The following is a 263932-nucleotide window of genomic DNA, read 5'->3' on the forward strand; positions in this document are numbered from 1 at the left end:
ACCCTTAATTCTCAATGCTCGGGTGGTCAGAAGCTATATCAGTGTGTTTGTGTGTGACACACACGCACACACTTGAACCTGGCATAAACCCGAAGGATAATTCAACTTGGGGATAAATGCGAGGGATCACCGAAGTGATGCAGCTTTTTGAGTTTGTAACAAATACAGAAATTACAAACGAAAACAGTGGCGGATCCAGAAGGGTGAACCGGCTGCGCGTCCCATCTTTATCATTAAAAATTGATAATAATAATAAAATAAAATAAAATAAAAAAATGGGGAGGGGGCATGCGCCCCGCCCTTTCAATTTTGTAAAGGCGCCTCCCCTTAACATGAATTCCTGGATCCGCCCCTAATATATATTGCCTTTTCAAAATGATATTGGTTTGTTTGCTTCTTTACTTCAGGAGGGAACTTTAATTCTTCACTTTCCATAAATTTGATATCAAGCAATATTTTACAACATTTTACAACATAAAGTTCATGAACAGCATGGGACAAAATGTAAGAATGTATGAATTCATACAGAAACTAGAGCACTCGAAATCGAGGACATGTATCCCCCGAACCCGTCTCCCATACCCCATCTGGATTACTTTTAAGGCCAGAATGCTGTATAATATGGCAACTGTCGCAGGATACAATAAAATTCGACGAGAAATGAGGCTAGTATAATATAGCACATACAAGGAATATGACACGTCATCCTATGAAAGTTTGAACAATGAGAGCACTGGCAATGAAAACTTTTGTTACCTAGAATAACTCCCCATAAACCTCCATAGCAAGTTTGAATAAAATCCGACAAGAAATGTGGCTTATACAGCATATACAAGAAATGTGACATGGCCTCCAAGTCGGAACACTGAGGGCGCCGTCACCACAAACTGTTGTGTCCTTCATGTGGAATGACCACCCATAAACCTCTTTACCAAGTCTGAGTAAAATCCAGTAACAATCAAGTTATTGCCTTAATAAGCATGCATTTTTGCAAATTTTGACATGGTAAGGGTGACCTTTGACCCTAAAAAAAGTGGAACAGTGAGGGCAGCATTATCAATAGGTATAGGTGTATAGATTTGACTATGATACATTTACATACCAAATTTGGAAAAGAAAAATGGTCGAGAAACAAGGCCAGCGTCGCACACACAAGCAGACCCTTTTAAATTTACCTTTTTCATGTATAAAAACGGAACAAGCGAGGGCGCTACCACCAAAAACAATGTAGGCATCTTCATGTTACTATAATGCACCTTTTTGCCAAATTTGAAGAAAATCTGATAAAAAAAAATGTGGCTGATAGAGCACAGACGAGAAATGTGCATGGGCATCCAAGTCGAAACACTGAGTGCGCCGTCACCACAAACTGTACAGTTGTGTCCTTCATGTAGAATGACCACCCATACATCTCCTTACCATGTCTGAATAAAATCCATTGAGTAACAATCAAGTTATTGCATAAATAAGCACTTCTGCAAATTTTGACATGATTAGGGTGACCTTTGACCCTGTAAAAGCTCGAACAGTGAAGGCAGCATTATCAATAGGTATAGGTGTATAGTGTATAGTTTTGACTATGATACATTTACATACCAAATTTGAAACAAATCGGTCGAGAAACAAGGCCAGCGTCGCACACACAAGCAGACTCTATTAGATTTACCTTTTTTTTTGTATAAAGATGGAAAACAGGCGAGGGCGCCATCACCAAAAACAATAGGCTTCCTCGTCTTACCATAATACACCTTCATGCCAAATTTGAAGATGATCGAAAAAGAATTGCAGCCAGTAGAACCGCAGCGCTCACAAGAAAATCTCTGCGGCGGACGCGGCGGACGCGGCGGACGCGGACGCGTCGCAACGAGGCCAAATCCATAGTATCCACTGAACTCTGTTCGGGGGATACAATTACAAACGATAACTAAAAGCAAAATTACTTAGGTAGACTTGAGTTGATCTAATATCATGAGGGAAGGTAGGCATCGGTATTGACACTTAAAAAAGAAGTGAAGATGGCCGCCATATCAAACACGGCTTGAAGAAATGGCCAACCTTATTACTGTTCATAACAGTGGTGTACAGGAGAGCTGCATGAATCATGTAAATGAGGATTGAGGTTCTGAATTGTAGAAACATTAAATAGTATCGCGCAGTCGATGCATTACATATCATTTTGTGCGGGGGAAAATTAACTTAGTGTAGATCTGTCAACCATCCACTTTGCTTCGCTGTTGCTCTTAAAATTCACAAGGAGAATTTCTTAAAATTCACAAGGAGAATTTATATAAAACAAATATACCAGGCCATTGTTCGAAGTTCTGGTTAAACTACATTTCTTCGGTGACTTCAATAACACTGTTTAAGTCACCTCATGCACATAGATCCTCTCAGGCCTGGTATATTTATATATTGATGTCGGTGTATACCCATGAGACCACCAATGTTCTGACAAATCTCACATGGCATCAGATAGGTATTGCTGCGAATCCGGGATGTGAGCTTCGGAAATAAAATTCACTATCAGCATGATCAGCGAGAGAGGAAAAAAAAAACCGCTTCAAATTGACCTATACAGAATTGAATTGATCATTGGGACAGCTATATGTACATGTCTGTAATTTTATGCAAATACTTAAAAATGTAGGAGGGAGTTGATTACTTGGGCAGTGACGGAGGAAGCATAACTTGGTGTCCAGTATGTCCTCGAGGCCGCAACGACGACCTATGGGATGTTGGGGACAACTGCGTTCTCTCAGCTGAAAGCCATCGCCACAGGTCCGGCTGCACTCCGTGAAATTACTCCACTCTCCGAAACCTGCATAGGAAAGAACATTGTACTGACCAAGCCAACACAGTGAATTATTTTGCACTTCATGCATTTTCATACGTAATTATAATCAACCCTTTAATCTCCTTCAGGTGATTTTGCAGCAGAATTTTATCATTGTGTATTCGTAAGATTAGCCAGGTAGTGGATATTTCCGCTTTTAATTTTATCACTGTCTGTGTTTGATAAAACAAATATGACGGGAGTGACACGACATTTGCTCCTGCAACATTTGCTCCGGTCTTCAAGTTTCTGATCACCGGACAGGCGTCATCTCCGCTAGACCACCGAGCTTTCGCCCGACAGCAAGTGTTGGTTCTAATCCTTACAGCTGTCTCAGCGGGTACTGAGGTCGTAGGTTCGAATCCTGCTCGAGTAATTGTACGCCCATTATTTTTTTTTTTATCATGGCTACTACTAAAACATTGATCAATTAAGTGCTTATTTACGTCGATGTAGGGCAATTTGTCAATTAGTTGCAAGTAGTGCATCACTTTGTAAATTAACTGACGTTTGATAGGCTTTTTTTTTTCAAGTCTGCCAGGAGCTCGACAAAACACGAGACTTGTTGCCATCCTCTCTCGCTTTCCACACCCTCCCAGTAGACACTGTATTCAAAAGTAAGATTAAGATTATTTTGATATGTCTATACACACATTCATATTTATGAATGAATTAAGGATAAACAATATCTAACTGAGCTAGTACCACCGAGAAATGTGTTGTAATAGCACATTCAATTTCGCGAGGGCGCCAAATGTGCAAGTATTTTAAGACCGAAATGAGGATAACACTATCGTGATAACATTCATCGAAAGGAGAGCTCACCTCTCGCAGAAGTGGACTTGCATGTGACGAAAATCACCAATGCAGCCAGGCACGCTTTGCCCGGTAACGTCATTGTTCCGTCCGTCAGAATGTTCCGATGCAGCCGTTTTCGACTTAGTAATGTTTCGCTTCAAACTTTACGAAGTGACGTGGACTTGGCTGACGATCGTGAGCAAGAGTGTTTCCCTCAGTGACTACGCACCACCAACTATAGTACCACATCAACTTCGACCTGTCCCAGCAGATTTACTTTCCCGTGCACTGTCGTCGAGTTCCGGCGTTTATCTGTTTATTGTATGGCGCTCATGTTATATCCGGTTCAACTACACACACACACACACACACACGAATTCGCACTCACACAAAGGAGTCTAATACAAAATGTGGAAAAAAATACACAACAATACATTATCTAGCATAAGATCTATGTTCAGTTTTACTCAAATTTCCCCCAAATGATGTAATGAAGAAAGGTTCTGAGGAATAAAGCTACCGGTTTAGATCAATTAATACCTGCCAGTATCCTGAAAGATACTATCAATTTCGTTGTTGAACCTTTGACCCATATCTTAAATCTTTAATTGAACACTGGTAAAATTCCTGGTATAAATGGAAGAGGGCACTTGTAACAGCACCTATCCACAAAGGAAGTGATTAAAAAAAGACAATCCGTCAAACTATTCACCGACAACAATTTTACCAGTATTGTCCATAATTTATATGAGAAAATTGTAATTGATCAAATCTATAGTTATCTGTGTCAAAATGACAAACTCGGCCCTGGTTTCCGTCCTGGGCACTCCACGTTAACCGCATCGAGTGACAATGAAAATGTTGTTGGTGTTGTTACACTGGACTTAGAAAAGCCTTCGAAATTAAGATATCTTGGATTCGACTCACAAGCATTGCACTGGTTCAGTGTCTATTGTATTTCACTAACAGAGAGCAGTCAACTTTGAAAAACAATAACTTATAAGTTATAAGTGGAGTGACACAGGGAAGACAAATTCTTGGGTCTCTTTTGTTCATCTTAGCTCTAAACGATCTGCATAAATCTGTCAATAGATGTACTTTCCCTACAAGCGGATGACATGTACATAATACTTATGTTTTGTTTCAAAGGACCAGTTTGCTTACAAAAACAAAACAAAACAAAAAGCAAACAATTAATGGTGACCTAGAGCGAGTTTTTGAATGGTTCACATGCAGGCATTGAATTATTGTTAAAGATAAATGTCAGTTAATGTTGATTGGATCTAAACTGAATTTGCGAAATTTTAAGAATGTTCAAGAAAGCGTTCAAAATACAACTGCAAAGAGTTTCAGAATGCAAACATCTCTGGGTCATTCTCGATGAAAACCTAACATGGAGTCCACAAATTGAGAAAACGGTAGAAGCATAACGATAAAAGTCTTTCATACAGTCAAGTGCATAAGAAAGTACATTGAGGAAGACACCTCCCTGCTGTTATACAAAACCTTAATCCAACCTCCATTTTGTTTTATTGTAGTGTAATCTGGAGGACTGGTCTATAGGGTCAGCTAAATGGATTGCAAGTCAATAAGAACAGATGAGTAAGAATGGTGCAAGGTTTGACCAGTCCTCCAGATTACAATACAATAAAACAAATGAGGTTGGATTAAAGGGATGGTACAGTATTGGTAGGGATGAGAATTGGGTTTTTAACTTTTTTGCGAGATACCAAGAAAACACATATGAAATAGTACAGAGCATACCATTTTAAGAGGAATTCAAAGTTGATTATAAAGATTAAGGCTTGTTTTCCTCTTCTTTCTTTGAGTTGATCAACCTGTAGAGCAGAATAAGGAGTTTCCCTATCCGGATAGGGAAACTCCTTATTCAAACTGTTGTATAGCCTTGGTCCAACAACTCTGTCCTATCGTGTTCACCTCAGATCATTTAAAAATTACACTCTAAGAAACTTAAATACTGAGATTGTGATGCGAAAACCTCGTTCTAATTTTGTCCAGAATAGCCAATCTTATGCTGCATGTAAAAGTTTCAAAAGTCTTCCCGCTTATTGGATTAAGAACAATCCAGTGACATCAAAAGTTTCACGAATAAGATCATAAAGTTAGCGGAAATCCGTTAATGTGTCCGTAGAAGTATATCAATATCTTTTGGTCACGTTTGTATGTAAATACTTATTTCATTCATGTTTTTGTTACTTGTTGAGTGCTTGTCATCTGTTGTGTCATTGTATAATTATGTTTGCATGTTTAGATTACTCACAGTGTCTGCATCTTTATGTACTTGTGTCTCAATGATATCGCGCCAAATTACTTGACAACTCGTATATTCAAAATTTCAGATATTATCATTCGAGACTACTTTGTATTACTGGTCCATTTTAATGGAATGCCATACCAAATGACTTAAAGTGTACCAACAGTCTGTATTCATTCAGGAAGAGCTGCATTGAAATTCATCTCTGCGGATCTCTGCGAATCTGCGGAAGGAAAGACAGAAAGACAAACCATGAACAACAACGCGAAAGCCAAAAATCACTTTGAAAACCACTTTTTTTCCTGTCGCCAAAGAGGAACTGCAACAAACTTATCAAAGCGAAGTCACAATACACGGCAAATGGATGCATATGAAAATGTACAAAGTCAATAATCTATGACAATTATTTAAGCAATTGTAAATCAGTTATTTCAGTATAAGTCAATAATTTTTCTGCTTCACATATCTTTAAAAAATCATTATCATAATTATTATGATTATCACATTGTAGACATTACCTTGCTTTATGAACTTACCTTTTGCACGTTCTGTTCTTTTTAGTGTCCTCTCTTTAAATCCTCCCGTGTGATGTGTATGTACAGTATGTATTTTGTCATGTGTATGATTATTAATTCGATTAAAACATTATTTGGGATTAACCTTGAAAGGCTTGTCTTGATTTTCTGATTGCTTCGCATGCTAAATATTAGAGTACTTATAGCTTCTGCTTAGTGTACATTTTCATATTCCTCTACGATTTGATGAATGTTATTTTGTTTTGTCACATTAATCATAATTGTGGAAATTGCGTTGAAATACGATAACATAATGGCGGTAAGATTGTGAATGTTAAGACTTTCAGGTTTCGTTTGAAACAGCGGCTGTTTTTAGTTTAATATGTATCACACACTAGGGATAATTCCTATTTATAAAGATTACTATTGTCATGTGATGAGTGATACTGATTTTTTTTTTTTTTTTGCGTCAGTCTAATGTGTATGTTTCCATTCTCTCCACTTTTTTTCTCTCTATGATTTTTTTTTTTTTGTACTCTGAATCTGTGCCGCGTTTCTACTCTTATCATTGTATGTACGAACTTCCAAAATAACACCTACTGGCTGAACAAGTTCTTTTTGTCGCCGTGTTGATGTAAATTGAAAATGAAATTGATAATGAAATGCTATACGTCCATCCTTCTAGTGTAACATTTGACTTATTTCCCGAAAGACAGAAGTAAAGCAGTACAGAACTCCAACAGTTAGCCTATTAAGTGACATGCTGTGCAGAATTCACTATCAGCTATCCTCCGAACAAATCCTTGATTTCTATTGGACGGGTGGTCTTAGAGACTGGTGACGTCACTCCTACTAACAAATGGTGGAGTAAGTGAAAAGTTCGCAGGACATGCGTTAGACGTTTGTGAGTCCGGGTTGTAAATTACGCTTCTGAAATTTGCGGTGTACAAGGTATTGTGACTCCGCCTTAATCAGAGTTGGGACAGTCCCTCTTTGGCAACAGGAAAAAATACGGAAGTGGTTTTCAAACCGACTATAAAGTGTATTGGTTCCCCGTTGCTGTTAACGATCTTTCTTTCTTTCCTTCCAAATATTAGCGGATCCCAGGTTTTCAACTTTCACTTTCCAATTCACATTATACCTTTTACAATAGTTCTCGTGCGAAATGACATCCTACTTTTAATATCTGACTGTGTCTTTATGTCAATGTTCTTTCTTTATTCTTCCCTGGATCATTTTGAGTTTCACTTCATAATAGACTTGCTTACTCCAACACTAACTTTTAAATATTTTTGGACCTTTTGACAGTTGACAATTCTTCAGGTAAGATCTCAAAGAGTATAAACAAAAGGACACAATCTTTCAAAGAAAAATTGTAAGTCTTCTTTTCTTTGTCTAGCACGACCAAAAACAAAAATCCAACAGAGACTTGTAATGGGTAGCAGCATACATCAATAGTTACGATGAGGATGCTTGGATCCCGTAGATATTGAGTGAACGTTGAGAACCTTACACTGGTATCCAAGAAAGCTTGCCTCTTCGTCTGTAATCATGTACGTATACACCCCACTACCTATACGAGAGTGACGTGTGCTTGTGTGTGTGTGTGTGTGTGTGTGTGCCTGTGTGTAAGTGATATCGGAGTATGCTATTGTTTTATATAGGCCTATAAACAAATGGACCTTAATACACAATACTATATAGATAAAAGCATGGGTGTGTTTAGGGGTTTATGGGGTTGGAGAGACATGGTGCCATGAACTGAGATCCAATCACCGTACAGGAATGCTACCAGCCAAGTTTGGCGAAAATCCGCAATGAGGTTTTTAAGAAGCAGGCTCGGTCACATGCACGTCATGCATACTCGGCGCACACCCCGCTCATTGAAATCAGTGAAATATGTCGACGTGCATCATTGTGCGCCCAATTTTTCTGAAGGTAGATGCTCGCGAGTTAACATCGAATGCATAGCATGTTGCCAGCGCAAAGCGCATACTACAGTATGCTCAAGCGTATATATGACTGACGAACAGCATACGAATCCACTGCGTGTTGCTACGCATGAAAAGAATCGTTAACGCACATCCAGCGCCCAGCCAGCGAAAAGCAGTGGTCACGTGACAGCACGCAACTCTGCATGGTGCATGCCATGTTGCCACATCAACTGCTTGCAGAGCACGTTTTCATCCTCTTGTCCTTTTCTTCATCATCTTTAGGCCCCTACCTTTCTATTTTCTCCTATACAATGTATGTTATTCTTAATGGAGTAGTATCATACTCACAGACCCGTTCGTTGTTACGTTATTTTTCTTCTTACTTCTTCTTGCACTGCCAGATTGCCACTCTGTCAAAAATAATTTCCATATACACTATATCTGTTTTTTTGCAATATTTACGATCCACGTATTGCCGTGACTTCTGCACAATAAATATTAATCAGGGTTTATGATTCAATGGTATGTTACCTACCATGCTTTTGGCAAGGGAACATGAACCTGCTCTAAATGTGTACACGTATTCCTTCATGAGATGTTTCAATTTTATGGTATTTTTCAATGTACATATGACAGTGCTAGTTCCATAAGGTTCTGCTGATGTTGAAAAACCATGAGCTTATGTTGTTGGCTCGATCTGATCAGGGAAGTGGGCCCTGTCTCTTTCTACCTCCCTGTCAATGTCCTGTGGTACTCCCTGTGGTACTTGTCGGTACCATACAATGTAGTAGTAGTAGTTGTAGTAGTTTATTCTTTAAAAATCACACCCGTCACACGGACGGCCGGCCTAAAAAGGCCTATGAGTGATACATGTGTACATCAAACATTATATATAATACAAAATATACAAATGAATCATGTAGGACATACAGACAATAAAAAATAATTTAACATAACAAAAGAGAGAATATGGTGGGCTAAATAATACATAAAAGAGATATTCAGCTGTGGGAATATAATAAATTGTTACGGCACGTTAAAATAAGGTTGGCAAAACTGGCTACTTGACAGCACAGTGACTCTGATGACATTAAAAAAAGGAATTGTTGGTAAATAGGTAACTGAGGGAAGGTGGGATCTCTTTCTGTTATAATACTGAATAATTGTGATCTGAAATCATCATATGCCGAACAAATCATAAAACAATGAAACTCGTCTTCTACATCCCCAGAATTACAGATTATACAAAATCTTTCATCGTGTGGGACATTTTTATAACGTCCGGTTTCAAGGGCAATAGGGGCACAACCACTTCTAAACAGAGCTAATGCTCGCCTGTTAGATCTATTCTGACACTGCATAACATAATTAGAAGTATTCATAGAATGTTTAAAATTACGATATGTTCTGAGTTTGTTTCTGGATTGGGGAACTCTCCTTTTATCATCAAACAGTGAACATTTCCACTTATTTTCAACAAATAATTTACATGCTTTGGATACGGTGCTCACAAAATTATGTGTACTAACAAGCTCAGCCAATGGTTCAACATGCATACACTGCAATTTTGCAAATAATTGTTTAACCTTATAACACCAATTCTTAATACCATTATTTGCCAGGGACTTTGACCACAAGAAAATTTTTCCAGGGTAACGGTCACTAGTATACTTACTCAGGTTACACCAAAGCCTAGCAATTGATTGACACTGATAATAAAAAGGGGGATCCCAACCCATATCACCCATAACTGCATCATTAGGGGTATATTTCCCCACTCCAAGGTAGAAACGACATGCTCTATAAAAAACACTATTAATGGCTGAATATTCTTCTAAGCCCCAAATACCGCTTGCATATTGCAATATGGGCAAAATCATAGCATCATACAATTTTTTTATACGTCATAAACAGAGAACCACCGATCAATTTAAATTTACTAATAACCACTCCAAGGGCTCTAGTTGCAGATTGAGCCAATATCTTGGTTCCTTTTTGTAAACTTAAAAATTCATCAAACCACAATCCAAGATATTTATATGAGTCAACAATATCAAGCTTTTGACCATTACAATGAAATAAAGATGTGGTTTTCGCTTGGGCTTTTCTCCTGAAATGTACAATTTGAGTTTTTAAAGTATTAAATTCGATCCTCCACTTCTGAGCCCACAAACATATACTATCAAGCTTCAACTGAAGATCACTTTCATTGTCAGCAATTACCACAATGTCATCTGCATACATAAGCATATCAATGTTTGTATCTAACACCTGGATACCTCTGTTACACAGCCTCACACAATCAACTATATCATTAATGAAAATATTAAACAGGACTGGGGACAAAAGACAACCTTGTTTTACCCCTAGATCTACATTAAAAAAATCAGTAAAGTTACCATTCACATTTACAGTACATTTGGTATCTTGATAAAGAGCCTTTATGGAGTTATACAGCTTGCCATGAACACCAATAGACCTCAGCTTGTACCATAACAAAATCCTGTTAACACGGTCAAATGCTTTTTTTGCATCAATAAAGCAAACAAAAGTATCTTTTTTACACAGCTTTCTGTTTTCAATGATAGAATAAAGGCTATATAAATGCTCAAGACAACTCCTTTTCTTTCGGAACCCGTTCTGTTCCTCATTAATAACACATTCTTTTTCAAGGAAATTAATCAATCTTTCTTTTAAGATATCACAATAAATCTTACAAATCACAGATATCAATGTGATACCTCTGTAACTTAAAGGTTCACGTTCATCCATACCAGGTTTAAGAATTGGATGAATAATACCTTTTTGCCATATCTGAGGGGAAATACCATGTTCAAAACATACCACACATACCACACATACCACACATATAAATGTTACCACAGGAACTGTGTGGTACTGTACCACATGCTTGTGGTATAGGGTACTCCCTGTAGTACTTGTCCGTACCACACAATGTACCACACAAATATATGTTACCACAGGAACTATGTGGTACTGTATCACAGGTTCGTGTGGTAATCCCTGTGGTACTTGTTGGTATCACACATGTACCACACAAACATAATTCCGCCAGCACAGGTACTGTGTAGTACTGTACCACTGGCTTGTAGGGTACTCCTGTGGTACTTGTCAGTTCCACACAATATACAACACAAACATATTCAGCACAGGCACTGTGTGGTACAGGACAGTACCACAAGACAGTACCACAGGAATTGTCCTGTGGTATTTTGTATATTATTACACCGTTACACGTGCCTTCACAGAACATATGGTCTGCTATCAGCAATTCCATACAATTGTATAAATCACCTTCTCGTCGCTTTCAACGCTCTACCCTTCTAATATGGCTAATGGTCTCTGTTGGTTTGATCTTGAATGTATCGATTGATCTAGGCTTTTTGTTTTTAGTTGACTCGTCTCTTTACTTGTATTTCTGTTTCCTCCCTTTCCCCTTTTCCACGTCTTTTTTTTTTCATCCCGCACACTTGTAGTTAAGTTTTCACCTATTTTTTTTTTTCTTCTGTGAGGTGCCCACATTGTACAAGCATAGTCTTTTGAGTGGGTACCTCCACTTTTTTTTTTCGCAGAATGTATAAATATGTTTGTATGAAAAATGCCTAATTTTATACTATTGACAAATGTTATTCTTTGCTATCTATGTATCATTCCTTCAAACGCATGTCGAATTTATACTTTTGTACATTCTGTTGAAAGAAGTGAAAATAAAACCTTTGAACCGTTGACGTACCACAGGACAGTACCACATGTCCAGTAACACGGGACAGTACCATATGAACTGTCCTGTGGTATTTTGGGACAGTACCACGTCAGGACAGTACCACAAGACAGTACCACAGGACAGTACCTCAGGACCAGTACCACGGGACAGAACCACAGGATCAGTAGCATAGGACATTAACACAGGAAAGTACCACACACCATTACCACAGGCCAGTACCACACATCATTACCACAGGCCAGTACCACAGGAACTGTCTTGTGGTATTGAGACACTACCACAGGTCATTACCACACACCACTACCACAGGACAGTACCACAGGAACTGTCCTGTGGTATTTTGATACTTTAACACAGGACAGTACCTAAGGACCAGTACCTACGGACCAGTACCACAGGACATTACCACAGGAACTGTCCTGTGGTATTTTGGGACATATACCGCAAGACAATACCATAGTGTTATTTTTTTTAAGTTTCTGCTCACTCAAAGCTGGATGAGAAGACTACTATAGCTTGTGATGTCACATGTGGACAGCAATATAAGGAAAGAATAAAGAAAATTCAACATATTTTCACTTTTCTCGCATAACAAAAGAACACTTGACTTCTCTCTTTCAGAAGGCAGGGGGAATATTACCCTTAACATAATATGTCAGTAACAAGTCGAAGAAATGTGCACTTTATTCAAAAAGTGAATTGAGACAGTACCACAGGTCATTACCACACACCACTACCACAGGACAGTACAGCAGGACCAGTATTACAGGACAATACCACAGGAACTGTCCTGTGGTATTTTGGGACATTTACCGCAAGACAATACCACACACCAGTACCACACAGAAGTACAACACATCAAAACCTGAGAAAATACAACAGTAGGTACCACTGGAAAATACCATAGGATATTCCTGTGGTAGTTTGGGGCATATACCACCGGACTACCACAGGACAATACCACACAGCAGTTCCACACAGAAGTACCACACAACAAATTAAGTGCACAGTATCGCACAGTAGTTACACATAGCTATACCACACAGCAATACCACGAGCAAAACCACACAATAGAAAGTACCACAGAAAAATACCACAGGATATTCTTGGGGTATTTTTTCTTGACATTTTGTATAACAGGACTATCACATCAGGAGAATATCACACAGCAGTAACACACAGGAGTACCACGCAAATCACCTTCATAGACATGTGGGTTATGTGAATGCAGCAATATCAGTAGAACACATCTGTGAGAGTTTGAGGAAAATCGGAGAATTCCGTTCAAAAACAATCTAGATTTTAGAAAATACATACTCAGACTTAAAAAGTCAAATAATTTATGATGGCACTTACTTTGAACTTATTAAAAGATCGTCTAATAATGTTATTTTATTCCCAACGTCATAAATATTGTTATGAAAGTGTAATTTCATATCTTGATAATCAAGTATTATCTAGTTAGTAACCATGCCTTAATGCATTACAGACAGATGGCCATATATATATAAATGTATTGATATATGACCGATGACTAACTAGGAATAGGATGACTATATAGATCTATATAGAACTAGAATGGCCCTATAGGCCATATGAAACTATTGTTTGAGGTTATATGTTAGGAGTAGGTCAGGTTATTAAGTATGGCCATGTTTGTCCTGAAATCCATCACTCTCCTATCACGAATATTGATTTCCTGGATATATGGCTATCGATTCTCCCAGATCTTTTTTTTTTCTCGATCCATCCTGTGTGGTACTCTCCTGTGGTATCATGGTAATGCTATGTGGTACCTTTCCTGTGGTAATGTGTGGTACTACCCTGTGGTAGTGGTGTGTGGTAATGACCTGTGATAATGTCCCAAAATACCACAGGACAGTTCCTGTGGTACTGTCCTGTTGTACGTCCCAAAATACCACAGGACATTTCCTGTGGTACTGTCCTGTGGTACTGTCCTGTGGTAATTACCACAGGAGTACCACAGGACTTTTTTTGGTAAGGGATTGTATCACGATCAGAAAGATCCTCCGTCGTCATGAAGGGTCGGAGAAGAAGCAACAACGATACTCCAAGGCTTAGAACACGCATTTGATACGCTAGGAGCAAGTCAGATAAACGCTGGGTGCGCTACAAATTCGTTCAGCACCTGTCCAGCACGCTCATGATTAGATGCGGTAAATGTGCGTTGAGTATACCAAGCGTATGCTCCGCGTGTATTTTGCGTGGATCCAGTGCGCCCTGCGCATGTCTGACGTCCTTCTGGCGAGTACATTCATGCCTCTTATAGGTCCGTGCATTTCTGGGCATGCACAAAATCCCGACGAAGAGCGAATGACAACACTTGCACAGCTTAGGAGCAGCGCGCTTGACGAAAGAGTGACGAATGCCGACGTACACATAGCGAAGGATAACATAAAATTGCCCAAAGTCGCACTTTTCGCAGTGCGCTGGCCATCCCAAGGTATTGAGAATATGTTACCGCCACTTTACAAGTTTACGCACGACGGACTACCCAGCTCCCACGACGGACGTCTGAACAATAATATGTTAATTACATTGATTGTGTCGCCAAATTTCATCATCAGTTATAAATTTAGTAATTAGACATTTCTATGAATTCCACAATCAAACCAAACAATTATAATGTGAACAATATTAATATGTACCCTTCCCTATGAAGCACTAACAATGAATAGTTCAAATTATAATTGAAAAGTAAATCACAACCCAACATAGACCTAGTTTTTATGATTTGATGGGGGAAGTCAATGATACTATTATTGCCCTTGTTCCTCTCTCCCTTCGCCCCACTTTCTCTCCCACTCTCCCTCCCTCTCTTTTTTTTTTTCTCTCTATCTCTTTCTTGCTTTTACATCATTCTGTCACTGTCGTGTTTCAGAGACAGATCTGCCCATGCATTACATAAGATTCTACAATGCAATGTATATAGCATATAAATTCAACATTTCATACTTCACACAATCTCAGTCTACATTCCCAAGAAAGTTAACAGAAAAACTTCAATCAGCTGGACCCTAGGGCCCGAATTCACGAAGGTGGTACAATAAAGAAACCATGGTTTAAACCATGGACAAAGACCGTAGTTTTGTATGAGGCGCCAAGTGTCGCATGGCCTATTCCGTTACGAAATCAGTCATTTCGTTTTGTTCGTTTGTTCATTTTTCCATCTGAGAAGATGGCTGGATAGCCCATATTCAGCTACGTTAAGCTGGTCTTCCATGGGGTCCAGTTGGATGTGAGATGGGACCACTTCACCGGGTTAAACACCCTGCTCTTTGCGATGAATGAATGAAGCGGGATCTTTTACGTGCATAAGTTGTTACTCTCTCATACACGGGACCTCCATTTTATGTCCTATCCTAGGGACAGAGTGTTTTGCCTCTTGCTAGAAGGGACGGTATGCTTACACACAGCATTTCTCAGTCCAGACTCGGGTTCGAACCCGGGCCGCGTGGTCGTGAGGCAGACGCGGTACCGACTGAGCCAACTCACCGCCCATTTCACCGCCGATTTCGTCGACGTAATGTTAACATTTCGTCGACGAAATCGACGAAATGACTGATTTTGTAACGAAATAGCCCATGCGACACTTGGTGCCCCATATAAAACTACAAACTTGTCCCTGGTTTAAACCATGGTTTCAGTTGTACTACCTTCGTGAATTCGGGCCAAAGCATTTATACAATGTTGTTGTTTCTCTTTGGGTAAATACACAGTATCTGTTATTGTCTCACATCACAGAGACAGAATTGAATTAAAAAACAAACAAACAAACAAACGTTGTTTTTCCGCTTGACAGAAAAATGAATCTAACTAATAAGGATGAACATAGCTCGTGATGTCTGTCATATTCACCGCTCTTCTTGATAACAGAATGTGACACAAAATTACAATACCGATAAGGCATGGCTACAGAACTTTCTTAATTGCACTAGCAAACTAAACTCTGTGGAAATGGCATATACATTGTAAATTGCTTTTCAAGGACAGAGTGCCTCTATGTATTTTTTTTAACCCTATGACACACATCTGCAAACTCTATATTGTTCATTGAATGCAACCGACAAGTACACGTGCACGACAACAACACTTGAGATCAAGTTTCAGGATCACAACCGGATCCTTTGTAATGTTTATTTCCTTCACAAATTTGGCTGCTCTACTTCAGATCGGTGTATTAGATAAAACAAAATCATGGGGGGATCTGGCAGATTTGTCTTCTTTTCTTCTAGGATAGTTCCTGGTCATGCGACTGCAACATTGCAGCGTGAACAAAAAGTTCTACACAGGCACATTTTCAAGACTCTATACAGCACGTTGTCAAGGATATTATTGTAAGATTGTTGAATATCAAACATCCCTGGTACACAGAAATTTTTCGGACATATTCATAAAAATCGTAATCTTATCTTGCAGGGTACAGAACATGTACATTTTACAGACACTGCAGATGCTGATATCAGTGTCTTGTGAGATGTCGATATGCTATCATATCACTTGAGTTTCTGACAATTAATTATAGATACCAAAACTGCATTTAAAAATTTGCAGCGACCTGACAAAATTCATATTCTAATAGAGCATGAAGTGCGCTGACACAGGTGAAATTACAGACCCAGAAAAACAAAAGAATACAAATGATATATAACCAGCATAGTACAGAGTTTTAGAGTTGAATGACTTTGGTCACTTTTGACACGATGTGCAATGAGCAAGTTGACTCCGCTATTATTCCATAAAATGTCATTATCAAAAATCAATAGAGTCTCTTGCTTTTATATGTCTTATGAGATACCATGAGCATGATTAATGTACATAAAAGGGGGGCAATTTCTTCAGTTTGCGTAAGAAATTGCTACTCGACCAATTGGTACTCAACTGATTAGACCACGTTTACAGGGCGAGGCTCGGCCGCGGCCGAGCCCTCCTTCATTTCAGTGTAAACGCGCAAAAGGCCAAATGCGGAGCCAAAATTGGCCTCGCATTTGGCCTCGCTCTGGAGGTGGTCTCGGCCGCGGCCGAGCCGCGGCCAAGCCCGGCCTTTTCTCAGTGTAAACGCAAACTGGGCCAAATGCGCGGCCAATTTCAGTCTGGCTTCCAAGCCCTCTGCCCGTACTATTTCGCAATTCAGGATATTAACCCCCTAAACGTCGAAAGCTAATATAGTTTAAGGTGGTTTTGTCCTGCAAAGGATTTTTCCTTCGGCAAAGGCCTTTGCCCGAACGGCGACTTCGTCGCCACGGAATCCAGTTGGCAAAGGGTCTGAAAACCAGACTATACCAAATTGCGTTTGTTTACAAGCAGAGCGCCACTACGACAAAATATTGAAAGGTTTGAATTAAAAGCGCTGCCGAGCCCAGCAGTGTAAACGGACAAAATTGCGAGGCTCGGCCGCGCAATTGAGGTCGGGCTCGGCCGCGGCGAAAATAGTACGGGCAGAGGGTTTGGAAACCAGACTAAAACTGGCCGCGCATTTGGCCCAGTTTGCGTTTACACTGAGAAAAGGCCGCGGCTCGGCCGCGGCTCGGCCGCGGCCGAGACCGGCCGAGACCACCTCGGCCGAGACCACCTCCAGAGCGAGGACAAATGCGAGGCCAATTTTGGCCCCGCAATTGGCCTTTTGCGCGTTTACACTGAAGCGGGGCTGGGCCGGGCCGCGGCCGAGCCTCGCACTGTAAACAGGGTCTTAGTGTCTTAAAGGGTATGTACAGTTCTGGTCGAGGTGAGGATTTAGCTTTTAACGTTTTGCGAGATATTCAGAAACCACTCTATGAGATGTCAAAGAGCATGCAGTTCTAAGGGGTATCAAAAGTTTATTCAATGAAAATCGGTTTTGAAATGGCTGAGATATCCAAAAACAAGGTGAAACAAAGAGATGATAATAAAGTTGTGGCATGTCTCAGCCATTTGAAAACCAATTTTCATCAAATAAACGTTGAATCCTTCTTAGAATTACATGTTCTTTTATATTTCATAAGAGGCTTTTCATTATCTCACTTAGGAATGTTGAAAACATGAATCCCCACCTCAACCAGTACTGTACAGTCCCTTTAAGGTTCCTTGGAAGGAAGAAGATGGGAGCATCTACGATATAGCTTCAATAGCAAAATCGGAATCCCCTGGAAGTGTATGCGTATAATCACGTGCGTTAAACCTTTCCCCGTCTCGATCCCCACAAAAACATAATATCTAAATTCAAAATACATTAAAAATCTGTCATGTCTGTAGGCCCGTTCAAAAATGGCGCAATATACACGATTTCTGAGAGAACCAAAGATCATGTGACTGCTTATTTCCCCAGAAATGTTAAATTGCTATCTCTCTAGTGTAGAATTACATTTTACAAATTTCATATCCTAAGTCTTACTTTCTCATTTTTTCCAGTGTTATCATCATAGATTCCAAAGTACTTCATCGGATCAATTGAACATGTTAAATCGGTCAAATTTCTCTCTTGGTAATGATGTATTGATATAATCATACTAAGAGTGGTAGTGTACCATTTTGATACTTATTGCTTCTACATAATTATCATGAGCTAATGAATTTCATTTTATCTCACTACCAGCCTTGTAGGAAATGGCTGAGATATTCAAAACAAACCAATCCTAATAAAAGGTGGAACCCACCTTTTATTAGGGTTGCTTTGTTTTATTTGATTTTGGATAGCTCAGCCATTTCAAAATGGATTTCCATCACATAAATATTACATTCCTCTAAGAATTACATCCATTTTAACATTTCAGAAAGGGATTTCTACGTATATCTCAACAAGTTAAACACTGAATTCTCACCTCAACCAATACCATATTATACCTTAGATAATTTTCATGTTATGTTTTCATATTTTCCATGTTACTAGTTGCCAAATGTCCAAACGACGCGACATTCTCCACAACTTTACATTTACTGTCACTGGAGAGAAAAGACGAATCCCCCTTGTATCTTGTATAGAATTGAGCTCAGCGTAGTCCTTTGATAGAGGTGTATGTCCCACCTTTCCTGTCCTCAGTACTGGTTGCCCTACTCTAGTCGTCATCCAAGCCGGTAGATAATTAAAGATCTGGTCGCTGTTTGAGAATCGTCCTCGCTCGCCGTTATTTATTCAGACCATGATACTATAGATGAATCCGATTCGCTCCTCATTTGAGCCTCGGTTGTGGTCTCGCTCCATCCACCACCACCAACAATGCTAAAAGATACTGAAGAAATCTCTGCAGTGGTATAAAAGGACAATAATAATGTCAGGCATTGACGTTTTGCCTAGAATTGGGGAATTGCAAAGAGTACTCCATCATTTTCCTCATTAAAAACTTTTCACATTCAATCTTTACAAACACATTAGAGTGAATGACCGGTGACTATGAGTTATATTTGTGCTGCTGAAAATTGTCGGCATGCTAACTTACAGAATTACATAAAAATCATCTTGCCTGAATTATGGATGAACATAGTGAAGTGTCCATGTGTATTGATGTGTGCACATGCAATATACACACATATACACACCCATATAAATTCGTATAATCTTTGAAAGAAAAAGCACCTTCCGCGTTCTCAGTTGTTGCTTCATTTTCGGCGTCATACCATGACAGAGAACTTGAATCCCATTCGATCTTCAGCTGAGCCTCTGTCGTAGCCTCGCTCCACCCACCATCAACAATGCTAACAGATACTGAAGAAATATCTGCAGTGGTACAAAAGGACGATAATCATGTCAGGTATTGACGTTTTGCCTAGAATCGGGGAATTGCAAGGAGTATACTCCATCGTTTTTCTCAATTAAAAAAAAAAAAGTTTTCACATTCAATTAAAAGTGAAGAAGAACATCAGAGAGTTCGCCCACCCATCCTTTATTCGAAAGGACTCCCAAAATCTCCACAGAGGAAGTTATTCGGTTAGCCATTGACGTTTTGCCTTGTATCGAGGAATCGCAGAGTATATTCAATCACTTTCTTTACACACACACAAAAAAACTTTTCACATTCAATCATATTAACAGAACATTAGAGTAAATCACCGGTGACTATGAATTATATCTGTGCTGCTGAAAACTGTCGGAATGCTAAATTATAAAATTACATAAAATCGTCTTTCCTGAATTTTGGATGAACACAATTAAGTGTCTGTGTGTATTGACATGTGCACAAGCAGCATATACAGGCATACACATTATATTATACTCATATAAATTCATATAATGTATAAGAATGAAAAAAAAAAACTGTCGATAAATTAATGACAGTCACATAATTATTTCCAATTTAGAAAAAAAAATCAGTTTTAGCATATTGTTTCATGTCTTCAGACGTATATAATTATCCTTCCTAAGGTTTGCTCTCTTACTCTCTCTCTCTCTCTCTCTCTCTCTATATATATATATATATATATATATATATATATATACATTCATATAATTATTATAGTACGATAGATTGTTCCCTGTAGCGTATAGTGAAAGAAATTAGACCCGAGGCAGATGTTGCTCTCGATCTCGTTCTCCCTTTTAATCTATCGAGCTCTCGGCCTGTCATCAGGCCTTCATCAAGATCTACCAACAGAACAATAATTGGCATAATGTGCCATGATATAATTATAATGCAATGTCAATGCCAATGTATACACAACATAATGTTATAATGTTGATTAAGATAGTGTCATATATTTATATATTATGTATACATTATATATATATATATATATATATATATATATATATATATATGTGTGTGTGTGTGTGTGTGTGTGTGTGTGTGTGAAGGTATACATAATTATATGTGCAGTGCATATAGACATCTATGAATACATTATATATGTATATATATATATATATATATATATATATATATATATGTGTGTGTATACATATATGATGCTATTTTGTTTGGAATTATTATGCTTAGAATGATGGTAAAGTGACTTATTTATTATTAATACATATTTTTTATTTTGTATACATATATTTCTGTTGATGAGATGATGTTAGATTGTATTTTTGTGTTGAATTGAATGATTGATTTGTGTATAGAAAGGTAATACTTAGGAAGATTGGCATTATATGACATTGCATTATATATCATGGCACATTATGCCAATTAGATAATATTGTTGTTCTGTTGGTAGATCCTGATAAAGGCCTGATGACAGGCCGAAAGCTCCATTGATTAAAAGGAGAACAAGATCGAGAGCAACGTCTGCCTCAAGTCTAATTTCTTTCAACACACACACACACATATATATATGTATATACATATATATATATATATATATATATATATATATATATATATATATATATATATATATATATTATATTATATTCTGTATAACAGCACTCATTGAAGTTCTTGGCAGAGGCGCCGACACACCTTCAACATTCTCAGCTATTACTTCATTCCAGCTGCTGTCGGGCGATGATCCAGGAAATAATTTGCATATTATCGATCCGCTCGACCCATCACCAACGCTAGAAGACGCTGGGATCACTGCCAAGGTTAAGGAGGGTAATTGGTCAGGCATTGACGTTTCGTATGCAATCGAGGAAACGGGAAAAAATATTCAATTATTTTCCTCATTTAACTGTCTTATCACGCTCAATCAAATATAAGAGAATATCCTAGTGAGTCAATGATCGATGACAATAAGTTCTATCTACTGCACATGCGTGAAACTGTCCGCATGCTATTACCGAGTTACATAGATTCGTCTTGCCTGAATTATGGATGAACATAACGAAGTGTCTCTTTGCAACGATGTATAATATGCACACTCATGGGTATAATTAACACAGACCCACATAAATATGGATATAGCTATCTAAAGAAGCTGTCGAACCTTGAAGGGATGGTATAGTTTTGGTTGAGATGGGGCTTCAGGTTTATAACTTTTTTGTGAGATGATGTGAAACCTTTTATGAAGTATCAAAGAGCATGTAATTCTATAAAGAGGAATTCAAAGTTCGTTTGTTTTTTTTTAATGAAAATTGGCTTTGAAATGGCCGAGATATCCAAAACAAAGCGATCCTAATAAAGGATGAGACCCACCATTAATCAGGATCACTTTGTTTGGTTTTGGATATTTCAGACATTTGAAAAGCGATTTTCATCAAATAAACTTTGAATTCCTCTTGAAATGACATGCTCTTTAACACATCATAGATTGGCTTCTAAGTATACAGCTCGCAAAAGGTTAAAAGCTGAACTAAGTCCTCACCTCAACCAATACTATACCATCCCTTTCAGAAAAATCAGATATTTGCAGTTTAGGGAAAAAAAAACTATACCTTATCGTTTTCAGACCTAAGCCTATATTCCTTTCTCAACTTTCCTTTCTAAACTCGGAAAATGTACTGTCACCTATAGCACAAAGAAGATTAGAAGATGGTAATAAAATTCATTGAAAGAAGAGCTAACCTCTAGCAAAAGTGGACTTGCATGTGACGAAAATCACCAACGCAGCCAGACAAGCTTTGCCCGATAACGCCATTGTTTCGCCCTTCAGAACGTTCAGATACAGCTACGACTGGGTAATGTCTCACTTCAAACTTCACGAAGTGACGTGGACTTGAATTAGAGTGTTTCCCTCAGTGATCAACGCCGACTGGTGCAAAACCACATTAGCTTCTGCTCCACTTCGACCAGTCCAAGTACCGGTATTGTATAGGTTTGCTTCCCCCGTATCATGCTGTTCCGCCGTTTCTGGTTTACAACATGTACAGGCATGTATGTGTCCGGTTCAACTGCACCCTCCCCCCCCCCCCCCCCCCTCTCCACACACACACACACACACACACGTACACACACACTCACACACACATACACAAAACCACAAAACAAGAGGAAGATGAAATGATATTGAAAAGAAAAATAGAAACTACTCTGCAAGCACAATCTACCAAGCTTCGATTATAAAGTGAAATACCCCCTCATCAAATGGCAATATTTGAATTTTTCGTGAAACTTTCCCACTGGACTTCGAGATATCAAGTTAGTATTCACATGATATATTTGCCATTTTCTAAATATTTAGTGAACGAATGGACACGATACCAATGATTTTTAGAGCGAAGAATATCCACTATAAACGAATAAACATTTTAGATAAAGTACTCATATAGACAAAGAAAATTATGATCACGTCCGGATTCAACAAGGAGGTTAAAGGAAAGAGTTCGCTGATCAATTATTACTCTTTGCGATTTTACCTTACACACTCTACCTCCAGTAGGCAGTAATACGATTATCATTATTATTATTTTTTTATTATTATTATTATTATTATTATTATCATCATCATTACCGTTCTTATATAGCGCGTAATACCTTTGGTAAGGCCTCTATGCGCTTTAGAGGGGGAAACAAAGAGATAAACAGAAAAAGGTAATTACTGACACAATAAAATGCTGCATAAATCATCATCTACAATCACTATGCTACTTTTTGAACAGATACGTTTTTAAAAAACGTTTTGAACTTATTGATGGAACTTGCATGTCTTATATCACTTGGGATGCTGTTCCACAGTTCTGGGGCGACATGCCTGAAACTATATACGTTTGCCATCTGTTTGTTGAAATGGAGGGTATCACATATAGATCCTCCCGTGATGACCTAAGAACTCTCATAGGCTCATAGTTTACAAGGAGCTCTGAAAGGTAAGAAGGAGCAATTTTGTGGAAACATTGATAAACAAGCAATACGATCTTAAATTCAATACGTGATCTGACAGGAAGCCAATGCAAGGCACGTAAGATAGGTGATATTGACTCATGTTTCTTAATCTTTGTCACTAGCCTTGCAGCAGCGTTTTGAATAACTAAGTGTTTCTGGAGTTGGTTGTCTGGTAAAAAAAAAAAAAAAAAAAAAAAAAAAAAAAAAAAAAACTGCTACAATAGTCAATGTAGCACATTACAAATGCATGAACTAATCTTTCAGTGGTTCCTTTGTCAATATAGGGTCGAATTTTGTTGATCTTATACAAAGCAAATGAGGCTGACCTGCATCTAGAGCTAACATATTCATGCAACGTGAAATGATTATCAAACACGACCCCAAGATTTTTTGCCATTTTTACAGGGATAACCTGTGAGCCATCAATTTCATTAGGTGGAAAAGAACTACACGTATGAGAACGATATCTGGACGTATAATATGAAGAACTTCTGTTTTCTTGCTATTCAACATGAGACCATTCAACCGTGACCACTCTTTAACTCCTCTAAGACAGTTTGTTACTCTGGGAAGTAGTTCTGACATGACTGATGCAGTGAAAGATACATATATTTGTGTATCATCTGCATAGAACATTTTAGAGAAACCGTGTGCTACAATTATCTTCTCCAAAGGAGCAGTGTACATTGTAAAGATTAAAGGTCCAATAAATGATCCTTGTGGGACCCCACAGGGCCACAGGTTGGTGTGTGGGATGATGACTGGATCCTATCGATGACGACAGACTGTGTACGAGATGTAAGACATGACCGAAGCCATTCAAGTACACAACCTCGGATTCCAAACCACTGAGGCAGTCTGTGCAGGATGGCATCATGACTAATAAATGCGGATGAATAGTCGAGAAGAATCACTATTACCTCCTGGCCCTTATCTAGAGACATAAGAATATCGTTTGACACACGCAGGAGTGCTGTCTCACAGCTGTGGAAAGGACGATACGCAGACTGTGTTTTTGCTTGCAGATGATGCTCAGACACATACTTCTGGATTTATGGTACAGCCGCTCTCTCAACCGTCTTGCATGGCAACGAACTTGAGATTGGCAATCGGACGATAATTCTTGAGATCATCTTTATCTAGTGTGGGGGTCTTAATGATAGGAGAGATGTCAGAATGCTTCAATCCTCCTGGAAAATATCCCGATTGAAAGGATTGGTTGATGAGAAAAGTCAAGGTCGGAACAAGCTCTACAAGACATTGCTTCAGAACACCGGTGGGAACGGCATCAAGGTTGCAAGTTTTTGAAGGTGATTTCCTTATCATCCTTGTGACTTCTAGTTCGGTGACAGGTCTGAAGTTGGAGAAAGAGCAGTTAAGCTGCCTTTGATCAGGGAAATCGGGAAAATTTGTGTCACCAGACTGCGAGTGTAGTGTATCAGTGATGGTCTTCACTTTATTAACAAAGAATTGTTGAAAACGCTCAAGAAGAGAATTTAATGGTCTACTGCCATCTGGAAGTTGCTATGGTTGAGATAGCTTGTCCACTTTCCGGAACAGCTCACGAGCATTGCAGTTTGATAGCTGTTCCCGATAATACTTAATTTTAGAGGATTTCTTGTACTGCTGACGTTTGCTTTCAAATGCTGTGATCGCTTCTTTCAAACTGTTATGAATGTCAAATTAAATTAACAAATGAACAGTGCTTATATAGCGCATAACACATAGTGCATATACATGTCCCTAATATGCGTTTAATGATATCCAACTAATAACTGGATTTTTCACAGTATATAGTAGACGATGTTATGATAAACCTCCTAGAGTACCGTTAGCTTATTCCCCGATCATGAACAACCGAGTCTGTGCTTATAACACTTTACTCTTTCTTCGCATACCAGTTATTAAACTGGTCTAGAATTACCTTTAATCCTGCTGGGACATTCCCTCTTTGGCATAGCCGTACATAGCCACAAAATTTCCAAATTCACATTTTTTTTTAAAGATTAAGGAGGAAAGATTTGCAACCAATTTGATCAGTAAAATCAACGACAATATCACACAACAATGATGAATTTAGTGTTAACTTCTCGCGTTTGCTAATTACTTTTCTCATCGTCTATATTATAGTGCGAGAATAAAGTTATTAAGTACAATTCTTGCTCAAAATACACTTGTTTTCACTGGCCCCAGATTTTGGAACAGTCTTGACTGCACTCTAAAAGATGCTCTGACTGTTCCTTCCTTCAAATGAAAAGTGGAAAAAAAAAACACTTATGTCATCCTAAAACAAAAAAGAGCAAACATTTCTTTTTTAATCTAAAAATGCCAATAGTCCGAATATGTTGGCGAATCCTTATTGAATCTCAGGTTTTTATCCATGCCTTGGTATGTTTCGAAGAAAAAAACAAATAAAAAACCTTAATTGTGGACCACTCGTTTGTCTTTCCTGCCACTTGTGTCCTTATTTTCATTCTTGTCCTTGTTATAATCTTTCTTTCTGTCCGTTTTGTCTGACGTCATGATGTCAAGATTTTCGTATGGAGTACTTGCCTTGACAGACCTTGAGATGCCCTTATCTTCTTGAGTAATAAAAAAAAAGAATTAACGAGCTATGATTTTCTTGTAGATTTCTCTTTTCCATATACATGTATACAGTTGAAAATTTAATTTTAGTCGCTTACTTGTTCATTTATCGATATGTAAAGACGAAATTACTATGACTGTATTATGTATTATTGAAATTTGTGTGAGTTTAAATTCTTTACTCACGTAAACGTTATGTATATTACCTTGTATCACTTTATATGGAAATAAAATTATTTGAATTGAATTGAAATACACTCGGAATTATATCGTAATATCTGTCATCACTCCATGCATTCACTGTCGTTTATTTTGTCATTGCCAGTGACGGCTATTCCAAATCCAAAGAGTTTTGCACACGCTGAAGACATTATCGCTGAACAGGAGACGACAAATACCACGATTTAACCATTCATATTTTCCCTAAATAATAATTTTCTTACTTTTTGGGTGGAAAATCTGCCAGAACTTTCCACCAAATAGTGTGCACCAGATCTTCCACCTAAACACCATATCGTTAAATTTCAATTCCAAAAATGCAAAAACTCCCTCGTGTGTGAGGGGGATACCTCCCTCCCACATTCTCCCATCCCTCGGTCCACCACCATGACTTTAAATCATGCACACGTTCAAGACGCACATGCACGCGGGAACAAGAGGTAATGATGATATATATCACGATTTAGCAATTCATGTTTTATCTGGGTTATTTTTCTTACTCTTTGGATTGAAAACTTTCAAAATGTTTTACAAGAAGCATGCAAGAGGTCGTGGAATTTCTTTTATTTTTCAAGGCAAAAACTGCCTCGCGTTTGAGGGGGATTACCCTCCCCGTTGACACCCCGGTTCGGTAGAGCTACGCAGACTTAGTGTACAGTGTAGACACGCGCGTGAGATATGATAAACCATTCACATTTTCTCTCTCTCTCTTTCTTTCTTTCTTTTTCTCTCTCTCTCTCTCTCTTAAAACAAACAAAAAAATGTTAGGTTCCATCTTGTGAGAGGAGGGATACCCCCTTCTAAGTTCCAACACTCTGCCGCCGCTCGGTTGCCGCGCTCCCTCGTTCGCGTGTCCCCCCGAATACAGTATTGAACAGTCATTTTCTCTCCCCGGGGGGGGGGGGGGGGGGGGAGGAGGACAAATTCCTGCGTATATACCACCAAGGCTTGCTCTAATTGGCTAAACAGGAAAAATACGGAACTGCTGTGTAAACCCGAGTTTCGTCTTTCATATTATGGTCCATGATTTCTCTTCCCTTCCGAGGATAAACGGGCATCATTCTATTAGCTTTCACTTTCTAATTCGCCTTACCTTTCACAATTTTGCTGCTCGTGTGAAAGTACATCCAGCTGAACTTAGATTGTCTTTATTGCTAAATTTTCCCAGGATCATTTTTGAATACCTTATCACCTTAAAGGGTGTGTACAGTTCTGGTTGAGATGAGGATTTAGCTTTTAAGGTTTTGCGAGATATTTAGAAACCATTCTATGAGATGTCAAAGAGCATGCAATTCTAAGGGGTATCAAAAGTTTATTTGATGAAAATCGGTTTTGAAATGGCTGAGATATCCAAAAAAAAAAAAAAAAAAAAAAAACGTGAAACAAAAAGATCCAAATTAAAGGCGTGGTTTGTCGCCTTTTATTATCATCACTTTTTTGGATATCTCAGCCATCTGAAAATCAATTTTCATCAAATAAATGTTGAATCCTTCTAATAATTACATGCTCTTTCATATTTCGTAAGAGGTTTCTCATTATCTCACTTAGGAATGTTATAAACCTGAATCCCCACCTCAACCAGTACTGTACAGTCCCTTTAAAGAGGGGTTGACAATAAGTTCTAAATATTTTCTCTTTGACTGTTTAACCGTTGTAACTTAACAATACAAGGATACAAACCAAAAGGCACGTAATTTCTAAAGAGAAATTGTAAGTCTTCATCTCTGTACATAGCATGAAAAATAAAACGCCATTTTATACACATGGGTGACCGTATCAGGGCAATTACCCCCCCCCCCCCCCCCCCCCCCCCCGGCTAAATACTGGTTAGTGCTAAGGTTAGAGTAAAGATTAGGGTTAGGGTTAGGTTTAGGGTTAGGAGTTTGGGTTAGGGTTAGGATTAGGTTCAGGATTAGGATTAGGATTAGGATAAGGGCCAGGGGAAGGGTCTGGGGTAATTTCCCGGGGGGGGGGGGGGGTAATTGCCCTATACCAGTAGAATTTATTGTGGTCCTTGAGAAGAAAAACCAATACTCTGAAAACCTTAAACAAATTACACTGAACAGTGTCGATGACACAGAGTCTCATATAATTCTACGCTTGCCTAACCAGTTCACCGGACTATGATCTATGCATGCCTTCTTCTTTTGTCCTGCTTCCTTGAGCCTCAATTCATGCATTCTTATGGTGAGGCTGCAATGCTATCATCCTTGTTCATTACATTACATGTATAGGATTTGGATGAAATGATACAAAATTTTCCAGAACGAAAAAATTAACACACACTTATCGAAGAGGGGGAGGGACTACTTAATTTTCAAGACAGATTTCACTCTCGATATTTGGAACTGAATCGACTCTAGGGAGGGATATGAGTCTACTTTATCCTTTTATGCTGACACCAGGTAATTATTTCTGTTATTTGCAATAATAAAAAATAGGAATGAGTTTTGTTTATGCAATATATTATTATAAAACGATATCATATCTATAGAAGTTTTATACATGTCTGTATCTCAAAGAGCTAGTAAAAATTTTACAAAGACAACATGGAAAATCTCATCAAAATCGGATAAATATTATGAAAATTAAGAAATTTTGGTTTTGCCTTTTCTTTTCACAGAACAGTTCTTAAACAGTATATATTTACAAATGAGTGAGTTGATGATGTCATCGCCTCACAACTTGGCATATAGTTTGCACATAAAATCTTGAAACTTCTGAAGTTTTTTTTTTTTCTTCAAACACAATTATGTCCCAGTCTCAATCCTGATACAAATTCATATCTAACTGATCATTATTTTGAAGAAAATCTCAATTGCTGTGTTTGCAAATGAATTGTCAGATTTATTTCAAACTACTGTACTACACGTAGTATGCCATTTCTGGTCGAGAATTGTCCTTTAACTCTGACAGGGGAGAAAATACATGTAACATCCCATTCCATCTGTTTTTCTCACTCACTTTCAATATAGCACGACATCCTGAAGCATGACTTGGTGATTACGTTTTGTTTGGTTTTCATTTTCGTTTTCGTTTTTGTTTTTGTACGTTTTCATTTATTGTTTAATAGTATTCTGAGGCTGTAAAGGCATATTTGTGGTGGAAATCAGCATTTGCAACTTTCCTGCATTAGACATGTGTAGTAATACAATTTGGGAGAAACAATATTTCCAATGTAACTGGCAGTGTTTTGACAAAATGAGTATAAAACACAGCCAAAACAAAGAAAAAAACAATAGTTGGCATCTCTGCTTTGTCCAGATGTGAAATTAGTTTTACGGCTCATCTAAAGTTCTGGTGAAGTTAACCGCAGAAATCATCACCTTCATGTAAATTGCACCTCTGAATTTCACTGCATATCTTGCACTGGAGAAAGATTAGATTAAACAGGTCAAATTCTTTACATCTTGCAAATTAAAAAAAAAATCAATTTGAGAGGTAACCTGGAATATTGATTTTCTTTCATGTGCTGCCAGTTTCAGCATCAGTTAGAAATTTAACAATTAAGAGACTCTGAGAAATTCTGCAACCAAATAATACAATTGTATGTAAACAGCAAAGGGGTTCAGGGTTCATATAAAATATAATCTTGCACTATCCTCATAAAGCACTAACAATGAATAGTTCAATTATCATCAAAGTATACAGCACCAAACAATAAAAACATGGTTGCTGGGATTTGATGGGTAAAGCCATGCATACTACCAATGTCCACGATCCTTTCTCTCTCCCCCCCCCCCCCCCTCCCTCTCTCTCTCACGATTACACCATCTGTCATATGTTTCACAAAGATATCTGTGTATGAATTACACGAGACTCTATAATATATACAAAAGAATTCAGAATTTATATTTCGTCCATCCTTAGCCTCCCAGACCGTCAAAAGAAAAACCAAATCAACTGGACCCCCAGTCTTTGTTAGTGATTTCTCTCTTGAGTGAGAATGTACACATTATTTACCATTGCCTCATATCACAGAGATTACCCATTAAAAAAAAAAGAAAAAGAAAAACAAACATTATTCTTCCACTTTTAAGAAAAGGCAATAGAAGTACATCTCACTAGTATGATAGAGCATAGCTTGTGATATGTTTGACATAATGTAAAAACCGTAATGTTCGCATGCATTTCAATTTGACAAATTTCGAGAGAGCCAAGATTTGCAAAATTCAAGTGCACATGAAAGTTCCTGTCGACACTATATGCATTGAATGCCAGTAGCAATCCACGAAAATGTCGTGCCGCGACAAGGGCCATTCAGTGGCGTATCTAGGGGGGGGCAAGGGGGCACGTGCCCCGGGCGCCACTCCTTGGGGGCGCAAAAAACAAAAAAAAAAAAAGAAAAGAAAAGAAGAAGAAGAAGAAAAAAAAACTCGCCCGGAAAGGGGGGGGGGGCAGAAAACCAAATCAAACAAGATTAAAACAAAACATGATGATGACGTGGACAAAATGACAATGTTTATTGTGTTCACACAAGAATTTCATGTTCTGTCAGCTGAAATACAAAAATTTTCGGCTCGCTCGCCAAAATTTACATAAAAAAAGAAGGTAAGAACAAAACGTGATGATGACGCGGACAAAATGACAATGTCTATTGTGTTCACACATGTCATTTTATATTTAGCAGGAAAAATGTTACACGGAGCAGCGGCTGCAATTTCATTCGTTCTGAAGCGATCGCCGATTAGATCAAAAGGACGCCAACGGTTTCGAACATACGGGGGGGGGGGGGCCAAAAAAACAAACAAATCAAAAAAGATAAGAACAAAACGTAATGATGACACGGAAATACACAAATTTTGGCTCACTCGCTCGTACTAATTAATTTTAGAGTATTATATTTAGTCCTAAGTTTGTTGGTATAAATCGTTATCTATAAGGTCGTCACTAAATCTTGAGTAGAATATTGCAAGATTTAATAAGCAAAAAATGACAAGAATTCCATGTTTTGTAAGCTGAAATACAAAAAAAAAGGAAAAAATCGGCTCGCTCGCTACGCTCGCTCGCCAAATTAAAAAAAAAAAAAAGAGAGATAAGAACAAAACGTGATGATGTGTGGAAATATAAAAATTTCGGCTCACTCGCGCGTACTAATTTAGAGTACTTTTTTAAAGTCCTCAGTTTGTTGGCATAAATCGTTACCTATAAGGCCATCACTACATCTTGATTAGAATTGTAAGATTGGATAAGCAAAAAATGACAAGAATTCCATGTTTTGTAAGCTGACATACAAAAATTTTCGGCTCGCTCACCAAAATTTATCAAAATTCATTACATTTAAATCACCCTTGATCATGGACCTTGTCTAAAGTCCCTACCGGGATGGGGTTGGGGTTGAACACTTTTTCAGAAATTAGGGCACAATTTTCGCGATTGCCCGGGCGCCGTTTCCCTAGATACGCCACTGGGGCCATTGGCTCCAAGGTGCTACAATATCAAGGCACAAAAATATTTTCTTTTTCAGTATTCACTGCACTTGTTGATGTATGATCGAATTAGAAAAAATATATATCTGTGGACATGACATGGTAAACTGATGCCATGTTTTCAAGGACAGAGTACTTCTGCGATTTTTGACCTCGACACACAATTATCGGGAAAGACTCTGTTATTCATAGAATGCAACCAGTAGGTAAACTCAGGCAAGACAACAACACTTGAGATCAGGTTTCAGGATCAACCGGATCCTTTGTAATGTTTATTTCCTTCACAAATTTGGCTGCTCTCCTTCAGATCGGTGTAATAGATAAACAAATCATGCGTGTGTGTGTGTGTGGGGGGGGGGGGGGTGGAAATTTGGCAGATCTGTCTTCTTTTTCTTCTGGGATAGTTCCTGGTCATGCAACTGCAACATTGCAGTCTGAATAAGATAAGAAGTTCACATCTTCTACACAGGTACATTTTCAAGGCTCTCTAAAAAATTTGTCAAAGACATTGTTGTTTTGTTGAATATCACACATCCCTGGTAAAAACCCTTTGTTTTTCAGACAGATTGATGAAAAACCATATTTTTGTATTACGGGGAACAAAACATTTTTCTCGCACACTGATATCATGGTCGTGTGTAACAAGGACATCTAACATCTGTATACACCATCATATTACAAGAGTATCAGACAATTATTAGCCTAACTTCATCACATTTCTTCAAATTTGCTAAAAATTTGCAGCAACCATATAAAATTCATATTCTAAGGCAGTATGAAGTACCCTGACTGATACAGGTAAATTTACAGACCCAGAAAGACAAATATATAGCCAGTACAGTACAAATTTTAATGTTGAAGAGCTTTGGGCTATTTTAGACTGGATGTGCAATGAGTTTGTCTGTTGAATTAAATAACAATGGAGCATCCCAGTAGCATTCCTGTGTTCCACTTCTGCATGGACTGACAACTATGAGAGCAAAAGACAAAGACAGAGGATATTTCCAACAAATTGTGATGATGTCTTTAACATGACTAGTACACGTAACAGGCTCTTTGAATGTGGTAACTCAAACTTTGCGCACATGTTGGATGTTAAGCAGATGCTCTACTTTCAAAGAGAGAATTATATCTCTGTAGTATGCTCTACAAAAGTTATTTTCCACATTAGTTACATTTTACAGTGTATTCCCATTATAACATACAAGCTTGTAGCAAACTTTGTTACAATAAACTAAAAATTCAGGTCCTAGAATTGTTAATTATAATTCAAATCATTATATACTTCATTATTCTGCTGTAACAATGTTTTGATATAACGAATTAGAAAAAAAAATCCCCAAAACAAGAAACCTGCAGGTACCAAGAACTGCATTGTAACAGGAACTGCCTATACAGTTTGTTCCTAATTTGCAAACCTTCCAGTCATCTCCACGCACGCAATATTTCACAGTACTTCCTCAAGTCTCACATCATACCCCACCCCCAAACACTCCTCAATAGCAAAGCAACCTACAACATTCCTGATCACGGGGCTATCTCATGGGATACCACTGAATCTGCCTTTCCTGACCAAGGAAGAGTCCCGGTCGTCCCTGGCAACTGTACTTCTGGGAGTAGATTGCAGCAGGGGGGTGGTCATCCTGGCAGGCAGAGGGACAAGGTATGGTGTGTAGAAGTTCACCCGTCTTCAGACTCCAGAACCTGGTGTACTTGTCTTGTCCAACTATACGACACACATCACAACAAAATGGAAACAGATTTCAAACAAATAAACAAATGCGTAATCCACACTTTGAAAATTAGAGTGATAATAGAAATAATATTAATAGCTAGTTTCCATACAGTGCATTTCAGACTTTATATGGTACATTCAGAAATTTCTTTAGAATGACATTGGCATGTTTCATTGGAGTCTCAGATTAAAGATTAAACACAGAAATTATAGGACGAAAATATGGGCATCATTAGAGTCATTCTGAATATTCCTCTCTCTTTTCCTCTCTCTTTGATTTTTTTCTTTCTACCCACTTGTATCATTTTTATCACTGTAGTGATATATCAGTTGAGGCCTATAGAATATGGATTATGATTTCAGAACTTCCAGGTCTGAAAAGGGAAGACGTGCTATGATTGTGTACCTATTCCCTGGTTCAATCCTCATTGTAATTAATGTTACTATACATTTTCTGAATATGTATACATTATCTGAATATCACACCATTAAACCTGGGTTTGGGGATAGAATTCCATGCACATTAGTTACTTTCTTAACATTTTTTTCACACCCAGGCAAGCAAGACTGACATGTGTGGACTTTAATATGGACATTGTATTTCTATCTGCATACCTCCTACTTCATTTATTGTACCTGCTTTCCAATGTCAAAAAAAATAATGATAACGACACCACTACATAATCGAAGACACATTAATTATGGAGAGAACAAAAACAAACAAACAATAAACAAAAAACACACTCACTCTTGTCTAATGTTCTCAGACGGATATTACCAAGAGACAGGTTTTCTGTTACTTACCAGCATAAAGGATCGACTCTGTGAAGTCTACCATGACAGGGAGGTGGTAGTTTTCATTATGGTGACCTTTGAACTCTTGCACCACAGAACCCTTCCTGACATCCCATAGCTTGATCTAGATTACATGCAGAGATTAAAAAAAAACATAACAAAAACATAACAAAACAAAATCGAAAACAAGACATGGCACCAAATGCAGGATTGGGGGTTATACATGTGAAATGCTATCTAATCTAACATGGCCTCACAGAGACATAGGCTAAGAGCTCTAAGTCTAGATGAGTTAGTAGAATGGAGGTTTGATGATGACATGCACAGCACAAATTTTAGATTTAACTAGGCAGAGAGCAATAAGAACTTCATGTGTCTTCAGTGGATACAGAAGGGTTGGCTAGACCTGTTTAATACTGCATAATTGAACCCTGAAATTGATCTGAATACTCCTCGTATAATTACAATGTACTTCTCTGCTAATCAAATTGCACATACATAGGGTAGCCTGACACAATAGCCATGCCCAAATATTGGAGCTCCACCAACACAAAAACATGGGTCAAAATCAGTGCAAATGGTTCCTTAGTCCTTAATATGTAAAAACAAATTCATGAACAAGGAGATCCGTATACATTGTGATGGATTAGAATCGGCTAGATTTTCTCATCTCCATTTCCATACTTAAAACTTAAAGACTTACCTGAATACAAACTCTGGAAACAGGAGCCATATTGACAGTGATAAATAAATCTTTAAAACTGGCTAGTATGCCATGAGGTATCAAGGCCAGAGAGTAGCTAGGTGTGAGAATTTGTGGTGCATCAGTGCCACCTGAACAAACTGAAGCTTCTTCAGCATTTTTGTGCTATAAATCATGCAATCTGGTGCCCACTTAATGTGATATTTTGGCTTATTCTGAACAGAAAAAAAAATGCCAACAACAACAACAACAACAAATACTTATTGTCTCAAATGAGACTTTTTTGGAGGTTGGAAATCTTTGTGTGTGTGTGTGTGTGTGTGTGTGTGTGTGTTTGAGTTTATTTTGTAAGCCATGAGAAAACAGTTTCACAGACATGCTAGCATGAGAAAGACCCCCAAGGCAAGAAACTTGATGTGTATGTATGCAAGGCACATCACCGAGTGTTATTTGACCCCTAGTAATGCCATCTTTCTCCAAAGGAAGTTCTCACCTCGCCACCGAGGTCACCAGCCACAAGGTAGTTTTCGTCCCGGAGAAGCTGGATGCTGCAGACCGACACGTTGTGTCTCAGGACTGCCGTCATGTCCACGTGGCTGTGGGATGGGATTCTAAGGTCCACACCGAGCACCTCGCCACGCCGCGTACCGTTGTACAGCACTGGACTCTGTAAGGCATGGTAAGAGACCATAGTGGTATCGTCGACATGTGTTTGAACCACACGATTACACCGCCGTCAACCACGGTACAAGCATGTATTGATCATTGACATAGGCGTTTGAAGCAAATGCAAAAATTTAGGTCCCAAAAATTATCTACATGATTCTCTTCATATACTTTATTTGATTGGCTAACATTTCTTTTTTTAAATAAAATGAGAAAAACTGCCAGTCCTGAGGACTTCATTGTAACAAAAGTCATCTATACCCTAACATACACAATGTCTACAGAACTACGGGCTTGCGTAACAATGTGCAGCCCCATAACATGTGGAATGTGTGAAGAGCACACATGGGATGATTTCAAGTTCGGTGCTAGTGCTAGTGCTAGTGCTAGTGCTATCTCAGCACTAGCACCGGCGATAAAACCGAACTTGAAATCATGTCAGTGTTGGGAGTTGACCTCAAAATTATGACATATTTCCGGTAGTTGGTGCTGGGCTCGGTGTTGAATGTCGTTTGCGGAACCGAGCTCCGCCGATTGTGTTAGCGATTTACGTGCTTTTTCGCCATTGACTCACACTAGCCCCTAGGGCATAACATTTTCGTCATTTCAAGTTCGGTGCTGGTGTTAGCATTGCCGTGCGAGACTCATATTCATGTCTATAATAGATGCACGTTTTACATACAAAGTCTATGCTAATGCAGTGGTCGCCCACGTAATGTACACGAACACTCTCGACATGGCTTTATAAATCTGAGCCTGGGAGCAGAATGAAGATAGTTGTATTTTGGGGAATGGATGAAATTTGTGGCATTTCAATCCGTCTTCCTCACTATGTGTCTTAAACTAAGCAGTTTTGGCTACATCTTTTAATATTTGACTGTAATCACGCACAATCACTTTTTTCGTCGCGCAACTCCCGCGGAGCTCGCGGTGCTGTGATTCCAACACCTAGTGCTGGTGATCGATAATTTTGATCGGTATCGCCTCATTAATCTGACCATCGGTGTTGGAGCTTGATTTAACGCTGTTATTTGGCGGCTAGCACTATCACTAGCACTAGCACCGAACTTGAAATCATCCAATGTGTTGTGGAAGAAGTATACCAGTGCATTTCCCAACAATACAGAGGCATTAATGATGTGTATTCGATTAAAAAAAAATAAAAAAAATACCAAGACAATCTATGATAGTACTGAATCAATAAATGAACGCATTTCAAGCAGCAAAAAGGAGCCACCAACCACTAGACCAGATACTGAGCATTCTATTGCAGTCAATGATATTTACAATTTATGAAATCAATATGTCCTAAAACAGTAAGGGGACATCAATGTATTAAAGCATTTAATACAAAACAGCTCCTCATTACTCATGACTTTACTGTATACAGTAGACTCCCGTTATAACAAAGTCCTCGGGACCGGCAGTTCTCTTTCGCTATATCAACATTTCTTTACATGTATAACCGAACGAATAAACAATAAAAAAGACATAGAGCGGATAATGTTGCAGCCTGAATTTTACTTTGCTGTAACTGGAATTTCGTTATAACCGTGTTCGTTATTGTGGGAGTGTACTGTATATAAAAGTGCACTTCGGTTGATTCACACCGTACTGGATGTGTGCAAGAATCCACAGAAATGGCAGCACGGTATATCAGTGTGTGCAGTCACTCACTTTTCTGGAAAACACTTGAGAGAACACATCGCTGTGGCAAGTGTGAAGTTTCTGTCTACTGGCAGAAAGGGTGTCTACAACAAGGGCTTTTCTGGTGGAACCTACAGAGGAGAAGGAATGTAACAAATTTGTTAAAATAGCAGACATAAATATACAACTGTCATCAAATTACTTTTTTTTTTTACGTTAAAAGAAAGATTTCAGAAGAGTCTGCCAAAAGAGTCACTATCATTGTGACTAAATTTGCATTTCAAAATCCTGGTGGTACAATTACAAAAACATCTTTTTGTTTTTGTGAGTCTATTTTTTGCGAATCGGGACTTCCTGCCAATTTCGTGAGTTGTTAATTTTGCAATTGTGGAGTACAGTACTGAACAGAGAATATATTTGTGCACGTCACATTCATATCGGCATGAAATTAATATTTTTTGCGCATTTCTAAATTCGCGAATAGCACCCGACTTGCGAAATTCGTGAAAATGAAAACCTCGTGAAATGTTTGGCATATAGGCCTGCAGTAGTCCACAACCGGTGGAACTCAACCATTCTGTTCATCTAATGGCTATTCTATTTCCTCCAGCCAACTTGAACAAGGTGTGAAATAGCACTTAAATTCCCAAACGGCAAACTGTGAGGGTCATGTGACCCCCAACAAAGTCACAGTCAATGTCTCGGCTGGAAGTTCTCTGAGAAGATTCTGACCTATAGCGAGATGTGCTGGCAGGGTGGGGCTATTACTCCAAGCACAGGTCCAAGCCATCTCATGGTTGCTCTCATACCGGTAGCTGATGTGGCTGATTCCATCTTCAATCAGTTAAAGGAGAAATTGGTGTTACCTGTGCATCACTGGCGTCAAACATCAACTATGCAGTATCGAATTACAACACTAGGATATATGATGTATCGCAGATCAACTATTTGCATGGTCAGGTCTTTAAGGGAGCAATTTCATGGTCCTTGGGTAATGATTAATTGATTAATGATATAAATTTTGTATATGACTTCCTGAATTCAAAATTTAGATAAAATCAAATAGATACAACCACTGCTGCTTTAGTCTGCACTCTCATAATTGAATGGCAACCTTTCGCTGCATGCTATTTGTACTGTTCAAACATTACATGACAATGATTAAATGAGACAATGAGACACATTTTTCATCAAATAATCCAAGTTTATCACATTAATATCTAGCAAGCTTCATGTTCACCTTACTCCCAAAGACAACCTTGAGGAAAAAAAAACACAATTTGACTTGCGCAACGACCTTCAAAGTTTTGACTTCACATTATCCCTTCCTGCAAACTGTAGTTTCAGCTTGAATACATACATTGTTTAGAACAATTTGGGAATAAGGTAAAGTGCACATTAAAGTGTCTAAAAAAATGGCATATCATACAATCATCCAAAAGGGAAGTGAAGAGGCCTTATTTCTCCATACAGTCTACATTTGAAAGCCAAATATCCATTAGATATATTTTGTGAACTATGTCAAGGTTGGATTGATGAGATAAATAATTGAATAGAAATATAACAATACATTAAACTGCTTTATATAATTAACTCCTTTCACACATGGTCACATCATTATTGGTTCCTTTCAAACAGGTGCACAGGAGGTCAGAATGGCAATGCAATTTATGCAAGGTATTCAAGATTTTACCTTCTCCTGATGGACACTTGAACAACTGGACAGAGCTTGTGGTCCCACCTGATATTGCATATCTGAATCAATAACAGTGGTTAAGGAATCAACTAGGCTGTAAACTTTATTGTGAAATATTCTTTGCCATTTTCTCTGTTCTACCTCTCCCCCACTCTCTCTCTCTCTCCCCTCCTTACACATATGCCTTCTCCCCCCCCCCCCCACCCTCATCTCTCTTGACTATTCTTGTAACATGCAGGGACTCTCTCTGTTCACAAAATGTATGATTCATAACTATTAGATTTGCACGTATTCGAAGGAAATGTAAAGTGTGAACTTGCATTTTCTCGCCATTACCGTTATACACACATATTGGCAATGGCAATCATTGAACTCACATAGATTTGATGAAATGCTTTATGCTGAGAACGACACTGAAAGTTGAGTTGGAAAGCCTCAGAATGGAGGATCTGGGGACTTTTGTTGTCTATTTTATAGATTTACACCACATTGGCCTTTTTAGACCACAGAACACCTTTTGTGTGGTATTTCTGAAATATTGGAGTAGAACCAGTCCTTGCATGTGCACACTGAAAAGACATTTGAATCAAGTCGTATGACTTTCTGTCATTCAAATTTGACTGTCATTTTCTGTCATTCAAATACAGACACAACTCCACGTCCAAACACAAAACCTTCATCTGCTTGTGATGAATGGATCCCTGGACACATCTTGAACATAACCCTCCATCAATGCAATATTCATATCAAACATTTGCCATGATTAAAGCCGAAGTCAGAAACTCAGGTCATAGTTCCTTCCTTTTGGAGCTGTTTTTGCTCTGCTCCTTTTTTCCCCAAGTATATCAACCTCACTTCTCACAATAGGACTACCAGGCCATCAAGACTGGATTTTTCATTTACAAGGATACAAAGCATAGAGATCCTTTCCATCACCCATCTGAGCCCAACTTGCATGTGTGACCTGAAAGAAAAGCATGAGGAGAAACACACATCACACTACACACAAAAATGGAAAGCAGAATGTTTCTCAAGCAGATTATGAAGTGATGGAGGATGAAGAGGGAGAAGGAGGAGAAAGAGGAGGAGGAGGAGGAGGAGGAGGAGGAGGAGGAGGAGGAGGAGGAGGAGGAGGAGGAGAAGGAGGAGGAGGAGGAGGAGGAGGAGGAGGAGGAGGAGGAGGAGGAGGAGGAGGAGAAGGAGGAGAAGGAGGAGGAGAAGGAGGGGAAGAGGAGGATTAATAAGAGGAAGAGAAGAAGAAAAGAGAAAGACAAGATAGAGGAGAATTTACTCTGAAATTACATATTAGAACTTTGAAAAAAAAAAGTACCTTATATAAACAAAATGCGTATAATAGGACAGTTGGCATTATACTGCTAAAATCAAATGAAGCTGGTAAGACACATACTGAATCAGGATGAGAAACTGAACAATCAATGTATACAAATATACATCCTAAAAATTATGTCAGACATTTATGCCATGTTTAACTTTCCCTTCACATTCTCTACACATTAATGAAACATACCTCAATATTTTGATGTCCTTTGCACCCAAATCTACATAAGTTCGTGTTCACATCAGGGTGGTAAAATCTAAACCGAATCTGGTCTTCTAAAAAGTACCCACATAGCCATATTGCCATGGACACCAAATAAAAACCAATATAATATATCCAAACATGACAAGTGAGAATACCTGTAAGATAGAGTAACTTTGGAAGCAACATGTATATGACATAGGCCTTTAAAGTATTTCGAAGAGGACACCACATTGACCTTACCATGCAGTTGCGTGTAGTCAATATATTGACGGTTGTCCAGTTTGCAATGGTTAGTTCTTCCCTTTCTGTCTGAGGATTTGGCACACAAACGATCTCACCCTGCCACAGCCTAGTAAGTGAGACGTATGAAAAAAAAAAATAAATAAATGCATGTGACACAGGTTCTACCTACACATAATCACATACACATTCAAACACACAAAAAGCAAATATAAATTCTTCAGTTATGAATAACTTATCTCTGCACAACATAATATCAAGACAGTGATGATTTAGATGTACAGTCAAACCTGCCTTAGCGGCCACCTGTCTGTAGCGGCCACTGAAAAATCCCCCCGAGAGAAAAGCCCTGTTAAAGACCCTGTGTATAGCGGCCACCTGTCTAACGCGGCCAGCGGCCACAAATTTTGTTTCCCGCGGTAGATTTTAACCTGTCTATAGCAGCCAAAAACCCAATGGAGCCGTAGCCGAGCCGGTAATTTAGCGTGTTTTTCTGCTTTGTAGTCGTGCGGGCAACGTTCAGTGATCGCCACCGCTGCATTCATCCCTCATTCAGTCATGATAATGCACTAGTGTTAAGCTTTCTTCAAGACAATACACATACTGCTGTGCAACAATTTCATATACACCGCCATATTAATGCATGAAACACACGGTGATTTCATATGTACACACATACATGTACATGTAAGGATACAACGATGATACGTACATGTAAGCAATGCACACAAAGTTGGATTACCTGTCTATAGCGGCCACCTGTCTATAACAGCCACTTTTTCCGTCTCCCTTGGGTGGTTGCTATAGACAGGTTTGACTGTATTCTTGCATATTACACCAAATACTTCATGATATGCTCCAATATAGGCGCTAGTATTTGTAACAAAAATTCAGCTTGACAAAAAGTTTTCTTGACCTATTTGATATACAGCAGTCTCTTACCTGCTCAAGTAATCATCAGAAATCACCATAAGAACATGCTTTTGCTTTTTGTCCAGCTGTTGAGAAAAATCAGAGATGAGTAAACTTTAAATTTGGCACAGTCTTTATCCACATTAAAAAAAAAAAAAAATCAATGCTGTTACATGCTCTTCAGTATTCAATGCAACAAGAAAGCCTGAGCATCATATGACATATAAACATTAGTAAAGATCTAATTTAACCACAACCTGCTCATTAAATAAATACATGTAAATAAATAAATAATGTACATTCCTTTGGTGATCAGTAATATTACATCTGTCATTTTGTAGCAAAATTGTTCAATGACAACCAAGTTGATTAGCCATAATTTGATTAAAGTAAAAGGGGAATATCAATGGATTCCACATTCTGTATGATACTTGGGAACAGCACAAAGGCCAACAGAGTGTTCTTACTTCAAGACGAGAAATGTAACCAGACTCGCCATCAAAATATCTGTCTGGAAATGGAGTAACTTCTGATGTGGGCTTCACTTCCATGTGTTTCACAGCATTCTCCCTGGCCAGCCTTGGAAATAAAGAAACACATTAAAGTGTTACAAAAGACTTCTCTATTAACTTTTTTTTTAATTGTATATCTTCAATCTCGACCACTGACTTTGATAAAAATGTCATAGTAATGAAATTAAAGAACTTGTAATTTACAGTGTATTTGTCACAGAGTATGACACATGGCTCTTTTCCCCTTTCCGATACTTTCAAGATTAATCTTTCTTTAAGCTGCATCTTTCTCTTGTGATAAGCTAGGATACACACAGCTTATCTTGAAGGGCCCTCCCAAAGAAATTTGCAGTTTCAAATTCCACGTATTTTAGAAATTACTTGTCTAAAACTCACTGAGATACTCCTTCAGAAGAGTTCTCGCAAGTGAGTCAGTCTTGACTAAAACCTTACTACAGGTAAAACGTCTAGACTTGATGGCCTAAATTCATGAAGGTGGTTTAGACCATTGCACAAAATTTGTACCATGCTCTAAAATTATTGTGACATAGGCGTACCTTTGACATGCACATATCAATGTGCGTTTGCTACTGGACGCCGTCTGTTGGCGTACGCAATCTGTCAATCATATTTACACAGAAGGAATTTGCATAAACCATGGTCTAAACCATGGTTTCAATTGTACCACCTTTGTGAATTCGGGCCAATGTGGCACAATTTTTTTATTATTATTATTACTATGTTTATGAATTATTCCATGAAACAATGCAAACTTACCTCTGGTAATGAGCCAAGGAGATGGTCCCTTTCTGTTTACTTGTGAAATATTGCAGCATTGACTTTGGGGGGACTCTCTTACCATGGGGTGACTGAGAAAGTAAATGAAATTAAGATAATCATGAATTCAAGTGCATTCCGTACTTAGTACCAAGAAAAACAAAATTAAAAACAGTGCATTGTAATTATACAATATCTCCATCATTTGAAAGCAGAGATGAGTGCCAGCATCATATAAAATTGAATTTACCTAGATGCAATTGCTTCGCATTGCATGTACTGCATCAAAAATATACAAGTATATGCAACATATACAAATTATACATCCCGCCCTCAAAGAATAAGCTTAGGCTCAAACTCGTTCTGTTAGAAGAACGTGTCCTACCTATCTTTCAAGGAAAGGTATTCAGAGTTAAGTCAATGTAGTGTAACTCATCACTGGAGCTGGATGAGTCAAGGAACATCTTACCATCCAAATACAACAAAAAACAGTGGCGGATCCAGGGAGGACCGCAACCGGCGCACGCCCCCCTTTATTTTTTGTTGAAACAAAAGAAATAAAGAGAAAAAAATAGGGGGAGGGGTGCATGCGCCCCCCTTTAATTTTGTAAACGCGCCTCCTCTTTACGGAATTCCTGGATCCGCCCCTGAAAAAGCAGATCCTTGTGAATGTATGCTCACTGAAATTAAATGTCAGCACACTTATGCATCGACACACATAACGCTTCAGTAACATTTAGTCCATCCAGACCGAAGTATGCATCTATAAACATTGGCGCTGTTAAAATGCCATTTACCCTGTCAACAAGATGCGACGATGCTTTCTGTTCAAGAATCTTGGCCCTTTTCTTTTCCGCTTCCTTTTGACGGATTGTTTCTGGTGTTACAGCATTGACATTGTTGTGGCCTGGAAGGATGCGAAAGTATCTCTTCTTTTCTTCATCATAGTAGAACCCTGGGAGATGTTTTCATACTTGTCAAGGAAGGTTTGATAAAAACTGTCTTTTAGATCACACTGCTACATTGATCACTAAATTGGATACAAGAACCCTATCTCATCAGCAATATTTCTTTCTGCACTATTTCAAGTGTGAAGATTGGAGACAAGAACCCTATAAATCGGTAATATTTCTGCTTGCAGTATTTCTAGTGTGACTGATCTAGCCACGAGGAAATAGTCACACAAACTACAACTAGATTCCATCAGATTGTCATATAACAAAAAATATAATTTTACAGAACAAGAAAAACATTCTGCAACACAGACTTGCATAAGGTCTGCCTTCTTGGCTTGACCTTTAACATTTGATTTTGTGCAATTTTACCATTCTAATTCACCAGGGGCTATAAACTATCATAACAATCATTTAATCTTTGAGATGGCAAGCCCAAATTCTTTCAGGTAATCTTGTCAACTCAACTCCTCCTCTCAAATTGTTATGTTTGGTTGAATTTTGCCAACTATTTCTACAGCTGTTTCACAAATGTTCTAATTACACCACTAATAAAATCACTGGTCCTTGACCCATCACTTTAAACCAATCAAACATCATCTTAAATTTACTTTCATGGCATTGTGTACCGAGTTTCACAGAATCTTGCAGAACATGTTTGTGAGGCTGTGGTTCATTTGTGATATTGAACCTGACCCTAACATTTTATATGGAAATTGCCCTGTTACGATTTACAGTAGAATTAAGTTTGATTGTGTCAATCAAAATACTTGTGAAATTATGGGCTGAAATTAGAAATGTCAAATTTTGACAAAAATTGGCTGAAAATCCATACCATGAAGTACTTATAGCTACACATTAAACCACATTTCATGAAGATATCTCACGTCATCTTGAAATCCTCAGAAAATAACATGAGTAATCCTCATAAAACAAGATGAACTCAGTTTAAATCAATAAGTAAATTCTTTAACACAGTACAATGAGGTCATTTTGATTAATGCTCATACTGTTCTTTATGCCCATCCCCATATTAAATGTGAAATGAAACAGCTCCTCTCAGCTCTCTAGACTTTTACAAACTTCTCAGTGGTTACATTCAGGTCATTATGACACAGTAAAAAGGATATCAGGTGGAGACTTCTTGGGAGTGATATTTCTTCCATCAGAACAGGAAGCTTCATTCACACTAGAGACATTATGAGTTCTCAAACTGGTCTCATTATCTACAGAGTCACTGCTGCTGGGTATTGTTCTTTTCAGATGCTCATTAGTTGGCATCATGGATTGAGGGCGATTGGTGGAGCCAGGGAAATGACTTGCAGAATCTTTCATTCTCGATTTCTTTCTTTTCTTGGAATGAAATGAAGAGCTCTGTGGATGTGCCTTGGACGGTCCAGACGTTGACGATGACGGTAATGATGAAGATGAAGGAGATAATGATGATGATGGCGATGATGATACAGATGATAACTGTCGAGATGCTGACGATGATTGCATTGCTGTAGACCCTGCTGATTGTGAACCCGGACTACATTTTCCTGTGGCCAATGTTCCTCCTCTCAATTCACTAGAAGTGGATGAAGTCATCTTTTTCTTCTTCCATCGCTGCCACTTGGTACCTCCTGACATGATTCAGTTTGTGACATCTGCAGCCAAGAAAGTGACAATTAAAACATGAATACACCTAATCAAACAAAAAATATAAAAAATGTCACCACTTGTACTATATTGTATGACCCATGGTCTACTATTAAACAACTACAGATGAACCTCTCGTATCCGGACAAGTCGGGACCGGGGCTCATCCGGATAAGGGATTTGGCCGGATACGGGAGAATCAATGCTTTATACATGTAACTGTATATACATACACATGTACTGATGTAGCCCATTGTAGTACCACATGTAGTAATGTGTATACTGCAACCTTTTCATTGTTACATTTGGGGATGTTTGGGGATGTTGAAATGTCTGGAGGTAAGCAATTTGGAAGGAAATTTGATGTAATGTATGTTAATCATGTTGGAAGTAATATGTAATTCATGTGTGTTTGGGTAGGAGTTGTCAAGGAGTTGGGAATCCCCCTTTCCTCCTGTAATTATTAAAAAAAAATCATGGCGAGATTGCGTCCGTATAATAGAGAGATCCGGATAAAGGGAGGCCGGATAAGAGAGGTTCAACTGTAATAACATTACTACCAGGTAAAAATGATTATCGTTTACAAAACAACTGTATCATCATACTGATAAAATGATAATATAACAAGAACAGGCTGTCATCATCAAAACTATCATTAGAGGTCCAAGGTGATAAAAAATTATAATAATAAAACAATGGTTTGACTCTTGAAAACCTTCCAGATCTACTAAGCATATATCATTATCAACTTTATCACTACCAGACATCAAAGTAGGGCAACTTCAATTATGTATTACCTGAGTTCTGATCATCATCCTTATTGACCTGTGAATAATTTTGTTATTGACTGCTCTGGAAGGTCAATGGCAAAATGTGTGTAAAATAGCGGGCAATAAGGTAGAGCCGACATTCAGGGAAGTTGGATATGCTGTAAACATGCTATTGCCCACTTGTACCAAAAGAGTTTGCGCATTGTACTTGGCAATCGTTCATGCACTTGGCAAGCTTTCGCACATTTAGCAAGAGCTGGCTATACTAGTCGTACCAGTGCATCCAAAGATAACAAGTTGCCCTAATGTCTGTTTTTCCCTCTTTGAAATGCAAGTTAATAACATGTATGATAGTACTAGACCTACAACTGCATTTCACTGTCAATATTTTGATGTTCACTCAATACTAAATGTCTGATTTGGTTGCATAATTCATAGTAATGATAATATGGACTGGCTATTTTGGGAGGATACTCACTGGAATCATACTTATTGCCCTGGCTTTTGACTCAGGCAATGCAATTCTGTTTCCATCAAAACATGTCATATCCCCTCAACAAGGCCAACTCATCATAACCATATTAACAATGAGACCCCTCTATCAAACATAAAATTTAATATTAAAAACCAATTTAAGAACAAGGTTCCAGCAGAGGATTGCTAAATGAGTTATCATCATGTTTTGTTTTTGTTGTGGGTTTTTGTTTTGTTTTGTTTTTTTTTTTTGGTCTCTCTCTCTCTCTCCTAAGCAAGGTACACTTTATTTGATAATCTACAAACTAAGAGCTTTAATACTTAGAAAAAAAGACAACAACTAGACACTAGTATTTTTTGTCTAGGTACTACCTCTAGAATTGAGTCTGCACAATGTGTACTCTTGATGTCTAGAAGCTCTTCTAGACTAACCGTTAGGCATACTCGTGAAATAGGCCCCACCACTGCGTGTCCGTACTAATACTACAGCGGCTCGCCTGTTTATACTTGTGGGGGCGCTGTGGCATAGTGGATAAGACGCCCGACTCCCGATCGGAGAACCCGGGTTCGATTCCCGCCCAGTGCTTACGTCCTTGGGCAAGATGTTTTACCCACAATTGTCCCTCTCGACCCAGGTGTATAAATGGGGACCTGGCAACGCTGGTGTAACAATAATGGCAGGGCCCTCTGGTAGAGCAGTGGCAACACTGAAGAGGCTACCCTGGATAAATAAGACCTTATTATTATTATTATTATTATTAATTCAGCCCCACCGTGTGGCGTTCATCGCTAGATAAGCATGGCGGTGGGGCTTTCTTCCATAGTATAATACTCGTGAATGCAGCCCCACCAAACGGCGTTTATACGAGATTGATACAGCGGTGGGGCCAATTTCTACAGCATAGCATCTTTCGTCCTCCCTTTCTCCCGTTTTTTTTTTTCTTTGGTCTTCGACTTTTTATTCTCCGAAGGACTCCCCAAGTAATGTCCCTCGACTAATTTAACAGCCAATTTAACCATAAATACAAACCTACCTAACCCTAAACCCCAACCCTAACCTAACCTTGCTTGCTAAAGCACTGTGCACTGGTGCACGCGCACTGGTGCACGTGCACTGCGGTGGGGCCGATTTCACGATTTTGCCAACCGTTCGTTAGAGGTACATGTAAGCACTATTTGGACACCCGTCCCGCTTCATCATGAATATTCATCATCTTCATGTATCCATAATACCGTGGAAATACATAATTTTTACATTTCCCGGCAGCGTTTTTACATTTCCCAGCAAACAAAACTGAACATTTTTCCATCTCCCGGTGAGACGTTTTAAAGGGACTGTACAGTACTGGTTGAGGTGGGGATTCATGTTTTGAACATTCCTAAGTGAGATAATGAAAAGCCTCATATGAAATATGAAAGAGCATGTAATTTTAAGAAGGATTCAACGTTTATTTGATGAAAATTGGTTTTCAAATGGCTGAGATATCCAAAAAAGTGCTAATAATAAAAGGCGACATGCCACAACTTTATTAGGATCTCTTTGTTTCACCTTGTTTTTGGATATCTCAGCCATTTCAAAACCGATTTTCATCGAAGAAACTTTTGATACCCCTTAGAACTGCATGCCTTTTGACATCTCATAGAGTGGTTTCTGAATATCTCGCAAAACGTTAAAAGCTAAATCCTCACATCAACCAGAACTGTACACACCCTTTAACATTCCCTGTTGGCGTTGATGCAATTTTTCGAGATTTTTATATTTCCCGGCGATACGTTTTTACATTCTAAGGCACGTATCCAGCGTTCTGCCATTTACTAGTACAGTATCTTACTGCCTGATGAATATTCATGATGAAGCGGGACGGGTGCCCAAATAGTGCTTACCACCGTTAGCGTTAGACTAAATCACAAAAATGAGCAGAGATGGACAATGTCTGAGCTGAGTAACACAGAATACTACGTATGGGACCAAAGAATACTATTGCACTTTCTTGGGCATAAAATACATTGGACGGAGTTATGTTACAAACTAACTGATTACCAGTTGCAGATTACAAACTAGTCTCGACACCGATGTAGTGGCCGTAAAATGCCAAGAACATAAAGTTATGGCAATCAACCAGGTAAAAGTGCTTAAGAGAGTTGTCTGTGCTTACCGAAAAGTCTGATTGTTTCAATCTCTGCAGAGCTTAGTCTTACACGCTCAGACGTACAAATGTTCTCTCCATTCCGTGCGTGATGATTAAGATGTTCGTACTCGTACTCCCACGGTAGGGTTTCTCCTCCAACCACTCCCCCCCCCCCCCCCCCCCCACACACACACACACACACACACACAAACACTTTCTAAATTTAAAACTACGATTTATAAAGCTAGTAATACGAAAAACGGACGGACGAATAAGATAACGCACACACACAAAATATTCCACAGCTTGATGAAATAAAATATGGTAGGCCTAATATATAGGCCTTGCTTACCTACTTGGTATTTTTTTTGTATGTCTTTACTGATTTTCATATTTAACAGTTACATTATAGATATCTAAAAAAAAAAGATTAGAAATCACAATTGGCATAAGAATACTGTAAAAAAAAGGGGGGAAGAGAGAGAGAAAAAAGGGAGGGGTACAATATTTTAAAAGAAATAATAAAAAAGGTCTGGGCACAAGTGACACATGTTTTATTTTTAATTATTATTATTCCTGTTTTATTTTCATTTCCAAACAATATATATGGGTAAAACAAACGTCAAAATGACGGTACATTCTTGCAACATATAATGTCACATGATCAGTAGAAATCCATCTTGTTTCATGAAGGACTTATCAGTACGCTGATACACCTCATGGTGGACTGTACTATACTAGAAGAAGAAGAAGAAGGACTTGATGGAATTAATGAAAATTGAGGGGCTGCTAAAAAGCGAACTTGTATAGTGAGGTCCCCTCACTTACTTAGGTTACATTACTCCATTACATTTATACAAATGTCTTTCAAGACAATCATAGGCAATATAACCAACAAGGACATGTACTTGGTATTCTTTATTGGAATCATTCATCATTATAATATTGCACTATTGCAGTGTTTACATTCCCTTAATTTTATATTTACCCAAGTATACCCAAGTGAGTAAGTAATTTGGATTCTGTTGGTCTTTTTTAAGGTGAAATGTATGTTATGTTCTTTTTTTTTACATGAATATAAATTTGAATTGAATTGCATCATATTCATATAATGGATGAATATAAAAATGACAGCTAATATTCCATTTACTTATGACGCTTGATACCATAATGTCTTTTTTTTTTTTTTTTAATGCAAAGAAAGGATTTCATGTCGGCCCCTACAGATTTATACCTACACAAAAGTACAGACTCAAATGCGTATGTCATACACCAAAGAGATTTCATAGGTTATCTCTTTGGCATATATCCGTACACACGCACACACACACACACACACACACACACACACACACACACACACACACACTGGCACACACACACGCACGCACACTCACACACACACACACACAAACTTTTTTCCTGTAGGCCCCTACACTATTTTTCCCCAATTTTCATTCCGCACGTTGATGAACCTATACATTCTTTTTAATGTATATACAAAACGAGTACACAAAAAAAGATGATGTCAAAGAATACGTAAACAGATGTGAAAGAAATACACATTGAGAACAATTAAAACGTACACACACAATGTGTGATAAAATGCAGACATTTATTACACGAGTGCACCAATGACATCGATTTAAGTTATATACATGGCAATATGAACATGGCTGATTGGATGTATATCTTCTTCTTTTTTTTCTCTCTCAATTTTCTTCCAGTTTCTCTCACTGTCTCGCCCCTTCTTTCTCACTTTCCCCCTCACTCTCCCTCTCTCTCTCAAACTCACTGAACTTTTCCCATTTTCTCACTAAATGTCTTGTACAACATCTTTGTTTCTTTATTTGTCACATCACTAAATGAGAATGCAGAAACAATTACAATCACCGATAAGGTGTCGATCGAGTTACAGCAAGGAGGTACTAGGGGCGTACAGTCTGATAGACTGAATAACAGATAGCAACAACTTCTCGAGCGCTCCACCTTGACTCAAGATACATTTATCGAGAGCGCCATCTATAGACTTGTTGACGATTCACTTGGCCAGGTAAAATGTGCGGATCAATGAAATTGATTTTTTATTCGGATGCTATGTCTTTTTGTTTAGATTTGGATTGGCGTGACTCGGCCACTACCCTAATTGACTTACTCTTCGCATATTTTCTACAGTCAGTGACACTGGATTATGTGCATGTGTGTTATAGTGAGCGCGCTTATTTCTATGTCTTCTTTTCATTCTCTTCTATCACTATCATGACCCTGTTACACTCAGTTTAACATGTTACATGATCCAAGAGTAACATAATATGTATCATTATTTTTGGTGGATCTACCTTCAGTTTGCTGCTTCTTTATTTTCTTGTTATATCTGTATCTATATTTACACCTTGTTGAATATGATACTGCAGTATCATTTTCTATTGACTTCATAATATCGACTGACTATTCGTTGATCCTATAAACAAAACTGCCTTAACCATTGAAAAGTTTCTCTTCGTTTATTCCGCCTTCCGTTCCATTTTCGCTTGGTTATATTTTAAGCACATTCTTCATTCAATATCTTTTCTCGCACTTGTTAGCTTTACCATGCGACCACTTCCTTCAAGATCCTTTTCCCCCAACTCTAACAAAGGGAAAGTTAATATGCCCCTGGGCCTCTCCACCAAAGGGAAATTCGTCCTTTTCAAGTACATTATAAAATATGTACCGCCTGAGATAACACAGTTTTGATTGCCTCAACAAATGGGGTATAAAATGACTGAAAATAATAATTATGAGCAAACGAGCAAAACAAAATACAACAAATTAACATTTTCTATGATACATTTGCTATTTTTATACCATGATATTTTTTTTTCGCACTTGTTTGATTTTGCTCCAGAAGTGATTTTGATTTATTATGGAGTGGGCTCCTATTTGAATGAGCTATGCATGCTTTCCGGTTCTAGTTGTGAATGAAGACATTGCATTATGAAATCAACAAATCCCAGTTGAAAATCAGAATCAGAATCAAAAAGGATGATAAGCTAGAGAACGGTGAGGGCGTTAGGTTAATGCGCTGATGCGTTAAACACGGTGAAGCCTGAAAGTCAAGTTTCTTACATGCTTCACCGTAGGGAAAAGCAAGAAATTGCGAGAGTAGCATCATTTCGATGGGTAATATTGCTGGGTGTATTACCAGCACCCTTCCTCGCTTGCCCTCACCTCGAATTTAAAGTATGATTAGATGAGGTAAGTAATACAAAATCACAATGGACACTGTCCTTGTCTGTTACAAGTATAAAGTCATGGGGGCACACGGCCTGTTATCAAGGGCAAGTAGGAAAGATGTCATGTAATGCCCTGGTTGATGATCACTATACATGTATGGTATACTCTCCTTTGGGACAATGTTTTTATTTTTTTCATATACAATCTAGGCCTATATGCAGTATTTAAGGAAATCAAAAAGCATCATACATTGTATTATATTCAAGTTGGAGAATTGACTTGAGCACAGTAAAATCAAACAACTACAAGAGTAGAAGTTTCATCAAAATCCGACATAATTTCACAAGTTTGCAGTTATTGTAGACAGTCCTACATCACAACGCACCATAATAGATGAAGTAATAATGTCACTGTCTGAATCGTCCATAAATTTATTGATCTGAATAAATTTTCCTTTTTTTCCGAATTAAATTGAATATGTGTATCTTTCGCATGAAATTTTAATCACTGTTGTATTTTTGTTTTTAATCAAAATCAGATGAAAACTAGGGAGGTTATGGAATTGTGAAGTTTCACTGATGTCTGCAAAACAATTCTCGTACAGTTGATATGCAAATGAGTGAGCTGTTATGACGATGTCATCAACTCATAATTTTCCATTGATCGTATACCCCCCACCCCCCCCCCCAAAAAAAAAATACGAAAATTCAATTTTTTCATGTCCAAATGTACATCCGGATGTAAGAATAACTTTAAAATGATAATCAGTCAGATTATATCAGGAATTTAGACTGCGCCAGAATTACATTTGAATGAAAAACTGAGAATGCCCGAATTTTATGTACAAACTATACGGCAAGTTGTGAAGGGATGACATCATTACTTCATTCGTTATGCATACTGACTGTCCAAGAACTATTCCGGGAAAAATTAGCAAACTTTAGAATTTCACAACTTATTTGCTTTTCATTTGATTTTGAAAAAAAAAAAAATCATCGTTGTGCCAAGAAAATGTAATGCGTATACTCCTTACCAGACTAACTTCCAACTGCACTGGTACTCCCCTTTGATCTCATGTCGACGTTACGGCCATCCCGTAATGGTCTGCAGGCGTCGAGCTTACCTTCGGGATAATAATTATCAGTGCATGGCGGATCCAGGGCGCACCATGCGCGCCCCCTTTAATTTTTCTGAATACGCGCCCCCTTTAATTTTTCTGAATACAAAAAGAAATAAAAAGGAAAAATGAATGATTGTGGATTGTAGTGGCACCAGAAAATTGCGCTGAAGCTTTCTTCTTTTTTTCTTTTGTCAGCCGATGAAATTCGGAAGTACGGCACGAGAAACGAAAAAAATGCACGGGAGGAGCCTTTGTGTTTTTTGTATTTGTTTTGTTTGTTTGTTTATTTTTGGCTGGTCAGCTGATTACACCCGGAAGTGGCACTAGAGATACCCCCCTTACGGAATTCTTGGATCCGCCCCTGATTATGAACTTCTCCCGGGCTAGGTGACCACTGTGTTGAGGTTAGAAATGACTGGAGAAAGTCACCGTTACTCACAAAACACTCTTATATCAATCGTTGGCTTTATGCCATGTTACACAAAGGGAAAGCTATTAAAAATCAACGCACATCTTGTGGATTTAGCCGGTGTTGACCAGGGTTGTTGCCATCCAAGCCTTGTGGTCAGTAAAGCTTAGAATGCGATCCCCCCCCCCCCCAATATCACATTATCCCGGTACAATTACAAAAAGAATTCCAAAAAATACATAAACATGTATATACGAAACTATTTGTTCAAAATCATTGTATTAATCAGAAATGAGAGGCCCATCACGTGTATGAAAGACAAGCATGTAGAGATGTGGGCCTCTCAATGATTTAATAGATTGAACGTACAAACGAAAAAAAAAGTAAAACTATAGAGTAAAATTCCACACCGTATTCAATTTGCCTTGGATAATCAAGAAAAAAAAATGAAAAAACCAACCAACTTGAAGAATTAGTGTACTTAAATCTGGACGTAATACACAAGTTCGGAGGGTTGCAAAAATCTCTCATGCGTTTTCACCAGCAAAATATTAGATGAGGTGCTGGCATCACAGAATCACAAGTTTCTCATTGGCCAATCTTCACTAATCTTCCTCCTCCTCATCTTCTTCTACCTCTTTTTTTTTTTTTTTTTTTTTTTTGGGGGGGGGGGGGGTCTTCTATTTCTCCTTCTTCTTTCTTTCTTTCTTTCTTTCTTTCTTTTTTTTTTGGGGGGGGGGGGGGGGTTGAACTCCAAAAGAAAAACGTTTACAGGCACGGTATAGGCTACCTTTTGGGCACTGGTGTCAGTGTGCTGCAAAAACCTGCAACTATAGGCTCTGAGGATCGGCGATCACACCTATACCAAAAGTTTAATGATCGACATTCACAAAAAAAACATTTGTGCATAAAAAGGTGTTATTAATTTTGTGAGTTGTAAACGCCATTACCTCAAGTAATTTGCATATTGATATAGCTGTGATTAATCTTGCTATTCGGAGAAAACTTGTGAATCTTCAAAATTCCATAACTTTCTGCGCCATTATTTCACGTATGATTTTGATGATATTTCTATCATTCTTTTGTGACATAATTCTATATCCGTGCATACACGGGATTCAACTTAGGCATTGTTGTTTAAGGAGTATATGGTGCGTGGAATTTTCAACTTGACAACAGATTTACTGTGATCAAAATAGTTACATAAAGAAAATAAAATTAACGAGATTGAAACCTAATTTCCGGATGAATACTGCGTGCCATATCCGGGTCAGTTCTGACTCAGATGTTTTAAGAGTGTATGATGAATGAATGTTACGGCGAATGAAATGAATCCGCGCGAAGTGTAATGATAACACTATATACCAATCGCAGGAAAGTATACTAAGTAGCTATAACAATTTTCACACAATGCATGAAGCAATGATAATAAAAAGTGCATTCCATACATTCTTGATGTTTTTCTGAACTCTCGCCGACCACCTACATTACGCTCCTATACGGTGAAAACCATCCTAAAACTATAAGTAAAATCATGCAATTTATTTTATAGGTTAAATCTTTGAATGTCTCTTCTTTCAAATACACTTTTTATGGAACGATCTCACATAAACAATAGTGTGTATATAGAGGCCTACATGTCATTTATCAACAACACTGCCATAGCATGCATTGATCGGACCACAGTGCCAATAATGGGATCAGTGATGTGTCAGGTTTAAAGTACACCATTAACTGAGAGATGAATAGACAACATTCAATAAGTTAAGCAGTTGTTATGTGCGAATTGACATATTAGTCAATGGCGAATAAATTGGGATAGGGTATGATCAACAGAAAAAGCATATGAAGTTTCGATTCATTAGGACTTCTACAATCTGCGAAGAATAACTAAATCAATATCTGCAAAGGATAAAGTCTCAATCAAGACTAATATGCTCATCATTTGGCTTTATCTTAAGTCCTGCGTCGTGCGGTTGCAACAACATTTTACACTCCGAATTGATTATGTGTGCACGAAGGAGCCCTTACCATTTAGTTTATATGGGACAATTACAAAAATTGCATGTTTCTGGAAGTTTTGGAAGTTTCTGACAAATGCTATGGTACAAACATGCCCTTAATTATCAATTAGTTTTCATAGGAAAATTAAGAAATATTATTGTTTGTTCTCTTTATGGAAAATATCACTTTCAAACTTTCTCGAAGTGTAAGACAGTACGAGTGTGGGATTGACGCCCAGTCTTTCAATTTCAGTTTCAATTTTAATTTGTTTTCATATTTCTCAATATATGGATGCACAATAAAATATTTAGAACATGGCGGTGAACGAAGAATATTTGAATCTGTAATGAAAAATGCTGGAGATATTCGATGAAACCTATACTTGAACTTCTGGGTCCCAGTATAGAAACTGAGTGTGAAAACAAAATTAGCTGCATGGCTTCAACTTAGGACCAAACTAAAGAAGTGAAAGAAAACAGACGTGAAGTATGTAGGTTCCACTCGGAAACATATCAAATTCTTCTCAAATAAAATTTATGGGGGAACAGACTAAACCACGAATGCTGCAAAGGTTGTTATGATATAGCAATATTGAGAGTATATAGTACATAACAGCGCGATTGAGACATTCTTAAACATTTCTAAGCTTTTATCTCACGCGAAGACCCATGCAAATCGCAGATCAATGAAGTGGTATCCATACAAGTGTTTTCGTACTCACGAGTATACGAATAAATGCCCCATCTTATATTCCGCGTTTCGTGTCGGTAAACGCGTGCATGGGGGTGCGCCTTATGCCCCTCGAGCAGTTTACGTCTTACCCTGAGAGCGGACATGTACCACGGTTGACTGTATTGTGTATGTCAATCATGAATATATTTGGCATTGGTTTGGTTTGTCCATTCAAGTATTACTGCCATTGACGATGTTAATATTATTGATAAAAAGTGTGTATATCGAATCTGCTTGATCATTTCTTGAAGTATATAATTTGGTTGGAATATATCTCGCTTTCCACGAAAAAAATATAATTCACAGCGTTCAAGTAAGGGAAGCCTCAAAATGGCAGGTATTAACGGAAACCGGAGAAACGCAACATATATCAAATCTGACTTAAAGCTTACCGTAATCGGCATCAAGGCAAAGGGGGCATTAACGGACCCCCTTCCCCAATGAAAACAATCGAAACCCACAAGCCCAATTGTATTCTGTGCGAATTTTGGTAGGCTTAGAGTCACACTACTATCGATTTTCCGTTATAGTTGCTCCCCCGCTACAAAGAGGCGAGACGATGATTATGATCGTTGAGCACGCAGGTGAACGGAACGCACGCTATCGCCGAACCGTACTGAATGGGCAGGCTTCATTGTCAATACGGATTGCCATTTCGCAGGAGAGCGATAGAAGTGGCACGGTAACCGAGGACGTTAAACGCTGGTTGCGGCGTTTTAAATCGAGTGAATGAAGATGGAGGACGAGCTACGATGCTACGCGTGTAGAGGATTTTATGCAAATCCAGTAATTCTTCCTTGCTCCCATAGTATATGTTTTCCATGTGTCTTGGCTATCCAAGTTAGTGGACCTTCCGTTTTACAACCCGGCGATCAACAGCAGCAACAACAGCAGCAGCAACAACAACCGAACTCGGCTCAGTACGATTTCTCCTTTGACTTCCCCGAAGCGGACCGGCTCAGCGCGTTCAGTGATGGTGATAGTGGTGTCAGCTTTGCTGGTGGATACGCTCCTAGTCAAGCCAGTGGTACAAGCTCAAGTTCGGGAACATCAAGTGGACTTGGGGTAACCAAGAATGGATACACGTCTGCCAACCCAGAGACTCTGCGTATCAGCTGCCCCCAGTGCCATCGCACGATATTCCTGGACGAGAAAGGTGTGAACGGTTTCCCTAGAAACAGAGTGCTAGAGTCAATTGTTTCCAGATATGGCAAGGCCCAGAACCTCATCATAAAATGCCAGCTTTGTGAACAGCAACAGAATGCTGCTGATGCATCAGTGTACTGTGAGCAATGTGAAGTGTTTTATTGTAGTGCCTGTAGGCTCAGCTGCCATCCAGCCCGGGGACCTCTGGCCAAACACAGTCTGGTCAGCCCAGCCAAAGGAAGCTTGAAGGCAAAAGGTGGTAAGAGCCAGCCCAAAATTGCCACATGCCAGGAACATGCGGATGAAAACCTGAGTATGTACTGTATGCTGTGCAAGATTCCAGTGTGCTACGTCTGCCAGAATGAGGGTAAACATGTCAAGCATGAGGTGAAGGCACTAGGAGCCATGGCCAAAAGTCAGAAGGTATTTCATCATTTTAAAGTCATAAGATGCATATCAGAGATGAATTAACCCCTGGGCCTCAAACATATGAATATAAAAAGATCGAGTGAGTAAAAAAACAAATAACAACACACACCCAAACATAAGTAAAATATGAGGAAATTTTGACCAGCTCTTCAAAAGTTCTGTTTTTAAGTTTTAGTAAAATCCATGTGCCCTTCATCCCTTAATTTGAAGGCTATTCCAAGATATTATGATAGAATCCAAAGAAGATGTAAATCGAATGCCTCAATTTTTTTTTCTGATCAATACACATTCCATTGGACTTTTTTATTTACTGACATATTCCATTTGTCTTGTGAAGAAGGTAAGTAAAGTGCTTTTCTTTATACTAGAATTATGAAACAAGAAGTCCTCTTTATACTTTCTTTTTCTGCTATTTGCTGTAATATCACAAACTGTTGTAGCCGTCTTATCCAACAGTGAGATGATATTGATTTTAAGAAAGCTAAAAATTCATGAAGTTTTAAATATATTTATATAGGATATAATGGATATGTTTCTTCAAAGTTCACTGATGTTTTCTATGAATATTTTAAATTCACTGGATCTACTTAACTTTGGGCAATATACAGTACCTTTCATACATCCATCCATGATTTAACCTTACCACTGATTAATTTGAGCTTGTTTTATCAGGTCGAACTACTCTTAATGGACCTAGGAATTCTCCAAACACTCCATAGAACTGTGTGATTCCATTCTTGTTTGCAACAATAAACTATTTTCTGAGCTGTGTTGGTAGATAATGCTCAGGTTTAGAAGTCTCAGCAGTGGGCATAATCTCTCCAAGAGTGGATTGGATCATTAACCCTGTCAGAGCTATAACTTAAAAATGAAATTGACATTTGATGTTTGTTACTTGTTCATGGTAACAAAAGAGGTAACTTGAAGTTGGGGAATCTTTCTTACATAAGATTTGTTGTAGTTAGATTAACAAATCAAGTGGTAAATGATTATAAACATATGAATTATGAGATAAGAGATAAACCAAGTGTATAGTGATTGGTGCACCACCCTTGTTAGTTTGATAGGAACAAACATAGTTATTAGTGACAGTCACAATAGGAATATCAAATCAACCAACAGATTTGCATAATACAGTACTGTAGGAGCTTATTCTATCTCACTCTGTAACATAATGTATGCCAGTTATGTACAGTGTACACTCGAGAATAATCCACGATTCCAATTCGGCTTTTATTGCAATCTCTCACTTTGTGGTAATAAAGGCTTAACCTATCAAGGCATGGGTTAAGTTTGCAAAAGCAATTATCATCATCTTGCCTTTGATGATTTGCACCTCTGAATTCAACAGCACATTTTGTATTGGACAAATAGACTAAACTGTTATGTTTATTTCATTGGTGCAAAATTAGAAGAACCTATATTCACCAAAAATGTTCAATATGACAGAAAAAACAATGTTGGGTTTGTCGTATCCAGCAGTTATATTACATATATTTGAAGATGAAATACTCTTATAGGACAGCTGACAGAGAAATCATGACCTGATGGTACATTATGTAGCAGCTAACATTAGACAGGAGGATTTCATTTCAAGATAAAACATGCCATTCAGTATATGTGAAATTGTGCTTCACCATTTCCCCCTGCAGTTTACAAAGTCTGTATTCTATGCACAGAGAAAAAACAACCATCTAACACTGGGTACACTTCCTGCATACAGACATTACTGTCCCTTGCCATTTAGAATAATAATCCACCAGGCAGGCAAGCATCCAGTAACGATCATCACCCAGCCTCAAAGCAGCCTGTGTTATTGTATGCTTTTTTCCCCCAGTCACATAGAGTGGAGGTGAGCTCTCGTGCAAACATTCCAAAATGGTATTGATTTGCTTCCCCGAAGCTGGGCTCATGTAAAAAAATCCTGTATAATTAGCAGTTGCTGGCAAGAGTTGTTTACTATTTACCTGGAGTTTGCCTTTTCTTGAGATGAGATTCTGTAGAATGTGTCACTGCAATCTTCATCCGAGGCAGGGGATTTTGTCTGCCGTTCTGATATTTTTATCGCTCCAAATACATTTTCCTACAGGAGACCCTTGTTGAAACTTGTTAAAAAGTAGCATCGTGCAACATAAGACTGCCTGGTATATTTTATGTTTGTATGTTTCCTGTTAACATGGTAGGGATATCAAGATGGGAAACCAAGCGTCTCTAAACTTCTTGGCAGGGTAACGTTGCCCTGTCAACGCTGAAATTGGAACAACACTGTGTTTAACAAAGCAACTCCAGCTGAGAAACCTTACAAGTCCCGCTCTAAGCACCTATTCTTACTGACGGCTCATCTCTGTATTTGCTTACATTTTCACTCATGTGAGACTGAATGGTTCCAGTCCAGGAGATTTTCCTAGCCAGCAGACCTTTTTTTCTTCTCTCCTTTCAGTGATGTCTGTGGCTTTTGTCCACAACTGCATGCCATTCCCTGTGCCAGATTTGAAAACTCACTGCTCTTGTCGCGTGCCATCATTGTCTAATGACTTGTGGTCATACTGATATGTTGCACTTTGACATGATCTGTTAGTTTGGATCATATGTGACCCGCTACAACAAAAGGATCCTAAAGTCGCTGACGGGCGAGCCAAGCATGGCCCAGAAAAAAATGCTTTTTTCTGGCCTTTCCTTTGATCATTTAGCTTGGAAATTTTGGCAGATGATAGAAGATACATTAGACTACAAAATTATATAAAAACAGAAATCCGAACGTTTTGACAGATTTTGGTGTTCTGACTTCAAACTTGATTTTCTCGGCTCACCCGTCAGCGACTTTAGGATCCTTCTGTTGTAGCGGGTCACATATACTCACTAAAAGTTATTCATAAGGGTCAAATGCTTAATTGGAATGAATGGCTCTTCATACAAAATTAGAATTAGCACTCAACTCTCATCCAGGTTTTGATAGAGGCATCACAGGTATTTTTTTTTTTTTTTTTGAGGGGCAGGGGGGTGTTTAGGGCTCAATTGAAAATGTTCACAGTCCTTTAACTTTATTCATACTTCAATGTCTCTCAGCTCCTTTTCAAAACAAGATAGGACCAACCTTAAAATCAGCCCCTCAAAATTTAGATTTTTCAGAGTGGGGTTGCTCCAGTCCATTCAGGTCATTTCTGCTCATAGTTGGAAAACATAAGCCGAGAGACGCGAGACTTGAGTAGGGGAGGTGACTTTCCAGTTTGGAAGAAAAAACAGGGAAAAAAGGCTGGAGATCCTCGCATGCTCTCCTTTGCACGATTACAGCATCGAAATGAATTTTGTATGAGGCAATTTGATCTCTCAGCAATGAGAGTCACGTATGGATGTACCCCTGTTGGGTTGTTCACTTGCAGATGCGGTTTCCCCCCACATGGCACGCAAAATAAATAAAAGATCACAGCCTCTTTAGAATGGATGTAGACCTGTGGATGATATTTTGGAAAAGTGTGGGGTGCATGGCTCTGGGGTGCAAAGGATTGCAGCATTTGCCAATTCATTGTGATTGAAAGTGAAATTGATTCTGTTTCATGCAAAATCTGAAGGTGTTATCGTGTGCTTCATGTCCATCTTTGGCATGCATGGTTATCAATTTTGGCAGTCGTATCCTGCCTTGTGTAATATAAATAATGAATGAAGATATCAGTCAAGGATACCTGAGCTGAATCTCTATTGAATGGCATTCATGCAGTATTTTTTCTTGCAAGCACGTCACTCAAAATGCTTTACTACAGTTGTATCACTGAAAGTACTCATTGTAGAAACCATTAAAGTCAAATGTAGTACATATGTAGTGTATGTAGATAGAAAATAAAAATGAATAAAATGGGTGAAATCCCAATAGAATAGTCCTGACACAAATAAGATGATTGTAGAATTTCAATAAAGTTCAAATGTTTTCATGAAAAGATATTGACAATTGACATACTCATTACCTTATATTAAGTGTTAGCCAAACAATCTTATCACTTCATCTAATAGAAATAATCAATTTTTGTTAGTAATGTAGCAAATATAACCCATCCTCTTAAAGGGTGTGTACAGTTGTGGTCGAGGTGAGGATTTAGCTTTTAACGTTTTGCGAGATATTCAGAAACCACTCTATGAGATGTCAAAGAGCATGCAGTTCTAAGGGGTATCAAAAGTTTATTCGATGAAAATCGGTTTTGAAATGGCTGAGATATCCAAAAACAATGTGAAACAAAGAGATCCTAATAAATTTGTGGTATGTCGCCTTTTATTATTAGCACTTTTTTTTTGATATCTCAGCCATTTGAAAACCAATTTTCATCAAATAAACATTGAATCCTTCTTAAACCTACATGCTCTTTCATATTTCATAAGAGGCTTTTCATTATCTCACTTACAAATGTTCAAAACATGAATCCCGACCTCAACCAGTACTGTACAGTCCCTTTAATGTGTAATCATCAAACCAAGACAATTTCATTGGATGAAGGATATTACAACTCACCTCTTTGAAGTCAAAGAGAAAAAGGAAATTTGCTCCAATTTTTTATTCAAGTCCATTGAAGACTGATAGGTTGATGACTTACTAGTTTATCAATGGTATTTCAGTGTTTGTCATGATCATATTTTTGCCAAGTTTTGACATGGTCTCCACATTGTTAATTCATCAGGTAGTTTAACAACAGACAGCCAAAGACATACATTTGGTGTCAAACATTTTGAGAAGAAAGTTCCATGGTCTGCCTATCCTGGGATCATAGGCCCCATTGTGTATTCATGTGCTTTTTACAAATTAAAATATGAATAGATCAAATGGAATGTCTAATTCCCCATTTTTGGTCACAAAACATATTGGAATAGAATGCTTGGGCCAGAAAAACCCACAAGTGACAATGTACAAGCCGTACACACATTGCCAAATATTTTTCAATGCTTGACTTACGTTTCACTTGATGTATTTTGATGTCAGAAGGGTGACCCTATTGTGTTTTTCATTTTCTCTTCTAGCATCATTAAAATAGTTTGATGATGATTATTATGACTGGGCAGTCGCAGGGAGTGTTTAGGCAGATCATGGTCATCATAAAGATGGCATTGCATTCCAGCACCTCCCCCGTTGCTCTGTTACCAGTATCAACAAATCCAGCGGTTCACTTCTGAGGAGTAGCCTCCAGCAAGAATATTTTGGTATGGTTCAACCCAAAACACTCCCCGCAAACAAGGCTCCCATCTTGTTATCGTTAGCAGTTTGGATCGAAGATATGATTTCAGGAGTGAGTTAACAGACACTGAACCATCTCATCCACCAGAAATATGAATGCGAAGTGCGCCTCTCTGGAAAGTTCAAGTAGTGAATGCATTGACCTGTAAAGTAATTGCTAAATTATTACTTCCACTGAGTGTGAGCACAGAGGTGCATTGCCCAGAGTTTCTAAATTTACTCCATTCCATATTTCCAGTGCTGGCCTTTATATTCAAAATTTCATGAATCTTCTTCAAACTTTAATTGTGAGGGAATTACTTCTCTATGCACTATTTGGTGCATCAATTTTGGTATGCTATGAAAGTTCTGTTCAAGAACCAAGATTGATCAAAGACTGTTTCAAAAGCAGGATTAAAGAAGATGAAATGACCTCCAAATATATGCTACTATTTTGTATTTGCTTATATTAAGTTATAAAGATACTCAATACTTTTTGACAATATTTGCTAAATACTCCCCAAAGCACACAACTATGACTGCACAAAATACCGCTGATATTGCTTACCATAGTTTACTTCATCTGAAGATGATAATGATAACGATAACATGCTGCCATTCAGACTGTTTGCAAGTCCTGTGATACTTGTTGTTTGCTCAAATCTTAACTCATCCCTTGTTTTTATTTGTGCACATTCATGTGCAAAAACACTCTCTCTTCAAAGTAAATATAATGTTATCCAGACAGGGACTTTCATAGTGGTGTTTATTTGTGGTTTAAGACTTACCGTACTTGTGCTTTCCCTGTTCAAACTTTAAAAGCTGAGGAGTATCTTGACATTGCCTCTACTGTACATGGTGAAAGTCAGATAATATGTACAAGCTATTATATGTGCAAACATGCTCTACAAAAATTCCCTGCCATTACCTCCATTAGGGAGCCGTCAGAATTGGCATGTCTCATGAAAAGGTAGGATCGAGAGCACACCGAGATTTTCGCTGATATGTGCCAGGCAAGAGGGTAGAGTCTCCCGAGCGAGATTGCCTTGATATGCATGCGCCTCAACTGCAGGTGATGAATAGATCTCTGGTGATTTATTCTAAAGCTGTTTTTCTTCTGCTGCTGATGGTTTCTCCCGTCAGTGTTGGGGCTAATTCCACTTTGCCCTGTCTCTGTTCGTCAGTTATGGAACATGTTTTTTTTTTTTCTGTTGTTGGTTAGTTTTTGAAGGAGGCGAGGGCTGGCGTATGAATAATAGCATGTAGCAGACAAATTGCTTTGGTGAATAAAAGTTGTTTTACAAGGCAATTGATGATATCATAGAAGCTGGTTCATCAATGCATGCAAAGTAGAATACCAACTGATGTATAGAATGTAGCTTGAAGGTTAAAGAACTTTTTGTCTTTGCAACTGCCCTGAAGTCATCATAAAAAGTTTCTCTCTGAGAAACTAGAATTTAAAAACAAACACAATCAGTAGTGCAAGGTGCTGCATTTAAGCAGGGAGGTCACTTCCCTGATTTAACAATGTATCATTCCAACATGCATTGCAAATGCTCAATCTGCTGAAAAAGTAAAAAAACTTCATGAATGCAGAATGACCCATGATTGTAACCTACTGCTTGCTGGGCAAGCATGAGACAAGTATTTCATAGAACAAGCGCTCATAACTTCTCTGCTCTGCCGTCAAATCATTGCATTACCGGTATGTCACATACTGTGGTAGTATCAACATGGGGAGTCTTTGAAGTTTGAAATAGCATTATGAGCTAAATTTTGATGCCAGATGAGTTTCTGTACATAGAGAACCAAAGTCTAGTGGAAATTGTGTTCCTGGAAGAAACCTGCCATGGCCTTCCCAAGGGACACTGTACTTTCTCGGGCAATATCAATATAGTCAAATTTTGCTCCTCTCCTGTTTTCACCCTGTACACGTGTAAACAAAGCCTGGTCTACTCTACTGCAGAAAATCAATAGTAAAAACCAATAGTTTTCTTTAGGCTCTATCAGCAGTAGCCAAGGGCAGAGAGAATACACAGCTAGTACAGCAAATACAAATGACCTTCTGGTACAAGAGATCCAGTGTCACATTCCAGACCACTCTGACAACTAAGAGCGGTTACACACGGTCAAAAATTTGTCATTTGAATGATGATTCCAGTGAAAAATAATTCTAATGACAAATTTTTAGCACGTGTGGAAGCAAATTAGAATCACGAATGCTAATCACAATCACGAATTCAAATTCTCGTCCGGAGGTGAATTTCAGTGAAGTTTCACTCAAATTACGGTGCGAAATTTGCGTGTGTAATGCTTGACCTCCAAAACATCTTTTGAGGGGCGGAGCTTACGTGACCTTTCAAGCACTTCCGTAGATAATACGCGCTATAGAACCTTGCTGTTTTGATTGACAAGTCACCAAGGATTACGTAACGCCTTCGCTCGAGAATTCGAATTCTAATCACAGTTTTCGAGCGAGCGTGTGTAAGGTCTGATAATTCTAAAGACGAATTGCAATCATCATTACAATGATGATTCAAGTTACGAATTTTCTCTCGTGTGTAACCGATCTAATAGAGACAGTCAAGATCATTGGTCATTACTGACATTAGAGCCAGAAGGTCTTTATGTACAGGTAGTTTATAGGTACAGGTACATACATGTTACGACTGCATCAAGGAAGCATGAGGATGTGTCTCCTCCGCTGTTTAGGTACCGTACTCTTATTTCTACTAATCAGTCTTAAATTAGTAGTGTCTTCCTTGTACCTTGTCTTTTTTCTTTTCTTTGTAATTAAGCCGTTGGTCGATTGATACATAAATTCAGTGACAAGGAATTTTGCCATTGTTGACTGTGAAATGATCCTGCTTGAGTCATCGTGCCACAGGGTGTAGTGAACGCACTCTTTTCCTGTCTCGATTCATCTTGCTTGTCGGCACAAATGTTCGTTTTGATCGTTATGTGGCTGATTGATCATCTCTATAAATGGCCCAGAGCGCTCAGAGTGGGTAATTAATACGATCAGCAGTCACCCACCCATGCCCTGCATACACAGATTGCATAAGGACTGATAGAGTACATCAAACAGTGCCCCAGTGATTATTTTCTGCACTCAGCCGTACTCAGAGGGGAGGGAAATTGAGTGCATGCATCATCAATTTGCTGTAATATCAGTATCATCGCTTTCTTTACAGTTTGCTGGGTCTGGATCACCTTGTGGTTGATGAACACATCTAGGGATGAATCTATCGTCCGTCAAAGAGAAATGACAACTTTACATGTGTATGTGACTTCTGTTTGCCCTTCTTTCCACTGGAAATATATTTTCCCAAGAAAATTTCTAGACATTGCATCAGGAGTTTGTTTTCCCTCATCATTGTTACAAGTGAAACCCCAGATAAGTGAAAGAGATTGAGCAAATGACAAGGGGAGTACCATGCTTTGGCAGTATCAGTCAATGTGGTGTACCATGGCAGTGAGCAGATGGCCATTTTAGTTACATGATTGTGAAGTCAAATACTTTGAAAGCATTAATTATCTTTACCACAAAAAAAAAACAAACAAACAAAACGAGAGTCTGATGTTTCAGTGAAGATGGATGAAAAGATCAGTTTCCTCTTTCTTTGAGAATGTATCATACAATTTGACATATACAACAGAGACTCAAACTTTCTTGCTTCCAGTGGGAGATCTCCAGCTTAAGGCCATTTTTTGCAAAATCTCCCATTTGAGTTTGAATATGTGCCACTCGAGCTGTGTGTCTCCCGCTCAAGACGTATCCTTCCTGCTTGAAATGGAGCTTTCTCCTGCTGAAATATAGTTTAATTACAATATATTGTGTTAAAAAGTAAGGCTAGAGTAAGATATCACCAGAAAGCTACATAGTTTCAGGGCCCTGTATCAAGCAGACCATGGACCCTGCAGCCGCACGGGACGTCGCACTTCATGTTCCTGATGTGCTATTAATTTAAGAGCATGTAATATTGTGTACATGATCAGAGTCTCCAGTTTGCTAAGAAGTCCAGGCGGGAGAATCTCCTGTTTAGGAGATGCTTAGGGTTGGAGTCTGTAATACCATAAATAAAGTAATGCAGTATATCCAAAAATCTGCCAAATTACTGACATTTCGTGCACAAAACAAATAAAGAGCAATATCAAGTCCAAGGGATACCACAAAGAGAGGGGTCTAGCAGGGGAGGTGGGAAGACCTCCCTGGGTCTAGCCATATTTTTGTATAAATTTTTACAGTGTACCGGGATTCCTCAAAATTTGGCCCCCAGCCCTGCTGACTACTGTTGCTGATATTTTTTCTCTAAAGCCTATGCAAAGCACCACATCAAATGACGTTTGAAATACTCTAATGGCTCCCACTCTGTTGCTTAGTGACATCTCCTATAAGACAGACAGATGTGATATAAACAGAGCTTTGGCAAAATCTTCTTTTCATTGTCATACTATAAAAAAAAAAATGAATGAAAAAATATCATAAAACCATTTGTGCCCTGTGGAAAAATCCTTTGAGAATTCAATTATATCGGAGACGACTTTGTTTTCTTCTGATTGTGGCTGTGGAAAGGTTACTCTACAGGCTGGTTTCAAAGTCAAAGCCGAAGAGGTCATTGTGCCCATGAAGGCTGTGGTTGCTCATAATGAGCTGGGGACAAAGAAATGAATGGCTGGGACTAATGATTTTGACTGGCTGTCCTCTTCACAAAGACACAAAGAGTGCCTCCCACGGGTCATTGTTGAATCTGTAGTCTTTTCTCCATACATAGTTGATACAGTATATCATATCATTTCAGTCCATGCTCAGTCTAAAATAAAACCATGATAAAACAAAAACGAAAATATCATTAGGCACTTGCTAGTACAAGTTTTTATTAATTTGACTATTCAGCATTACACAAAGAAGGAAATAGGACGTGTGCAAAATTCACTCAAAATACATAGCCTATCATGTACAGCAGTAATATTTTTATAAACAACTAGGTCTTTTTTAAGACTAATTCTAGAGGGCAAACTTGAGTTTGTACAAAAGGAAAGTTGAGGAAGTCCATGGATGGGGGCTGTCATGACCACTTAACAACCAAAATAACTTCAAGCCCCCTACAAGTGTGACCCTCCTCAGTGCCATTGCACTTTATGAAGTGTCCAGGTCCCTGTAATTGAACTCATCAATCATATCTTTAAAGGACAAGCCTCATCTGTGAACTTTCTGCATATCTTGTTTTGGAGAGTAGCAATCTCAATAAATGAGAAGAACATTTTTTCCCTGATGAATTCTCTTCACACATATATTTCTATTTGATTTGATGCAATGCAGTGATGATGGCATTTCATTTTAGTCATTTAAATGGATTTAAGGAGAAATTCCATTAGAAGTGAAACATCTGCATTTTAGTGTCAAACAGTAAAGTGACAAAGTTAGCAGCTCAAGATTGAGGAAATTGAAGATGGGCAAGAATTCCATACACATCTTTTTCATGTGAAAATAAATGTGATTTCACAATACTAAATACTGCCTTTTTAGTTCTGTCACTTCATTTTGATAGCATGTGAAAATCAGTTAATGATCAGTTTATAAAGAGAGCAACCTTGCAAGGATATTATTTAACATTGAATATCAGTGGAACCCATACCCACATTACCAAGAAAACAAACAAACAAATGTGCAATAATTCTACTAGGTCTGATAATTATGTCGTATGAGCTGTTTGATATAATTTTCCTGATGCACTGTGAGATTTTCTGTCGCATATATCCTCTGATAGACCACTTCATTGGTAGAAGAAAGACGCTTGGCAAGCAAGGGGCAAAGTCATGTTTTCAGTGGAGGAAGCTAAGTTTTGCCAGGGGATCTTGAAAAGAACCATAAGCTGCCTTTACCAAGTTTCCCTCATTTGAAACACATTTCAATACCCACTATCAAAACACATTAGCAAATGCCTTTCGGATTGCGTTTCGTGAGTTGTTGCGTTCATCAAAATTGTGAGTCGATAGGGAGGCCTTTCCACTGCACAGCTCCATTGCACAGTTTGACTCAAGGAGCAGAGATGTGTAGTTGGCAGTGGATGGCATTGGCAGATCGGAGCTATAAACGTGTTTCAAAATGACTTTGCGTTTATCAACTCTTCAGAAACATGTTTCTGGCTCAAACACACATGCAACTGCATTTTTTTTTTTTGGTGTTTCAGAAAGGCATTCCTCACCCCATAATTAAAACAGCTTTGCATTTATGGACTGCCCAAAACTCCCTGGCAGTTGTTTGGAAACCCTAATTCTGCACCAGAAGCGAGTTGATGATGCCCCCAACGGGATGCGAGCCTGTGAGGTGAGAGGTATTAGACAGGAGATGTATGGATGAGATAATCTTGCACCATCCACTCAACCGCAAGCAGGCTGGGATTAGCAATCACACGAGTCATCTGTATTACGGTCCTGTCGTAATCCGTGATCAGACACACACGTGGATGATCTACAGGCAGTGTGTGAGGGCAGGGAGATATTTATTACTCACATCCTAGGAGAGGCAGGGGTCTTGTGAAATTTGTTTTTAATATACTACATGTCCATTCTTCATCACCTAGGTATGAAGCCCATTACATTTGCATCCAGCTGGACAGTACTTGCGAGTTAGAAATGATCTCTCAGTTAAGAGGAGAAAATCATCATAGTGGGAAAACAATCTCTAATTTCTAAAAAGTGATTAATTATTGGCACCAGTCATGAAACATGTGCTGTGATGATAGTTTTAAAGGCAGGGAATCCCATTTGCATGCCTTACATGAAGAGTTGTATAAATACATTGGTATGTTGAAGAGAGTATCATTTTAGAAACTCCCATAAAGTATTGAAAGTGGAAGGTAACATTTAGTACATTTTTATTGACTGTTAGATTTTGAATGAAATTTTTTTTCGGGGCTCACCATAAATTCCAGTACATTACTAGGCTACCTTTGCAGACCCATGCACTGCATGTGTGTCTATCATGTATATTTTGTGAAGAAAGTTCATCAAAACTTACAAACATTTCTATATACATTCTTGCCACACACTCTATATGTTATTACATCAGCTCTTATACTTTTAGATTTGTGTTTATAGATAAAAAAAAATACAGAAGACTGCAACAAAAAGGCTTAAGTATGGCTGACACACAGAACTACTGAGTAGTTGAGTTTTGTGCATTATTCAAATTGTAGATAACTGTTGATTTCCAAATTTCTCAGCAGTGGCCTAAACAAGTCCCCTGAGGTTCATATTTAATGTTTTGCTGCATTTTGGGAGGTCTGTAAAAGGTATCCCCTACCTTATATAAATACTGAGTTATTATTATTATTATATTTAAGTCTTGAAATTTGTTGACTTTGTCTCTTCAGCATAAAAAGGGAAAAAAAAAAACATAGAGGGTTCAAAACTGAATGTCAAAATCCAATTTTCATTAAAAGAGAAAAAATATAACAGATAGCTGTAATACCCAAACTGAGTTCAGGGTCATGAAAAAAACAACAACATATAAGATAAGAGTGTACTGTGAGATCTCTTTAATAGAAACATAATACCAAACCTCTCTCTTATAGTCCTTCCTGAATCATATCAGAGTGGAATTTTTAAGCAAGGTCTACTGGTAGCTAACATAGGTGAATGTCAGTCCCTGAACTTGGTGAGATTTGGCCCCCTTAATACTTTGAGTACAGTTCAACCAGATGGCAAGTCAACGTGACATAGCCAAATGTGAGAAACAGGGGGCAAGAGATCTATGTGGCATTGGTATGCTGTAATTCATGTCTCTATCTGTATGTGAGGGTAGTATAATGCGAGGAATTCAATAGATCTATATTTATGTCTCCTAGGCATGCAATAATGTCATTGCGATGGATGTGGGCGTGGTGCATTTTTAGGAACATCAAAAGTACCTGAAGTCATGTGGCTATTAAAGCACTTTAGGAGCTTTAACCATTCTGCAGGGAAGACTTCTTCAATAGATTTGTGAATAGGATGCCAGCCAGCAAACCTAAGAATCTAAAGGTCATTGCTTCTTGGTGATTGTAAAATGCAAGTTGATATTAAGATGCCAATCTGCACTGTAGAAAATGAACTTTGTGGCGGTGCCATTTTGTTTTTTGAGCTGCTGCTGAATCTATTGATAGTGTGTTCAACCTCAGAAGAACATGCAATAATGTCTCCAATCCCAAGGGCTATTTGTCAGTGTTGGAAATGTTGCCCAATCTTTCATTATCAGTCTATTGTCTGTAATGGACAATTCAATCATGTGCCCTAAGATGACAGCATTTTGGGGGCAATTCCAAGAAAAAAATTCTTTTGATTCCAAGAAAGATTATTTGATCATCCAGACTTGCGTCAGTTTGAACAATGCCCTTTCGGAGGAAAAGTAATGTTTCTTGTTACCGACAGTGGAGAAAGAAATAAGACAGTGGGTGGGGGAGATGATGGGAGGAATAATGATACATGTGGAAGGCATAAAAGGACTATGTAGTGTCACTGTCTGCAAGAGTAATGTCACTACTCAGTCACATGACTGAGAGTTCAAAGGTTACATTCCTCTGAAAATGTAACAAAACAGGATATCATAATATCTCAGGAAACTGTCAAGTTCAAATTAGTTTTTAGTTAATACTGTAAAAGTGGAAATTTTTGCAGTGTTGAAATTTTTGCGCATTTCGCGCAACCAGAAACTAGCGCGAAAATAAAAGCACGCAAATATTTTTGCCTGTCATATGTTCCTGTGTGTGATGTCTTGATTCCGTGGATTTAAAAACATGCGAAACTCTTCTTACCTGGCCAAGCGTGAACAATTAGTCGTGCAAAAATATCCACTTTTACAGTAAGATAGTTCTGATGTTATATCAAGGTTTGAATTTTAGTAAAACCCATGAGTAAGCCAAATCTATGTATCATGAGCTTTATAGGGAAAGTTTAAGACCAGGGTCATTATTAATTCATTTAAAAAAAAAAAAAAAAGAGTTCTGGAGGGCTATCTCTGGAGGTTACTGTAAAAGTGGAAATTTTAGCTTTACTGAAATTTTCACGCATTTCGCACAACCAGAAGCTAGCGCGAAAAAAAAAGCATGTGAATGTTTTTGCGTGCCATATGTTCCAGTACTTGATGTCTTGATTCCGTGGAATTAAAAACATGCGAAACTCTTTTTATTTGTACATGGCCAAGCGCAAAAAATCAGTCACGCGAAAATATCCACTTTTACAGTACTCATAAAGTCTGTTACACATTTCCAAATAGAAAAATTAATTTCACTTGATGGTTGGAAGGGTTTTGAATATTTGAATTGGTAGGAACTAATATCTTTGAATGATGTTGTTGTTGCTTTTTTTTTGGGGGGGGGGGAGCTATAGGAATGCTCCCTGTGCACAAGTAGTCAATCCTTGTGTGGATCTTTTCTACTAATATTTCCACATATTATGACTGTAACCATGTGTACTTTGCAAGCAAATTCTCTTTAACACTTCAGCAGGTCATGAAGCTGCAGTATATTCATGCTTGTGACCTTACCATCGATGATGGGGGTGGGGGATCCCTGACCCCCCCCCCCCCCCAAGCCAAAAGGAAGTGTGATTATCTACTGTCTTCCTCCCCTGATCTGGTCATGTGTGGATTGCAATGGTCGCTTAGACTGTTATTGTTTGTTTTTTTTTCTCTCTCTCTCGCTCCCTTCTTTTGGTCAAGTCAATGAAGATTGTCCCCTTAGAATGTAAAGTATGCTTAGTGACAAAATATACGGGAAACATCATCAAAAACATGTAACAGGCCATTTGTGATGAAATTGATATAAAAATCATAGTTAATGACATTTGTTTTGCGGCTAAAAAGTGCTCAGTGATAGAGCTTCCTGTTTAGAGTGTCCGAGTCATAGAGGACATCCATGGCCACTGAGTAATCTTAGCAGCTGAAGATGGGCACTGCATATCAGAATGTCTGGATATTTCTTGCCCAAAAGCTATGCAATTGTTCACTGTCTGAAATAGCAGAAGTTGAGTCATTTGTATGCAATGTGTCTGAAGTCAGATATACAATTATTCTACATAATTTATTTCTGTATCACGTGTGATATACACACACATGTACACATCGATACACAAACAGACAATTATGCAAGCAAACACACACCAATATACCGGTATGTCATATAGTTCGTCAGCATGAGTTTGTTTCCATGAAATATTCATGTTGAGTGCCTGGTTACAAGTTGAACATCAATATTCTCCTCCCTCTAACCCCAATTAACCCCCAAACCTCAAACCAAATGGTCCTAAACTTAAAGGCAATGTACATGTACCATTTCTGTCGTCCCTCTAGTTTTTATTCACTATCTTGCACAGATGTTACTTAGGCATTCTGCCATTTTTGCAAAATTTATGTTAAAAAATAAATGAAATGGAACTGCCTAATAAGACTTTATCTCTTTGCCCTTACTCTAGAATATTATGACATCAGTCTTGGAAGTTTTGATACTTCAAAGTATCCATGCCAAGAAAGCAGCAAAACAAAAATTTAAAGATAAAAGAAATTCTTGGCACAAGGTCAAAAGAAGATTAGGAATTATTCCCTTCATACAACTGCATGAATATTTATGATGTACCAAGCAAGACTCAAATCATATAGAAATTATTGAAACTGGAATGCTGTATACCTATACGTCAGAATTTCAATTTCATGGTCTAATTCAAAACTCTGGTTAAGTTCAACAACAACCTTATTTCAGCAATGAGTCAAGTCAGGTAATTGAAAATTTTGCAAATTCTAAACTGTGAATTGATAGTGTGGGCAAATACAATCGAAAGAAGATTGGAAGCTTGCATGAAGACCCAGCTATGCTAAAGATAACTAAGACGGATAAAGGTATGTGAGAGTGGTATTTTGTCAGCATGTTGGATAGAGGGAATTTTTATCTGTGTCAGTGATTAAATCTGCATTTTCACATTTTCTCTTTCAGGTGACATGAATAAAGTTTTACACTGTAAATAATAGTTTTGATTTATCTTTCTTATGCTCTGCTAAAATTGCACCAGAACTTTCAATTGGCACTCTAATTTTTTTTTTTTTTTTTTTTTTTTTTTTTATAAACATTCATCCCAAGTTGCCAGAAAATTCACATTTCTTGATTTTAAAGGTACAGGAGGTTGTTTATACTCTGGTATATTTCCAAAGGCAATACAGATACCAATTGTTGACAGAGGAAATTTCACGCCAAATTGGGAGGCGTGCCGGAGCTGTTTGCCGACCGCGCTAACATGACAATTTTGTTCCTCGTGGAGGTGAGATCCATCTGCGTTCCTGGTTGAGATCGATCAGAGATGACAGGCCCAGGACTTTCCATGCCCTCTCCCCAATCTCTCCCGGGTCCATCACCAGCTGTCACCCTGGTGACCTAACCCCTTCAGGGGTAGCCTATCATGGCCACAGCGCCAGGTGGATATGATAAATCAGCGATGTAAAAACACGGTGCATGTGATTTGTGCTGCTGACGAGAATGAGGTGACAATTACCCCATGGCCGTGATGGGCATTCCTGGTTTCTAAGGAAGGAGAATCTCTGGTCACCCTTGCATTTCTTTAAATTCTTTGAAGGATTTGAGTAAATCTATGTTTTCAGCGAATCCAGAAAAGTTTCAGAAGTACTATAGATTGAATGCAGTTGGTCCTGTGAGAATTGTTGTCTTTAGCTTTTAGTCTCTGCTTAAAGTGTAAACATTTCTTGTTAGTAATCACACGTTGGAACATGTTTCTGATCATACGTGAGGTAACAGAATAAGTTAAAATAGATTTTGAAATGAGACTCCCCTTCATCCACAAACTGCAAGGTCTGCAAGATGTGGTTTGGTGACATGAAATTAAACTAAATATACACTGACTATCTAATGAGTTATTTGAAGGAGGATTAAAGCAGTTTTGTTGGAGGAGAACAGCAGGGCATTCAGATGCAAAAAAAAAAAATTATACTAGAACGGTATAGCTATACGATGAATTTATACGTCTGAACGCTGACTAAGGAAAGGACGTATAACGAAACGACATATAGCGAATTGACGGTCAGAGCATCATTTCAAACTAGAACTTGATAACGAATCAGCATTCCGTGTGTGTCTAAACGTATGGCGACCATAGAATGGTATAACTGGGCAGGGCTAAATGGGAGCGCGCACGAATGGTGACCCCACAGCTGTCACTCATGACTATAACAGCATGCACGGTGGGAAACTGTACATCTATACGACGTTTCTCAGAATGGTCAAAATTAGTGTCTGAACGGTCTGTCGGCTATACGATGATTCTTTATACGTCGTTTCGTTATCGAGTTTTGGTATAAAATGGCATGCGTCTGAATAGGGGGTAACTGCCAGTATCAAATACACAGCTGAGGTCTTACATACAGGACATACAGAAGAAAAGAAACAATAGCCATTTGCAATTTCAGTGAAGCTGCTACATGTATCAATGTCAAAAGTGCTAGAGCATCATATGTTTGCCTGGATTATGACCATTACTTGGTAAATATGATTCAATACATTTCATGAAGAATATACATATCTGCCTGGCTTGAAGAGATAAACCATGAGTGAGGTGAAGAGATTAGACAAAAAAAGAAAAAGAAAATGATGAATGGATGTATGGGCTTTTTGTGGACCATGTCAAAAGTCATAGAATTCTATGCATGATCTATACCCTGTAATAGAACAGATTGAGAAAATTTTGCAGTCTCATTGGTCGAGAGCTGTGCAACAAATTTTACTGGCTGCACATTCGATATCAAATAATCATTGAGATCATTAGCAGTAGACAATGTAGACATGCTATCGCACATGTAATAACAGAGTTTATGCACTTGACAGAAGATGGCATGTTGTACATCCAGTAATAACAAATAGGCAGAGTCAGCGTGCTTAGCAAGCGTTCGCTGACTTAACATTCGATGGCTAGCCATGCATCCAGTAGATTTACAATGCATCCAGTAATTGCGAATGCACAGATGCATCTCTGGCAAGCCAAAAGGAAATGCATCCAGTAAATTTGCCATGCGTTGATAATGATTGGAATATACACGATGAAAACAGTACTTTTCTGGCAAAAATTGGCCACCATTGTATAATAGAGATGATTTGTCCACCGTTGTATAAAACAGATGATGCACATCATGCCTTCCTGCATTAGTAGGAATAGTATGCATGCGGTAACTATGGAATCTACACGTAGTCTAAATCCACTCGGCTGCGCTTCATGGGTTAAACAATTCCATAGTTACCTTACGCACACATTTCCTCCTGATGTGCTTAGACCGTTGCATCATTTGTATACTGACAGTTAAGTCGACGTACAAGAATCTTCATTTAGGCATAAAGGAAAGGAAGGTCAACAACCCGAGAGCCTCTCCGCAGTTTGATTTTTCTGCTTTCGTTCCCCACCCAATCTCATCTGCGAACTCACCTGTAAATGGCAGCAGATGACCCCTTGCGCTACGGTTTGTGCCAGGGCAAAATCATTCAAATGAGATACAGCAGAGGAGGTGAATATCTCTGTTGGGAGCCTCCTGCTGTGCTAGCTCAGTGGGTGGTGCTGTTCCAGGGTTCTTCGTTCTTGATGCAATTTCATCAAGGAATGGGGGGGGGGGGGGGGGGATGGGGGATGCGTGAGTTATTTTATGCCCACATTTCAAGAGTGCACTATCATATTGCATGTGAGATTGATGTTCTGTGTAATTGTGTTTTGTGTTTTTGGGAATGGGGAGATCAACTCTGAGACAAAACACCAAGGATATTTCTTTCTCTCTGTGTGTGTAATAGCATTGTTACAAATTTTAGATGTAGTTGCCTATTAACCCTTTCTATGCCAGTGAGTCAAATGTACACAAATTTCACACATAAACCTATGGACAGGAAATAAATGTGGCACGCAAAGGAATATAGGGACTGAACAGTACTGGTTGAGGTGGGGATTCTAATGTTTTGAACCTTCCTAAGTGAGATACTGAGAAACCTCTTATGAAATATAAAAGAGCATATAATTTTAAGAAGAATTCAACATCTATTTGTTAAAAATTGGTTTTCAAGTGGCTGAGATATCAAAAAAAGTGATGATAATAAAAGGCGACAGGCCACACCTTTTATTAGGATCTCTTTGTTTCACCTTGCGTTTGGATATCTCAGCCATTTCAGAACTGATTTTCATCAAATAAACTTTTGATACCCCTTAGAATTGCATGCTCTTTGACATCTCATAGAGAGGTTTCTGAATATCTCGCAAAGCGTTAAAAGCTAAATCCTCATCTCAACCAGAACTGTACACACCCTTTAAGGGTCTGGAAATTTGTCCATGCTAAATGTCTTGTTTTACCCTTATTCTAAAGGTTATTGGGAAAACATCTAGATAAGTACACTGTGGAACTTTTTTTTTATACTTGAGAAGTGCAAAGTTGAGGTTGTTTTCACTTCTTATCATTATTCATTGCTTAAAACCAGATATTTTAATGATGTGTACAATTTGAATCATTTTTATGTAGAGCCACATGATATACATGTATGTAGAAGACTCTAGCTGTGAATCACACTCTTTCTGTTTTGTTTTGGTTTAATCATCTTTCACCACAAATTGTTATATGACCAGCAGAAGGGCATTAGTTCCTAAATTTATTTGTTCTAAAGCTTGTGATTTAGAAGATGAGCTGAAAACATTAAACTGAGAATTATATCAACATCATCCTGGTGTCAGCAGCTGCAAAAGACTTTTCATAGCTTACAACTTCAGCTTCATTTTTTGTAATCATTTGATATTAATGAATGTCATTGCCTGCCATGCAACGAGATGTGCAAATATATATCTGTACATTGCTAAAATTATTTTGCATGGTATATAGGCCAGAATTCTTTGACAAAAAAAGAAAGAAACACCACACTTATTTGTCAGACATTGCAAGAGTATCATTCTACTGTAAGATTGTATGTGGACTGCAAGTAGAGGTAATTTCTGTGTGAATCATGTTCTTTTCTGTAGTTAATGGACGTGGTTCTTTAATTGACATCCACGTGAGTGACAAATATGTGCATTGTGGACATGTCAATGTGTTGCAGGCTACATTTACAATGTAGATGCAATGAAGATTATCTCTACACGTCAACATGTGTTTCTGTTCGTTGCAATGAGAAAAATGTGAAATAGTGAAATTAAAGGGTAAAGTCAGTAAAGACTGAAGCAGAGTCATACACAAGGGACAAGTAAAATGCTAGTGCTCTTTAAAGGGAAGGTAAACCCAAAGAGCAATGTGGATTGAGTGAAAGCAGCAACATTAGCAGAACACATCAGTGAAAGTTTGAGGAAAATCGGACAGTCGATGCAAAAGTTATGAATTTTTTAAGTTTTGGTGTTGGAACCGCTGGATGAGGAGACTACTAGAGGATATGACGTATGAGTGGACAACAATACACAGAAAATATAAAGGAAATTCGACAAAAATTCACTTTTCTAGAATTATGAAAGAGCAATGGACCAACCGCTTTCAGAAAGCAGGGGGAATAATTGCTACCCTTAGCATATGTCATTAGAGATATCAAGTTGATGGAATTTGTAATTTTCATGAAAAAAATGAATTTTTATAGTATTTTCTTTATATTTTCTTGGTATTCTTGTCCACTCATATGTCATAACCTCTAGTAGTCTCCTCACCCAGCGGTTCCAACACCAAAACTTTAAAAATTCATAACTTTTGCATCGATTGTCAGATTTTCTTCAAACTTTCACTGATGTGTTCTACTAATGTTGCTGCTTTCACTCAATCCACATTGCTCTTGGGGTTTATCTTCCCTTTAATGAAGCCATCTGGCGCGACATCCTAGACCTCCAAAATATCACCCTGAAATTGATAAATAAGCAGGTAGGGAGGGAGTTTCAGCAGGTATTATGCCAGTCATATTACTAGGACACTACTGTGAAGAGGGCAATTATCTTGAAAAGTGGAAATTTCAATATTTCCAATCTAAATGGAAAAATATCTTGTGGATATAATACCTGAGCTAGATAGTTGTATCTTTGTACCATATGACAATTTAATGACCTCCAATGTGTTTTTTAGACCTGTGTTTTATTTTTCTCTCTGGTTCTTAATTCAGGTCATTACAAAAGGTGTTTTCCGAGTTTTCTGATTAGATAATTATACAAGTGCACATTTCCAATGCATTTGAGCAAGCAGGTTGTTTGTTTGTGCATACAGTATTTTCTCCTGCAAAACATCTTCAGGAACAAACACAAGTCTACATAAACATCTCCCTAGATGTACTAGTACATGGTCAATAGCATGCTTGGTATGACTTTTTATACCATCATAAAATTTGATTTAGCACCTTAGTAGAACATCATAAATAATGAATAGCCCCCTGTTTTTGTTTCTTTTTTTTAAACAAAAATGAGAATTGTGATTATCTGAGATTTTTCTCACCTTTTTTCCCCCTTTCCATCTGTGTATACAATGTCGAGATATGTAAGCCACCTGCCATGAAACTTTCATGTTTTGCAATGAACTGATCGAGTGCCGGATGAATATTCCCTGATGAGTCATCACCTTAAAGATAGTTACCTCTTCTCCTACTTATGATAGTGAGCCTGGAAATAAATAAAAATTGGTCACTAGTACAGATGTCGTGGACAGAACGATTCAATTAATTTGTGTAAATGTGATACATGTAGATGCAATGGACCAAGGCAGCATTTACATGTACATGAATTATAAAAGGGGAAGAAGCCCTACATTTGTAATGTAAGTGTGAAAATAATACCAAGAGCTGTTGAAATTTTGATTTTTTTTTTCTTTGCTGAATCTTAATGCAATTTTAGGGAAGACATAATGCTGTCTTTTACTGTATGTCAGTTAATCACCATATGGTAAAATTATGTGTAAAACAGGAGGATTTGCTATTAAGCGCAACAATCTCCCTTTAAATTGAAAGTAAGCTTATTTTGAATTTGTGACTTCTTCCGTGCCCTTCAGCTGAAGGCCACTTATTGTAAAAGATGATGTGGTGGGTGTTGGGGTGGGGTGGGGGATATATTGATAGCAGTAAGTACAGTGTGGTGATAACGGGCAAGATTTCTGCAGCCCGTGTGGTTGGACAGTGAATATGATATATATAGCTCTTATCCGCCCATCGTTTGCGTGACCGTTGCCGTACACTCGCCAAGATTATTTCCTTGCGATTCTGCAGGTAAGAGCATATCGGTGCCGTTAGTCATCGGCTTGTTTACTGATGTGGCGCTCTTTATCAACTCCTCTTCCCCGCATCCGAGATGATGCTGTCTGTTTGCTCCTCAGCACCCCTCAAGGGGGGTTTTCTTTTCCCACCTGAATTGAGGGAGATGATTCTTGCCTGGTCTGATTTTTAAAAGGGATGTAGAGCGCGAAAGGAATCCTCCACTGAAATGCAGCTGGCAAGCAAAAGAAACAAGTGTTCTGTCGCTCTTCCTGATAACATTATGAAATTGGGGTTAAAAAGCCAGACAGCAGTGATCATATTGAGGAAACTTTCAAGACTGATTTAATCAAGAGCACTCCGGCCATTGTGTTAGTTTTCTTCACAGCCCTTAGGCACGCACTGTATAGCTATATTTTGTGATCAAGATTGAGTATTGTAGAATCTTAAAGATTACTTTTTCGTCTTATTTGGAACATGACATGGTGATGTGAGTGAATTTTATTCATTAGTTTATAATTTATAAAGACTGTGCTATCCTGGAAGGTGTCACTTACTGTATAGGCTGTTATTTTCGTGTACAGATATTTTCGCCAATGACGAGGTCATAGACATTTTTGCAAGATGTTGTTTTCGCGAATCGACACTGATCTTTATGTTAGTGCACATGTCGACATTTCGCGTGTTGTTAAATTCGCGAAATTCGTGAAAATTAAACCCTCGCGAAAATAACAGCTTATACAGTACATTATAATGTTATATTTCATGCCCTTTCATCCAGTCTTGCCATTATATATTTTCAACTTGTGCTCATGATAAGACTATGTAAACTCCATTTGTTTTGGTCCTAAGGATTTTTTTTAAAATTATTATTATTTAAGAGTATTCTTTTTTTCCAAGGGGTATGTTTTTGTTCTTGGACTCTCTGTTTTCATTTTTTCCTGCCTATTTTTGATATGAGGACAAAAATGTAAATTGTGCTGTTGCCAGAAATATTGCATAGTTTCTAGGTATTAGCTGCAGAGAGAATGGATTCTTGTTGAAGCATTTGCGTTAGACGCACTAGACTGATAGACTAGGACACAATATGACTAACTTGTCATGAATGCTGTTATCTTTACCACTGAATTACACTTTCTGTACCACTAATGTCAGAAGGAAATTTGAATAATTTCTCGACATTTTGGCTTAAAAAATAAAACACTCATTTGCAAGTTAAGATTGGCATTCTATGATGAGTCTCTGTTATTCTGCAGATAAATGTATAATATCATGGCATAAATCTGACAGGTAAGATTTTCTTTTTAATGTAATTTGCAGACCAAAATGATCTTTAGCGTTATGCACTGTAGACGTGCACTTGTTGCTACCATTTGATGGCTAGTGAGCCTGCACTAATTCAAATCAGACATCACCATGTCTGCATCCAGTGTTCTGGAAAGCATGGACAATAGAGTGGAATGGTGGTGGTGGTGGTGGGGGGGGGGGGGGGGGGGAGGTAGACAGGCCCTCAGCTTGGTGTACCGTGGAGTGGCCAGACTGTGGACCGCTCGCATCCACTCCAATCTCCAGAGAGAGGGATGCAGCCCAGAGCTCCTGGTTGCCATGGTGATGATTCCTCCACTTGGGAGAAGCGCATTGAGAGCGGGGACAAGTCAAGAGAATGCACGCACAGGATGACTCATCAAGGCACATAATTGAATTGTCCATTACGGCTCTAAAATTGCCCAGGGCATTCTAATCGCTGGGTGCGAGAAACTCAATCTATAGAAACCCCCCATGTGCATACATGCACCATGAAAACATACACAATCGCACACAAAACTCTTTATGTATACCTGCACTGCAGTTTGTCCCACATTTCTCTCTCTCCCTCTCCCTCTCTCTTCTCTCCCCTCCCATCCCCCTTTCTCTCTCTCACGCCCTCGCCCCCCTCTCTCTCTCTCCCTGATGCTCGCTTTCACACGCTATCCCTCATCTCACGGTCTCTTCCGCTCTATCGGCGTCTCTCTTACTCATCAAATTGCGGAGCATACTCTCAGTGCATCAGTGGATGCGGTGAATAGCGTTAATGTTTGTATTCAGCGATCTTGTGCGCTCTAGTCGGAGCGTGTATCACTGTTGCAGGGCAGCGATACGGTTGTGAATAGGAACGCATCCTTGCGCCGCTTGACTTCATGCCCGTTATCCTGTGCATACAACTCCCGTATTTGCCCGTGGTGGATGCACACGCGGATCCCCGTACTGCGTCGCTGCACGGACAACAATCGAGCCATGGGCTCCTCGCGGTAGGGCTGGCTAAGCAGATGACACTGACAACAAAACCTGTTTGACTGCATTGCTGCATCCTTCTTTTTTTTTTGGTTAAAAATGGGAAACCCTTCCCCGCAAGAGATTGCACAGATGAAGGTATGCCTCCTCCATTTCAAATCATTGCCACACACTGAAATAGATGTGTACAGTGAAAAAAAAGACTCCGTTGTGTGTTGATATTGGTTGTGTTGCATTGACAGGTGTTTGCCCTAATCTGTGTCTTTTACTTTATATAATGTATGGAGTGAAATGTCTTGAGGTCAGTAAATGGTCATGTTTGAAGTGGACATATGTGCCTTTTCCCCCTTAAAGGTACACATTGCATGTAAGATACTTTAGCAGACTACCATTAACCAGTGTAAGATTTCAGTATGCCCTAAATAAGCTTAACCCCTGCTTTGCTAGTCATATCCATGGATATTTTGTGGCTGGTTTTGCAATAAATCATGAAATCGTTTCATATTTTCATACATGAGAAAGCTTGTGAATTCTTTTTTTTCCCAGTCAAACTAAGTTTTATGCTTGTTAATTATGCATAAAGAATAAAAAAAAATGTGCCTTAACCCATTGATGACGAGTCCCGCGTATACTCGGGCAAGTGTCTACGGGAAATGCATGTTGTAGCAAAATCATCCCGTCCTCAATGGGTTAACATGCCCAGCATGGGGGATGGGGAAGAGACTGTGTGAGTGTGTGTTTCATAATGTGATTGTGTTATAAAGGGGCCAATGTCACATGCACTTGTACAGTAGGTGGCTATTACAAAACAAGACATTATATACAGTTTGCATCAAAGTCTCTCACTAAATGTTGAAGTTGGAGTTGCAGTATGCTTGATGAAAACTGACTTCATGCTCTTCATATTACCAACAGCAATGATATTGAAATTTTATATACTGTAAAAGCAGATATTTTGGCCTGAGTAGTTTTTTTTTTTCGCCTGGTCAAGTTAAATGAATTTCGTGTGTTTTTCATTCTGCGGAATCAAATAACAAAATAGTGTCACATGTAACCTGCAAAAACAAAAATTGTATGCTTTTATTTTCGTGTAGTTTCTTGTCATGCAAAGTGTACAAAATTTTGTACACTGTAGAAATATCTACTTGTACAGTATACACATTCTGCCTGAATCAAGGGGGTGTTTAAGATTAAACAATATTCTTATAAGGAAGGTAATATTTTAAGAAATAGACATGGACAACACAAATGCTTGCAGCAGCAAAGGGTACATAGCACTTAAGTACTGATTTTAACTTACCTCATAGACATCTTTGGAAGATGTGACATTGTATGACAGCAGGCTTAGACATTTCAGCTGGGAGGTTCTGTATCCACAGGATAGTCTGATACGTTATACAGTGATGAATATGTATTTTGTGAGGTTTGTCTTCTTGTGAATTTCGTGAGTCGGGTGATATTCTCAAATCTAAGAACACACTAAAATTTTTAACTTTGATCCAGACATGAATGTGACGTGCACACCCCAGGTACAATGTACATGTCTTTGTTCAGTGCTGTACTACACTATCACAGATAGTGTGATACAATGTGCGATATTGTCATGAAGTCCATATTCGTGAAAAATCAGACTCACCAAATATATGGTGTATACAGTAGTCTGATAGGTACTTGCATTTCAGTTGTATTCATATGCTACACTCCAACTATTTCTGTGTGTGTGTGTGTGTGTGTGTGTGTGTGTGTGTGTGTGTGTGTGTGTGTGTGTGTGTGCTCATGCAAGCTTCTTAAAACAAAGCAATGGCATACATGTACTGTGGCAATCCACAAGTGAGAACCATTCACAAAGTTTTTGAAGATACGAGATTATGATGTGTGAACATGATAGGAATTGTGTTTGTGCGAATGTAGTGTGAAATACCTTAAAGTAGGTTTACATCTAGGGTAGACATAAGTTGGATGATGTGTGATAAGATTCTTGATTCCATTCAAGTCAGTATGCCCTTGATCTCTATCATGGCCATTACTAAAAAACTGAATAACTGGTTTTTATTTATGTCATTGAAGGAAGTTTGTCAATCAGTTGCCATAAGACTCCTTGTGTTCACAACCATGCATATAATACTTTCTATAGTGTGTAGTAAGATTTGTCCCCACATACATGTGTGGTTGCCCTATTTGATAAATGAAGGAATGCATACTTGATAGTGACTCATGACCCTCAAATTCCTTGACAGATAAAACATTGCTACAGGTCATTAGACAAAAAAGGATATGAAAAGGTGTACAACCTAATATGTTACAGGTTGCTCCAAACCATGACTGTGGATACAATATTGTATGTTTTTAAAGTGCACAAAGGCATATGAACATACAGTGTATACACAGTGGATAGATCCACTTGTAATTATGAAGGCCTTTCTGAGAATATGTTAGTCTGTGTGTTTATGTCTTTGTGTCTGTATCTGTCTGTGTAGAAGAGCCCTCTGAGATTTGCACTAAAGTTCATGTTGGGATTAATAGAAGATGACTAAAAATTAAAGCCAAAGAAGTGGCTGTAGTATTAAGTCTCCAAGTAATTCATAAAGTATATGTGTTTGTATTGAAACCATCAAGACATAATCTGGAAAGCAAAGCAAGTGAAATTAAAAGCTGTTTGGTAGCTATAGATATTAAAGCTGATGATATTAATGAGCATAATTAGATTAAGAGAATTCAATGTTAGTGTCCAAGAGAAAACAAGGTGTGACTGATGGAAAAAATTAAAGAGTTGTCTTCTTGACAGTCATCTGTCTTTACTTGTGGGTGTGTGACTCACCATTGGCCCGTGTGACTAACGAGTGGAGACAAATTTGTAGCGCCCGTTGTCGAGATCAATGCACATTTACCTTTCACAGTGTTCCAGAGCCTTCCACTCCGCTATATTTGAATCTTGTTTGGATTCCAGAGGGTCCTGAAGATCCACATCCGGGCAAACGTAGCCCCGGCTTTTTTTTCCCCCTGTTTGCTCAGTGGATGTTGTGTGACCCAGAGGATGCACTCTAGTGAAAGGCTTCAGCAGTGAAATGATCACTAGCAATGCTAGGTCCCTTCAATATGCTGCAACAGTTTTCAATTCCTTGATGCATGATACTTGCATATATGTAATGTATGCCAAGTCAAGTTGCATGGTTATGATTATTTATTTATTTATTTATTTATTTATTTATTTATTTATTTATTTATTTATTTATTTATTTATTTATTTATTTATGTATGTATGTATGTATGTATGTATGTATGTATGTATGTATGTAAGTATGTATTTATTTATCTATCTATCTATCTATCTATCTATCTATCCACAACCAACATCTTTTAACAGGGATATTCTGTTCAGTTCTGCTGATATCCAGCAGACCTGCTTTTCAAGGAAGCCCTGTACACAGTATACCTAGACTTTCAGATTAAAACAAACAGTACAAAACATGTTAAATGTATATTTCACTTTTTATCTTACTTAGCAAAAAGGTCTCCTCTCTCACCCTTCCTTTCATCATAAAACCATCATCTTACCCTTAATACCACCCAGGGTTGAACTGTTTGTCTCTCCTGGCCAAAAGGTGTTTCTCCTCCTTACCCCCCCCCCCCCCCCCCCAATTGTCCTATACCTAGCACCACCAAGTGTTAAGACTGTTCATCTCCCCCTGCCCCCCCCCCCCTTGCATCATACATTACATATCACCATTCTCCCTGTCGTCAATGAATACCCTGCATCACGCAGCAGATCAGACCAAATCCCCCAATTTGCCACCAGTCCTGCCGAGTGACTGTGTGGTGATTCTCACTTTGTTTTTGTGCCTCACATCTGGAGCATCACTTTCACATCTTAAAGGTGCACTACACACGTTTTCCTGTGTGTAAAGAATATTACTATGAGGAAAAAGTGAAAATAGAATTGTCACATATTTGTTTGTTAGGCAATTCAGCTTTAAGATTTTCCAGTTATGATTGTGCTATGTGACATTTATCTCATTTTCCTGAAGTTGTCATTGTGTTCAATATTGCACACTGTTGAGTAATATGGCATGATGCACATTAGGAGGAAATGATTCAGATCTATATTGATTGTCAAATAGTTACACATTTTTGTACCAGACTTATAATTGTGGTATACATTCCACATGTCAGTTTACCCCGCAGTGTTATTGCAAAAAAAAAGGAAACAATGTTCACAAGTATAACCATCTGCGTTACTGAAGGGTATGCAAATTCAATGCCATTCCAACCCTGCTCTTCAATTGTAAATGTAAAGTAATACTTTTTATACAGTCTTAAACAAAGTTTGTTTGTTTTTTTTTTCTGAAAAGGCCTTAAAGGAGTGAGTTGTCATTTGTAGGAAAGTGTGTAAATGAGAGAGAGAATTTTCTGCATAATAAAAAAAAGAGAGAATTTGTGAACCATGATACATCTTGTACAATATGATAAATGCACATGAGCTGACAGTAGGAAGGTTATGTGTACAAAAAAAAAAAATGCCTTGTGTAGTGATCTAACTTGCCCAGGCTAGTGTATAACAACAGATACAAATGTATGTTTGCTTAAGGGACAAGTCCACCTTCATATGCATAAGGATTATGAGAATGCAGCAATATTAGTAGAACACATCAGTGAAAATTTGAGGAAAATTGGACGATCCGTTCAACAGTTACGAATATTTTAAGTATCTGAGCAGTCACTGCTGGAAGAGAAGACTCCTAGAGTGTATGATGTCACATGCGTACAACTATATAAGGAAAATAAAAAGAGAATTTCACAAAACTTTACTTTTTGAATAAAGTGCACATTTCTTCGACTTGCTACTGACGTATGTTAAGGGTAATATTATTCCCCCTGCCTTCTGAAAGAGAGAAGTCGAGTGTTCTTTTGTTATGCGAGAAAAATGGAAATATGTTGAATTTTCTTTATTCTTTCTTTATATCGTTGTACTCATGTGACATCACAAGCTATTGTAGTCTTTTCATCCAGCCGTGACTGAGCAGAAACTTCAAAAATTCATAACTTTTTAACGGATTGTCCGATTTTACTCAAACTCTCACTGATGTGTTCTACTAATATTGCTGCATTCACTCAAATCACATGTCTATGAAGGTGAACTTGTCCTTTAAGTAGATATGCACCATTCTTCCAAAAGGGATAGCATATTTTGGAATAGTATTCATCCCCTAATCATGAGTTGATTATATTTTACATGTAAGCTAATTTGAACATATAAAAACTCTTCAAGCTTGTATCGATAGACTCAAAATTTGAGTTTTGTCTTTAATTTTGGGGCAGATGTGAAGGATCTTCCTGGTGCCCCCATTTTGAGCCCCCCGCCCTCCCCTGCCACAGGAGCTGTGGTAAAAAAGCCCACTCGGATATTTATGCTTTCACACCTTCGCACTGCTTCTGAATGAATTGCCCTCAGGTGCATATTCCCGCGTGGCGTTTTGCCCCGTAAACAGCATGCATAGCCTGCTTTTGGCCTCGACAGACAAAGAAGTGTTTTTGACCCTCATTCGCTCTAGCACTGGGGATGAAGCATGCATGTAAACTTGATCTCATCCGAGTATAGAATTCTACTGTTATCTGAATTCTTGTTTTTACAACCATATTTTCTGTCAGTGTTACTGGAATTCTGTGAATGGTCATCATTACGTGTGTGTGAAATACTGCTTATTTGGCTGTGTACATGTAGCTGTACATATCTGAACTACTCGAAGCCTTGTAATGTTTTCATTAGTTCTTGCTGTCATAATCTGAAATGAAGTTGTAGTGATGTATACAAACCAAAGTCATTTGAAACAAATGTGTCAAATTATTATGAGCCAAATATGCAGTTAAGATAGATGACATGAAACAAACATATCTTCAGTGATGCTAGAAGATTTGATCATTTTCATAATTCTGTGATTTTTAGCATAATTTAACTACAGGAAAGAGTTTTTGATGGCATTTAACTCTAGAGGTTCTGCACATGTCTTGTTGCTTCACATGATATCTATCACAAATCAGCTTTCAATTAATTTTCATATTACCAGTTGCATGCTACTTGTGATAACTTTGCTTGAAAAGTGATAAAATCATTGCTATTTTGTCATCATAGATTTTCATGTTAAAAAAAAAAAAAACTTGTGCAGTATGACATTTCTGTCAAAGTTTCAATGATGATGTCAAAGGTTGAGGTCAAAGGTCGTGGTCACTCATTGGGGAGAGGTGTGCAAGGAATTGAAGATAATGTCACCCGTTATGTTGCTTCTAGTAGTTAAAGTCATGTTGAATGTCCTGGAAATCTGAAAGATAGGGAATGTATGTCCCTTTTTGCAGTCTGAAGACCAAATGCTTTCTTCACATCAGCAGTAGATAGCATCAGCACAGCGATGAGTGAAGGTCTTCTATAGGAGGGTGGCACCTCCGGCATTCGATTTTCAGCTGCCGGCGGTGTTTGCGAGTGGCTAGAAGGTGTCCTTGCCCCCAATTAATGGATGGCACAGTTTCAATTACAGGCTTGGACCCTCCTCCGGGCCTCGGAGGTAGTGGCTCAAAGATGGCAGCTTGGCCTTTGAAGCATTCCTGGATTGATTCCTGAATAATTGTAGAGGGTCACCACACCACTCCATACCCAAAAAGCAATGTTTGGTAAAAGGGTATTGATGCCATATACCCACCCCTCTTGTGTACAGGAAATGTTTACATATTCCGTCTGTCCTTCCAAGCTGTTGCTTATGCCATTGATAATCATCAATGTGCATGCTGAATTTAGTTGCGTTCAGCTCTGATTCGAATACAGTCCCTTCACGCAAAACAGTCTACTATTACCCATGTATTACGCATGTATTTGCCTTTGTGAGAAAAAACAATGACAAAGAAGAAAAATTGAAATCAACCAGACTTATTGACAGAGAGGATAGGACACTTGACCCATATCAGATGTCATCTCATGAATAATCATGAGTGCATAGTAAATGCTCGGAGAGGTGCTTGCCCACCACAAAAGCTCATGAGGTTTTTCTGCTCTCCAAGCTGTCCCATGGAATGACTTGGGTTACTGCGGGGGGAAACACACAGGAATAGCTTGTGTGGTTTTTTTTTTCATATTGTGGTACTGTTTTGCAGAACACAGGGATGTATATAAGATATAACCATTTGCAATGGAAGCTTATTGGTCTTTAAATTACTAAAACGAATCTGTAACATATCTCTGCATCCCACATCAGTAGTATTCACATTTCTTTCAAGAGTATGTGACAGAAAGGAAAACCATCTTTAAAAAAAACTGCAAAAATATCTGTGAATGTGTTCAAATGACTAATGATGAGTACAACCAGTTGTGATGTTGTTAATTTAGGCTGCCTTCATGATTATTCAATTCAACTGAGAAAACGCTCTTGTACTGTAAGTCACAGTAGATAAGAGCTAAATATTTGTTAAACAGTAGATGAAAATGCATTGTGTTGCTTCAAATGTCAGCTTGTGAGTGTGTGTGGCTGCTGTCTTGCAATGAATAGTATGCACTTATTTCACATTAATCCTTTAACAGATCATCTCCATAATATGCCATGGACACTGTACACAGCCAAGTTGCCAGCAGTAATCACAGTGTTAACCAGTGCCATTGTCTTTCAATCATGCTGTTGTGGTGCAAGCTTTAGCATGAACCATGAGGGTTTCACAATACCATACCACACAGTTAGTAGTTGTTGGGACTACACAGTTTCAGTGTTTCTTATTCTCGCAACACAGCCTAAATGAATATGTAGCAAAGATAAGTTTTATTCTGCAGTACTTAGTCTCTCTCTCTCTCTCTGTCTTTGTGGTACTGTCAAATTAGAATATGGAGGTATGTTTTATTCATCCTTTTGATATGCGTATCAGGGCAATTACCCCCATCTAAATACTGGTTAGTGATAAGGTTAGAGTAAGTATTAAGTTATGGGTTAGGTTTTGGTTTAGGGTTAGGTTTAGGTTTAGGATTTAGGATTATTATTAGGGGAAGGGTCTGGGGTAATTGTTCAGGGGGTAACTGCCCTAGACCCTTTGATATATGTCTGTTTTTGCAATTCCTGGCATTTCATGTTTTGATGTGAACATGGGTCACCCTTATTTTTTGCCCTTTCAACAGGCAATACAGAAATACCCTGTAGGACACTTTCTTTTTTTTTTCTTGGTATGCATTTATGATACCACAAAATTCATTGCTTAATCATAGAATTCAAAATTCATGAACATGTTAGTGAACTTGTTTTTTGGTTTTTTTTGTGAGACCCGAGTCACTCAAAGCAGCTAATCCATATAACCAATCGTTCAAACATAGGTGTGATATAGAAAGTCAAGAGAAACAGATAGATACTTGTGGCTATTACAGGAGATGATACTGGATATGCCATATATTATGCGAGTGTAAATTTTCGCGAATCAAGAATTCCCAACAATTTTGCGAGTGGTTAAATTCGCAATCATGGAGTCCTGCACTGAACAGAGAAATGTACCCGCGTACATCACATCCACATCGGGATCAGAGTCAGTATTTTCGCGTGTTTTTAATTTCGCGAATAGCACCCGACTCGCAAAATTCGCAAAAATAAAAACCTTGCGAAATATTCGGCGTATACAGTAATTGACTCGCTTGATTTTTAGCAACACAGAATTTGACTGGACAAGGCAGACAATATTGTACAACAGAATGTTTTGAGTCAACATCCCTCTTGAGAGACATTTAGGTTCAATCAGGTCAGTGGGGAGAGAAAAACAAGATGATAGTGAACAACTAGATGTTTTTGCATGATGCACAGGCTTTTTAAGAGATGTGTTGGTTCTGGCAGGGCAGTCCAAAGACGAGATGAGACAATATTGTACTACAGGAGGCTTTGACCTAATGTGCCTTTTGAGAGGCTCGCGAGTTTTAACAGGATGGTTTGAAAGAAACAAATTGGAGGCATAGTGATGGGACGCAGCGAGGCATGACAGGCGCCTGGAGAATTTGTTCGATTGAGTGAGGTTAGACCGGGTATCTTCTCCCTGGGGAGGAGTTGGGGAGACAGTGTTAGAATGCTGAATGTTTATGTGCGCCCCGTCAGCGAGCAGCGACCTTTGCCTTCTTCACAACCCTTGACTGTCTCTTTCTGGTTCATATGATCTATGTATGTATATATATATATATATATATGTATATATGTATATATATATATATATGTATATATATATATATATATATATATATATATATATGTTTGTATGGCACACATGTTTGTCTTTCTGTCTCTCTTTCTCTCTTCCTCTCTATGTAACCTTATACATCTTTATTATCATCTGAATCTCTGTACATATCTATTTCATTTTTATCTATCCATCTAGCTGTATCTCTATTTTGAGGTCACTGTAGGGCTCTTTTTCTATTTACCAGCATCATTCTCTATGTTTATCTCTTTCTAACTCTCAGTATTTACCCATCAAGCAGGCTCTCTATCTCTCTCTTCTCTCAAGTTCATTTTGTTTCTCTACCTCTAGTTCTCTGTTTACTGACCTGTCGATTTGTAAACTTTCTCATAAACACCCTTTTTTTCTCTCAGACACTTGTTGTGTCATGCAGTGATAGTACTCGACATTGAGATGAAACATTGTGCTCATGGATGACAGTGTATTTTCTGCTTGATATATGTTGTTTTCTGTGGGCAAAATTGTCTTTGTTTGTGCTGGCTTGCTGGTTTCTGTTTTTGTCCCCTATAGCTACTCCGCCATACTTCACCTATTGGATGGACTTATGACAAAACTTCTGATTAAACAGTCGAACAGACAGTAGGGGTGGATTCAGGAATTCTGTGATGAGGGGGCACCTTCACACAATTAAAGGGGGGCACACGCACCCCTTCCCCATTTTTTCTTTTTATTTCTTTTGTTTTAACAAAAAAATAAGGGGGGGGGGGCACACACCCGATGCGCTCCCCTGGATCTGCCACTGGACAGGCATATATCTAAGTGTAGCTTCACACAGGGAAGTGCAGTAATGTTGGACATGATGAACTGTGGTATATACATTTCTTTTAGAATTAATAAAAGAAAACATCTTCACTAACTCTTTAACCTTTTGCTGTTTCTTTATCTTGCAGACGGAGTTGTCTCAGGCTCTGACTTCCCTGTCGGAGAAAGCCAAATGTGCCAAGGATTTCCTGGTTAATCTGAAGAACACAATAGACCATGTTCAGGTAAGGAAACATTGCTGATAACCAACCAAGCAACCATGCTGGTGATGAACCATACTGTTAATTGACCATGCTGGTAACTAACCTCATTAGTAACTAACTATGCTGGTAACTAACCATAATGGTAACAAACCATGCAGGTAACTATCTATGCTTGTAACTAACCATGCTGATAATTAACTATGCTGGTAATGAACCATACTGGTAACTAACTATGCTGGTAACTAACCATACTGGTAACTATCCATGCTGATAACTAACCATGCTGGTAATGAACCATGCTGATAATGAACCATACTGTTAACTAACTATGCTGGTGGAACCGTGCTGGTAACTAATCTCATTAGTAACTAACCATGCAGGTAACTAACCATGCTGGTAACAAACCATGCAGGTAACTGTCCATGCCTGTAACTAACCGTGCTGATAATTAACTATGCTGGTAATGAACCATGCTGGTAACTATTAATATGCCGGTAACTGACCATGCTGGCAATGGACCATGCTGGTAACTGGTTACTTACCATGTTGGCAACCAACTGTGGTGGTAACTGTGTGGGTAACTAACCATGCTGGTGACTAACCATGCTGGGAATTAAACATGCTGGAAACTAAACATGCAGGCAACTATGTAATCATTCAAGAAATACCAGTAGAAGTTCTGAAATTTGCCCATTTCATTTCAGTGTTAAATAACTTTTTCAGCAAAATTTAAGTCACTGCCAGCCATAAATCATGTCATGTTCCATGTCGTTAAGAATACTTTCTGTCCTTTGTTCTCTCAGCTTTTGTAAGAAGGAATGTACTTCAAAGTTGACATATTCTGTTGAAATCAATACCATATATTTTCTTATAGGGACAACCATGTCAGAGACTGAAGTGCTTGATAATAGAATGATGTAGATCCATGTGATTTACGGTTGTCATCATATCATCTATAGTTTGTTTTAATTCAGAGATATTTCATAGACTTAATGGAATGATACATTGGTGTAAACATCACCTTGCTTTATGTATGGTTAAACTTTAAACAAAAGTGCGTGAAGATGTCTGTTCTTTGAAACATCAGCACTATTGTCTTAACTCTTGTCTTAGAATGATATTTGCTGTGCGATGTATTTTTTGTTCTCGCGGTGATGCAAGTGATTAAGGTCTTTTTGGCTCAATAACTCAGTTGCCATCGAGAGTGTGCATGTTATAATTTATTGATGGGATCAATTTGTCAAGACTGTGGTGAATATGAAAAAGACATGTCTCTAAGGACTAATATTTGATGAGATTTACTTCTGTCTTTGCGTGTTTTTGCATACATCAGGAAAGCAGTGTGGACTTTGAAGCCAGTTTGGTGGCAAAGTTTGATGAACTCATCAACGTGGTGCAGAAACGCAAAGAGCAGCTCATCCTGCAGGTAAGATGCTAAAAGCGCCAGATATCTCAGCTTTATTTCCTCTACCTTTGTCCTCAAAATTTGATTGGTATTCCCTTTTTTCTGTTTGCAACAAATATTTGTATAGAACTCTTCTTTTTTATTCAGTTGTTTAGCTTTCTACATTAAATTTTCAAACAGAGCTTTGTGTACAATGCTCTGACATAGTCTGCAGTTCTAGCAAATCCTTTGAAAAATTGATTGCACAAATTATGAGTCTTTTTTTTTTTTTCTAGTACTGCTCTTCATAATGAAGTAAAATTTACTGATGTCAATTGGTTCATCAGCAGTCAAGTGCACAGGATAGCTTCAAAAACCAACAAACTCCTCGTCAGATGTCAATCAAGTCGACAATATCTGTGGCTGTTTGTAATCATCCTACTTACCAGCCTTGTTAGCACTGGTTGACAATACTCAACTGGTGAGACTACTGCCGCAAGAATTCATAAATTGACATCATGATTTCTATTTCTATTAGCTTGCACTACAAGTCACATGTGTGAGTGTGTGCACTCGGAGCGTGAAATCACTTAAGTGTGACAAGATTGTGACCGGCAAATGATGGCAAAATTGCGGCGGGATTAGGGTGGTAGAAACCCAGTGAATCATGCCCATTGCTGCAGAAAATTGCGCCACTTGCTCCAACATTGCGAGATGAGTCAGAACGCAGCGTTTAATCACCCAATCAGTGCAGCCAAGCAAGCAACCAACCAAGCAAGGCAGCAAGTGATGGTAGTGTAGCGATGGGGCTTGAGGGCCATTTAGCCAAGAAAACGGCACTACCGTGTGTGCTTGTTTTGTAAAATACTGTTTCCTTTAATTCCTCATTGAAGTAATTTTCACTCTCAGCTCCACAATATCTTTAATGTTTTTGTGGTGATGTATCAAATTTCATTTTACTGATTTTATAATTTTGTAATGACTTGAGAATTGCCAAATGAATGTCATTCACATTCTATCCCATGTAAAAATTTTGATGATGATTATCAACATGATATGGATGGTTCATTTTCTAACCAGGTACTTTGTATTTGGTATCATTTACATGAAGTAATCATTGGCCCATTCATGAAACATGTACTCATAAAAGTCATTGAGGCATTAAGAATGGAAGATGTGTCCATGAAAAAATAATTTTTTAATGATTATCTCTGTCATTGCACATAACAAAGTCATGAATACTATTATGCAGTAGCAGACAGTGTTATAGTAATTTGGCTGTATTGAAGACTGAAGATGATTTAAAAGGAAAGCAAAAATGTCAATTGCGCTCCTCGTGTAATTATGATCCAGAATAATATCAATGTCAGTATTGTATCTACAGATATTGAAGAGAAACAAAAGAAATAAATGTTAATATTCAACACGGTAGGGTCATGCATTTCTTGGTCCTTGCACAGAAAATAACTTCTTTGTTGATTTCCTGAGGTTATTGATCATTAGAGATAGATTTTGCTTGTCACTGAGAAGTAAATTTGAAAGCCTCTTTAGAAATCAGATTATATGAAGGCAGTCTGTCCTTTACCACTAAATAGAGGAAATTCCATGAATTTATAAAACTCAAAATAAATCAGCACAGCTGTGAAGATGATAAAAGATAAAACGAATGCAGTCACAACCGAGTGGCCCCTACTCTAAGCAGAATGTAAGCCATAGCATAAAGTACAAAGCAATTGAGTGAAAATGACAGTTATTTTGTTCTGAAATGGATAACTGAAGTGCATCAAAAATTATAACAAGATATGCCCCATCCAATGAAGGTACAGTGCTTCTCAAGTATCTCAAATAACATCAATAAGATCACCATCAATACAGCGTAATCAATCCAATCAGTAAAGTTATTTTTGAAAGCATTAGAGCTCATACAATCTTCATTACTGTGCATCATTCCACTCTTTTCATTAATGTCGAGAGATATTACTCGATGCGGCTCTTCACCAAATTGGAATTAAGTGTGGGGGTGGAGTCTTTCCGCTACAATTTTCCAATCACTTTTGTCAGGTTTACTTGGGTTCTGCATGTGCGCTAATAGTTTGAGACACAACAAGGAACTGTCAGTAATATCTATGCTTTTGCCGCTTAAATTGGCTGTGAAGTCAAAACTGGGCTAAACATGGCTTTCTAGCAATTTAGTTTATTTATTGTGTGTGTGCATGTGTGTGTCTACCTGCCTTTCAGTGATAAGCCTCACAAATCTAGCAGATGAACAAAATTTCTACAAGAAAGTAAAAATGGCACATACTCATTTTGGTGGGTGTATTTGTACATTTGTACATTAATTGATTTCCTGAAATAAAAAACATTTTTATGGTTTATGATTTGCTTGTAGTTACAATAAAATTTTTGCTAGGATTCCTGGAATTGGAAAAAGAACTAAAAATCATAACCATGAATAATTTATGTTGTTCAAGACTTCACAGACTCAAGAGAGCCTGAGAGTACTGATTTGATGGAGTGTAAGAATTTTTATTCTTCTGACCCTAAGTTTGTGGGCAAGACTTTTCCTACATGCAAAACATCATGAAAAAGAGAATGAGATGGTAGCTTAAATTTATGTAGATTGATATAATTATGTGCAAGCACGTAAATTGAATTTGCCAAAGAAGGAGTGAGATAGCTTAATACAAATGTGTTTACAATACTTCAAGAAGTATTGTTGTACAGGTCTGATATCTGCATCCTCACCACACGAAAAGTGTGTGGATACCTCGGTAAACAAATAGCCATTTCTCCATCTTGGATATATGCAAGCTCTCGTACACTATATAGATATTGGTACTTCAGATTTTTTTTAAAGACTTAAATTTAGCACTAATATGCTCACTACTGTCTACAAGAAATCCCCCCCCCCCTCAAAAAAAAAAAAAAAACTAACTAAATAAATAAAGGTAGCCTAGCTGACATTTTCATAAACTAATTCTAAAAATTGTCAATGTCCCAAGTGCTAACTCTTTTGCAATTCAAATTTGTCCGTGCAGGGTAGCAAAAATAATAAACATACCATGCTGATGCAATTGGCGGTACTTATATCAATTTGTTGTGGAGAGAGAGAGAGCTGGAGAGAAAGGAAGAAGTACGAATGTTTGGTATTGTATATTGTGCAAGCACTTTTCCGCACCTCATCTTGACAAATGTCTGTGGCCGCAGCCTGGCTCCATGAATTATGAATTAATAATACGCCATCCAAGGCTGGTGTCTGGGCCCGGAGTCTCTCATTATGGGACATGTGACGGCCTCGTCTTTGTTTAAAGGGATCATATAATTTTGGTTTAGACCTAACTTCAGGTTTCTATCATTTTTCTGTGATATAATGAGAAACCTCTTATGAAATATTAAAGAGTATGTAATTTCAGGAGGAATTCAACATTTATTTGATGAATATCGGTTTTGAAATGGTTGAGATATCCAAAAAGAGCAATCTTAATAAAAGGCGGGACCCACCTTTAATTACGATTGCTTTGTTTTACTTTGTTTTTGCATGTTTCAGCCATTCCAAAACCAATTTCCTTCAGATAAACTTTGAAGTATTCTTAGAATGGTATGATCTGTATTATTTCATAAATGGTTTCTTGGTGTCTCGCAAAAAGTTAAAAGCTCAATCCTCGTCTCCACCATTCCTATACCATCCCTTCAAATCTTGTCACCATGTTCACACAGAGGAAAGTTTCAGCTGTGTTAGACTCTTCTGCCAATCCAGTCACTGATCACAATGTGCTGACGAGGACAGAGCATCATATCGGAAGAAAGGGATGTACTGTTTGACATCTTTTAGAGCAGATGGTGACTTGAGCATGCTTTTATCACATTCAAATGTATCCGAGAATTATGTGAAATTGATTTCACATGAAAAGCACACAAAATGGTTATTTCCAGGAGGGCCCCTAATGCCCCATCCTCCTCCCGATTAATGTGAGTCATCGTCACTGCTTTTGTTGTTTTGGTTTTTTTTTTTTTGCTTATTTTTAATAGATAGGATTGGCTTTGCCTTTCATTGCACTGACAGCCTGTGCATGGTGCCACAAACTGCTGTACAAATTATTACAAAGTTTCCTCACATATTTTTCAATGGTAGTGCAATTAAAAAAGTTACCCAAGGGTGTGTTTAGACTTTTGCAAGTGCTTAAATTTGCAATTGTGGTGTACAGAACTGAACGGAGAAATGTTTGTGGGCATGTGCATTCGTGTCAGGATCAGAGTTAATATTTTTGTGTATTTTTTATATTTGCAAATAGCACCTGACTCATGAAATTTGTGAAAGATAAAGGCCTTGCAAAATATTTGGTGTATACAGTATTTATATCATTTCTGTCTGTCTGTCTGTCTGTCTGTCTGTCTGTCTGTCTCTCTGTATCCGTCTCTCTCTTATTCACACTCTCTAGACACAGACTCTCATACTTGAAAGTTTGTTAGGGATTTTGAATATCTCCTTTCCTTTGCATTTGTCGCAATCTGCATTGCAATATAAAAAAATGGTCCATCTTCAATGTTCTTTCTAACCCTTGTGATAATATGCCTTGTGCTGTGTGTGTGTTTGTGTGCGTGTGAACTGCATGCCAAAAAAAAAGAAATCAATTCCTTTAGTCCCATGATGCAACTTACAACACTCCGACAGACGAATGAGAGTGTTTGGGGTCATGCCCTGGTCATTGTCTAGGGACCATGGTTTTTGGAGATTTAAAGTGCTGCATGTGTAGACAGAAGAGTTTTTGACCATGTTTGAATTGATTTTTCCATCGAGATCCAAAAACTGAAAAGTTGTATATGTGTGTTAATAAGGCTAGTTATTCAAGTGTATAGAAAGCAGAACATTGTTTGTACATGGAAAAAGTGCCTCTTGATGACTTTAGAGTGATCAGTCCCTTAGAATGTGACTCACATACAAATACAAGTACACTTATGACATTTTAAAATGCATGGATACTTTCCTCTTTTTGTGTCCCAAACTGAGTGTTTCCTTTCATTGTGAAGGTATACATTTAAATGTGTGGCTTTGAATTCCTTGTTGATCAATGCTTACAAGTACTGTGCGATTCTACTCAACCAAAATAGTTCATTGCTATCTAGGAGAGTGTAGTAGAGATTATTGATTACAATATTTCATGCTTGTTTTACAGAGCAAACAGTCCTACCACTAATTAATGTGATGGCCTAATTGGTAGGAGCCTTCAGGTAAAGCCAACCATAGTAGTGTGGTTGTCACAGTCCACCAGTCAGACTGGACTAATGATTTACTGGACACAAGAATGCTCTTAATTGGAGCTGACCCACAAGTTATGCGTACAGCCAGAATTTTCTCGGCATAGCTCTGCATATTGCAAGTGAACAATAATCTCTGTCTTACTCGTACAATGTCTCAGTACACTATTGAAAGTGATTTTGTTGTAGTTGACCTTTCTATCTATGGAGTTACATAAATCAATTAATATTTTTAACTTTCTGCCTTGCCTCGGAACAGCAAAAATAGCAAGAATAACAAAAACATTCTTGAAATTACTAGTGTTTCTGTGCTAAACATCAGGCTAAAGCTATTTTCTCATCACCATGGCAGTTTCATGAGTGAGCACAGACCATGCTCAGCATGTTGTGTCCTCAAGGGAATATGCAAAATGTCGAGAGCATTCTGAGAGTATACTTCTATTTCTCCTCTCAGATTGTAAAGCAAAACAAAGATTCTGTCTCTCTTTTTCCTCACTTCCTTTTGTCATGGCCTTACAATCTCATCACTTTCACTCGTTTGTGTAGTCAACTGTCTTTCAGTCTCATCACGTTTCAGTTTTCCTTCATATTTCTCACTATATTTCGGCTCCTTTGACTCAACTGTAGTCGCTTTCATTCCTCTCATTCCATTTCCCCTTGTCTCCCAGCTCCTTTTGCAGTCGCTTCTTTTTTCGTCTTTTCTGATTCAGTTTCAATGAAATCTGTATCTTCTCCTCGCTCCAGCGTTTTACATATTATTTCTCATTTTCCCTTTGCACTTGTCAGTATGATGCAGATGCGGTAATGGAGGATTAATTAGACAGGAAGAACTGAGTCATAATCCCCAAGCACAAAAAAGAAAAGGCTACCCCAAGGAATGCCGACAAGCCATAAATAATGACGGTGAAATCCCCCGTGCTCATCTCCAGCCCGTTCCCCAGTGGAAGCCATCCCAATCCAAATCACAGTAATTGCACAGACTGCACTTGTAAGGCGAGCTGGGTCGTTGCGCTCCGAGAAAGGCATACTATTTGTACAGGCAGATGAGCAATAAGCGGGCAACAGCGGAAACCATGATTTGATATTCTAGAGACATCAGTCTCCTCGTTGAAGGGGAACATTTATAGGCAGCTCTTACTTGGATCTAATAACCTAGTCTTTAGAGGTTGATTTGATTGTAGGAACCCTGTCTCGGAACCTGATGGATTTGGAATACTGTAAAGGGTCTTTCTGAAGGTTTCTTTGTCATCATTTTTGCATGAATTTTTTACTGCATTTTTTAAAAATCCAGTTTGACTGTAACAGTTGAAGTATATTCTGAATGATGTATCAGAAAAAGCGCTCCCATTTATTTGTACAGGTTGGTAAAGAATAATAGAGCGGTCTCATATATTTCAAGCACTCTGTAAGAATAATGTGATTTTGACACAAATCAATGCTAGTGTACAGTAGTTTGCCTCAAAATGTAAGCAATTGGTCACCACAGATGTCAACATTCAAATGCTTTTGTCAAATAAATTGCATTTCAAAGGTCTAATATACTGAGACAATTTTGCTGACATCCCTTTACCTTTGAGATCTATTCAGACTTGATTTGTGTGCCTTTTCTTGTTTTTATCACCATATAGTTCCATTACATATTTAATCTTTCTCTTTTTTAATAGGATAGCCTGTCAGTGTGCCTCTTTTACTCTTTATTGTCATTCATATCAATATTAGTTGCAGTTTTTATAGGCGACAATACAGTGCTATCTTTTTTTTCCAATCTTTTGTATTTCTTACAGTGACTACTTTTGGCATTATACAAATGTATCTGTTTCATCTCTTATATGAATAGATACTTTTCCTGGCATCACACTGAAATTGGCAGTAGCAAAACATTGCCCCATTATCTGTCAACAGATTTCATTTTGGTGTTTATAGCGAGTTCAAGTTCTCCACTTGGCATCATCCCATCCAGTGGGCTCATTACTGTCCAGATAAGACCAATCATATCTCAGTGACATCCGGGAGGATGTCTATCGATGGGATGGGGAAGAGTGGGACCGGTCTGTCATCAGCTCGTGATCCCGAGATGCAGCGCTAGGCTTGCCAGTCGAGAGATGACACGCAAGCAAATCAAATCAAGCGATATTAGGAGGAGGGAGGATGAGGTTGGGAGGTTGGATGGTTGGTTGGTAGGTTTTGGGATGGGGAGGAGGGAAAGCTATCTTTGTTTCGGTGGCAACATGTACATGGAATCGGGCATCTGCTTTTCAACAAAATACAGCACTGCATGGGTAGAGAATGCTGGTTTGGTATCATAAAAGTAAGCCAAGTTCAGTGGGCCAGAGTGCCAACTTTTCTGCTTTTTGTAGACAGGATGAGGAAAGGAGATAAAATATCTTATTTCAGTCAGATCAAAAGACATCTCTGTTTGGCTAGTCTCAACAGACCTTGTAAACAAATGCCTTAGCAGGTAAGACTATACCAACAAATTTGTGTCCAGAGTATGTGTCACTGGTATGATTCAGGAGTAATGGTTGCTGTTGCCATGACAACGTCATTCCACATCATCACACAATTGTTTGGGCATCCCTTTACATCATGTCTCACCTGGCTTCAAAAGAAAAACAGAAAGAAAGAGAAGGTAATTCAAAGACTTTGTACAATCGGGAGAAATGGGACGTGCTACTGAAGTTTTGTGTGTATCGTTTTTGGCACAGTAATCACCAAGACATCAATCAGTCTGGATGTGAGTAGTGCACACTCCATCGCCCAGGCAGGCCAGCATCAATAAATGATGCTCTCCCAAATACCGGCCTTGATGACTTGATGCTGACTCATGGAGGGGAGGTTGTGAAAACTCTGGGAGATGATGAAACACACTGTCTTACCTGAGGCGAACAGAACGCTACCAGCTGGTGTCCTTGTTCGTTGGACAATAATCCTATCTGAGCACTTTCTATTGCGACTTGTGGGCGAGAAGACAAAATAGAAATTTATGGCATGATGCAGCAGTCAAAAATATCACTTGTGCAACATTACAGCATTCATGTTGGTTGATCTTCAAGGAACCATGTAGACATGGCACATGGTGTGGCTGTTACGAAGAGATCGCATGGATACAAATTGCATGATGGGAAAATTGAAGCAGGTGTGTTGAATGCAATGTCATAAGCTGGATGACTAATCCCAAAAAAGAGCAACAATAAAAATGATTAAAAACACCGCACACAAATGAAATAGACTTTCTTTTCTTACAGCTACTTTATATCACCAAGGCAACAACCCCTAGCAAAATTGACATTTTTGGAGACTTTAGAGCAAACTTTTCCTTCTGATAGAAACTTTTGTTAGATATTCCTTGATTTACCTATCAAATGATTTGATTATAGCTCTACTTTTGTATCATCAGGTTAACTGTGAAACGTGTATTATAATTAGTTTTGTGTAGTACCGTGTTATTCAACTCCTTCCTGGCTTATTATTTTTCATATGTAATGGATCAAGCCCTAGAAACATATTCTTACAATGAAATCAAAAAGGGTTACGTGAATGCAAATTAGGCATTCGAGACAGCTGCTCAGCTACTCAAGTGTGACTGTGCATGATGCACATAATGATGAACATTCCTACTTTGGCACCATCACATATGAATGGTGTCATCACTGTAACCCATCTCAGGAATTACATCCAGATGAGCTAATAAAATGGTTCATTGATTGTCTTCATTTCAGTCAGACACAAGTGTGAAACATCAGTCACTCCAGAAAAAATGTGAGGCAATGTGATGATCCGTCATTTCCACTTTGATTCACCCCAGATCTTCGGGTGCGACGAACCCAATGATGATTGGTGCTGATGTCCCGCGAAAATGCTACAGAAAGCCGTCACATGTTTCTGTGATCTTGGGCATGTGTGGATGCGGGATTCGTGTAATCTGATTATTCTACCTGGTCTGGGGCATTGAGCCTCGTGTGGTGACGCGGGGCAAATACTCATGACAGACTGGATGCGTTGGATGATGTTGTAGCAGACCGTGGGGGATTGCGCTGATTGAAAGGCCATATTGATGCTTGGCATTCCTGGATGCAGGAGTAGAAACTTTTATGCACCCACTGAAATGTATTTGAGGGGGCTTCTTCATCAGTTGGTGTCCAGTGTGCTTTTAGAAAAGCAGCCTGCACTTAGTCATTCTTCGGGCCTTCAGCTCCTTTAATGGCTTTAGTGTGTCATTTGTTTCTGCAAAGAAGATTTTAAAAAAAATTTCAGGTCAAAATTTGCCTAAAGCTAAGCAAAAAATCAGTCTATTTCTAACTCTGTTTAGTGTTATTTCTAACATATAGGCCTATTGAATGCTATTCATTACATTATCATTTTTACTGCAGTGGCCATTTACCACACATCACTGAGTCTTTCTGTCCTTTGTTTCGTTTTCCTAATTGCACCATGATTTTATACTCATGGCAGTATAATAAAGTAATAAAGCCATTTAGGATACTCTCTAAATATCTGTAATACCCAACTTCAGAACATCCCTAATTGCACATGATATTATGCTCATGGCAGTATAATAAAGCAATAAGGCCATTTAGGATATTCTCTGAAAAATCTGGAATACCCAACTTCAGAACATCCCTAATTGCACACGATATTATGCTCATGGCAGTATAATAAAGCAATAAGGCCATTTAGGATACTCTCTAAAAAATCTGTAATACCCAACTTCAGAACATTTAAGTTCTACAATTGCCAACTCCAATTCATGTTTATGCAATGGTTTGATACTCAACTCAAACGAATGACATTGATATTGATACGTAACCAATATTTGAAATTATAGATGATCAACGTACCAAACCAAGACATAGCCCTATAACTGTCAATTATCTGTGGACAACTAAGCCATAAATATATTGTCTTTATACCTTTATAAAGTATGAACTCCTTGGCACAGCATTATCAAGTCATTAGCAGAGGTAGTCATTTTATGAAACATCCAAATGTAAGGTGCCTAACCCGCTAACTCTGAAAAAACGCAGACACATGCACTCAAATACACACATGCACAGACTTGCTAAATGCCACATATACAATGTAGTAAGGGAAACTCAGATATTGCAAATGGTATAGAAACGTGTTTAATTTGGGTCTAGACTTTTAAATAAAAGCTTTCTATTCTAGTGATCATGATAAAAAGCACTGCAGCGCTCAAATTGCTAAATGAATTGAGCATAAAAGAAAGAAAGAAAGAAAAAGAAAGAAACCAACAACAACAACAAAAACTCAAACTCATGGATCATAGTTGTCAATGTGTAATTCAAAGACACCACCAGGCATCTCATCAAGCAATTTGTGGAAAGGTGTTTGATGTAACACCCCTTATCATCACTTGTCACCTTTTAGCTGTGGCCGTCTCACACCCTGCTGATGACCATTAGCTTGACCACTCAGCATGACGTGTATCAACAGCCCATCCATTACAGTCAGTGGTGTCCGGAGAGTGCCCTTCCCTTCCTATCTTGTCTTTTGTCAAGGCGCTTGCGCTGTCCAGCTCTGCCGAGCTCGCTTCATTTGCCTCCATTCACCCACCACCATACAGTGAGAGGGCCTTGGCAAAAGGCTACTTCCTACCTAGCTTAAAGGGTGTGTACAGTTCTGGTCGAGGTGAGGATTTAGCTTTTAAAGTTACGCAAGATATTCAGAAACCACTCTATCATATGTCAAAGAGCATGCAATTCTAAAGGATATCAAAAGTTTATTTGATGAAAATCGGTTTTGAAATGGCTGAGATATCCAAAAACAAGGTGAAACAAAGAGATCCTAATAAAGTTGTGGCCTGTCGCTTTTTATTATTATCACTTTTTTGGATATCTTGGCCATTTCAAAACCAATTTTCATCAAATAAACGTTGAATCCTTCTTAAAATTACACGCTCTTTCATATTTCATAAGAGGTTTCTCATTATCTCACTTAGAAATGTTCAAAACATGAATCCCTTACCTCAACCAGTACTGTACAGTCCCTTTAATGCCAAAACTTCTGGCATTTTTTGTTTCAGCTGTATGCTTCAGAGGCAGAAATTCTTTCTCAAAACAAATTATCACATAGCTTTAAAGGTAGGGGATACCTTTTACAGACCTCCCAAAATGCAGCAAAACATTAAATATGAACCTCAGGGGACTTGCTTAGGCCACTGTTTAGAAATTTGGAAGTCAACAGTTATCTAAAATTTGAATAATGCACAAAACTCAACTACTCAGTAGTTCTGTGTGTCAGCCACACTTAAGCCTTTTTGTTGCATTCTTCTGTATTTGTGATCTATAAACACAAATCTAAAAGTACAAGAACTGATGTAATGACATATAGAATGTGTGGCAAGACGATATAGAAATATGTTTGTAAGTGTTGATGAACTTTCTTCACAAAATATACATGATGGACACACATGCAGTACATGGGTCTGCAAAGGTAGCCTAGTAATGTACTGGAATTTACGGTGAGCCCCAAAAACAATTCAATTCAAAATCTAACGGTCAAAAAAATGTACTAAATGTTACCTTACACTTTCAATACTTTATGGGAGTTTCCAAAATGATACTCTCTTCAGCATACCACTGTATTTATACAACTCTTCATTTAAGGCGTGCAAATGGGATTCCCTACCTTTAACAGCAATGAGTCTTTTATGCGACAGGAGAAAATAGCTTTCATGTAGATTGTTAATGTGATATTGATGCTCATATACATGCAGAAATTTTTCATAACCCCCAGAGACTTTTTAGCTTGTAATGCATTTTTTTTTTCACTTCTCACCAGGGCCTGCTCCTCACTGCCTCCTTACTGTATAATTTCTACATTTCCTCCCCACTTCTCCGCTTTCTGTTTCCTATCTTTCTCTTTGTAAGAATCATATATGGATCTTCCCACTCAAATGTGTGGGAGCTGTGTCTAGCCACATCATCTTTCTCCTTATTGCTCCATTACTCTGCCCCTTAATCCAGGCATGGATTCTTATTTGAGAGAGATGAATACAAGTTTGTGGCTTGTTTCATGTTCATGAGAGAAAAAAAAAGAAGAGTCCATGTCAATGCTCTTGCACAGCATTAATTGAACACCTTCTCATTTGAACTTTTGCTGACTTCTTATACAACACAAGCAAGTTACAGCCTTGGATATCATGAGTGTTTTGTGAACTGTTTACTGTTTTTACATCTGTATTCTTGTAATGCCCATTTTCTTTAGAGAGCAACTACTTTTTTTCCAAAGAGTATTTCTAATTTGTATCAGTGAACCATGCCAATATTCATGGAAGGTAAAGTCAGGCGTCATTTGCCTCTGATGATTGATACTGAATGATGGCTTCAATCAGCCTCTTGCCAGGATCATGTTTTGATGCAAGATGATCTGACTGCGAGGCAGACTTTACTGTGTCAGAGGTCAAGGTTAAAAGATGAAAATGTGAACTTAACTTTGAAATGTAATACAGTATACATTTCTTAAAGAGGGAATTCAGATATCATTTTTCTTTTCTTGAAAAGTATACAATACCTTGACCTGATACTGAGCTACAGGTTAAAATGAATGGTTAATATTCTAATGAATTTTTATTCTAGTTATTCTAATATTCCTTCCTTGTGGAAGATCAAGTGCTCTTTTGATGTCCTAGAAATTTTCTTGTGTAGTGTACTCTACCGTTATGACATCACAAATGGCTGTGGAGTTCCCGTCTATAGAAAGTGGCACATAAATTCCACCAAAACTTTGAGAATCCATATATTGTAATGGATGGTCCAGTTTTCCTCAAACTGCCACTTCAAAATGTTTCACTAATCTTTGTACATTCCACTTATGTATGTGTGGGAAACTTTTTCCATTCAGGCATGCATATAGTCATTGATGTCACAGTGCATGAATGTCAACAAAATCTTGGTATATGCTAGCATAAGCTGCAGTGTGCTTCTACCATAGAGAAAAATAAGATGCTTTTGACTTGCCAGAGTTTACATCAACAACCTTTCTGGATTTGTCACTGTCAGTTGCTTGTTTAGATGTCTGACAGTCATTGACTGGCAAATTCAATTTTAGCATTGCCTGGCAACTTGCGATGCCATCCATATCTCACTAGAATCTTGCAAATGTACCAGTCCAATGTGCTTGTGATTTTTATGTTTCTTTGTTTCCTTGCTTTCTCACTAGGTTCAGAGAGAAAAGGAGTTCAAGACAAAGATGCTGAAGAACCACATTGGCCAGTGCAGCAGCAAACTGAAACAAACAACAGGACTGCTGGAGTATAGCATAGAGGTCATGAAGGAAGGGGACCCAGCAGCATTTCTTATGGTATGGACTAATGATTTTAAAAAAAAAAAAATTAACCATTGCTTAGGCAAACTTTCCATCATGGAAAATTTGTCTTGTCATAATATTTTGTGTCACAGAAACCAGAATCACAGATTACAGTTCTAGTTACAAAATCAAATGTTATTATTGACAAGAGAAAGAAATAAGATTTTTTTTTTTTTTTTTTGTAAAAAAAGACACTTTGTGTCATGTTGCATTGTACAACTTTATACCATTTCAGGTACAAGTAGTCAGATACTGCTCCTGCAATTCCTTTATGAATTGTTACCCTGATATTATATCATACCAAGCAATGCTTGTACGAACATCAAAACAGTGGAAAAAGGTAGGCCTGTATGAGTCGGATTACTCATCAATGTTTAGATGAATCTACAGGATTCAAGGCTGCACACTGGCACTGGTCTGATGGTCCCTGACCAGTAAAAATCACTGTCGACTAGTAACTTTTTTCACAAATGGAGCACAGTAGAAAACATGGAAAAACTGGGTGCCTACTGGTTCTGATCGACAGACACCTCATGCTTTGACAGACGGGTCAGACCAGTGGAAAATAATGGGTTAGTGTGCAGCCCTGCCGTATTGCAATTTTATGAGAAGGGATCTTCAAGATGTTGGATTCTGAAGCAGCATGTTGTGGATGCGGGTTTCCATGGGAACATATGGAATCTTCAGACAGGCTGCATGGGTATTCAACAAAGATATTGAATGTAAATGCACTTTTGCTTTTATTGTCTATACTTGCTGGTTCTTTCCTATAAGTGTTGATGTAAGTGTGTCTGTTGTTCCTAAGAGAGGTGATGGGGGGGGGGGGGTTACTTCTTTCGTGATCTATCTGATGATGAAACCATTGGCGAGACTGCCTGTCCATGAACTTCCAACTATTGAGGATGTCTAGGATCTTAGATACTTTATTTTGGGAGTTTTACTTTGATTTAAGTGATTGGAGTGTTACTCTTATTGAAAGTGGGCCTCAATTTCTGAAAGAGTGCCTCACATTCTGGAAGAGTAGATGATACAGTGGGGTGTAAATGTATCCTGACAGATATTTGGGGGAATAAGATAATCTATAAGGATGGTTATTGATGTATGAGAAATGAAGAATGTAATATCATATCGGTGTCCAAGCTCGCAGACAAAAATCAATACTTGCTTCTCATTAGCTGGGAAAAAAAAAAGAGCAGTGGCAGCTGGCTTGATTTCATGTGGCACTGCTGTAGTGTTTCAGGCTTCTGTATGATTCATGTTGTCTAGACATGATACAAACTGTATGAGGTCAGTTGGTAATGCAGTCCAAATAGAGCTGTTTTTTGCCCAGATTACAAATGGCTGAGTTGTTCATTTCACCTGCTTCCTTCAACTTATTTGTGTGTGTGTGTGTGTGTGTGTGTGTGTGTGTGTTTGCGTGTGCGTGTGTGTGTGTGTGTGTGTGTGTTTGTGTGTTACTTTTGCTCATATTGCATAAAGTAGATCTTTCTTGGCAGTTGAACTTGAAAGAAAAAATCACATAGTGTAAGTTTCTATTGTCTATTTATCATTACTATTTAGAACAAGACGAGAAGGCATCATAAGGTAGCAATGTTACGGGTAAGGTACATGATTGTGTCTTCTTCTGAGGTACAAAGGGCTAGGGCGTGGGATGATAATATTAAACTTAATTCCAATAAATGTACTGTCAAAGAAAAAATATATTTTGTGCGAATCTATCTAGAAATGTACATGTGAAGGCACTCACCCATTATAACTCAAGGCAAAGTGATATTTTTGTTGCTCTCTCTCTCTTGCTCTCTCTCTCTCTCTCTGAACTCTGAAAGAATAGGTCAGTGAAAAATGAAGTCAATGTACAGATAATGAGTTTGCTATAAAGAAACATTTGAATAGAAGAAAAAAAATAGATGTATGAGTGACACTTCTGCCACCAGGCTGTCAGTGAATGATGTGACCCATGTTAAAGAGATCTTCTAGAGTAATGGAGTGATTTGGTTCTTTTGAGGCTATTACAGATCTGAAGGGTTTTTTTTTAGTGTGTAACCTTTTTATGGGGGGGGGGGGTGTATGAGGGAACTGTTGATACCACAAGGACAGTAGACAGCCCATTTTTCATAATCTGTATGTCAGTGTAAGAAAGTGATACTCTAACTGTGTGTGTATTAATATGTGTGTGTGGATGTGTGTATGTGTGTCTGAGCTATTAGCTTTCTTCAATTAGAGTACATGAAAAAATTCATTTGCATGAATCATTATTGCAAGAGAACAACCTCTGTGGTGAAGAAATTGATTGATATGATCACTGTAGATCATTGCTGAAGTCTGTTAGAAAAAAAAGAACGAAAAAAAAAAACCTGGGCCCCATTTCCTAAAAGATGTTAGGATGGCAACTCTTACTGGAATGTCAACTTCCAATAGCAACAGCCAATCAGGAAGCTGGATTCTTGTCATTGTCATGACAATTGCCATTCCAGCAAGAGCTGCTATCATATCAACTTTATGAAATGGGGTCTGGAGTTTGGAATGTAGGTGATTTCATCTGAAATGTCATCATTGCTGTGATCAGTAAGATGACTCACATAGATGAGAAGAATGCCTAGATGTCACATCCAGCCGGACTGTAGAGTGAGGGTTGTGACAAGCCTCTGATACTTTGACAGGATGGTAGATGAAATTTGTGATCATGTTGTGTATTAACAGCAAAGTGAAATGACCAGTAGTTGCTATAGTGGGCATGTCAACTTCATTGCAACCATTCATACTAAGATGCCAGTAAATACATTTTATTTCTTGGAATTTGCACGCCTTGCATTAAAATGCCTTGACCCTCAATTTTCTAGGTTTTCAGTGGCTTTAAAGAAAATGAAATAAGAATTTAACAATAATTGCCCCTTAAAGTGATGATGTCAGTAACTGGAGATCTTAGAGAATCTTAACAGAATTATCATTTCAGATGTTTTTTGATCACTACGACATGAACTGAATACTACATTTGTATGTTTTCATACGCAAGCTTCAGACTGCTACAAGCTAGTTGTACAGATAATGATGCTTTATCACAAAAACAGGGGCTACTATCTGAGAAAGAAATGCAGGGGAGATGAAATGAAGTCAAGCACAGTCTGACATTTTTCACTTTCCCAGTAGTAGTCATAAATGTAAGATATCTTCATCTCCTGAGTTCAGATGCAGTGGAAGGATAAGCCCTGTTTTCGTTTGATGGCAGGAGAGACACGGGGACCATGGTAACCGGGGCTGGCGTAAGGCATCTAAAGCCACAATTATGAGTGTTGTCACGGAGACTGGTATTAAGGTCGGGATGACTCATCGGCTGAAGACAAAAGGCATCACTCATATTTCCCCCCCCCCCCCCCCCGCCTTCCTCCATCTCTCTCCTCCTCATCACTACCAATTCTCTCTTCTCCGTCTCCCTCTCCTCCCTACCATTGACCTGCATCACCGTTTCCCCTGTAAGACTGGAGGCTGTGGGTGGCTAGTCTACATGCAAGGCTGATGTTTTGTTTGCTGGTATAGCCATGCTCTGATGCATATAACAGACACTCAAACTCATTAGATCCAGACCGTCGAACTATACTGAATTTAGAAGAAAGAATCTGAATTTTGACCATTCCAAGCTCTTGTTTCAACAGGAGTTTCCTAATTTTCTAGATAATTTTACTACACCCTCCTATGGGAACTGCTCTTTCTTTCCTAGTTTTGAGCCAAATCATCCCTATTTTTCAGTCAGAAAAGTTGGGAGGTCTGTTAGATCGGACTCTAGTGTAATGAATTCTATTACAATCAAACCAGACCTGGGTAGAGTGAGCATTGCTTACTAGAGATTGCGTCAATACGCTGTCAATTTGCCCTCCTTTCTTGTACATTGTAGACATGACAGGAGTAAAATTAGTGAAAGTATCTTTTTGATATGGTTGAAGAAACAAGGAAATGCACTGAGCCCACATCCTTGTTATTAGGTACAGTAGATCATGAATGAAAACAACTTACTTGAATATATATGCTGTGGTCAAGGGTCATATACGTACATGTATGTATGTCATTAGCATCGAAATACTGTATCTTGACTCTCTCGGGATACAACTTTAACATGAGTGCAGGTAAACCAAGTGGTTTAGTTACAATTTGTATACAAATTATAGAAAAATTCTCTAAATGGAGGTTCTTTATGCAGTAAGCAAAGTGAATGTGATTAAATTTTCAATATCTCAGTCACTTTGATATCATATTTGCCATCATCTCTGTTTGAAGAAGTTTTTTCTTTTGCTTTTTCCTCCTCAGATATTAAAGATCACTTCTGTTTTTCTCCTAGAGTGTATGGGAGGCATACATGTACCAGGTGTTAGAATGGAACAAATTCCATCTTCTTGCATTGTAGAAATCTTAAAAGAAGATTTTATGATGAAATGTTTCCACTACCTATGTTTCACGTCTTTTTTAGTTCATAAATGAGAAAAAATGAGAAAAAGTGTATATTTTTTCTCTTACTGTGTGGGAAAGTTCAGTGCTGCTGTGCATTTATAGACAAAAATGTATCAGAGAGAAAAAATATTGTTTTCATCCATTTTTATGCCTCCGCCCTTGAGAGCATCAGATGCAATAAGTTTTTGGGTTGTCTGTATCTTGTCATGATTAAAGGAAAACTGATCTGTGGATCGGTACAAGGCCCAGGTATGCTATGGGTATGAAACGTGTATGGGCTGATTAGATTTAAAGGGAAGGTAAACCCAAAAAGCAATGTGGATTGAGTGAAAGCAGCAACATTAGTAGAACACATCAGTGAAAGTTTGAGGAAAATCGGACAATCGATGCAAAAGTTATGAATTTTTAAAGTTTTGGTGTTGGAACCGCTGGACGAGGAGACTACTAGAGGATATGACGCATGAGTGGACAACAATACAAAGAAAATATAAAGGAAATTCAACAAAAATTCACTTTTCTAGAATTATGAAAGAGCAATGGACCAACCTCTTTCAGAAAGCAGGGGGAATAATTGCTACCCTTAACATATGTCAATATCAAGTTGATGGATTTTGTAATTTTCATGAAAAATGGATTTTTGTAGAATTTTCTTTATATTTTCTTGGTATTGTTGTCCACTCATACGTCATAACCTCTAGTAGTCTCCTCGTCCAGCGGTTCCAACACCAAAACTTTAAAAATTCATAACTTTTGCATCGATTGTCCGATTTTCTTCAAACTTTCACTGATGTGTTCTACTAATGTTGCTGCTTTCACTCAATCCACATTGCTCTTGGGGTTTGTCTTCCCTTTAATGCAAAATCTCTCCAGGTTAAAGGTCAAATGTCACTGAACTTTGGCTGAAAAAGGCATTTTTCAGCTGTTGCTTCATCTAAGAATGTCCGGTGGCAGTATGATATTGTAGAAAGGGTCGAAAAAGATGGACAAATATGGACATGAAATGAAAGTTGTGACAATGTAACGGTCAAGTTCAAGGTCACTGTACTTGTTATTTCCTTCCTAGGTGTCAGAAGCGTTGGTCCAGCGAGCCCAGATGTCAGAGGAATCATGGGACAAGGAGCTGCTTCTCCAAGCTCGTGTGGCCCCGGAGTTTGATCTGACGCTGGACAGCGCCCCCGCTGTCCAGGCCATAGAGAGGCTCAACTTTAAAGAGATGAAACGTGAGAATTTGCTTCTTATTTCCCTGTCCCATCTTACCAGAATGTGTAAGCTGATTTAACATTACATAGAATCACCAAAATTTATACCAATACCCCTTTATAGATTTTTATAGTCAACATGATTTTTCACTTTCAAAGTGAAGTTGTAACCCCTCCTTTAAGCACACTTATATTTGTCACCAAAATTTCATTTAGAGTCACATAGAGCATGCCATAATGTATCCTGTATTCCTCAATTTATAAACTCACCTCATCACACTACATTTACATAGTCATCAAATTAGGACCAAGCACAAATTAAGGCATCATTCGGTAAGGGAATGTTTTCATATGAAATTTCCTCACATGTATGAGTTTATGCACTCTACGTGTATGTCTGGGTTTGCAAAGAGTAATTTTTACCATGCACCTTATATGTTGTATGCCCAGAACTTTAGTGTCCTCATTTCATTGCCATGATGGGCATTTGTCAAATTTAATTTGTATTCCTCCTTTGCCTTTACATCAGTAATATTGTCTTTTTTTTTTTCATTTCAAAAGTTTTCATGAAATATACAAGTGGAGTTTTCCATGTCCTGTCTTGCCTTGCACAAATCCCAGATTCTAAGTTTGTTGAGATTGTTTTTTTTTTCCTATCCAAGACCCCTTGTTACTTAACAGAAATGAGTTTAATGCAGAACACCTTCTCTTTTTGAAATGGGAGTGATCCTACCCATAGTGTTGAATATACTCTCTGCATAAAAGGGTGCAGAGTGGTGAGGTGTTTGATCAGAATAATGATTTCCTCTGAAGGAACAAAATCATATTTCTCTGTACACTGAATTATTGTACGGCACCAGAAATTTGTGCCACAGGGATTGACAAAACCTTGGCTCGGGTGTTACTTATTAACCCTTAAACAACCATACTCTCAAACTACCATTGACATTTTATACAAACAGGTTGCTATTGATGAGATAATGACAGATTCTTTCTCATTTGAGCCAGAGGCAATGTGTTGGTGTGACTAAAATCAATATGATGCAGACACTTCAGTCACCCATGAGGTTATCTCAGCTGTGGATTAGACACTTGAAGTATCTGCAGTCTAGATCATATGTGACCGTGCATCACAAAACGAACACAAAGTCGCCAGACATGGATTTTTTGTTAAGTTCAGATTCTGAAAGAGCAGACTCTAAGCTAAAGTTAAGAGTGTGCAAAGGGTTTTCAAGAAATGAAAAAGGGACTCTTTAAGACACACCTTATCACAGTACTCTCCCAAAAAAGTTCTCCAGAAAAACTGCTAAAAACACAATTTCCTGTCTGTTTTATGATCCCAAACTTTAGCACAATAAAGAAGAAGATTTGCCCGTGCAGAAAATATAAAAAACTCAAAACTGGCTAAGTTGACCCATTTCGCCTATTTTCAGTCCTCACACAAAATCAACGTATGTGACTTTTTGTTTTGGGCGTTTTGTGATGCACGGTCACATATGTCAAATCATTTTCATTTCAAGAGTTTTAACACATGCATGTTCTAAATCTTGCGAAACCCTAGAATTAATGTCCCTCTTACACCAGTGTTTAAAACATGCTGTTATGACTACTCCTTTCCCTGCCCCCCCCTCCTTTTTTTCCAAAAATGATAGCATTCCTGCAAGAGTAACCATTGAAGAATGTTGTGTGTATAGGTAGAAACTTCAAATGCTGACCATGCCCCATGGTTGTTACTTCCAACTCTGTACAGTTTCCCTGGGCAGGGCCTCTATGTTGTAAATATTTAGTCTTCAAGAAGATGGGATGGTGATTAATTTATAGAGGTGAATCAGTGTCAGGCATTACCATGGCAACCAACCTCCACCTGAAGTTGTGGAATGCCAGTTTTAGGACCTCTCTTTAATGGACCGAAGATAAATGCGTTTAAGTGCTTGACGGTGAAGTTTTCATCGAATTGACAAGTTGTTGTGAAGTTTATCGCACAACTACAGGGAAGGGTTGTCCGGGTCATATCTATTTCAATATTCTTATCAGATGCTACAGTGTCCCAGTTGCCTGATGAAATACATGTAGTATAATTTTCAGGAAAGTAGATAATAAGTAGATAGTGAAATATATGGAGAGGTCATTCCCTAATTTTTTTGCGTGTTAACTTTTTTACATGATCAAAGGATTGGTGAGGCAGAAATATTCAAATATTTTCTGCAAATGAAGTCCTCTAATTTTTTTTCTCATACTTGTAATATATTCAATATTGATTAGAGTTAAATACATCTTGTAGCAATGCAAATACTTTGTAATAATTTATTTCATATTAGTCTCACCACAAGGGTGCATGTATTTTGAGGTCAATTTCTATCCAGCCAAAACAATATGTCTGTGTTCATTACATTCCACCTCATCACCCTAAAAAAGGAGTGGACATGAACAAGGGTAAGAGAAAATGGTCATCCAACTCCATATTGTGTGTCATATCATTCATATGACTGTTTTTCTTGTTGTGTAGCTGTGAATGGCTTAAGAAGTAAAAACAAAGTCAAACTGTATTAGTTATACTGTTTGCCCAGGATCCATACTTGGTGGTGACAAATGCACACCTCCGCATATTTAGTGCTTGAATGCTATAAATATGAAACAGATTTGGAGCAAATATGTTGCATGGCTTTATATTGCCAGTTCAAAGGTCAGACTTCAATTTTCACAGATACATACTCGCTCGATTTTCCTGCGCCCTAACCCATGCTTTTTGTGCTACATCATTCGTCATCATTCAGAGCCATTTTGCATTGGTCAAATTTGGACTAATTTGAAAGCCAACAGATATATAGAGAAATGTGTCCATCAGTATGTCATAATGGCATAATGGTTGCACGACAAATCAATCTCACCCCAGCATGCCTAGTCTTCCCCTCCCCCCCCCAAAAAAAAAAACAAGGACAAAACAAAACAAAACAAAAACAAAACAAAACACCAGTCAATAGATTTTTTTTTCAAGTTGGATAATGAATGAATAAGAGAGGGAGGGGGGAGGGAGAGAGAGAACACACCAAATGATACATATGATATGAACTTTGCTTTACAGTGGACGAAACATTAGAATTGAGGAATCAGTTTAATGAGAAATTTTATGTAAACACACCCCTTGACATAGCAGACACAATCAAGACAAAACTGAGACCATTAAATAGAGAGAGATCCGGACCTGTGTGAATTGAACACTAGCATTTGATTGACATGCCATTGTGACAAGGCCATCAGAGTGAAGAGCGAAGCAAACAAGAACAGGACACATGTTTGTCACATTGTTATCTGAGGGGTGCAGAAGGGGCCCCCCTACCAAGTGCCACGCCCCTTTCTATTGGGGAAGAGTGCAGCCACATTAATGTCACTCCTCCAGGCTGCCCTCCTTTTCGGATTGGGTTTCATGTCAGCCCCCCTCAGAGAGTGTGCCTTTGTTGCCTCACCTGCCCTTCACCTGTGTGTTCTATATATCTGATTTCTGTGTTTTCACATGTGTGTGTGCATGTGTGTGTCGGTCCGTCCCCGTGTACTGCTTTGTTTGAAACCAGCGACCTGCAGCCTGTATGGGGCTTGCAGAGATTTTGAGTTAAGACTGACTTTTACTTGTAGAAGCTCAGACAGGTCCCTTGTTAACGATGAGAAGGCTAGGAGGCACCCTGTCAGAACTCACATAGGTGCTTTGTTTTGGAAGAGAAAGCTAGAGACTGACCAAGTGATCAAAATCAGTAAGGCAGGGCTGCCAACTTTCACACAATCAGCATGAGACTCACACACTTCACCCAACTCTGTCTCAGTCTGATCAATGAATTTTCATGCTGAACCTCAAATTGAAAGCAAGTGTGATGTCCCCAAAATTCCTGATATATCAAACATTCAATATGCCCAAGCCCAATGTATCAAGATTTATGTGTTGACATCATGACTGAAGTATGCACCAGATTGCACCATTCAAAATGGAAAATTGTCAATCTACGGTGGAAGGATGACACCCCCTTGTACCCCCCCCCCCCCCCCCATTTCCATCCCTTCACTCGATCCCTCACAATGCCTCACTCCAAACTTTAACTCAAAGTTGTTTTGACAAGAAGGCATCTTGTCAAAAGTCATCATGGATGCTCTAATAAGGATGAGAAGGAAACTTGCTAATATACTGTTCATCAGGTGCCTTTTGTGGGGCAAAAATGAGTACAAGAAAACTTCTTAACCCATTAAGGATGAGCTGGTTTAGCATTAGCACACTTTTCCCGCATGCACCTTCTCCAGTATAATTGGGACTAGTTTTTAATGGGTGAAAAACACAGAAAATCAAAGACCAGTCAGACATTCAAATCATCCATGTGTAAGGAAGGAATGAAGTATAGCAAACTTGTGCATACTAGAAACAAAATCAGACTCATATGTTTTACTTGAGCTAGGGCTGCAGGTTGCTCAGAACATATTAATCTAGTGTGTAACAGTATCATGTGTTGTATGTGGATCATATGTTTATGTCTCACTGTGTTAGATATATATTGTGGCAGACTGGCAGTATACATTTGATGTTGGTTTTGTTTTGTTCCTTTTTGTATTCTTATATCTAGCTGTCTGTTTTAATTGCATGTCACTGTTAAATTGATTTATTGTAATTGTATTGTTAAATGGTGTGTGGTTGTGTGATGCTAAATTAACAAAATACATGCATTTTAATGTACTATTACACAAAGAAAGCGTAGTGTGATAAGGTCATTAGTTACATCTTGATATCTTTACATTACCGGCTTAATTTTTCCTGGACAATTTTGATTTTTCAAAATAAGCTGTGGCAGTTACAAACGACAAGATGGTTAGATGCCTCGCCCTGTTGCTCTGACGTTATTCACATGATGAGCACCCTTTACAAGGGTATCTCGTTTGGTATTCGGTACAAGCCTGTCACTGAGTAGTGCTTCCGAGGCGAAAGGAGGACATGCAATGCTGACTGCCAAGCCCTTAGGCTTCTAGCAACATGTTGCGTACGTGGCCCGTTTCATTACCATTCCACGGCACGCTCCCCAATTCAAAATATTGATCGAGCCAAAACCTCGAGCAGTTATTCAGACTCCGACAATCCTAGCTCTCCCTCTATGCAATCTCGCAGTCTTTCAAAGGGGATGGGTACCTGTAACAATCCCTCATCTTGCCTTTAACTTCTTACCCCGCCCCTCCCCCTTTTTCCCAACCCCCCCCCCCCTTTAGCCCATGCATTTTTTCTGCAAAGGACAAAAAAAGATACACTGCGAGTAATGTGATAAGGTCTCCTTTTCCTCGCTGTCAAATTTTTGTGTGAGCAACTTGTATCGGTGACTAGATGCCTCCAAGATTGGTGAAAGACAACGATGAGACACATCGATCCGTCGCGAGTCGATAGATTTTTCGGTGTCGTCTTTACTGTAGCGCTTTTGCCTTTGCAACAGTGTGTGTTGCTGCCGCCGCGGGGACGCGTGTTTTGCCATCGCGAGGATCGTTCGCATTGAGATGTCCTGCGGTAACCCTCCTCGTCTCACTTTTCATGTATGATAGCACACCACCAAACTTAAGAGATTATAAATCCCACGTCATCTGGAGCCGGTCCGTGATCGATCCGCTATCGCATGTCTTTGCCTGCGACCAGCACTGCCAAGCATTTCTACAGTTTCACTGCATTTCTCCAGTCATACATTGCCCTGTTTTTCCGACGAGTGCTGCACAACAATGTTTTACTCTTATCTCATGACGCGATATTCAACAGGCTTATTTTCACACATGAAAGAGAAAAAAAGTCGACAAGCCTAGCTCCTTTCCAATGTGTCATATACTGTTAGAAGTAGCTACAAGGTATGGCTTGTACAAAAAATACCATTATTTGCCTTTGTTGTGGGGAGAACTGCAATGAAAATGTTGATCCCCTAGGTATTTGATAAAGGCTTTAATTTCAAAAGATTTCTTGGTGGGGTTTTTTTTTTCCTGTTTTTCCCCTCCTTTTTGCTTTTGTTAACATTTCATCAATTTCCAGTTGGTAGGTAGCAATGTTAGTCCTCTTTGTTGTGTTTTGTTTTGTTTTGTTTTGTTTTGTTTTGTTTTTTGTTTTTTGAGGAGGGGGGAGGGGGCTTCCTCTTCAAGCCCAATTTTATTTATGCTTCAGGTCTCTGACGAAGGTGTTTTGGAGGTTACTGTGAGCACCTGGATGGCTGGTTAATGTTCATGAGGTTGGATCAATACTGAAGGACTTATTCATTTCCCTATCCTGAGGTCATGCATTTGTGACATCATCAGGTTTCTATAAGCTTTAGATCAATGGCATCCTCTTGAAACAGTGTTGCATGCATGCAGCCTAAGCTGCCAGCCCCTCATTATTGCTTCCTGGGGTCGTGTCGCAAACAATCATACCCCCGTCCACATCTGTGCTCCAGGAAGATACCAAACATGCTCTCAGAAATAAACGAGAAAAAACAAGAAAAAGAAGGAAAAGTAGAAGCAAAGAGGAAGCAGAGGGGAAGAGAAGGAGGAGCAGGAGGAAGAAAAAGAGAAGAATAGCAGGAGCAACAACAAACACAAACTGCAAAGTATGCTTGCTCATACATGACTTTATGAAATACTACCTTGGACAATCTTTTCTCATTGATGTGGAAGTGTTGTGTTCCAACGAGTTTACTACTGATGCAGTGTTTTCTGTCCACCCTTTGAGAATGTCTGGTTCTAACCCCTTAATGTACACAGTATAAGTATTAAAAACAAAATAAAACAATATGCTCAGAAAGTTGGTAGATGCTCACAATATCACGTTATGCTGTATCTGTATGTGTGTTTGTGGAAGTGTGAATAATGTTCACCCCACTTTCTCTTATCATTTTTGTACTTGTGACATGTGGATTAAGTGTCAGAGTATGTGACTTTGTGTCTTTCAAAATGTAAATCTTGCTCTGTTGTTGTTGTTGTTGTTGCTATGAGTGTCATTAACAACCCCCCCCCCCCCCATGTATCCATAAGTAACCTGATGTGGGAAATAGACATTTCTTGGGGAGACTTTCAGCTTTTTGAAAACTTGAAGAGCCACCCTAGCTGTTCACAAAATAATGATGATTACATTTGATAGCTTACTTAACAAACAAGATCATCCTACAAATTATAGGTTTTATATTTAACAATAACTTAGAAATTCATTTATTGTTTCAGGATTATTACACATTGACACCTCCATCTTGATGAAACACTTTAGAAAGGACTTTGTCTTTAAGCCCTTTTTGAAACGCTGCTTGTTCAATGTACCTCTGATACGACTGCTGTAGTTGATATTTTGCATCTGGCCTGGTTAACTTTTGCAGTCATTTCATGAATATTAAAAACATTGTTTTTTTCTTAGTTGGATTGGCATATTTCTGCATTCAATTTGTGAGAAATTTCAATGATCTCACATCTCACATTTGTTTTTCCCAAAAAGAATTTCACCAACATGTATTGACATTAGAGCCCAATAAATGCATCTCACTACTTCTCAACCAGAATCCTGAAACTCATTGCGATCTCAGTAAGATTTTGCAATGTTCCAGTCAGGATACGTGTAAAAGCAGATTGTGGCAACATAATTTAAACTTGGCTGCGGGAATATTCATCAAAGGTACTTAGAGATTTCACAGAAATTGTTCTGAAATGTCACTTACATTAAAAACAGGAAAAGAACAAAGATGAAGAAAATGGCTTTATTGAAATGTACCCATATTCCTGTTTTGTCTACAATAATACCAGTTTTCACATCAACATGTGGTAGAAATTGATCATAGTATCAATGTGTTAGATATCAACTGACATTTTATTAGAACTTCTATATGAATATCAGCAGTAAAGAGTCAGATCCCATGTAATATAAATTTGACAGAAATGGTCACATTTCATTCGGTTGCAGCTCCCGAAGCACCATCCATCATCCCGTCGGACTGCAGCGCAGAGAACAACAGCGTGACGATAGCCTGGCAAGCTCATCTCTCCAGCTGGGTGGAGGGCTACGTACTGGAGCTGGATGATGGCAATAATGGCGAGTTCAGGGTGAGTATGGTATGGGGGGGTCCCTAGTGGGGGTATCTTACTGTGCAACTAATGTTTGCGAGTGTAGCAAATTTTAGGTTTCATCAGGGTTTGTAAACAGTTGCAATCTATTTCTTAAACAGCTGCAATCAAATTCCAACTGTAAACAGTTGCAATCAAATTCAAAATAGTTTTCATTGTCACAAACAGTCTTTCTTGTCACAGAAAAATTTCAAACATGTGCAAAAAATGTTTTGCAAAGACAAAAATTGCAACAATAAAAACTATTTGTGAATTTGATTCTTTGTAAAGGGGTATAACATGCCTGAAAGCAACCACCATATGCATTAGGTGCCACCTAAGATTTGAACTCGATTCCATTCTGTGAATGACACTCATCTTACAGGAGGTGTACTGTGGGAGGGAAACCATGTGTACGGTAGACGGTCTTCACTTTGACAGCACCTACCACGCCCGCGTCAAGGCCTACAACCACGCCGGGGAGGGAGATTACAGCGAGACCATCTGTCTACAAACTGCAGAGGGTAAGAAGCACACTTGGAATGATCCAGTATAGTTACACACAGGGCCCCATGGAGGACCTGGGCCCCATTTCATAAAAGATGTTTGGATGGCAACTCTTGCTGTTATGACAACTTCCAATAGCAACAGCCAATCAGGAAGCTGGATTCTTGTAGTTACTATGACAATTGCCATTCCAGCAAGAGTTGCTATCATATCAACTTTTTATGAAATGGGGCCCAGAAGTGACAGTCATTGTCACTACTAGAGATGGCCTACCTCTATATATTTGTTACCCCCCTTAACTCTTTATGGAAAACATTTATCCTACTGTATTGTATATGTTGATCTGTAACAGTGAAAATAAAACAAACAAACAACACACATATGCACACATACACACACACACACACACACACACACACAATGTAGAGATAGTGAATTCCCTTGCCGACACATGGTTAAGTACAGGAAGTAGTACCTGTATGCACAGAACAACATCCAGGTGATCCAGTTGCTGTGATCCTAGCACACAACATACCCCATGCTGTGTGGGGCAGTGTGATTGGTAAAAATGTTACAAGTTACTCTGCAGTTTAACAAGGAGAACAAAGTCAATTATACAATCCAGAAGCAGAAAAATATAATAATACCATTCTGTGCTCTCTATTATAGTGTTGTGTGTTTCTTAGAATGTGTTTGTTTCACCCCTCAGGAGTCAGTTGGTACAATTCAGCAGACTGTATGGGTAAGGCCTTGTCACTCAGAAATGAAGTCTAAAACTATACAAACATCCGGATCTGGGGTTGATTAATCCATCATAAAACATGTGTAACATACAATCATCCATAGACTGATATCTTTTATAGTCCATCATACCTACATCGGAGTGCAGTCTGAGTGGAATATTCAGTGCAATGATATCTCTCTATCTTATGCAAACCATGTTTCCCTCTGTATATCTTTATCTTACTATCTATCAATCTATTTATCTATCCATCTATCTATCCATCTATCTATCCATCTATCTATCTATCTATCTATCCTATCTATCTATCTATCTATCTATCTATCTATCTATCTATCCTATCTATTCTATCTATCTATCTCCATCTATCTATATATCTATCTATCCATCTATCTATCTGTCTCTCTATCTATCTATCTGTGTGTCCATCTATCTATCCATCTTTCTATTCCTTTACCTATGTCTATTCATGAAAGTATATCTTTCTGTCAATGTATCTGGTCATCTGTATCTGTTCAGTCATATAGCTATCTATTTTTCTGTCTGTCTCCCTCTATATATGTATCTATCTATCTATCTGTTACGTTTTCATCCATCTATCTGTCTATCCATTCACCAACCAATCTATCCGTGCATTTGTTTATCTATCTACCTACCTATCTGTCTATCTATTCATCTGCCTTCCTTAGTATCTGTGTTTTTCTTTTCTTTTCCCTTATCTGATGTCTCTCCATATACGAGGCATTGTTTCATTATCTTTCTGTATTTCACCATGTGCTGGTGAGATACTCCAACCTATGATGTTGCTTGAAAAATTTGTACAGTTTGTTTTATATTTACCCTTGTTCTTATGTGAAGGTTTTCCTTTCATTCATGAGATCTAGATGTCATTCATAAAACTAGAGTATTTGACACAAGACATTTACCACCATACATCATTTCTTGGTAATAGTATAGATAATACTTTTCCTAAAGCATCAGAATAACATTGCATGTATAATCAGCAAACAACTCTTCCCATATTGGGGAAAAAATTAGCTGTCCATTTTACATTTCATTGACTGTTTTCCTGTTGAAGTACATTTTATTTTTATTAGACTCCCCTGGTTTCATACCATTTTTTTGAGAGGGTTAAGTTCAATACTCACTGTCATGACATATGAAAGTATTTTTTACCCATATCCAGTTATTGTACTCCAATTATTTCAACAATTTGTTCAAGCAGATACCCATCAAATGATTAATTTGATAATGTACAATGAATGTGGATTATTTGATGGGGTGGAAATGTTTGCATTTTTTTTTTTTGGGGGGGGGGGGGTGCTACAGTGGTAGTGACACAAAAGGAAGAACAAGTGAACATGTTTTTTTTTTTTTTTCAGTATATTAAAATATAGGCAGATTAGTACTGTCATCCATCAAAGTTTACAAACATGGTCCCAGCACAAATAACTAGCCAGTGAAGGGTTTAACATTGCAGTTGTGTGGTCTTACCTGACATCTTGATATCTAGATTAATGTGAAACAAAGATGCCATACCATCTCCTTGCACATTTGCTCCATTTTTTTCTTTGTCACTTCATGCATGATTTTTCCCTTTAAGTTCTTTTAAGGAATACACTACCTCTGCAAACTGAAGCCAGCCTTTGTGCGTGGCAACACTGAATTAATCAAAACATCGGTCGACTTTGACTTGAAAAGAGGTAGTCTATTCATACGAAGTCATACAATTCACTCGGAGCTTGTCAGTGATTTAATGATATTTGAGGTGTTTTGTGGGACAACGTAGAGAAACCGTCAAGCGAGGGGGCAGTGCTTTTCAAATCAGTAATTCCCTGTCTTTCACGCCACCGAGACATCCGTCTTTTATGCCCTCTTAGTGTAGACATCTCTGCTCCAAAAAGGGCTGTGAAATCTCATTACCGAGAGCCGGCCAGAAGAAGTATTTCTTATATGACTGTAGAATACTGCCTGCAGCGCCTTGTTTACCCTCCCAATTTAGCCCCCTCGCTTCTCAGCGGTTATTAAGAATGGCCCTTTCAATTTTTCTCTCCCCTCCTAATGCCTGTTATGACCCTTGAAGGATTACCTCCCCCTCCCCCACCCCCTCTTTGCTATCTGTATGTTAGTCTTCCAGCGCAGACTAACACATTCAGGTTGTCAATCAGCGTGAGTAGGAATATAGAGCCACAAATTCCCCCTGATTCTTTGGCAGGAGGTTTCCTGAAAATTTCAGCATCTCTGCTTGTCCCTGACAAGGGAATATATATTAAAAAAAGAGATATCTCCTCGATTTAGGAATTATTTTTGCCCGCTGAGATGCATGTTCAGAGATCTCCCTGAGTTTGATTGGTAGATGTTGGTGGCTGTGGATGAGTAGAAAGAGATATTAGAAGCAAAAGGGTTGACGAGGAAGAATTGCCAATTTTTATGCTGCATTGATTTCCTCACTGTTGCACAATATTCAGTGATGATCTAAGTTTACAAAACAAAGTTGAACATGTTGATTGTTGGCGATATTGTTACAATATGGTTTAGAAGAGAATTCATGGATTTAACATAGTCTGAACTATCTAATTGTTTTTGGTAGTATGAACTATAATATATCTTTAAGGGGTATGCACTTCGGGATGCAATTTATGTTTTCTTTTCTGTCCTAGTTATTATGATTCTGTTGAACTATTAATTGTTAGGTATGAGTGGAAGGTTCAGAGAAATCAACCACTCTTGTTAATGCCCAAATCTTCATTACAGAGAAATGTGCTCTAAATGTATCTTACATAAAAATCAGAATATGTAGGAATATATCTTCTTGAGGAAGACCAAGTTTTTCTCTCTTTTTTTTATCATACCATATCTTACCTCTTTGACAGAAATTCTAGCGTAGAAATTTTGATAAAACAAAACTACCGGTAATGCATTCTATAACACTGTCTTCAAAGGAACCACTGTCATATAAAAGGAAACTTTGCTCTACTTTTTCTTTGATATTCTGCCGCCTGGCTTTTGTGAGAAATCCTCAAGAGAGATTTGTTTAAATGTAGTAACTGGATTTCTATAAACTTTGCCTGAGGTATATATATATCCAGATCCATTCCTCTTTTCTGAGCTTGTCGCTGTAATCTGCATCTTCTGTTGCATTCGGGGGCAGGCAGCTGTGATGGATTATGGATGATATTAGTAACGGACAACAAGATTTGCTGGAGCTACATCTTAGAAAGACACAGTCCCCCATGTCTTAAGGCTACAGCTCCCTCAATCTTTAAAAAGAAAAATTGATCAGTAAATTGCTCATGGTATTGGATTCCTGTGTGCATGCTGTTTTAAGTGCTCCATTTTATTTTTGAGCCAAATTCGATTAAGTTTAGGAGAGCTTTTCAAAACAGATCTGCCATAGTTATGGCATCAGTATTGTGACATCATTTGTTAGCCACCAGTAGTGTTCATGGGGGGGGGGGGGGGGGAAAGGAATATTGAAATGACAGAAATTTCAGAAAAGGCATACAAAGAAATTGACAGAGTTTATTCAACGAATCCAGTTGCATACATGTCTGTTGTATGTGAATATTGTAAAACGAGGAATGTTCGCGTGCATCGCAAGCACCAAGATTCGCAAAATTAAAATGCATGCGAAAGTTCTTGTCTACACTGTATGCATTGAATGCCAGTGTCGGTTCGTGAAAATTTTATGCCGCAAAAAAGGCCGTCGACTCTAATTCGCAAAAAATTCATGCCGCGAATATATCATGTTTTACAGTATGTGGCAGCAAAACCTCACAATAACTGTCATCTGACCAATGCCAGCATTGTCAAAATGTTTGAAGTGGTAACTCAGCAAGCAGTTTGAAAGATTTGGGCAGACCATTAGTTAATATTTACCAAAAGAAGTTAATCCACCTCATGGATGTTCATTAATATGAAATTCATGCAGGTAATCATAATGGCTTTGCCATGAAGAGACTTGTTGGCAGCCACCTCATTCATCAGTTGCTAGGCTGCGCATAAATCCTTCGGATTGTATTCAATTAATACCCAAAGAGGGCTCACTTCATATTTCCCATATTTTGAGTAATGATAAAACTGATCATGCGTTGACAGTTGATGAGATGATTTCTGCTGTTCATCTTTATTTACAGTGATAGTGTCATAGCTAGTAGACTATCTCTGTGTTCTTAGGCGCAGTGCAAGAAACGAACACTGCATGCAAACATATTTTCACTCGGGCCTTTGTGGAATACCAGCAATTTCAAGCTATATGCCTGTAGATATGAAATCATAAAGATAGATATATATGCATGAAATTTACAGTAGAATCAAAAGATACACAAAAAGTCTGCAGTTTCTGAAATAAAATCTATGTTTTTATCTTAAAGTTGACATTTTTCTTTTTTTTATGGCAATACATAGAATTGACCTGGTATCTGTTTTCTACTTGCTGAAGATTAACACCTTGTTTGTTTGTTTGTTTGTTTGTTTGTTTGTTTGTTTGTTTATTTGGGAGTTGATCATATCCTCATTACATTCTATATTTCTTAGTTTATCTCAACTATCGCTATAATTTTTTTTAAAGGAAAATAACAAAGATTCAGCAAGTTTAAATGGTATGGTGTTGTTATGCAAAGAAGTGGAGGACTTAAGGTATTTAGAAGCCATATTACTAATAAGAGGTGTTTTGCCTCATATTTACTTTACTGAGTCTACCATTAAATTTTGAGCAGGTAATGGCTGTACACAAGATAAGTCAGCGCTTAGGCCTGAGAGTGGAGTAACTATGGTAAAACCCATTTTGTTCTCCTGCCAAGAAGATTAGATTAAGAAGGATGTGGCTCTTTCATCTGAGGCATTTGTGTTCTTTGTGTAATAGGGCAGGGGATACCATGGGTGTTATAAGAAAGGGGGGGGGGGTGGGTGGGGGAGCAAGCAAGCAGGGATCAGGTCGTATTCAGCGTGACTCTCCTTAGTGACTCTCCTTAATTCTGCGTGGTCAACCATTAACGTTCTACCTTCATTTATCAAGTATTTCGCCGTTTTTCCCCCTTCCAAACCCAGATGGTGCCCCTGAAGGCATCTTCCAGTTTTTACTGGGTCATTACCATGGTAACCAAGTCGCTCCAGTTTCATAGAGGAAAGGAGATTGAAATAGCCCCATGCCAATTATGACCAATTTGTTTGATTCACATGGATGAGAATTGCAAAGTAGCGTGGACAGAATTACAAATTTCTCATCGACATGTTAACGTTGTAGAAGTTATCATCAGGGTCCAAGGCTGGGCACGCATATTTAAACAGCTGTTTCCTCCACAAATAAAGCAGTGTAATGTAAGTGTTGGAAGTAAACAAACAAGCCAAGGCCATGTTGCTTGTAAGTACGTCACTTCACGTTACATTACGTACCTATGCCCAAAATGTTTGCTTTCTGCATTGGCAGAAGTTCACATTCATCAAATGATGCATTCATAACTTCAAGAAAATCAAGTGTTATGCTGAATCAAACAAGCCACTTTAACAGTGTTTTTAGTTTTTTGTGTTTTTTTTAAAGCTGTGTGTTCATACATGCTATTAATGTCTCTTACCGTGCTTTTACACATACTGAGAGTGCTTCAATTGAATGCTGAATTACAAACACGAATGCAATTTGAATGCAGATTTGAATCACTGTTCATTCACATGACCATAAAGGAAGACTTCAATGGATTCTGCAGTTTTGAATTTCAGGGCAAGGAGGGGAGGTTTTGCCTCTTTCCAAGTTCCCATCAATCACTCTTGAGCCTTTTTTCTGTGGGATTGGTTGGAAGGTCACCGTAATCTCCGCCATTGATGCTTCACTACAATGGTGCAAATTAAGCATCCTCAGTAGGTGAAAGCTAGGTTAAAGTGTATAAAAATGAAGCCACATGAAAAACTTGCTGTTTGGAAATACTAGTAATCATTTCAGGTATTAACCCATTTTTTTTTTTATACAACTGACCTACGCATGTGCATCAAGTGTGATAACTCGAACACGTTTGAAATCACTGCTCCCAATCGTAAACAGTCCCTTTAAATGGGAGGTTCTCCCACTTGAGCATTCAAGCAATTGGAAGATTTTGATTGTGCGAATGTGAGCACAGTATTGTTTGTATGTAGCACACATCACAGGCGTGGAGTGTAACATCCCTTGTGGGTGGGGGGCTGTGGAAGCTCTAGGGTTGTAGATGCCTTCTGATGCTATCTTAGCCTTATTTTTAAACATATCTGACAAAAGTAATGTTGGGTAGGAGACAGCTAAATCTTCAAATGAGAAAATGCATCTTAAGTGGGAGACATACCGGTGAAACGGGAGAAGTTCAAACCTGAGTGGGAGAGCTGGAGATTTTGAGAAAATGGCTAGAAAGGGGGAGCTCCCTCGCAAAAAGCAGGAGAGTTGGAATCTGTAATATGATATGATATTGAGACATATGATGTATTGTAACAGATATCTCTTTTTTTTTTTTTGTATCAATTCTCGTTGCACAGTGGCTTGGTTTCATCCGGATCCAAGAACAGCTCACCCTGACATAATCTTCAACAATGAGAACATGACACTTTCTTGCAACAACCAAGATGACCGCGTCGTCCTGGGCAACGTGGGTTTCTCCAAGGGTGTCCACTACTGGGAGGTGACCATTGACCGATACGACAAGCACCCCGACCCTGCTTTCGGCGTGGCCCGACTAGACACTTGCAAGGATGCCATGCTGGGCAAGGACGAGAAGTCGTGGTCGATGTACATCGACAGCAACCGCAGCTGGTTCATCCACAACAACGCCCACTCCGATCGCTGCGAGGGCGGCATCGGGGTCGGATCCGTGGTGGGCGTGCTCCTCGACCTGGAGAAGCGCGTCCTGTGCTTCTACGTCAACGACAAGCCCCAGGGTCCCGTAGCATTCAAGGACATGAAGGGAGTCTTCTTCCCCGCCTTCAGCCTGAACCACAATGTACAGATCACCGTTCATCCGGGGCTGGAGGTACCCACAGACTTTGACTGAGTCTGCAAAGACTTGAACAAAATGGTGTCTACAGTGTAGATGCAGTATCAACACAAGGAAAGCTCAGCTGTGTAGACATACAATCTGTAAATGAAGCAAGGTATAGATAATGCATGTCACATCCTTCGAAAGAATAGAACAGTTTTTTGGTCTTCATTTCCTCGTCAAGGGAACAGTGCAAGACTGCAAACTCTGGGAATGTAGACATCTGGTTTAAATATCACATTTGCGTTAGACAGGAACACCTCCAAAACATCAAACAAAATTTCTTCCGGAGATGTTTGCTTTCTTTCTTTTCTTTTTTCTTGATTCAGCCTGTGGCCTTTCCAAGCGTGTCGCATGATACATGTTCTGGTATGTGGCAGTTTACAGAATCATTAGCTAAGTAAATTCTCAAACACTACACGTATGTTTTTCCTATAGAAACCCTTTGCTTGGTGTAATGTATCATCAAAGTCATGCACAGATATAACACTGGGATGCTGGTGTTCCTAGAGTGCAGTTTTATTTTCATTGTTAATGTGACAGCGAATAGACTGTTGCAGGTCATGTGATCACTGTCATGTGATCACTGTCATGTAATTACTGTCATGTGATCATTTCCACTTTGTCAATGTGAAGAAATATTTTTGCACAACACAGAGTGCTCTTCCTGTGTGGAATCTAGCAAATGCAGTGTGTTAACTGTTTGTTACATGTGTATAAAAATGAGATTAAATTGCAAGCAACTGGATATTTTCCTGCAAGAATTACATAGGGCAGATTGAAAGTTTAGGATGTTTTGATTTGTATCAGAATAAGGAAGGTGCAATTACCAAGTGCTCTCTCTGCAGCAGCTTCTAAATACTACATTTAGTAGAATCATGATGGTCTGTTTGTGTCCAGGAAAGTTATTAAACTGTTCCATAAAATTAAAGACATGAAAGTTAATTCTCCCTTAACAGACCAAAGATTCACAACCAAAGATCTCAATAATACCATTAAATGAACGTCATTTAATCAATTAATGAATGTCTTACATAGAAGAACCGAGATGGTATTGCTTGTATATCCCTCAATGTTTTACTCAAAATTTACAAAGATTTGTGTTACAAAGGTTTTAAACAAGCAGTATTGAGCATGTTAGCAATCATGTATACTCAAATATCATTTGGTAAGGTTTGAATTCCACAAAGTACATTAATGCAAGTACTAGATACTGGTAGCTATTTTTTTTTTTTTTTTTTTAACAGACCAAGTGTGAACAGAACTTTCAGGAAAAGTTAGGTTTTTTTTTTCTGTTGTTGATTTTTCAGCTATTTCATTTCTATCACCCTTCTCTCTCTCTCTCTCTGTCCCTCCCTCTTTATTTCATTTCAAGGGTAAATGTAGACTATTTGATGTGAAAATAAAAAGATATTTAAAAATGATTATATATGCACTTTATACTAATTTATGCTGTAATTGTAAGAAGAAAAATAGGACATTTAGTGAAGTTATATTTATATTTCTTCTCTGCCTGCTATACATCCAAGTAATTTTTGCTCTCATGTACTTTTAAAGGAGGTTTGTGGCCTATTTTCACATAGACTATGCTTACAGTGAGAGTGCATTAAAAGAACACGTATCGATGAATTGTTCGCATTCTTTAACTACTCCAGACCAACTTCATATGTCCTATTTCTTTTTAGTGAAATCATGCAACTATTTTGAAAAAAAAGATAGAAGAAAAGAGAAACAATTACACAATATCAAATAATTAATTATCATTTGGTAACATTCATATTTTCCTATGTTGGAGCAAGGTTGGTTCACAGAAAGTTGAAGTACTGATTTATGAAACCCCTTTCAAGGGAAAGTAACTAGAAATGTCAAGGAAGTATTTGGACTGGTTTCATATTCTGTAAAAGAAAATTATAAAGTTGAAACACATATTTAACGGCCCATATTGTAAAATACATGGCAAACTGGCTTCTGTAAAATACACTTTGTGTCTTTCAAAAAAAAATTGTTGTTGCCAAAAGTAAGAATTAGAATTGATTCCAAAGTAACATAACAAAGACGATGAAGTATTTGAAGTAAAATAGTTTGTCCAAGTAAATCAACTTTTATCGATGCCAGTGCCATCAAGGAACAATATGGTGATATCATCATTGAAACATGCACCAACAGAAATATTTGTGCCAGCAAAATGACAACGCCTTGTCATAGATGATTGAAGTAATGCAATGTACTGTAAAACCAAAAATTGTTGCATGCATGGATTTTGAATGAATTTTGCAAGCCAAGATTTATGAAAGTAAAATGCATGCAGAAGTTTTTGTCTACACAATGCATTGAATGCCATTACAATGCTCTACACTATACATGTACTAGTGATAATATTTTTATGGTCAGCAATTCACAAAAGTTTCATGAAACAAACAAAGGCTGTGAGCTCCAGTTCGTGAATCTTTCTGGTTTTACAGTAAGTCTTCTTGGCGACATTTGTAATATCTAAAACAACTATAACAATTACTGCTATAGATTATTTTGTTGTTGTAATTGGAATGGAAGATACAGCACAACAGTTGTAAAATGGAAAGTATATGGACGATATATAGTTTGAGACTGGCATTGATGAAGTAGGTAACCATCAAATGATGTACATATTTTTTTTTTTCTTGCAAAGAGATCAGATTAAATGGACTGCCAAAATGGAAGTTTAGCAGGAGTCATTGACTGTGGCTAGCTGACTTATTTTCTGCAATTTCACTGTGCATGTATCTTTTGGCAATGTTGAGATGCTATAGATGAGCAGTTTCGTGTGTCACATACTGTTGCATTCATTGTTGTGCAGTCTGAGATAAAAGGTGGTTCTATTTTGTAACTGAGTGTACATAGATGTATTGGCATAAGTTTGGAATATTTGAGCTAAAGGCATATATATGAAGCAAAGCCAATGCAGCATTTGGCAGAATTGAACCAGTTAATTACATTATCTGCTACTATTTGAAGAGGAAGTTAATATTTTGTAGATCACTTGAATAGTTAACTTTGAAAATGCAAATACGAATGGATTTATTGTCTGTTTGAAAAAAAAAAGAGTATCATGTGATAACACTATGGCATTCAAGTAATGTTGTTATTGTAAACTGCTGCGCTGCTTTATTAGAAATCACTTATTCGCAATTTGTTTTACCCAAAGTATCTATATACATTCACTGATGGAAAAATATGAATTTCAAAATTGTTTTTTTTTTCCTACAATCAATCTGGGTACAGTTTCAATCAAGACATTTATTAATACAAATAATACTTCAAGAAGGCTTGTGAAATAGGCTGCTGCCATTAAAGCAAAGCTGTCATTACATGTTACATTGCCATGAGTTCTGCCATTGGACACAACATTAATGAGTACCGGTATGCTTTGTGTGCTGTTGGATGGTAAGTTCTACAGAGGAAAAGAAAAACTATGAAAAGAGTACATTATTTTGCAAAAAGATGTGTATGTGCAATGGAAAGAATATTTAGAGAGTGGGTTGACTGTGAGATTCAGAGGTTGCACTAGAAGGTTGTGTAAGCTACATTTTTGTGTTTCCCGATTTGCAGACAACATGTCTTGAGTCTCTCCTCTATGTTGAAAGTCTGTTTCATGTTTTTATATCATTCTACCAGATACTGTTTATTTCTCTCATCCCCCTGTGTTTCACTGGATTTACTGGTTTCCTGCAAGCACTTGCCATTTGATTATGTGTGTGATTATATGTTTGTAAAGATTATTTAATATCCCTTGAACAGATTCTGTGTTTGTCAAGAATGAGTTTTTTGTTGTTTTTTGTTTGTTTGTTTGTTTTTAAGCACAGTCCACTAAGCACTGGTAGAGTTTTGATTTTGAAATATGATGCTACCCAAGGTCACAGAAACTCTGCCTACCACTATCAGCGGGGTGCCATTTTTTTTGAAATATGATCAAACTTATGTGTGCTTTGAAAACCTGTGTTTCTCAGAAGGTTTATTGTTAATGAATCAAGTGCTTAACTGAATAATTACTTGCTTATGTAGAGTTAGTTGTTCTCCCTTTATTATAATTTGTCTTCAAAGCTATTAAGTTGATATAAATTGTGCAACATGTATACAGCCATTTATCTTTTGAAAGAAAAAAGAGGATCCTTTTTAAATGACCATCAACTTTTTATGCCCAAGTTCATATATAAGTGCACAAAGCAAGTTTATGCAGAATCTAATCTCCAAACAGGGTTCCAGATGTAGTGATAAGACTTGATAGTAATGTTATAACCTGGTCAGTTTTTGCTCATTTTTATATTTAGTGGTGGGGATTTGAAATTGTTCTTGTTGTGCAAATCTTCAATGTGAACTCAGTGTGCAGAAAAGAATGTGTTTCTTTTTTTCTTTCTTTTTGGATGTAAAGGGTACGTTATGTTTGATGTTACCCTACACTTAATGAGGTGCTCTTACTTTGTATTTTTCTGAAGAGTTTTATCTTCATGAATTCTACATGGTTACCAGTCTTGTGTCATCCTTGGAGTATCTTACCTCATTTTCTACCAAGATTCAATGCTGTAAGATAAGCTGACTTGTCATTAAACTATGTAAATCATTTTTTGTAAAGTATTCAAATTATCTAATATAAATATGTTATTTATTTGCTAAAATGTATTCAAGTCTTTTAACAGTCAATGGAGATTGTTTTGCTGAAATACACAGTAGCGTCTGTCCAAGTCTTAACTTGAATGTACTTTTTGGTTGGTTTCATTACAAGAACAATTAAATCACTGCAACAAACAGTTTTAGTCTTAGCAATGACAGCCAGGAGTGGTGTCTTGGTTTGGCCATCCAATATGGTGGTCTATTTCTCTATATTCACTCAGTCTTAGATGTGCCAGGCTATCTTTTACTTATTGAAGTAGATATTATTTGAGAAATGTCCAATTCCAGGTTGCTGTCATTCACCGACAATTTCAGAAAATCTCTCTGGAAGCATTGATCATGTGTCAAAGATACACAACTAAACCATTTATTGCAGGTTGCTAGTGTAGTGCAGTATCTATATGATGCTTTTACTTTGTCAACAAACACTTTGTTTATAGGTCTGTCCAGTAGTGCACACTGTGATGATATTCAAAAATTTTAGCTGAATTAGATCATTATTATTTTCTCTCTTGCCTTGCACTCATAAAATTCACAAAATACAAACGATTGTGTGTACATAAATCTGCTCCATGTGCCTGTGTGTTATTTTTGTGTTATTGCTGTGTTGTGAATAGATGAGTCAGATACTTCTGTGTGGAGAAGCCAAGATTTTCTGTAAATGTATAATGAGTATTAAAGATTTAATGCACGAGATGACATACTCAATTATCCATAAAAATTTTCATTCAGAAATTTTAATGTACTATTTTCACTCCACATGTTTCTGTTAAAGATATTTTCGAGACAGAATTTCAGGCATGTGATTGTAATGTTTGGAATTTTCATTACATAAAAAAAAGAACACTTACCTCTTTCAGAAGGGAGGGGACTAATACAGCCCTCAACATAGAAATGTTAGAAGTTCATGGAATAAGTACTGTTTATTTTATAAAAAGTGTGGAATTCTTGCACTGTTTTCTCAATATCAACGAATCCACATATATTTTTTTTGTTCAATTCCCCTCACCACTTTGTTTTTCCTTGTTATGTACCATACTTAAAACAAATCTAGAAGGCATACAATTATTTCGATAAAATGGAATTGAATGAAGGCAAAATACCTTATGTAAATTCCAGAGTAAGAGAATACTTTCTTAATATCACTTACTGGGGATTAGGGATCTCATAGCAAATTAATACCTCTCTTTGTACAGATATATATATATATATATATATATATATATATATATATACTCCTAGATGGGTCATTTGGAAGACATTTCCATTTGTTTTATATGCAAATTTATTATTACATGTTCAATGGCAGTTTATGCAATGGAGACACAAAAAATTGTCTCCTTAATGACCAGTTGTCTCCCTAATGAAGACACTTCCCCCCAATATGTCTCCCTAAGGTGTCAACTAGGGATATATATATATATATATATATATATATATATATATATATATATATATAGATATATATATATATATGTATATCTACATATATGTATATATATATATATATATATATATATATATATATATATATATATATATATATATATATATATATATATATGTATCTATCTATATATATATATATATATATGAAAGTTTTGCGTCGGTGTGTAATAAATAGATATCAAGAGTAAAAACAGTCATACAAAAATAACGTAGGAGCCGATTTTTTTGCTCCTGCGGTGTTTTTATATTACTGTTTTCACTCTTGATATCTATCTTTCTATATTTATCTATTCATTCATTTATCTACTCATTCATTCATTCATTCATTCATTTCTTCAATTATACAATATATGCACACATATAAAGATCTAATAGATCTAATAGCTTTATCTCCATCTTTCTCCTCATCTTTTTTCCACTCAGTTCAACAATCTATGAAGCTCTTTAAGCTAATTAATATTTGCTATCAGCCCTTACCATTGTTGGGGTTGTGCAGAGATAGAGCCACATCCCTGGGTCAGGGTCATAGATAGTTCTTGGGCCTATGATGTGGGTGTTTGGGTTATAGGAGTGAATGCGTTCATGCATCTTCTTAAAACAAGTCTTCGTAGGTGTCGTGACTTGAGGAAAAATAAATGTTTCAAAGAAGTGTTTGTATACCAAACTTTTTTAAAGGACAAGTTCACCTTCATTAACATAAGGATTGAGAGAATGTAGCGATATTAGTTGAGCACATCATTGAAAGTTTGAGGAAAATCGGACAATCTGTTCAAAAGTTATGAATCTTTAAAGTTTTTGTGCAGTCACCGCTGGATGAGAAGACTACTGCAGTGTATGATGTCACATGCGTACAACAATATAAGGAAAATATAAAGAGAATTTCATAAAATTTCATCTTTTGAAAAAAGTACAGATTCCCTTGACTCGTTACTGGCATATGTTATGGGTAATATTATTCCCATTTCCTTTAGAAAGAGGCAAGTCAAGTGCTCTTTTATCATGCGAAAAAAGTGAAAATATGTTGAATTTTCTTTACATTTTCTTTATACTGTTGTACTCATATGACATCACAAGCCTCAGTAGTCTCCTCATCCAGCGGTTCCAACACAAAAATTTTAAGAATTCATAACTTTTGCATCGATTGTCCAATTTTCCTCAAACTTTCACTGATGTGTTCTACTAATATTGCTACATTCTCTCAATCCTTGTGTTTATGAAGGTGAACTTGTCCTTTAAGACCTGTTCCTGTTATACAATTGATGGTAAGTTATGCACTGAGCGTAGGCCTACAGTATGAAATCACTTTTGTGAGGCAAACTTGCAAATTATCATTATACACACACAAAAAAGATAAAGAATGTATTTATATTGTATGTGCACACACACACACATACACTTTATAATCCCCTTTGCTTTTTTAATATACACATTCAATTCACATCACTTATCCTGACAGTGCAGAGAGAAGGCAAGAGAACATAAATTTTGTAGTCCTGGGGGCGTTTCATGAAGCGTTTTGTCTGACAAATTGGTCGGACAAATTTCAGTAGCTTATAACAGTTTGTAAGAAAAATATCTGACCAAAACGCTTCATGAAATGCTCCCTAGGATCCTGTTTTATAAAAGGTGGTAGGATGGCAATTCTTGCTAGAACAGCAAATTTCCGTACCAACAGCCAATCAGGAAGCGGTAATTTTGTCGTTTCCATGACACCTGCCATCGCAGCAAGACCACTGAACCAGAAAGACGGCTTTCTAGTTAGTGAGCAAGACTTGCAATCAGTCCCAGCCACGGAAGAAAGACAGCATTTGCTAAGCCTCCGACGACTGGGATAAAGGCTACGATTTGATAAAAAAAAAAAAAAAACGTAACAACAACAGCATGCATACGGCGACGATGAGGAGTATGATTTTCGACAGACGGATGACCTACTGCTGAACAGAGATGATAGACATGAACATCATTCCGAGACTACTCATAGTTGCCAGATTACACCAAGCTGGGCACTTTTGCACACCATACGTAATTTCAAGGCAATTTAACACAAAATCATCAGTAAGTTGTCTGTGTGTAGCGTTGACCAAGTGTAATACTCAGTCCCATACGTAGACATTTATGTAAGCAGTTCTTGGCGACTGTCTTGGAGTCGTGCCGGTCGTATTTTCCTTGCTCGTATGTGGCGTTGACTTGTACCCTACCATTACATCATCTCATCATCATCACATCACATCGGATATGGATACCACCACAACTGTACAAGTACTAACTACGGGACTCTATGAAGCCAGACATAGTCTCTGCAGAACATATCCCAAATGCCCTCTGCCCTAGAATTCTGCAGATTGATCTTTCTGTCTATTAACTAGATCTAGACTCTAGTTATTACATTTTTCCCACATTTCAATTATCATGCTCGCTGAATTGGCTCGCACAACATGCATTCATGTTCACCTGCACACAAATTATCACTGATAAAGTTTCTTTTTATTTCTAAAAGTAAAAGGAATAGATATATACAGGCATCTCATGCTTTTAAGTCATGGTATATCGACTCTAGCAGTTATGATGCTAGGTATGGAATGATAGAGTCAACTAGACAGTAGACATGAAATGATTTCTCTCCGTTCCTTTGGCATCTTATTTTCCACAGAAGTGCAATTTTCCGGAGAAGGCATCCTCTCCAGAAGAAGACCCTAAAGATGATCAACCTCCCTTGGCAGCCCCACCTCCATTTCCAGAGAGGGATTGGATTGGCCCTGCTGACAAGCGCTCCAACCTCCGCCGAGTGATCCTACGACAGCCGGAAAACGAGAGTAAGGCAGAGAGGATGTACCGAGAGCAAAGAGAGGACACCAATGAGTGGAACCATCAGTTTTGGTCTCAACAAAATGAAAAGTTCATCAAAGTAAGCTCATTTGCCAGTCATATCTCTGCCATTTTGAGAAAACTTACGTCATAACATAATAATATTTATAGTCATGTATATCACATTACAATTCTGTTCTGTTGCAAAATTTGCGAAAACTGGGAGTGTCTTGTTATTGTTTTTTGTGAGTGTGTATGTGTGCCTGGGGCATAATGTACTATCCTCTGCAATGGTGATCTCTTAATTTTATGCTGTTACAGTGTGAAACGCAAAAATTAAGTGGTACTGAATCAATTTGGTATTGGATTTTCAATTATCTGTAGCATCTATCACCATGCTGCATTTGCACTGCATGTTACTCCATTGCATGGCATAAACCGCGTCAGTTGTGCTTTACATCTGTTATCAGTCATCTATGCAAAATGCATCCAAAGTTCTTTTAAAAATATTATTTATTTCAGCAGTTTACACAGCTCAATCAATATTTTGATTGTTTGTATATTTGTTTTTGTTTTTCATAATCCATGCTTCGGTAGGAGAATTCAGGATATGATAATACATACACTGCAGAGATTTGATAGGGTATCAGTGCCAATTTTAAATCAGTGCTACCCAGTAATTGATGAACACTATATTATTGACACTCTGGCATTAAAAATAAGTAGGTGCATGTCAATGTAGGTAGTGCACTATCCATTTGTGAAATTCTTGCTGATTTCTAATCAGAGCAGCATTATAAACTTCGCACTTTTATGCCCATGATATTGTGATACCTTGATTGTTAAATGTGAAACATATTTAAATGTAAGTTTATACTGTTTTCCCCCTTTTTATCTGAATTGTCCTTTGATACCCATGCTCAGGCCAAGGAAAAGTTCGTTAAAAGTCGTCTGGAGGAGAAGAAAAGGGAGGCTGAGATCTCAACTGAGAATAGTGAAGTTTTATCAGGTAAAATCACTGGTGACATTAGTGAATTGCGATAGCATCAAGTTTCAAAGTATATTGCAAGTGTGTACACAAAACGAAGGAAGGTGATTCAAGTATCATTGCTTGTTCTAGGAAGTGTCATACAACACTTCAAGCTAATGTATGTTGGTAAACGCTTATAGATGCTACCCCTTTGTACTCTTTACAATTCACAAGTTGTGAGCATTTGTACCATTTGACTTGCATACATGGGTATCTCTCACATGTAACATTTATATAACAGAACTGCATGGTGCTTTACTTACCTTATAGATTCAAATAAGAAAACAGAGAGAAGAATTTTTTTTTTATTATGTTGTGACATATTGTGGGGAAAGAGAATATGAATGAAAAAACACAGTCAATGTGTATCATATGCATGATTATAATTATCACTTGCTGTAAATTCATGGATCATCAAGTCGTTGACAATTAGCCGAGGAAATTTGCTCTGTGTTGGAAGTTGTATTTGATTTGAGAAAACCTCATGTTAACCTGTGTAAAGCGACAACTTCTGGTGGAAAGGTTACATACTAAAGTGTAGAGACAATAGTTGTCAGTTTTGATGTGCATATAAAACATATCAAAAATTCACATCTATTGTGATTCTTTTAAAAATTCTATGCAATATCACAAAATTAGCTTCAAAGTAAACATTTTATACTGTGTATCCAAACAGTCTTTATTACTGAATAAATGCATGAATTGGATTGAATTGAATTGAGTTGAATTGAACTGAAGTAAGATGCATAAAAATGACATTGTCCATTGTAGGATATAAGAGTGGGAAGTATTTTGTGTGGCTGCTTAGGCTGTCTCAAAGTTTGTACAGAGTACATTCATTCATAGCGATGTGAAATTTTAGTTTGGCTTGAATGTTAGTTTAATAGTTTGGTGAATGTTAGTTTTACCAAAAGCAATAATCTGCCAGCCATTTATGTAATAGCTTATGTATTCATGCTTCTATTTGTTTATATGTTTTGAGTTTTGTTTTGTTTTGTTTATACCAGACGTAAAACAGGTTCTGAGTGCTGAGGAGATGGCAAAGTTTTACCAGGAATTCCTGAAGGACAATCGCAAGGTGTTTCAAGATTACAACAAGCAGTGGTATTACAGGAACTTTTCCCTCTTGATTCCAGCAATCAAGGCAAACCTACACAGACTGCTGAGAAAAAACAAGAGATGAGAAACCCGCCTGAACTCTGATCAGATCCGTTGGGAAGTGTACTCCTATGGGAAGACTTATTGCAATGTCAGCCATTGCTTGCAACTCAGCGATCCACACACCACCATTGGCTGATTGGTTGCATTTGCATCTTTAAGTGTGATGTGGAGTGTGTGCAATCAAAACAATATTGTGCTGGTGACAATTGGCAGTGCTAACTTTATACGTTTACTTCAGAGCATATCAAGACATGTCTCATGTCTCCCACCAACTGTGAGGAATGAAGTACAAAAAGTAAATTTTGCCCTTTCCCCATAACAGACTGTGACTTGATTTCTTTTATCAGTATAATTTAATGATCAAAGGTATGCTTCCACCAATTGCATTTTGACTGAATTTGTCAATAGAGTAATTTCGTCAGTGCCAAAAAGTGAATTTTTTTCAGCATATTTCAGGAAATGAACTAAAAAAGGGCCTACTATGAAGTGTGTTTCTTGTGAAGCCAAAGGAGCATGAAACAATCCGAGGTGATATGTGGCCACTGATTCGAGGTACAATTTTGGAATCATTGCCATACACAGGAAATTTTTCTGGGGGCAGTAATAGTGTGTTTGATATGCACGTTTTTAATGTGTACTAGGTCTATCATGGTGGATAGCACCTACTGATAATGACAAAATAAACTGCAGTGAATGAAGTGGTGACAGATATCTTGATAGTGTCATGTATATTCTTCACTGGGATACAGTGGACTCCCATTATAATGAAACCCTCGGGACCAGCAGTTTTCTTTCTTTATATCGAAATTGGATTTAACTGGAACAAATAAACAATAAAAATACATAGAAATATTGTGGCCTGAATTTTTACTTCGTTGCAACCAGAATTTCGTTATAACATTGTTCGTTATATTAAATGGGAGTGCACTGTAATAGGACATGTAATCAGCAAACAAAAATTGGTTGTATGACAAGTTTTTTAATGTATTTCACTCATGTCTTCGAATGTCTAGGCCTTGTCCATACCATTCGCAAATTAACCTTCTGTTTCATAAACATCTTCCGACATTGAAATGAATTCTTTCCATCTCTCTGTATCATCAGCACATCCAAACTACTCAGATGATCCCCAGATGTTATAGCTTCAGTCCACAGTTCAAGCCTTTTTATGCCTCCGCCAACGAAGTGGCCGGAGGCATTATGTTTTCGGGTCGTCCATCCGTCCGTCCCGTTTTGTTTTTGTCGATATCTCGAGAACCGTGTGGTGGTTTTGCATCAAAACTTGGTATGAGGGTATATCCTTGGGGGATGATACTTTGTGTGGATTTTAGGGTCACAGGGTCAAAGGTCACAGGTTATTTTGTGAAAAAAAAAATTGAAATTTCATGTTTTTCTCCATATCTCGCAAATGGTTCAAGGTATCTTCATGGAACTTAGTATATATACTTGTACCGATGGGCAGTGATTATCTAGGGAAGTTGGGGGTCATGGGTCAAAGGTCAGGGGTCAAAGGTCAAGGTCAACTCCTCAAAATATAACTACTTTCCTTATATTTATGCAATGCCTGAAGGATTTTGTTAAAACTTGATGTATGCATGTATAACCCAATATATATTCTGTGGGAAGTTTCTTGCCAAAAGGTCAAAGGTCAAAAGGTCAAAGGTCAAGTGAAAGTGCTAAATTGCACTTTTTCCTCCATATCTCAAAAATAACTCAAGGTATTGTCGTGAAACTTACATATTTATGCATGTTCTACCTAACAGTGATTCTCTTTGTGGGGTCAAAGGTCAAAGGCCAGGTTTTGATAATACTATTTTACCATTTGATACTGAAATTATACTTTTTCTCAATACCTTGAAAATTACTCAATGCATAAACTTGTAAAAGGGTCAAAAGTCAAGTGAAAATCATCAGTTCCCCCAAATACCTGCACTCTGACGTTTTAATCATTCATCCAATTGAACCTAGTTCTAGGAAAGTGAACGTTCAGCACATTTGTGGCAAACCTGTCATTTTAATATTTTGCCAATTGTGTGAAACTGTCATCACACATTGTCAAGACATTGTACTATAGACCTATTAGGAGAACCATGTATTATGGCGGAGGCATACACCAGTCGCCGTAGCGACATTTCTAGTTATACCATAAAAATAAATGACCTCTTGCTGGACAAAGAATCTGTCACAGCAATTGTGGACGGGCCACGATTTGCAGAGTTTGGCAGATCATGGTATTGTGTTTCCATCTGGTCAGTTCAGCATCTAGGCCGTTCATTTATTCATTTATTAAATGAAATTAATTTGCTGTAGTACCTGTAATCCTTCAGTGGGTTAATTTTCTCCCTCATCATTGCACTTTGCAGGGAGCCCCCATGAGATGCATGAAACCTCGTTTCGAGCTCATCCTTAACATGGATACTGAAAGAATAGTTTATGCATGGCAGGGCCCAAGACTAATTTGTTTGTCTGCTGGCCTGTTCAGGCCACTAAAATATATAAATCTGAAATTTGGTGGCCCGAAATACAAGCAAAAGTAACAATCCATTTTTAATCTTAGTTGCCCGATTAAGATACCAAAAGATAAATTTGATGGTCCGACACCAATTCTTAGTTATCTTGGGTCACCACAAATGTTGAGCGTTGTGCATGTCTTGATTCTGTAATGCTTGAGAATGCTTGGGCTCGATTGCCCTGCACTTTGTTCTGTACAGGTATTTAAATGATGTGTTTGAAATCATGATGTCCATGGCTTTTGCATTTCAACATTCATAAAAAATAAAACAAGCTAAGTACACTGTACTTTCAATAATGCTTGAGTGATTTTCTCATTTACTGTTCAAATTGTTTGAAAAATCAACAATCCAAGTCTAAAGAAAAAGGAGGGTTGAAATTGGGGAAGGAGGCTGCCCCTGCTTCAATGAAATTAATCATGTGCTACACTGTATTTTATTTTGGACAAACACTGCTCATAGAACTTGATGTGATAAGAAAATCAACCTCAGTTTGTGCATCATTTCTTTTCCTCCCGCAGTTATTTGCTCTGTATCACTGAATTAGTGCACTTCTGTACTCTCCTTTTGGTGAAATGTGTGTGGTCTAGGTGTCGGTATACATGGTGTACTGCAAATATGCGTGCGTATCTGTACAGTACTGTACTTGTGGCTACAGGCTTGTGGTACAGGTATGAGGGGCAGCTACAATGTCTCAGAGAGTGCTATGCAGGATTTCACTTGACACACTGTCAGGACAAACAAACAAACACACACACACACACACACACAAGACCCACTCACACCGTAAACAGAAACAAAATTTTACATTATTAATATCGTCGCTGGGGTGACAAGACCTTGTATCTGCAATTTTGGTGAAAATGACCTTTTTGGATTAATGGTCAAATAATGGGTTAAGTGATGTCCTGTCCAAATCCCAACTGTCTTACTCCAAAAATGAAGCCACTATGGCATGTCAAAGGAAAGGCTATCCCATTTGCCACAGTGCTTCGGCCGCCATGTTTTTTGGCTCTCCTGAACATTTGACATTTTGTAGATACAATGTACTATTAGTTATCCCCTGCTTGTTCACGAAATACGGGCAAATATCTACGGTCTGGTGTCATATTCCATGAGGCCAAAGGCCGAATGGAATATGGCACCAGACCGTAGATATTTCCCGTATTTCGTAAGAACAAGCAGGGGGTAACAATTTTATCTTTTAGTGTAAGTGCTAACCTTCTTCTCACTGATTTCCCCTTGTGAATGATGTTGAAATCGCCGGCTGTCAGCCATGACCATGTTGACTTAGGCCTACGTTTCGCGAGCTGATTACTGCATGCGATGCGCGCATACAAATACGTTACACGTACACGCCCATAAGTTACTGCAGTGCATGGCAGTAGCCAGATAGATATAAGTTGCTGTTGTTTATCAAGCGTCTAGTGGTCTCAGGTTATGTGCGCAATACGCTTGAGGACCGCGCGCTGTCCATTTGTTTTGTACAGGATTAGCGCGCACTTTCCCAAAGCGTCTTTGGTACACGCGCAGCTGGCTGTGTAATACAGTATCATGACGTCATATCACGTAATACGGGATATATTAAGTGGTTGATTGACCAATGAGATTACAGAATTCACGATCACTAAAAGATAAAAGGTCTTATCGCCCTAGCGACGATATGTACAACAGAATGCTCTGATTTCTCACACAGACTCAACAGTGCAAGTTATTACACAAATCTCATTGATTTATGTGAACTGCATGAAAGCACTGACTATACAATTTGCTAAACAACTTCTGGACTTGAAATTGAAGTTAGGTACACATGCAAGATGGCAGTGACTTTTTTAAGTTATGTTTCTGCAGCACTAATAACTCCATTCAGTCCCAATTGCTTTCATTTATGTTGTATGCTGATTTGTACTTTTATTGTAAGCTATGAAGTCTTGCGAGGAAATTGATAGGAGCTAACTTCGTTAAAATGACAGTTTTTCCTTACTTTAATTTCCTTGATTGCAATTGAATACATGCTGGATTTCAACATAGAGGGTGTGCTTTGCATACACATCGCAAAATGAAATGTTGCACAACAATCACATCATCACACACTGTAGCACTCCATGACAAAGTGACTTTTTCTTGTTCAAGACTGCATACTACCTTCTGACGGGACAGTTTTCATATGCATTAAAAAAAAAAAAACATATCCAGTATGGTTTATATGCAAGCAGAATAGATTGTTTTTGCTCATGTAAAAAAAAAAAAAAAAAAAATGTTAAAGTTCAGGCTTTGTGTAAGCTGAATTACTCACACATTTGTTTATATTGTGGGTTTGAGCATGTGGATGTCATTCATACCATCATTGCAACTCCATTATCCTTCCCGTTTCTTGAAAACATGGTCAGTCATGTAGATAGGTATCATAGATACATCATGTCTTCATGATTTATGTTGTTTTATTCACAATCAATTAATATGGCCAAAAAAGGGTGAGAGAACCGACACACCTGCATTACTGGCAAAGAAATAATTGGTGGTAGACATTACAAAGATAAATCCAATTTGACACAGAGCAGTGATCAATCCACACAACTCATTTTCTTTTACGGGACAGTAGACTAAGTATGAACCAAGGACTGGAAACTAGGAGGGATCAAAACAGGTCTCCACACTTACTGGAAAAACTTAAATGAAGAATCAAACAAATGACTGTTTTAAGATCTCATATATTCTCGACCGAGAATTGCTTGATAAAATGACCGTTTTAAGACGGCAGCATTTGTCTACTTTTGACTTGGACCTTTCAAACTTGAATCCTGGCATCAGAATGTGGTTAGAGCACCTGAACGACATTGAACAGCTGTAGCAAACACATACAAATGAACAAGAAACTGGCAAAGATCATAACAGGTCTCCACACTTTAAGAAAAAAATCCCTAAAAACAGTGGTCTACCTTTGAAAGCATGATGAAATATAAATTGATGTGTCTGCAAAATAATACACGTTCAAGATGTTCAAAGTGGGGCAATGTACAGCACATGCAATGGCCACTTTAGACTTCAGGGAATTCAATACCTTTCATTTTGGTATTTTAGATGTTTATTGCTTTTTCAGGTTTGTTTTGCCTTAAATTGATTTCTTGTTGTGAACATGTATTACAAACTCTTTTGCTATTCTGTAGTCTGAGGGCATTAGCCTGTCTTTAACATTCTATAACTTTCACCAGGCCGCACACTAACCCACTTCTTCTACTGGTCCGACCTGTCCCAGTCAGACTAGTAGTAAGACGCCAACTTCGTCCATTTTTTACTGGTCCATTCCTAAAAAAGTTACTGGTCTGGATTGTCAGACCAGAGCCAGTGTGCAGCGTTGCTTTCACTGTTTTCTTTACCACTCTGAGCACACACTTTTTAGGACATTTCTAATTTCTTTTGCATTTAATATTGCAATGTGTATTGAAATACAGAAAATATTTGCTCACAGTTTACAATAAATTTTCATCTATCATTTCCTCACTAAAGCTCATTTGATCGGTCGTTTCCACAGAGTAGTCAATATTTACATTTTTTGTGTGTGTGTGTTTGATAACCTTGTTCGTTTGACATTTGAATTACTGTAAAAGTGGATATTTTCGCGCGACTAATTTTTCGCACTTGGTCCGGTAAGAAGAGTATCGCGTGTTTTTAATTCCACAGAATCAAGACAGTAATTACGGGAACATATGGCACGCAAAAATATTCGTGTGCTTTTATTTTCGCGCTTTCTGATTGTGCGATGCGCGAAAATTTCAACACCGCGAAAATTTCCACTTTTACAGTATATAATGACGTACAAGATAGAAGCCTAAAGTCCTCATTACAGAAATCTTGTAGAATTTGGCAGGCAAGCATGATATAGTGCCTTGTGTTACACTCCACTTGAAAACCTTGCTACGCACATACAGACAGACGGACAGAGTAGACATGTAACTTGATGAGAAGTCTAGACTGCTGAATCCTGAATCCTGTGCCAGCCACATCAGTTGTTGCTCTGCTCTAGTCCACAAAGCTATCACATTGCAATCTTTCGCAACACAGGAAGTCAGTTATATGTGGTCTCAATATGACTCGATACTCGTCCCTCTAGAATATCATGGTTCCCTCGCGCTCAAAGTGACTTTTCCTCTTGCGAGGCTTCTCCTCCTTCCACTCTAGAGGGAGCTCTTTATCCCACGGCTCTTCCTCCACATCATTCCGAGGTTCTCCGGACCGGGGTGACGCCACCAGTATGGGGAGAGGTCCACATTCGGCACGCATCTCTATCACATGTAGCCCCTTTCTGTCTGCTATTTGTTGGTGTGTTTCCTGTATCAGCCAAATATTCAAAATGGAATCTTGATCTGAATACAATATGAAATATCTTCAATAATTGCTAGGAATACATGGTACATATGAGGGGTAAGCATTGTTGACGTTACTTGGCAGTATATTTTAATTCATCTACTGTTTTTCTTTTCCATACTAGTTAAACCACCATGCTAGATGAATTCCAGTTGTCCATCTGTACTTTCCCATTTAGACATCTCTGTGTTCACATTCAAACCCACTTCATGCTATTCCATTAGTTTTCAAACATGATACAAGACAGTGGGCTTCATTTATAAACATATTTGAGTACAATTAAGTGAAGTTGAAAGGTTAAAAGGTTGAGGTCAATGTTTTCAAGTTTCATTTTCCAACACTAGAGGTGCACTATACCACAAACAACCGATTTCTGTAAATGAGAGTGAACACACCAACTGTTTAAACCTTGTCAATCTCAGGCAAAATATTTCTTCCTCTCGAATCACTGGACATGCCCAATTGACAGGCTGCTACAAATCTACTTTTAAAAGCCACTGGCCCAGGCAGCTAAAATTCAGTTGGGCAAGCAGAATGAATGGCCAATTACCTGTCTAAAGTATAGGGCAGTTGATCAATACAAGATGCCTCAGAAGCTCAAGTCATGCTGTACAGGTTGGGGGGGGGGGGGGGGGGGGTATAATTTTCCCATGTCAACTAACCTCTTGCTGGAGCAAACATGTATCTCCGAGAGTGCAGTACATGTAATAACTAGAACACATCAAAATCTACAATGCCTGTTATTTGTTCAGGTTATTAGAGATAAGTGCTGTAAACTGCACTAAATTTTTAAAGTGAAATATTGAGGGAACACATGTGTACCTGATCCACAAATCCATTGATGGCTGCTCTGGTCAGGTTGATGGGATTCATGGAGCCATACACCCTGGCGTAGAGATCCTTAATCCCACCCAATCGGCAGATCTCCTTGATGACTCGGTGACACCTCAGTCCATAGCCTGTACAGTGAGTATGACATTGACCGTGTGTTCTAGTTACAGGGCACTCCCGATATTACGAACACAGTTATATCAAAATGCTTGCTACAACGAAGTAAAGATTCAGGTCAAGATTATTATTAGATTTCTATGGAAGAATAACTATCTCTGACTATCATAATCACATCTTTCACAAAGTGCATGCAAGCAACATATTGCACAAGGCCCTTATATTGTGGAACTTTTACGCACATGATACTTCCTAAACACACACTCGTTCAACACCAAGCCGGTTTTCTCATGCCAAAGGAAACTGATTCACAATGCCTGAGACTCCCATACTCCTACACCTGTGAAGAAGCAGAATGCCTGATGAACTCTGGTAAAAATTAACATTAGCCAAAGCACAAACAATGGCTGAAAATAATGGATAGACCAGTCAAAATCTTCATACACTAACAAAAAGAACTACTTCACTGATTCTTTAAGTAATTTGGTATTAAAAAAAAAGAACCAAAAAAGCAAAATGTGACCTTGCTACTAATCTACATGTACTGCAAAAGCATAAACGTGAATACAATTTCTCGGTATATGTCATCTCACCTTTGTTTTGCTTGCGCATGCGTATTCTTGTCACTTGAAACTTGGTTTCAATGTCATGGTATACTGCAAAAATCAAAGACAAGAAAGAGAGAAAAAAACATAATTTTATGAAGCACACTGAAACAACAAAAGTTCTTGCGTTTTCATGTGTAAAACAGTCTTTAAAGCTAAAGGACAAGTTCACCTTCATCAACATAAGGATTGAGAGAATGTAGCAATATTAGTAGAACACATCATTGAAAGTTTGAGGAAAATCAGACAATCCGTTCAAAATTTCTGAATTTTTGAAGTTTTTGTGCAGTCACCGCTGGATGAGAAGACTAAAGCAGTGTATGATGTCACATGCGTACAACAATATAAGGAAAATATAAAGAGAATTTCACAAAATTTCATCTTTTGAAAAAAGTACACATTCCCTTGACTTGTTACTGACATATGTTATGGGTAATATTATTCCCATTGCCTTTAGAAAGAGGCAAGTCAAGTGCTCTTTTATTATGCGAAAAAATTGAAAATATGTTGAATTTTCTTTACATTTTCTTTATACTGTTGTACTCATATGACATCACGAGCCTTAGTAGTCTCCTCGTCCAGCGGTTCCAACACAAAAGTTTTAAAAATTCATAACTATTGCATTGATTGTCCAATTTTCCTCAAACTTTCACTGATGTGTTCTACTAATATTGCTGCATTCTCTTAATCCTTATGTTAATGAAGGTGAACTTGTCCTTTAAAGTGACAACAATCTGCTCTCATTCTCGACTTAACCCCAGAAAGTTCAGGGCAGTTTATCACATGAAACATTATGTATCAAGACTGAATCATTCACAAGCAAAGTTAACATCCACCAAATACAGCAGTGAGCCAATACTAGCATATCATTGGGCAAACACCATTTGCCATTAGAGTTCATATCTGAAGTTTTCAAAGTTTTTCACCAGGTGTATTTGCAACACAATATTAAGGACAGTGGATAAAAGCTCAAAGCCTCATAATGTCTTGCAGACATATTTGCTTCATAATCCTTTTAAAGGGACTGTACAGTACTGGTTGAAGTGGGGATTCATGTTTTGAACATTCCTAAGTGAGATAATGAGAAACCTTTTATGAAATATAGAAGAGCATGTAATTTTAAGAAGGATTCAACGTTTATTTGATGAAAATTGGTTTTCAAATGGCTGAGATATCTAAAAAAAAGTGATAATAATAAAAGGCGATAGGCCATGCCTTTTATTAGGATCTCTTTATTTCACCTTGTTTTTGGATATCTCAGCCATTTCAAAAACCGATTTTCGTCAAATAAACTTTTGATACCCCTTAAAATTGCATGCTCTTTGACATCTCAAAGAGTGGTTTCTGAATATCTCGCAAAACGTTGAAAGCTAAATCCTCACCTCAACCAGAACTGTACACACCCTTTAATCTGCAACTAATCATCAAAACTATATGTACAATACAACAGAACAGTATGCAGAATACAGTTGGGTATTAAAGTTGATCTTACTTGTGTGGCCGTCATATCGTTCAATGTAGTGCAGATTGGTGGCTGCCTTGTTCTTTGCTTTTCTCAGAGCCGATATGACATCGGGTGCTTTGCCCGTAGCATAACCTGTTAAAAGTAGAGGATGATCAAAGATAGTGCAAACAAGGTCAGGATTGGAACTGTACACATGAGATGAAACTTTTTATTTATTTCTTTAAATCTCTTTAAAGGTACTGCTTACCATCAGGAGCAGTGATCAAAAAAATATTCGAGTTATCACATTTGATGCATATATGTATATCAATTGTATCACAAAACATCCGATATAAAAATTTTGCAATAAGGCCTAAAGTATAAGGGGATTAGTATAAGGAGATATCACCATTTTTCTCCAAAAAAATGTAACTGTGGATGGTTTATTCTAGAAACAATCTTATTATAATTATTGTTCACAATTTTTAGATTTAAGAATACTTAACATTGATTATACTGATTAACATTTTTACAGTGGTTGTTTTTATCCGTAACTCACATTTTAGAAATATTTTGAAGCACTAAAGCTTGGTTTTTGTTTCATCTGCAAATGGTTAATAATGCCTTTAAAATCATTCTCTGAGAAGAATCTACAAAGGATTATGTCACTCACAACTTCACGATGACCCATGAAAGTGGTAGATTTGAAGGTTTATACATAGTAGCAGTACTAGCAAACAGTACATACTGGTCGCAAAATGAAATTTTAAACAAAGCAGATTAAGGAATGGGATCTCTTTACACATTGCATCTGAGGAGAGTACAAATAAATTTCATCCTGATAGTAGGAATGTCAAATATTCCAAAAAGGTCGGTCTGGAGACGTGCTAGAGGGGTGGGAAAGATACAACAAGAGTTTATAGATGGTGCTTGGACAACAGGTTTTTCAATACACAATGAGCCCTTAGCATGACAGAGGCAAACATGCTCACCCAGAGCCCCATTTCCGTTCCCGACGACGACGAGAGCTGACATGGACCGTTTCCTTCCCACAGACCCTGTCATGTTGAAGACCCTTCGAACTGTGATGACACGGGAATCAAACCCTTCAAAGTTTTCTGGTCAGAGAAAGATACAGCAAAGTGTGTTTAGGCTCATGATGCATGTGGTACTGTCACAATCTATTTTTTTTTTCTTTTCCTCAAGTAAATGTGATTGATTTATTCATGACATTCACCCGCTGAAGACAAGTCCTGAGCATACTCGGGCAAGTGTCTACGGGAAATGCATGTTGTAGCAAAATCAGCCTGTCCTCAACAGGTTAAATATGACATCATCTACATGCATCAGGAAAAGACTCCAAAAAAAAAGTGACAGAAGTCTCAATGATTTTGAATGATTTATGCAGACTTAACAAATTCCACAGCTCAAGTAGAGACGATTACATAACTCCTGATTTTATGTGGGGACAATCATCCAACACACATATTTCACATGCAAATATTAATTTTCAAGCACCTCATATTAAAGAATGGGAATGACTGTCTGATTACCATGCCTTTGTGAAGGTAGTAACCCTCCTCTGGATGATATGATGGAAGTCTCTGACTCCACTGAGCTCATCATGGTTTAAAATCAACACTAAGATGTTATACATTTGCCACAATAGTCAAGTTCAACACCTTTATCTCCAGGAGAGCCTGCTTTGTTTGAAAGGACACCGAAAACACCAACTTTAAAAAGAAAAGGAATGAAATGGAAAGGCAAACAGATTGACACATAACAGGTACTTTTGGTGTGTTCAACACTCATCTAATGGATCTGTCTTAGATTCTCTCAGACAGTCTGATATTGTAATTTGATTTTCAATCATTGCACTGCATGATTTACTCACCTCCAGGAATCGGGTCTGGAGGACCAAGAGAGCGTCCACCCCAGCTCTTGGAGGTCCATCCCCTTTCCTCGGGGGGTACCCTGCGCTTCCGCTTCTTGTCCCACTGCTCCCTAATCAGCCTCAGCCGTTCCTCTCGCTCTGGGTCAGGCTGCTTCCGCTGGATGGTCAGCACCTCCTTGCCCTGGATGACCGGTGCATTCAGACCAGGCCATGCTATCCTTGCTTTGCCTGGTACAACACAAAATGTCATCAGCATTGCAAAAAGGAAAGTTTGATTTTCTAAAAACCCAACAAGTCCATGGGCACTTTTGCTGCAGAACTTTTCAGCTTGTCCTCATTAAATAGCACCTCTAAATTTCATGTCTCCGATATCAGAGAAAGATTAGATGGAACTAGTTTAATCAACTGAGTCTGCATGAAATCAGAAACAAAATCACAACGATTTGCCAATTTGAGACAAAATGATCATTAACTCTGATATTTAAAATGTTTTGCCAATTAACCAATCAGTTACACAGCCTAGAGATTTGGATGCCTTTGATAATTCTACAACTGAGAGAAACAATGGTACACTAATCAAACTAGAGTTCAAATGGAAGAGAACTTTTTATTCTATCTTTATATGAAACACTATCAACGAACAGATAAAATTATGATAAAAAGAAACTGGAACAGATCACAGAAATATGCTTACTGAGACTTGATGCATTGAAGAAAAGCTCCACATTAAATTAATGCCCCATATCAGAAAAAAAAAAGTCTGGAAAACAGTCTACATACAACACACTGCATAAGCCTGAGAACCCAGGATCTTCATGTTGAAAAGTATTGCAGGGCCTAAGTCTGTCCCCAACCCCCAACCCCCCTCCCCGGGGTGGGGGGGGGGGGGGGGGGAGATATACAAATCACAAAGTTTTAAAGTTTTTAATCTTGTTTGGGCAGACCCTCTGCCACGATGATTCATGGTCATCATAAACAGACTGCCAGAACAATAACCAAAGTCATTATTTCCTGAAATGAGCTCTCATACAGTTAACTGTCCCTTTATCAAATGATCAGACCCATCACTGTTCTACTTCTTTAATATCTATAATGTGTAATCATCGTGTACATACCTTCACCAATGATTTGTCCCCTGTTTAGATCCTTTTTCAGTCTCTTTGCTGGTCTCTTGCCCCTGGCCTTGCGGGCAGCCTTCCCTGTAGTCGCCACCATTCCTTTCCATAGCTGATCAGCGGTCACTGCAAACATAACATGAAGAGATGCCACCTTTCTAGCAATATTCATGACTGTTCCACGTATGTGACATGACAGTGAAGACATAGAATCATGCATGTGTATCAAGTCAATCTCTCATGAAATTATCATACACAACTCATTCTTCTTTTTTTATTATCTTTCATTGATTCAGAAAATTGGTAAGCAAGATATCTCTTCACACACCTCCCCCTCCCCCCCCCCAAAAAAAAAAGAAGTACATTCTACCTACACTTCTGTTAAAGAAGAGAACCCCCCCCCCCCCAAAAAAAAAAAAAAAAAAAAAAAAAAAATGTTATTCAAATTCATCTCAATTTCAAGGATCTACTGTACATTTGACTGTCAGGGTTACCAGAGAGAGTAAATGACATTAATTTTATGAAGACATACAATATCGATCTAATTTTCCCAAAGAAGTTTAATTCACTAAAAATCTGATTTCATTACCGGTATACCACTTTCACCCTCTCCTGAAGCACACTTTCCTCAAAATCGCGCAAGAAAACAGACATTGTGACTTTATACTCACATGTGTTATACCAACTCGTATACCTCTTCAGTATCTGGTAACTTTGGGAAGACTGAAGGAGGCATGGACTAGGTGGGTCTAGGCTTGGGCTGGTTTGCTTGCATTCTTTGGATGTTAACACAGACAGCTGTCTTCCATGACAAGCTGAGCTTCCACTGCCTATGACTAATCCTGCACGGTGTGAGAAAAAGTCAATATTAATGAATATGGAGAAATAAAAAGGCAACACCTTGGTGGACATGGAAACAGAATCAGTATAATATGGCAGGTGAAGCTCTGTAAGAATTTAAACACTCACAAAGACAAACATACAAATTATTCTTTATATTTAGTACTGAATCAAGGTATCATTCTATCAATCCAATCCCTATTTAAAATTTATTATAAGAATTAAATAAGCAGTTGTGTATACAATTATTGGCACCGGTACCAAGGGTCCAAGGTTCGACCTCCTATGCCAAGGTTCAACCATGCGCACGCGAATTTTAGACATGCAGTGTTGTGGTGGAATTATGGGCGGCTTGCATTACATGAGCAAAATTTAAGAAACATTCTTGGATGAATTCCATTTGAAAAGGAGATTGTTCCATTGATTTTGTGGAATAACTAACAAAGTTAAAGAAAAGCCGTCACTAATATAATAATGAAAATTATGCCCACAAACAGGGATCCAGCTCCTAGTCCAACATGATGTTATTTTGGATATAATTCAACTTATGATTTAAAAAAAAAAATAATTGTCACAGTAGCTAGATCTGTATGATTAAATTTGACATTTTATTTAAAACACTATATCAAATTTTATTAGAGTTGGAATAATTTCATGTTGTGATTTGTTGTTCTAAAAAAAATGTTCAACATGATGTTATTTTGGATATAATTCAACTTATGATTTAAAAAAAAAATCATTGTCACAGTAGCTAGATCTGTATGATTAAATTTGACATTTTATCTAAAACACTATATCAAATCTTATTAGAGTTGGAATAATTTCATGTTGTGATTTGTTGTTCTAAAAAAATGTTCATTGTCTTCACCGAAAATATTGATTTTCTTCACACCCAAGAATTTGAATAGAATACATGTATAAACATCTGATGATCAACATGTATGGTTGGACCTACTACTCATTGACCGCCTAAATGTTTATTTGCTTGATAAGAATATTTAACACTGAAATTCACGCAAAAAACTTGACCTAGGTCCTATGTGATTGAGAAAATCCAGCATGGCAGCACTATCAAATGCCGTTGTTCCCTTTTCGATTCGAAGTTTCAGTGCAAAAATATCGCCGTTGAACTTGCGTGGCCTCATTTCAGCTCCCCGCGGTAAAGCTCCTTATTGAGATAAACTGCTGTTTTTGCATTGACAATGTACGCAAACCGAGTAGTATTGAACACCGTGTTGTACGTAGCTTTTTAGATACTTCCAATAGACATTACATTACGATTCGGTGAAAATATTCATTCAAAATTTTGTCCTTGATTAAAACCACTAATGAACAGTGAATTTTCGCGTTTTCCCACACCATCCACAGTCAAAGCCAATCCATTTTTATGTGCTCTGCGCGCAGTGAAGTGCGTACTAAGCGTTCTGTGCGCCAATGTATACGCGGTCGGTTTCAAAAAGGGTGGTCGATATGTAGACACTAGTAGGGCTACCATAATTGTTTACAATTTTTTTTTTTTTTTTGGCTACTAAGTCTCTATACAGTAATACAATCTACATTTATTGTTGAAGTGCATGCAGCAGCATTCCCCCGACCCTGCGCCCTGCTGCCCTACACATGAGCTATGGAATGGATCATGGAGCTTCGAAAGGCACTGCACTGCTACTTGCTAGCAAATGCCAATGATGCCATGCCATGAGCCTGGAAACGTGCGTGCGTGTACATTGTATAGAGTCTATCACTCATGATCATTGACCATGTTGACAATGGTCTCATTCTCATTGACTATCTCGATCTAAATTACTCTTACCAATCTACACCCCAAATAAGAATCGAACGTAAGTTTAAACTGTATTGCATATATAACGACGGAATATACTTCTGAAAATGGTTTATAATTAGTAAAAATCAGCTTACTTCTTGCAAGAATCGTGCAAAGTTGAGACACGCTGCGTTGACAAATCGCCATTTTTGTTGAGATCCCAGTATCGGCGTTGAGAATTAGCCCAAATTTGTGCTTTTTTTGATCTTTACAATTTATTTACCAACTTTAAAAATATATTTTTAATATTTTTTGTATTTTAAAATATATAATAAGTACAATTATCACTTCGTATTTTTTAAATAGTTAGTATAATCCATAGACCTTTAATATATTTAACTTGGCAGTACAGAATTTAGTCTGCTCGTGTGATAGTCACGTCTCCTCGCTATGCTATGGCGGGAGGCGTGAGCCCGTATCTCTCATATTTACTAGTACATTGTATGTAAAATGTATGTTAGCGCTGAAGAGCGCACGAATGTCAGTATTCACACAGCGGTCGACCATATGATGATCGGTGAAGCTTCGGCCCGGGGCAGTTTCAGCGGATCTGCGCTACCTGGAGATGTGGTTGATCGAGATTGAAACACTGACACAGTCTTCTCGTTTACTCTGGCAAGAACGTTGAATGTTAATGACAAGCGTCGATCTCATCATGCATTCTGCAAAATACCAGCAAGAAACGTGCGTTTCTGAGTTTTGAATCAACAATAGCATATTCTGTTGACATCTGCAATGAATAACCGTTAGACTAGAGTTTAGACTGCATATCCCATGGCCATGCCATGTGCATGGGATTTCTATAACTGAAGGCAAGCAATCTAGGCCCTATATAGCAAAATGTATTCATACGTTGTTCGCGAGGACAAAGGTAGCGTTTACCACGCTCTTATTGAGACTCTTTCGCAAAGGACAGACTGGATCCGTAAGATGGGTGACACCGTGAAGGCTAATTTAATCATAGCAGAAAGAAACACGATAAAGGTTCCCTTTGGGAGGCTTGGTAAGTAAATTTAAGTGTGCTAACTTTAATAGAGTCTAAGTGAAATTTTATTTATTTATTTTTTTATTTTTTTTTATTGGTCAAACCACAGCACAGGTAAGGTTATAGCAATAGCAATCAACTTTGTTTGGGTTTTTTTTTTTCTTGCTACTTCTCATGTTCTATTAAATTCGAAAGATTACTGTTGTTAGCTTAGTTATTAAGTTAGTACTCTGTTGTTAACCCCGGCGCGGGGCACTGTAAACTAAACAGTACGGGTTGGGGTCGATGGTGTGGTTACTCTGTTGTGTGCTTGAGTGAAAGACGTGTAGATTGTCTAGACTCTGCACACATCATAATCTTACGTATCGTGTTACATGGTCGATGACAGTCCTAACAATTACTTCTACATATAAAACATACATGATCATCTGCTATTGTATGAGTCTTAATAGACTGGTCGTTAACCCCGGGGTGCAGAAACCAGTCGCATATTTGTGTTGGGGTCACTGGTGTGGTTAGTCGTAAATAGAATTTATGCTTTGATATAATGTTATGATAAATAGTAAAATTCAGTCCCGTTATAGTGAACATGGTAATAATGAAATACCAGTTACAACGAAGTAAAACTTCAGTCGGGCCGCAACATAATCCACTCTAAGTATTTTTACTGTTTATTTGTTCGGTTATAACAAAATTTCAATGCCAGGTATAACGAAAGAAAACTGGCGGTCCTGATGACTTCGTTATAATGGGAGTCCACTGTGTTGTTATCAAGATCATATCATTTTCATCAAGGTCATGATGATGGGATCCTTCAACTCGTGAATTGCTACAGAGGTTCTGGAAGACTCAGTCGGAAAGCTGCTCTCATTGATGCCCTGACAAGCTGGAGGGAGAGGAGTGGAGAGGACATATCGTCATGGTTACCAGAAACCTACATCATTAGACCAAAACCCAAAGAGGAGGAACAAGACCTTCCCGGAGTGGTAGTCAAGAAAAGACCATTCAAAGTTCACAGGTCTGACCAAAGAGAAGCATTCAGATCAGCGTATGCTGGAAGGAGGGATGCAAATCTGGGAGAAGTGTGGATTGCAAAATCAACTGCTGGTTTGAAAGGTGTGTCCTTATGGTGGACGTGGACTAACTTGCCTTCAATAATAAAATGCATATGTTCAAACTACGTCCACACAAACATTTACTTTAAGCTCAGAGCTGCAGGCAGCCTATCATTTTGAAGGTATTCTTATTCGACAAAGTGATCATTTAAAGCTGCCAGGATGTGGCAGAAAACTGTCCCCTCCTAGCTAAGTTGCAAGTTCATCAACGTGACATTCAAGTAGCCTTTGCCAAACTAAAATGTTAGATGAAGCTGTTTCCATCCATGTACTGATGCATTCCTCTCTCATTCTGTCAACATGGAAAACTCATTTTAAGTTTGCTGTTTATCATGTACATTTATCCCTAGTAGATGATACATTCTTTGAATGTTATGATCTTGTTTCCATGAGTCATCTTCACAGAGCACAATGACTTCAACCATTTAAAATTTCCAAATGGCAATGCACAAATAGGAGCTACAACCTTCCATTTTGTGGCACATTGAATAGTAAAGAGCAATCATTGTAAATGCCCTTGGTTGTTTTCTTTTCCATTACTTTTCTACATTTCAGGGGAGGGTATACTAATCTCCTCAGAGTGTGAGGAGCTGCTTGCCTTCGTAGATCGCCAAACCCAGGCCCACGTCATTCAGAAGTACATTGAGGACCCTTTGCTTCTGCCAGGAAGAAGGAAATTTGACATCAGGTTTGTACTTCAGAGTGTTATATGGCATTAAGTCGGAAAAAAGCCAGATTCCTTTGTTTAGTGACTCCAAGATCATGTATCACAACTTGGCAATTGCCCCTTCAGTAATTTTGAGAAATTGTTCAGCCACATAGAGCTTTCAATGAAGTGTCACACACTTCAAGTACTTCCCTGTGCGGATCAACTTTTCCCTGCTAATTGTTATATTGGATGTAGAAGAGGTAAAGATTCTATGTGTAGATGTGCAGGCTGTTCTGGATGTTCACAGGATGAAATTATTTGAAAATATTACATTTGCATGATATAGGAGGCACTACATTTCTTTCATTGCTTTCGGCAAACTTTGCAGCAAATCCAGTTTAAAGTCGAGAGGTTTGATATTTCAAATGGCAAATTAATTGTTTGTAAAGCCATGATCAGTCAATCTATGACAACTGAATCTGTCTACTGAGTTATCTTTGTATGTGTGTGATGATTATCTAAAATGTTTAGCTCTTTAGCTCTTTAGGCAAGATCTTTCCTTCCAAGATAGATTCAAATATTTGTAGGGCCTACTTGTTCAATTCTGGTATCCTTTTCAGGAAAAAGAAACCAAATCACTGCCATTGCTGTTTACAATTCAGAAGAAGAAGACGGCTTCCTTTGCTCTGTCGAGCAACATGATTTATACGTAATAGAGATTTTGTAATACAGTGATTTGTTTATGTGATCTGTACTGCATGTAGATGTTGGGTGCTGCTGGATCATGAATACAATATTCACCTGATGGAGGAAGGGGTTCTGCGGACATGTGCAGAGCCGTACCAGTCGCATGATCTCAACAATCTTGTCTGTCATCTCACCAACCACTGTATTCAGGTCAGGCATACACTTTCAATACCCCTCCCTTTCTGTCCACCACCCTCCCTCCCTAAATTAAACAAAACAAAGCAAACAGTGTTTTGTGGTGCAATGTTAATATCTTAAGAATTCTCAGCTACATTGGACACGCCTATACACAACAGAAAGATTCTGTAAAAAAACAGGTAAAAATATGCATCCTTGTTTGAATATCAAGCACTTGACAAGTCATTTGTTGAGGAACTATTGTGTCAATTCTTGATATTTCGGGAAAACAGGAAATGAACACAATGTGATTCCAGTGTTAAGATGAAAATGTATATCCAGAATGCCATTTTGACATAACATAACTTGCTTGAGAGTGGTCTGAAACTTTTAATTCATTGACTCACTTGATCAAACATTACAGTGCATGCATCACATAATATATTTTCTCTTTTAAATCTCACTGCAGGAAGCTCATTCCAAAGATTTTGGAAAGTATGAAGAGGGGAATGAGATGTTTTATCCTGAATTCAACAGGTTTGTGAAACACATTTCTTTTCCTCTATGTCTCTTCCTTTTCCTCTAGTAAAAAAAAAAAAAAAAAAAAAAAGTTTACATGTAGCCTTTCAATATGTGTATGTGAGCCCCACAAACTTAGAATTTATTGATCAATTGAATAAAAACTTGAAGCTCCCAAGAGCTACTGTAAACATGAAATATTGACTATATAGACATTTTTTTTTGTGTGTGTGATATGATATCAGCACTGAAATAACAATAGGCATATGTTTTGTTTACTATATTTTGTCCACATAGATATCTGCTAGCTATAATAGGTAGACAGCTGAACCAAATGCAAACACATTCCTCTTAATCAAAAACAAAACAAAACAAAAGAAAGTTAATCACATTAATGTCCACTTTTACAGTTATTGCTTCCTAAATGAACAAATCAGTTGTGTGTTTTGGACCACAAACTACTCTACCGGTATTCACTTTCATGAACTAATTTATACAGTATTCACAATATCAAATTAGTGAGTTTGAAATTTTGATGTGATAGTTATTCAAAAGAAAATGGTTACCTCATCTCTTTCAATGAATTAACACCTTCAAAATATTACAATAAGTCATTTTCTTTGAAAAATACCAGTATTTCGTGTCTGTGTACACTTAGTACTTGTAGTTTCATTTATTTTAAAATAGATATGATATAATGAAGCTGTTTATCACTGCTCTAAATGTTTTGATATTTCTGTAGGATTTTAAAGGACCACTGGCAAGTTAACTTCAGAGAGAAACTCCTACCTCAGATTGAACATATAATCAGATCTTGCTGCCTGGCAGTGAAAGAGGTTTGTATTAAAACTCATTGTCAGGAAATTGATGAAAATAAATGATCATAGACCTGAATACCTTTAGGCTTATTCGTATGATTAAAGTAAATTCATTGAGTTTGTTACTTTCAGGGATAATAAGATATTAGGGTTCCGTTCTGATTTGAAAGCTTTTTTAAAGTATGATCTACTGGCTCTTTCCCTGTTGATGAGCTCAGGCTAAAATATTAATATCTCTTTTCATCCCTGAATATTAGTTTGCTCTTGTAAGTTAGAAATGTCTTTCTCTCTGTGCTTTATTGCACAACATACGAAGTTGAGTATCATTATCGTTTAAGTAAAGTCATTCTCAGACCCACAACGAGATCCGCTAGAGAATGCTATTTCAAAACATTGTTCTTTTCCAGTGATGAATAAGTTTTTTGTTTGTTTGTTTTTTCATGTGTGTTTTTTAAGTCAAGATTTTCTGAATCAAAGTGACCAAGTTATAACTGGTGTATACTTGTGAATGTCCTGATATTCATGTGGAGACTATTTGCAGGTCATCTATGTGACTCTGTCCTAAAGGAAATGTGTAACAACACAAAAATATAGGGATTCAATGGTTTACTGGGTAGTCAGTGCTCCTTGTGATGTTGGCTATGGTTTGTCCTTGGCCATGGCAGGAGCTAAGCACTGAAGGACTCGCCTACCACAGCTTCCAGCTGTTTGGCTTTGACTTCATGGTGGATTCTCGTCTTAACGTGTGGCTGCTGGAGGTCAACAGCGCCCCCGCTTGTGCAGAGTGAGTATGTGGTGAAATGCTATAATCAGTGGGGTATAGAGCAGCACAGGTGAGGCCATTTTCCACTCCTAAGGTGAACTCAGAAAGCCTACAGTATGAATAATTTGTTGCCAATAGGTCTTGACATGTAAATCCATCTTTGTTGCCAATAGGTCTTGACATGTAAATCCATCTTCAGCTTCAAGTGTTTGATTTTTTTCTTTCTTTCAAAATCAAGTTTAAAAAAACAAAATCATACACAGTCAGAATTGATATCATGTGAAGATTTCACAGAATTGCAACATTTGTTATTATGTCTAAGATTGGAACAGCAGTCAACAATTTTTTTTTTTGTATGTAGATATACCAGTATATCTTTGTATACAACATTCTTACTGTAAATATTGATATTTTATGTGATTGATTTTTCGTGCTGTGCCGCTCATAAACATATTCGTGGGTCTTGATTTCACCCTGTGCAGTTGTCAAGTCATTGAAAATGTGCAGAGAAAATTAAGAGAAAGTTATAAAGATGTTTTTGCCGGTTTTAGACTTTATGCCAGCTGAAAGGAGCATGAATTTGATGAAATGTGCAAAAATTAATGTACTACAAAAATTTCTGACTTTACAGTATGTGATGATTGATACAGAAACAAGATACACATAGTAAGTCTTGCTGGACTTTTAGCTTACATCTTGTACCCCAGTTAGTGTGTATATTTGAATAACAGCCTCGTTTAGTGATGTAAAGTCATACAGTTGTACCTACTGTAAGTGAAGTGCTATGTGCTTGATCTGTGTGCTTGTATGTGTGTGCATAATATACGTAGTAGCGCACTGCAGGAATTAGCAGTTTCATAATGTTTTTTCTTTTCTTTTCTTCCTTATTTTTTCGTGCAGGAAACTTCTGCCAGATCTCATCGCTGGATTGATGACCTATGCCATCAATCCTCTCTTCCCTCCTTCTCAGGCAACCGCAGATGATGCGGGATCCCGAGTCTTTCGCAAACTGTAGAATGGTACAATCCTGCAGCACCTGTGCAATCCTTGCTCTGTCCTGTGAAATGTCTCCCTGCTGGCTACATTCATCTTTGATCTGAGGCTAGATGCTGCAGAGTCATTGCTCACATTAATGAAATGAAATGTCCTTTGTATGTATAATGTGGGTAGCTTGAAGAACAGCATGTCCTTTGAGAGAGATGCCTTGGCACTGATCATGATGAAGAAAATTTTGTCTTTCAGTTCTCATCCTTTAGGATGTACACCCATCTTCATTCATGCTCTGTGTTTATCGCAAATGACGTCTGATAACTTCATGTATACCTTATATCAATAAAACTCTATCACTGTGAAAAGATATGGTGCATTTTTATCTTGAAACATTACATTACAGTGGACTCCTATTCTAACAAACTGGGTTATAACAAAATAGCATGCAGCGGGTACTGCATAATTATTCAAATTCACGAAATTCTTCAGTCAAGATGTTTTTGTTTTCATTGCAACTGATTGACAAATTGCCCTACATCGAATTAAATAAGCACTGAATTGATCAGTGTTTTAGTAGTAGCCATGATAAAAGAAAGCTCAGTGGTCTAGTGGAGATGACGCCTGTCCGGAGATCAGGAGGTCTCAGGTTCGAATCCCGCTCGAGTATGTACACCAATGATTTCTTTTATCATGGGTACTACTAAAACACTGATCAATCTAGTGCTTATTTACGTTGATGTAGGGCAATTTGTCAATCAGTTGCAATGATAACAAAAACATCTTGACTGAAGAATTTCGTGAATTTGAATAATTATGCAGTACCCGCTGCATGCCATAAGGATTAGAACCAACACTTGCTGTCGGGCGAAAGCTCGGTGGTCTAGTGGAGGTGACGCCTGTCCGGAGATCAGGAGGTCGTAGGTTCAAATCCTGCTCGGGTATGTATGCCCATGATTTCTTTTATCATGGCTACTACTAAAACATTGATCAATTCAGTGCTTACGTTGATGTAGGGCAATTTGTCAATCAATTCCAATGAAAAAAACATCTTGACGGAAGAATTTCATGAATTTGAAAAATTTTTGTTGCAACGAAGTAAAAATTTAGGTCCCAATATTATCATGTATATATCTCTATGTACTTTACCGTTCAGCTAGAATGAAATTTGATAGAACAGAAGAAAACTGCTCTTCCCGAGGAATTTGTTATAGCGGGAGTCTACTGCAATGTATATCGTATACCGCACAAACCTTCTGACAGGTCTAATTCTGTCTTCTGTCTCTGTCCGATGCACTGGGTTCACTTTCGCGGTGGACGTCATCATTCTCAATCGATGTCACAGCTGGCTTTTCATCATGTTCTGCAACAAGAACCTCAGATATCATCAACTCAGCTGTCTCCTCTGTGATACGTGTATGAACTTCTTGCTGTGCTACAAACCGAACAGCATTAGTCAACCATGTGTTAGGATGTAGCACCACTTCCTTCTCACTGTTATTGACGACTATCAAATGCGCCTCACAGGTGGGCCTGAGCTGCAACCTTTCACTATCTCAAGTGTCTCTTGACTTGGAGCTCCCCCTGACTCTGACAGCCATGGCACACCACACAATTCTTCATCATTGCTGAAGTGACATCAAAGCCATCGGATTGACCTAGGTGGAATCACTTCCATGACTGAACCTGTCAACACCTCTCTCTCCTGGCTTAGATGTGAACTTCCACGGCCTTCTTGCTCTGGCAATCTGAGACAAGCAGCAACAAGATGAAGCCCAAGTAACACCCTGAGCGCATTACACCCCAGTAGTATAGTAGTCCTTTCCCAGTCCATGCACAACTTCCTGATTTACTATGATGAATCCAACCATGGCGCAACTATTTCCAATCAGTGCCGAGGCCTTGACGAGTCCCAAGTGGACCCAGTGTTTGCAGACTAGATTTGTACACATCTACAGGGATGAGGGATGCTTCGGCGCCTGTGTCAAGGATGCATCCTACTTCAACACCTCCAATCTCTGCCACCATCTGTGGAATTGGAGATACTAACAAGCTATGTAGATCTACTATCTCAGGCTTCCCTTCTCTCCATACCAACTTCCCTATGTTTGTGTGTGAATCCAAAATCTGCTATGGGCATTGAAATAATGTCCTCTGGTGTTCTGCCCTCAACAACAGAGTTGTCTAGTTTCTCTGGTTGGTGTTCTTGGTCGAAACTGTTGGGGCAGTGGCCTGTTGGCAGTCTTGTAGTGCCCTTTCTGCTTGCACTGGTAGCACATTCCCTCAGACAACGACTTTTGTCTCTGTCGAGGCATTTGCGTCAAGTCCTGGACCTGGACATGCAGATGTGCCACTTTCTCCCTGAGTTGCGAAAGCTCTGCTATGATGGCCTTCTGAGCATCCATCATCTGCTGTATCTGGGAAGTTGCAGCAACATTGTTCTTGGCGGTAGTCTTGACGGCACGGTCATCTCCAATTGCGTGTGTGATGTGTTCTAGATCCCGTCTTGGCGTAAGAGGCGACTGGCCGTTGATCCCAGTGCTGACTTTAGTGCGCGGTAGTCAAGTCGCTGTATACCGCCGTATGCAAAATATGTGAGATAGGCCATCACGGCCCATCTCTTCGCGACGCACATGTCGATGTCTTCGAGTATGTTGAGTATGTTCATCACGCTGTTGAACAGCTCGCCTTCCAGGTTCTACCGTGACTTCTCTGACCTTTCCAGTTTGCTGAAAAGGAGATTCACCCTCTCTGAAGAGGGGGGCTTCCGTCCGCATGCCCTCAAATCCCTTGGAATTTGTGGGTTGGATATACCTCAACTCGCAATGTACCCAGACTTCCCTTACTCCCCGAGCAAACTGGTTGCAAAGTGTCTTGTCTTTCAGCTTCTTCAGTGCTTCTCCTTCCTCCTCCGTTGCTGCTGCAGCCTCCATCCTCCCATACAGTCTCAGCAACACCCAACTAAACTCTGCCAGTGTCTCATTGTCACGCTGCACTCTACTGTGGAGAATGCTAGTCAATGACTGCGCATCCTCATGCTGCTCAAAGCACAGATGAAGAGTGTCTGTGATGTCTTTTATCTTGCGTCTGGCATCCTCTGACAGGCACATCACCTCCTCTCTAGCAGGTCCAGCCAAGTGGTCAATGAGGGTGCGGGCCTTCTTGTCATCAGTGAGGTTCAACATGCAGAGCTGTTATTTCATTGAATTCCTCCAACCACTCAGACAACCCCAGCTCTCCTGACTTGTAGGGTGGCCCACGGAACTTAGACAGTCCCCCAAGGGGTACTCCACGTAACCCCTGCTTTCTGACCTCATGTTGGTATAGCTTGTAAGAACTTGGTAAAAACATTAGTTATCATCAGAACCCAGCCCCTCGAAATTAGCATCAGTCTCAATGCTGAACAAAGATTTGAAATCTGGATATCCATACAGAGGGCTAGAAGTGAGGCAGTGCTTCAATTTGGCAAAGGATTTTGTACATTCATCTGTCCACTTGTCCTTGAAAGGCCCGCTGTCATGAGTTGTTGCTGACTTCTTTTGCTTGGCTTTTTGCATGTTTGTGGAACCCAGGATGGCATGAAGAGGTCTAGCAATCGAGGCAAAACCCTGAATGAATCGCTGATAGTAGCTGGCTAATCTTAGAAATGACCTAATCTCTGTCTCTGTCTCTGGGGTACGTCTTCCATGATTGTACCAATCTTGTTAGGATCAGTGCTGATTACTTCTTCTGAGACGATGTAGCCCAAGTACCGTAGTTGACTTCTCTCTTCATAGGATTACATTTTTGTGGTTTGACCTGTGATGATATGCTGCTTACTTCACACAAGGAGCAAGTTGGACAGGGACTGTTTACCAGTAGTTATACTGTGTTCTTTCATAGGGTGCACAACCCATAATCTCTGTGTACAAGTGTAGTTTGCAGTATAGTCACACACATAGAGTATGCATGTACAGTAGGGCATGCATGTGAGAGGATGAAGGCAAGTACAGCATATGGAATGCCAAGTGTGCATATGTCACATCCCCCTTACAACAAAAATCAAAAAGAAAGAAATTACAGTCCAAAGAATTGTCCAAAACTCTCAAAAGTCCAAGATTCCCAATAAACTATTTCCAGGGCTGCGTCCATACTTTGATAAGCTTATGGGAGATGAATGTCCATAAGCTGTCCAAATTCTCTGACTGACCCAATCTAACTTACATTGTAATTATTTATTTTGACAAAAACACAGAGATCTTATAGTGTTCTTCTGTTTATGAAATCTAATAAGTAAGCATTTCTGGCTTCCTGATGCGGCGACCACTGCGAGTGTTCTGCCCACCAGTTGCGTTCAGTAGGCTGTTGGGCAGTGACTGGTGGCAATTGCTGCTGTTTGGGGACACGGTTGCAGCATCCAAAGGCACTGAGGTAGGGAATGATGGCTTCGTCTCATCCTGCGCAAGACACCACCAGTTGGTGTGTCAACGAGGTATGACCAAGGCTCGGGGCATTGCTCGCAAACGGTAGCAGGCAACCAGTGCCCCGTCCTGTGATCCTGGACCCGAACTGGCTGTCCAGGTATCAGGGGCAGAAGGTCACGAGCTGTCCTGTTGTGGTGATCCTTTTGTGTCTGTTGCCTCTGCTGCATCCGGTGATAGACCTCGTCGCGACCAGGGTCTTTGTTGCAAATGCGTGTTGGGAGGTTGTCTTTCATTTTCCTACCATAGAGAAGCTCAGCAAGGCTGGGAATATGGCTATCAAGTGGAGTGGCTCGGATGCACAACATAGCCATAGTTGGGTCGATCCCGCTTGCTCTTGCTTTCTTGAGCGCATTTTTGACAGTTGGAATGGTACGCTCAATGTAGTCGTTCGATTGCAGGTAGTGGGGTGAGGATGTGATATGCACAAAGCCCCACTTTGTGGCAAAGTCCTTGTATGCTGATGAGTCAAAGTGCCTGCCATTGTCGCTTATGATCTTCTTGGGGATCCCTTGCTCAGCAAACAACTGTCGTGTTGCATTTATAACGGCGTTGCTTTTGCACTCCTGTGGCATCTTGCGAATGAAGGGAAACTTGGAGAAATAGTCTGCCATTACCTTTCCTAAAGATTGCTATGCTGTTCACTCATGGTGTAGGCTAGGTGACTTTGGTGATCACGCCTTGAGCTACCGTGTGGTCGAGTTCGCTTTTGAGTTTGTCGTGCATGTGAATTGGGCATCTCCGAGGTGCATGTACGACAGGCTGTGCAGCCATGTCCAACACAATGTGATACTCCCCTGAAAAATGTCCTATTTTGTCAAACTGGTCAGGGTACTGTGCGACTAGATCTGCTGTGGAATGTATAGTCGTGCTGTGTTGAATTCCATCAATGTGCGTATGCATAGTGACTAGCTTCAATGGCATGGAAGTCTGCAGGCCAATGGCTGGTCCTTCTGATTTGACAATGTAGAAGGTACTGTTGGACCATGGTGACCCTCTGAAGCTGCACGGGAGTTGCACTGCGCCATAGTGTTCAATCAGAGTGCCATTGTACGCAGTCAGTTTTGTGTCTCTATGGTGCACATGGCTGCGATCTGGGTATCTGTCAGGTGTAAGGTGATTTGGGAACATCTTGCTATACATGCGAAGGGGAAGCGTATTTCTTTCGGCACCGGTATCAACTTTTGAACGGATGCGCACTATTGTATGTTTGTCATGCTGAATTTAATGTACGTCATTGCGGAGTCTTTTTGATCATCGGTAGACAGGGTGCTGATATTCGACACCACGATTTCGTCGAACTGCATAACATTGAATGCTTCATCGAGTTGAGAGGTGGCTGTCTCCCTGTCAATAAAAATTGACTTTCTTCTGCTGCTGATAGCCACGTGATGTAGATCCTTACTGTGAAGAATTGCATTGATGGTAGCCATGTGATTTATACCCATGCTGTGATGAGTCACGTGTTTGTGTTTGCTGTGTACAGCATATGGAATACCAAGTGTGCATATAGAAGTACAATGTATGGAATGCCAAGTGTACATATGTCACATGACCTTCAGACCAAACTCTTGCAAGTGATGTAGGACCATATCTAGCCTCCCAGGGTTTCTTTGAAGGATTTGCTGAATACAAGTATGTCATCTACATCGTAGTTAGACAACTACGCTCTGCAGGCTTGCATCTGTAGAGTTTGTGTAGCCCGTGTTGATGGTAAACAAACCCATAGACTACCTGTTTGCATGCATGATTCAATAAAGTGAAATTCTCCAGCAAACTTGGTGTTTCATCCTTATTAGTATATTCTGCCATGGTTCTCCTCACTTTCATGTCGGCAACAGGGGGTGCTAGACCACAGTGGTGGTCTACTACATTGCATCACCCTTTTCCTTATTTTTTTGCTTTTATTTTTGCTTTGATACGTATGTCCTGCAGTTTTGCTTCGGCCATCCTGTCTGTGGTTTCTGAATTAGGACAACTTTGTTCTCTGAGGTCTATGGCTCCTATTCCACTGGAAACTGCAGCCTCTCGATGAATTGACAGCATTGTAAGGATGAGTGTTGTGAGATGATGTAAGAACCCTAGCCTTTATCTCGCTGGCTTCAAATGCACGTCCAATGTCTAACAATTTGGTCAGGGTGAGATCATCCCCTTCACTAAGAGCTTGCCGTCTTAGCTTCGGTTATTAGCAGTGAACAACGGCCTGTGTCATGATTTCCCTATTTGTGTCTGTGAACTTGCAATTCTTTGCGAATTGGCGAAGCCGTGTAACATACTGATCTAGGGTCTCAGTTGGTTTGTGCCTTCCCTGATGAAAAATATACTGGCACCTCATACGTTGAGTTGGGGTTTGGCTTGAAGTACTTGTTTAAGGCATCATCCGCCTTGTCGTTATCATCATCGTTACCAACTTTTTGGAGAGTATCAAAAATTTTGTCAACTTTTGGTCCAGAATAGTGGCGTAAGAGTGCTCTCTTCCATTTTGCTGAGGAGATGTCTAATATCCACCATTAGCATTTCAAATTGAATGAGCCATTTGGCCCACTGAGGGCCAGGGTGTTATCAGTATCTAGAAATGGTGGGAAGACGGGTGATGCACTCATTCTGACTGTGTATTCGAAAACAAGCTAAGGCCACAATTACTCACTCAGCTCAGTGTGATAACATCATATACTTGTTGGCACTGTTGATGACAATACATGGGACTACATGGATGAGTATCGCTATCATGTACATGTATGATGCAAACACCAATTAAACACTGTGTTCCAGAAACTGTCTGACTTCTTCCCATTGGCTGGGTTGAACATGTCTGTATGGAAGCTTGATTGGTGTGTCATCTAGGTCCTGCTGTCTTGATGGAATGTTTCGCTCTGTCACAATAGCCTATAGCATGTGATCCCCATTACTGAAAGCTTTAAGCAATGAGGGTCTGTAGTGTAACCTATTTCTGTTATCTGGGCTTATGTCTCCAGTACTTGTGTTTGACTCCTCCAAGTCCAAGATTAAGGATTCTGGCATGTGACCTAGTTGCATGATCAGTATGACTTCTTCGGTAGATACTGTCTGTACTCTATGCTTGGGGTAGTTCTGGATCACACGACCAGTAGCTTACTTTTGCATTGTCTCACCACGTCATTATCATGCTGAAGCTGTGATTGTCCTCACGCTCTACTGGAATAAGAAGTGGTTGTTTCCCTATTATTATAGTGTACCGGTATTGTGTGGTTGACAGCTCTTTGTGGCTGCGGACATGTCATTGGCTTCTGAATATAAGGATGAGGTTGAAACAAAGTTCACGTCCAAGATATTTTAGGGGAAGGATGATAGAATGATTCGGAGATGTTGATCCCTATCACTCCGGGACGTTATGCCTTTCTATGACGAGTTTCATTGTTCTCGAAGTCTCTAACTACTAGCCATCCCATGTCATGTAGAATATGCTCACCTATTGTGACATCCAATTCCACATTACCACAGTATGTGATGGCCAATCCATTGGCTGCTGTCAGCTTCAAGTATGGAGAATGTTGTAGGGTGTGACCTTGGAAATTCTGATGAAAAAAAACTCAGTGATAGTTAAAACTTTCAATTATGCATCCAAGAAGCACGACACTGGTTCACCTTCCACCTGTACCTGTTTGTGAGGACATTTCCCTGTAATCACATTCTCAAGATGTGTTCGTGGTTGTTCTGTGAAATGCTTTGCCCGCTACTTCCTGGTAAGTAGCAGGCTCCATTCTTTTAAATCGTGCTGTAGGTGTGGGCAATTCTTCTTGATATGATCCATTTCTCCACACTGGAAAGATCCTGGGGGCCAGCGTAGGTGGCTTTACCGTTGCTGTTGTCATTGTCGAAGGAGCTGCTGGAGCACTCTGTTCTGCTGCTCTCGCTGGCACAGGAGATTCGAAACTTGCTGGCTTTGTTTCTAGAGAACCTCCAGGACCAGAAACAGGCCATCAACTCCAGTTTCTTGTGCATTCATTTCTCCTTTCTGGGCAGCCACATGCCTTCTTCCACTATAGGCTTGTTTGTCTGATTGGACAGACCATTCTCACAGCTGGACACGGTGGAGGGTTGTTCATTTGATCTGTGGAGGAGTTCTCGGCTAAGATCCTAGATCATTGACTCCCTTAATGAATTGTGATACATATATATGAGAGTCTCATCCCTATCTTGGTTGCTCAGCCCCTAGTTTCCACATTTGCAGCAGTCAGATTATTTCATGTGAGTACTCAGTGAGGATCTCTCCTCTTTCTTGCATGCGGCTGAAGAATTGAATCCTCTTCTGTGAGTTCCCATGTCACCAAACACTGCCTTTAGAACCTGGAACCAAAACCTGGACCAAATTTGGCTGGTAAATGTCCCTTGGGGAGTTGAAGGTCACCACAAGATCAAAGGTCATAGGCGGGGTCAATGAACTTCTGGAGTTAGAAAAGCATTAAAGGGACTGCACAGTACTATTTGAGGTTGGGATTCAGGTTTATAACATTCCTAAGTGAGATAATGAGAAACCTCTTATGAAATTTGAAAGATTTCAATTTTAAGGATTCAACATTTATTCAATGAAAATTGGTTTTCAAATGGCTGAGATATCAAAAAAAAAAAGTGATTATGATAAAAGGCAACAGGCCCCGCCTTTTATTAGGATCTCTTTGTTTCACCTTGTTTTTGGATATCTCAGCCATTTCAAAACCGATTTTCATCAAATAAACTTTTGATACCCTTTAGAATTGCATGTTCTTTGACATCTCATAGAGTGGTTTCTGAATATCTCGCAAAACGTTAAAAGCTAAGTCCTCACCTCAACCAGAATTGTACACTCCCATTAATTTCTTCTGCGCGAGTGGGTGAGACACATTTTTGCACTTGCCTTGTTCTTTTACCCTTGAGGACCCATCTTCACTTTCCATCCTTTGAAGCTCAGCGTGGAGCTTCCAAAGTTCTCCTTTCAGGCTTGTGTCTCCACTGAATCCATTTTTTTTAATTGTATGTTTTATTAACTCATATCACAAACATAATCAAATTATTTACAAATGATTTGCAATGATTAGGAAAAACATATGAATAAAACACAAAAAGAAAGAAAAAAGGGTGACAAGACGTTGAAAATAATCTCCAATATCTAATAAGCAATATGCGTGTACCAAGCCACCGACAGAGTAAATAGACTACATACTTAAACTTAAACAACTACCTACATTATCACAGAAAGTGGTTCTTCAAACAGACACCATACTGGCAGCCCTAATCTAAAAATAAAAGGAAAACAAAACCTCAATCCATCAAGGGTCAATGAAATCAGGACACCCTCCACGTGCTGAAACGCATATTCCAAGCAATAATACCACACGTTTAAACCAACCCTACTTCTCGAACACTGATTAAGATATCTTGAACATCCACATTATGTAAAAATGTATCATTTAAACATTCCCCTGGGATTTGTTTCATTAAAAAATTAAATTTTCTCCTATCTGATCAAGGGATATCAGAATCCAGAATCAATTCTTCAAACAATTTATGGCCAGGAAAGGGAGGGTTCAATAAATCAAGTTCAAGTTCAAGTTCAAGTTTGTGAAACATTTATTTTCCATCTTTTTCATGTAGGAAATCACATGCGTGAAATTATTGTACAGGAAGGCAGAACCTCAAAAAAGCAGAGCTTGTGGTGAGCTGCCTTACAAAATACATTACATCACAAACACAAACACAAAAAACAACAAAAACATAATAATAGTTCCCATGGCAATATTGAAATGAGATATTCCTCAAAGGGAGATATTGTAGTCTAACAGAGAGGCAACAGTGAGTATGAAAATATGTGACGAGCTACAGGCTATGGCAAATGTTGCATATACCTGAATTATCCGTTGCATATTTTATAACTGCCAATAATATGAAACCTCTGCACAGATGTAAACAAGACACTGAATGAAATGCACTGGTTCCAACTGGATCGTGAATAGACATGGCAATATTGAAATGAGATATTCCTCAAAGAGAGATATTGCAGTCTAACAGAGAGGCAACAGTAAAGTATGAAAATATGTAACAAGCTACAGCCTTTAGCAAAATTTGCATATATCAGAGTTAAACGTTGAATATTTATAACTTCAAGTAATGTGAAACATCTGCACAGATGTAACAACAATGAATAAAATACACTCTTACTTACTGGATCATGAATAGACCGCTTTACTATTTAAATCTTATGCATATCATTTTAACAAAAGTTGTTCCTAGCAACCTGAAAGCTCACACGAGGCCTGTTCAACATAACAACAACTGGTGTGTGCAAAGTGGATTCCGAGCATTGAAATGCCATGATAGTGCACGGGTTACTAAAATAACTCATCATCCCAACACACATCCTGTAGGGCATTTCTGAATGAAATTATGCTGTCTTTTGTGATACATCTAGAATACAAATCTTCACTACTTTTATTAGATTTACATTTGAGAGAGGTTATCTGAAAAACTGGTAAATGATCAGTTGTATCAGAGTATAGAATACCACTCTCAATAGGTAAATCATATTGGTTGGTGAAAATATTGTCAAGTAAACTTGCAGGAGTTCTAGTAATGCGTGTTGGCCTAGGTATCAAAGGTAAACAACAATTACTTGACAGGGAATGCATAAAATCTTGAATATTTGAATTGGTATTAAATTTCAGAAGATCAATGTTCAAATCACCCATTTATATAAATCTTTTTATTTTCTCTGACAAGATCACATAACAATGTAGAAAAAGCCTCATTAAATCGTGTGATATTTACATTCGGAGGTTTATAGACAGTGCCGACCAATATACTCCTTTCCTGTGGAGAGTTAATTTCAATGAACAATGAATCACAACACAAATTACTTGGGAGCAGCAGATCGGATCTCTCATTATAAGAGAGGCAACAGTGAGTATGAAAATATGTGACGAGCTACAGGCTATGGCAAATGTTGAATATACCTGAATAGTGCATTTTTCACACAAATTGCAACACCTCCACCTGTTCTATTACTTCTATTTTTACATAGCATGGTATAACCTGGTATGTTTACAGGTAGACTTGTGTCTTTCAGCCATGTTTCAGAAAACCTTATAACATCAAACGGAAAGTCAAGTGAATGTAATATGTCTGTAATAGACTCTAAATGTTTGGAAGACTTCTAGAGTTAAAATGTATACAGTTGAACCTCTATTATCCGGCCTCCCTTTATCCGGATCTCTCTATTATCCGGACGCAATCTCGCCGTGATCTTAAAGGGGGATTCCCAACTCCTTGAGAACTCCTACCCAAACACACATGAATTACATATTACTTCCAATATAATTAACATACATTGCATCAAATTTCCTTCAAAATTGCTTACCTTCAGACATTTCAACATCCCGAAACATCCCCAAATGTAACAATGAAAAGGTTGCAGTATACACATTAATACAATGTCATGTGGTACTACAATGGGCTACATCAGTACATGTGTATGTATATGTACATGTATAAAGCATTGAGTCTCCTGTATCCGGCCAAATCCCTTATCCGGATGAGCCCCGGTCCCGACTTGTCCGGATACGAGAGGTTCAACTGTACATGAAAAGGTATCATTCTTTGAAGGGCTAAATCGACTGGCAAAGTTTTCGAGTTCATAGTAACGACTAGAATTTTCGAAATTACTAAGAACAAAATTTCTATCCGGATCTAGGTCATCGGTCCCAAACAATCCATCAGATACAGAAAAGGGATTGAACTGTAGGTTTGACAGTCGATCTAGATCTACTGTGTGACGTTGAAATTCATTGAGAAAACTTATATCGTCAAGTTGACTAAAAGGAAACTGAGAAGCTTCATGAGAAGCTTGAGATGTTACCTCATCAAACATGTTTTAGACAGATATGGTTGAATTTCTTGGTGTTCGAGTACTAATGAAAATAGATGTGTATTTTTGCAGCCATGGGAACAGAAAAGTAACAACAACATAGACATAGACATAGACATAAAATCAGTATACATAATCAACTACAGATATTAAATCAACAATGTGTCCAAATATATATCTATACCGTATGCAAAGTAGATGAACTTGCTAGATTTATAGGTATCTTTTCTGGTAGACAAAACCAACCCGTACAAATTAGCATCTATTTCCTTGTGACAACCTGAGAAAAATAAGAGTTTCTGCTTATGAAGTCATTTCTATGAGAAGAAAAGCAGTGGCAGTAATAAATCACGGTGATAGCTCACTGACTTGAAATACTTAAGGAAAGGGAAGGTAAACCCAAAGAGCAATGTGGATTGAGTGAAAGCAGCAACATTAGTAGAACACATCAGTGAAAGTTTGAGAAAAATCGGACAATCGATGCAAAAGTTATGAATTTTTAAAGTTTTGGTGTTGGAACCGCTGGATGAGGAGACTACTAGAGGATATGACGTATGAGTGGACAACAATACAAAGAAAATATAAAGGATATTCAACAAAAATTCACTTTTCTAGAATTATGAAAGAGCAGTGGACCAACCGCTTTCAGAAAGCAGGGGGAATAATTGCTACCCTTAACATATGTCAATATCAAGTTGATGGAATTTGTAATTTTCCTGAAAAATGGATTTTTGTAGTATTTTCTTTATATTTTCTTGATATTGTAGTCCACTCATACGTCATAACCTCTAGTAGTCTCCTCATCCAGCGGTTCCAACATCAAAACTTTAAAAATTCATAACTTTTGCATCGATTGTCCGATTTTCTTCAAACTTTCACTGATGTGTTCTACTAATGTTGCTGCTTTCACTCAATCCACATTGTTCTTGGGGTTTATCTTCCCTTTAAGGAAATATCGGAGATGTTTAACAGTTTCCACGGTTTACACAGTTTACACAAAGTAGCCAATAAAAGCTTACCACAGATATTCAATCTTTATACAAGACCCATGGTGCTGCTTGTTGACCCTTCTTTCGGATTGCAAGGCGGAGATCAACGCCAACCAGGTAAATGCGGGTTGACTTGCCGTGTAGCTTACGTTGCTCGTAAGCTATCTTTTCCAGACGGTAGCGCTTTGCCTTAAGTCCGGGTGGAAGATCCGTTCTGATGGTGAATGGGAGGGTGGTGCCAGCAGGAAGCTGTCGCTGTGTTGCGTCGTACGCTTTCAAGATGGCGTCGCGGTCGAACATGGATACAAATCTCACGATTATCGGGTCCGGGGTCAATGGCACGTTGGGTTCGCGATGCTGCTGCTTACGCGGTACTCGATGGGCGTGGACCATAGGAATTGCCTCGGCCTTCTCCGGAGAAAAGCCCAGCTTCGTTATGGCGTCTCGAATTTCAGCTGCAGCCTTCTGCGGGGTGTTATCTCCAGTAGTGGGGGCTATCTTGTAGAAGAGTAGATTTTGCTTCCGATCGTGCAGCTCCATCGCAGTTAGCGCATCCCTCAGCCTTTCCTCGGTCTCCTTTCCTTCCTTTTCCACCTTGGGTAGTTTAACCTGTTCTATCTCTATCAATCTAGCGGACGTATCCTCCGCAGAATGCTGCAGCTCAGCCAGAGTAGTATTTATGGCTCGTATGTCCTGTTGTACGGTAGTAATACCGGCGCACACGTTGTTTAGATTGCTCAGTACCTTTTCGGCGAAGGTGTCGAAATCGGAACGTAGCTTGGCCATAGAGTCATCCGTTCCATGCGACGTCGGCTCAGCCACGTTATCTGGTTGATTCTTTTTCAAAGTAGCTCAATTTCTAAATAAATACGGCTGGCAGCTTGACGACTGAGCAGCAGTCTTACGATTGTTCATTTTTTGAATGTAATTTCGGTTGATTTAAGTAGGATGCGGGTGGATTTTGTCTAGCAGATTCGAGCTGAAAATCAGTGCACGTCCATGTTGTTCCGAGAGCGCCCTCAATGATCAGACATTGTTAAAACATTCTTATCAAACCAAGTATCATAACAAAAATACTTTTAGATTTTGATCTGATAAATCTATTTAACCAGAGTGGCTGACAAGTGCCCATCTCCAAAAATTTACAATTAAATAAATGTGTTGTAGCATATTCTCTGTAAGTATACCACATGCGTAAAGAATCTGCTATTTGAGAGTTGTCCAAGGACTGTAAAATTGTTTCAGGGGCATATGATTTCCATAGTACAAAAGGGTCTCAGTGAAATTTTTCCAAAGCAGATATTTCAATTGATTTCCATGCTGGCCCATGACATTTTCTGAGCTAAAGCAAATACATATGAATCAATCATTCTTAAACCACCATTAATATAATTGTTACACATATATTTCCTTTGGACCCTGTCTTTACCGCCACTCCAAATAAATCTAAAAAACAAACTATTCAACTCATTGAAGAATTTTTGTGGTATCTTAATACTAAGAACAGAAAAAAGATACAATAGTTGAGGAAGAACAAGGGATTTGATTACACGTATTTTACCAATCAAAGACAAATTTCTCATTCGCCAACAGTTTACAGTCTGAACCATTCGTTTTAACATTTCTTTATAATTTAAATCAAAAATTAATCCCAGATTTAATGAGAATTTAACTCCCAAAGATTTGAATGTAGAAGTACATGTATTCCATTTACTTCCTTGATTTTGTAAAGGAAATTCTTGACATCCTCTCTTTGAACCTATCCAAATTGCTTCAGTTTTATTTGAATTAATTTTACATCCAGAATATCTACCAAATGTCTTTAAAATATCAAAAAGAGTGTTAAAGGAATCTCTTGCCCCATCTACAAAACAAACTGAGTCGTCGGCAAATAATGATATTTTCACTTTATGAGCCTTAACTTTTATCCCTTTAACCTGTTCATTCTGACGAACATACAAGGCCAAAATCTCAATAACAAATAAGAACAAGTACGGTGAAATGGGACATCCTTGAAATAAACCCCGTTCCATTGAAATGCGATCGTTTAAAAATCCATTATTCATGACGTATGTCAGTCTTGCTGTATACAAAGTCTTTATTCAGTCAATAAAAATAGGTCCAAAGTTAAAGTATTTTAGAATACGAAACAAAAAATCATGATTTACATTGTCAAAAGCTTTTTCAATATCAAGTAATATTAATGCACCTGGAATATCATTAGACTGAGTATATTCAATAATATCAAGAATTAATCATACATTATTACCAATATTTCTGTCTTATAAGAAACCAGATTGATCTTGGTGGATTAACCTATTCATAAACTTTTTCATACGATTTGCCAAACATTTCGCTAATATCTTATAATCCACAGTCAATAATGTTATTGGTCGATAGTTCTTAACTAAAAGTGGGTCTTTATCCTTCTTTGGAAGGAGAGTTATTACACCATTTCTCTGAGACATAGATAACAACCCATTTTGCAAAGAATAATTATATGAATCATTAACATATCATTAATATCTGACCAAAACACTGTGTAGAATTCAATTGGAAATCCATCAAAACCAGTTTTATTGAACTTCATGGATTTCATAACATCAAATTTCTCTTGCTTTGATAAGGGATTCTCTAAAAATTTCTTTTCTTCTTCAGAGAGTTTAGGGATAACTACTTTATCAAATAATGCTTCATCAATATTTTCATTTTGTACTTCTCTCTCAAAATTGGAATAAAGATTAGAATAAAAAGAATGAATCACTTTTAAAATTCTGTCTGGATCTATTATCCTATTACCTTGTGAATCCTGAAGTCTACTAATAGTTTTCATTTGCCAAGATCTATTTTCTAAATTACAAAAATATTTAGTACATTTTTCTCCTTCTTCTAACCATCTTACTCTTGATCTTATTATTAAACCTTTAGTTTCAAAATCATAAATTTTATTCAATTTATCTTCCAGCTCTTCAAGCTTTAACAATTGAGGATCATCATTAGGTGTGCCATTACTTAGCAAAGATTTTATTTTATCTATATCATCTCTTAATTGATCCTTTTCTTTCTTTCTCTCCTTTTTCTTCCTTGTAGTATACTCAATACAAATTCCAGATAAAGTACATTTTAAAGAGTCCCATAAGGTATTATGATTACATCATGAATCTTTATGAAATTCTTTAATTCTTTTATTTTATCCTTTATCAAATTAATAAAATCACTATCATGTTGTAAATAAGAACAGTTTAACTTCCAATATCCTCTGCCTCTCCATAATTGATTATCATTAAATTGAATAATAACAACTAAATGATCTGACTGGATACCTGTTAAAAATTTTGGATTTTACACAGTTACTAAAAAAATTATTTGAAAAAAGAAAAAAAAAAATCTAACCTGGATAATACTCGTGGTGTTTTTTGATGTCTTGTACTATATTGTCTTAATGTTGGATGATAGTGTCTCCAAACTTCAACTAGATTATATTCATCAATAATTACTGAAAGTATGTCACTAACCTTACAATTACAATGTTTCTGTCTAGTACCCTGATAATCTAGGGGGCCAATTACTGCATTAAAATCTCCACCAATAATCAAAGAGGAATTGTCGAACTTGTCTACCTCAGCAAATACTTCCAATAAAAAATCTGGGTCATCATTATTTGGGGCATAAATATTCACCAGGGTTACTGCTACATCATTTATCGTACAATTTAAAATAAAAAATCTACCACTGGGGTCATAAAATACCGAAATCACACTTACCAAAATTGAGTTTCTGATAAGAATGGCCAATCCTCTACTATTGGAAGAAAAACTAGCAAACCAGGCGGATTCCCCCCACTGAGATTTCCAGGACATTTCGTCTCTTTTGTCAGTGTGTTTCTTGTAAAAATATAATAACACTTTCAGTATTCCTCATGTATGAAAAACTTTCCTCCTTTTGATGTAATCCTGTATTCCCCGGCAATTAAAAGAACTCGGCTTAATTAACATATTTGATCACGTTTCAAATCTCTCTTGTAAAAATATCGTACTGAGCAACTTACAAACTGTACAATGAATTCATATACAATGCAATGATCACTAAACAAGGTTATAGAACAAATTAACAAATGTAAATGTAAACTATGTCTGTCACCAAAAAAGAAAAAAGAAAAAAACATTACAAGAAAGAAAAGAAAAAAGAAATAAGATAAACAAAAACCAAAGACCTATTCAGGGCAAAGCAAAACATGGGCAGGGCACAGGCGCAAGGTAGAAAAAACAGGTCCTCAAATTAAAGCACGGACCTGCATGCACGCACAGTTCCAAAAAGCTAACACAGCAGCAAAGTAAATGGAGCCAAACTCCACAAATGCACATATCATATACAAAATGAAATCACTTTACTTACATATACATAGTTATAAAAATGAAATGAAGGTTACATCACTATCAGAAAGAACTAAAAACTTGACCTCAACAAAAACAATCAATGTTTTACAAACTTGCAAGCTGAACAATATCTTGATATTGACCGATTCGGGTTCGTTGAGGGCAGCAGACATTTTACGGCACAGGGCGCAGCCATAGTGGGTGTATCAGCCGACCCCCCCCCCCCCCTGCTCTTCCCACCCCGGGGCAACATGTTTACACGCACTTGTAACAAAGGTTCGCGCACTAAGCAAGCATTCGCGCACTCAGTACGAGACGCCCATTGGCTAAAGCAGTTTTTTATTCTGCGCGCGTGCTAATGTAGGGAGAGGGGTGGGGGAGTGCGGAGGGGGGGTCGGCTGATACACCCACTATGGCTGCGCCCATGCCAAAAATACACATAGCGCGTCACAGAATCGGTCAATAGGTATGGACCAAGAGGTACTGGATTAACAATCTCCATGACATGTCTGAAACAGATCTTGTAACTACAAGAGAATATGACCAATTCTCACAACCTCTTAGCCAAGTTCAAGACACAATCTGTAGCTTTCCTGTGTTCAGTAGTCTATAGGCCAACTTGGCCGGATAGAGGAAAAATGGCTTCTTCCCCTCCATCTTCAGTTTTTTGAAGTGCTCCATATTGTTTCTCCGTAACTGTTGTATGCGCTTGCTGAAATCCTCAGCCACGAACAGCTTCTTTCCTTTGTACTCTTTCTCTTTGAGCACTTTCACACATGCAACATGAACCATTTCCCTTTGAAGGAAGGACTCAAAACACACAAGAATCATCCTGGGCTTTTGCTGGACAGTGGGTTGATCCTTGTTATGCGAGGAGGGTTGGGGTACAGGAAATGTGGGTGTGCGGTGGCACCTTGCAATACTGTAGTCTGCAGGAGATAATCCAACAAAAGATTGGAGTACATTGTTGACTACGTCCAAACACATTTCATGCGGGCCAGATGCTGGAGCTTCCGGAACTCCATGAAACAACAGGTTCATCCTTCTTGAACGATTCTCATTGTGATCAATTTTGAGTTGGAGGGAGGTATTTTCATCCTTCAATTTTTTGACTTGTGATTGTAAGTCCTCAACAACAATCTCACAAGCTGTGATCTTCTCGCCCTGTTCCTTCGCAGTGTTTGAGAGAACTTCACGCCTCTTGGCAACAATGACATCCAAACGGCATTCAAGCCTTGCTTCAAAAGCAGCACTAAGAACTTCGTGAACCAGACGGGACGGTCTGATTCTGTATCACTATCTGCTGCAGCCTTCATCTCGACTGAGTCGTCAACGACACTCGTGTGCGCAGCCATATTGGAGCTTGAAGCGGACGCTGCGGCTGACTGACCTTTGTCTTTGTGTTCTGTACCGGAGCGTGCAGCGTGCACGTGCAGACTTTGATCGCTAAGCATTTTAGGCTTCTTCTGAGATGATTTCGATGATTTCTCGGGAATAAGGGGGTGTTTATCAGGCATGATTATCGTCCAAAATGATCCATAACCTTCAATTAAGCCGTTGACTAAGTGTTTATTTCAAACCACCAGTGCTGGCATCGTGAAATTTGGCCCGAAAAGACGGAGCTCACAATGAGAGCTACATGCTGCTATGCCATCTATGGAACGCCCCCCTCTCCACTGAATCCAGACTACCTCCTTCATTATTCCCTTCACCTTTCTTTTCTGTATACAAGGGGTGGTATTCTGAAAATCTTCCTAAGTTTCTTCCTGAGTTTCTTCCTAAGTCAGAAACTTAGGAAGTGCCTAGGAAAGACAGAATTGGTATTCTGAAATTTCTTCCTAGGCACTTCTTAATGCAAATTAGGCCATCCTTATTCCCGCCCACGTCCTTTCTTAAGCCAATACGAAATGCCGAATCATAAGGAACCAACCAATGACAATTGCATATTACTGACGTAGGGTCAAATACACGTGTGCCCGGCATGTCCCCTTTCTCACGCTCATTTCGCGCATCAAAGTACATGTGCGCGCAGTGACTGACAAGCGCGCCTATCACGAAGCCTGCAGTTTGCTATTCTTAAAGTGTATCTTCGGCCAAAAAATATTGTTTGATATGTGTAAGAGCTACATTTCAGTAACCTATTACACCAAGAATCAGAAAAAAAAGAATGTTCAATATTAGCAAAGAAAAATACATTTAAAGTATAAACATACCATTAAAGCCAGTGGGTCTGAAAAGAAGACTATAACTTTGCTATTGTTCCCAGCAAAGATGCTTAATAAATAAGACACGAAAGTGCGCGCTAATTCTGTACAAAACAAATGGACAGCGCGCGGTCTTCAAGCGTATACGCACATCACCTGAGACGCGCTGCCTTGACGCTTGATAAACAACAGCAGCGGCTTCAGGGACAGCGCGTCTCAGGTGATGTGTGTCTTTGCCTGAGACGTGCTGTCTTTGCAGATATTGTTGTTGTTTATCAAGCGTTTTTGATTGTGAGATCATGTTGTTGCCAAATTTTTATCTCCACGAAATAATCCTTATTACTCTAAAATCTCGTTCTTCAAAATTATCCCCTTCATCGAAAAAAAGCTACGACTATAATTTTTAAATCTTTTTAAGATGACAAGAATACCACTACCTTTGGAAATGAATGATGTTTCTAGGTGTACTGAGTTTGTACTTAGCTCTCTTTTGTATCGTCATGTAGGGTAGCCATTTTGTGTCCATCTTTATCGCGCGCCTTCGTATCTTATATCTCTACTATCTTTGGTTCCCAGGCTGCCTAATCTCTTGCTGGTTCCTTAGAACAAAAGAAAGTTGATAGTCTTTCCTTTCAGACTCACTGATTTAGTTCTTATTTTCTATATCAAAGTATACTTTTTATTCATTTATATGTAACATTTTTTTCTGATTGTTGGTGCAACAGATTACTAAAATACATCTCTTTCACATATCAAAAAATATTTTTTGACCAAAGATACACTTTAACAACGTACTTAGGACAGGGGTGGAGCTTTCCTAAATATTTTCCTAAAATTCTTTCCTAAGTGCATTCTAGAATACCAACTTCTTCCTAAATCAGAAATTTGCATACTCCCGCCCTTTTCCTAAGTTTCTTCCTAAGTCTAGGAAAAAACTTATGAACAGACTTAGGAAGAAACTTGGGAAGATTTTCAGAATACCACTTAGGAAAAAATCTCTCAGTAGTTAAAATGCATGTGCAAAAGAATTACCAACTAAAACATTAAAAAATAGAAAATACCCGACCATAATTGGCCAATCACACTACCTTGTGTATGAGTTTGTTGGAATTTCGTCTTTGTGAGTGGATTTAGAGTGTGTGTGTAGGGAGGGATGAGCACCACTTAGACCAGTAAGTGGGTGCTGTTATTGAAACAAAACTGTGTTGCAGGTAAAGCAAGCTTTAACAATAAACTTGTTACTCTACATGGTAGTCACATTCTTCAGGGCCAACATTATCCTCAGTGAAGTCACTGGTCCTGCAAATTGTATTTTTTTTTTGGGGGGGGGGCATATATGCACACCTTGCTTTTTGTAATTACAACTGTACTTGTGTTTGATACACCCGTTTTTATGTCTTTTGAGGTGATTGTGTACATGCATTTACTTCATCAAATTGGTACTGTGTACAATTCATGTATTGTATTTTTACTGTGAAAATAAATGAAAAAAATATATACAGTGTATATACAGTGTATATCATTTATCTTGAGAGAATCATACTGTCATTCTGAATGCAGAATCTGATGTTTGAGGGTTTTTATGCCTCCGCCACGAAGTGGTGCCGGAGGCATTATGTTTTCGGGTTGTCCGTCCGTCCGTACGTACGTCCGTACGTACGTCCGTACGTACGTCCGTACGTACGTCCGTACGTCTGTACGTCCGTACGTCCGTACGTCCGTACGTCCGTACGTCCGTCCGCTTTCGTTTACGCGATAACTTGAGTAATATTTACTGGAATTTTACCAAACTTGGTCCAAGTATGAAGTATGATGGGGCAACGATTTGATAAGATTTTGGGTGAAATCGGCTGAGGTCAAAGGTCAAAGGTCAAGGTCAAATCATGAAATTGTATCCGTTTACGCGATAACTCAAGACTGTATGGAGCAAATTTCACCAAACTTTGTTGGAGGATGATGTATGATGGGACAATTACTTGATTAGTTTTTCAGTGAAATCGGACAGAGGTCAAAGGTCAAAGATCAAGGTCAAATCCTAAAATTTATCTGTTTATGTGATAACTCAAAACTGGATGAAGCAGCTTTCACCAAACTTGGTCCAAGGATGATGTATGATGGGACAATTAGTTGAGTAGATTCTAGTGACATTGACAAGAGGTCAAAGGTCAAAAGGTCAAGGTCAAATGCTAAAAATGTTGCTATTTCCCCCATATCTATGCAATGCCCGCAGTTATTTTCTTGAAACTTAGTGTAGACATGTACTACTGCGTAAGGATTCTCCAGAGAGAGTTTCATGTCATAAGGTCAAAGGTCAAAAGGTCAAAGGTTAGGTGAAAATGTTGCAATATCACTTTTCTAGCAAATGGTTCAATGTATCTTCATGGAACATGGTACATATGCATGTACTGACTGGCAGGGATTATCTAGGGAATTTAGGGGTCATGGGTCAATAGTCAGGGGTTCAAAGGTCAAGGTCAACTCCTCAAAATGTTACTACTGTATTTCCCTCATACATGTATACTAGTATATGCAATGATTGCATTATTAGTTTTAAAAATGTTTAATATATGTACATGTATTACTTGATGGAGATTCTCTTGGAAATTTCCAACCAGTAGGTCAAAGGTCAAAGGTTAAGGGTCAAAGGTCAGGTTTAAATAAAAAAAAATATTTTGTACTGTAATTACACTCTTTCTTCATACCTTGAAAATTATACTCAATGCATAAACTTATAATAAGGTCGGTCAGAAGTCAAGTAAAAATTTTCAATTCCCCAAATATGTGTACCTGCACTCTTTAATAGACAATTATAGCAAACCCAGTTCGTGGAAAGTGAACATTCAAGATATTTCTGACAAACCTGTTATTTCGATATTTTGCCAGTTATGTGAAACTGTCATCACACATTGTCAAGACATTGTACTATACACCTATTGGGAGAATCATGCATTATGGCGGAGGCATCAGTCGCCGTAGCGACATTTCTAGTTGTTTTTTTCATTGTCAACAGGCCTGGTCACAAACTTATATATAAACACACACACGCACGCACACATACGCATATAAAACGATAGGGCCTACTGTACATGAATGCATTGATGTTGTAACTGCTGTATTTATGCATGCATGCTGCACATAAACTTCCTGTGTTCTACATGCATACATTTTATACTTGCAGTAAACATTACATATTTGTGGATGTCCAGAAAAAAAAAAAAAATCAGAATAGATTAGTCTATTCAGTCAGAATAAATGTTCATGTATTAAGTTGTTTCTGACTTGCATGTACACATACAGTAAAAGTGGAAATTTCCACTAACATCACGAGACTGGCAAAAAAAATAAAATGTGACTTTGTTGCTTGATATACATGTACATGTACAAATGTATGTAATACCATTTTATACACATTTTTATTGTGGAAGTAAAAGCTCACAAAATTCATCTTACCCCGTAGAGCGAAAAAAATCTAATGCGAAAATGTCCACTTTCACATTACACAGGACGATGAACAGCCCAGAGCAAATATTTACGCAGTGTTTCAGAGATCGTATTGATGAAAATTAGTGACGGGTTGATTTTATGTCCAAAAATTCTTTAGGTTTTTGGTTTTTTTTAATCCTTACTCGCATTTTGCTATTCAAGAGCACAATCCTTGCTGTCCGCCAAGGTTGACCTACCTTCAAAAACCACACAGCATATTTTGGGCAATTCCACTGAACACACATAGGTTCACCAAGCAGCTATTAAATACCAAGTACACTGAAGCTCAGTATAGTATTCTTGAAAAGACGAAAGACCAATCGACATTCATGTACATTTTATTGATGTAACAGTAAATACAACACGAACAAAAAGACATGTTGGTGGGCATTCGCCAGAGAGGCATCAAAGTACAAATCCATGAGACTTTGTTCCTCTACCGTCGAGCATTTGTGGTGTTTACAACACCGCTTCACTTGTTTGATACCACTTGAAACACCTATCTGGAATTTGCTTCTTTTTTTCAGGAATGACAATTTCACACTATTTTGACGGGCTTGACAATGCGCAGAAGCAAACGAAAGTAACCATACATAAATAATGTACATCTACTCCAATTCTACCGATTCCCCTTTGCAAAATTTAGGAGCTTATTGGGCAATGATAAACTGCCAGAAGTGATACAATAATGAAACTGGCTTCATTCTTGCAAAACATCGAACTTGTTGAAGTCATCATCACACAATTGTAAGTACAAATGAGCCAATGTTTAAATGAATTCCCCTGTTAAGTCATGGGCATGAGATTTGTGCCAGCTTCCGACACAAAATGAGCTACTTTATGAATGCAATTGTGTTTACATGGGGGTATACCAAGGAATAATGAATGTTTCCGAACTTTACACAAGGAAAATTCCCAACCATGTGATCTTTTCATCTCTACATATGTGAGCTAATATTAGTGTCAAAAGACAAAACTTTGCAAATTGATTTTTCTATTCAAATGCAAGCCTGCACATTTCACACAAGCTACTACATACATGACCAAGCTAGATCATTATATGATTTGGATTTTTTGAAAGAGATACTACATACATTAACCTCACTTGGGCAAATCTGCTTGCACTCTAAGGAGTAAATGTGTTATAGGTACATTGTTATATGCATAAAACACATGGTGAACCGAGCATCTTCAAGACCCTTGCCTTCATACACCTGCCATAGATCATGAATACACAGGCAATTATCTACAGAAGTTATTTTTCATACACCAAATACACTTGGTTATCTTACAGATGCTACAATATTTCAAGATAGCAGGCCCTCGAGTAAGAAATCTTTAAATCCACCAACAGTTTTTTCCAAAAGCCACGTCGAAAGTTGGGTTCCATTCAGGATGATGTTGCCAATCGGTATTTGGTGTAGTCTTCATTCAATGCATCCACATACTTGCAATCCTGTGCCAATGAATGCCAAAGTTGTCCCTCTCAAAAATGTGTGTAAACACCACTGAAATGTTCCTTTTTCAGTCCACTATAAATGTTCAACAAGACTTGTCTAGTCAACCTCTTCCATCCTTGATGCATCGTCGTCTTCGCCTTCGAGGGGTGGCATGTCTTCCTCCGCTGGCTCGTCAACTGCGACATCGTCCTCATCGATACCTGTAAAACGGGTCACAAGGTCAGATCATGAGATCATTCATGTTATACAAAGACTGGACTTGCCATACAATACAATGAACTTGTCTATTTTGTTTATCAATTTCTGCCATTCCTGAATTTGATATCCAGAAAAACATCTTGAAAGGCAAAACTCCAGCTACCATGCCTTACCCTACTCAAATAATTGAATATACTTGTGAAATATTTACCCTACTCAAATAATTGAATATACTTGTGAAATATTTGAAGCATTTAGAACCATAAAACAAATATTCGGGTTCATGGAAAGAACCCACCCTTGACAGGCACATGCCTCTTGCTTTAAACAGACAAATCCCAGTTTAATCTACCTGCATGAAAGTAGGTTTTTGTTGCCCTAGACAAGCAAGCAAAGTGATTTTTTATTTACCACTCCAAAGCAGAGAAGTGTTAAAAATACCCTTTGTTTATATTACAAAATTTATTTTGCAAACAAGGGAAAAAAGTCAATATCAATAACAGTTCTTCATTCCCATGCACTGCAAGTGACAATAAGAAAACCTCCTACTTACCTAGACCAAGCTTGATCATCCTGTAGATGCGACCTGCGTGGGTCTGGGGCTCCTCCAGGGAGAATCCCGAGGACATGAGGGAGGTTTCGTAGAGCAGCATGACCAGGTCCTTGACTGACTTGTCGTTCTTGTCGGTGTCGGCACGCTGCCTCAGCGTCTCCATGATGGAGTGGTCGGGGTTGATCTCGATGTGCTTCTTGGCCGCCATGTAGCCCATGGTGCTGGTGTCTCTCAGAGCCTGCGCCTTCATGATACGTTCCATGTTGGCCGTCCAGCCGTACTGGCTTGTGACGATGCAGCAAGGGGAGGACACCAGACGGTTTGACACAACAACCTGGATAAAAGGTCACGACATATAAACACACACATGAAACAAAACCTGTCTAAAACTACCATCACGGCAATTCAAATAAATTCATATAAATTGATTTCAATTTACTGACTGGAGATTCACCATGGTTAGCACTCTTTTGTTTGTCTTTACACTTCCTTTTAACGAATGAGAATTGGGCATCTACTGAACTGTTAACACGGCGAAAGTTGTCTGTTTTTTCACTGATGCCGCTACAAAAGGGATACTCTATTGCGCTGCTACTAGCTTCTACAATCCACTGAAAAACAATTATCCTCAAATGATATGCTCTGAAGGACCACAAAACAGCCTTGATCTTATTCATGAGAAAAGGCACCCTGCTTCAACTTATTGAAGCGCATGTGCATAAAAGGGTTTTTCATAGTAGCACGCCATCTACATAGTTTCAAAAAGGGATTTTGAGAAAAATCATACACAAGTGTTTCGAAACAAGAAAGACATCAATGTTGGTTGGTTATGCTCTAGTGCAGAAAAAGAAAAATTTAAACCACTGCCATGTGCCATACCTTCTCCACTTTCTTGTCCAGGATCTCCTTGATGACCTTGCAGAGATTCTCGTACTTTGCCTTGGCCTCTTCCAGCTTCTTCTTCTCCTCCTCGTCTTCCGGGAGCTCCAGACCCTCCTTGGTGACGGAGACCAGCGTCTTGCCGTCGTACTCCTTCAGCTGCTGCACGCAGTACTCGTCGATCGGCTCAGTCATGTAGAGGACCTCGAAGCCACGCTTCTTGACGCGCTCCACAAATGGAGAGTTGGCGACCTGCTCCTTTGACTCACCTACACGGCAGGAGATCAAGCAGGAAAACAGGATTTATAGTGGGAACATTTTTAATGGCCATTGTGAACACCCATGATCTCTACAAGATTTTGACAGTTGCAACTGCAATTTGCAGGTAGTGTCAAAAACATACAATCTAAATAGAATAATATAGAATGTCAGTAAGTAGAGAATATCAAGTAGTTAACCCTAAAGGGGCCGGGCTTTTTTGGCTATGCTCAGACCGGGGGGGGGGGGGGGGGATGGATCCCCCCCCCCCCAAGATCTCGGCCATCGGTGGTGCGATCGCGATGAAATTTTGCATGCGTGAGGCCCGCGTCATAATCTACAAGATTGTGCCATAAGATTTTTTGAAACAATCAATTTCTAATTTTAATTAATTAATTATGCAAATTAAGCTAAAGATATTTTAGCCTAATTAAAAGCATTGAGAGTCTAATTTTTGATCTGTAAATCTGTTTTAGCATATTTAACAATTGTACATCACAAAAACTTCCAACACTCATTTCAATTCTTATGTATTTTACTGTTTTCAGAATTTCTTATGTATTTCTCTGTTTTTCAACTTTTTTTTTTCTTTGTTTTTTCATTGGAAATTGTCACTGACCTTTTTTCTACCATAATTAGCACAAAATCAATCAATGAAAGTGATTAATTGTAAAAATAATCAGGTTTTTATGACTTTCATGACAGAGCACCGTTTTCCATAGGAAATGTACACAAAATCACAAAATTGTGCCCGTTTTGGGGCGACATTCCGTTACAAAAATGGGCGTGGCTTCGCAAAAGTATGCGCGGATGTTGCAAATTTGGTCTCAAAAGTTAGCGCGAGACTTGAACGAAGAAAGTCAAGAAGCCTCGCAACGAGGCCTTCTCGCGTTACAGAATTATAGCGCGAAGCGTCGAGGGGGGGCGCCCCCCCCCCCCCCCGGCCCTTTTAGGGTTAAGAGATAAGAGCCAAGATGATATTACATGCCACATTTCTATCAACTTAAAGATTGCATGGTTAAAATCTGTATCACAAGCTTTTTATACAAATGGTCACATGATAATCAAATCAGATAGGGTAAGTTTTTGAGATATCACAGCAACAAGAAATAATCATAAAGAGTTCACGAGTATATAATGTTAAGCAGTGTTTTACCTGTGATGTAGTAGATTTGCGTCTGGTTCTCCTTCATGCGGGCGACGTACTCCTTCAGCGATGACATCTCATCCCCAGAGTGTGATGTGTGGTACCTCAGGAAGTCAGCAATCTTGCTGCGGTTCTGGGAGTCTTCATGGATTCCAAGCTGTGAAATTGCCACACAACATATTGTCATTACTGCAGTCCACGCTGATTAATGTCAGATTTAAGCTAGCACTTGAGTTCCTCTCTTTTAGACAATAAAGTGCAAATCATTCAAGTGACTAATTACTAAATAACTTGTTTTTTTTGTGTGTGTGAGAGCAATGTCAACCATGCAAATAGAGAAGTACAAAACAGAAGTAGAAATGACTTCTCAGTGAAATATATATTTGTAATTATGGTATAAATTCCAAAGAGTTCAGTTGTGTTTTTTAAAACACGAACCATTTTCAGTTCACTCTGAATAAACAGGCTACACCAGCCTTCCTCTATCAGTTTTTGCCTCTTCAAAGTAATAAATAAGGAAAAGAATTTCCAAGTCTAAGTTCACAGCACTTTCCAATATCATTTATGACACCAGCATCATATCTCATCCTAGCACATCCAAGTCTTAACATAGAGCCTAGAATCTTTCACTGGAACCCTCGACTCACCTTGAGGTTCTTGGAGAACTGCTCATAGAGCTTCTTGTAGTTGTCCTTGTCCTCGGAGATCTCCTGGAAGAGTTCCATGCACTTCTTGACGATGTTTTTCCTGATGACCTTCAAAATCTTGCTCTGCTGCAGCATCTCACGAGAGATGTTGAGTGGGAGGTCCTCAGAGTCGACAACACCCTTGATGAAGTCTGAGAAGAAAATCGATTAAATATCTCATTAACTACAGTCTTGATCTATCTCTGCAAACCTGGTCATCTGAAGGTACCCCAGTGACCTTTACAGCTCTGCCAGAATTATTTGCAAGCTTAGCACTTTGACTAAGCAAGACCAGGTTAATAGACTTCTTACTAGAATCAACACTTCTAAAAATGTAAACCTTTTCTTATGTAACACCTTTCAAAATCATCTAACATGTGTAGTAATAACATTGTATACTCAATGACACTTTGCAATCTAACCTGAAGCTCAGTCAGTGCTACATAGTATGCATTAACAGAGTTGGAGAGGACACATTTCTCAAGTCATTATTAGCAGGCATATCAAAATTGAACCTGAACTTTTGATCACATGGCATGTTGAAGTCAAAAGGTCCATGGAATCATCAAAATACACTGGACAGGAAAACAATACATCTCATTTGAGAAACAAATACCACATGTTTGATTTAGCACTATATAAACTTACTCAAGTACTCTGGAATGAGATCTTCACAGTTGTCCATGATGAAAACCCTCCTAACGTACAGCTTGATGTTATTCTTCTTCTTCTTGTTCTCAAACAGGTCGAAGGGCGCCCTCTTTGGCACAAAGAGGAGAGCACGGAACTCCAGCTGCCCTTCCACTGAAAAGTGCTGCAGGGGTATAAAAAAAAAGAAGAAAATAAATGAGTTCATCTCGAGTAAGACACGACATGGTATTAAGATTGACATGCTGTCTACCTCTGTATTGATGTTTGAATTAAAAATTGACACATCACACTAAATATTCAGTATGTTGCTCAAGGTCAAACACCACGCTCATTGAACATTAAGAAAGAGGTTCATTTCGTGGCAGGTTCAACCAAATGCAGAAAATGTGCCCAACTTGGAACCCCCACACATGCATACAGCACTGGGTGGGGGAACAAAGAGGTCACTTGTTTTTCTTGCTCTTCTTCCATTCAAGCACCACCAGGAGTTGTCATGATCACTCTAGCTAAGCCCTGTCCACCAGTCAGAGGACAGAACCTAGAGTAGCGATTACAACTTGGCGCAGTGTGTGCTGGAAGATACAGATTCAGAGGGCTTGGGTTTTTGTTTTGCTTATCATTTTGCTGAGAGCACATCACGTACATGAGGCAAAAGAGAAAAGGAAAATTTATGTGATGGTACAGAAAACCTACGCGAGTTGAGAGCAACAGATTACTTCATACAATACAGAAATATTTGGAGAAAATTCCAATTTGAAGTAGACATTGAGGCATCATCTCAATTTGTTTGAATCTCGAATAATTGCACCTGCTGTATACCCTTTCCTCAAAAAAAAATAAATAAATAAAAATAATATAATAAACAAATAACAATAGAAGATCAGAGTTTCAATACTGAAGTCTCCAAGAAATGCAAAATGAGGATTTTCTCATTTGAGAAAGCTTTGTCACAATCCAGGGGATGCAACCAATATCTTTTAGTTTCATCAATAGATGAAGTAATCTATACAGGTTAAAGACTGTGTAGATTACCTTGACAGCTAAATGGTCCTCCCAGTCATTGGTGAGGGACTTGTAGAACTCGCCGTACTCCTCCTGGCTGATGTCATCGGGGTTCCTGGTCCAGATGGGCTTGGTCTTGTTGAGTTCCTCATCCTCGGTGTACTTTTCCTTGATCTTCTTCTTCTTCTTCTTCTCCTCCTTGCTCTCCTCCTCCTCGCCCAGGTCCTCAATCTTGGGCTGGTCTTCGTCCCCTTCCTCCTTGGCCGCTTCCTCGTCCTTCTTTTCCTCCTCATCCTCATCATCACTCACCTCCTTCTCACGCTCCTTCTCCACCTGTGATTTGAGAACAATTTACCAGGAAATTCTCATTCTCTGAGGCCCGTCATCAATTGGTACATAAACTAGCCTGTATTTGTAAGTCAAACCACTTATCTACATTAATCCTAATTTGTCTTGTCATTTTTTTTTCTTTATTTGGATACACTATATTTGGCAATGAAGCACACAACAACTGCCAAATTTAACACACTTAATATTGCTGGGATGTAATCAATAAGACCCTGTTTGTGTTTTGCACACAAGGGTCAGCAACAAGTAATGGGTACGAGTACATAAATCCATTTCGTTTCTTTCTGGTTTTACATGTTTTCAGAGCTCTAGTAGAATTTCTCACATAACTGTCAACAAAGTAGATCAACTTATCAAGAACTTCCAGTAAAATATAGCACAATAAAACAAAGAACCAAAAATTTAGAGTGACCTGGTGCCCACACTACATGTATAACCTTCACCAACTGACCTGAGAACTTGCACTTATATTCACGCATCAGGAATATGGGATAACATTATGGGTGAATAAAAAACAAACAAACTTTAAAACATTTAGAGAGTGCTTATAACACTGTTCCTCTCATTCTATGCTAAATCATGTGGTATAAAGAAGGGAAATTTCATATTCAGTGGATAACAAAGTTCTGTAAAATGCCTGCGACGCAATAACCATTGATCAGCCCACATATTGATAAATTTGGTTTCAGAAAATACACAAGACTATAGGCGCAAAAGTCATGAAAGTTGTGTGAGTCCAAGGCACAATTTTTCTCTTCTTCAAAATGAATATGACTTACCTGGAGCTTGATGGGGTAGCCAATGAACTGACTGTGCTTCTTGACGATGTCCTTCACTTTCTTCTCCTCCAGGTATTCAGCCTGGTCCTCCTTGATGTGCAGCACAATCTTGGTACCGCGCTGAAGATCATCTGTTGCTATGATGATACAATAAAAAAAGTTTGAAAAGCTGAATAATTTCATTACTTAAAAGGTATTGATTACCATTGGGAGCAGTGATTTCAAAATTTCAAAATGTTTCGAGTTATCACATTTGATGCATATGTGTAGGACAGTTGTATTACAAAACATCTGATCATGTAAAAATTTTTAAGTTAAAAGGGACTGTACAGTACTGGCTGAGGTGGGGATTCATGTTTTGAACATTCTTTAAGTGAGATAATGAGAAACCTCTTATTAAATATGAAAGAGCATGTAATTTTAAGAAGGATTCAACGTTTATTTGATGAAAATTGGTTTTCAAATGGCTGAAATATCCAAAGAGGTAATAATAAAAGCGACAGGCCACGCCTTTTATTAGGATCTGTTTCACCTTGTTTTTGGATATCTCAGCCATTTCTAAACCGATTTTCATCAAATAATCTTTTGATACCCCTTAGAATTGCATGCTCTTTGGCATCTTACAGAGTGGTTTCTGAATATCTCGCAAAACATTAAAAGCTAAATCCTCGACTCGACCAGAACTGTACACACCCTTTAAAAGATAAGAAGATGTCACTATTTTTCTCAATAAACCATAACTGCAAGGCAGTTTATTTTAGAAACAATTTTATTTCAACTGTTGTTCACATCTTGTATATTTAACAATACTTAACATTGATTATACTGAATAGCATTTTTATATTGATTGTTCTATCCCTAACTCACATGTTAGAACTATTTGAAGCACTAAAGCTGGGTTATTGTTTCATCTGCAAATGGTAAATAATGCCTTTGTAAGTTAAAATGGTTACACAACAATTCATTTTCTGGTACTGTGTCCGTACAACTTATCTTTCGAATTTGTTATTTTTCAATGAAGAGTCAAATCATTACCATCCTCCTTTCTTTTCAAAGTTACAGCTTAAAAATCAACAATTTTAATTCATATTATGTGATAATGTCCACATGACAACTACAAATACTACTACCATTTAACATGAAGTGGATTTCAGAAAGAGACAAAACACAGGGTTATTCTCCTTACTTGGTACTCGGTGGATGGTGAATGAACCTCCGGCACTAGACTGCCACGTGTAGGCCTCATCGTCGTTATTCTTTGATGTCACAGTGACCGTTTCAGCCACCAGGTAAGCGGAGTAGAAGCCCACACCAAACTGACCAATCATGGAGATGTCTGCCCCAGCCTGTGGACACAAGAGGTAACATTTAAAATCTCACACCAAGCTTGCAGTAGTTCAATAATAATATTTTTTTTTAAAAAGAGACTCATTATTGACAAAGATTGAAAGATCAATCCCATTATTTCCTTAAAATCACCTTGACAACTTGTCCACGAAGATAAACTGGGATAATTTTATAATCACTTCTTCTTTTTCTTTTTTCTTTTTTTTTCCGGGGGGGGGGCATTTTTTGAACAAGAATCAACTACCCTCAAGAAATCAAATATTTAGAATAAAAAGTAGGGTGTTGACAGTGTGTGCCAGACACTCACCTGCAGGGCTTCCATGAATGCCTTGGTGCCGGATCGGGCGATGGTTCCCAGGTTGTTGATCAGGTCAGCCTTGGTCATGCCGATGCCAGTGTCGATGATGGTCAGGGTCTTCTCCTCCTTGTTGGGGATGATCTTGATGTAGAAGTCCTTGCCTGTCTCAACCTCAGAAGGGTCAGTCAGGGACTTGTAGCGGATCTTGTCCAAGGCCTGGACGTGCAAGAATGGTAAATTGTAATAAGTTAGACACGCTACACAAGCCAACCTTTATATCCACGGGCTCCTGGGGGCGCCCTTGATGTAAAGGCAAGAAAGGTTGATAGATGTAACTTCAAGCAAATTAGTTAGAACAGTCTACACAATTTTCAAGATTCAAGAGGCCACAAATAAAATCATAATTTTAAAAAGATATTTATTAACCAGAGGTTGAAATGGAACTATTTTTCAACCATACACTCAAAAAAAAAAAAAACTGCCCCATGCCATAGACTCTATACCACAACCATCAAATGTACTGACTTGTGTTTTAAAAAAAAAAAATAGTTATTGGTTGACTTTTCAAATTCTCTGAATACATATCAGTTTACAATCTATAAACACATACTTGCTGTGGTTTCTGCCATGTAGAGACCAGGGCCGGCGGAACCAAGGAGGGTGGGGGACTCCCAGGGCTGCCAACGCTCACGCATTGAGCGTGAGACTCGCGCAATTCAACCAATTTTGACTGTCTCACTCTGATAAACGAAATCTCACGCTAAACCCCCAAAATGGAATGTACATGACTACAAAAATAAATATATCTCTAAATTCTCTGATATTCCAAATATCGATATGCCCAAGCCCAAAATTTCGAAATTTTCCCGCGCGGGTGTAAAGCTTAACCAATAATAATCGTTTTCGGTTCGCGCGCAAAGACGAGCTATTGGATTACGATTGGTTTCTACCTATACCACATGAGCGTAGCTTGTACTTTGGCAAATTACAGTAAATGTATGGCTATGACATGTGCTTTACATCGCTTTACATACACTGACTGTGTACGTAGTACGTACGTACGTCTGGCCGCACAGCAGGCCGCCAGGCGCTAGCCAGGAGGTCGCTTCGCTCCCTCGCAGTATCTCACGCCAAACTCTCACTCAAGGTTGGCAGCCCTGGACTCCCCCCCCCAACTTTTTTTGCACCAATACATACGAATACATAGGGTACCACCACTTCGGGTCCCCCAACCCCCCCCCCCCCCCACTACCCAGAAGTGGCACTAGGAAAAAAATAGTTAATGAATGAAACCTTTGAGCACGTGAAGGCCTTTGCATTTTTTGCTCATCAGCTGAAGAAACCCAGAAGTGGAATGAGAAAGATGCGCTGACCTGACCTTTTTTTTTTTTAGGGGGGGGGGTGGGGGTCATCTAAAGAAACATGTCGATTCTAATGTTAGAACCCTAGTGGCACCAGAAGGCAATTTTTTTTTTCTTGTTAGCTCACGAAACCCGGAAGTGGGCCCCCAAAAAACTTTTGAAAACGCAGCGCCGGCCATGCTGCCAGTTGCCATCAGCCCCCCCCCCCCCCCATTTTTTTTTTTTTTTTTTAGAGTAACTTGTGATATTATTGCTCAAATATTCAGGAAGTAAATTCAGCGATCTATTGTATGTAAAGTGAGCAATTACTGCAGACCATTTATTGGCTTGGCAAGTGACTGAAGGATGACGGGTTGAATTTAAGGGTAAAGTTTGTCCCATCGTGTTTTATACTTACATCTGACGAATTTGAGATGAGTTCTCTCAAGAAGATCTCCTTGTTGGAGTAGAAGGTATTGATGATCAAGCTCATCAGTTGAGCAATCTCTGCCTGGAAAGCAAAGGTCTCAGCCTCCTCCATGGGCTCGGCACTTGGGTTAGCGGCGTCAGTCATTTTGATCGTGTGGGCAAGCTGATGGTGGAAAGCACAAGGAAAACACATGGTAGGGTTGAGGTTGTGGTTCTAGATCATTCTAAGTTCAGACACACTAATTTAAAGTATACTAAATTGTGAGATAAGACTCAAAGCTAACGCCTTAGTCATACTCAGACTCATAAATAAATAACATACTGTAAATCAAAAGTTGTCACCAATTTTAATTGTTGAGGCTACAATACTACTAGTATAGACTCTAACGTTAGTTGAATACAGAGTTAAAGGGACTGTACAGTACTGGTGGAGGTGGGGATTCATGTTGTGAACATTCTTAAGTGAGATAATGAGAAACCTCTTATGAAATATGAAAGAGCATGTAATTTTAAGAAGGATTCAACGTTTATTTGATGAAAATTGGTTTTCAAATGGATGAGATATCCAAAAAAGTGATAATAATAAAAGGCGACAGGCCACAACTTTATTAGGATCTCTTTGTTTCACCTTGTTTTTGGATATCTCAGCCATTTCAAAACCGATTTTCATCAAATAAACTTTTGATACCAGAATTGCATGCTCTTTGACATTTCATAGAGTGGTTTCTGAATATCTCGCAAAACGTTGAAAGCTAAATCCTCACCTCGACCAGAACTGTACACACCCTTTAAAGTAACATTGCAAAAACCGCATAACATTTCAATAACATTTTTAAAATCCTCTTTAAGACTTTGTACAACAGAAAGAACAGATTGAGACAAGAAAATGCACTTTTTAGCTGGAAATGGGTCTACAGCAGTAGCCACAGAAAAGCACTGCCTTTGGTAAAAATTAAAAAAGGAGATAAAATTTACATCATTGTGCATGATCATGATCAGAATAGAAAAAAGGTCTCCTCAATTTAGCTAGCAACATAATGCAAAATGTTTCTTACCAATTACAACGTAGAATATAAGCAAATCGAGCTGCGACGCAATTTTTCAGCGGTCGACTCCGGTCTTTCTCGACAGCGAGGTGAAACTATGACAAAAGCACGCGGTTCCGTGGGCTTTTATGTAGGCACTTGGCACGTGTCCTTTCCAGACGTTTCTATATGGTTAACTCTGGGCTCAACTGGGCCAAAAAGCGATACTAACATGCCAACGAAGCCGAGCGACCCGGGATTACCCACCCTGTTGTATGATACAGGGAAACACGTGGGATAATGAATGGGGATAAGAATCGGTATCCTTCCGCGTTTTCTTTTTCAAAGGTCTCTTTGATAGGAGGGTCTGCTGGTCTCGCTCCAGTACGAAGGCAGGCACTCTGTAACTTTTATGTTTTGAAGGTTATTTGTTACCACTTTGTATGATATTATAAGTTACATCATCATACTTATTATAATCATTATGTTGTGTTATATGATTTGTTTACGTTGTATACTAACTCGACCAAGAAAACAGACACCTGAAATGTATTTTCATTACTCTACACTGCGAACCAGACTAGTGATTTAAAGGGTTTAACGTATCTACAATATTATAGTACGATATATTCGTTTAAAAGATGGCTTAATAAGACAGCAAAGACTTTGAGAAGAACTATGTACATCTTATTTTTTATTCTCTATCCTTTACATTCCTAAATCTATGACGAGCAGACTCGATGAGACACTCTATGAACTATATTGTATGACTGCAACAATACGACAATGTGTATGTCATTCGGTTTTTTCTAGCAAGTTCGAAACCGGATGCGGAAATGTCCTGTTCCATTCTAGAAAGATGGGGGTAGTATACACAGTTTTGAAAATTTACTCAGGTTTTGCTCGAGAAGATATTTCCTTTGAATCAAATCAGATGTAAAGCAAATCAAAAGGTATTTTCCTCTACTGATTGATCTGACATATTTGTCACCAAAATTAGGTAATTTGAATGACTGACTTTTGTTGTCCTCACTATAGATATAATTGGTATTTACCTCTCGAAGCGGCAATTCAAGAACCAATCACGAGGGAGAAAATTATTAAATGCCTTGCTTGTGCATAACAAGGACAGTCGGATCTACTTACTGGATAGGTCTGTGTATGTAGGAGCGATAGCATTGTGGATTTGCTAATGAGGAAGGTTTTGTATGGTTGGAATATACCTTCTTGCAAACTCTTCTAGCTGGCTATCATTCGTAATGCCTGTCCTCACGATGAAACAAGCCGGAGAGAGACATAATTTATCCGGTATACACTTATTTTTTTCCCAATGATCGCTTCCATTCATTATCCCCGCGCATTTTAACGTGAAACATTTCGCAGCACTGACGTGAGAGAATTTTATAGATCACAATACCAAGTATGTAGTAGCTTATCCTGCTGAACAGGGGACAGGAACCAGACAGTGTGTATAAATATTATCGTGCTTGTTACACTGCGACACACTTTAATCACAGGATGAATATCCTTGGGTACTTGTTAGAATACTTCGGATATTATTGCTGGCATGCAAATACCCAGTATGAAACTAGGTATACCCTGCACATACAGCGGGAGCATACAGGTACCTATCTTTATACCCCGGCCTCCACATTCAAAATACGCTATTGACGTCTGCCCGTATTTACTAAGGTTAATCTGCATGATGGTCAGTATTAGAGGGGCACGGGCACTTTACGAGAAAGTCTCCCTATTGTTATTTTCGTCAATAAATGTACAATGTGGACAGCCGAGTGGCGACATTATATAGGACCCATGACTGTAGCAATACGACAGCTAGTGCGTTATTATGTATTTTCTAGCAAGTTCGGAATAGGACGCGGAAATGGCAGAGTGCCATGTCCGTGCACATTGTAGAATGGATAGTCATACGAATATCTCGCAAATTTCATTTAGGGGCCTACGTTTTGTTCGAGAAGAAAACTTGTCGACTCAAAATGATTCAACGAAGATTCTCTACAATGCACGTTTCTTTTTTCTGATAGCTGTACAAAATAGGAAATTGCATTATTTGGATTGTGTATATAATATGCTATATCAAAGTTAGATGCGGTGTATGACAATTTTTTTTTCTTTGTTAATAATATAGGTAACGAGTCATGATTGGTTACTAGATGAGTCTGTAAGTATAAGGCTATGTACGCTTTGTGTTGGTTGATCAGTCACAATGGGTGAAATTCCTGCTGACAAGTCTAAATACGAGCTGTGGTAGAATCTTCCAGAAGGTATACCCTTTGTGTTAGTTGATTAGTCATACAGTCACATATTCATAGCACCAATAATTCTAGTTGTTGAGGTTGATTACCGCCTGTTTCTTTGTTTGTTTCATACCACATAGTAGACGATTGAGAAAAAAAAAAATATGCTACCTGGGTAGGCTCAGGGCTGTTTTCCGTTAGTTCATGTATAGATTAGGTTTACAGTATAAAACGACACAATATGCAGCACAAAAAAAAAAAAAAACATACAAAGTTATTGGCAAAAGAAAAAATGGATCCGGGTGACAGTATATTGTATTGGATATAATGCCATACACACCGGACAGTTCGAAGCCTTGTATTACAGCTTCATTTCTGTACTTGGTTATATATCCATTAAATGGTGGATGATATCGGAAATCTGAATGCAACTCGTTAAGCATTTGGGGGATTTTTAATGAGATATTTCGTTACAAAATTCCAGCCTGTTCCGTCTTGGATCATACAGGAATTTTGAATAACTTCTCCAGTAGACGTTATAGTTGGCTATATCTATTTCAGGATTATTTGGAGCTTAACTATAAAATTAAAACGTAAGACTTATAGTCATTACACCACATGTACTTTGTATATAACAGCAACTATACTGGAATAAATTCATTCTTTGCGTGCCTATGTTATCATACAGGTGTATATTAGTAAAGATTATTCCCTTTATTGTACAAAGGGCCTGACATTAGCGGAGGCCCGGGCCATATTGATGTCGGGTCACCAAATTTTTAAAATGCTATTTTTCCTTGGCTATACTATCAAACGACAGAAAATATAAGGTCTTTTGTTTTTTCGCTTGTCAGCCAATTTTGGGGCGGAAGTGGCAGCATAATGACCTACCTCACCTTAAAAAAAAAGGCACGGCCCCCTCACTTTGTCGATATATCGAATTTTCCTGGTATGCGCCGGGCCCCATCTGTATACTCATCCCTATAAGACATGGGAAAACGAATTCAACCCCCACCCAACACCCCCCCCCCCCACCTCCATAATGAGAAAGCTTACAATTCAAGTACCAGAAACTTAATAATTCAACAAAAATTAGGCCTATATAAGACATGCAAAGTGTTATATATCCACAGTAATATATATTGTGAGATATTGATCGATTCCTGTCAGGGACCGCAGGCTACGGTCGGGGAGTCGCGGGATGGATGATCAAAGGTCAGAGTGGTCGTGGTTGGGCCAAGGGTCATGTTCACTTTTGGAAAGTCATGGGGTTACCTTTGATTTTCAACTTTTCCTATCTTTTTTTTTTTTTTGACCAGCCAAACAAATGTTGCACGTGTGTGTGTGTGTGTGTGTGTGTGTGTGTGTGTGTGTTGTTGTTGTTGTTGTTGTTGTTGTTGTTGTGGTGGTGGTGGTGGTGATGGTGGTGGTGGTGGTGATGGTGGTGGTGGTGGTGGTGTTTTGTTGTTGTTGGTTTTTTTTTTGGGGGGGGGGGGAGGGGGCTTCTTCCCCCCCCCCCCCCCTCCGTTGGCTCCTGCATGCCTTCATGATGTGACAAATCTCATAATGAAAAATCTGAGAACAAAAATAAGCACACAAATCAACTGGTTGGTTTTTGGAACAGTTCAATGAAGGTTTTTTTGTTGTTGTTGTTGTTTTTTTAGTCTTATTTTTTCCTTAGTAGTTATTGGTCACAATGTGCTAGCTCAAATTTCTTCCTACCCCATTCCAAAACTCTTTAAAGTTTCATGACACAGTTGATTTACGCAACGTACATAGTGAAAAGATTTGTTCGTGATAGGCACCTTGTTGCATATTGTAATTCTGAAAAAAAAAAAAATGGTCCGGCATTATCGTATAGGTGAAAATATCACGGTACTGTGCATGAAAAAGAGTGACAGCCTTCTACCGAGATAACAAATATAATAACTGCATGAATACAACTTAAAAGACCACATTTTGATGTTGATTGTTATTTTTTAATCATGTTCCTCTAATTTGTGAACATGTGTATTTGTATATGAGATGATGATGGTGCACATGATATTCACAGAGTTTCATTATGGAGTATTGAGTTAATGTAGCCAGCGGTAGTGTGGTATTTGTACTTGTTTCATGCCGAGAAAGGTGCCAAAGAAAAATTATGATGGCGCCTTTGAACCAAACTAACAAGGACCTGGTAAGCACTGTCGGAAGCGCTTGTGACCTACGAAAATGCAAATGAAATGAAGATTTAAATGAATTAAAATAAATATCAAAATTTACAGATTCATTTTAGTTAATGATGTATACAACATGAGAGGATTTATGCCTTCATTGGAAATTTATCTCATGAAACATATACGTAGGCTCCAAAGATCGCTTTTATGCCATTATAACTGACTACGGTCATGATTATTGCTATTAAAGATTACCAAAAAGGACTGTACTTCCTCTGACAAATAGATAGCAGGAAAACTTAAAGCCTTCAAACACCATGCAGGGACACCATACTGTCGGGAAAGAATAATTGACAAAAATCCATAAATAAAATTTTATATCATTGAATATGTTTGTGTTCACACTTCATTGAACACATACTAGTAATTTGAAGAAACGTATCATACTCGGTTCTTCATAATTAAATTCATCGTGTTTTGTACTACAAACGTGTCTTTCAGATCATCAGACTTGCGCGATAGCTACTTAATCACAGCAAGGAAAAATATTTAAATACTATAGTAGGCTACAGCATGAGTGCTCTACATCCCGTTATGTAGTATTGCCCCCCCCCCCCCCCCCCCACCCCACCCCTTCCTGCGTTCAGTGCAGGAAAATCTCTTTGGTTCATTGCAATCTGATCAGTGTACAGTATTCAATTTTAAGCAAACATACTAGTAGGGGACGAAAAAGATCATGGATAGGCCTAACGCTTTAATTGTCTGTATTGCGAGGTGCACGAATGACAGGGATCATAAAATTCTTAGTAAACATGAATATCGAATTTCTTTCTTTGTGTGTGTGCGGTTTTTTTTTTTTTAAGTACCATTTTGAAAAGTTAAAAAAAAAGTCTTCTCCTTTTTCTTCTTCATCTTCTTCTTTGTTTCTTTGAACTCGACAGAGCCGGAATTACGGTGAAATTCGATAACACAAACTGCCCTCTACGGTTTGTTGTGTCGCAGGTAAACATAACCTTACCATGCGTCGGGGACGCGAGTTATGCGTGTGTGTGTTGATGCATGATGCGATACTTTATCACACGACGAACTTGTTTCGTTTGACTGTGTAGATTGTGCAAGTGATCTAGGGCTCGACAAACATCTCGTCTTTGAATTTTCTTGATTTTTGTTGGAATAACGATTACATCCAAAATGGCTTCAAGTGGTCCATTTGAAGGCTTAGATGTCACTGCAGATGAGGTGCAACGAATACAGAAAGCGCTGAAGAACGAAGAATTCCGCAAGCTCTTCGTCGATTATGCTAACGAGCTGGCTGACCCAGAGAACAGGAGAAAATACGAGGAGGAGCTGGCGGAACTGGAAAGATCTCGAGGTATGGACGTGAAGTTCTTACACCCAAAACCTGGCTATGTTTTGAAAACGAGCATCAATGGTGAGAAGAAGGCCTTTATCAACATCTGTAAGAATGACATCATAGGTAAACCACATGCGGATAAATCTCAACACAAGAACGGCAAGCCTGGCGTCCAGTGGTCACTGCCGTATAGTCTGGCTCCCGGGCGAGATGACCTTGATCATGCGGGCAAGAAGTGCGTGGTGTACGACTGCCTGTTCCATCCGGAGTGCTTTGAGCTCTCCATCAAGGATGCAAGATTTAGGACGTTAATGGAGAATACAGCCATGGATGGAATTGAGAGGGAATTTCAGGTGACGCTAGATCGCAATAACGTTAAGAAACCTAAGATGAAGTTCAAGGGGAAGCCACAGGCAACTATCATAAGAACTCCAAACCAACAGGGAGCAACTGGGGAAAATTCACTTGACGCTGTAAACTTGACTTACCCGTATGATAAGCCGAAAAGTAATGACGTGCCTGGTACAAAAGCAAAAACTGCGTCGAAAATTACAGGGAATAGAAAAGAAAAGACTAAAGTTGAATTAGGCAACCCTGAAGAAAGAACTGGGGATGGTGATACAGAGAAGAATGATGCATTTACTGAGCCAAAGTATTCCATTGTCCACAGGGGTCACTTTGACTTGCAGCAGTTTACCTATGCACGGGATTCCATGCCCAGCACTCGCCCACAAGAATTGATTGTTAAGGTCCAGCTACCTCTCCTCAAATCGGCTGCCTCCGTTCAACTTGATGTCTTTGAAAAGCGCCTTTTCCTTGAGTGCCAGAAACCAGTGTCGTACCGCCTGAATCTGCCCCTGCCGTACCCTGTCGATGAGGAGAAGGGAAGTGCTCGCTTTGACAAGAGCAAAGCGTGTTTGATAATCACCTTGGAGGTATTACCGCCAGAAGTACCAAAGATTTCCTCAGTGGCCCCTGAAGTGATTGAGACCAAACCTCTAATCGAGGAGATCACAGCTGAAGAAATGGTGACGACACAGAACGGCCCACTCTCTACCAGTGATGGAGAACCTACAGAGATTGTTGCGAGTAAAGAGGAAGTTTACAACACCAACATGTATGAGGAGATGAATGGTACTCCTCAGAGTGAAAAAGGAGAAATGTTTGAACCAGAGCTGTCTTCTGACAAAGTCGTAGATGAGGCACACTCTTCAGATGTGTTTACAGAACGTGAGAATTGTGTTGATCAACCAGCAGGAGCAGACGCTGTCATCCCTGAAAATCAAAATGACACGGCGCATCCCCATGATGCAGTGACTCCCAGTGATTCTGCTTTGCAATGTGATTTCTACCAGGCAGAAGACTGCGTTACGATCATCATTAGATCCACCGATATTGATTCTGAAAGCTTGACAGCAGTCTTGGAAGATGGTGGCAAGATCCTAAGGGTTTCTGCTTCGAGGAAGAGCAGTGAAATGGCTGACCATCCTCCTACAGAATTTCAGAGTCTTGTCATCCAGTGTGCCCCGCAGCAGTATTTTGACGAGGTGCTAGCAACCAGCGTGTCAAAAAGCAATGCTGTCGTGACGGTGAAGAAACAGGCTGTCTGCAGGGGACCATGGACAACTTTCAGTGCTGGTGTTTCCATGGAAACTCTCCAGGTTTGTCATGGAGATATTTTAATCGTAACTGAAGGATGCAAGCTGATGCTATGCAAGTGCTTCTTTGATGTGTGTGATCGATCTTTTGCAGTAATGAAAAGTTGTATACGGTCTGTTATTAATTTTGAATGTGATTATGGTAGTATAATGATAATAATAGTGATGATGATACATAAGTAGTTATAATAATAATATATTTTATGAAATATGTATAGACAGTAACTCTTGAAATCAGACTTTGTGAGTGAATAAAAAATCTTATAAGGTCACAATGAATATTTACCCCCCTCCCCCACATACACATAACACACACAACATTGCCACTCATGGTAGAATAATATGTGATAAAAGATGTGCCAAGTAAAAGAAAGAAATCCCTGCATAATTATGCTCTTGTGGAATTAGAAAGGGATGATTTACTGGCTTTATTATCAATCTGGCAGAAAGTCAAAAGTGTATTTAGAGGCACAGATTGTACAATTGCACATCTTCTCAGACCTGAACTACACCTATGACTAGATTTGCCATAAAAGTGTAGGTATGGACTTTGTACCTGCTATTTCAGCTCACACAAAAGAGCAGCAGGGTGCGCTTTGTGGAAGTTTCAAAGATTTTGCAATGAATGAATGGAAACAAAGTCCAGGGTTGTAAATATGTTTTCTTCTTATGCTACGCTTTAATAGAGTGTATGCAATGAGTCCATGAATAATGCTTTTGAAACGTGATTCTACAGGTAGGCTGCTAGAAACGAGCTTTGAAATCTGCGGTGCAAAGAGCAGTCTGAATTATGCCCATTGTAAATCGTTGTGGGAGTGAATGCTAGTATCATATTTTAGCATGCGTTGCTGGTACGAATTTTGTTGGATTATAGTGCAGTCTCTTGGGGGTAAAGTCATGAAATTTTGATGCCAGTCAGTGTTGATAACGTTCAGGATGATCTCAGGCTCAAAACATAGAAACTGTGGCTCTGGAACCTTGGAGAATCATGAATTTGCTCCGCCTGCTTATCAGACTGTTCCAACAACTTCAAGCATATATTCTGAGATTTTTACGCTTAAACCACTACTTCCAACAGGAAAAGATGTTCCTTACCAACGAGAGTCTGGAAGCGGTCTTGGAAGTTACGAATGATGCCCCGTCCAGTGGTGGACAATCGTTGCCATGCACTGTGACAGAATTCTCTGCACAGTCAGTGAAAGCTGAATTCCAGGTAAGCTACTGTATATGAATGTTAAATCACTGTTGTTTGATGGGGCAGAAGTTTGAAACTGAACCAAACAAAACCAACTTCAATTTTTAGAATGAAACTGGTATTATTTCAATTGTTTGTAAACATCTTAAATCTAGCCCATAGAATGATTGGGTCTCTGAAGTTGAAAACACTTGTATAAATTTTATTGTTATAAATGTTATTTTTAATCTGGAGGTCTGTTCTATTGTGCTAGGGATTTATTATTTAAAAAAAATCATTAACTATTATATGATGCAGTAATCTTGTATGCATTCTACTTTGTATTCATACTTGAATGTACAGCTTATACATTTTTACATTTTCAGACAAGGGATAGAAACACATGTACAGTATGTCATTTGTTGTGGATATATGGCAAATTTGTTATCATCCTACAACCAAGACAAGTTCATGTCCCAAGTGATTTGTTATCATGGATACAATTTCTTAAAGCACATTTCAATCTTGATGTTGCAAAACTGGTCTTTTCGTAGCTTATGTACAATGTAAGTGAACGTAGTGAGGTTAGAATTACTTCTATATAATTATTTCTATACAATATATAGAATGCCTCCCCCCCCCCCCCCCAAGAAGTGTATTTGGAACTCATTGAGCTATTATACATAACATCCACAGAGGATACAAATGAGGGCATTGATTGCATGAAAACTTCTAGAATGATTTTAAAACAGCGACAACAACAAAATTTACATGTTCACACCAGCTCACCCAACACGTCCACATATACTCACTACGCACAATCACAGTGTGATTATTCACAATCAAAATGTGAATATATTGCGCACAAATTATCACATATTTTACTAATGATTCATAACTACATATTGCACAGCATTCTTCATAAAATACTTAACTAAAAAAGCTGCCAAATTATACTCGAAACATATACTTTACGGAACATCAGAAAAAATCAATTGAACCAATATAAAAAATATAAGATGATCTATATATCTCCATTTTAAAAATATGTTTCACTCAATGATTCCATACAAAGGAATCGGTATTAAAAGAGTGAATCATATCTCCATGGATAACTCACGTTAATATTTTATACAGATGTGATTACGCAAGAAGATCTCATTCTACAATTTCATATAGCACTGTACAAGTACTGGTACAAGTGTGCAACAAGGTTGGGATCCTATGTAATAGAGAGTTGAGTGAAATCGGGAATATGTTATTTGCTGAACAAACGTTAGCGCTGATGCCATATCCCTGTGCATAATCAAGTAGTAATTCAGAAAGCTCTCAATATGATGGATGTATGTCGTACAACTGCATGTTGTAGACATTGGTTATTGCCTTCATTAACATACAGTTTATGTTTTGTACTGTACACCAGAAACCTGCACTGATGGTGGGTATGGAATAAAATTTAATGTGAAAGGTAGAATCAGTACAATGGGACTGTAACAGTGTGCCATCCATAATGATTAATTCTGCTGCATGTATATCATGATAATGAAATATAAGTTACTTGTAGCTTGAAATGATGGTCACATCAAATTATGCTGGGCTGGAGGACAAAACAAAAAACTGAAATGAGTTGCTTATTCTAGAAAGGCTGACAGTATGTACTGTTAAAGGACAAGTTCACCTTCATAAACATAAGGATTGAGAGAATGCAACAATATTAGTAGAACACATCTGTGAAAGTTTGAGGAAAATTGGACAATCGATGCAAAAGTTATGAATTTTTAAAATTTTTGTGTTGGAACCGCTGGATGAGGAGACTACTACAGCTTGTGAGTCATATGCGTACAATAGTATATAAAGAAAATGTAAAGATAATTAAACATATTTTCTCTTTTTTCGCATAATAAAAGAGCACTTGACTTGCCTCTTTCTAAAGGCAGGGGGAATAATATTACCCATAACATTTGTCGGTAACGAGTCGGGGGAATGTGTACTTTTTTCAAAAGATGAAATTTTGTGAAATTCTCTTTATATTTTCCTTATATTGTTGTACGCATGTGACATCTAAGTTATTCACACACTGCAGTAGTCTTCTCATCCAGCGGTTACTGCACAAAAACTTCAAAAATTCATAACTTTTGAACGGATTGTCCGATTTTCCTCAAACTTTCAATGATGTGTTCTACTAATATTGCTACATTCTCTCAATCCTTATGTTTGTGAAGGTGAACTTGTCCTTTAAGCTTGTGAAAATCTGCATTTAAATGCTTATTTCAGAACAACTACATGAAGTTGCATGGTGATTATTATTATGATTTAAAAGTGCTAGTCCTTGAGGACATTTTGGTGCAGCTTTCTATTTCAAGCTGTAATAATAATAATTGCATTTATATGGCGCTTCATACTGACGTTTCTAAGCGCACTTTGCTACTCATACAAATAGATTAGAAAACACAATAACATTAACAAAATCAGCGTTAACAGTAACAAAAGAAGAAGAAAGAAAAGACAAATACAAGCTGTAGTATTAGTAACTTCAATATTTCAGTTTCCATGCATACAGTGTACTTGTAGTCATCTTGCATACTTGAAAAATACTTGAGAATATCAGGTTATGTTTACAAATGTGGTGCATACAGGAAAATGTCTGATTCTCACCAAAGAGGTCTTGTGGCAGGTATTACACAGGTTTGTGATGGATGATTGTAGAAATGCCTAACCATTGTACAATGTATTTCCAGATTCTCATCACATAACCCTGTCTGGAATTAAAAATAAAAAAGATACAATCTGCACTAGTACAATACATACATTTTTTTGCTGCTTACAAAATGGACAAGTGCTTTAGTTATTGTATCCATGGACATTGAAGCCTCCTGAGGATAAAAGATTGAGGAGCATCTTGTACACCGTGCCATGTAACAGTCTCTGTATGTGTGTGCTCAGATACTAACCACATTCCTTGGCTAATTTCACTCAAATATAAGGTGTATCATGAGAACTTCTAGCCAGCTGATATTTTCAGTGACAGTGTCCTCAGTATCTACACTTTCTAAATAGGCAAAAAGATGATTTTGGATTGTGCACTTGCTGTGCTCTTCAAGCTCTTGAAGGTGTGCTATTGGTCAGAGAAGACACCCAGAGGTTTTTGTGGTACTGCTGTCATTGAGATGTCTTCCATATAAAGGTCAAAGGTATCCCTGACCAGATGACCATTGGCAAGAATGTTTATGAATGCAATAACTGGTTACTTAATTCAAATGTGGTATCGACATGTAGGTTGGTTACTCTAGGTTTTTGGTAATGCTGACCCTTGGTTTCTGCTCCTCATTGTCCTTTTCCTTACTGCTCCAAACATTTCAGGACTGATTTCCATTACTCCATCTTTAAAAAAAAAAAAAAAAAAAAAAAAGGGGTGGGGGGGCTTGTCTTCCTGCTAGCAGTACTTTTATTTAAGGGTTCAGTTCTCTTGTGCCGTTGACAACCCAGAAATAGAACGCCACAAATAATCCAGCTCTCTTTTGATTTTACAGCTGTACAGTCAAAAGGAAAATAAATGTTCATTGATTGGCAGCAAGCAGTTTTAGTTGCTTTGATCTTCTGGAGATTAACACCTAACTTGACATTGCATAATCTGTCATTTACTCTGTGATTTTGACAATGTCTGTCTGCTTTTCAGATGACGGATTCTGCATTGGAGGTTCAAGACACTGATCATGGAGATAACGTAGGAGAGTCCAAAGAGTCTCAGGACCCAGCCGAGTCCCTCCTTCCTGCCCTTGATCTTGGCCTTGAGGTAGAGGCAGCAAAGCAGGAGAGTGACAGCGATCCTCAGTCCTCTCCCTCCACTGCCTCTCTGCCATCAGGCCTCAAAAGTGCCTTGAGGAGCCCGAGGAGACGGGCCTGCAAGTCTGTCAGCTTCAGTGAGGACGTGCTGGTGGAGCTGTTCCTGGAGGGGCCCAACAGGACTCAGAAAGGGGGCAACAGGAAACGGGGGCGTAGGTCCCCCTTCTTCGGGCCCAAGCGTCGCATCGAGAAGCTGAAGGACAACTCATGGGAGAGCTACAGCGACTCAGAGCTGCTTCACCGCACTGGCGGGCTGGACGACGACGAGCACGAAGAGCAGGAGGGGCCGGAGTGGGACCTGCAGCCCAGCCCCAACCTCGTCCGCCAGTCCAGCAGCGAGTCTGAGTCAGGACCCGACATCCCGTCCTCCCCGCGTAACAAGGGCAAGAAGTCCAAGGGATCCCGACGAAGGAGGAAAGAGAAGGCGAGACGGGAGGCGAGTCTGATAGCCAACAAGGAAAATTCTGCACTCAATGGAGAAGACGCGAGTATAGCCATCAGCAACGACAACGAAGGTCCAGCCACGAGCCACAAGCAGCCTCAAGATAGTGAGGAGTATATTGATGAAGCAGACACTGCAGGCAGTGAGAATGGTAGAGAGCCTGATACCCAGGGTGATGCTGATTTGAGGAATAATAATGAAATAAAATCCAGCGATGACAATGATGACCTGCCCCTTGAAATGCAGGATCACAAAACGAAGTGTGCTTTTGAGTTCTCGAACCAGGTAATATTTGAATTAGATGAGTGAAGGGAATTTAATCTGGAATAAACATGCTGGGAAAGACTCATGCAAAAGTTTGACAACCTTTGTGCAACAATATGCTCTTTATGCTTTCTAAAGTAACAATTTGGTCCATGGTTAAGTGTTACACTTGAAGGCATAGACTCCACTTCAAGGAATCTACTTTAATACTGCATGAAACTTTGTAATTGAATTTTTTTAACAATTATAGTGTTACTTTTTTGTTCCATTTGACTAAAGGTTACATTTTGGTGAAATCACATTTGGAGTTGCTATGGAATACACCATCTGGAGACTGGAAATGAAAATGATTGCATTCACCATTAACACAGATTCTCCTTATACATGTAGTATGAGTGGCAAGCACACATTGTTTCATTAGCCAAGACATTTCTTGTGTAGTAGCATACTCTGTATGTCACATGAATTCAGAGAATGAATTTGTTTCAAAGATGCAATGCCATCATGAAATATTTGCTGTAAGAGGATTTAATAAAAGGGGACTTTGTCTCCCAGTGAAAGTTTTTTTTTTTTTTTTTACTAAAAGAGGAGAATTCAAATCAGCACACTAGCAGAAGTTTGCACAAAATGTCACTTTGAATGCCACAACATAGCAGCATTCATTTTTTTTTGGCGGTCTTTGTCTGAATTTACTCAATTCTGTCGTAATTACTTTGTTTCATTGCATCCAGTGATTTAAAGTTCCATGTGGGGTACATTCAAAGTTTAAGGTAGCTGCATGTAGTGTGTTTCTGAATTTCAGCAAAGCCGATATATATACTTGAATCAGGGCACTTGCCTGCTTGAGGAAGGCAATCAAAATTCATTGTCAGCCACATAAAATGTGAAGGCACTCACCCAGAAAATATGTATTTTTGGGTTGATGCATGATCTGATAAATATGTGATTCTTGGAGACTCACTTAGATTATTTAATGGAAAAAAAGAATAAAACTTTGTTCTTTCGTCAGACACAAGACATCTTGACATGCGTTTTCTGATTCCTGTATTACTGTGAAACATGATATTTTCGCAGCATAGAATTTTCGCGAGTTGCCTCAAACATTCAATGCATTTAGTGTAGACAAGAACTTTCAATTAAGCATTTAAATTTCGCGAATCTTGACTCTTGCAAAATTCGCGAAATTAAAATGCACATGAACATTCTTCGTTTTACAGTAGTTGAAAAGGAAATCAAATGTGTTCTATATAAAGTAAAATGTGTGTAAATTTGTAACAAGTCAGTCATGAGTAATTGTTCTGACAATTTTTTGCATTTTCAACTAGAATGTGGTTGCACTAAAGCAGCTTCATAACAGTAATCTCTATAATTACTATGATAGTTTACATTTGAATTTCGAGATTGTGCCTTTGTGAGAACGATAAGATTAAACACTGCCATAAGCATATAAAACATATATCTAGTTTTGTAAAAGTGGTATATTTGTTATAGAAATGTTCTTCACAACATACTAGTCACTGTCATCAGCAAGTTAAAGTCAGTTCAAATAAATATGAAGTCAGTTGTACACACTCATTATCATATTATTTTTTTCATAATACTAAGTACTAGTTGTGTGAACTTGTCTCTTCCAAATGCACAGTTTCCTAGTTTTTCATACAATTTGTTAAAAGATGACATTGTAAAGCAATATGTACACTTAAAAGAAGACTTTTCAGGGATGAAACACACTTTTGTCGCAGCTTTCGATGGCAGGTGTAATATCATATACTGAGCTACAGTGGTAGGCATCTCTCATATGGGTATCTCCTTAGGCCCACACAATTTCAAGTGTTCACACTGTCAGGGCCAGTACAGTACCTGCTCATCAGACCTTTTTTTTTTCACCCTGTGATCCTATTAAAATGTGCTTTTGAATGTGATAATTCATGTGTCTTTTTCTGTCTGTCTATCTCTGTTCACCATGTTGTAAGCCTGTGGCATTATCCATGCATCGCATGGAATTTATTTCAATATTCTATTTTTAGCACAATATTCATGTGCAGTGTGTCAGGAAATCCTGTTTTTGTTTTTGCGTACGTTTTTTTTTTTTTTTTTTCTAAATCCATTTGGAAGTGAAGTATGGATTTTTCATTTTATATAAACAATGTTTCCTGGATAATGATCATTTATCTGTCATGTGATGTAAAGATATGTAGTTGCGACAGTGTATTTGTATTATTATGGTTTATCCTGTTATTTTCATGATATTTGGTTATCCTGTACAATGTACCTGCATTGACTTTAATGGGAGTAAATTGAATAATCACTCATGGATTTTATTCATTTAGGCTTCTATTTATTACGGAGCAAACACACCAGAGCGTCATTGTCTTTTCAGAAAGGATATTTGGTGCCAGCTGAGATTAGCTAATTTCATTTTTCATTTCAAATCTACATATGTACTGTGATCCTCAAATGTTATGAACATTTTCTGTTTGTGGTAAAAAGTTTGTTGGTGTTCACCTGTACATTTAGCTTAACATTGATTGATGTTATGATTTGTCAAAATTGCTTACGTTGTAGCAGCAATTACAAATGGAGCTCTGTCATTCTTGCTTTGAGTGTAGTACCGTGATTGAACCTGATGAGAAATTGTTCTTGATGGAACCCAGGTTTTGCAAAAGCATGATGATAGGATGAATTACAGGGTATTGTCATGTGAATGTCCTACTTCACTAACTTCCTTTTTCTTTTGTCACGTTCTTCAGATTGTTTCCCCCCCCCCCCCTTTACATACGGATCCCTTGTATCTTAAAACTGAAGGGGGGGGGGGGGATCAAACATTTGATAAGTCAGAGAAAGTGACTCAGTCCTCTTATATGATTTTTTTTTGTGAGTAGAAATTGTAGATTTGGTGTGTTGTTTTGGGGTTAAATGTTAGAGAGAAATACAACCTGTACAGTTTTGATGTACAGTATGTCAATTTGATGGTGATTCTTATTTCCTTTTCATGCAAATTCTGTTAAAATCAATCACAAATCTGTATATAGCATTGTTATTTTTATAACAAGTCAGGTGTCTTGTTTACAGGAATTATATATTTTGAAAATGAACTCCCAATTGAAAAAGAAATAGAAAAAAAAAGCACACACATTTGATTAGTTTCATTGCCATTGAGTTGAAATGGTGTCCAACAAAGAATGTGTTATTTAATTCTATGAAAGAATTATAGACTTGAATTTAGTCTTAAGTTAATTTTTGTCTTATCTTATTTTGATAGGTGTGATTGAATCATATGCATGTACACGGTATGTCAGTCACATGTACATGAAAGGACATTGAGATCATGGTGAACGATGTTTTGCATGCAACAGATCTTCAATGGTGTTTTCCTGCTTGATTTATCACCGATAATTTCTATAAATGGACTCGTTCTTGTTGAATTGCCACACACATTGTGGGAAAGTTGACTTTGTGCTGTGATTAGTAGGCCAGACAGATGTGAGCTGTCCAAATGAGATATTCAGTGCTAAGCTACTTGCAGTCTGTTCATATGTCAGCCATGAAATTATTTGCTTGGAATAAAGTGTTAGACATTCCAACAAAAACAGCAACAACAATGACAAAACCCACCAGTGAACTATATATACAGTGTAGTAAACACCTACATCTGAAATAAAAGATATGGAATATGTATGTAATCAAATGGTATCTGTGGTATAAGAAACAATGAATCGAGGTCTACTACCGACAGTTGCTCTGCAACCTTGCAATTAATTACATTGTCTTTTCACTAGTTTTCTTACGTTACAGCATGATTAAGATATACTTATTGGACTTAGAATGAAATGATTTAATCATTGGATGTTTATGTGAATATGATAGGATTTCAAGGTTTGATTTTGTGTACATATTTGGAAAGAGAAATAAAAACGAATTTTAATTTATGTTTTGGCAGTTTTTTTTATATCTATTTTTTTTTTTAAAGTTAAGGGACATACAGCTGTATGCATGCCTACTATCTTTAATTTTGGGACTGTTTTTCTCATCTTGGTTTCACCTACATATCACAGCATTTCAATGCAATTCCCTATTTTTTTTTACCGAGATTTTTGGTGAAATACCTTGAAATAGCAACATACCGTCTCTGAATAGCAGAGAATTTAAATGTGATATTATCAAGTAACTTTTTTTAAAAATATATTCAGTGCAAATCTGCACCATACAAATTGCAAAGTACAACTTCTTTCACCCCCCTTTTATATTTGCATAGCAATTTTACTTTAGTGATAATGTGTATGGTATCCTATACAGCATGAAGGTTTTGAGTCCCAATTCCTGTAAAAATAGTAGTTTGCAACATAGTATTTGTATAAAGTGAGTAACTTTGCGTATTAAGTGAAAATGCATGTGGTAGATTTTTTTTTTTCATTGCCACTTTCCAATATAGTTACAGTATTTAAAAGTTTTGTACGAACTGAGGTCATATAGGATTGTTTACATTATAAAGATGGTATGATTTTACATAAGGAGACACAGCTCAGGATGAGCCAGAGAAGAATGCCTGTTTAGTTTACTGTAAAACATGATATATTCGCGGCCTGAAATTTTTGCGAATTGTAGCCAACGGCCTTTTTTGTGGCATGTGTGGACAGGGGACTCGGAGGCAAAATCTCTTAACCTTACCCCAAGTGGTAGTATATTGATACAAAGGATATATTTGATTTTTTTTTCTGTGTGTATATTCTTGCTTCGAAATTCTTCGAAAATCTAGCACCTCCCCCCCCCCCCTCACAAAATCTAGTAATGAATTGATACTAATGATTAACATGCAATCAAGAAGAGATGAAGTATTTGTATGGCAATGTTTACTTTCTAACCTTGACTGTCCAACTTGACTTGATGCCAAAGTCTGTTTTGTCTGGGCCATATGATGAGCATAATAAAAGTCTTAAAAACAGAGTTTCCTTGGTGTCAGTTTGTGATTTTTGTGTGAGTGCCTATTTCAGATGTTATACTCTATCAGAATGTATAAAGTATGAAAAAAGAAAGTGAGTCTTTCTTGGGAAGAGAGATAGAGTAAAAGGAGAGGTACAATACAATACAAAGATACAATTCATAATTTTAAAGGTGCATAGACCCGGTAGTTGCAGGGACGCTGTTGGATGATATTGCCGATCACCGTTAGCACTGATATCAATTGCCGAAGTTGAGCTGTCATCAAGAGTAAAGCGCGTAGGTGTTGCTACGTAACGTTGCCTTCGTTGTCTTCTCTGCGCATCATGCAGTCTGTATAGTGATGCCAGGGTGCGTGCTTATGTGCTCCTTAGTATGACCTCACAAAAGAAGTTTGCTAAAGCTGTCATCCCCCTCGGCCAAATCATGAGCCGAACTGTGATTGGGCCACTGACTACAGTGGATCGGACTTCTTCGGATTCATGGAAATGGGTCACAGCATAAGCGCTAAAGAGGAGTCGATAGCATAGATCTCTGTAGGAAACTTGCGCCGTGCGCCCGCGTACGCATTCGAGTATAAAACCACCGGGTCCATGTGCCTTTAAATGGGTATCCATGGTAGATGTTGTAAGATTGCAGGGAAGAACATTTTAAAGAGGGGATGAAAGAATGAGATAAGAACAAGATCACTTTATGCCAGTCAAAGATTGTCTTAAGCCCTGTTTTAACAGACCTTACTCCCGACAACATTGTGACAACATCCGGAGAACAAAATTCCTCGCCTTGGTTACAATCAATCCAGGTGATTGGTGTGTTCTCAAACCCTTACCAGAACTATGTTTTCACTTTAAAGACCCTATAGCATGGGAATACCAAGAAGTGTGAAGGCTGGGATTTGAATCTTTACTTCCTAAACAAGATTTTTGTTATAACCGTGTTTGTTGTAAAGGGAGTGCACTGTATCGAAAGAAATTCAATATCACTTGACCAGTTATGCAATGTGGTTTAATATTTTCACTTGTTTTTGATGTAGCTTGACACACTTGAAACACAGCCTCCTTGTATGAATTACAACAGTGCTATGACATGTTAAGTGGAATTTACCTTGGAATAGACAGGTTTACTTAAAATATTCAAATTTCATGCATGCCATTCTGACAATGGTTCTTCACAACCTGAAAACTTGCCGAGGTTTGCCTGTCATAGCAACAACTAATGCATGCAAACTGGATTCCAAGTATTGAAAAGTGTTTCTGAGGTATGGGTTAACAGCATAGCTTGCTACTAGTCAGGATGGAAGACACATGAATAAATTTGAATATGTTATAAACCAGTCTGTTGCCTATTTATTTGAACACATTAGGCCTATGTGTAGCCCTCTTTAGTGTAGGTAGCAAAAACAAAGAAAAAAAAAAAAAGAGTACGATCTCTATCAAATGACTGCAAACTTGTCAAACCATACATGTTGATCTGCTACAAATAGAGCATTTTATTACACAATGTTTTACCATTTATAAGTTTTTTTCTTCAAGTTTTTCTTTCCATAATACATATTGTCATCATCATCATCATTTTACATGTAGAGCAGTTCTGCAGTGACACAGCATATTTCAATACATATTTGTGACAAATGAATGATGTTAAACATTGCTTATGACAATATGTATACAAGCCACAAGAAAAGGTGTATGCACTGCCTAAACACTGAAATACCACGTCTTAACAAATGTGAAAGAACATTTTACAAATAAAACATATTACAAATGCAAATAAGAAAGTTTACATTCCTTTTCTTCACCCACTGTACCTAACAAATAATTCCTCTTAGTCTTTGCCCAAATTGTTCACAGATGTAAACTTGGTATCGGACTCCTTTGAACGAGTACAATGATACGTGTGAACATGCCCCCCACGCATCATCACTGTTTGTGACTATAAAAGCCGAATCCCCATGCTTACTGTGGTACACATGTACCAATACAGATGTGAACGCAATACAGACACTATTATATTGCAAGCATCATCAATGTCCTGTGTGGTGTTGGGGACACATGCAGTTGGGGTCTACTGTAAAAACAAAACTTTGCAGTGTGGAAAGTTTTCCCTCAATTCATGCCGCATGTTAACAGAGCAGCACGTGCACATGAACAAACACAAATGTGTTTATGAGTCGGTAAAATAAAGCAACACATGAATTCCATATTGCTCAACTGTGCATGAATTGGGTACATGTAATCAAATGAAAATATCCCCTTTTACAGTAGTCCTTACAGTGTGCCAATGCATTTTGATGAAAGCAGCTGTCTGGGGCATGTGTTTGAAATCATGTCTACGTATTCATGGCATCATGTTATGTGGTATCCAACAGACTTGGGGGGAAAAAAATTATCATGGTGTTGTCATGGAGACAAGATAATGATTGCTCTTGCTCAATTTGGAGAACTTCTCCAATTCAGGCAGTGCATCTTGTTGCTAAGCAACTGTCATTCAAATCTCAAATGGGTATAATGAACAGCCAACTCTGATGTCTCCTGGTTATATCTATCCCTCTCCATCTGATACAAACGTCAAGCAGTAGATGAGATGAGAGAATGGATAAACATTCAGGTCATTACGATGAGGCACGCCATGCTGACATGCCCCCTTCTGAGACAAGACCATGTCTCTCTTAATGATTTGCTGATAGCAATATCCCTGATGATAGCTGGGTAGAACCACATGTCAGTATTGGAGTCTGATTTCACTCTTTTTGTCTTCGTTTTGGGTGTCGGTTCATAGCATTGATATATCGGCGAATCTGACCCAACAAAGTGAGCATAAGCAACCAGCTAGCAAAAAAAAAAAAATAAGTCAAATGAAAGGCAAACACAACTTTCTCTCTCTCTTCGCTTTTCTTACCTCCTAACTTCATGTCCCAGTTTTAATATCAAGGAATGCTTTCCAAGGCTCTCAATACATGCATCAATGAGTTCTGTAGAAGTTAAAAAATTAATCAACTCAAGGCTATGTTCATGATTAGCGAATATATTTTTAGACCTTCGATGCATCAATGCTGGTAGGAATCCCACATGCGGCCTCATGCCTGCATTTCTCATCTTATCATACATTTACGGAACTGATTCTATAACCTCAGCCAAAAAGTAATGTTAATACTACAATAATACAGATCTCTACAGACTGTTCGCAGAAGCGTTTTACTTCAATATACTACACTTTCTCTGCTCTCTTTGCCCTACTTGGATTTCACCAGGAAATCAAACTACTGACATCAGGGTCATTGTTAGACAATCTAGACATGTGTTAGACCAAGTCATGGAGAAGGGAATGACAAAGGCAGCATTTCATCAAAATACATCATGTCTATTGGTGATCGCTAAACAAATAGTAGACACAACCAGATACCCAGCAGGATAGAATGTGTGTGTTCTCACCACACACTTCCTATACATAATTGGTTTAAAAACTCATTGTAGGTTCTCATGCCATACAAGATAGAGACAAATCTTGTATGTCATTCGGATCATCCATTGAAACAAAACAAATCAGAAGCAAAAAATTAAAATCATGATAATTTCCAGAGCCTGAATTTAAGAAACATAAAAGCCCATCTCAGTAACCTCAAAGGCTTTGAACATATACAGTGCACTCCCGTTATAACAAAATGCTCGGGACCGGCAGTTTTCTTTCGTTATAACGAAATTTCGTTATAACCGAACAAATGCAATTTATAAAGAAAACAAGGAACCACGTATTAAATCATATTATGTTTGCTGAATACTCATCATACACTGGAAAGCTATGTGAAATGTGATGGGATATCTGTATTACAATAATAAACGCAAGTTCTCCTCAGAAACTGTGCGTGACACAAGGAGCGAACACACAGTGGTGTGAAGCGTTCACCCATGCAGAGACGCTATAAATGCTTGTTCCTGTGCGTATTTTCGAAAGCAATTCGCATTTCGTTATAACGGAGCACATTTCTTTTGTTTTTCTTTGTCTGTGGCGCTCGGAAAAGACTTCGTTATAACGGAAATTTCGCTATAACCGTGTTCGTTATAAGCGAATTTTGTACCATAGACTTTAATGGTGATAATTTTGGGACCAAGAGATTTACTTCGTTATAACGAAATTTCGTTATAACCGTGTTCGTTGTAACGGGAGTGCACTGTACCATATTTTGCTTGCTTTCCTTGAGGTGGTTTTTAATTTGGAACAAGAATTCTTTTAACTCTGTAAAATCCCCTCCTGGATGCTCTACAATCGAATATATATAACTGAACACCTAACCATCCTACGTTACAGAGGAACACACAAAGTTCCCAAGTCATAGGGACAAGGATTTCACAGGAAATTAAGTATGGCTACAAAATGAAATATAAGAAAGAACCACATAGCTCCATAGCTGACGTGATACATGTTATGTCTGCAATGTGTGTAAGTGTGTTTATGTATGCTTATGAGTGTGTGTCAATGTGTGTCTATGTGTGTGTGTGTTGTGATCTCCATCGTCTCACAGCTTCGGCATATGACCAGCTCCTTAGCACCTCTTAGTAACTGATAGTCGTGAATGCAGGCACAAACAAACATTTAATTCTTATTCAAGAAGAAGAACAAAAACAAAACACAATACATGTACATGATTGGTCGTATTCTGACACAATGTACACAACACTGCACAGAGGCAGGGATAACACAATGAAAGTGTATTGGCACGAAAAACAAAAACCATGTAACACCGCAACGTATGCAAATGAAGGTACTAGCAGTTATACGTGCATCTCTAGCTAAACAAGTGAATTTTTGTTCAGGACAAATGTTACGGTTTCATAAGGTCAATGTTGTCTTTACACTCCTGAGTCATCTGGGTACTTTGTAAAGAAAGGTGACAAAAGCAATATTACAGGAAACTAAATGAGTGCAAGCCTGTTCCTCTGGTTTCAAAGCATACATTGAGATATGCATTTCAACTTCTAAGTTGTAATACTACTTAGAAATTGAATGAACTTGGGCATTGTTCACTTCATTTTTTCCTGATCCTACCATCCTCTACTTTAGCCATGCTATGTATTATATGAAAAGAATTATGGTTTGTGACGCAAATTAAATCTAAAAAAAAACCCCCAAAACTAAAACTCTTTGGAGTCGACATCCTCACGGCTCCCAACAGGCAACGTGATAGAGTGGATGAATGTATATGTGTTGCTGATAGATTGAATTAGCACTGCACAGGGTTGGTCTGGTATGGTTTGATAATAGCAGGAGAGTTTAAATGATGGATTAAAAAGCTGATTTGTTATATGTTTGCAGCAATTGTCTCATAGATGCTACAGAGCCTTTAAGTGTCTATTAAACTGACGGCAAAATTCACTGAATGATGCCACAATACCTTCAAGCTACTCCTAAAACAATACCGATCCAAGGTTCTTGATATTGTACCATACTGCGGTAACCGATAGTATGCACATTTGAACAACAAAATATGAAAGCAACACAAGATATGAGATAAATAAAACACAAATATTACAATGTCATATTCCAGATAATTGGTATGGGCACTAGTCTTTTACAAAGTCTACAGGACATCTTTATGCTCAATGAAGTCACACAATCTACAGCTCACACACATAACCACACTCTTGCTTTCTACTTGGGCACTTAACACAGTTTAAATCAAATATCATTTTCCACTTTTTTTCTGTGATTATATTATCGATATCACCTGAAATTTACTTTTACATTTTAAATATACATTTAGCTGTGAGCAAGTGACAGTGAAAGATTTCGCGATAACGGTAGACGTAAGTGTAAGCGTCGTCTCTTCTGTCTAAAAGTGTGACTAAATATATATGTTGCCATAGTATTTTCATTGTGTATATGAGTATCACTGAAAATAATAATTCTGCACTAGTCCTGTCTAGTTTGTCTCAAATACAGTTCTACAAAATTAGACAAGTGTATTACCATCTCACATATGTCTCTGTGATTGGAAAAGCAACACTGCCATGTACACACAGCTGTATCAGTTTGAATATCTTTAAAAAAAAAAAGCGAAAGGACATGAAATTGTTGTATCACACCTTTACACCACACTTCTGGGTTTTGTGTGCTTGAAGCATTAGCCATATAGGGCTACTGAAAAGGCAAAAACAAGAATAAAAATGGCATAATTATTCTTTGAAGAAAAAAAAAGAAAGCGCCAGGTTCTGCCCACGTCGCCTAATCTATTGAGCTTTTTGTTTATCTCAGCTTGTTCATACCTCCCTTGTAAAGGACAATGAAACATAAAAAACTCCATTCACAAGTCAAATTTCTTCTTTGGTGCAATATATGCGCAGGCTGTGAACACCAGGCTGAGCTTGCTCTGTTGCATGTACAAAACAGGTTAGGAGAGTTGATATATCTATGTTCTTCTATTTCAAAACATTTTTGACATATACTTTTCCTTACAAAACATTTCTCCCTTTTCACATTGGTCAAAGAAAAGCTTCTTTCACTTTGCTGGCAACTGAAATACATCTGTCCCATGCCAAGATGCTTACCAACATGACCTGTTTAAAATTCTGCAACAGTTTGACATAAATTTTCCTGTACATCTAAATGTCAGAGGGACACCCAACAAGACAACACCTGGAGGTAAATAGCAAAGCACATAGTCAGGATCAAATTTCCCCCTTCAAAATTTCCTCTTCATTATGTCACATGATCAAATCAAATCTTTTTGTTTATGGCTAAGTATTGACAGGTGAAAGGAATAATGTGGATACACGGGTAAATTTCTATGACATATGACATTTTCACTCTGGGCTATACGCCAAATCCCATCTCAGACAGAGTAGGGAGTTTGCTCTCACAACCAACGGCCTGAAGCAAACACCCTTTTCTAGTCGCTCCATCAATCATGTACGAGATATTTCATCACTGTTCCTAACTCTCGACAGCATCGGGCGGCGTCCTCCCGGGCTGCGTGTCCCGCGTGTAGTAGACGCGGTAATAGAGCGTCTTGGATCTGAAGAGCGAGTAAGAGTTGTCGAATTTGAGCAGGTAGATGCCCCGCCCCGGGTACTTGTGGCTCCCGGCATACACCTCCTGGTGGCAGTCACGGCGGTAGATGGGGATGATTTCATCCATGGGGGGACCGCGATCCTTACTTCCCCGCTCCACGTCACCTTTTCCTAAAACATTAAGAATAATGAACATTCAATTACCAGTATGATGATGAGTGTGACATTCTCACTATTCAGTGAAAGCATGTGAGTCGGTCAAATTCCATGCCTTTATTTGGCATCCTATTTTGAGAGAACCTCTAAACTTTATCTCTAAAAATCTATAAAAGTGGAATGAAATCCAAATATGCATCTGAATTGAGTGAATGTAGCAGATTAGTACAACATATCACTGATATTTGAGGAATATTGGACAATCTGCACAAAAATTATGAATCTGCGTAGCTTTGGTGCTGCCACCACTGAGTCAAAAGACTAGAACAGTTTTTGACATCACTGCAGGACAATGATAAACAGAAAATAGAAAGATAATTTCACACACACACAAAAAAAAAAATCATTTTTTATGAAAAGTACACATTCCCTCGACTTGTTACTGAAATATATTACGGGTAATATTACTTCCCCTGCTTTCTGACAGAGGTAAGTTAAGTGCTCCCTTCTTATGCTAGAAAAAAGACAATATGTTGAATTCTCGTTACTTTCTTTGTATCGTTGTCCTGTAGTGACATCACAAATTGTAGTAGTCTTCTCATCCAGTGATGGCTGCACCAAAACTTTAAAAATTCATAACTTTTGGAAGGTATTGTCCAATTTTCTTCAAACTCTACTTGTGTGTTCTACTAATATTGTCACATTCATTTCAGTTTCATCCCATTAAAGGAGACCTCCAGATGATTTTCAGACTTTTACATTTGAACTATAAATTAATTATACTGAGTACAGAGTTTCAGAATTTATAGTGATTGAGGGTGGAATAAGAGTGTTTTCAAAATTTACAACAAATTGCAATGAACAAGGATGATGACATGGCAGCCTCACCATAAGAAAGTATGAGTTGGGGCTCAAGGAAGCAGAATAAAAGAAGAAGACATGCATACATTTTACACAAGTGAACTTGTTAAGCAAGCAGTATTGTAATGGAATTACACTGCTACAATTCTGAAATATGTGAGGCTCCTATGTCATTAACACTGTTCAGCGTAATTTGTTTAAGATTTTTCAGAGTATTGGTTTCTCTGCTCAAGGACCACAATAAATTCCACAAATCTATATAATGGAGCTGTCGATTTATGTACTACATGATGTGAAATTATGAAAATCGTCTGGAATGCCCCTTTAAGAGCAAACTTGCACTTGGTGTGAAATTGGTCTTCAAGCTTCAGGTCCAGATATCCGCAGCAAACCTACCGATTTCCCCTTCCTCGTCCTCAAACTCCTCCTCTTCCTCGCTGGAGTCGCTGACATGCACGCTGATGGCGTTGCTGTCCGACTCGGTCCACTCGAAGTAGAGCCCGAAGCCTATGTCATAGCTGTCCGTGGCAAACTCCCAGAAGATGTACTTGCCCTCCTGATGGGTGGGCACCCGGACTGTGACCGTTTCCCCGTGCCCGACCTTGATCACGGATTCCTTCTCCGAGGCAAGCTCCTTCTTGAACTCCTTGATGTTTTTCCGTGTCCAGCATGATGCCTTGGATATGACTGGATATTGCTCCTCTGAGGGAAGAAAAAAAAAAAAAGTAAATAAGTAAATTGATAGATAGGTAGATAGATAGATAGATAGATAGATAGATAGATAGATAGATAGATAGATAGATAGACAGATAGATAGACAGAATCACTCAACAGGAGTCATGCAATAACACAAATTGAAGAATAGTGACTGCAAAATAGTAAAATGCCATTACATGCTGCTGATACAATCTGACTGCTATAATATGATTCTTATAAGACCAAATGCTCGGCAAATAATTTGGTAGGGCTGTATGTCATTAGTGAATTAAATGTGTAACATACAGTCCCTTTATAACAAGAAATATGTTCCATGCCTTCAAACTTAAATGCTTCTTACCGGAAGTCTAAAGAATTCTTTTACATCTCTTCAAGGAGACAAATGTGAACATTTTCTTACTTTCTGTGTCGAAGTTTTTGAGCATTAAATATATGCAAACCAGCCTTGTCATTACGATAACTCGATATTCACAATACAAATAAAGAGTATTTCTATCACTGAAATTTCTATCACAAAAATGAAATGATCATTTCATTCACAAATAACTTATGCAGCCAAGATAGCAATAAAAAAAAATCTTCATATCACACTTGTGTACAGTGAAAATGCTTTGTAATCAAGATATCAAAAAGCACTGTTTGACTTTAAACAGGCATCTGAACAATAAGGTGCTCTTGATCACTGAGAGCACTGGTGTTTTTTGGGGAGAGTCATAATCCACTAGAATTCAACGCACCATCACTGTTGAGGGGTATTGTGTTGACATCTCCATTGGGAGGGGCAGCATTATCCTGATCACCCAGATGCAGGTTGTGGAGATCTTGTGCTAGCACACTGCCAGCTGTGCCATCTTGGGCTGGTACACCCTCTGGAAATAATATCACATGAAAATTGCAACAAACCAACACTTAAAATCAACAATGGCAATACATACAGACACACACAGCAGCTTTTTCATACAGTGCAATAACAGCAGGATAAACAATGAAATAGTGTCCCAAAAAGCATTTCAAAAACTTTTCACAGGCTAGAGACAATTTTCTGTGATACTTCAAAGTTTAAACTTTGTTTGTCACACTTCATTCCTCTTTCACTTATTACATTCCTATCATATAACAAAATCCAAGTTATTTCAAAGTTTGTAAGATTACAAGTAATGATTTAGAGGATTTTAACTCTTTATGCCATGGTGGAAAACCTGTGTGCCACATTATTTTGAGATACCAATGTAGTCATACTTTGAGAAAACGTTCTGTTTTTCAAATCTACGTAACACATTTCTATTGAGCTGGACATGTAGTGTGCAAAGTTGTAGAGAAAATGCCAAGCGTTGCTTTGATGTAAATTGCATGTCAAATCTGTGATTGATTGTCTTTCAAATGACCAGTAGCTACATTACTGTAAAGGCCTGACTTTTGGACACAAAACAGTGGCAGAAACTTAGAATTTACACGCAAATCCAGTAGGGAACACCGTTTGCCAGTCAATCATCACATAAAATGCAAGCTAAGTATGAGAGGAACGGAATCACATGAAACGCTTTCACTGCACTGTGGCATTTGGCGATTTATCGATCGGTTTGGGCGGGTTTGTGCATTTGAGCAGAATATGCGAAGTTGGCACGCCGTCGACTGAGTCAGGCATGCGAACGTGGCACATAAAGAGTTAATGAGACAAAGCTATCAAGACATGGCAAACATGAATGCCGGGCATTTAGAAATAAAGACTGAAACTTTCCCCTCAACCTTTTAAGAGAAGATCATGACAGAATCGCACACTTTTACTTTGTTACTACTTTACAACTCTACATAGGATAAAGCAAAGAGCACATGTTCAGATTCCCATTTGAATTAAAAATCAAATTTGCTTCGAATTATAGACATATGTAGAAAGTTTTCATGAAACAAACACTAAAGTAATTATTACAGCTGGTTCCACCTAGCCCTGTTATTAGCATGAATTGCTTCCCCAAGTTTTTATAATGTGTGTAAATTTCTGTTACCTGAATGATCAAAAGTATGTTAGCATGTAATCGACATTATAGGACAAATTGAGGCTGGTTTCTCCCAAGATATTTTACATCTACACTTGAGTATTAACCCTCTGGCTCAGATTCATGACTTTCTTCTCAACAGAGAACTTCAGGTCAAAGTGAAGAATTTCTGGGTCATCCTTGCCAGATAGGGGGTAAAAACACCAAAGTGCAGTGCCTTGATTTAAAAAACAATCAAACAGACAAACAAGCGAAATACACATACATATATACATAAACGTACTGATCTGTTCCAGCAGGACGTCATAGCTATTAACGTACCTAAATTGAAAATGAATGATCTGCCATTAAAACGAGAAACGAGACAACAGAAAAAAAAAAAGACACATTTTTATTCAATCACAGCGCCCACAACAGGAAATCTCAAACCATGTGTTATTATTCTTCGGTTTGAATATTGATACCCCCAGGGGACTATGGATCTATGCACCTGTTTTCTTCATCCTGGGATATGACATGATTTCCACCAAGGGGTGAGCTGTGTAGACAGTAAACATACCTGTCGTGTTTTCCATTGTTGGCCGAGAGTGGCTGAGCTGCACTTGTTGCTGGTGGTTGTGCTGACTGGGATGTTGTTGCTGTTGCTGTTGCTGCTGGTACAGCTGCTGCATATACTGCTGGTAGTAGTGCTCTTGTAGTTGTTGTAGAAAAACTTGTTGCTGTGTGGTATATAAAGGTTAAAAAAAAAATGCTGTGACGTAAAGGCACAATCTTGAACAATTTTGCCAAGAAAAAAAGTTGGCAAGTAACACGATACAACATTTTCTTCCACCGAAAACATTTGTGCAGTATCAAATTTGACTTCTGTCTGAACTGCATCCCCAGTAGTATAACCTTACACACAAACACATCTAAATATGTATAATTACATGCATTGCTTAAATAAGATTTCTTGTGCCCTACATTCATATAAACTGCAATTTACATTGACATGAACCTTACTGTATAGTTAACTATTAAATATATCAAAGTATCTCGCAAAATGAGTGGTAATTCATTACCACATTTACACCCGACTAAAACATCATTTGATTTCTTTAATTTCTGAATAGACTCATTCAGTAAGGTATGCTTCTGAATTCATTATGAGCACATCCTACATCCTCTCTTTTTTTTAATATTAATGGCATTTGCACTCTTCCAGAAATCTCTATTCATAAGTGGCACATACACTTATGAATAGACCAGTTTCTACATCTTATTAAATGCTTTCAGGTTTTTCCATTAAACTCAAATACATGTACCTCTCATTGAGTAAACCATTATGAAGACATGCTTTGAATAACATGATTTTAAAAAGGGAAACCAAAAATAACCTTCAGTAAAGGACACTTGCTCTGACATTTCTTGGTAAATGGCACTTGAAAAATAGATAGGTAGCATCTGCTGTAATGAGTTTCCATTTGATGCAAAATCTCATGATTGTCTGTGAACATTTGTTCTCTCTATTAACAATCTTCTGGCTCAGAATCACAAAAGATCTCTCAACATATGATTTCAGTTCAAAGTGAAGAAAAATCTGAGTCATCATAGCCAGAAATGATACTTTATAAGACATGCAGTTTGGACCTATCATGTCAATGAATTCACACATCTTGCTCTAACAAAAGAACTGCATGCACACACTTTTTACTCTTTCATCAAAGTTTATCTTATTCATTATTCAGAAGCACATTTACTCATGGTATGGAATTGCACTTTGAGCTCTTTGTACAACAAAAGGCAAAAAAAAAACAACAAACATAGCTATGCACATACATTTACATATCATAAGAGACAGATTACTCTGTATTGAATGATGTTATGTGATGAACACATACTGTAAAACATGATATATTCGCAGTATGAAATTCTTGCGATTTGGTGCTGTCGGCCATTTTCGCGGCATAGAATTTCTGTGAATTGCCATTGGCATTCAATACATATAGTATAGACAAGAGCTTTTGTGAGCATTTTAATGTTGCAAATCCTGGCTCTCGCAAATTCGCAAAATTAATATGCACATGAACATTCCTCATTTTACAGTATATTATACATCTCTACTGTTTTACAGTATATTATACATCTCTACTGTGACCTAAAAAAAAAAAAAATAGGGGATATAACTGAGCGTGTGTGTGGGTATATGTGCATGTGTGGATTGACTATAACATATTTGAAGAGATCATATTCAAAGAGAGAAATAAACGTGCGTTCTTATAAATTTTTCTTGACATTACGTATTATTAAAGGCCATCGCAATATTGCTTGATTTTATTGTGATACTCAACACACACCTAATGTCTTTTCGAAGTCGCCCATCACATTTAGCTCAAGATTTCACTGATTTATCACTCTCATTTTTTATCATTTTAGACATAATTAACATGCTCGTGGGCCAAAAGTCCCAATTTGAGCCGTTTCTCCACTAACCTGCTGAGGATTGTGCGGGTGTTGCTGGGCAGCAAGTGGGCGGAGCTGTGGCTCCAGCTGCTGGAATATTGCCTCTTTGAATTGTAGCCTGGGAGGAAGACAAAAAGCACACACAGCTGTCTGCATCATCACTTTGCACTAGAGTACACATGAGCACAGCTTCTGCAATAAACACTGGCCAACCTGCTGCTTTCAGTGTTTGCTAATTTTGATGTGCCACGGTGTAAACTCCCTGTGTGCCACAACATTCTGAGACCGCAAAACATGACCGCTTTCAGACATTCTGCCTTTTAAAACCATGTTACTGCTTAAGAAGGCATTTATTCTAGAAATGCACGTACAGAAAAGTTGCACAGATAACTGCAAGATTTGCTGTGATGTATTACAAAATATGTGTGAGGAAAAGAATTATGCACTGGTGACATTTTTAGTGTACTGTTGGCATACTGCATTTTTATGAATCAATATGTGTGTGGTCATGCGTTTGAGCAAAATATGCAAAGTTGACAATCTACCAACTGAGCCGGGCATGCGAACACGGTACACGAAGAGACAGAGCTTTGAAGAAATTTCTAGGCTTACTTCACAATCACATACATTGTACACACACACACACACACACACACACATACATACACCCAAAGAAAGCAAAGACATTGTAACACCCAACTCAAAAAGTTAGTCCCATTAGAGGTGAAACTGTGATACATACCAGGTAATAGTTATCAAATTTTGAGAAAATGGCCCATAGGGGGCTGTAAAGCTACGGTATGTTGTATCCTGAACAATTAATTTTACAACGCCAGATGGTATATTCAAGTTCAGTTGTTACTGTTTTCCATCAGCTTCCATAATAACATGCTTGAAAATGACACCTTAGCGCTGACATATATGTCTCTTTTTATGTGATTTATCAAATAAGAATTATGAATGGCAGAATGAAGCTGAATGGCTAATAATACACACAATGCATGAAATCACTGTAATATTTACATATAAACTAAACGGCAAAGAAATATCACAAGAAATCTATATTCTCAGTGACAAATCATCCAATGAGGACAATTACTGTATACGCTATAATTTTCGCGTACATAAATTTTCGCGAATTGCCGATGTCACACATTTTCGCGAGTGGTTAAATTCGCGAGTGGTTAAATTCGCGATTGGGGGACCAGAGAAAATATGAAGTGGCAAAGAAAGCGTGAATTTTCAACTTACTAGCATTCAAGCAACGAATGCTACCACAGTGACTGGGCTGTGTATACTAGAGATTCTAGTAGTTAGACGTGGACATGCTATATGTACGTAAACAAGCTTAGCCAGTAATGGTCTGTTCGGTAAGCCGTAAAATGATCGTATCGTCAAGGCAAGGGATTCATTTTGGAAGGGAATATTTTTGCGTGTTGTTAATTTCGCGAATAGCTCCCGACTCGCGAAATTCGCGAAAATAAAACCCACGCGAAATATATAGCGTATACAGTACAATGATGATAAAATCTCACGATACTCAACCAACAATGCGAGAATTTAGTGATTACGGTACCTAAATGCATACATGTACATGTGACTGCATGACAGTGGAAATGAATATTCACAAGGAAAAATCAGGACTATTGTATTATTGAAGAGGTAAGAGGTTGCAGGAAGGCAAACAGTATCCACCACATAATCACTGACAGTAAGAAATTTCATTAAATCTGTGTCATGTGTATAATGCACTTTGTCAAATGGTTGGCTCTCTTCAAGTATAGCACATTCTTATCATGCCGTATTGAATAGAAATTTCAATGCAAAAAAATAAAGATTCTGTGCACATCAGCTTTAGAAAATATCCCCCATTAATTGATAAATTATCTTTGTTCCTTAAAGATAGAACACACAGATACTGTACAACATCTACAAAGTGGTAAATTAACAAATGGGATAATCAACAGACCAGAGCAATAAATATTCAATGATTGAAAGAAAAAATAATTTATTGAATGAATAGTAAATTAAGAAAGAATTAATGAAATTAATCAATCAATCAATCAGCTAATAAATTCTTTTTAAAACATATGAATAGATTATTTAATATATGTTAAATGTTAAATCCCTCCTGAAGAGCAGTGAGCTGTAATGGCATTTACCAATCACACCAGTACACAGGCTTTCAGTCACGGAAATTGGAGAAGTCATAAAACTGCGATGCCACAAATGAATTCTCCGTAATGTAGCACGTAGATGACGTGGATTACAAGAGAAAATAGATTGATATGTGGAAAAAGCTTACAGGCCTGTAAATAATTAACATCGCTTCATTACACAAACTGCAGTTGCTTGTAGAGCAATGTTCTTAACTGGAAAAAAAAAAAAGAGCTAGATTTCGAAATCATGTGAATGCACATATCTGAAAATGCACAGCTTGGCTTTGTTCTTTGTTCTTTTTTTTTTTCTTCTTCTAAAAAATCTTTTTCTTCTTCTTCTTCTTCTATAGGGTATTGTAAGACCATGACCAATATAAGAGTTTGCAGGGGAAATGACTTTTCTGTTCTATTGCACAGGTGAAATAAGAGATTATGTTACTGTAATTATTGCAAGTTGAGTGACCATCAAGACAATGTATGGCAGAACAGATGAATTAGCAAGAGGCTATGTGTGTGTGTGTGTGTGTGTGTGTGTGTGTGTGTATGTATATACCTCGTATGCTTCTATAAGTGTATGCACACATCTGCTGGTATTTTTATACAAGTGCAAAGTTAAAGCATCATATTTTCCTCAAATGCATGGCTTTTTGCCTCAAACCATTTTATTCATACGAAATAGTCAGAAACCTTCAACATATATTGTAATAAAACATGATGTACGGAGAGAACCAGCGATGACTTTCATTCTGAGAAAGCATTTTTCGGTTACTAAAACAGTCATTTTGAAGCAGTTGGCCTTAGAATTAGGATACTCAAATGTCACTGTTGTTATATCTCGAGCTGCTGAAATTCTAAGGCCAACTGCTTCAAAATGACTGTTTTAGTAAGAAAAATGCACTCAGAATGAAAGTCATCCGCTGGTTCTCTCACCGTCATCAAGTTTTCTCTTCCCAGATATGTGGGTTTTTTTTTTTTTTACCCCTCGTTTTTATAGTTCCCTGACTCATAACATTGAAAGAATCCTGCTATTTAATGCGCAGACCATTAAAGCTTGCCATCAAGATACCTGGAGATAAAGTTAATATCATCCCCTCTGTGGATGCAAGTCATGGCTAACCATAACTCCCAAATGCCAACAGTGCGGTGAGGCACGATTCTCGCCGCGCCGCTTTCGGTGTGAATTGTAAATTTCATGTCGAGTGAGAGGAGACAAACTGACAGCAGCTGTATCGACGTGTATATCTGGCTTAGGGTACTCTCAAGATTCCCATATCTCATTTCTACCTGCCCCCCCCCCCCCCCCCTCAAAAAAAAAAAAAAAAATCACATCTAGGGACAAGCTTAGCAATGGATTCAGATGACTCTTCACTCCTGGAATGACACAATTCACAGATATATAAGCTTTTAAAGCCCTTATAGGGAGACATGCGTTGGCAAACCTTGCTGTGCTCTGATAGTGAAGCCTTAAAGGTTCATCAAAGTCACTGAATTAACATGTGAAAATGAAGAATTTTTTTTTTTCCTCTGGGTTTTTTTTTTTTGGGGGGGGGGGAGGGTACAAGAAATTGTCACAATTCAAAGTGCATAATCTTAAACTTCAATCAAGGATAGCATATCATATGATATGTCAAAAAGAAAGAAAGATGCCTTCTCTTTTCAATATTGCCATGTGTTGAGGTTTGAATTTAATGTGCATATTTGTGGCTCAACACACTATATAAACTTTCATTGATTTCTGACAGAGTGGTAATGGCAACAACAACAAAAAATTATAAAAGTCTCTATGGAAATATAGCATGAGTAGCCCTGAATCTTTCAAAGTGTGGAATCATTTTGGCCACTTTTCGCCTGATGCATATCACAGAACATTCTTAGAAATAGAGGAAGGAAAAAATGGGTTACCTTTGTTGCTCTTCCTTCTGCTTCTCCTCCTCCTCTAATCTCCTCTTCTCTTCTTCTAACCTTTGTCGTTCTCTTTCCTCTTCTTCCCTTCTCAATCTTTCCTCCTCTTCTCTCCTATTATGAATAAAGACAAAGCAGAGAGATGCATGTATATGTAAACTCATTCAAATCTTTTCTCTGCTCTCATTTGGTAGCTTGGTTGAGCCTTAAGAAAACACCCCTATAAAGTCTGAATACCATAAAAGTGACAATTTTTTCCCTATTTCAAGCAACATGAAACTAGTGCGAAAATAAAAGCATGCAAATATTTTGTTTGTTATATAATATTCACATGATATTACGTGGCAAGGAATGGGATACCAGGGAATACTGGGTTTAATGAGAGCAATATTCTCCAGTATTACATGAATTAAAGCCATCCAATATGATTATTATCATCTATCCGATAATCTAGAGAAGGCATAAACTGTACAGAAGCACCATACTCCTACTAGTCTTTGAAGTTGACTCTGCATTGAAAAGGGACAACTGGCAAGATGTTGGCACACTTGTGAACTGTAAGCGTTCGCGCACTTAGTACGAAAGTGTTTGGGCTCTCAGCAAGTGTTCATGCAACAGACGAGACAAGATATGGTGTATTATTGCATGGCCACAAACAATGATAGCCTATGGAGAATCAATGCGTTGGCCAAGGTCCACAAAATGATAGCATCTTTTCAAGTTATCTTGCAATTCACATTTAGTAATCAATGACTTCAACCATGCATGGAGCAAGTTTTCCTATGTTAAAAAAATTACACCACTGACACAAGAAGCCACAGTCTAATCCTATGCACTGCCGAGAGCGCATCCATCAATAACACTTCCGTCTCTTGTTTTTCAGCCCCGTCCTTGGTTGCACTGTGGTGTTTTGAGCTCTGAATAACTGACATTTGCTCGAAGTCTTTGCACCACGGCTTGTTGACAAACACACGTGTCTGTTCCTTGAATACTTGAAGACCTTTTCATCAGAGAATTTCCGCTCGCGGTGAAGAAATTTTCTCTCATCATGGCCTGAAGAGATGTTTTGCAATCAAATACAAGAGTCCTTGCACAGAGTCTTGCCATCACCACTATTCCTGCTCCTCCATCAATACCGGAGGCATTGGGGGGGGGGGGGGGGGGAGTGTAGGAGCTTCCCTCTTCCTTCTTATCTGTCACTTATCATTCAATGCTCTGCTCAAGTCCACCCATCCCCCCCCCCCCCAAAAAAAAAAAAAAAAAAAAAGATTAAAAAAAGAGTAGCCATTAGTGGCAAAATAAAACACCAACTTAGACTAACATGGCATGTAAAATTTGTGAATAGCACCTGACTCGCAAAATTCCAGAAAATGAAAACCTCGCGACACATTCGTTTGGTGTATGCAGTAATTGATAAAATATCTAAGCTCACAGATTGATGAAAAACTTGCTGCACAATATTCTGTTGAATCATTGTTCCATCTTACGAGATACTGTACGGTTCAGGGATGACATCTTTACCTGAAATTCATTCTGGTAATCTACAGGGCATTAAAAGAAGTCACTCTAGCCAGAGGCGATCCCGTCGCAAGACAAACGACTATCACTTAATTTCTATTGTTCCTCGGATTCGAGTTGTTTACCTCTTTCTCTCCTGTTCCTCCTTCTCCCTCCGGTGGGCCTCAATGTACGGCCGAACCTGCGGACAGCGACTGTCGAGAAGCCGGCAGAATTCGAGCTTGGAGTCGTCCTTACTCAAATCGCCAAGTGCTTCCCATTCTCGTCTTTGACAGGAAGGAGGGGTAAAAGAGTGAAAAAGGGAGAAGGGGAGGGAGGAGATGGTCAGAGATGCATTAATCTGTAAATAATCGAATGACAGATATTCTGTCTGGAATGGTGAAATGGAGATGGATAGAGATAAACATGGTGAGAAAGAATGAGGTAGATAGGCAGATGTTGATTATAGACAAATTGATAGATAGATAGATAGATAGATAGATAAACAGACAGACAGACAGACAGAGAGGAGAGAAAGAGAGCAGGAAAGAGATATCAAGTACAAGTACGAAAGATTTTAGTGCAACTCTTTCAAACAAGATAAAAGTCACTAATACAAAAAATATAAAAAAGGAAGGACAGACCTGCCAGACAGACAGACAGACAGACAGACAGACAAAGAGACAGACATACACTTGCCATTACAACACACACCATTCTTCTATCTGCCCCAATATATGAAGGAAAAGATTTCTTTGCATAGGGAGAAATACACATATATGAAAGACCATAATTATGGACAAGCGTGCTACTCAAAACATGCTTTCGATGTATCCCCTTGAGAAGGAAACGCTCTGTCATATGTATATTTACATTGACAAAATTTGCATAATCCATGAACTGAATTTAAATTGCCTTTAAGAATTCTGGTCAACATCTCTGATGGTTGAGTTAGGCCAGAATAACGAAGTTGAGATTTGATGAATATCAGTATCAGAAAATATTGTGTCATGAATAACATGAATTTTGCACTCTTGCCTAACCCCTTCCACAAGGTGTATACACAAACCAGGATATTGTCATTACTTAACAAAAATATACAAGGCCCTATTGGCAATGATTTGCCCCGACAAATTCTAATATATAAAGAATAATAATAATAAAAAAAACCAAAAAACTGACACTATTATTAACCAGACCTATACAGTAAATCACTGTCTCCATTTTTACAATTGAAATATCTCCATGAGGGAGCCCATTTACAGTAAGAATCATTGCCTCCATAGTGGAGCTACATGTATGAAAGCAAATCCAAACTGGAGCTCATGCAACAAACATATCAAGTGACTCAAACCTTGGTGTCATAGATCAGTAACATGTAGGCCTACCACAATGGGATTCTGTGTGTCATGAGACTATTCGAGTCTGCTTACATCATGAGATCAGATCACATGATTGACTTTATGCAACTAATTTGAAATGTGGAAAAGGGAGAGGGCACTATATGAAACCAAGTAAACATTCAGAGAGATTTCCTTGTTATGATTGAGGGTAAAATGTCATTAGGAGGCATGATCCGAGATGCTTATGTTTGTTTATCTGTGACCCAGAATACATAAAGACAATCAAGATTACCACATTAAACAACAACGATACTCAAACATTTGTTTTTTCACAGTTTATGCCACACAATATTTCTTCCAATAAACATGAAAGCTGATGGCTAGGTCTGTGAATTTGGACACAACTTGGGGCAGCCGCCAGGAAGATGTAGAATGGATTTCGATTATTTCAGATGAGATGATGTGTTACATGCAAGGAGGCTTGCTTCGGCTCAATTGACAGGGCAGAACACGCTCCGACGTGGTGCTCAACTCGCTCCACATCGCCTTCATCTGCAATCAGGCTGTCGGAGCTTTAAGTGGTCATGTGTTTACTCTAGATGTGCAGAGACAGGGTGATAATGCCGACCTGTCGTCTGGCATCTCACCCATTAATGGCAAATTTATGGCAAAGACGTTTTACAACCACTGTACAGTTTTCAGCAAACATGCAGATCTGTTGCCATGGTTAGCTGCAAGTAATATTGCTGGACTAGTCAAAACTCGTAACTTGAACACTGCTATTATTACAAAAGTTATTCCTAATCAATTCTTCAGTATTAAAATTAGGAAGACATAGATGGAAATAAGTAGACTGGACACAAACTCTCTATAAATAGGGTACTCAGTAACTCAGGACTGTTTCCTTTCGGGGCTGCCATAAGTGCAAGAGACTGTGTTAAATGCTGTCATAATCGTATCCGGGCAATTACCCCCGGAGGGCAATTACCCCCCGGCCAAATACTGGTTAGTGGTAAGGTAAGAGTAAAGATTAGGGTTAGGGTTAGGTTTAGGGTTAGGAGTTTGGGTTAGGGTTAGGGTTAGGTTCAGGATTAGGATTAGGATTAGGATTAGGGCCAGGGGAAGGGTGCGGGGTAATTGCCCAGGGGGTAATTGCCCTAGACCCGTCATAATGTACACTTGATATAAAAACCTATTAAGAGTATCATATCGCACAATTTCATGCCACACTTTTAATTCTGGCTTTAACACAATCAAACTCAATTTTAATCGGCCTAAAATCTTAATCAATACTTTAATGAATGTATAAATCCGTAATATCTCAATCAATACTTTAATGAATGTATAAACCAGTAATAATATTGCCAAATGCTTATTACAACAGTAAATGAAGTATTCTCACATGCAATTTCATTACTTTTGATATAATATAGTGCCTGGTATCACACATTGGATGTAAGATGAACAATTTTGAGTTATATACATGTAGTACATGTATATTGCACGATGAGAAAAATTGAATATAGAATATTGTGTAAAACATGAGTGTCCCTTTAAGATATAATGAGCTGAGTGGCACTTTAAAACTCTCTCAGGACCAACACTGTAAAAGTGGAAATTTTCACGCATTTCGTGCAACCAGACGCTAGCACGAAAGTATACAAAACGCACACAAATATTTTTGCATGCCATATGTTCCAGTAGTTAATATCCTGATTCCACGAAATTTAAAATGTGCAAAATCCACCTTACTCAGCCGAGCACAAAAGATTACTCGCGTGAAAATATCCACTTCGACAGTATCTCATTATGTCATTGTTATTTGTATAAACACAAGTCAACAGCAACAACAGAGTTAAGATCAAAAACAATCTTTGGTATTAAAATGAGAGCCTGTAACTTTGATGAATTGCAATCTTGAATAATACTGTAAAACAAGGAATGTTTGTGTGCATTTCAATTTTGCAAATTTTGCAAGAGCCAAGATTCACAAAATTAAAATGCATGTGGAAGTTCTTGTCTACACTATGCGCACTGAATGTTAGAGGAAACTCGCGAAAATTTCATGCTGCAAAAAAAGCTGTCGGCTCCAATTCGCGAAAATTTCATGCCGCGAACATATTGTGTTTTACAGTAATAATCACGATGTAACATTACAATGAAAAACCTTCACTTTAATCATCCTATCATCAGGTGTCAAAAAAGATAAGAATGACATCAGCCTTTAAATAAAGGAAAGATAAACAACACTGTCATGTCTAACTTTTAAAGTGGCATGAAGTATGATTTATAGTAACGTGTACGCTATTTGTAGGCTCATTATAAAACCTTTGCAAAACTCGCATCTTCCATGTTTGCAATCAGGCTGTCATGGATGCTCATTTATAACCTATTCATCACTCCATATCCTGTTTACACTTGACATTGATGTTTATCTTGGAACATATTTCTACCCTGCACATGTTTACACTGACCCATATTATGACAACTAGCAGAAGCTCCTTCTTCACTAACTAATTCATTACTCTTCTTAAAGGACAAATTCACCTAACCACATATGTGGATTGAGTGAACGCAGCAATATTAGTAGAACATCTCAGTGAATGTTTGAGGAGAATTGGACAATTCCTTCAAAAGTTATGCATTTTTGAAGTTTCAGTGCCTAAGTGCTGCATGAAAAAAAAAAACTAACCACAGTTTGTGATGCTGCATGTGTAGAATACAAAGAAGATATGAGGACAATTCCACAAAGTGTCTTTTTTTTTTGAAAAGCCCACATTCCAGGGATCTCGCCAGCGTATATCACCCTTGTCGGCGCCGACAAGCGTGCGGTTTGAAGAAACAATTGCCGACAAGGGTAAAACTTGCCGACAAGGGTAACACCACGCGTGAACTTGCCGACAAGGGTAACTTCGGACCAATTTCTCGCCTTTTTTACTCTTTATTATCTGGCTAGAAAAGTAGCTAGATGTCGAAAGGAGCAGCAGTTTGCAAGCGCAGAAAGTTATCCACGCAGTACAGTCACCGCACCGATCACAACAACGCGGCTCAATAGCGACGTACATGTATTGTACTAGCTAGCAGCACATACCACATCACACACTTGCTCACTCACCGTCATGCGCTCTGATTCGGGATCCACACACACATACAGTACTGTACATGCACCAAGGTGGTCCTCCCTGGTTGCATGCACCCAGCCGGCCACAGACAGCCGCCTGTGTGTACGACGGTATTGTGAGAGGGAAAGAGAGGACGGAAAGAGAGGGTCGGAGGCCGAGGGAGGCTGAGGAAGGCTGACACGTGCTCGCTTGTTGTCACGCTTGTTGTCGGGTTACGCAAAAACAAACGATATGAAATGCATGCCCCCCTCCGCCAAAGGTTTATTTATTTATTTTTTTTTTTTTTGCTGCTTTGGTTTGTTTGTTCGTTTATCTGCCTGTCTGTCTCTCTATTCGCAAAATAAGTGAACATTTGGGAACAGATTAGGATGAAAATTTCAGGAACAGTTGGTTGGTAAAATGGCGCAAGGAACAGATGATTAAATTTTGATAGTGATCAGGATTTATAATACCACCGGAATTCACCGCCAGGATCCAAGATTTTTAGACTTTGTTTCGTATATTTGAAAGGATTCGTATCAATTCTTTAGGAAGCCGGCCATCGGCAATGACGCAAAATATTAGATGCGTTGAAAGCATTGCCGCAGAGAGAAAATTAACCCCATCTTTCGTTTAAAAAGAAAAAAGAAAAAAGAACGTGCGATGGAGTAAGCAAATGCAAGTTGTTATTTTTTTTTGGGGGGGGGGGGGTAGTTTCAGCGGGTTATTATTATTTTTTTTTATTTAAAAAGCCATGCGTTCCATTTAAGCCTTTTCACTCTCCATGGATTTGTAAACGTCATTCGTGAATATTCCATTTTCCTTCTCCGGGCCGACATTATTCTGTCATGATGGTCTTTCAACTCAAGTTCAACGTACGTAATGCTCCACGTGCTTCTGGCTTGGTTTGTTAACAGGTGCGTTTAGGGGGCCTTCATGGGTAGAAAATAAATGGATAATCATTCATCAATGTTCCCAGTTGGTTTACATGCTATTTACACGCTGTTTACGACCAGTGAAGCAAGGTGGCAGTACGCGCGGCATTCCTTTATCTGACACCTGGCTTTCGTGGAAATGTCGTGGAAATTTCCACAAGCCATGATATCAAGTTTCCCCACTGCCTGTGGTCGTGTTTTTTTTTTAATTCTTCATTACGAATATCAATTTGTTCAACTTGAAAATGTAGATAATTTGCTTCGAGCACGTGTTTCTTTCTTTGTTGTTGTTTTTTTTTTTTCATTGCAGCGTCGGTAACTTTTTGTTTTGTTCATCGTCCGTGCATGGCAGGGGTTCATGAATGGGAGTATAACGATAGGAATGACTGGGGAGAAAATAAACTGAAAGAAGGAAGCATCTAGGGCAAGCTGTCTTTGTTTTTCTCTACACCAGCATCAGTGTGTGTCTGTGTTTATTCATTTTTTTTTTCAATAATGCTCTTGCTTCAAGGCGCTACGCTTTTCCCGCGTAAAATTGATAATGGATACCGCACGCAGAGGCCCATGTTTTGACGTGAAGAACCATACATTCTTTATCTATTTATGATATTTTTTTTTTCAATTTAAAATAAAGAATGTTTGGTTGTTCAAAGAATGTAAAAAAAATATTATTTTGACATTTCATGCGCCGTCTTTTTTTTTCTTTTACGGGAGAGAGCGAAATGTTCTTCTCTTTAGCAATGACGGCCTATACATAGGCATACTGTGACGCAGTTTTGATTTTCGTGAACACGTGAATTGTTCTCCTTCCATACAGTTCTTGATTTAGTGAAAGTTAACAATGTTTTTCACATTCACAAAAGCAGTTTGGTTAGCCTGTGTGTTCGCTGCCAATGAAATTTCTAATTAAAGCGATGCCCCAAACGGGTTTACTCTGAGGGTTTGTTCCGAAATAATAATAGAATAATACTACATTCCTTATTATTCTGAATGTTCGTTAATCGGACAATAATAAAGAAACAATGTCCGTTAATTTCCAAACAAAATCAGTTTTGTTATTTCGAACGTTCTACCAGTGAAATTTCGGAAGAGTAAGTTTTCTTACTCTGAGGGTTCGTTACTCCGACAGAAAAAAAAATAGTACTGAAATAGTACTAGATTCTATATTCAGAAGGTTCGTTAACCGAAAGATAATAAAAAAAAAATGTCCGTAAATTTCAAAACGAAATCAGTTGTCATTTCGAACGTTCTGCCAGTGAAATTTTGGAATAAAATGACGGCACAAAACAGCCTGTTTTTGTATTCTAAGGGTCTGTTAATCCGACAGAAATAGCAATGATAAAATAATACATTGTTTATAGATTCTTCATTCTGAAGGTTTGTTAACCGAAAATTAAAGAAAAATGTCCAAACAAAATCAGTTTTGTTATTTCGAACGTTTTGCCAGTGAAATTTCGGAATAAAACGACTGCCCAAAAACAGTTGCAGTTTTCTTACTCTGAGGGTTCGTTACTCCGACAGATAAATGATAAAATGATGCTAGATTCTTTATTCTGAAGGTTCGTTAATCCAAAAATGATTGAGAAAAAATGACCGTTCATTTCACAACGAAATCAGTTTTGTTATATTTCGAACGTTCTGCCAGTGAAATTTCGGAAAACGACGGCACAAAACAGCGTGTTTTCGTACTCTAAGGGTCTGTTACTCCGACAGAAATAGTAATGATAAAACAATACATTGTAGATTCTTTATTCTGAAGGTTCGTTAATCCAGAAATGATTAAGAAAAAATGTCCGTTCATTTCACAACGAAATAATTTTTGTTATTTAGAAAGTTCTGCCAGTGAAATTTCCGAAAACGACGGCACAAAACAGCGTGTTTTTCGGACTCTAAGGGTCAGTTACTCCGACAGAAATAGTAATGATAAAATAATACATTGTAGATTCCTTATTCTGAAGGTTCGTTAATCCAAAAATGATTAAGAAAAAATGTCCGTTCATTTCACAACAAAATCAGTTTTGTTAATTCGAACGTTTTGCAAGTGAAATTTCGGAATAAAACGACGGCACAAAACAGCGTGTTTTCGTACTCTAAGGGTCTGTTAATCCGACAGAAATAGTAATGATAAAACAATACATTGTAGATTCTTTATTCTGAAGGTTCGTTAACCGAAAATTAAATAAAGAAAAATATCCGTAAATTTCAAAACGAAATCAGTGCGTCATTTCGAGCGTTTTGCCAGTGAAATTTCGGAATAAAACGACTGCCCAAAAACAATTGCAGTTTTCTTACTCTGAGGGTTCGTTACTCCGACAGATTAATGATAAAATTAGTCTGTAATGAATCGTTTCATTTTATGATTAAACAAACCTTCGGAATAATGACCATCATTACATTTTTGTATGATATCTGTTTGATGTCACGGCCAAACTACCGCAGTATACCCAGAAAGGAAAGTGCAACGATGTCCCGAAAGTTCTCGATCGCTTCTCGCGCATCTGCATGCAATAGGCCTACCACCTGGTCGAGCAGACGGCGAGAAAGCAAAAACACTACGGGTATAGTTAGTACACGGCGCGCGTTGTTGCGATGCAGAGACGGCTAATTATTGCAACAATGAAACAGGGAAGGCCAAAAAGAAATCGGAACCTTCACCATCGGCACCTACTTCTCTTTCATTTATCATTTGGGAACTGTCGCCAACAAAAGGTATGGAGTTTTTGCATTGTTTCCGTGAGAATATGCCCCTCACAACGTTCATTACATCTCCGTGAAAATGTCGCATTTAGTGGCATTTTAGCGGCGATTTATCTGTGTTGTAATGAGCATTAGCGAAGGCTTCCGCGCTTCGCGCGGGAGGGGGAACCCCCCTCCCGTACCCACCCCCAGATAAGCGCGAGTAACTGCCGACAAGCGTGAAGAAATTCCTGGCGAGAACCCTGCATTCCCTCGACTTGTTACTGAGCATCATTCCCCCTGCCTTCTGAAAAAGGCAATTTAAAAAGCTCTTTTATTATGCGAGAAGAGTGAAACATGTTAAATTTTTTTATATCGTTTTATGCATGTGACATCAAAAACTGTACTAGTCTTCTCACCCAGCGATGGCAGCACTGAAACTGCAAAAATGTAAAACTTTTGAAGAGATTGTGCGATTTTCCTCAATCTTTTTACTGATGTGTTCTCCTACTGTTGCTGCATTCACACAATCCACACATAAGGTGAAATTGTCAGTAGTAACGGTGATTTTCATGATGACACTAAGAGTTCATGTAGGGGCACACCTCAGATACTCACCTTCTGTCACTGCCTACAACATCCAGGTACCCAGGAGGGGGCGACTTGGAGGCGTCTACCTTGCCGTATGTGATCTGTTTGATGTATGCAACCAACTTCAGTTTGTCCTTGTAGGCAAGATGAACCGCCTTTCCATCAAACTCTGTGAAGAATGAGGGAATTACAAAAAAGAAGAACAATTTATAACAATATGCAGGCATACATCTCGGTTGACATCAAATTTTCAATTTATGTCTTGTATGACAAACACACACACACTGCAGGAAAAGAATCTCTCCACATCTGATTGTGATAAGGCCCCTCCCCCCCCCAAAAAAAAAACAACAACAACAACAACAACCACAACAGCAAAACAAATAAACACAGCATCCTGCATGCACATATACAGGAATCACTTTCCTCCGTTGAGTGTGACCATTCATTTCACAAATGATACCTACTTATAAAATATAAGGAATCACATTAATCAGTTGACTGTGACCATTCACTTTTCACATGATACCACAAATCCCTTCATTTGTTCTTAAAAAGGATGATCAAAACACCTTGTTGGAAAAGTTCGACCTTTGTTATTTTTGAAGGTCTGCGAGAAGATCAATATATCCTTGATGCATTATCTATTGTTTTCCATCTACCTATCCATCTTTCTACTATACATGTCAGAAAAGAAATCAAGGAATGAAATTTGATAGTGGCATCTGACGTGAAAAACTAAAACAGGATGAGCTTTTCACATGCAGCACCACAGCCAATTCACTCTTCTAGAGTGCCAAGAAGCCATAATAGATGACTGCTCTCACTAGTCATGACTTTCTTTCCAGATTTAATTCTCATTCAGCGAGTCTTTTCCATCTTCCCACACACAGGAAAAAAAAAGGGGGGGGTAAGTATCCCCCATTTCATCACTTTATAACAAGAAGCGACGGGAAGCAGCATACCGCGTATGCTACTGCTCTACTGAGCGAAAATTTGGGTAATAATTCACCTTTGACATTTTCTCGCCGGCTAGACATATTCTCCCACACTTAAAGCGCACATGAAGTTCAGCTATTCTGTTTTTCATCAACATCTCATGATATTCTGACGACAGCCTGAACAGAACATAAAAACCACTGCTGGCAATGGAAGATTACAGAAGACCTTGGGATATCATTTCAAAGGTGGCTATTGGTCTTGTGACTAGATATGCCACAGTGTCTGCATTTGTACCTTGTGAAGTGTAAGACTAGGAGAGATGCTTGCACTGCTCACATCAATAAATGAATTTGTCAAAGATGTATTTGCATCATGTTAAAGACTACATAATGCATAAAACAATTTACCTTCTGGAAATTGCTTTGCAATTTTAGTCACTGGACACATATTGTGAACAACAACAATTATATACAGCTGTATACAATTCTATATACTCCTCCTCCCCTATTTGATTTCAAAATGAAATTTGGTACAGCAGTCATATCCAAATTTCATAGCAAATTGCTATGCGACAGCGGGAAAATTAATCCCTGGATATATTCGTTTTCTCCCCTACCTGTACTTGATTTTGAAAGACAAGTACCGGTAGCACTTCACATCACAAGTGGCAGTTCATCGTCACAACATTTTCTGTTGAATCTATTTCTTCCTAATATTAAAGCTTTATGTCAATCATGCCAGCTTCAAGTAAGTGAAGACGATGTCACATGTCTGCCACAATTAACTGATACTCACTCTTATTGTTATTACTGTATATTTTTACTTTGAAGGGCAACTGTACTGTACAGTCTATTTCTGCTTTTTGCAAAGAAAATGACATCTAAGACATAAATGATGATGGAACACGCAATATTCCTACAAAATGAAAGTCTCAAAACACTTGCATTTCATATCCTCAACAGAAATAACAAAAACTGAAATAACACCCTCTCCATAAAGGATCTAACAAATCAGCAAACAAAAATGAAACAAATACCTACATGTAGTAAGCTTTCCATGAAACTCTGCAGACAATCATACATACTACACTTTAAAAAGCAAAAACAACAGAAAGCAGATTTATGGGAATATCAAAACCGAAAAATAATAGACCAGCTATGAATGTTTATTCATTAAAAAATGTTTTCAAAACGTCTTCATTACAAACATCTCTCCTTTTTAGCACAAGCACAAACTATGGCCTATACTAAGTCAGATAAATTCTGCAGTGTGTTATCTTGACTCTCCACTTTACACAGCTACATCATGTACTTCATGGTATGGCAAAATACAGATTAACTAGTGATGAAAACCAGATTTTGAATGAAAGACATATAATGCCATAATTGTTCAGAATTTTGTGGACTCATCGTTATGCCAGATTTTCTCAGCATATGACCATTAGTTTACAAGTTTAATAAAGCAATACCCTACAAGTCACCTGTGTACAGTACCTCACACCAGAAAGACCCCAATCTTTAAATATTATGAAATATTCCTTCTCTGGCACAGCTCTTGTGCATCCCAAACCAGTAGCAGTTAGGTTTGTTAAATGTTTACAAACAATTTATAAATACCAATCAAACCATACATACATGGAGGGTTACCTCTTTCCACATAATCAAAAAAGGTGATTCCCCCCCCCCCCCCAAAAAAAAAAAAAAAAATATATATATATATATATATATAATAATAATAGTAACAATAATGATAACAACAATACACAAAAACAAAATAAAACAACCTAGCCACTTTCTGGTTTATTTGTGACAGGAACTTTAATAGTCACATCCTTTCTAAATCCAGCTTCCCTCTTTACTATAAATCGCTTTCAGCAGGTTTTGCTATTCATTTTACCATTAAAACAATCAAACAGAGTACTTATTTCCAGAACATGTTAGTGAAAAAAAAAATACTCGGGAACATATTCCCAAAAAAGAGGCAGCAAGCACTATTCAACACCAAGACTGCAACATATCAGTCATTATGATCATATGAAAGAAACACATCAAACATAAGTAAACAAATGCTTGTCAACAAAATAAAAAATTGGCATGTACGCCTGTCTGTTGAGGCAGTGACATGCCTAAATTTTTTTGATAGCTACATTGTACATACAACTTTGTACAAGACAAAACTGTGCTGGTTGAGTACACAGCATCAAGTACCATTCATTTGTGTTAAATGTGCTATTTGATTATTTAAGATTTTGTTTATAAAATTAAACATGTTGCATTGCCACAAATAATAAGTGGAAGTTGTTTTTAATGCAAAATTTGTAAACCAATTATGAAAGTGGAAATAAATGAAATGAAAAATGAAATGAATAATCAACTAAGTCGAAGGTCTTTTCAAATCCTCTTTATATTCTATTGATTTTAATCCCTCATAAGTCGAATTTTCTCTAAGTTGAAGTTATTTCTTCATTACAAATAGATTCGACTTAGGGAAGGTTGACTGTAATTGCCAATGACTAAACAGAAATGAGTAAAATACTTACTACATAATGGAAGCCATGTAAATGCATACAATAATTGTCATAATGCTCTCATCTCATCTTTCACTGATCACAGCAAAGATGCTACACACAGCCTTTACTACACTTAGAGTGCCAACGCGCTTTCTTGATAGTTGGCACGATCCATACAGAAATGTGTCTTGAATAGGGCTTACATTGCATTGAAATGAAGAAGATGCATTCAATACATATATTACTTCTTATCACAATCTTGGATCCAAACATGAATATTAATAACTATCTCCTACTTAAATATGCCAACACACACAAACACACACACAGAGTACAGTAAGTATTCAGTCAAGATAACATTCATGGGCGCAAGTGACCAAAGCAATGAGTGGGCCATCATTGTAAATTGATTTAAGATCTCCCACTCACCTCATGCCTTCGGTATATAACCTTCCTCCTAATGACTCAAGAAGATGACACAAAAGCCTTTGTGCAAGATGCCTACGTGAGATTAAGACGCTGAGCTCTAGCATCTGCAGTGACAGGCTCTAACTCCTGGCTACGCTCTCACAACCATGAGCATGGCTCATGTCAGTATCCTTTCAAAATAAGCTGGTATGAGTCCGAATCGCCAATATAAATCCAGACAAGCTGGTATATGGAGATCGCAGCAGAGCCAGCCTACCACAATACAATCTACCCACAGGAAACAAGCATATGTCCCGTTGGAGCGACACAGGCTTGCATATCAGGTCGCTGAGCTGATGGAAATGTTAATGAACCAGGAGGCAATATCAGCAGGCAGGCTAGCAGGAGAGAGTGAGAGCTCTACCATGTCTGCATGTGTATGGTACAAGTAAAGGTCTTCATCCACAAGCGTAGCAAAGGGCAATCCCATAGCATCGTAGGGGTGTAACGGTAGGTCATGATTTGAGGGACTGCTGTACGCACAGGATGAGTGCACATATGTAAATGCATCACAAGAGAATTTTCCAGGCAACAAAGATTATAAGATCATTGTTTACACTGGAAAGCTTTCCCCCATATAACACTCCCCTGACCCCCCCCCCCCCCCCCCTTCCCGAGCAAATATGCACTAATGAGTTATGCTGCTTTATTTACTTAGTCTGGCATTAACGCTTGTGCCATTCAGAGTACTTTACAAGACCAATATGGAATCACACTGAATGCCTAATCAAACCCCTACCAAACAGGAATAAACTCTATCTTTTCATGCTATCTTTTGTCTAACATTTGTGAAATACTACTGTATAAAAGCCTTGTGTGCTGTAACTTTGTATAATGAGTACCGGTATTGGGAGGATTCAATACGCACATTTCTCCACAATTATCAAACTCTGCGAGTCTAGGTGCCTGCTCTATCCATAAAAATTTGTGTTTTCAACATTCTAACATATAAATTATAGGAATAAATTAAAATTTTCCCTGAAGTTAGTACGATTGCCTGGTACTATTAATTGTTCCATGATTCAAAATCTTGTATTCAAAGTTTTGTCAAAGCAGATCTAAGAAACTCTAAGTGATACATTAGGAGTTTGAGCCTACATTTTCATGCTCAAAAAAGAGTGAACTACATGTAATATTACTGAGTGAAAGTAATTTTCCATCTTGCAGTGAAAGTAATAGTAAAATTGAAAATGGCAGGTAACTGGGTATGCTTTAGAAATATCCAACCTGAAATTGTCAGAGGATACATTACTATTTGAATTTGGTTGTGCTTGTGACAGGTAACCATCTTTCTACCTGCAAGCTGAACTTACAAGATGAGAGCTGGAATGTTTTTGAAACAACACCTAGATTGGCACGCATGCAACTGAGTATTGCACTGAAACGAATAAGAGAACTTATTACGATGGAATGACTGTGAATTGCTGGAGTGAGCCATGGCCAAGCCCCTGTAACTGTTTACAGAAAAAAAAAAAGACAAATTGTGTGGCTTGGCCAAGGCCAATCTTTGGTGTAAACAGGGTATTGGAGAGGAAGTTCAGCACACGAGGAGCACACGAGGACAAATATGATTCAATCAATCAGAGCATAAGAATAGGTCGAAAGCAAAAACAGGTAATTTTTCAAAGTTTTTGAAGTAAGGTCACCATCAAATAAAGAAAAATTCAATCTTTTCAATACTACACTTGCTACATAGCAAAAAAAAAAAAAAATCTTCAAATATAAAATGATTGCACATTTCTTACACTGTACATTATCAATATTACATATATCTTTCATTATTTTCTTTGTGTTTTTGTCAGATTCAGTATCAAATATCCCAAGTTGATAAAAATACATATTGCAGTTTAGGCATGAAATCTTCAAATGTACATCTTGAGAGGAGATATGCACATAAAAAGATTACCATTTTCATTATTTCACAAAAATATCTTCCTGTCCATATATCCACTGAGAAAAAAAAATGAACATATCCATTCTGCTCAAATTTACATTTCTTTGGATATGCAGATGAAATTTGTCATACTACATGTACATGTATTTCAGGGTGATTATGCAGTTTTACTTTTGTCAATGAAATGCTTCTATATACATCTATTCCACTCAAATTTTCAATGGGTTAAAAGATAACGACAGCATGCTTCAGAAATATATTTTGAAAAAATCATATTTACATGAATCTACAGCTCTGAAATTTAGACAGAACTTACAATTTTGTAGATACTATATTGAACCTTAAAGTTTGCTACTTCAAGATGTTAATCCTTAGTATTTGGCCAAGATTACCTTTTATTCAGATCTTTTGGTTTCTTTTGAGTGATTAGGCTCTTTATTACAGTGCACAAGCTGTAGGTTATTCCCATGCTCTTTGGAGTTTAATAAGAGGAAAATAATTTTTAACCTCTCAGATGATTATAATGTAAAGTGCAAGTGAATATTCACATTCACATGAAACCCTTTTATTCATCATATTTATAATTGCCTATTGCAGAAGAGTAAAAATCACTTTACAGGCATATCAAATTTCTTGTTCACTGGAACAAGACTGTAGTACAGACACTGCCATGTAAACTAGACTCGAGTAAAAGACTGTATCAAAGTTAAATGGAACAACAGCATGGAGACAGGTCCAGGGCACAGTAATTTTCACTATTAAACTGTACGCAACACAGGTTAAGAAAAAAACAAACAAACAAACAAACAAACATTTCTCCAGATACCTGTACAAGATATCAACTTGAAAATTACTTTTTACTAAGGGGAGAGAATTCAATGAAAGTACTACAAAACAAAAAGACAAGCACTTTACCAGTCATGCATGTATAATGTGTGTGAAGGGATATTCAAGGGCAGCTTGAGTTATATGATTGCCCAACAAAACATCACACGATCCACTGACACCCCAGTTTTACTCCACTTTCAGCTGATGACATATTACCCTAGAGCTGATACAGTGGAGGTATTGCAAAATGACTGACAGAAAGATGTATACCAATATGATACAGTGACTGACAAACCAAATAATGCAATCAAGAAATTTTATGTCTGAAGTCAATCAATGCTTTCTATGTTTTAAAGGTTGACAGAGTACGCTGTGATTGACATTTATTGTAAGTATCAATCCCTATTAATACAAGCTGATGAAAAACAAAATTGCTATCAAAACTAATGTGACACTTGTCTTCGATGATCACATAATACAGGCATAAATGAGGCCTGGGCGTGTTAGTTACATTCGAGAGTGTGCAAGTTAAAGGGATAGTACATAGTTTTGGTTGAGACCTAATTTTGGCTTTCTAACATTTTTTGGTGAGATAATGAGAAACCTCTTATGAAATATGAAAGAACATGTAATTCCATGTGGAATTCAATGTTTATTTGATGAAAACTGGTTTTGAAATGGCCCGAGATATCCAAAACAGAGCGATTCTAATAAGTGTGGGACCCACACTTTTTTTTTTTTTTTACAATCGCTTTGTTTTACTTTGTTTTTGGATGTTTCAGTCATGCCAAACCCGATTTTCATCAAATAAACTTTGAATTCCTCTTAAAATGGTATGTTCTGTACTATTTCATAAGTGTTTTCTCGGTATCACACAAAAAGTTAAAAGCCCAATTCTCATCTCCACCAATACTGTACCATCCCTTTAAGGTGTGACATGTTGGCCCATGTACATTCTACCGAGTTTCATCTAGTATTCGGATGAATTGATTTCTGATCTGTTGTAATATGGACAGTCACTTGATTGGAATAAAGGTATTATTTACAAGTCCTCCTAATTAAGTGGTGGTGATTGCAGTCGTCATGGATAATACTGTGCAAGCAACAAAGCACTCAGATTTCACTAACTATATACTGTAATCTGCTTGTCATCAAGCAGATTCTACTACTCTAAAGTAATCTGCTTCCAATCAACGGAGTCACTTGCATAATTATAATTTATGGACATGGTTTTCACGTACATGACAATTCACAATGCACATCATATTGACAGATGCATAGGAAGTAGATGACGGACAAAAACAGATTCAGTACTGACATGAGGGATGCATAGAAAGTAGTAGAAGGACAAGCAGATCCCATACCTGGTCCTGAAAAGAGCATGAAATTTTGAGCCATTGGGGTACTGCTATTTCAAACTTCAATTTTCAGACATTCCTAAAAATGATTTAAATGTACCAAGTCCAAATAAGAGACATGTCTGCAATCTGGAAAAAAAAATAGAGGGCAATATACAATATGTATGTCTCCATTTTCCCTTCCCAACTCATGAACCATTTTGTCACTGGGGCACTTACATACCAATGGGACCCACTGCACTAGATTTCACCATTTTCCCACCCAAATTCTTTACCTTATTACCTAATTTCTAAAGAAATCAAAATCCTGTCCTCAGAAACTGCAATGGGTCAGTGTACCCATTTGAATGAGACAATAATATCCTCTTATTCTCCTTTTAAGAATGACATGGTCAAAGTTCACAAGGATCTTATTTTCACAGGGACTACTTACTCTCAGAGAAAAAAGTGCATCGTTAGAAAAACCTCAATGTTGCTGTGAAGGTTGCTTAGCAACTGTGTCAAAAGCATTCAAAACATGGCTGGAAAAATTGCACTCCGAAGCGTGACTTTCCTATCAACTTTTCGTTAAGATAGCAGTCAAGATTTGTGGAGTGACCCTTTATCACAGAAAACTCACTTATTTTATCACATGACTTTCGCTCTTTATCAAAAGCATTTTCCAATGCGCTGACAGATAAAGTTCCTTGACCTGAAATACATGAAAATGTACATAAACTCTGGTTTGGTAAAACCATCAAAGTGAACTGCTTCAACATCAGAGCTTATAAAGGAAATCAAAGCCCAGGTATAAATGTGGATTGAGTAAAAGCAGCAACATTAAGTAGAACAAATCAGTGAAAGTTTGAGGAAAACTGGACAATCAATTCAAAAGTTATGAATTTGTTAATGTTTCTGCGCCATCATTGCTTGATAAAAAGACTATTACAGTTCATGATAAAATTTTGGACTATAACTTTTTAACCAACTGTCTGATTTTCCTAAAACTTTTACTGATGCATTCTACTGATATTGCTGCTTTCACTTAATCCACATGTATATTTAGACTTTGGTTTCCTTTAACCAAGAATACAATACTTGGAATCCCTCTCTGCAGGGCAATAATACATGTACATAGTATATGTCTTCATGTTTACATGTTGATAATTGATGCCTGGTGTCTCAAGCAGAATCACATCCCTAGGCTGGCACTCACTGGATCAGCAGACTCCTCAGCTATTTAGGCTGAATATCAAGGAAGCAGACATTTCTGTTAATTTTGCACTCAGATAAGTTAGTGCAAAAGTAAGGGACACTTGAACATTTTGACAGATATTGACATCTATTGTTGTAAATTGTATGTACTGAAATACTTTCATTTGTAAGATTATAATCAGTGTTGTTGAACATCTATTGTATTAAATTGTAAGTATAGAAATACTTTCATTTGTAAGATTTGAAGCAAAGTGAATTGGCAGAGTGTTCAAATAAATCAAAAGAAAGTGTTCATTTGTCCAATATGGCTTGTAATTTCACAAAGTTGAAAATATTTTCTGCATGAGGAAAGCAAAGATATTTTCAGAAGCTTGTGGTAAAGTTCCACTGATGAAATGTTATTCTGTAAGCTCCAAGCTTGTCAGAAATATGCTTTGACGATACCTCCTTGCTCTGATACAACACTCAAGAGTATAAATGCATTGGTCGTAAATCATCAACTTTTTAAATCATCAGTTTTTGAAAATTGACTCTACAGTGCAAACAAGCTGGATTTGAAGTTAACCTGCCCCTAACCTCTTCCCCCTGGAAAAAAAAAAAAAAAAAAAAAAAAAATATATATATATATATATATATATATATATATTATAATCGGTAAACATTTCTCACTTTGCAAACTATCAAGTTTCAAATTCATCCAGTACAATGAACCTTTTTCAGGCCCTCAGTTGCAAACATACCAATATTTACTAAGGAACATAGTAGTATATCATTTTCAGATTGGATTGTGCATAAAGAGACTAGGGTACAAGAACTGTCAAATACTGGATAGAGAGCTTGCCATAGTGAGACTGTATTAAAGGGTCTAGAGATATACAAAAACCTCATTCTTGAAACCAGAACCAGCCACAGTAAACTAATGTACTAGTAGTTGAACTAATCGTGTATGCCCTCCAAGTGAGAAAACTTTGAATGAAACTATCATTTGAAGCACATGTGTAAGTCAAGCCCTCAGCATTTTCTATAACAAAGAACAAAGTACTGACATCATCTTTGGACACACAAAAATGTTCTTTTTAAATGGTTTTCTTCCATTTGCAGTAGCCTGTTATTTTCCCTCAAATCAATGAAATGCTGTTCTTATTGTCTAAACATTACCTCTTAGTATGCATGTTTAATGCATTTTTCAGCAACAGATCCCTGACTCTACATACATCTAATGGTATGTGGTGCATGATTTCGCTCTCCTCAATATATGTGTATGCTAGCATTATCTTGATTAGCCGCAATCAACTGCACCGTAAAAGCAACCAACAATCTCATCATGTACCATTAAAGCTAAACTTGTCTAAAAGTCTCCCTTGCTGTATAGTTACTGAAAGAAAAGCAATTGTAGGGCCATTATAAGAGACACAGTCAAGCCATCAGCAAAGAGCAAGCCCCAGCAAGAAAATTTAAAGGACAAGTTCACATTCATTAACATAAGGATTGAGAGAATGTAGCAATATTAGTAGAATACCTCATTGAAAGTTTGAGGAAAATCGGACAATCCGTTCAAAAGTTATGAATTTTTGAAGTTTTTGTGCATTCACCGCTGGATGAGAGGACTACTGCAGTGTATGATGTCACATGCGTACAATATCAGGAAAATATAAAAAGAATTTCACAAAATTTCATCTTTTAAAAAAAGTACACATTCCCTCGACTCGTTACTGACATATGTTATGGGTAATATTATTCCCATTGCCATTAGAAAGAGGAAAGTCAAGTGCTCTTTTGTTATGCAAAAAAAAAAAAAGTGAAAATATGTTGAATTTTCTTTACATTATCTTTATACTGTTGTAATATGACATCACGAGCCTTAGTAGTCTCCTCATCCAGCGGATCCAACACAAAAATTTTAAAAATTCATAACTTTTGCATTGATTGTCCAATTTTCCTCAAACTTTCACCTATGTGTTCTACTAATATTGCTACATTCTTTCAATCCTTATGTTTATGAAGATGAACTTGTCCTTTAAGCTTAATTTCTTAGCTTACACCTGAGAATTACCAAATTTTGCTACTAGCGTTTGGTAGTGAAAACCACAACTAATCAGTCAAGCTCTGTTCCAAGAGGCTGGTGCACATACAATTACCCACTGACAGCTGATTGGCAAATCCAGCTATTTCATTACCGAGAGTAGAAATTATTGACTGAACTATTCAGTAGGGGTAGTGCAGCAGTTAAGCCTTTTCCCAGAGTATAAATGACTTGCAGATTTCATGCCCCTAAGGCTGTCATGCTCAAGAGCTGTTCATCTCACTTCACAACATTAAAGCCTGCAATAGCATTATGCTAACTTTTTTTTTCTGTACCTGCTATCAAACCATTAAGAGAGGGAGGCACAACCATTTTCCAAAATGATAGACTGTTATTTGAAAATATTTATGACTTTCATTTTAATAACACTTCAGAATTACATTTTTTTTTACTTTCAGACAAGTTTTGATGAAATATAGAGAAACTGATGTCTGCTAAGTACTAGTTTCCATACATACCCTTCTTCTCATATTCTGCTTTTTGCCAGATTTAAGATGAAATATACACTATAGAAGGTAGACGAAGAAATATTTCTTGTGCACCCTCCTTCATCAACATAAATGGACCTTAGCCCAATACTTAAAAGTTTGTCCACTGAATATCTCTCAACATTAATCCTTTCCTAATTGTACCACTAACCTGTTTAACCTACATTCACTGAATGAAATCATGATCCTCAATTAAAATTATACATCTTTTTCAATGTCTTACTAGGCCATCCATCAAAACTTGAGTAAACTTGTCGAGTGGGAAAAGAAATAGGACATGCTATTCTACCCTGAGAAACGTGTTGCCTTGTAAATCTGTTACCAATGATTCCTTGCACCCTGTACACACTATGTGCGGGCAGGTGTATAATAAACAAAAGTCACTGCAGACAGAGTACAAGCCCCATGGACACATGCTCGAAAATGTTAGAAGTGTGAAATATCTAGGAATTACCATCACATCAAACTTTATTTGGTGAAATGACATCATAATGATCTGTTCTATCAAAGCCAATGAGATCCTTGTCTTCATCAGATGAAGCCTTGCAATCTCATCTTGCATACACGATGAACATTCGTCGGATCAATTGACTACGCCCACACTATCTGGGACATACTACTGTTTATTTAAGCAGTCAGCCAAGGCACTTGAGGCTGTACAGAGATTGCAACATGATTTGTAATGTGGCAATATTACAATAAATCTAGTTTCAGCAATTCTAGAGGAGTTGCACTGGCCCTCTCTCACAGACAGATGCTGAACTGCACGCCCAACAATGCTGTCCCATGAGATAACATAATCCCCCACAATCTAATTTTCAGTCTGCTTTGATCAAGGAACACTCAACAGCTTTGCCTACTCCCTCCAAGTCAAAGAAGAATTCACAGCCATTCATATCTGGTCCTAACCAGTAGAACTCTCTAGATCACTAAATTCCTTCCTGCTAAGGACCATAAAAGACTGGAATGGACACCAACGAAGGGGTTGAGGCCAACACCATTCAAGTGAATCAACACACTTGTGTCATAGGCCTGGGCACTGGAGACGTTGCAGAACACAGGTACATTTTTTTTTTCTAAATTCATGTACGTTTTTGTTTATATACATCAATTTGTCAGTTCACATGATTATTCTGATGATTATTTCTGCAATTACTAGCAAGTGACCTTTTTCCAAACACAACATTGAACTTTTAATACACCTTCCAGTACGTGAAAGTGACAGAATATTGAATAATCAACAAGTTGATTGTGGTTACTATTCATGGAAGGTGAAGAAGACAAGAAAAACAATCCCAGGACAGCATAGTGAAGGAGAAATATTTTTACTTTACTGTTTCAAATTAATAAGCAAATAATCAGCGTTGGTGAAGGTGATGGGACAAACTATCACTTCTATGGCGATCTGGATGTAGCTATCTTTCCGAAGCGCAGCTGAGGAAAGATAGCGTACACATTCAGATCGTCGAGGAAGTGATAGTTTGTCTCATTGCCTGAAACTAAAAGTTGATTATTTGCTTCATATTCCACATCTAGGGTCCTAGATATTCCATTTTATTCCACATCTGAAACAGTTTTAGCTATCTTTGGGTATCCTTTAGGGCTAGGGCTTAGGCTACATACACGTAGCTTACTTTTAAAGTAATCTACGTGTACGTAGCCTAAGCCCTAAGGCGCGCCTGGTAAACTAGGGACTGCTAGTGACGGAGAGCGACACCCAGCGACGGGGACTTATTGCGAGAAACAATGATTGTACTAGTGCGTCGCAGTATGCTTTTACTCCGTCGCCAATAGACGTATGCACGTAGATGACAAAACAATGAATTTGCTCCGCGCATCGCGGCACCAAAATAAAAGTGCATTGCACTGTGGACTATCATTTGACCTAGTTAAGTGATAGTCCACAGTGCAACGCACTTTTATTTCATGCATACTCATCTCGCATTAGGACTGTATGGACTGATCAGTAAAATAAAAGGGATTATATTCCACATACTAAGAACGTTGTAATAGGATTGGTCCAGAGCTGATCACGTGATGAAGCATAGTTTTGCCCATCACATCACCTGAGAAGAAAAGTTCGTTACACTCTATGTTGATAGTCCCTTTTGTTTCGCTGATCTCCACACAGTCCACACAGTCCTAACGCAAGATGAGTATGCGCAAAATAAAAGTGCGTTGCACTGTGGACTATCATGTGACCTAGGTCACTTGATAGTACACAGTGCAATGCACTTTCACTTCGGTGCCTCGCGGTGCACGCAGCAAATTCATTGTTTTGTCATCTACGTGGACACGTAGCCTAAGCCCTAAGAAGGATACCTAAAGACAGCTAAAACGGTTTCAGATGTGGAATAAAATGGGAATTTCTAGGACCCTAGATGTGGAATATAAAGCAAATAATCAACTTTTAGTTTCAGGCAATGAGACACTTTCTCGGCGATCTGAATGTGTATGCCATCTTTCCTCAGCTGCGCTTCGGAAAGATAGCTACATCCAGATCACCTCGGAAGTGATAGTTTGTCCCATCACCTTCATCAACGTTGATCATTTGCTTACGATCATCATCTAGAGTAACTACGGCAGTATGCGGCCTTACAGCCGTTCGCGGCAGGTACAGCATACACGGTAATATACCGCTAAACACAGCACTGCACTGAGTATGCACACTACACATATACTAACACACTAGCAATCAACAAAAACCAACCATTAAAATGGGCACGATCTCTGACGAAAGTGAAATTTTCTCACCTAAATGACAACATATCGCATCCAAAATGAAATTTTCTGTACTTCTTAACATAACAGTTAAGAAACAATGGTCCAAGAAACTGGATTTTTTGTGGTTTTCTGGATGTTCATGGATTTTGAAAACATATCCTCACGTAAAATAGAACTTTCGCGAACCGATGTGGGCCGCCATTTTTTCCGGAAAGTGGATGTTACCATCGAAAAAAATGAGAAAAACACGAGAAAGACATCAACAATACCGCCAGATTTGCGATCTTGTTTGCGGCCAATGCATGTGCGCCCGCTATTTTCACGTGCTTTCGCAATGGGAATTGGCGCTTACGCAATGTTCGCGAGACATGTGAAGGCGTTCAGCTACAGATCGCGGAGCACGCGCGTATTGCATAGGGATTGTACATCGTGCCGCAAGCAGAAATACTACGTCGCATATCGCCCTTATCGGCGAAAATTGTGCCGGGTTTTGCCCTGGTAAATCATGAAAACTGCGTTGGTCAATGGTAAATTTCTTTTATGAAAACAATTGCGTTAATTAATAATCTTGTCTATGATATATGAAATGATTGAAAATGATTTGCCTGATTTGTTTACAAGTTGGAAAAACCCTTAACAATGCTTAAACTGCCGCAAACGGGATATTTTACTCTAGAGTGTAACAAACTTTTCTTCTCAGGTGATGTGATGGGCAAAACTATGCTTAATCACGTGATCAGCTCTTGACCTATACATAGCAAGATTCTTAGTAGATCTACAACTTGTGTATGTGGAATATAATACACCTTGATTATACACAACCTGATTCAACTTCTTCAAGCACTGTTTGTCTGCTGATTCTAATAAAAGCTTTACTCAGTACTCATTTAGTAGTAGAACAATTTTTCATCAAGAACTCCTCAGCAGCACAGTAAATTTTAGATCAGTTCTAACTAGAGTAACTACAGCAGCCGTTCGCCGCAGGTACAGCATACACGGTAATATACCGCTAAACACAGCACTGCACTGTTACATGCACACTACACATATATACTAACACACTAGCAATCAACAAAAACCAACCGATAAAATGGGCACGATCTCTGATGAAAGTGAAATTTTTTCACCTAAATGACAACATATCGCATCCAAAATGAAATTTTCGGTACTTCTTAACATAACAGTTAAGAAACAATGGTCAAAAAAACTGGATATTTTCTCGTTTTCTCGATGTTCATGGATTTTGAAAACATATCCTCACGTAAAATAGAACTTTCGCGAGCCGATGTGGGCCGCCATTTTTTTCGGAAAGTGGATGTTACCATCGAAAAAAAATGAGAAAAACACGAGAAAGACATCAACAACACCGCCAGAACTGCGATCTTGTTTGCGGCCAATGCATGTACGCCCGCTATTTTCACGTGCTTTCGCAATGGGAATTGGCGCTTACGCAATGTTCGCGAGACATGTGAAGGCGTTCAGCGAAAGATCGCGGAGCACGCGCGTATTGCATAGGAATTGTACATCGTGCCGCAAGCAGAAATACTACGTCGCATATCGCCCTTATCGGCGAAAATTGTGCCGGGTTTTGCCCTGGTAAATCATGAAAACTGCGTTGGTCAGTGGTAAATTTCTTTTATGAAAACAATTGCGTTAATGAATAATCTCATCTATGATATATGAAATGGTTGAAAATAATTTGCCTGATTTGTTTACAAGTTGGAAAAACCCCTAACAATGCTTAAACTGCCGCAAACGGGATATTTTACTCTAGTAGTAGTGGCGTGCTCTATACCCATTGTCTACATGACAGTTGTCTTCATCATTCATGTACAAGCGATGTAGTGGTTGCTCTGTCATTACGCAATAATGAATTGATGCCATTGCCAACCAAAGTTAGCAACTTGGGCCACCAATAGAAACCAGAAAAGAATACAGAGATAAACTTTTTGCTAAAACATTGCCAATTGCAGCACGGATAAAATTATAAACGATGCCTACAGAAATCACACAGTCCCGATTTATTTGTCCTGTCTGCTTGGCAGTGCTTTAAATGACAAGCAAAGCAAGGCCTATATCATGCGATACACCAAATCTTGCTTTTACTGTAAACTTACCAGACATCTATAGGTCTACTAGACTAGTAGAGTAGTTACATGTGTAAAGTTAGGATATAGATTAACGTAGATATTCTAACTTAAGTGCAAAGCATGGCTTATAACACGGTTAGCAAGAGCGAACATGAATAACGACACGTGGGACTAGCGTGAATTCGTGACAACGCCAGAAACACCTTCGTCCCTTGCCACTTTAAAAAGCCTACCTTTGTAAAAAGTGAGACACAATTTATAGAGTTCATCTAAGGTGAATCCACTCTCCTTCAAAATATCGCCTGTTTTATCATCCGTTGCAGAAGAACCCTGAGATGAAGCGGCGTCATCGTCATCTACCAGCGGTGTGAGGCCGTCGGGTGAAACTCTGAAGTCCGACATGTTGATCTCCGCCACGTAGCAGGCGGTTACGATGTGCCGATATTCGCGATAATATGCCGGTATTGGTCATCAATGTAGAAGTTTGCAGTCGGAAGCTTTGCATGAGTGCACTGTTGATATGTTCTGCTGAACTTTTCACTGGCATATCACAAGATGCCACCTCCCACCCCCCCCCCCCCATTTTTTTTTCCTTCTTTCTTTCTTTTTAGTGGATGGACAAAAATAAAACAATGAGAGGTGTTAAATTACTCCACATCTGTGAAACATTAAAAGCACTTTCTATCAAATCGAGATTAGGGCCTACCGGGTACTCACTGCAAAATTTTGTATTTCACTCCGCAATTTACCATTGCTGGCTTTGTAAATGACAACTTGACAATGGCATAGGCATTGTTGCTCATAGTTAGACTTCAAGGATAAACATATATGGATATTCAAGCAATTAACTAATAAAAAATACTTTGTACATGTATCTGAAACCATATTTCATTCATTTCAGATGTTTAATGATTGGTCCGGCTCGGCTCACTGAAGAAGAAACGGAGAGAAAAAAAAAAAAAGATATAGATTTAACAGATCAGTAAAATTTGGAACAAATTCAGACAAGAGAAAACCAAGTAGGAACCAAAGGTTGGCTGCCTGGGAGTTATTCTGTAGGAACTAAAAAAAAAAAAAAAAAAAAAAAAAAAGGCCAGAAGGAGATTTGTTTGTTTGTTTGTTTTAGGAGAGGAGGATTTGTTGTGGGAAAAAATACACATCTTCATTTGCCTTGGAGAATGTATAAAAGCATGATGTTAAAGATTTATTTCTTGCAGAATCATGATTACAAGAAAATAAATGTAAATATAACTTTACCAAAAAAAAAAGAGTAAAATTTGCAACACTTTCTGGGGGAAAAAAAAACTGAAACAAACCAACATGGTTTATTCTACAGGCAAGATGTAAAAGTCACATGATTGACATATTGCTCTGTGAGATGCCCACCAAAGTTCTAGACATCATGCCAACACAAACTGTATCAATTTGTAGTATGTGGCTCTACCTGTGGCTATTTGGCCCTTATCTTCCAAATATGTTCCTTTTGTTTGACTGCTATAACTTGTACCAAATAATATATGTATGTCATGATCAGCAGGGCCTACGTAGTAGTCAAAGAAAGACTTAACCAAAGTTGAACATAGAGAACATGGCAAAACACATTCGATCATCACAAACTAGAGTTTATAAACAATTTATTGACAATAATATACATAATGTGTACATGTAGGATAGAATCATGGGTCAAATCTTACACAAAGAGTAACCTTACTTTCCATGTTGTAACATTCATGATAGATAGCTGAGATATGAAATATATACCTCCTCATTTCTCAAAGAGCGGCAAACAGTTCATGCCCAATTTGTTTCCATGATTTCAATAATGCTATGGCAACACAATCACATGAAATACATGTATCAAGCTATAAGTTTGAAACCTTGTGAGAATATATCTGCTTCTCATGCCCCATGAACATTTTAAGTCAAATGCTGCATGTGGCATGACTGAGAATGGGGAGGGGCCTATCATTTAGCACACATAATATATAGTCCATCTTCAATAATTAGTCTGCTGTTTAAAATGTTTAGGGTACAAATCTATGAACTTTCTGTGACTTTGTTCACACAATCAAACTAGGACTGTTCTTATTTGGATTGGTCCAGATTGCTTCAGCATCATATTATATAAGCCTCTAGAGTCCATTGCAAGTTTTACTCTCCACTATGTCTTTTGAAGCTACCCAGAATATGAAATGGTCTCGGGTAATGTTGTTGCCATGGTACCTCAGGTCAAGTACAGTATGGTAACTAACAGTAGAAAACTGATCTTGCACATTTACCTTGTAACTGGAACAGAAAAATGGTCTTTACCACAGTATGGAAGGACAATATAACGGCATGTTAGCTTAGTTACCTATCTCACCGCAGGTTTGATTTTTGCTTTTTTTGCTTATGTCATCTTGTAATTCCATTAATCTAAAAGTAGTCTACCAACACTGAAACAATTTAGACAACTCTTGTTTGGTGGTAAGAATATGTCTCAGTACTGTTGAAGAAAAAAGTGAGGATAAAAATAGCTACACATTGATTAATTGAGCATCTCACTTGGGAGAGTTGCACATTCTCTTTTTCACCGGCGTTACACTTTATTTAAATCATCAATGAAAAACAAAAGGCCATCTCAGCTTCAATAGGTATGCACTAAACTTTACAGCTACAATATCTTAAATAATACAGCCAAGGTACAATGTAGTTAATCAAAGTCAAGTGA

The 263932-nt window shown here is 38.2% G+C and overlaps 10 protein-coding genes and 1 long non-coding RNA gene across 11 annotated transcripts in view; 4 read left to right on the forward strand and 7 right to left on the reverse strand.

The window, feature by feature from the left end:
- The window catches only part of LOC140236652 (thrombospondin-2-like), a 12679-nt gene extending 8842 nt beyond the window's left edge, over positions 1-3837 (reverse strand). The window contains exons 1-2 of the mRNA XM_072316574.1: positions 3659-3837; positions 2663-2818 (exon numbers count right to left, since the gene is read on the reverse strand). Of these exons, the coding sequence (XP_072172675.1) occupies positions 2663-2818; positions 3659-3731 (229 nt within the window). The 5' untranslated portion in view covers positions 3732-3837. The remainder of the gene's footprint in view (positions 1-2662; positions 2819-3658) is intronic.
- Positions 3838-19674: 15837 nt separating this feature from the next.
- Positions 19675-22699, reverse strand: LOC140236691 (uncharacterized). Its single transcript, XR_011901783.1, has 3 exons — positions 22537-22699; positions 21493-21609; positions 19675-19811 (listed from the first exon to the last, which is right to left on the reverse strand). It is a non-coding gene; the product is annotated as an uncharacterized lncRNA (long non-coding RNA).
- A 9565-nt stretch (positions 22700-32264) lies between these two features.
- Positions 32265-49378, reverse strand: LOC140236602 (DDB1- and CUL4-associated factor 4-like). The gene is made up of 15 exons (XM_072316527.1): positions 49248-49378; positions 45335-45855; positions 44051-44215; positions 43254-43345; positions 42432-42543; positions 41995-42050; positions 41053-41161; positions 40181-40233; positions 39267-39328; positions 38306-38407; positions 37604-37704; positions 35754-35927; positions 34567-34681; positions 33544-33753; positions 32265-32997 (listed from the first exon to the last, which is right to left on the reverse strand). The coding sequence occupies exons 2-14, from the start codon at positions 45836-45838 to the stop codon at positions 33563-33565; spliced, it is 1836 nt and encodes a 611-aa protein (XP_072172628.1). The 5' UTR covers positions 45839-45855; positions 49248-49378; the 3' UTR covers positions 32265-32997; positions 33544-33562.
- Positions 49379-57436: 8058 nt separating this feature from the next.
- LOC140236595 (E3 ubiquitin-protein ligase TRIM9-like) lies at positions 57437-130922 on the forward strand. The gene is made up of 9 exons (XM_072316521.1): positions 57437-58270; positions 93076-93171; positions 94484-94576; positions 107972-108112; positions 113622-113778; positions 116173-116190; positions 121676-121815; positions 122201-122339; positions 129560-130922. The coding sequence occupies exons 1-9, from the start codon at positions 57437-57439 to the stop codon at positions 130069-130071; spliced, it is 2130 nt and encodes a 709-aa protein (XP_072172622.1). The 3' UTR covers positions 130072-130922.
- Positions 130923-138043: 7121 nt separating this feature from the next.
- LOC140236661 (COA8 family protein CBG23705, mitochondrial-like) lies at positions 138044-143948 on the forward strand. Its single transcript, XM_072316584.1, has 4 exons — positions 138044-138204; positions 138800-139054; positions 139879-139963; positions 140992-143948. The coding sequence occupies exons 1-4, from the start codon at positions 138094-138096 to the stop codon at positions 141165-141167; spliced, it is 627 nt and encodes a 208-aa protein (XP_072172685.1). The 5' UTR covers positions 138044-138093; the 3' UTR covers positions 141168-143948.
- A 2118-nt stretch (positions 143949-146066) lies between these two features.
- Positions 146067-156846, reverse strand: LOC140236633 (small ribosomal subunit protein uS5m-like). Its single transcript, XM_072316556.1, has 9 exons — positions 156784-156846; positions 154698-154868; positions 154027-154152; positions 152912-153139; positions 152010-152135; positions 151066-151170; positions 149562-149624; positions 148843-148979; positions 146067-147984 (listed from the first exon to the last, which is right to left on the reverse strand). The coding sequence occupies exons 1-9, from the start codon at positions 156833-156835 to the stop codon at positions 147763-147765; spliced, it is 1230 nt and encodes a 409-aa protein (XP_072172657.1). The 5' UTR covers positions 156836-156846; the 3' UTR covers positions 146067-147762.
- A 379-nt stretch (positions 156847-157225) lies between these two features.
- Positions 157226-163720, forward strand: LOC140236642 (tubulin--tyrosine ligase-like). Its single transcript, XM_072316564.1, has 8 exons — positions 157226-157691; positions 158469-158789; positions 159344-159476; positions 160202-160334; positions 160771-160838; positions 161563-161656; positions 162304-162422; positions 163302-163720. Exons 1-8 carry the CDS (start codon positions 157529-157531, stop codon positions 163414-163416), a joined length of 1146 nt encoding a protein of 381 aa, XP_072172665.1. The 5' UTR covers positions 157226-157528; the 3' UTR covers positions 163417-163720.
- Positions 163721-167721: 4001 nt separating this feature from the next.
- LOC140242241 (uncharacterized) lies at positions 167722-168462 on the reverse strand. Its single transcript, XM_072322020.1, has one exon. It carries the CDS (start codon positions 168460-168462, stop codon positions 167722-167724), a length of 741 nt encoding a protein of 246 aa, XP_072178121.1.
- Positions 168463-187096: 18634 nt separating this feature from the next.
- Positions 187097-199399, reverse strand: LOC140236584 (heat shock protein 83-like). The gene is made up of 12 exons (XM_072316513.1): positions 199207-199399; positions 198141-198314; positions 196392-196598; positions 195924-196083; positions 194738-194874; positions 193641-193943; positions 192606-192771; positions 191919-192109; positions 191281-191428; positions 189867-190135; positions 188988-189321; positions 187097-188436 (listed from the first exon to the last, which is right to left on the reverse strand). The coding sequence occupies exons 2-12, from the start codon at positions 198294-198296 to the stop codon at positions 188333-188335; spliced, it is 2175 nt and encodes a 724-aa protein (XP_072172614.1). The 5' UTR covers positions 198297-198314; positions 199207-199399; the 3' UTR covers positions 187097-188332.
- A 5325-nt stretch (positions 199400-204724) lies between these two features.
- LOC140236573 (protein kintoun-like) lies at positions 204725-212847 on the forward strand. Its single transcript, XM_072316502.1, has 3 exons — positions 204725-206608; positions 207684-207818; positions 211456-212847. The coding sequence occupies exons 1-3, from the start codon at positions 204785-204787 to the stop codon at positions 212371-212373; spliced, it is 2877 nt and encodes a 958-aa protein (XP_072172603.1). The 5' UTR covers positions 204725-204784; the 3' UTR covers positions 212374-212847.
- A 10592-nt stretch (positions 212848-223439) lies between these two features.
- LOC140236612 (Golgi resident protein GCP60-like) lies at positions 223440-261624 on the reverse strand. Its single transcript, XM_072316536.1, has 9 exons — positions 261456-261624; positions 244672-244813; positions 236145-236285; positions 234502-234615; positions 230471-230558; positions 228558-228717; positions 226742-226873; positions 225684-225989; positions 223440-224441 (listed from the first exon to the last, which is right to left on the reverse strand). Exons 1-9 carry the CDS (start codon positions 261622-261624, stop codon positions 224194-224196), a joined length of 1500 nt encoding a protein of 499 aa, XP_072172637.1. The 3' UTR covers positions 223440-224193.
- Between the last annotated feature and the right edge of the window lie 2308 nt (positions 261625-263932).

The sequence above is a fragment of the Diadema setosum genome, chromosome 1, assembly GCF_964275005.1.
Source record: "Diadema setosum chromosome 1, eeDiaSeto1, whole genome shotgun sequence".
NCBI lineage: Eukaryota > Metazoa > Echinodermata > Echinoidea > Diadematoida > Diadematidae > Diadema > Diadema setosum.

What these genes read in the sequence shown, in the direction of transcription:
- LOC140236573 (XM_072316502.1), top strand. Translation starts at nt 204,785, where the DNA reads ATGGCTTCAAGTGGTCCATTTGAAGGCTTAGATGTCACTGCAGATGAG. An exon ending in TTTCCATGGAAACTCTCCAG is followed by an intron (nt 206,609 to 207,683) that starts GTTTGTCATGGA and finishes TACTTCCAACAG; the next exon opens with GAAAAGATGTTCCTTACCAA. An exon ending in CAGTGAAAGCTGAATTCCAG is followed by an intron (nt 207,819 to 211,455) that starts GTAAGCTACTGT and finishes TCTGCTTTTCAG; the next exon opens with ATGACGGATTCTGCATTGGA.
- LOC140236595 (XM_072316521.1), top strand. Translation starts at nt 57,437, where the DNA reads ATGGAGGACGAGCTACGATGCTACGCGTGTAGAGGATTTTATGCAAAT. An exon ending in ACCCAGCAGCATTTCTTATG is followed by an intron (nt 108,113 to 113,621) that starts GTATGGACTAAT and finishes TTTCCTTCCTAG; the next exon opens with GTGTCAGAAGCGTTGGTCCA. An exon ending in CTGTCTACAAACTGCAGAGG is followed by an intron (nt 122,340 to 129,559) that starts GTAAGAAGCACA and finishes CTCGTTGCACAG; the next exon opens with TGGCTTGGTTTCATCCGGAT.
- LOC140236661 (XM_072316584.1), top strand. Translation starts at nt 138,094, where the DNA reads ATGATAGACATGAACATCATTCCGAGACTACTCATAGTTGCCAGATTA. An exon ending in AAAATGAAAAGTTCATCAAA is followed by an intron (nt 139,055 to 139,878) that starts GTAAGCTCATTT and finishes ACCCATGCTCAG; the next exon opens with GCCAAGGAAAAGTTCGTTAA. An exon ending in GAATAGTGAAGTTTTATCAG is followed by an intron (nt 139,964 to 140,991) that starts GTAAAATCACTG and finishes TGTTTATACCAG; the next exon opens with ACGTAAAACAGGTTCTGAGT.
- LOC140242241 (XM_072322020.1), bottom strand. Translation starts at nt 168,462, where the DNA reads ATGGCAGACTATTTCTCCAAGTTTCCCTTCATTCGCAAGATGCCACAG.
- LOC140236602 (XM_072316527.1), bottom strand. Translation starts at nt 45,838, where the DNA reads ATGTCAGGAGGTACCAAGTGGCAGCGATGGAAGAAGAAAAAGATGACT. An exon ending in CGTCGCATCTTGTTGACAGG is followed by an intron (nt 43,346 to 44,050) that starts GTAAATGGCATT and finishes TTACTTTCTCAG; the next exon opens with TCACCCCATGGTAAGAGAGT. An exon ending in CAAGTGTCCATCAGGAGAAG is followed by an intron (nt 38,408 to 39,266) that starts GTAAAATCTTGA and finishes AACTGATTGAAG; the next exon opens with ATGGAATCAGCCACATCAGC.
- LOC140236642 (XM_072316564.1), top strand. Translation starts at nt 157,529, where the DNA reads ATGTATTCATACGTTGTTCGCGAGGACAAAGGTAGCGTTTACCACGCT. An exon ending in GGTTCCCTTTGGGAGGCTTG is followed by an intron (nt 157,692 to 158,468) that starts GTAAGTAAATTT and finishes ATTTTCATCAAG; the next exon opens with GTCATGATGATGGGATCCTT. An exon ending in AGCGCCCCCGCTTGTGCAGA is followed by an intron (nt 162,423 to 163,301) that starts GTGAGTATGTGG and finishes TTTTTCGTGCAG; the next exon opens with GAAACTTCTGCCAGATCTCA.
- LOC140236612 (XM_072316536.1), bottom strand. Translation starts at nt 261,624, where the DNA reads ATGTCGGACTTCAGAGTTTCACCCGACGGCCTCACACCGCTGGTAGAT. An exon ending in GTGTCTCACTTTTTACAAAG is followed by an intron (nt 244,814 to 261,455) that starts GTAGGCTTTTTA and finishes CATTCTTCACAG; the next exon opens with AGTTTGATGGAAAGGCGGTT. An exon ending in CAGAAGGAAGAGCAACAAAG is followed by an intron (nt 230,559 to 234,501) that starts GTAACCCATTTT and finishes TCTTCCTCCCAG; the next exon opens with GCTACAATTCAAAGAGGCAA.
- LOC140236633 (XM_072316556.1), bottom strand. Translation starts at nt 156,835, where the DNA reads ATGGCGATTTGTCAACGCAGCGTGTCTCAACTTTGCACGATTCTTGCA. An exon ending in GGGACAAATCATTGGTGAAG is followed by an intron (nt 153,140 to 154,026) that starts GTATGTACACGA and finishes GTGTTGTACCAG; the next exon opens with GCAAAGCAAGGATAGCATGG. An exon ending in GAACGGAAATGGGGCTCTGG is followed by an intron (nt 151,171 to 152,009) that starts GTGAGCATGTTT and finishes TACTTTTAACAG; the next exon opens with GTTATGCTACGGGCAAAGCA.
- LOC140236584 (XM_072316513.1), bottom strand. Translation starts at nt 198,296, where the DNA reads ATGACTGACGCCGCTAACCCAAGTGCCGAGCCCATGGAGGAGGCTGAG. An exon ending in AGTTCTCCAAGAACCTCAAG is followed by an intron (nt 191,429 to 191,918) that starts GTGAGTCGAGGG and finishes GCAATTTCACAG; the next exon opens with CTTGGAATCCATGAAGACTC. An exon ending in GATGATCAAGCTTGGTCTAG is followed by an intron (nt 188,437 to 188,987) that starts GTAAGTAGGAGG and finishes CCCGTTTTACAG; the next exon opens with GTATCGATGAGGACGATGTC.